Consider the following 288,358-nt stretch of genomic DNA (forward strand, 5'->3'; position numbering starts at 1 on the left):
AAGGCATTTGACAGCATGGACAGAGACCATTTGGAAACTCCTAAACCACTATGGTGTGCGATATAAACTTGTAAGAATCATCAGGAACTCTTACAAGGGAATGACCTGCAAGATGGTCCATTGAGGACAACTCATGGAATCCTTCCAGGTGCTCTTGCCCTTTCTCTTCCCGCTGGCCACAGACTGTCTCATGAAGACATCCACAGCCTGGAGAAGAAATGGGATCCAGTGGACACCTTGGGTGTAGCTCAACGACCTGGACTTTACAGATGACCTGACCCTACTCTCCCTTAACATCTGTAGATGCAAGAGAATTCCAACAAGGTGGCAGCCATATCAGCATAACTTGGCATCGACATTCACAGGGGAAAAAACAAGATCCTGAAGGCTAACATTGCCAGCACAACTGCAGTCACTTTTGCAGGTGATGCATTGGAAGAGGTTGAGGCCTTCACCTACCTAGGCAGTACCATAAACAAGCATGTTGGCACAGATGGCGAATTCAAGGCAAGAATTGGGAAAGCAAGGGCAGCCTTCACTTAGCTAAAGACGATCTGGAACTCCAAAGACCTAACTCTGCAAACCAAGATCAGCCTTTTTAACACCAACATAAAATCGGTCGTTCTGTGTGGAGCAGAAACCTGGAGGACAGCAGTGACCACCACCAACAAAGTCCAGACCTTCATCAACACCTCACTGAGGCAAATTCTCCAAATCTGCTAACACCATCTGCAACAACAACGTATGGCAGCAGACTTTCCAAATCCCTGCTCATGAAGAAGTCATGAATAGACGCTAGAGCTGGATAGGTCACACCCTTTGCAAGCCTGCATCAAACACTACCAGGCAAACCCTGACCGAGAACCCTCAAGGGAAATGGAAAAGAGGCCTTGTGCTGAGGCTTAAAGGATGACTGCAATGAGATGGGTTATATTGGAGTCAGATTGAAAGAAAAGCCCAGGACAAAGGTGGCTGGAGAGTCCTAGTTGATGTCCTATACCTCAGGAGGGGTAATAGCATTAAGTGAGTGAGTACTCAAAAATGTAAATATCTGTAAAGGTATTGTACAAGTATTTCAACATATATCAGCAGTTATGAAAGCACAAATGAAACACATTTTGTTTTGTAATTCAGAAGTGTGATGGAAACAAAGATTTTGATAGGATCATCACAAATCTTACTGATGCACAAACGATAAATATTGTATTGCAGCATTTGTATAGAACTTACTACGCCTATGTGTGGTATTGAAGAGCTTACATACATGGGCAGCAAGCTATGCCATAAAGTGTGGTGTGTGTGATAGGAAAGGTGTTATTCTTTGTTCTCCGATCCTATGTGAGAAGTGTTTCCATGTTGTGTGTGATTAACTCCAAGGTGCAGTTATTGTGTCATGGAACAGAGGGCATAGCAGCGGTGGAAGATGAGGTGTAAGAGACAAAGATATGCATTTTATGGTTTATCAGTATGCTGGCAGCTTTGAACTGCTAAGCTGGTCCCTTTATGTTATTTCTTATGAATATAGTTTACTTAGTTGACTATTGCACTAGGTTCTCCAATCAGAAATGTTGTCTATAGTTTTGGGCCTGAGATGGCATGGTTGGAAGGAGAGAGAAGTGGAGAGATCCTCTGGGATGTGCATTGTTACTATCATCTAATATCTGAGAGCCATTGTGAGAAGGAAAGAAACAGCCATTGTGTATAGTTATTTGGACCTGTCATCATAAAATAGATTTAAGTCCTCCAATGGACCAGCAGTGCATGACAGATCTCTTCATTGATTCCATGCCTGTTCATTTGGTAGTGACTAGTTTATTGGCTGCACAGTATTGGTAATGGACAACATTTGTAGCAGATATGCCTTATGTGAATGTAAGAGGTGTAAGTTACCGGTAGCTGCAGACCGCTGAGTGTTATGGTATTAGCATTAGTGTGGGCCAGAAATTTTATATATGAAATTACATAACTATATAATACCCTGGCGAACCATTTATTAGCCCTTCTTAGCTTACCTGACTATCAAAATTATGTTGCTGATTGGTTGTTTCTAGTTTGTGGATTGTAAGCTGAAAATTGAGTTTGAGGATGTCAGAATGAGTGGTGGTTTAGTTGTATTGGAAGAACGAGTTACTTACCTTCGGTAACGACTTTTCTGGTGGATACATTAGCTACCTGTGGATTCCTCACCTAATGAATACTCCCATTGTGCCAGCATTCGACGGAAATCCTCTTCCTAGCTTCTGCACGTCGACGAGGACGTCACAGTTGCCCACGCGATGCCGTCTGACGTCATACAGGCAATAAGAGGTCCTCGCCGACGTGCCGACGTCCGTACCAAATTTTTTACGTGCCTGAGAATAATAGGCCATTGAGATGAAAGAACAAATAGTAATATTTAATGATATTCCAAATAAACACATCATTCTGAGAACTCAATCCTTCTTTTTTTTAATTTTTTTAAACAAATAAATAATTATATGAACAATATATATATAAATATGAACATATATACAGAATATATACAAGTCCTCAAAACCAAGAGGAGCACACCCAAGAATTACTTGGCTAGACCAGACAGGCAACGGGGAGGCGTGAGGAATCCACAGGTAGCTAATGTATCCACCAGAAAAGTCGTTGCCGAAGGTAAGTAACACGTTCTTCTGATGGATACAACTACCTGTGGATTCCTCACCTAATGAATAGAGTCCCAAAGCAGTACCGCACTCGGTGGTGGGTGCCTGAATGGTCAAACCAAGAAATCCTGCAGCACCGACCGTGCAAAATGGCCATCCCTTCTGACCTCAGAGTCCAAGCAGTAATGCTTTGCAAAAGTATGAAGGGATGACCAAGTTGCGGCCTTGCAGATGTCAACCACAGGAACCCCCTAGTCGAGGCCGAAGAGGCCGACTTAGCTCTGGTGGAATGAGCTCTTATACCATCAGGGGGTTCTTTCTTTGCTAAAGAGTAACACATTTTAATGCAAAAAACAACCCACCTGGAGAGTGTTCTCTTGTGGACTGCCTTTCCTCTCGTCTTTCCCACATATCCGATGAAGAGCTGATCCTCCAGCCTGAAATCCTTTGTTCTGTCTATATAAACTCTTAGCGCCCTCCTTGGATCTAAGCGGTGGAGTCTCTCTTCTTCCTTTGAAGGATGAGGCGGAGGATAAAACGTGGATAGAGTAATTGTCTGGGCCAAATGAAAGGGTGAAACAACCTTCGGTAGGAAAGCAGCCTTGGTCCTCAACACCACCTTATCCCCATAAAAAGATGTATAAGGGGGTTTTACAGATAGAGCTTGCAACTCACTCACTCTCCTTGCAGAGGTAATTGCAACCAGGAAAACCGTTTTCAGAACCAATAATCTTATGGGGCAAGAATGCATAGGCTCAAAAGGGGACCCCATAAGGAAAGTTAGAACCAAGGTCAAATCCCATTGAGGCATAACGAAAGGAGTTGGAGGGAATTTATTCATAAGACCCTTCAAGAATCTAAGTACTATTGGGGATTTAAACAAAGAAGGTCTGGTCTGGAAGACAAAGAAAGGCTGACAGGGCAGACAAGTATCCCTTAACTGTAGCTACTGCACAACCCTTCTGTGCTAGAGACAAAGCAAAAGATAAAACATCTGACAAATGAGCACGTAAGGGATCAATCTGCCTCTCTCCACACCAAACCACAAATTTAGACCACCTATTAGCGTAGATAGATTTAGTGGAGTGTCGCCTGGCCGCTAAGATAACATCCACTACATCAGGCGGGAGAGAGAAAGAACTCAGGTTGCCCCGTTCAATCTCCAGGCATGACGGTGCAGGCTCTGGAGGTGGGGTGTAAAACCTGCCCCTGCGACTGCGTGAGGAGGTCTGCCCTGAGAGGGAGACAGAGCGGAGGGCACAGTGAGAGTTGGAGATGGTCCGTGTACCATACCCTCCTTGGCCAATCTGGAGCTATTAAGATGACTTGGGCCCGGTCTTGTCGAATTTTCCTCAATACTCGAGGAATCAAGGGTATGGGGGGGAAACGCGTAAAGCAACTGGTTGCACCAGGTCATCTGAAACGCGTCCCCCAACGCTCCTTGTACCGGAAACTGGAGGCTGCAGAATAACGGGCAGTGTGAGTTCTCCTGGGTGGCAAACAGATCTATCCGAGGAAACCCCCACATCTGGAAGATTAGACGGACTTGATCTGGATGGAGACGCCACTCGTGATCGGCCGAGAAATGGCGACTGAGACTGTCCGCACGTACCTTCAAAACTCCGGCCAGATGATTTGCTACCAAGCAAATTTTATGGTCCTTTGCCCAGGACCATAGCCGAAGAGCTTCTCTGCAGAGAAGGTACGACCCTACCCCTCCCTGTTTGTTTATATACCACATCGCGGTAGTATTGTCCGTCAGGACCTGAACCGACTGACCGCGAAGGGAAGGGAGGAAGGCCTTGAGAGCCAGACGTACAGCCCGTAACTCCAACAGATTGATATGAAACATCTGTTCTACTGGAGACCAAAGACATTTGATTTCCAGGTCCCCCAGATGAGCTCCCCACCCTAGAGTGGATGCATCTGTTATTACTGTGGCCACCGGTGGAGCTTGCGAGAACGGCCTTCCTCGGGAAAGATTGCCGTCCGCAATCCACCATTTCAAATCCGTGGCAGCATCTCTAGAGATCCTCACCAAGCCCTCGAGATCCCCTTTGTGTTGAGAACACTGCCTTCAGAGGCACCACTGAAGAGCCCTCATGTGCCAGCGAGCATGCGTGACCAACAGTATGCAAGAAGCAAACAGACCGAGCAGACGTAGGACCTTGAGGACCGGAATAACCGCTCCAATTCGAAACATTGGAACCAACGCCTGAATATCCTGAATCCGCTGAGGCGGAGGAAAGGCTTGATTCAATGTTGTATCCAGTACTGCTCCTATGAACAGGAGGCGCTGAGAGGGCTCTAGGTGAGATTTGGGTACGTTCACCAAAAAACCCAGGTCGAACAACAACTGGGTTGTCGACTGTAGGTGATGCAACACGAGCTCCGGAGACTTGGCTTTGATCAACCAATCGTCCAGATAAGGAAATACTGCTATCCCCTTCCTTCTGAGCTCCGATGCAACCACCGACATCACCTTCGTGAAGACTCGAGGTGCTGAAGTAAGACCAAACGGGAGGACGGCAAACTGATAGTGCTGCGATCCCACCACAAACCGAAGATACTTCCTGTGCGACTTGAGTATCGGGATATGAAAGTAAGCATCCTGCAAGTTGACAGACACCATCCAATCTCCATTGTTCAGCGCCAAAAGCACCTGAGCTAGGGTCAGCATCTTGAACTTTTCCTGTTTGAGGAACCAATTCAAGATCCTTAGGTCCAGGATTGGTCTTAACCGACCATCCTTCTTGGGAATCAGGAAGTACCTTGAGTAACAACCCTGACCCCTTTCCTGCTCTGGGACCAACTCCACCGCACCCTTTGAAAGGAGGACTTGGACCTCCTGTTCTAACAACAGGAGGTGTTCTTCTGAACAATAAGATGGGCGGGCGGGATGGGGGGCGGAAACTCCCGAAAGGGTAGGGTGTAGCCTTTTCTCACAATGCTGGTAATCCAGGAGTCTGATGTTATGACCTCCCACTTGTGGAGAAAATTCAGTAACCTCCCCCCTACAGGAGTGGAGTGAGTGGGAATTGGTGGAAGCCTAAGGCTGCTTCCCCTGCTGCACCCCTCCAGAGGAAGAGGAAGAGGCAGAGTGCTGCTGAGTGGCTCCCCTGGTACGAACCCTACCCCTCCCTCTGAAAGATCTATAGGAAAAAGCAGAGGTGGGTTGCTGGAATTTCCCTCAAAAGAAGGATGAGGAGGAACCACGACCAAATCCTCGAAACCTAAAAAATCTGGAGGAAGTAGAAGAAGTGGCTTGCAAGCCCAGCGACTTGGCCGTGGCCCTACTCTCTTTAAACCTTTCTAAGGCCGAATCCGCCTTGGCACCAAACAGCTTGTCACCATCAAAAGGAGGTCCAATAGGGTCGACTGCACACCAGAGGAAAATCCGGAGTTACGAAGCCAGGCCTGCCTCCTCGTAACTACAGCAGTGCCCATTGCTCTAGCAACCGAGTCAGATGTATCCAACCCAGATTGAATAACCTGGGTTGCAACTGCCTGAGCGTCGGAGACCAGGCTCAACAATTCCTGAGGAACCTCTGTGTTCGTAGATTTAATCTCGTCCATCAGGGCATAAATGTATCTTCCTAAAATGCATGTAGCATGGGTGAACTTCAACGCCATGCTACATGACGAGAACACCTTTTTGGATGACACGTCCATCTTCTTGGAGTCTCTATCCGACGGTAGAACCGGAAACCCAGGAGCAGATCTTGCTGAGCACGAAGCCTGGACCACCAGGCTTTCAGGTGTTGGATGCTGGAAAGAAAACCTGGGTCAGCCGGACCAACCCGATACCTCCGAGCCACAGATCTATTGACGGCTGAAGACGACACTGGCTTCTTCCAGACTTCCATAATGGGGTCCAGCAGCACCTCGTTGAAAGGTAAAAGTGGCTCCACAGATGTAGAGGCAAGGTGCAACACTTCCGTCAATATGTTCTGCTTGGCCTCAGTCACCGGCAAAGGGAGGTCCAGAAAGTCAGCTGCCTTTCTGATGACAGAATGAAAAGTAGCCGCCTCCTCTGTGTACTCCCCAGGTGACGACAAGTCCCATTCAGGGGAGGTATCTAGACCACTAGCAGTGTCCAGTCCATGGAGACCCTCACGAGAGTCCTCGATCTCCCCTTCCTCCAGGATTTGTCTCTGGTATTCCTGCTCTTCAAGGAGGCGGAGAGCAAGCCTCCTTGAGTGCAGCCTCTCCTCTATTCTCGGCGTCAACATGTCGTCAGCGGACATCGAAGAACGACGACGATCCTCGGATCCGTCAGACGCCGGGTCTACAGGCGCATTGGTCTCTTCGGCGCCGAACGAGGAACCGGATGGTGTGAAGATTGCCTCGGAGTCATAGGAGGCCTAGACGGCGTCACTGGCTGAGACATCGAAGCCGCCGGAGCCGAAGCTGTAGGAGCCGAAGTCTCAGGAGCCGAAGTCTCAGGAGCCGATACCGGCACCCAGCCCACGTTCCCCAGGGGGAGAAAGGGCATAAAGGGTGCCGGTCGAAGCGGAGCCGGAGCACCCATGTTAAAAGCCTAAGGGCCCGACGGACCAGCCGGTCCACCACCTGGAGCCATCTGCTGGAAGATGGAGAACATTGCATTTAAGAATGCGGTACTATCAGCTCCAGGGGCCGGGAAAGGCGGGTACTGGGGTGCCTGGTTCGAAGGCGACACCGACCTCGATGTCTGCAAAGACTGAGAAAACATCTGAGGCTGCGGAACGTCGAACACTGAAGGAGGATGGCCCGATGACATGGGCGAAGTCGGTGAAGCTGGAGAAGGCAACGGCGTCGACGGCTGGGGAGTGACAGTGGGACTGACTTCCCAAGTCTTCCGACGTCGAGTTGATGGTGACCTCGACCGAGACCTCTCCCTACTTGACCGGCGCCGTGATTCTCGACGACGCCGGGAGTCCCGATGATGCTGATGAGACTTCGGTGACAACGACTTTCGGTGATGTCTCTTCTCCTTCTTTTTCGATTTCGCAAGAAAAAGCTTGGCCTCGCACTCTTTCAGGGCCTTAGGATTCATATGTTGACAAGAATCGCACTTATCAACATCATGGTCAATACTAAGACACCACAAGCAGTCAGAATATAGGTCCGTTACTGACATTTTGACCCCACACTCACGGCAGGGCTTGAATCCTGACTTTCTTTGCGACACTGTAATGTCCCAAAGAAAAAATATATCCAAAAACACACTGTAACTGTCGAACAGCAACAGTAGCTCCCTCGAAGATAACCGTTTCTAATGGCACGGAAAAAAGGGAACTGACATCGGCGAGGACCTCTTATTGCCTGTATGACGTCAGACGGCGTCGCGTGGGCAACTGTGACGTCCTCGTCGACGTGCAGAAGCTAGGAAGAAGATTTCCGTCGAATGCTGGTGCAATGGGAGTATTCATTAGGTGAGGAATCCACAGGTAGTTGTATCCATCAGAAATAGCCATGTTTTCAACTGTCTGCTAAAGTGTCTATGCTTCTGGATGGTACTGGATGGTAGTGAGTTACTGAGCTTGGCGGCTTGCACTGAGAACACAGTATGTATGGTAAAGTGGTTGGATAAGTGGTGAAAGCCTGGAGTTGTCTCATTTTTGTTTGAATCTAGCATATAGGTATATCTGTCCTTTTCCATAGAGGCTCTCTGGACAATGCAAAGTGCTTTGAACATTGCCCTTGTTGCTGTAGGTAATGTGGAGTGACTGAACGTCTGGAGTCATGTGCTGTCTTGGGTGAAGGCAGAAAAGGAGTCTGGCAGCACCATTTTGGATGAATTGTATTTGTGTATGGTGAATGCAAGGGTGCCAAGGTATAGGCTGTTGCCATAGTCAAGCTTGCAGATTACAAGTGTAAGGATGGCTCAATTTTCAGCTTACAATCCACAAACTAGAAACAACCAATCAGCAACATAATTTTGAGGGTGTGATGCCACCTGGTGCCTGCAGTGGTCGGTGGGGGTGCTCATAAGTGACTGATCCCAGCAATCCTAGCCTGGTTGTGTTAAGATCTTATCGCTGAGAGGACATGATTGCAATTAAAAGTATAATCGGCCATTGGAGATGCATTATATGACAATGGGACACCCATTGTTCTGGCCAAGCAAGATAAACATATTTCGGCTGTTGAATCACGCATCTTAGAAGTGGAGGACAACATGCAAAACACCATGGAAAACTACTCAGCATGCAAAAAGCCTTCAATGTTATTCAAGTGAAAAATGAGGAACTAGAGACCTGATTTAGGTTTAACAATTTGCGGCTGGTACGCATTCCTGAGTCTACAAACACAGGCATTATGACTGACTTTGTTGAAAACCTCCTAAAAAAGTTATTAAGCGCAGACGTTTTCTCCAGTTTTCGGGGTTCAATGAGCTCACCATTCATTGGGACTGAGGCAGCCTCCTGGTGTGCCCCCCACACCTATTATGTCCCACCTGCGGTGCTGTCTTATTCTTGGCCTGCGAGAGGGAGCCCCTTACCTATGAAAGCACCACGCTCTCCATTTATCCAGACTTTACTCAAAAGCGCAAGAGGCCAGGTGAATATAGTTTACAATTAAACTACACCAGGAAGATGTTGAATATGATATGCTCTACCCCGCACGCCTCAAGGTTACCTTCAAAAAAATAAACCGCTCATTTTTACTAACCCAAAGTCAGCTTCATGATTTCTAAGCAAAGTCAAGCAGTGGAGGTTATCCTTGTTTGGCAGACAGCTGGGCACCTCTGATACAGACCTCAGTGACATTGAGTAAATCTGCTATTTAAGGCACTGTGGATGTCAGACTTTGGCCCTTCAAGATCCATGAAACACTGTTGTTATTCCTGCTGACCCTACCCTGTGCTCATCAGTAGATGGGGAATATCCTTGTGGATTCTGGTTTCCGACTTCCCTCTGGAGTCATACATTTTATCTGCTGCAACCATCTTGTATGCTTTTATGTTTTGGGGTTTTCTCAAGAAATAATCTGTGCATGCTTTTTGCAGCATATATTGATCTACATTTGATGCAATGCCCATGTATGTGCCCGGCAAAGGGCCCCCTACTACTGGAAGGCACTCATTACTGGTACAATTGTTTCCACCATAGGGAGCCCCCGTGACATACCTCTCATGGTAGTCCATGGCTGTCAAGATCTTCATAGGCAGTTTGTTTTGGGGAGGGGATACATTTCACTGTCAGTTTATGGTGGCTGTGGGGGGGTCATTGGGTGGCAATGCTAATTACGTGATGCACTACAATGCTTATAATACTTCTGAGGTACGGGATGACAGGCAAGGGGGACACCACATGGTACACTGCACCGACAAAGTAGACTACCGCCAGACTAACGGCCACAGAACATAAAAATATTACATCTGTGAACTTTATATCCTGGACTATTCAGGTAATGGGTAACCCTCATACAGAGAGACAAATACTGATCTACCTAGACAGAAGGAAAGTGGATATAGCACTCTGTCAAGAGACACACTTTGGGCAGCAGAAAACACCTGTGTTCTCTATGTGGTGAAGTTGTTACAGTTCCTTCTCCTGTTACTCTTCTTACACAGGGGGATAGCCATTTCGCTCCACTGTGGGCTACCATTCATTATAACAGATGAGGAAACTGACCCGCAAGGGAGATATTATATTATACAAGCATGCATAGCCACACAGCACATATAATTGTGAACACATATGGGCCTGAGACTGATGATCCTGGGTTTGTTCGGCAAGTGTGGTACCGATGTGACCTGCTGTCTCTTGGGATGATGCATTGGTGGGCACTCTCCATGCTGCTGCTAGGGCACTTAAAAACATAATGGATACTCATGGCATCCTGGACCTTGGCCTGAGACACATCCAGGTGCATAGATACGTTGACGGCACATGGCACTTTGGCTCGACTCGATTACTGGCTGGGTACTCACGACATTAGGACTTGGGTCATGCATGCTGATCATCTTCCACATGCATATTCAGATTATTCACCTGTTCTACTTACCAGACCTCAAGTTCAGAGCCTTTGTGTCACGCCTCCCTCCTTTGGCGCTTACTCATACAGAATTTGCTGAAGAGATTAAAGATGAGATTCTAGCTTTTTCTCTCTGATTTAGGGATCTGTTATGTCATCTAGGGTACTGTGGGAGGCATTTAAGGCTTACATCGGGGGGTAAGCATTGCTAGGTAACTCAGAGTGTGTACGGTGATCCACAATTATTTAAACATCTTGGAGAAGGAGTTGTGTGCTCTTAAACACCTATATAATCACAACTCTTCGACCTTTGTTCTGGCAGATATTCATGCCAAAGTTGTTGAGTTTAAAGAAGAGGCTGACCGGGAAGTTAAACACCTATATCTGTTTGCCACTGCTTGAGCATATGGTGAGGCTAACCGATCAGGTAGAACTCTCGCTAGACTCATGCAACAGCATATAGGATCCGATCCTGTAGTTCAACTGCAGGGTGTGATGGCGTGATGAGACATGACTCAAAGGCTACATTGCAGAAATGTTGGCCTATTATTCCAATTTATATGTGAAGCATCACTCTCCCACTGCAACAGTCTATGCTGCTTAATGTTGTGTGAAAAGTGGTATCAACACTAGTGTACTGTCAGTGCTCAGAGGCCATAAATTCAATGGGAATTAGCTAAGCTACCTTCTCACCTTTCATATATGATATGTAAAACGAGAATTTGCTGTGTGAAAAGATTTGCACAGCTATACAGGACATTGAGCCATGTTGTTCTTAAGCCAGCAATTTTCATGACCTTTCCTATTCTTGATACAAAAGTGGGTGTCACTACCTAAACTACTAGTCATTCAGAAGCAGTGTCCTCTCAGGAAAGTCCAGATTCCAATATGATATATTGCTTTGGTTAACTTATTGCAATGGGGCAGAGTCCTCACAAGTACGACTTATATTTGACTGACATTGCTCCTGTCTACATCTGCCCATTGTAAAATACAGCCTGGTGAGATAATGTATCTGCTCTAGAGATTTTTATTTTGTTTGCAGGAGCCAGATAGTGTTACGGTAATGTGCCTGCTGCAGAGGGCTCTAAATACCCTAACTAGTGGTAGTGTGAATCGGTAATGACCCTATATAGTCTGCCATGTCATAAAAGGGTGCAACAACAGACTATCTTTCAGGAATGGTTTAATATCTAGACAACACTACCAGGTTCAACATGCTGAGTATTCATATCATTGAACCAAATATTGTGAAAACCATAATCAGAACACCTGAGGCTGAAAACATATGTGTTACAATTGCTTCTCTAGACATCTCGTCGGAATATCTACTAACATTTTCTGATTTTTTATTATGGTAATTGAAGATCGGTGTAGTATGAATCTGCTTTTCTAAATGTATTGACTCCTTTGAAATTGTTCTATTTTTTTTTTTTTTTATTAATTTAGCAGCGGTGCAAATCAACACCATGAAATAATCTCTTTGCTCTTTGGCCCAACTACAAGTCCAAGTAAGTCTCAGAAGAGGTATCAATGCCAGTAAGCATTGAATGGCTCTTAAAGGTATGAAAAGGTGTAGGAATATTATAAACATGGCTTTTGGAGTGCCACAGATCCCATTTTGGAGGAGGAAAGCCGTATGGGGCTCGCTCAGGAGCAAAACCCTAACTCGTAGGCAAGCTATGACAGGGCTCCTGGGATCATGTGAAGAATTTTGGAGAGAGAAAGATAAGTCTCCTGAAACAGGCATAACTCTTCAAGAAATTGACAGAAGTCTTGGAGGAGAACATGAATGGGGCTTGAATGAGAATGATTATCTGTAAGCAGAGACATGTTTATTTGTAATGTTCAACATTGCACTTAGGAGCAAAAACATAGGCAGATTATAAACGTGAACATACCATAGAAATTGAGTGAAACTGAGAAATGGCTTCTGTAGTAATTTAAACCGGAACCCTTGATGACTGCAACTTACTGATGTAGGGTGTCCCTTGCAGAAATCTAAACACAGATCATGGAGTGGTATGGATGCATAGTTTAGAGATGAGCATTTGTAGGAAGCAGCAGAGCACAGTCAGATCTCTGTCGCATAGGTAGATCTGAAATAAGCACTCAAACATGACAAACCAAGATGAAAAAGTAAGAGACGCAATACTCCAAGACACACAATAACAAAAATCCTGGCGGAGTCAACTACTCTGGAAATGTAGGACAAGGCAAGACATCGATTACCGAATTCACAAACACAGGAAATGTCATGCTCCATCAATGCTATTAACAACAGTAAAAATACCTACCATGGAAGCATAGCAATGCACATCCAAGAAAATGACAACTGAACTTGTGCAGACATCACACACAAAAACAATCACTTGAACAGAAGGCTTGATTGTAGTGTCAATGACACTACATGATACGGAGAAAAACAACAGTCTGAAAGGGAAAAAGAGACAAATAGAAATGACATACACAGGAAAACACATTGGCTTAAAAAGTAGAGACCGAGATTATTGACAATTTACTAGAGAACAGAGGCACATAGTTGCAAAATCCATCTTCTAAATTCCTTAAAGGGCACTATCAACGCAACATGACAACTCAGACACAAGACAACAATTTGAGATGCAAAGAACACTGCCACATAATGAGAGGAACACCTACAAAACAAAAAACATGAACTCAAGATACTGGCAAGGAAGCAATCAATGAAACTCGTAAAAAAAGCCCCCAACGTCGCTAAAAGTATAAGGCTGTGCTTTACTGATATGACATAACATAAAACATCAGAGGACTATTCTTCCATGATTGTATAAACATCTACTTATATTTGGTCTAAAGACTAAGCCAATAAAGTGCTATTAACAGAAGTAGACTGGAAAAACGTGAGTGGTCTGTCAAGCGGCTCCGACAAGATGTCCCTTGAGCAGTTTTGCACAACATGATCAGTGCAAAGAGGAAACAATTGTTTATTGTGTAAATGGAATAGATAATATGCAACGGAAGTGACCTACAGTTCTAGGTTCATTAGTTTAACTTCAGTGAAGCTTAAAAGGAGAAAGTTAAATACCTACAGTGACGCTAGTTGTCTGAAATCATCCGAGAAGCAGGTGGTCCCAAAACCTTTAATGCAGTATGGTACATCCGTAGATCACCAGTTACTTAATGGTTAATCCGTTTCTGCTTACTATATTAGTTAGAGGTTGCAGGCACTACTTCCTGCAGCTTTGAATTTGCATTAGTGGAGGGACAAGGTGACAATCAGAGCTATGAACCCAGAAGACTCCAGGCATTGTGTTAACATTATAGGGGTTGTTTCGGCTGGGCTCAAACATGCATTGCCTGATCATTTCAAAGCGCGATTTATTGTGGAACTCATGTGACACAAAAGGGTGAGGTACACACTGAGATGAGATAGCACTTACTTTTGTTCTACGTTGACAAATATGCTGGAAAATGCAATGGTGTACTTTCCATGGAAACCCCATGCATCGTTTCATATGGTGGAACAGATCAAGTGAACGTACTATGAGGGCAAATGTCGATACCAAACAAAGCTGCCTGTAGTGACACATTTGAGAACTAAACAAATCTGACTGAAGGATATTATCATGCAGTAAGAACTTGTACCAGTGTGTCAGAAGCCATCAACTTTGACTAATCCCTTTTGCCCTGAGGCTCAGAGTGAAAAGTTGTAGTTACTGGGCTAAAGGGCTTTTCTTTTGATGGTGCAAAACAGACAAGGCCTGAAAGGTACAGGATGGAGTTCCCAAGGCAACTGCAAATTCAAATAATAGAACGTAATTTACTGGAGTTTGCTTTCTTGACATTATCAGTGAGTCAGTAACTAATGCTATCAGGGTTAGAGGATCGAACATAACAGCCAATGAAGGCACAAGAGCATATCTACAATCACACCTTAGAAACACAGGCTGCACCCAGTTAGGTGTGTCCGGGCTAGGTAGAATTGCGTCCACAATCACTTAGTTCCACTTCCATCTTCGTCTACCTTCGCATTATTCCGGCTGCTCCTTCATTTTTTGTCCTAGAGGCTCCTGCATTTTGACTGATCTGGTTTTGCTGGGAACAGGTGTGATAAATTATCCAAGCAATCATGTTCGCATAACATAGGTGTTTGGAGTTATTTTTATTTTATTTGCCTCCAAAAGACAGACATAGTATGACTATTTAAGGGGGCAGAAGTGAGGTGGAGGAAGGCTCGGTATAGCAATTGAGCATCTTAACCCTGGTGCAATTGTCATTGCCTGGAGCTTTGTTACATGAACAACACAGCACTCAAGAATGAATCGACAGGCATGAAGGTGATTCATATTTTTTGATGATTTTTGCCAACAATACATTAAATTCACAAGCCAATGTAAAATTCACACGTATCAAATTCCTCAACTATTCTATCAACGGTGCTCAATAAAAGCTGAGAAGTCTACAAAGACAGAAAAGGCTTTCTTCACAATTAGTGTGGTCAGTCACTTTGCATGCTGCTCCAACCACATTGGGTCCATCAGACAACACTGTTAGGTTTCAAGTGCAGTGGCTTTAATTTGGAACTCTCCCCGTGGACGGACAGGAACATATCCACCATCAAACACTTTCAGATGTTTAAAAGACTCACTTTATTCTTCTGTCTCGTCCTTAACAGTGTTTCACATCCTTCAAAGTTGTTAATTGCATCTATTTTAACAAGCTGCATTCAGGGAGAAGTGTTTTAGCTGTGATTCACTTTACTGGAGATGCCCAGAGTAATCTAAGCACAAGCTTTAGAATCAATATTACAATTAAGTTCAGCCCAACACATGCCCAGCGTCCCAATGATAGCTCTTCTAGTGCACTATGGTGCTTATGTATGGGCGAGCTCAGAGTTTCGAGTATACAACATCCCGAGGGGTCTTCTTCTCCATTGCAGCCATGGCAGATTTCATTAAATCCTCCGTCTGCAGCATACTCATGTTCCAAGTAGCCTAAGAAGAACAAAGATAAGGTGTCATGGGGATGCACTGCAAAGATCACTCTAAAGACTTTCAGCAGCATTAACGCACCAAACTATCCACACTCATGATGAGACTTCACTACTTGTTCTCCTCTTATGACTGCAGAACGATAAGGAGACAAGGCCACCTCATTAAAATCATAAGACTCGGAGCATCCCATTCGCCAAACTCGAAATAAGACCTTGTCAAAACGAGATGGATATCAAGTCTGCCATAACATAACATATATCCCATCCACCATAAGTGTCATAGGCTCTAATGCACTTCTAATACTAGGGACTTGACATCTGTCATGTTTGTGATGGAGTATCTCGTCCACCAGATTAAGAAACCTTCCTGACACATGTGTTAATTATGTGTCCACTGAAACCTTAACTGAGGGAACTGAATGAAGTCCCACCTTTACTCTTCTCCCGGGTTTATCTGCGTTATCCCTATGTGTGAGCTTCACCATGGCTCTAATTCCCTAAATATCTTTACCAAACTAAACAGTCACTTGCAATGCTTATTTCATTGTTACTGATGCTGGAGAACATCACCGTACTCTGTCCCTGTTCTCCTTAGATTGCACAACAATTCCCTCTGCCCCCAAATAGGGAACATGCACTTAGGGTATGCCTTTCCCATTGGTGCTGCAAGTCACTCTGCACGTCCTAAGCTAAATGCACCTCTCACCGTCTGTACTAACCTTTGCTCCCACAGATCTGGTGCACAAAGCCCACTTGGCAAGAAGGACCCCTCTGTCTCGAACTGTATTCCTAGCTGCATCTTTGTTGATGCCTGTAACAGGGAAAGCCTGAGCCGAGTAGTGCTCGGAAGGTAGATACCAGTATAAACCTTTTCTTTAGGAGGCGGTGGGTTCTGGTGAATCACAATATCCTAATCAACAGACCGCCATGATGGGGGCTTTCGTTGTGCAGGGCAGTGTGATTTATCTTTTACTGCTGTTTTAAAGAAGAAACAATGTTGGTCCATTAGCAGTGGCATGAAAGAGAGAATGCACTTGAAACAAGGTCTCCTCAGTCAGGTCGTCAGTCAATTCGGCATCAGGGCAGAGATCTCATTTCAACTGCAGATTCTCTCTCATGCCACTCCTAAAGGCCAAACATTGTTTCTTCTTTTTTATGAATTGGGCACTAGCCACTAGCTTTTAAGATTCATTTTAAAGACATTTATAAAATTATACCGAACCAAAGTTTTAATCTGTACAGTTGCTATGGTTTTAAATAAATGAAACAATAATAAACTACTTGGCTATGAATTGAGCACTGGGTGGGAGTTAAGGTGCTGCACACATTGACATACAGTCACTTGGCAGCTGTTTTAGAATTATATAAGGTGGTATAGCCAATTTTGAAATTGAATTTCACATGGAACATTAAACTTACACCCTTCACATATTTTGGGTATTATGCTCTTACTAAAAAACATATACAAAACAAAAATTGGCAATTCATTTGTTTTGACTATGTAACATGACATTGGCAGCTGCCCTAGTACATATAAAAGGCTCTAGGCATGAACCCATGCAGCATTAAAGACCACATTAAAAAATGAAAAATATGTGGCACATTCTCTAAGTATTATTTCCATTCATTTGAAGTAGAAACAATATTTTAGTGAAATATACAAATTTAGCAAATTATGTGGTAAACTCAGTAAATCTATAGTTATGTGGTAAACTCTACAGTCACAGAATTGCATACATTTAATGACATCACCATTGCCCATTGTTGTATTAAGAATGTATTTGTAACAGGTGAACACAACAAACATTCTCATTCTGTTCACTGTCCATTATTAGCTGAACTTTGATGAAAACAGCTTTTTCAACTTACCTTCCTCAAAATAAATGATATATAAAAAAATGCATAACGTGTAAAACTGTCCTATACTACCATCCTGAGGCTCTGGTGACATTTACAAACCACTTGGTCTTGTGGTTTGTGGTGTCACCAGACAGCTCTTGTGGGTAATCTTGGACCATACTGCAGAGTTATCTGTATTGTATCCCCCTTGCTCTCCAAATATAAAAAGTATGTTAACCCGTTGTGATAGGCAAACAGATAAGCATGGACCTTAAGCAATGGCAGTGCAATTATGGTGTTGTCCATGTACAATACCAAAGTAATTTGCATTCAGCCTTCTCACTAGCTAGGCATGAGTAACATGGCTTAAGGCCTATGGTAAAATAGCATTAGAATATGAATGTTTACAAAGATTGATACATATTAAGCATTTTCAACTACATTCTGAAGCCAACTTTTAAAAAATGTTTTATTACATAAACTAAGGAAGGAGTGGTCTAGTGACTAAGTTGTCAGTCTGGGGGCATTGGTTTGAATCCAGCATTGCAGTTAACTGAAAATGGTGAAGATATTAACAAATAATGTACTCTCACTGTGCCTAAACTGTAAATGTGTAAGATACTAGTGTAAATGTGTATGAAAAATAGATTTAAACGTCCACTTGATGTATACAATCTTGCATTCTCTTACATCACCTCCCATAATGTGCAAAACTGTTGCTCCCCAGCTAGGTCTGTGCTATGTAAGAACCAATACATACATGTTTGTACACTGTGACCAGGTATCCCTGGTACCTCCGTGGATACCCCTTCCTTTTGAATTCCTGGTTTACCCCCTCCCCCCCCACCCATTTGTGATAGCCACGTAAAAGCCTCACATTGTTTTCTTCATTACAGAACATGCTCCACACTGTTAATGGGTTTCATATAAATCTAGTTCTCATCTGTAGGAGCACTTTCTTGTGCTGTTTGGGAGATCCCCAACACCAATCTTGTTTCTTGCAAGATTCGTTCATTTTGCACCTTGGGTCGCTTTTGGTGAGAAGACACCTTTCCAGTAAGCCTTCCGTAATTTGTATTCTGGGTCAGACACCAGGCACAGAACTCACTTGGTACCAAAAACCTTGCAGACAACTGATGCTCGCAAATCTGATGTATGCTGTCCGAGCTCATGCATTGCTCACTGTCTCGGGAAATTCACTGGCAAGGATAATAGACCTGGCTTTAATGTGCTAAAGCATGCAGATGCAGGAATGTTTGCAATTGTTAGAACGTTAAAGAAAGACTTCTTGGCTTTGCCAATGTGTGGTCTAATACAAGCTTCGCGCACGTCTCGACTCCGACATCTTAAGGTACTAGCACCACTGAAGTTGCCTTCCAGTTGCGCCCCCTTAGCGGATGCTGTTTTAGAGACGGCTATGCCAGGAGAGGACAGAAGGTAAGAACAAAGTACTGTGACAAGTGTCTGAATATCGTACCTAGAAGACAGTATGGAGTGAATGAATAAAACATGAACCAATGGGATACGTTGATATTTCCTCACCATGTAGTTCAAGCCCTCCGGCACAGAGTGATTCCGGGAGTACACCAAGTTCACCTTTGACCCCTGGACAGCTAGCGGGCTTTTGCTGGCGATCTCGGAAGCCACCTCGAAAGCGCCTTCCAGCATTGCTTCTTTATTCTCAAACACACGACTGCAAAGGAGGGATGAAGGAGAGAAGGGTAAGGATGAAAGACGTGGAGCCGACGGAGGGGACAGCAAGGGGTGCAAGGAAGGCGTGAAGTTAAGGTATGAGCGGCAAGTGGAGCCGGGGAAGGATAGGCATGGAGGGAAGGCGTGCAGCAGGAAGGCGGGGGGCGATATAAACATTGGGGGTAAAATAACAGACGAGGTACAAGTTGGGTGGATGAAATCGAGAAATTCAGAGTTGGAGAACTGAGTTAAGAAGGCACGACAACTAGATAAACAGAGTGCTCAAGGGGAATTAAAGAAGAAGAATGAGCGAGATTACGTAAATAGCACAACAGTAGTAGGGGGATGGAAGTTTCAGAGCCACAAAAAAAGCGCGCAGGTAACGAGAGAAATGGAGTTATGATGGAAAAGGCAAGGGAAGGCAGATGGGAATGGAGAGTGACAAACAAATCAGTTAGTTTGTGTAAGGAGTCAAGGACGGAAGGGCGGGAAGCGAACGATAAAGAACGAGGCACCAAAAAGAAGAACATTACGATTAGCAGTTTAAACAAAATAAAACAACCAAATGGTCTTGTAATACTTTCAGCTGGAGCACAATGACTCGCGTTTCTGGACGAGAGAATGTAGAGAGTGCGCGCGCATGTGATAGCCAAAGAGAGGCAGGGACGGAGGGTTTGCTGTGCTTTACAAATCTGAATGAGGATTAATTGAGGTCTTGGCTGGGACGTCAACGCTAACTGACTCACTTCACTTGGCAGACAGGCTGAACATTCTTTGTGATTACCTTTCTTTTTTCAATAACCCCGCAAAGGCAATGAGCATAAACATAAATGTAGTCTTATAAAAATAGCTGACGGAAGGCTTGGGCACGGGCGCAGAACGCCTACAGTCAGTCCAGAGTCCATTTAAGAGAACTTGCTGAGCTTGATGGCTGGAAAGGAGGATTATCACGTGGGAGTTAAGTGGCGTCTTGCAGACCTCCATTTTGAGATTAAACCAAAACCAGCTGGCTTGAACGGTGGCATATAAAGCTCCTGTTTTAGTGGACGTATCCGTCAACAATCGCAGCCTTCATCGAGGATGGACACAAAACACCTTTGTGGTTCTTTCCCTAAAAATCAAATGTTGCTTGGAAAAAAATAAAAGCTAAAGTCTTCTCAAAAATAGAAACTGTTTTTTTTTTTTAAAACCGAGTCTAATAAGCACTATATGCAAAGTATAAACAAGTATTGGCAAAGCCAGTAGAGTTCGCCGTATTAGCCTATAGATGCTCACAATGTTATTTGCCGGTACATCAGGGAAAAGTGACATAACCGCATAATTCACTAGGTGCGAGCATGAGTGATGAGACATGGGCTCACACGTGTGAGTACTTAAGCATTTATAGTATAAGATATAAGATATGCACATTACCAAAACATATGGGGTGCAGACACTGCTGATAGATGTTTACGGATCCACGTTTTAGCTTCACATTCTGGGTGTAGCTTGTCACTAAGATTGTGGGTGAGGGGGCGAAGGTGTGAGCTTCAGATTTCCCCACATACACTGTGGCATAGAATGTTGAAACACATTTTTGACAAGCAAGGCACACGAGAGGGGCTTTAGGGGCAGGGGGAAATGAGTTTAGGTTTGGTATCAAACAGACCTTACCATCATTTTGAACATGTCTGATTCATACCTACTTATGTATCTAACCATATTTTACTGATGCCAGTAGATGCCACCCAATTCTCACTATAGGGGTTATTTAAAACATAGCAGAGAATAATTAATCCAACTTGCACATCAAATCACTCCCTGATCTGCATATTACTGTAGTGGGTAATAACGGAAACGCAATGTAATTAAATAATACCTGAAGCACACTTAAGATTACTAATACAGTCCAGCAAGTAACAGCAATATTTAGCTACGGAGAACATGGCCAAATATAAACGGTTTTACATACCTCACTAGGCCACTGCTTTGAGCCTCCTCTGACATCATCTTTCTGGCAGTGAAAGTCAGCTCGTTCACCAAACTGCAAGAGGTGGTGGAAAAACAACTCTTCAGGCATAAGTGTCCGAATCAGTAAAGGGGTAAAACAAATTCCTTTCAAAATTATATTCTGTTGACTTACATCAACCAGTTGCCACTGACTGGTGTCACAGATACAGAGTAAAACACTTTTCTCAAGGATTTTGAAATACATTTATTCCACAAAACACCACATCATATTTTAATGAGGCTAACATTTCACGAGACTGCAATGAGAAAGTTATGCTCATCATTTCAGTATTTTACTTTTGGCTTTTCCTCCAGCACAGCTTCCTGGGAATGCCTGCACAGCAGGAAGGGCGGGTAAATACTTCTAAGACATCTAAACAAGGATGTTAAAATGCATCTTTACTGCCTCATTTTGAAGCATTACAACATCTGGGATAGCAAACTGAGCAGCAATAGCGGAGGGGTACTCTTTATGAGATTAAACAAGGAGCTATACATTGGCTAGAAGAATCATAAAAGTAAATATATTATCTAAAAGGCTTATATAGCATTAAGGCGACCTTCAAGGCCAGTGGCAGAAACCGAGCCACTTGCACTTATCAAGATGCATAGTGGAATATTTCTGGTGCAATACACAACACTAATAGTAATTCAGGATTCTGACAGGCCCAAGTGTGCATGCCCAGGATCTCAAGTTCAATAATGGAATAGATGGAGAAGCAGTTTCTCCTGTTCCATTACAAAAGCTGGTATCGGATAGGTCTCAGTATCCAGGTGAATGTTCTGGCACCCTGGTCATGTGTGAACCCTTCAACTAAAAAAAACTGCTTGCATGCCCAGTCTACTCTCTCAGCTAAGCAGTGGCTATTCAATAGGTCTAACATTTCCATTTGCTGTGAATTTAATGTGTTTTTGGTATTTGTTACCTAGCTTTGTGCCCTTAAGACACCAAATGCTTCTATTAGTACACTAAAAAGCCTGGAGCAGCTTGTTTGGCTTCTCTATCACCTACCACACTCAGCACTGACCATATTTTTTAAGTTGACAGAGGAAACGTGATATAAACCTATGGATGGACGAATCCAAGCTTTTCCCCCTAGAACAACTGTTATTTTTAACTCCAACCTCCAATTCTGAACCAACACGTCAAGATGAGAACGTCCAAGACCCCTTCAATCTACACAGGAGTCGGTCTACCTGCAAATCCACGCAAAGATCATATCATGATGCTTCTAGAAATCTTATGAATGAATGTAATGATAGTACCATTAGGAAAATACTGAGCAAGTACATCTTCTGCAGAAGAGTAACCAGAAGCAAACCCCTTCGCTCCATAAAGAAAATGGCTGACAGGCTTAGATTTACAAAACAGTGATAGAATGAGATACAAGACACCTGGAACAATATTCTCTGGACAGATGAGACCAAATTGGGCTTGTCTGTCTGTGATGCACAACAACATGTTTGGCAAAAAATGAACATGGCGTATGAGCACCAGACCCTCAAACCACCTGTCAACCATGGTGTGGAAGAGGTGATGACTTTAGCCTGTATTACAGCCACAGGACTTGGACTACTCCACAGTCAAGTCCAACATGAATAACACTACTCACCAGTGCATTCTAAAGGTTTAAGGAAAATGGGAGACACCTAGTCAACAGCTAAATCGGAGCACAAACAGAATGATGCAATAGACCCAGGTCACAAATTTAAATTTACGACCGAATGGCTGAAAAAGAAAAGAATCAGTATTTTTGAATGACCAAGCCAAAGTCATAACTTCAACCCTTGGAGATGCTGTTGCTGGACACAAAGAGGTTTGCATGAATATATTGTCAGCAAGCTTAAACAGTTTGTACAGAGAAGTGGGCCAGACTGTGTCCAGGTGATGGGAGACACTCTTACAGGAAATGTTTAAATCAAATTATTGCTACTAAAGAGATGGTGGTCAGCATGATACCTAATCAAAGTGCAGTATTTCACATAATGCTGCTGAATTGTGGCTAATTCTTTTGTCTAAGAAATTATTACAATGTGAAATGTATTGGTCACAAAGTTAGATTTATTCAAGGTTAGGAATTGGTGAGGACTATGTTATGTATATATTAATATGTAAAACTATAGAATCGTAAGAGTGAACTGTAGCATAAAAAGATATTTCCATGTGTAACAGTGCCACAAATTGCCATTTCATTGATGGCTCCACACCTAGGATGCAGAATGTTAAAGGCATTGCAGAAGTTGAGTTGTTAGGGGACTGCTTGCACCATCAGTGATAAGATTGAGACCAAATCACTAAGGACAGCTCCAAAACTGATTTCCTTGATCAAAATTAGTTTGGATGTGTCTGAAGGAGCAAGTGTTTAAACGTGCCCGAATTAGAAGGCATAGGACCCTGCATACACTTTTGCATAACAGAATTGATTTTTTCCACATGATGACATTGATCAGAATGCGTCCTCTTTAGCTCATTGGGTGCGGTTGCAAAAGGTGTTTTAGGTTGGTCCACTGGTTGACTACTGAAAGGGCCATATCTTTTTATAATAGGGCATACGGTACACCGCAGGCCCCAAAGTCATGTGACTATGTACTTTCCTGCTTGGATTTACTCACAACCGCATGTATGCAGATGGTTTACCTCTTGAACACATGGTTGATGGCCCTGGAACACTAATGACTGTCACATTGGTACCTGTTTAAGTACTTTTTTAACCACTGGCACAGTAAGAAAAGTTGAAATGGGTAGAATACCCATTTCCAAATGCCTCTTAACGAAACCTGTAAAGATGCCAATTTCCTGGAAAATAAGATCTACCTTCAACATGGACGGAATTCTTCTTATCTTTAACTTCAAACAGATAACCACACAGAAACGAGGAACTCACCAGATGGAAATAGCCCAAATAAGAGACACACAACTTGTGCAGATCAGTCACTGAGGAAAAAAACACTGAACCAAATATAAGCTTAAAGCTGATCTCCATTGGCATACATGGAAGAGGGAGGCAATAGTTTTTTTAAGGCAGTGAGAAAGTAAGGGTCTGGAGAGAAAACACTCCTTGTAACTGGAGACAGCAATAGTTAATGGCCAAAAAACGTGAAACAGAAAAAAGGCTTGAATCCAGCTGAGGGGCTGGAAAATCCTAAGTGAAGTACTAGGTTCATTGGTGAAGTATAGAGAGGGTACCAGTCAGCGAACCATGGACTGCACTCTCTGATTGGGTTGGCAGGCAAACATTTTAAGCAAGAACACCATGTGTAGGCTTTTTTCAACACATGGGAAGGAGGGAGAACTATAGTGTGCCATCAAGCTTTATTTTCCTAATAGAAATTCATCTATTTTAACATGGGTTCTACTTGATATACGTTACCAGGTCACACTCAGCCCCTTCATGTTACTAACAAGTGGAAATGAATGCCAATGACAGCAACACACCCACTACCAAATTCAAGATTAAGTCCGTGCCCTCATTCCAGAAAAAAAGGAGCTACAGAAAATAGCAAGGGCTCTGCATCAATAATGGATGCAAATATGCAGCTACCTAATTATCAAACATCCCAGAGAGAAGGCATTAACCAAAGCCACCAAAGCAAGCAATAGTGAAGGGAAGCCTACGATAAACCCAACCGGATTTCTCAGGTGTACAAGGAAGTTGGTCAGGGGACGAGTGATTCATAACCAACAATTCTTTATGAGTGTTGACAAAAACTGATTTAGAAAGCCTTGGGGGCTAATCTTGCTTGCTTGCATAGGCAAGCTCTGAAATGTTGGTAAGTAATGCACATGGAGATCAAAAACCAAGAGCATGGCTTAAGATGAAGAGACCACTATTGCAAATGATAATGCAGAAAAAAACATCTGGGTCTTATCAGGACGAGCATGCTGTCTGACATTTCACCTACCAACACAAAGATATATGTAGAGAGTGGCTGGTATCCATTCTTCACTATCTGGCAATAGAGTACCAATAGAACACGTCAGATGGCACGTTCGTCTTGATGAGACCCCTTTGAATTATTACAAGGGTCGAAACGTCAACTGTTTTATTGGGATTGTCCGATTGCTCATATTGTGCACAATAGCCAGTGATTTTACCATGGATTTTGTGACTTAAGGACAATCCTCGGACATCCCTTTATTTGATATGGATCACTGTAAATAATGCACCTCACTGCATTTTTGAGCATTGCGCTGTCTGCACTTCACGATTATAATCATGAATAAAAAAAGCATTACGGATTGATGATGTAGAGATTGCATTTTGGTTTGGATTATTCATAGATGAAGAGACCCACAGGACCACTATTATTTCTTCTGCACTTGTAGAAGATAAGCATGCACAAAGACAGATTTGAGACAGATTTCAGACAGTTCAAATGAAAATTATCAAAAAGGCAGGTGGTCTTCAATAGAAATCATACACACAGAAATGCAGAAGGAAGCAGGAAGTCTGGGTGTAAAACAGCAATGCATTTAGGCATATTTCAGAGAAACATTTTTCCTATAAGAAGAGCTCTTAAAAGAAACTGTGTTTAGAGAAGTTGACGTGCCTTCCTTAGAGCGTCGCACCCCTGATATTTTTGGCCCCTTAGCCCTAAATTAATTTAAGTAGATGTAACTACAAATCAAGTGTTTATTTAGCCTGCAGCAGTCAGCTGTTAGCTGTGGGCGAGTTCCTAATCCTTCTGAGGCTCAGTGCATGCAGCAGGCCAATCCTGGCACTGCTCTCATGCTGTGTTGAAAGCAAGGGAGCAGTGCCTAGACTGGCTCAAAGTCTGGCTACTAGGGCCTCTGAAGCAGAAAGCAGTGGTAGCGCAGATCTGGGAGGCTCAGTTTGTGGCAGAAAGCAAAGAGAGCATTAATGACCAATCACTGTATGGCTTTATTGTGTAGCCAGTGATTGGCCATTCTGGCCTTGCTGCTCAGCCTCCCTCTTCGAGCGCCTTGCCAGTAACAGCACTGCACGCAAGGGAGCGTGGCGGGAGAGACGAGACGTCAGCGAGAGATTACACCTCACCACCTCGTGGCCTGATCCTCTGAGCCGGGCCACGCCAGGATTGTGCCTCGCACAGTTGCAAGCAAATGAATAAAATTGTGCTGCTGAAACAGTGTCTGTTTAGTGAGTACATACAAAATTAAATGCTGGTGGTGTATGTATCACAATTTAAATTAATAGCTTAAAAACCATTGCTGTAGTTCGGCGATTATATAATATTGCACTAGTGTGCTCCTTGAGTGAATCCGGACCGTGCCTGCGTGTGGGAACTGGTAAGAGTAAGAGGTGTCCACTCTTAACTTGGCATTCCACTGTTAGTGAGGGGGCAGACAGAAAACCTACAAGTGGGGTACTTCTGCACCTCAACTGGGCCTATTAGAGTGTTCAACATCTGTTTGAGATCACCATCTCAAACAGAGATAGTTTTAATGTTGGCTGTTTTGTTTATGTTTAACCACTGCTAACCCGGAAGTGAGCGGTTATGTGTTGTGTGGTCAAGGTAGAACAATAACGCTCTTTTTGGGTCCAGCCGATGGAGACGCTCCTCTGCCTTAGAGGGATGCGGTGGCGCAAAGAAGGTGGGCAGGGTGATATTTTGAGCCAGATGGAATGGGGTCACCACCTTGGGGAGGAAAGAGGCACAAGTTCTGAGGACTACTTTATCAGGATATATCGTGAGATACGGCGATTTCGATGATAAAGCCTGCAGCTCACTCACTCTCCTGGCAGATGTTATTGCCACCAAAAATGCAGTTTTGATAGTGAGCAGCTGGAGAGGACAGTTATGTAAAGGCTCAAAAGGAACACACATTAGAAAAGTAAGTACAAGATTAAGATCCCACTGGGGCATGACAAAAGGCACAGGTGGAAGCATATGCACAAGCCCTTTTAAAAATCTCTGTACAATGGGAGACTTGAACAAAGATGGTTGGTCGGGCAAGCGTAGAAACGCCGATAAGGAGGCAAGATATCCCTTGAGAGTCCCTAAGGAGGAACCCTGTTGGGCGAGTGATCGAATAATCAAAAGGACATTAGATAGAGAAGAAGGAATGGTTTTTTACCTGTAACTCCAGTTCTCTCGTAGGGGTATTTCCATGATAGTCATAAGCATTGAATAGTTCCGCGCGCCTGCGGGGACCCCGGAGCACTGATGTGAAGTATATTCTTAAGTGCAAACACCAGCCGTTTAAAGAAAAGGTCTGTCAAAAAACACTTAAGAATAACATTGTGCAGCCTATGTGAACAGCTACACAGGCCAAATTGTTGAAAAGAAAATCAATAGTAGTGTAAATTCATGTTCAAACACCTATTTATTCTAGAAATGTAATAACAAATACATTCTCATACTTTATTTACACCTCTGATGAGAATAAAACAATGCAGGGCAGTGTAGCCCATAGGCTGCCATTATACAGAATGTAAATAGAGCTGTGCCTTTAAGAAAAGTAAAGTCTTCCTGTTTCCCATCATGCACAGCAAAAGGCAGTTGCCTCAGTTCTTTTTTGGAGGCTATTACCTGACATGAAGAAACAACAAAACATTTGTTGGAGTACCCACCTCCATAATATTCATGTTCTATGTCAACTCCACCGGGGAGGAGGGAGGGTTGCTTATGACTATCATGGAAATACCCCTACGAGAGAACTGGAGTTACAGGTAAGAAACCATTCCTTCTCTCGTAGGGGATTTCCATGTATAGTCATAAGCATTGAATAGAGTAGCAAGCCCATCCCCATAGCCGCGGTGGAGTCGATATAAGAATACTGAGAAAAACATGAATCATGCAAACAAATTCTTGAGCAAAGCCTGTCCAACCTGAGCATCTGCCCTAGCGTCTGTATCAAGGCAGTAATGCTTAGTAAAGGTATGGACCGACCTCCAAGTGGCAGCCTTGCATATTTCTGCCAAAGGGACATTTCTCATCAAGGCTACAGTAGCTGCTTTCCCTCTGGTCGAGTGGGCTTTTGGTCTACCACCAAGGGATTTGTTTGCTAACTGATAACATAACATTATACATGAAACAATCCACCTGGATAAAGATTGTTTAGATGTGCCCAAACCTGTTCTGATTGGGCCATAGTTAATAAAAAGCTGTTGTGATTTTCGTAAGCTTTTTGTCCTGTCCAAGTAAAATTTCAATACTCTCTTTACATCCAGAGAGTGCAGAGTTCTCTCAGCAGGAGTAGCTGGATTCTGAAAGAAAGTCGGTAATGAAATTGTTTGGTTCACATGGAAGTCGGAGACTACCTTAGGTAGAAATTTTGGATGAGTTCTCATTACCACTTTTGCAGAATGAAAAACCGTGTAGGGTTCCTGAGCGCAAAGGGCCTGGATTTCGCTGACCCTACGCGCTGAAGTGATTGCCACCAGAAAAGCAGCTTTCCATGTGAGATGCTGCAGCGATGCCTTGTGTATCGGCTCGAATGGCGGCAGCATCAGACGTGATAAGACAACGTTCAGTTCCCATGGAGGAGAAGGCTTTCTAATGGGAGGAAAAACCTTTTTTAAACCTTCTAGGAAATCCTTAATAATCGGAATCCGAAAAAAAGAAGTTTGTGAAGGACTCTTTCTGTATGCTGTTATCGCCGCCAAGTGAACTTTTATTGACGACAGTTGTAAGCCCGATTTTGCCAAACTTAACAAGTATGGTAAGATAGATTGTTCTCCACAAGAAACCAGGTCAATGTTGTTGTGTAAACACCAAATGCAGAATCTCTTCCACTTGCTTGCATAGGCTGATCGTGTGGAAGGGCGTTTTGCTTCCCTCAGAATTTCCATACAGTCCTGAGGTAAGTTCAAATGTCCATATTGCACTAGCTCAGGAGCCATGCTGCCAAACTCAACGATGAGGGGTTGGGATGAGATATCTGCCCTCTGAACTTCGTGAGAAGGTCCGGGCGATATGGTAGCCTGATGTGTGGTTTGAGTGACCGGTGAAGAAGGTCTGGGAACCACCACTGGCGTGGCCACTCCGGAGCAATTAGGATCATTTTGGTCTGAGCATTGGACAGCTTCTGGAGAACTGCCGGAATCAGGGGAAGCGGTGGAAAGGCGTAAAGAAATGCCCCTGACCAGCTTATCCATAGGGCATTCCCCAGTGTCCCTGGATGGTAATATCTGGAGGCGAAGTTTTGGCATTTTTTGTTTTCTGGGGTTGCGAATAGGTCTGTAGAAGGGGTACCCCAGAGTGCGAAAATGGAATGAACGACGTCGTCGTGTAGTACCCATTCGTGGTTCTCGCTTATTACCCGACTGAGGGCATCCGCTTGAACATTCTGGATGCCGGGCAGGTGAGTTGCCACTAGCGACAGGTTCCTGGCTAGAAGCCAATGCCAGATTGTCTGGGCCTCTCTGGATAAAATTCTGGACCTGGTGCCTCCTTGTTTGTTCACGTAGTACATAGTGGCCACGTTGTCTGTCTGAAGAAGGAGAGTTTCCGTTCTCAGAGAGGGAAGGAAGGCTTTGAGCGCAAGGTGGACTGCGCGAAGTTCCAGCAGGTTGATGTGATAGAGACTCTCTTTCTGTGACCACTCGCCTTGGACTCGAAGATGTTCCATGTGCGCCCCCCATCCGAGCAGTGACGCATCTGTTACGATGGTTTGAGATGGAGGTCGTTGTTGGAACGGAATCCCCACCAAGAGATTGCTGGGCAAACACCACCACTTGAGGGATTGTAGGGTGTGAGGAGACAGCAGGACTTTGTTCTCCCAATCGTCCCTCAGTTGACACCACTGATCCTCTAGATTTTCCTGCAATGGTCTCATATGAGACTAGCATTGGGAACCAGATGGATACAAGACGCCATCGAGCCCAGTAGAGAAGCTATTATTCTTGCAGTGGCTTGAGGTCTTTCCTGCAGTTGTTTGCACTTTTGGAGAATCGATAACCGTCGTTCCTCCGAAGGAAACACCTTTCCTAGCTTGGTATCTACAATGGCCCCTAAGTAATGCAACCTCTGAACAGGTGTTGCTGTTGATTTCAGAAGATTGACTTGAAGACCAAGTTTTTGTAGCAGTTGTAGAGTCCATTCGAAATGCTGCTGTGCCTCGAGATAGCTGGAGGCCTTTATGAGCCAATCGTCTAGATAGGGATAGACGAATATTCGCTGTTTCCTCAAGTGGGCGGCTACTACCGCCATGCATTTGGAAAAAGTCCTTGGCGCTGATTTTAGGCCGAACGGTAGAACTGCAAATTGGTAATGGCGTTTTCCGACAGTGAACCTTAGGAATTTTCGATGTTTCTTGGCTACTGGGATATGGAAGTAAGCGTCGCAAAGATCTATCGCACATAGCCAGTCGCCCTGACGTAAATGTGGGTAAATTTGGTGTAAGGCTAACATCCTGAATTTTTCTTTGCGAATCCATTTGTTTGCTGTCCTCAGATCTAAGATGGGACGAAACTCTTGTTTGTCTTTTTTCTGTACAAGGAAATATCTCGAATAAATCCCCTTCCCATGTTGGCTGATGGGAACGGGTTCTATGGCTCTTTTTTGCAATAGGATATTGACCTCTAACTGCAGAGCTTCGAGATGGTGGTTGGCTGTTTTGGGTGGAACAGATGGTGGAGAACTGGTGAATCTGAGAGCGTAACCATGTCTCACAATATTCAATACCCAGGCGTCTGTTGTGATGCGTAGCCACTCGTCTAGATGATTTGAGATACTTCCCCCTACCGGAGTGGGTAACGGAGGAGGGGGAAGCAAAGATTCAGGGCCTAGACGTGGGAGTTTGTCGAGGTGTCTGGGTCTGAGGTGTTGAACGACCCCTTGTCGACTTTCTGGAGAAGCCCCTCTGATGCTGCTGCTGCTGCTGTTGCTGAGGGCGTGAAGACGACCAATGTGGAGCCTGATACCTGTGGGTGAACAGTCTTCTTTGATATGGGCGGAATCCCTTTCGCTGTTCTTTAGGTCGCTCTATGCCTACCGCTTTTAAGGTATCCAGCTCCGACTTCATTCTGGCCATCTCATCATCGGCATGAGAGCCGAATAAAGTGGAGCCTGAGAAAGGCAGGTTCTGTATCCTCTGCTGTGCTTCGGGTTTAAGCGATGTAAGCCGCAGCCATGCATGTCTCCTGAGCGCTATACCATGAGCATAGTTATGTGCGGATAGAGTTGAAGCATCTGCCGCAGCACTTATGATCTGGTTAGAAACCATTGCTCCCTCGCTCACGACCTCTAGGAAATCTTCCCTTTTGTCCCTAGGGAGATGCTCTGAGAACTGTAGTATAGAGTCCCAGAGGGATCGATCATATCTCCCTAATAAAGCAGTGGCACTGGCTGCTTTTATGGTGATAGATGCCGTCGAGCATACTTTTCTTCCTGCAGCATCGATCTTTCTGCTTTCTTTGTCTGGGGGAGCAGAGGAAGACGGTGACGTCGAATGCGATTTCTTCGCTGCCACTATAACTACCGAGTCTGGTACTGGGTCCGACCTCAAGAATAGAGGATCTTGCTCTGGTGGACGGTACTTTTTAATGAGTCTGGAAGGAGCAGACTTTGTTGTAGCCGGCGTGAGAAAAATGTCCATTGCCGGTTCAATAAGACCCGGAACCAGTGGAAGTAAAGGTCGTGAAGATGTCCTTTGATGCAAGGTCTCAAAGATTACTGATGTCGATTGGGCTGGAGCTGCTAGCGGGATATTCAGCTTGGTTGCCCCTCTCACTAAGACCTCCTGAAATGTGTTGACATCATCTATGGGAGACACTCTTGGGGATGGTGAGTCTGATAAGGTTGGAGAGTAGTCTCGTGTGGACGATGAAGAATGTCCATGATGTGATTGACGACGGTGCCTTGAGGTAGATGTACGTCTCGAGGAATAACCAGAACGCCCTGCAGATCGCGTTGGAGTCCTCGGAACAGGTTCTGGAGGAGGCGCCGGAAGAGGAGCCGTAGGTGTTACCGGCGTCTGTGGTAAAGGCGACTGCCTTTGTGAGAGCTGTGGTGATGCTGGAAGTAGGATAAGCGAGGCCGAGGATTCTGAGGTTGTATAAACCCTTCTAGGCCTCTTAGATGGTCTTCTCGACGTCGAAGCACTCCTCGACGTCGAACTGCGGTGACGCCGAGTGCCTCTAGACGTCGACTCGTCTCGCCGCTGAGAACCTCTCGACGACGAACCTCGACGTCGGTGCAGTGACGGTGAACGCCTCCGACGGCGAACACTCTCTCTCGACGGCGATCTCCCTCGCCGTGTAGACGGCGAGCCCGACTCGGATCTCCTTGGCGTGGACTGTGTTCGCCGTGTCGACGGCGACCCAGATCCTCTCGACGTCGGGTGTCTTCGCCGCCTCGACGGCGAAATAGCTGTCGACGGCGAACGATGTCGTTTTCTCGCCGGCGAAGCACTCCTCGACGGCGAACATGTTGGCGCCGTTCCCTGCTTCGACGTCGACGCTCTCGACGTCGGAGATCTATGTCGTTTTTCAGCAGGTCTGGAAGGAGTCATGGAGGAAACAGGTTGAGCCCTGGTAGAAGTCTGACCTTCTCCTCGCTCTGTAGTGGAATGGCCACTTTTTCTCCTGTCCTCTTTCGCCTGGAGTCGGATCTTCTCTCTGTCACGAAGGGTTCTTCTAGAGAAGGTTTTACAGATGTCACACGACTCCGGTTTGTGGCTGGATGGAAGACAAATTATACAGACCCTATGTGAATCTGTTTTAGCCTTCTTTCTTCCACAAGAAGGACATTTATCAAAAAGTGAAGGCATTTCTAACTAGAAAAACCTCAAAATTCTGTCAGAATTTAACAGAAATCAGTAGAAAATGATCACTCAAAGGTAAAAACGTCGAGTGAAAATGAAATTCAGAAGATATTTCAATGAATTTCTGTCACAAACAAAAGCTTTTGTGAGGTAGAGCTCAATGCTTCAGGGTCCTGTCAGCAGGAGCCGGAAAAAAGAACTGAGGCAACTGCCTTTTGCTGTGCATGATGGGAAACAGGAAGACTTTACTTTTCTTAAAGGCACAGCTCTATTTACATTCTGTATAATGGCAGCCTATGGGCTACACTGCCCTGCATTGTTTTATTCTCATCAGAGGTGTAAATAAAGTATGAGAATGTATTTGTTATTACATTTCTAGAATAAATAGGTGTTTGAACATGAATTTACACTACTATTGATTTTCTTTTCAACAATTTGGCCTGTGTAGCTGTTCACATAGGCTGCACAATGTTATTCTTAAGTGTTTTTTGACAGACCTTTTCTTTAAACGGCTGGTGTTTGCACTTAAGAATATACTTCACATCAGTGCTCCGGGGTCCCCGCAGGCGCGCGGAACTATTCAATGCTTATGACTATACATGGAAATCCCCTACGAGAGAAGAAAGAGGATCAATAGACCTCTCTGTACAATATGAAACAGAATGTTTCCACCGGCAGGCGTAAATCGACTTAGTAGACGGATGCCTGGCTGCTAGAATGACATCACAGACTTCAGAAGGGAGGTCATAAACCATCAACTGTCGCCGCTCAACCTCCACGCATGAAGCCGCAAAGTTGACAGGTTTGGGTGAAGAACCTTCCCCTGCTGCTGCGACAGAAGATCATCCTGAAGAGGCAACCTGATTGGAGGACTGATGCTAATTTTGAGAAGATCTAGATACCAGACTCTCCGTGCCCAATCTGAAGCCACTAGGATTAATTGGGCCCGGTTGTTCCTGATTTTCTTGAGAACAATGGGCAGAAGTGGTATGGACGGAAAGGCATACAATAGGCCTGAACTCCACTCGCAACGGAAAGCGTTGCCTAGTGATAGCCTGCTTGGAAACTCCAACACACAATACTGCTGACATTGCACGTTCTCTGCGGAGGCGAACAGATCTAACCAAGGCTCTCCCCACTGCTGAAAGAGTCCTTGTGCCACCTCTGGATGGAGATACCACTCGTGATCTGCTAAGCATCGCTGGCTGAGTTCGTCCGCCCTGGCGTTTACAGAACCTGCCAGGTGTTGAACCACAAGGGATATGCCCTGCTGTTCCAGCCATATCCAGAGACTGTGCCTCTTAACAAATGGTCCACGACCCCACACCGCCCTGCTTGTTGCAGTACCACATTGCAGTAGTGTTGTCCTTGAACACCTGCACTACCTCCCCTTTCACAAAAGGAAGAAATGCAAGTTGATATGGAGCCCAGATTCTGCCGGAGACCAGCGACCCCTGATCTCCACCTCTCCCAGATGCCCGCCACCTCCCAGAAGTGACGCATCTGTCACTACTGTGAGATCTGGTTGGGGAAGGGAGAGGAGTCTGCCTTTGACCCAATCGCAGTTCACTAACCACCACTGCAGATCCTTTGCAGTTCCCTCCGAGATCTGAACCACGTCGGTAAGATTTCCTTGATGCTGTGCCCACTGGAACTTCAGGTCCCACTGCAGAGCCCTCATATGCCATCTGGCATGCTTGACCAATAGGATGCAGGAAGCCATGAGTCCCAACAGCCTCTGAGTCTGTCTCACTGAAATCCAGGATAGAGGCCGAAACATCTGTATCATAACCTGAATATCGTGGACTCGCTGCTCGGGGGGATAGGCCAGATACTGCACTGTCCCAGAACAGCTCTGATGAAAGTGAGTTTCTGAGAGGGAGTCAGGTGTGACTTCGGCACATTTCTAGTGAACCCCAGTGAATGCAGAGATGGGTGACGAGAGCCTGGGGCGTCGGAGCCTTCAACAGCCAATCGTCTAGGTAGGGGTAGACTGAAATCCCTAACCTGGGCAGATGAGCTGCCACCACCACCATCACTTTGGTGAACACTCGAGGGGCACTGGTGAACCGCAGGGGAGCACAGTAAACTGAAATTGCTTGTGGGCCCCTTGAACCGCAAGTAACGCCTGTGGGCGGGCAGGATAGGGATATGAAAATACGCATCCTGCAAGTCCAGCGCTACCATCCAGTCTCACTGGTCTAGGGCAGACAAGACCTGAGCAAGAGTGAGCATCTTGAATTTCTCCTTCTTGAGGAAGAGATTGACATCCCTTAAATCCAAGATAGGGCGAAGGCCCTTGTTCTTCTTGGGAATCAGGAAGTAGCGGGAATAACAACCACTGCCTACTTCTGACATGGGGACTCTTTCTATAGCTCCCGAGGTCAAGAGAGCCGTAACTTCCTCGCGGAGAAAAACCAAATGGTACTCCATCAGAAGTTCTTTTGTCGGAGGGATAGAAGGAGGGAAAGACTGGAAAGGGAGGGAATAGCCCTTTCAATGATCTGCAAGACCCATTTGTCCGTTATGATGGAATGCCAGTGAGGGAGATGAAACTGAATCCTCCCTCCAACTGGACGGACCTGGTCTTTCAGAACCTCACTAGGAGGGCTTGGGCGGAGTGGAGGGGGACTGTGTGGTGGCCGACAACTGGTCAGACCCGGAGGGTCTGACGGTACCACAACCTTATCCACTCCCGGGATTGCGTGAAGCTGGAGGACGGTGGCTGAGTTGTGGCTGGCGTGGTACCGCGCCCCTTCCGAAGTCTCGTAAGGGACGGAAGACAGACTGCTGTCGAACTGGCGCTGAGAGGCCCAAGGATCTGGCCGTAGCTCGAGAATCCTTGAACCTCTCCAGCACGGAGTCTGCCTTTTCACCAAAAAGGAGAGAGCCATCAAGTGGCATGTCCATCAAAACTTGACTGGACATCCCCTGAAAAGCCAGTCGAACATAGCCAGGAGTGGCGACGTAGGGCCACTGTCGACGCAATCACTCTACCCAGTGGGTTGGTTGTGTCCAATCCACACCTGATTGTAAACTAGTCTGCATCCCTCCCATCCTACACAGTTGGGTGAGTGTCCCGTACGGGACCTGGGGCAGCACCTGTGCCACCGTATCCCATAAAGTATGGGAGAAACTGACCAATAGGCAAGAGGTGTTTACTGACCTCAATGCCAGGCTGGAGGAAGAAAACATTTTCTTTCCAAGCTGATCCAGCCTCTTGGATTCCATATCCGGGGGAGCGGAAGGGAAGGCACCACGGGAAGTAGAAGCTTGGACCGCCAAGCTCTCCAGAGTGGGGTGTTAGGTAAGGAAACTAGGGTCGTTTGGAGCAGGATTATGGCGGCGGCCGACTGTCCTATTCACAGGACCCCTGTGCTGGGTTTGGACCATATTCCCAGAAGGACGTTCATTAGGGCCTCATTGAAGGGCAACATCGGCTCTGATGTAGTCACCCCGGCTGAAGCACCTCTGTGAGGAGATTCCTCTGAATCCAGTCTTTCTAGAAGACAAGTTCAAACAATCAAGCTGAAAAACCTCGACAACCGTAAAAAAAAAGGGTATCTCTTTCCAGATCTGCACTTAACCGGCGCGGAAGGAAAAGAACAGACGTACGCACGCCGGGTGGCACCTATATAGAAGGCCACGACATCACAGACGGCTCCAACAACGCTGATGAGGCCACGCTGATGAGGCCACGCAGATCCGAACGACGCCACCCGACGGCACGCGCAGGGTTTTGCTCAGCAGAAAAATTCCAGATTCGAAGCTGATGCCAGGGAATTCTAAGGTAAGGAATCTGCAGCTTGAAGTCTCTATCAGATATTACATTTACAACTGAATGGCTGAAAAAGAAAAGAATCAGTAGTTTTGAATGACCCAGCCAAAGTCCTGATTTCAACCCTTGAAGATGCTGTTGCTGGACACAAAGACGTTTGCATGAATATACGGTCATCAAGCTTAAACAGTTTGTACGGAAAAGTGGGCCAGACTGTCCAGGTGATGGGAGACAAACTCTTACAGGAAATGTTTACATCAAATTATTGCTACTAAAAGGGGGAAATCAGCATGATACCAAATCAAAGTGCAGTTTTTCACATAATGCTGCTGAATGTTAGCTAATTCTTTTGTGTAAGAAATAATGACAATGTGAAATGTATTTGTCACAAAGTTAGAGTTATTCATGGTTAGGAATTGGTGAGGACTAGGTTATGTATATATTAATATGTAAAACTATAGAATCATAAGAGTGAACTGTAGCATAAAAAGATATTCTCATGCCTAACAGTGCCACAAATTGCCATTTCATTGATGGCTCCACAACTAGGATGCAGAATGTTAACGGCATTACAGAAGTTGAGCTGTTAGGTGACTGCTTGCAATCACAACCATCAGTGATAAGGTTGAGACCAAATCACTAAGAACAGCTCCAAAACTGATTTCCTTGGTCAAAATTAGTTTGGATGTGTCTGAAAGAGCAAGTGTTTAAATGTGCCCGAATTAGCAGGCATAGGACCCTGCATACACTTTTGCGTAACAGAATTGATTTTTTCCACATGATGACATTGATCAGAATGCGTCCTCTTTATCTCATTGGGTGCAGTTGCAAAAAGGTGTTTTAGTTTGGTCCACTGGTTGACTACGGAAAGGGCCATATTTTTTTTTCAATAGGGCATATGATACCGCAGGCCACAAAGTCATGTGACCATGTACTTTCCTGCTCGGATTTACTCACAAACACATGTATGCAGATGGTTTACCTCTTGAACGCTTGGTTGATGGTCCTGGAACACTGATGACTGTCACACTGGTACCTCTTTTAAGTACTAGTTTAACCACTGGCACAGTAAGAAATGGTGAAATGGGTAGATTACACATTTCTAAATGCCTCTTAACTAAACATGTAAAGATGTCAATTTCCTGGAAAGCAAGATCTACCTTCAACATGGACAGAATTCCTCTTTTATTCAACTTCGAACAGATAACCACACAGAAAGGAGGAACTGACCAGATGGAAAAGCCCAAATAAGACACACACATCTTGTGCAGATCAGTCACTGAGAAAAAACACTGAACCAAATACAAGCTTAAAGCAGCTCTCCAGTGGCATACATGGAAGAGGGAGACAATAGGTTTTTGTAAGCCAGTGAGAAAGTAAGGTTTTGGAGAGAAAACACTCCTTGTAACTGGAGACAGCACCGGTTAATGGCCAAAAAACGTGAAACAGAAAAAAGGCTTGAATCCTGCGGAGGGGCTGGAAAAATCAGAAGTGAGGTACTAGGTTCATTGGTGAAGTATAAAGAGTGTATCAGTCGGTGAACCATGGGCAGCACTCTCTCAATGGGCTGACAGGCAAAACTTTTTAAGTGAGAACACCATGTGTAGGCTTTTTTCAACACGTGGCAAAGAGGGAGAGCTATAGTAACTCTAGTGTGCCATCAAGCTTTATTTTGGTTTTTAATAGAAATTAATCTATTTGAACAGGAGTGCTACTTGATAACATTACCAGGTCACACTCAGACCCTTTGTGTTACTAACATGTGGAAATGAATGCCAATGACAGCAACACCCACTACCAAATTCAAGATTAAGTTAATGTCCTCATTCCAGAAAAAAAGGAGCTACAGAAAATAGCAAGGGCTCTGCATCAATAATTGATACAAATATGCAGCTACCTATTTATAAGACATCCCAGAGAGAAAGCATTAACCAAAGCCACAAAAGCAAGCAATAGTAAAGGGAAGCCTACGATAAACCCAACCAGATTTCTCAGGTGTACAAGGAAGTTGGTCAGGGGAGGAGTGATTCATAATCAACAATTCTTTATGAGTGTGGACAAAAACTGATTCAGAAAGCCTTGAGGGCTAATCTTGCTGCATGCCAAAAACAGGCAAGCTATGAAATGTTGGTAAGTAATGCACATGGAGCTCAAAAACCAAGAGCATGGCTTAAGATGAAGAGACCACTATTGCAAATGATAATGCAGAAAAAGCATCTGGGTCTCATCAGGACAAGCATGCTGTCTGACATTTCACCTACCAACACAAAGAAGATATACGTAGAGAAAGGCTGGTATCCATTCTTCACTATCAGGCTATACAGTACCAATAGAACACGTCAGATGGCACGTTCGTCTTGATGAGACCCCTTTGAATTATTACAAGGGTCGAAACGTCAACCGTTTTATTGGGATTGTCCGATTGCTCATATTGTGCACAATAGCCAGTGATTTTACCATGGATTTTTTGACTTAAGGACAATCCTCCGACATCCCTTTATTTGATATGGATCACTATAAATAATGTACCTCACTGCATTTTTTTAGCATTGCGCTGTCGGCACTTCACTTGATTTTAATCATGAATAAAAAGAGCATTATGGATGGATAATGTACAGATTGCGTTTTGATTATTCATAGATTAAGAGACCCACGGGACATTGTTGTTTCTTCTGCACTTGTAGAAGCTAGCATGCCGAGAACAAAAAAAGACAGATTTGAGACAGATTTGAGAGAGTTCAGATGAAAATTATCAAACAGGCAGAAGGTCTTCAATAGAAATCATACACACCGAAATGCAGATGCAGGATGTCTGGGTGTTATTCAGCAATGGATTCATGCATATTTCAGAGAAACATTTTTCCTATAAGAAGGGCTCTTAAAAGAAACTGTGTTTAGAGAAGTTGACGTGCCTTCCTTAGGGCGTCGCCCCCCCTGATATTTTTGGGCCCTCGGCCCTAAATTAGTTTAAGTAGATGTAACTACAAATCAAGTGTTTACTTAGTCTGCAGCAGTCAGCTGTTAGCCGCGGGCGAGTTCCTAATTCTTTTGAGACTCCGTGCATGCAGCAGGCCAATCCTGGCACTGCTCTCATGCTGTGTTGAAAGCAAGGGAGCAGTGCCTAGACTGGCTCAAAGTCGGGTTACTAGGGCCTCTGATGCAGAGTGCAGCAGTAGCACAGATCTGGGAGGATCAGTTTGTGGCACAAAGCAAAGAGAGCATTAATGACCAATCACTGAATGGCTTTATTGTGTAGCCAGTGATTGGCCATTCTGGCCTTGCTGCTCAGCCTTTCTCTCACCGCTTCGAGCGCCTTGCCAGTAACAGCACTGCACACAAGGGAGCGTGGCGGGAGAGACAAGACGTCAGCGAGAGATTACACCTCACCACCTCGTGGCCTGATCCTCTGAGCCGGGCCTCGCCAGGACTGTGCCTCGCACAGTTACAAGCAAATGAATAAAATTGTGCTGCTGAAACAGTGTCTGTTTAGTGAGTACATACAAAATAAATGCTGGTGGTGTATTTATCACAATTTAAATTATTAGCTTAAAAAAACATTGCTGTAGTTCGGCGATTATATAACAATGCACTAGTGTGCTCCTTGAGTGAATCCGGACCATGCCTGTGGGTGGGAACTGGGATAAGTAAGAGGTGTCCACTCTTAACTCGGCATTCCACTGTTAGTGAGGAGGCAGACAGAAAACCTACAAGCAGGGTACTTCTGCACCTCAGCTGGGCCTATTAGAGTGTTCAACACCTGTTTGAGATCACCATCTCAAACAGAGATAGTTTTAATGTTGACTGTTTTGTTTATGTTTAACCACTGCTATCCCGAAGTGAGCAGCCTGTATATGTGGTTAGGAAACTGCATACATGAACATTTCAGAGTGTTTATGTCCATCGGGTATGCAGGGCATCAGAAGCCTTTTCGTTGTAACACTGCAGAAAACCCACTACAAACCAGGGATTTTTTTTTTTTTTTTAAATAAAAGAGGTGGAGGCTGACCACAATGGGCATGACCATGCCCCCACTTAAACTAAATGGGGCTTAAGTCTTTCTGAGCCCCTCCCGAGGATGATAGACTGAAGCAAAAGCACCTGATTTCCCCCCCCCTCCCATTCCTGGGAGGCAGAAAGCACATTAGGCAGCAGTGGGTATTTTTTTTTTTTGGGTGTGTGTAGGGGTGGGAGCTGTCCAAAATGGCCAGGACAATGCCCCCACCCTATTCTAATAAATGTCCAAAGTCTTAGCGCACCCTCCACCCCTGGCCGGGGGCAAATGGGTGTTATTACCCCAATCGAAAGCCCTCTATACACCATGGATTGTTTTATGCAGGGTGGGGGCTGCCCACAATGGGCAGGGCAATGCCCCTAGCCCCAAAAAATGGGCACAGACTTTCTGCTCCCTGGGGTAGATGAGGTAATTACCCCTGATCTGCCCCTGGGGGGGGGGGGGGAAGCAGAAATGCCACTACACATTAGGGAATTATTGTTTGAAAAAAAGAGGGGTGGGGCTGCCCACCACCATGGGGATGGTTATGCCCCCACCCCCAACTGAAGGGGGTAGCAGTCTTTCTGCTCCCCGGGGGACTAAAGCATCTAATCCCAATGGCAAGTAATGAAAATGTCACTTACCCAGTGTACATCTGTTCGTGGCATTAGTCGCTGCAGATTCACATGTTTAGCACAGTCCGCTGCCTGGTGTTGGGCTCGGAGTATTACAAGTTGTTTTTCTTCGAAGAAGTCTTTTTTTGGTCACGGGACCGAAGGACTCCTCCTTCTTCGGCTCCATTGCGCATGGGCGTCGACTCCATCTTAGATTGTTTTCCCCGCAGAGGGTGAGGATGGAGTTGTTTGCTATAAATAGTGCCCATGCAATGGAGTGAATACGTATGTACATAAAATGTTTATAATAATTATTTACAAATGTACAAATGTTTAAGATTTAAGATTTACTTCTAAACGGCTACAGGCTTCCCGGGGAGGCGGGAGGGCACATGTGAATCTGCAGCGACTAATGCCACGAACAGATGTACACTGGGTAAGTGACATTTTCAGTTCGATGGCATATGTTGCTGCAGATACACATGTTTAGCATAGACTATAAAGCAGTTACCTCCCCTAAAAGCGGTGGTTTAGCCTGTAGGAGTTGAAGTAGTTTGGAATAATGTTCTTAGTACAGCTTGGCCCACTGTAGCTTGTTGTGCATTTAGTACGTCTACACAGTAGTGTTTAGTAAATGTATGAGGAGTAGACCAGGTTGCAGCCTTACATATTTCGCTCATAGGAATGTTTCCTAGAAAGGCCATTGTAGCACCTTTCTTTCTGGTTGAGTGTGCTTTTGGTGTAATAGGCAATTCTCTCTTGGCTTTAAGATAGCATGTTTGAATACATCTGACTATCCATCTAGCAATGCCTTGTTTAGAGATTGGATTTCCTATGTGTGGTTTTTGAAAAGCTATGAACAGTTGTTTTGTTTTCCTGATTAGCTTTGTTCTGTCAATGTAGTACATTAGTGCTCTTTTGATGTCTAATGTATGTAGTGCCCTTTCAGCCACGGAATCTGGCTGTGGGAAGAACACTGGTAATTCTACTGTTTGATTTAAATGGAATGGTGAGATGACTTTTGGTAGAAATTTTGGATTTGTTCTTAGAACTATTTTATTTTTGTGTATTTGAATAAATGGTTCTTGTATGGTAAATGCCTGTATTTCACTTACTCTTCTGAGGGATGTGATTGCAATGAGAAATGCGACTTTCCACGTTAGATATTGCATTTCACAGGAATGCATGGGTTCGAAAGGTGGACCCATGAGTCTTGTTAAGACAATGTTAAGGTTCCATGAAGGAACTGGTGGTGTTCTTGGTGGTATAATTCTTTTTAGCCCTTCCATGAATGCTTTAATAACTGGTATTCTAAATAGAGACGATGAATGAGTAGTTTGTAGGTAAGCAGATATTGCTGCGAGGTGTATTTTTATAGATGAAAAAGCGAGGTTTGCTTTTTGCAAATGTAGTAAGTATCCCACTATGTCCTTTGTAGAGGCATGCAATGGTTGGATTTGATTGGTATGGCAGTAGCAAACAAATCTTTTCCACTTAGATGCATAGCAGTGTCTAGTGGAAGCTTTTCTAGCTTGTTTTATGACCTCCATACATTCTTGTGTGAGGTGTAAGTGTCCGAATTCTAGGATTTCAGGAGCCAAATTGCTAGATTCAATGATGCTGGGTTTGGATGCCTGATCTGTTGTTTGTGTTGTGTTAACAGATCTGGTCTGTTGGGTAGTTTGACATGCGGTACTAGTGAAAAGTCTAGTAGAGTTGTGTACCAAGGTTGTCTTGCCCATGTGGGTGCTATTAGTATGAGTTTGAGTTGGTTTTGACTCAACTTGTTTACTAGATATGGAAGGAGAGGGAGAGGGGGGAAAAGCGTATGCAAATATCCCTGACCAACACATCCATAGAGCATTGCCTTGTGATTCGCGGTGTGGGTACCTGGATGCGAAGTTTTGGCATTTTGCGTTTTCTTTTGTTGCGAACAAATCTATCTGGGGTGTTCCCCAAATTTGAAAGTATTTGTTCAGAATTTGGGAGTGAATTTCCCATTCGTGGACTTGTTGGTGGTCTCGCGAAAGGTTGTCTGCTAGTTGGTTTTGGATCCCTGGAATAAATTGTGCTATTAGGCGAATGTTGTTGTGAATCGCCCACTGCCATATTTTTTGTGTTAGGAGGCACAATTGTGTTGAGTGTGTTCCTCCTTGTTTGTTTAAATAATACATTGTTGTCATGTTGTCTGTTTTGACAAGAATGTATTTGTGTTTTATTATGGGTTGAAAGGCTTTTAACGCTAGAAATACTGCTAACAGTTCTAGGTAATTGATATGAAATTTTGTTTGGTGTACATCCCATTGTCCTTGAATGCTGTGGTGATTGAGGTGTGCTCCCCACCCTGTCATGGAAGCATCTGTTGTTATAACGTACTGAGGCACTGGGTCCTGAAATGTCCGCCCTTTCTTTAAATTGTTGCTGTTCCACCATAGAAGCGAGAGGTATGTTTGGCGGTCTACCAACACCAGATGTTGAAGTTGACCCTGTGCCTGTGACCATTGTGATGCTAGGCACTGTTGTAAGGGTCGCATGTGTAGTCTTGCGTTTGGGACAATGGCTATGCATGATGACATCATGCCTAGAAGTTTTAGCACCAATTTTGCTTGTATTTTTTGGTTTGGAAACATAGCACTTATTACTTTGTGGAATGCTTGCACTCTTTGTGGACTTGGAGTGGCAATTCCTTTTGATGTGTTGATGGTTGCTCCTAGATATTGTTGTGTCTGACACGGTTCGAGGTGTGATTTTGTATAGTTGATGGAGAAACCCAGTTTGTGAAGGGTTTGTATGACATATGTGGTGTCGTTTGTGCACTTCTTTACTGTATTGGTCTTGATTAGCCAATCGTCCAGGTAGGGAAACACGTGTATCTGTTGTCTTCTGATATGTGCTGCTACTACTGCTAGACATTTTGTGAACACTCTTGGTGCAGTTGTTATTCCGAATGGTAAGACTTTGAATTGGTAATGTATTCCTTTGAATACGAACCTTAGGTACTTTCTGTGAGAAGGGTGTATCGGTATATGAAAGTACGCATCTTTTAGGTCTAATGTGGTCATGTAATCCTGCTGTTTGAGCAGTGGAATGATGTCTTGTAGTGTGACCATGTGGAAGTGGTCTGATATGATGTAGGTATTTAGTGTCCTGAGATCTAATATTGGTCTTAATGTTTTGTCTTTTTTTTGGAATTAGAAAGTACAGGGAGTAAACTCCTGTGTTTTTTTGTTGTACTGGTACTAGCTCTATTGCATCCTTTTGCAGTAGTGCTTGAACTTCTAGTCCTAAAAGTTCTAAATGTTGTGGTGACATTTTGCGTGTTTTTGGAGGGATGTTTGGTGGGAATGTGTGGAATTTTATGCAATATCCATGTTGGATTATTGCTAATACCCAATTGTCTGTTGTAATCTGTTGCCAAGATTGGTAGAATTGGCTTAGTCTTCCCCCCAATGGTGTTGAGTGAAGGGGTTGTGTGACTTGAAAGTCACTGTTTAGGTGGAGGTGTTTTTGGAGTTTGGAATCTTCCCCTACTCCTTGGGAATTGACCCCCTCTATATCCCCTGAAACCTCCCCTTTGGAATGAACCCTGATATGGTGTGGTTCTTGTTTGTTGGCTGGTGGTGTCTGTGGGTTGGCCACGAAACCCCCCTCTAAATGGTGTTTTTCTAAAAGAGCCTCTGCTCTGCGGGGAGTAGAGTGCGCCCATGGCTTTGGCCGTGTCTGTGTCCTTTTTAAGTTTTTCAATGGCTGTGTCCACTTCAGGGCCAAAAAGTTGTTTCTCGTTGAAGGGCATATTAAGGACAGCCTGCTGGATTTCAGGTTTGAAGCCTGAAGTGCGTAGCCAAGCGTGTCTCCTTATGGTGACAGCAGTGTTGACTGTTCTTGCTGCAGTATCGGCTGCGTCCAGTGAAGAGCGGATTTGATTGTTTGAGATCGTTTGTCCCTCTTCAACTATTTGCTGGGCCCTTTTTTGGTATTCCTGGGGAAGATGGTCCACGAGAAGTTGCATCTCGTCCCAGTGTGCGCGGTCATATCTGGCCAGCAGCGCTTGTGAATTTGCGATGCGCCACTGGTTGGCTGCCTGTGATGCTACTCTTTTTCCTGCCGCATCAAATTTTCGGCTTTCTTTGTCCGGAGGTGGGGCGTCGCCAGATGTATGGGAATTTGCTCTCTTGCGAGCTGCCCCTACTACCACGGAGTCAGGTGGTAACTGCGAAGTAATAAACACTGGGTCTGTGGGTGGTGGTTTGTATTTCTTATCCACCCTTGGGGTGATGGCTCTTGATTTTACGGGCTCTTCAAAAATTTGTTTTGCGTGCCGTAACATCCCTGGTAGCATTGGGAGACATTGATATTGGCTGTGTGTAGCCAAGAGGGTGTTAAATAAAAAATCATCCTCTATAGGATCGGAATGCAGTTGGACATTGTGGAATTCAGCTGCCCTAGCCACCAGTTGCGAGTATGAGGTACTGTCCTCTGGCGGTGACGGCTTTGTGGGGTATGAATCGGGATCATTGTCCGGCACTGGGGTGTCATACAGGTCCCAAGCGTCTTGATCCTGATCGTCATGACTTATGGTAGTTTGCGCTGGTGAGTGCATTTGTGGCGGTGTTTGTGCCGGCGATGCCTGTGGTGGAGAGGGCGGAGGCGTGACTTTTTTAACCACTTTGGCTTGTGGTTGTGCGTCATCCTTTGGAAGTCCGATCCTTCTTTTCCTCATTATTGGGGGAAGGGTTGATATCTTCCCTGTGTCTTGCTGGATGTACAGTCTCTTTTGTGTGTAGTCCGATTCTACACTTTGGAGCTCTTGTCCAAATTTGTGCATCTGGCCACTTATTCCTTGTTCCTCTGTGTAGGATGAAGGTGTGGAACTTTTCGGCGCCGAGAGATCTTTTTTCGGCTTCGGCGCCGACAGGATTTTTGTGGCTTTCGGCAGTGTGTCTCGATGCCGATGTTTTTCGGTGCCGGCATCTTGCTTTTGCCTCTCGGCGCCGCTATCTCGGCTCCGAGGTTGCTCCATGGCGGTCCCTCGACCGGAGTCGGGTGTCTTCGCTATGGGCGTGCCCTTTTTCGGCGCCTTCGACGGCTCGCCGGTTTTATGGGTCGAGCCATGGCCTGTTGGCAGTGGCGTCCCCTGGGCTTTTGTCTTCTCAATGGTTTTACTTTTCGACGTCTTACTCACTGTTTGTAGCTGTTCTTCGACGTCGGAGTCTCCGGATTCTGATTCCGGAACCGAGAATGTTTCCTCTTCCTCGTCGAAACGTTGTTTTGTCGGCGTAGAAGCCATTTGAAGACGCCTGGCTCTTCGGTCCCGGAGTGTTTTTCTGGACCGGAAGGCTCGACAGGCCTCACAGGTATCCTCCTTGTGCTCGGGGGACAAGCACAAGTTACAGACCAAGTGCTGATCTGTATAAGGATACTTACTGTGACATTTTAGGCAGAAACGAAACGGGGTCCGTTCCATCGGCTTCGATGTCGCACGCGGTTGGGCCGACCAGGCCCCGATGGGGGATCGAAACTACCCCAAAGTCTTCCGATGATCGGTGTCGATGTACCTAACTATCCCGATACCGAACGGAACAATACCGACGCTTTCTTCCGAGATTCTGACTAACTTTCCGAACCGAAACACGGAGCGAAAAGGAATACGTCCGAACCCGACAGCGGAAAAAAACAATCTAAGATGGAGTCGACGCCCATGCGCAATGGAGCCGAAGAAGGAGGAGTCCTTCGGTCCCGTGACCAAAAAAAGACTTCTTCGAAGAAAAACAACTTGTAATACTCCGAGCCCAACACCAGGCAGCGGACTGTGCTAAACATGTGTATCTGCAGCAACATATGCCATCGAACGAGGACATTTTACTCTTTTGGGTGTTGATTTTACATATGGGCCAGGAGAGCTTGGCTAACTCCCAATATCATGGTTGGACTTTTCTGGCTTGGATAGGCTGCTGCCTGGAAAAATCTAACAGGCCCAGACATTTCTGAAATCTAGTCATCTGGGGGGAGTCCCAGGGTGGTGTGCTTCACATGCACCTCACACCATTTTCTTACCCACAATGCCCTGCAAACCTTCAACTTTGCCTGAAGTTGCGCATTTTCCCTACATTTCTGTGATGGAAACGTCCGGAATCAACAGGAAAATTCCTACTACCCAGCATTGTGCCATCTATAGCAATTAAAACTCTGCCCCACTTCTGTGTCTGGGCCTAGTGACAGCAACAGGAACAGATTCCACTGTGGTTAACAGGAGTCTCCATGCAAGGGCTCCCACTGTTCTTGATTTGTTATGTTCCTATTGCAGCACTTGGCTCAGCCACACAAGTGGGGCAGCTTTTTTTATTGCCACAGGTGGGGCAATGCTAGGTGGTCGGAATTTTGTGGATTCCAGCTATTCCAGAAGTTACCATCACAGAAATGTAAGGAAATGCGTGATTTCAGGCAAAGTTGGAGGTTTTTAGGGCATTGTGGGTAAAAAAAAAAGCAACAAAAAAAATAAATTAAACGAATGGCATTCATGCAAGTCACACAAGCCTGGTTTCCCTAATTTTAAAAAAATGTACTGATTGCTCAGGTTTTCCCTAGATCCTGGCTGAGGTAGGGTCCAAAATCTAGAATTATCCACATTGGAAAAGGAGGGTCAGTTTTCGTTGAATAAATGATCTGCGTCCATGTTGTATTTTGGGCCGTTTCCTGTTGCGGGCACTAGGTCTACCAACACAAGTGAGCTACCATTTTATCAGGAGATTTGGGGGAATGCTAGGTGGAAGGAAGTTTGTGGCTTCCTGCAGATTACAGAACTTTCCATCACAGAAATTTGAGGAAAAATGCTTTTTTTTTTAATTCAAAGTTTGAGGTTTGCAAAGGATTCTGGGTAACAAAATGTGGTGAGAGCAACGCAAGTATGCCCAGCCTGGATACCCCTAGGTGTCTAGTTTTCAAATATGTACAGGCTGCCTAGGTTTCCCTAGATGCTGGCTGAGCTAGGGTCCAAAACCTAGAACTACATAAGTTTCCTGGATACCCATTTTTCACTCTACCAAGTATAGGCCAATTCTTATAGCAAATAGGCACTCAAAGAAAAGCCTTTGTGTGGTGCAGCTCAGTTGCTTGCACTGGGTAGCTTGGGTTCTTGGAGAACCTGCAAAACCTGTATATCCCCGCAACCAGAAGGGTCTAGTGGACATAATGGTATACTGCTTTTGTCAATCGGCCATTGTGACAAAAAGTTACAGATGAAAATGTCAAACATGCCAGTTTTTTCCTAGTAATTTTCAATATCTCTTTATTTCAACAGGTATTTTCTTTGGGTAAGCCTTGAAGAATCTACACTACTGACCCCTTGCTGAATTTAGAATTTTGTCTACTTTTCATAAATCTATAGCTTTTTTGGATCATCCATTGGTTTTCAACTGGTTTTCACCACAAAATTGAAGTAGGTCGAAAGCACAAAAAATAGGGAAAATAGGCTACATCTGCCACAACTGTGGTACAAAATTAGGTTTTTTGTTTCAGCTCTGCATGTTCCTAAAAGCTGGGACAATGGTGACTTTGGTACAGCAAACCGTTCATGGATGCCATTTTTAGGGGAAAAAAAACAGACACTTATCTGCAGCACTTTTTCTCTATTTTTAAAAAAACTCAAAATGTTGCTATGTTTTGCCTATTCTCTATGTCCCCTCCAGGGAAATCCACAAACCCTGGGTATCTTCAGACCGCCGAAGATGTTTGGAAAAAAAAATGACATACATTTGGCATGGATAGCTTATGTGGAAAAAAGTTATGGATCCCTAAGTATGGGGGGGGGGGGGGTGGGGGGGAGGCCCTAGCAGCAAAAAGGTTAAAGAGCGAGATAAAGGAGCAAAGAGTATCAGGTGGTAGATGAAAGAGGCATAAGTGGAATCAAGTCTAGTAAGCAGCCTTGGTATTTAGCACCCTAACATTCATTAGCGCCCTTCTCATGCTTCTGACCAAAACCTAGGAAACTGGCACGTTTTATTTTACAAATTAAAAATTGGTGTAAATGTCTGCTCACACAGATTCTGTGAACCAGGATTGCGATGCAGGCCATTGAAGGTAAATTTTTGTGCATCCACGTTTCATGTAGGTTTACATAAAGACTTTGTGAATCGAGCACACTGGGAATTTTTTTTGAATTATTCTTACTTTGTGATCTGTATAAAAGTATATACACCAAATCAAACAAATCCATCACAACGTTATTAGAAGTTTGTTAAAGCAAAAATAATCTTTTTATAGCAATGCTACAACTGATTAAACGTAATTCATTCAGTTATGGATAATCTTCCTTTTTTTGGCTTAACCCCCAGAGCCAGCAAAATGTACACCTTCTCCCGGAGAAACAATTTTAATAGCTTTAAGCTTTTCAACAACCGCTTCTGAAGGACCCTCAATTTAAAAAAGTTAGCAAAGTATGTTCAATTCCATTGAATGATATTTAGTTTGACTGCTAAGCTTGCAACATGACCAAGGAAGGAGAGGACATTTCTCTCAACTACCTCAGAAACCTTCTTCAAAATAGTGTCACTCAACATAAACATAAAAAATTATTTGACTCAAGCGTACCCATATGATCTCACTTAGGAACCAATTATCATGAGGTTGTACACTGCTGTTCTTTTTTATGTATAGCAATTCGTTATTGGGTATTTAAAAAGCAGAAACCAAATATGTTTTTCCATCATATATTTACGATATCTCTAACGGGCAGATCCCACATACTGCAGTTACTGCTAAGTCAGACTGAGCATTCCTTTGAAGGGAAATGAACAAGCATTTTCAATGCAACGGGTCTGGCATTTGCTCGAGTTATGGCTATTCGCGTTGTAAACTCCTAACTGGACTTTTCTTGCCACACAAATTGCGCGATCGTGCTGAAAATGGAAAAAACTATCGCAATTGCGCTATGTAAACCCCAGCGTGATCGCGCTGCGTGGAAAAATAAACAGATAAAGTAGCCCGGAAACCATGCTGAAAACACGAGCCTCGTAGGTTTTCAGTAGTTTATTGGTGCTGTGTAGGTGGGGTAAACACCGGAAAAGGCATGACGTATGCATGCCTTTCACAAATTAAAGCAAGCAGATTTTAAAAGACAAGCACACGAACCAATGAAAGTGACTGACGTGACATGGGCGTGGTTGGAAGCCCAAAGAGAGATTACTACAGGGGACGGAGCGCTTTGCACGCGCCCCTAAAAACAGGTTTACAATGAAGGGACCTTGAACGTTACCTTAACAAATGGTAAACGACACACCACTTTCTTTCCATTCTCTGCCCTGATAATTGATTTGAAATTCTATCAAAACAAGGCCTGGAGGTGAGCTATTGTGCTTGTATTTTGAAACAAACAGGAAACAAAGCCCCTTTTGAAATCGAGCAACTAAAATGAAGGTCCTTTTGGCTTATATTACGTGACAAGCTCTTATTTCTAATTCGGTCCATACAAGCAAAGCTTTGCTGCAGGCAAGAGTGCCGAGTTATCTGGTTACAGTCTGAGCATTTCCGGGCTCAACCCTCAGCCCTTGCACCTCTCCTGCTCCCAACCCCTCCCATCAGCTCCCATCAGCTCCCCCCCCCCCCCACTACCACCTCCCCCCTCCAGCCCTTACACCCCACCCGCTCCCTACCCCTAACTGGTCAGGCTTCAGCTTCCCCACAACCCCCTCCATCCTTTGCAACCCCAGACTGTCAAACATGTTGATTTTTTTGCTGCCTCTGCGGAACGATGCAGTAAATGGAGGGAAGGTGATGCGAGAGGCAAGGGAGGTTTGTAGACAGGGGAGGGTAAATAGAAAATAGTGGAGAAATAGAGCGTAAAGAGATGAGAAGAAACAGAGGAGAGGAGGAGGCAAACTGGGAGAGAGATATTAGAGGTGAACGGGACGAGGGAAGGGTCGAGGAAAGTGCAAGAAAGCAAGACATTGGATGGAGAAAGACAGGAGACATTACGTTGCTACGTCTGTAATTTTTAAAGCTTTGACAACACTTGTCAACTCCTAAATCATGCAAAGAAAGCCATACTGAAGTGAACTGGGATACTGCTGCAACTCTTGAATACATCATGTCCCCTCTTTGTTTTCAACATAACCCCTTCTATTTCAGCACCCACCAGAGTCAAGCCAAGAGGCCCTCCCCTTCCTTACATTTCCTGTCTGACCCACCTCTATCTGCCCGTGCCACATGCTGTAGCTCGCATCTGACAAGGCGTATGAAGCTGAGACTGCAGACGACAGCCAGCGCCAAGAGGCCAAGTAAATGAGGGATCCGGCGGCTGGCACTATGCAAATAACATGTGCCTTGAGGCAAGTCCGCTTCTGTTACGGGGTGATCTTTAGTCCCTGGCAGTGGATTGTCTATGTAAAAATGTTAGGGGCTGACTTACCCGGGGGAGGGGGGTTAGGATACGAACTTAACAACGCGGGCTGACCCATGTGTGCCGTTTCCCTGCAAGCTAAACCAGGCTTGAACCACGCATTGGCGCGGTGTCTGCCTTAAACACGCATGTGCCTTAACAACGCATGTGTGTGGTTAAGGCAGAAAGCATGGTCTAGCGTAGGAAGAGGAAGCAATGGGAGATGTAAGTGGGTCTGGGGCCAGGTTTGAGGTGGTAGTTTTTACGGGTGGGGGCGGGCTCAGGGCGCAGTGGGGTAGTGGAATCAGGTTCATTTTTTTTTTTTTTACAGAGGGGGAGGTCAGGTTAGTTTTTTGGGCAGAGAGCAGGTTTTCAGGGGCTAGTTCTAGGGCTCAGGGCGGGGAGAGGTCAAGTTAATTTCTTGGGCAGGGAGGAGGGTTCTAGGGCTCAGGGCAGGGGAATTGGGGAACTTGTAAGGTCTGGGGCAGGGTTTTAGGGCTCAGGGTGGGTGGGAGGGGCAGTTTTCAGGGGTTGGGACAGATTCAGGGCAGGGGCTCGGGTCGGGGTAGTTTTAAGCAAGGCTGGGGCAGGGTGGATTGCAGGGCTGGGGTATTGGACGATAGGGCACAGGGGAGGGAATTTACCACGCATTCTCCTTTGCCAAACATACTTTTACAACACAATTTGTGGTAAAGGCATGCATGTTAAAGATGCGGTCGTTGTTCATACTGCATTAAGGCATGCGTGGTTGTGTCATATAACTGCGTGTTTTTCATTTTCTCACGTTGTGTACTATGGTGTAAAGATTCACCGTAGGCATGTTCTGCTCGCCACTGGCAGATTGCTGGTGGCTCCACGCCTCACCTGGGCATTCATTCAAATTCAGGTTACTTCACAATGCACGTCAAACCTTTTCTAAAGGAAAGGCATTTGTGGTTTTCAAAGAGCCTCGCTGGCTTGACACCTTTAGAGGTTTTGTGTATTGTACAAATATAAATTTTACAATGGTCCTAGCTGTGACAATCATGCCTGCCCATCAAGGCAAGGATTTAGTTCTCCAGTTAAACAGAGTTTAAAGCCCAGTCCACCCTGTGTGCTAGGTTTATGGCCTGACAAATGGCTTGCAGCCTACATAACCTGGTTTGATGAAAGCTGGGTCTTCCAACTGCAAGCAATAACATCCAAGCCATATGTCAGGACAAACAAAAGCACAAGGCCTGGTATCAGCTTCGAGGGGATGCACCAAGGCTGGGTTGGTTATCAGGTACTTCCCACAGGAGGCTGGAAGGGTGGGGAGGCTGCTTTTGTTACCTGGGGCTGGTTATGTAGCAGTTTTAAAAGCACTGCAGAGTTCCTTGTATATCTAACAGTTTTGAGGCAAGAATAAAAGTGCCAAGACAACTCTGGTGATTAATGTACCTGCTGGAGAGAGATCAGAGCTTTGTCTAGTGGCAGTTTTGACTTATCTAAGGTAGCGCAGAGGGATTAATAGGCCTGCTGCAAAGAACGCGTAGTATGCAGATCACAGACCAGTATTTTATGCTGCACAGTGGGATACTGTTTTTGCCATAGAGTTCCTTCTGTTGTTACTGTGCAGTTCATAAGCTGCAATCATAATCTAGCAAAGTGAGCTAAGAACTGCTAACAAAGAGCTGCATTCAAACTGCATGCTACAGGTTATAAAGTTGTTTTTTTCCCCTCTGTCTTTGATGATCCTAATTTTGTCAAAATGGGGTTGTTTGTGTAGGAATAAATTATTAGTAAAGTAAACCCTAACAACTGTGTTACGTTCTGAATTTATGCTCACCCACACCAAGCATTCTTTAAAAAAAAAAAATGCCTACAGATATGGATGACATGTGAATTCAACACTTTGTATTCCCCTGTCTTTGGGAGAGGGGGGTTGTGTGTGTGTTTTAAAGTGTTCCAACACCCTACGCTGGAAGGGGAGGCACTATAAAACAAATGAAATATATGTAAGAGAGGGGCTATGGAGAGATGAGAGGTACTGTTAGAGGGTTGATGGGGAGGGAATCATTGACAAACCTCAATAACGACTGCCATATTCTGGTGCTCTGTAAGGTCAGCATTTACAATGCTTTAAAAACGGATACAATTGAATAGAATGAAAAAATGTGTTGTAGAATGCACAATTTTTTGCCATTTTCCCAGATTTTTGGGGGGGAGGGAGGGGCACCGCCAAGCCCCATTGTAGGGGTCAGGTTTGCTCGCTATGCACCCTATGGGGGTTGGTCTGGGAAAATTTGCCAGGAATGCTTTGGGTATCTGGGTTCTCAGTCCAGCCAAGGATGGCCAGAAAAGAAATTCCAGGAGGCTCCACTTTCATTTGATGCTCTGTGTTCCCATGAACAGGCCAGTGAATTAGCATAGCACATTGTGGCAGAATACATTGGTGTCTGTATAACTGCTGATATTCTTATTTTCAAACATTGTACAGTTTATATGCAGGTATTTACATGTTATTGAATTAGAAATGTGCCTACATCCCACTGCCTTAGTCTTCACACTCCTAACAAAGCAAGATTGTTGCAGACTGAATCACATTACAAAATCCTCTCATTTTAATAGTGACTCTTCTGCCAATCCCTACCATTGATTTGCAGACACTGAAAACAGGGATCCTACCTCTTCAATGAATGATTTTCAGAGGCACCGTAGTATGAATTACGTTGGCTGTGACACATAATATAATTTATGTGTTTGGTTGGAATTACTAATTATGTGCTATGTATTTTTTCAGTGTTTGGTAAGGCCTGAAGAACTGTACATACTTTTTGGACAAAGAAGAGGGTTCAGAACCCAATCCCCTTTGCTGCTCCTGCACCACCACAGCCCCAGGGTTTAAGGTAAGGGCACTGATGTTATATTATTTTTAAACAATAGCTAAGGGCATTGTATGTGGTCTTCGTGGTAGGTATTGATTTGAAGCATGGAACTGTATAATCAATATTAAAATATTGGAAGCTCCTCTGAAGACAATGAACTAGCTCAGTGCTTATAATGGTTGCTGCAAGCCTTCTGCTCCAACACATTCCAAAGTCTGTTTTTCTGTTTCTTCCTTTTTAATTTTAAATATTTTACCCTCAGTGGATGGAATATAATAATAGGTTTATAGCCCAGCTGCGTCAGGCTATACCGGTTATAGGCCCTCTCCCCTGCCTTGTTATAGGTCCTTACTTGTGGCTCAAAATATATCTCTGGCTGAACAGCCAGTATGGCCGCCAAGGCAGCAGGCTGTAGGGTTAAGCATATTAATAAGTCATGCTGTGCAAGGGGCGTTGTTGTTGGACATATATTGCTATAATACACAAGATATGACTTATGCTTCCATCAAACGTTATACATTGTACTTTAATTATTGACAGATAACTTTATTATTGGTAAGACATCATGAGCAGAGTAAAGCAGCTACTTGCAAAACCATTCCTTAGACTGAGTCATGAAGACAAACTAATTGTAAAAAAAAAATGAGGACCTGATCGGCCAGACCTAAAACTACAAGAAAGTGCCCAGGACAGGGGGACGATGCACAAAGGTACATTGGCAAACTCCTGGCACACAAAAGTTGATTGGCTTACAGGGAGTATTTCAACAAATTCTCTGTTCTGCTTCCTTTGCTTGCTGTTTGGTGGTGATATTCCTTGGACAAAAAAAAAGAGTAATAGACTTGAAGCATTTGTTTGATCAAATAAAGAAGCATGCACACTCGAGCATCCATATGGAAAACCTGACAAGACTGGGAATGTTAGGAGACAACAATTCAAGCCTACATAAGCACTGCATACCCAAAAAGCAATAAAGAAACACACTGAAGCAATCGATAATAATAGACACATACTGTCAAAAATAATTGATTGTATTAGTTTCTGTGTTACTTTTGAACTGGTATTATGAGGGCATGATGAATCTGAAAGTTCTTCAAATCCTGTTATATTCAGAGGCTTGTGGATCTAATAGCAAGCATAGACAGTGAAATTGAACCACATTTAGCAAGTGCTACAGTCTTCAGGGGACCTCTGAAAACAATATAAAAATAACTTCCTGAGTGCATGCAAGAGAGTATAAAAAATAAAACTATATTGGGCAACAGTTGAGAAACACAGACTTTGTGGCTATTCAGGCTGATGACACCCCTGATATGGCCACCAAAACATTGTCCATATACTTTTTTCAGTGTCATTGAAAATGACAAAGTGGTGGAGAGATTCTATGGTTTCACACATTTAAGAGACTCTAGTGCAGACACCATTGCTTCAGCGATACTCCATAAAATGAATGCGATTTTTCCAGAGCCCCCTCAAAAATAAAAACTTATAGCACAAAGCTATGATGGTGCTTCAGTAATGAGTGGACTCTCTGGCGGAGTACAAAAAGTTATTAGAGATTTGTACTCTAATGCCCATTATGTGCACTGTTATGCACACCAACATCTGATCATGCAACAAGCAGTAGCAAAGATCTGAGGCACATGTTTTATCTTTGGATGTAGGAGGCATGGCAGCATTCTTCTCTCATTCCCCCAAAAGAATGGAAATACTTCATGACATTGTGGCCAAAAGGCTTCCAAAGGGAACCCCAACTCGGTGGAACTTTCACACCCACCCAATCAACCTAATATACCAATAGAGGGTTGACCTTGAGAAATGTTTCAATAGTACAGAGCCAGTGGTGACTGAATCCAAAAGTCAAAATGAGACCCATGGCTTTGCTAGAACACTACAAGACAGAGCTTCAGTTCTTTCTGTTTTTATTTCATGGAATAATGCCTCATGTCAACCTGCTATACCACCAGTTACAAAAACGCGAAATAGATACTGTCTTTGTGCAAAGAGCTACCACTCAGTTTGTCACCAGCATGAACAAAGTCAGAGAATAGATTGACAATTTAGACAGCAGACTGCTAAACGATTCTAGTTTATCAAACCACAGAAAAATCAGCAGCAATCTGGTCCAAATTGCAAAGGAAATATGTGACACTATAGTTGTGCATGCATGCAAAGGATCATTTTTCTTTTACAAAGCATTTGGCAAGTGCCACATTACTAGAAAATGATCAGTTTGAAAAGTATGCTGTTTACTTTCCTGAGCAAGCACTGAATGAGGCTGTGGAAGCTTATCCTATACATCAACAAAGAGCAGTGGAGTTAACTGTATTGTATGGATTGCATGTTTATCGGCAGTGCAGTTTCTTTGCTCACTTTAATTCAGAAACTTAATATGGAGAAATCTCTTAAAGGCAGAGTGGATTTACTAAAAAATAGTCATTACCACTCCTACGAGTTGCAACAGTGTTTTTGAACTTTAAACAGAATCAAGACATTCCTGAGGAACACCATGATAGAGGAAATACTGAGCGCTTTAGCAATGCTCTCTATAGTGAGAGACCTTGTTAAGAGAACCCCAGATTTTAATGTTCAAGTCACTGAGAGGTTTGCAGCTATTAAAGACAGACATTCTTATTTTGTCTGCAAAAAGTAAACAATGTGCTATTACTAACACTTTTTTGAATGCTGGTAGTTTGTGGCCTGCTCAGTTGTTACTCATCTGCTTTACAGATATTGGAGTCACTGAAATCACTGGTGCATGCCTGACTTTAATCTGTCTAATGTTTACCATATGGTTGCTCTGAAACTCAATAATGAGCATTTGAAACATTGCAGGGGCATTCATTTTATGAATTATTTTGTTTTAGCAGCACTTCTCTCATTAAGCTGTGAGGGTTCATCCAGTCTTCTTTGCAATTGCGATCTGATCCAAAACACCTGTTTATTTTTTGATAATTTTGTTCTGTCGATCAAGATAAGAGGGGTGCTGCAGCAGCCTTCCATCACTACTTCATGAACAACAGCTGCATCATTTGCAATGTTTGTAAATGATACAGCTGGTTTTGATGATATAGTGGACCGGAAAGAGGAGCTAATGGAGTTCCATCATCAGGATAGGGGTGATGTGATCATATTTCTTCATCACCTGAATGAGAATTACAGTGCCTTGTAGGGTCCCTACTGCCATTTAATGTTTATTCCTTGCTGTTACCTAACATTATGTCCAGCCTGACAGATCACAAAACTTGTATTTCCTCAGAAGATTTAATTTGTAAAGGTATATCAATAAATAAAGAAATCTGTGAGGTACTCAGCATTGTTATCTTAAAGTCTCTTATAAAGTTATGTGGTTATACTGAATAAGCAGCTACCTACATCATTATCATATGAAATCTCTTTATTGATGTAATAACTACACATTTAATAATCGCCTTGTAAAAGAGTAGGATAAAGGTGGTGGTACTATGGGAAATGCATGTAACACACAGGACTCAGAGTAGGGAGCGTATTCCCGTTTTTATTGTCTTGTTCCATATGTATTGCGACACAAGGTAGGCCATCTAGTTAGAGTCTTTTCTTATGTCTCCTCTTCTATTCCCTCCTAGGCATTGGGCTTGGTGGATCGGTTGGCAGCGGACCACCGAGGAAGAAAAGAGACAACAACAGATGTGTAGTCAGGTAAGAGGTTCTTATATTGTTTTGGTTCTTAGAACTAAAGGAGAGGGATGATTGGGCTGGTATCTGTGAGAGGAAAAAGGGCAGTGAAAACACAACACCAATCTCTTACTTCCCCGTGTATATCATGCTGATAGCAATGTCTATTGTGCACCCCTTTGCCCTCAGTCCCGCCGTCCCTGACCCATGCTATTATGTAGCCAATGCCAGCCCCAAGTCCGCACCTGGCTAAGACACGTCCCTCCTGGGACGTGGCGGGAGTTGTCGCGGTATCTCCAATATTAAGGGTCCCCTCCTGGCAGGTCCAGTGTCTCCAGGATACCTTTCTACTCCTTCCCTTCTTTTCTCTGTTTGTTCTCTTTTACCTCTTTCCTTCTTGTCTCCTCCCGTCTCCTCTCTGGTAACACGTTGTCTTCTTATTCCTTGTCCCTCTATTGCTGCTCGAGTTCTGCGCTCTTTCTCCTTTCCGTCTCTCTCTCTTTGTGTGTCCACTGTACTCTCCTAGCGTTTTTTACCTTTCCGCGTCAGCCGGAGGTCGCGGAGTACTTCCAGGTAAAAGCCAGCTCTGTTCGGTTCCCCCTGGGATCTCCGTTGTAGCCTCAGGGACTCCCAGAGGAGCGCTCTCCGCGTCTGTGTCCTCCCATCCACACTTCTTAATAACCTTCTTGCTTCCTCAAATTTTCTGTAAAATGCACCATCTGACCACTCTTTTTTCCAATTTTTATGGGGAGCACCCCCGAACAAACCTCCGTTGTGAAGGTAGGGCTCGTTCGCCACAGGTCACTCATCCCGAACTTTTACACCCCACCACTTTAAAGTGTCACCAGGCACCTCTGCAAAAAGGGTGGTCAAAGCACAAAACTGCCTCCCAGTAGGAACTGTGGGACAAAACCTTTATTTTTAAAGCAATCATTGTAAAAAGACAAAGCCACCCCTTAAGAGAAACAAGAGGTAGTGAAATTGAAAGACTACATGAGACTTGTGTCTTATCTTCTGTTACTTTCTAAGGATTCATACCCTGCATAATAATGAAACATAAATGGTCAGTTCAGGGCAAACATGAAAAATAAATATCCACGTCACAATCACCTAAGAAAACCTAAGCAAAGGCCACAACTGACCCATATTCCTATGGACCCTTCAACAAACATTCAGTGTACATAAGTTACCTTTGGTTTCCAATGATTCGTGGTAACCTCTGAAGAGTGCCGACATCAGCTGCCAATCCAATATCCACCTCCTGTAAAAAAAGGACACTTTCAGACATGAGAGAATGAGTTATGAATTGAGATGTTTGACAGTAGGATGCACACTGAATGTGTTTTATGCTTGATGGTAAGCCTGCACTGGACACAGATATGAAAAGGTTACATTTTCTCCTCTGGAAACGGGGAGCTATTGAAATATTTCCAACAGGCATGTCAACTACAAGGTGATGGAAGAAGCTGTCCAAGCAGCTGCAGAAACCTCTAAGGAGTGTCAGCTTTTGAACAGTCTTCAGTCTGTTGTCCACCCAAATCCCAGGACAGAGTCTGCTCTGGCAGACGTTAAGGCAGAGTCTCGTAGATGAGTAATGATGAGTATCAGGCACTACTCAAATAATTGGTTCGGTTGCCTTCTTTCGACACATTCACCACACTCTTCTGTGTAGTCCCTTTGTGGGAGTGGCCAGAATTGCCAGCTTTGCAACAACAACAACAAAAAATAGACTTTTTTTTCCAGGTGGAAAACAGTTGGTATTGCTAGGTCCCGCCTCTCACCAATATAGAAATTAATTGTGCTGTTATTTAGAGATCAACAATCTCTCCATCCTTATTCAAAGCACACACACACAGTTATCAGAGGGTTCTTAAAGGAATACAAACTGGATTTACCCATGTTTGAAAACACCAAGGCGTTGTTTTGGACAGAGTTTGGGAAGAGAACAGAATACCCGATTTAAATGCTTGGATGGATGCTGCAGAGCATGTTGGTCCTTAACGCTTAACGGGACAAACATGTAAATCCTAGTGATGGGGCTTCAGCACCCCTGATCATTTCCTGACCTTCACTGCAACTACATGAACAAATAAATCTACTAAGAAGAGATAGCGTGTAACACTCATCCCCATTAGGCAAGGAATAAATAACCTGCTCTTCCTAAAGTATCAGACTAGACCAGTTTTAATCACAGACACAGTATTAAGGGGAAGCCTTATATCCAAGGGAAGAGTTCCCCATGATCTGCTTATATAAATTGCAAAACAAAGCAGTAAAAATAATCTGCAAACTCGGGCCATGAGATCAGACTTCTCCAATATGGCATACGTCCAGTGGCTGGTGATCAGGGCTTTGATAAAATGTAAGAAGTTCAACGTAGTCTGGAAAGCCTTGATAGACAAAGAAGAAATACACTGAAGGTTAACATTTTTTAAACATGAGGCTGCTATGTGTCAATGAGGACTACAACACTACTCTTCTACCATCCGTATTTAGGCAATGCAGCTCTGGTAATGATGCAGGTGGGTCTGTGGAACTAGACTACTCAGCTCATGGACAACCGAGTTGCTGGGGAGACCATTCATAAGGCTGTTGCTAAAAGCATGAAAACCATGTGTATTTAGAGCACACTACACTGATCTGACGTGATAGTACCTGAATGGGAGATTCTTTCACTATCCCTGCTGTGGATTTGCTGATGACATTATTTCATTAGCTCCCTGACAACTGTATTCTGTGACAGGGCAATGAACGGCGTATGTGGTGGGGTTTCCTAAACTTTCATAAGAGAGTGGCATTAATTACTGTTTCACCTGAGTATGCATTGATAAGGCAGATACAGGGGGCGGTGTCCCATGGTTGAGTTTACTCTCCATTGGCACCAATCAACAAGCACTGGGAAAGCCATTAGGACTTGTTTTTGGGTACTAACTGTTTTAGCCATGAGGCACAGCATCAGCTAGAGAATTTATAACAAAAAAAACTTTTGATGTTGCTGGCATGTCATTTTGTAGGCATGAGGCATGGGCACCACACATAGGTGCACCTACCAAAGGACATGGCTGCTTTTATTTCTTTTTAGTTACCAGTCCGAGTTGGATCATAACTAAAAATAAATAAAAACACACAAAAGCAGGGTGTGGGGCAGCAATACGTGGGGCTTGAGTAGGGGGCAGAATCAACATGGTGGACAAGGGGCAGAAGCAAAACCAGGCGTGGGTTGGGACAGGTTTTTAAAGCAGGTGGAGAAGGCAACACAGGCTTTTTGTTCAGGAGTGGTAGAAGAAACATAAGGGTGCTGGGGATGGAAGCAACAAGGGGACGAAAGGTGAAGGCAACACAAAGTAATGGGTGTGAGGGAAGCAACACAGGTGGCAGATGGAGGGGTTAAACAGGCAAAAAGAGCAACGTGGAGCTGATCAGGAAAAAACACATGAGAAGGCAATGCAGGGGAGTGGGGAGAAACTCAGGTGCAAGAGAGAGGAACCCAGAGCAGGGTGGAGTGAAACACACAAGGGAGGTGGTGGGAAAACACATACACTCTCAAAGTGCGTGAGCAAAAAGAAAAAGTACTGCCTAAAAAAAGCAAGCAGTGGAAGGACACATTAATGCGCTCATGCTCCAGGTGCAGAACAAACACAAAAGTAGGAAGGAAAGCTCACAAAACTAACAAATAAGCAAAGAAAAGCAACAAGTAAGCCAATTGAGGGCAAGCAATGGGTGGGCTCTAAGCCCACTGAAAGGTAACAGTATGTCTCACAACAGACGGCGCATGCACTGTCTGTTTCGAAGCCTAAAAACTCACCAATTCAGTAGAAAGCATATGGATTGTTTTCTGTCACAGCACAGAGGTACTTAAGAAAGTGGGTATGAACCTTTATTGGAGGAAGTTAAAGTGAAATTGATTGGCATGGAGTAGTGTTTACCTTCACTTGGATGAACGCATCCTGGGTGCAGTATCGAATATCACACGCCGTAATCAAATCCACCCCTGCAATTAAGAAGGTTTTTGTAGGATATTATGTCTTAGAAAAATCAATGCTTACAAAATCCTAATTTCCTCTATATATACACTGGTGCTGTGGGAATCACGAAATGGTCACTGAAGATATATATGGCACAAAATCACTCCAAGTCTATTTTCTACTAAATGGGGGTATCCCACTACGATAAACAAAGAAACTTCAAGTAATTTCAAATTGAACAGCGATTTTCATTTGCAAAGAAACATTTCTAAAAGACGCCGTCACAAAATGGCAAACAATAAACTTGTCAAAGACTGTCACACGGAACAGTTCTTTTTCACCTGTGTTGATGAAAATAAATAATTGTGGGGAGTATAAATAACATTTCCGGTAAGCCGCTGCCATCAAAGGGGATGTTTTTCAACATTAGATTTGTTGTTCGCCAGAATTACACCATTAGAAAAAACCCACCTTGTTGACAGCTATCCCATTTAAAATTCTATATACCAGTCACAAAAACCTCAAGCCAACTCTTATCCCATCATTCACCACACACAATTTAAAATAACTTGATTGCAGCACTAAATGCCCAACACTTCTTGCAAACTCCACTACATTCCCAACACAATCACCATGTTCTTCTACACAAAGCACGTTACTATGCCGATACCCCAAAACACACCTCGTCCTATTCTTCAACAGTCAGCCCCTGCTCCTTCAGCAGTAAATATCACAATACATTTTCTGCAGTCTTGATCCCCACGTAAACTGCATATTTCCTATGCTCCTACATGAATCCTAAAACAGAGTATCCCTCCTCTATACTTATCATTAATACCCAACGCTGCTAGTTTCCTAGTCTCTTCTCGCGTGCCCTGGGGTCTGTCCGCATGTGCCAGAGCACCTTCCCCAACAGCCTCCTGTCACTAAGCAACCAATCCCCACCCCATCAATAACCTCACCTCCTCCAATGCAGGCTCCATGGAAGGCAACAATCACTGGCTTCGGACACTAAATCAAAATGGAGAAAAGGGGAGTTACAATTGAGGGTATAGCATAAGCACTAGAAAATACAGCTTAGAGAGGGGTGTAATCACACAAGGCACGAGTTAATGATGTGGGGGTTGGGCTCTGGAAGGGCACTGCTCAGAGTCTCTGGGGAAGCACTACTCCCCCAGGGAGCACTTGAGAGCCGGAGGGCATATTAGGTCTTGCAGTGTAAAACGTAACAAACAGAAGGAAGACGGCAGGTCTGTGACTGCTATGAGCTCTAAATAAACAACCAGTCATTGTTGGGTAATAACCGCTCTCAGCAATCGCCCTCAAATTAAATTAATCACCCGGTATATCACTAGTGCTCTAGGGCTCCATGAGATGTGGTTAACGATAAAGTAAGCAAGCAGAGGAATTAAAGTTGATACCTCCCCCAGGCCTCACAAACAAGAGTCTGGGACATTTTGAGACTGTGGTGGGGACGCTACACCACCGTTTGAACAGCACCCACAACCAGACCAGAGTAGATTACAGGTGAGGGAGGGATTTTACCGTAGGTGCAAAAAAAAAATCCAATGAAATAACACTGAATTCTGAAGGGAATGAGAAACGCGCTCACTCTTCAAATGCAGATCTATGCGAGTAAGAGTGTCTTTCTCACAGGAATGTTAAAATGCGAGACACTACTAGTTGCCACTGAAACAGCATCACGGGCAATCACGAGTACACTGGACAAAGCAGGTTATCAGATCGCTTACCTTTTCTAGCACATTAAAAGTTTCCTGATACTCCAGGATTTTCTTGCGCACGTTCCAGGCAATTCTGGCTGGATCGTCTCCCGACTGCTGCAATGTTACACCTCCCATATCCATCAAATCAATACCTGTCATAAATAAGATAAAGTAAAACTTTTAATTATGTGAGTTTTGTGTAAGAGGGATGCCGATCATCACAGTTAATCAGTCGTCCTTGGACTAGCGTACATCACCAATCAAAGGACACACTTGACACCATAACAACCACAATGGACAAAAGAGCACACCATTCTCGAAACCCAAAAGGGCCCAACATAATTCACCCATCAATCATTCCACGCCCACAGACCAAACAGCGTCTTCCATACCCACTAGAACAAATATCAGTAACCATCATCCAAACACTAACCATAATGGATACCAGCACACAGCACCTAAAAAAAAAAATAGATACAAAAACAGTTTACACAAAAGCACAAAGTAGGCCTCTACACAGCACCTTTCAAGTTAACCAAAGGGAAGACCAGCACACCTCACCCACTAATCCGACCCGCAAGAAAAGCAGTAGAAACCCACCACAATACCCCATCCCCCACACACGCCCACTGGAAACCTACAATTTACACACTAAACAAATTCCAATGGTTTAGACCATCGTGCATCGATTGCCAAACGGATTCCAAGGAATAAGCACTCACACACCACCTGTCACGACTCACGTGCTGCTGGCGCCTGGAAACCGCAGATCTAGTGGCGTAGGTCTTGAGGGTTCGGCTTTGGCCCAGAAAAGGGCGACTCTTTCTAGTAGCCACGGTGCTGCAGGCAGTGGAAACGCCAAGAACAGACCGTGCCCTTTAGAATTAGTGCCAGAGGGAAAAAACCCCAATAAAGGGGAAAAAACCTCCAAAAAATGGATTCCTGAAACGAAAACAAAACCAGGAATCAAACAGGAACAAAATGCAGGTAAATGCAAAATTGAAAAGATTCAGAACCGAAGGCTAAGAATCAGGAGCGAAGACACAATCTGAGCAGAAAGTGATGCAGCGCAAGGAAAGGGAGAAAACAGAGCCCTTATATACCAAGAAACAGGAAGTGACCAACAGGAAGTAAAAAGACACCATTTTGGATAGGGAAAAAGTACATAGGATAGAATAGAACAGGAACCATAGAAAATAGGGACCAAGGAATGCTGGGAAGAAAAAGGTAACATGGGAAGGGGGAAAGACATAAAGAAAGGACAGAAAAATGCCTCGAAAAAGTAAAGAAGAAAAAGAAGAAGAAGAAAGAAAAAGAAACAGGTAAGGAGGGGTCAGGGGAGAACAGGGACACAACAGAAGGCAGAGCGAGGCCCAAAATAATATCTGGGGCATCGCGCTGTACAAAGAAGACTCGGGGCGCGCCGCGTCTTGAGAACGCGCTGCGCGGCGCGAGCCGAATGCTCGGCTCGCGCCGCACCACGCGGCGCAACAGTAGGTCCCCCCCCCGAAGGTCTAGGTTTGAAAGGAAACAAACGATGAAAACGAGAAATCAAAAGAGGGGCGTGAACAGAAGAAGCATCTTCCCAAGAGCATTCACTAAGAGGATAACCCTTCCAGTGAATCAAATACTGAAGACGCCGGTGAAAAAGGCGAGAGTCACAAATTTCTTGAACCTCATATTCAGGGACATCATTCACCAACACAGGAGGAGGACAAGGAAACTGACGAGAGAAAGGATCAGGGACATAAGGTTTGAGTTGGGATACATGAAAGACCGGATGAATTTTCCAAGTATGAGGCAAGCGAAGACGAACAGTGACAGGATTGAGCAACTGAAGAATACGAAAAGGCCCATAATAGCGAGGCGTGAACTTATTCAGAGAAAGGCGAGAGGGCAAGAATTTGGAAGAAAGCCAGACTTTATCCTGAGGGTGATAAGCAGGAGTGGGTCCACGTTTCTTATCAGCGATCTTCTTCATATATCTCTTAGTGTGCAATAAATTAGATCTAATTAGCTTATGGAGTTGCAGGAGACGTTTGGAAAAAGATGTAATGGCAGGCAGAGGAGAGGTAGATTGAGGAGCAGTAGGAAAAGAGGTCGGATGATAGCCATAGGAACAGAAAAAGGGAGTGACCTTGGAGGCACTATGGACAGAATTGTTGTAGGAATATTCAGCAATAGGAAGATAAGTGTTCCAGTTGCTTTGGGTGGAATTACAAAAACAACGAAGGTATTGTTCTAGTCCTTGATTCAAACGCTCAGTTTGTCCATTGGTCTGAGGATGGAAACCGGATGATAGTGCTATATTGATATTTAGTGTCTTGCAAAAATGTTTCCAAAACCGGGAAATATACTGGAGACCCCTGTCAGACACAATGGTATGTGGAAGTCCATGGAGACGGAAAATATGGTCGATAAATATCTGGCTCAATTCTTGGGATGTTGGTAATTTCTTTAGAGCAGTAAAGTGGGCCATCTTAGTGAAAGAATCAACAGTGACCATGATAACCTGGTTTCCAGCTGATGGCGGAAGTGAACACATAAAGTCAGTGGAAATAGTATGCCATGGCGTTGGTGGAACTGGCAAAGGCTGTAGTAATCCTGCAGGTCTGCTACGGGGAATCTTGACTTGGGCACATATGGGACAAGCCTGAACATATCTTTCGACATCTGATTTCCAGGTAGGCCACCAGAAAGATCGCGAAAGAAGTTCTTGTGTGGCCTTAATACCTCTATGTCCAGCAACCGGTGAATCATGGCACATCTGTAATGCTTTGTCTCGCACTCTGTTAGTAGGGAGGAATAACAGCTTCTGATGAAAAAAGAATCCTTCCTTCTTGCATAAAAAGGTTCTTAATTTCTCTATTTCGCTATTAGACAGGCTGGAATACTCCAGTTGTACCTCATCCAGAAAAGATTGAGCAACTCCAATGATCTTACTAGGCTCCAGTAGAAACTGAGATGGGGAAGGAGTACAATCTGGATAGCGTCGAGACAGAGCATCAGCCAGAATGTTTTGAGATCCAGGAATATAGGTGATGTAAAAGTCATACTGACTAAAGAAAAAGGCCCAACGCGCCTGGCGACTATTTTGGCATACAAAATTACGTAGACATTGCAGATTACGGTGATCTGTTCTCGCCTCGAAAGGCTCCTTGGATCCCATCAGAAACTGTCTCCATTCGATGCAGGCTGTCTTCAGAGCTAACAACTCTCTTTCTAGTACTGAGTAATGTTGTTCAGCTGAAGAGAGAATATGGGACAAATAGAAAACAGGATGTTCAAGACCATCATCTTCTTGAAGTTGAAGCAAGACTGCTCCAATAGCTTTTTCGGAAGCATCGGTAACTACGATAAACTGTTTATTGGTATCTGGATGTCTCAAGATGGGAGCTTGAGTGAATGCCTTCTTTAATTCTTGAAAAGCTGTCTCAGCCGCCTTGGTCCAGACAAACCCCTGTTTTAGATTTTCCTTCTTTAAGGTATGGGTTATATGGCTGGTCTGTTTAGCAAAGTCTTGAATGAACTGTCGGTAAAAATTTGCTAATCCTAGGAAACATTGTGTTTCTTTGATAGAAGAGGGAGAAGGCCACTCTAGAATTGCTTGTACCTTTTCTAGGTCCATAGCTATGCCGGTGGAACTTAAATGATAACCCAGATATTTGACTTCCGTCTTATCGAACTCACACTTTTCGGGTTTACAGAATAGTTGATGTGCTCGGAGTCTGTGAAGGACTTGTTTCACATGAGAAGAATGGAGTTCGGGGTGTCTGGAAAAAATAAGGATGTCGTCCAAGTAGATTACGAGTGTCTGGTTCAAGAGATCGGAAAATATTGAGTCCATAAACCTTTGAAATATAGCAGGAGCGTTCGTAAGACCAAAGGGCATGACTTTATATTCAAAATGACCGAACGGTGTCCTGAATGCTGTTTTCCACTCGTCTCCTTCTTTTATACGTAAAAGGTGGTAAGCTCCCCGAAGATCCAACTTGGTAAAACGTTGAGCCCCTCTGACTGCCTCTAAAATATCCTTAATGAGGGGCAAAGGATAACGATCCTTAATAGTTATCTTGTTTAGGCCTCGAAAGTCTATGCAAGGACGAAGATCTTTGGTCTTCTTAGGTACAAAAAAGAGAGGAGCCCCTGCTGGAGAAGAAGATGGAACAATGAGACCACCCTGTACATTTTCCTCCAGATACTCCTTAAGAACTTCCTTTTCAGGTTCCGTGAGAGAATACATCCTCCCAAAGGGAACGACTGTTCCAGGTTCCAAAGGAATAGCACAATCGTACTCTCGATGTGGAGGTAATACAGGTCTGGATGGTTTTTGAAACACGTCTTGGAACTCTAAATAATGTTCAGGAACCCCTTGGACAGTGTTGATGGAATACTCCGTAGTACTCTTCATAGGTGTTAATCTGTTTGGTGACCAATATTTATCGGAAGCAAAGCAATTTTCTTGACAAAACTGTGAGGATAAAGAAATTGTCCGGGTTACCCAGTTCACATATGGGTTATGTCTAGTAAACCATGGAATTCCGAGAATAATGGTATGGTTGGGAGATGAAATGAGATCAAAAGAGAGGTGTTCTTGATGATTACCAAACTGTAAATTTAACATCAAGGTCGTAGTATCGACTGGACCTGAGGATATTAAAGATCCATCCACGGTGTGTACTTGTTCAGGAATGTCTTTGGGTTGAGTGGGAATTTGCAGATTAGTGGCCCAGGTCTTATCCATGTATATACCACTAGCACCACAATCCAATAATGCCATAGTTCTTTCTTGGCGGCCATCAGGTAGTTGTAATATGACTGGTAACACAAACAAGTAAGTTGTATTGTCGTTGAATGAGCTGATAGAAGGTATAGCCGATGATCCCGTCCCCTCCCTTCTTACAGAGGACGGGAGGTGGCGTTTCCCAAGGGTCTAGGTGGACGTACAGGACATGTACGAAGCATGTGACCAGCAGAACCACAGTAGAGGCACAATCCCTTCTTCCGTCTGTCTTCCTTCTCACTAGCAGAGAGTGGCCCTCGAGTAGTATCTACTTGCATGGGTTCCCCTTCTATATCTTTAGCAGGAGGACGAGATTCCTCAGGATGAGGTGGATACATCCGTGAAGAGCTTGGCTGAGACGATCCTCTACTCCTTCTCTTCTCCATTCGTCGTTCTTGAAGACGATACTCGATGGAAAGTGCTTGATCCATGAGGCCACGAAGATCTTCAACTCTGGTGGAATGTACTAATTCATCCTTAAGTCCTCTGCGAAACAAAGTTACCAGGGTACACTCCACCCAAGTGGTCTCTGCCGCTAATTGACGGAAACGTGTAATATATCGGAGGACATCCTGGGAACCTTGCTGGATATCACATAATGCTTCCTCTGCCGAGGCTTCCAATCCTGGGCGACTAAACATTTGTTTGAAGCGGGTCACGAAGGCAGAATAGTCCGACAATACTGGATCGTTGGATGACACCATCGGGGTTGCCCAGGCCAAGGCAGGACCGGATAATGCACTAATAAGATATCCCACCTTTGTCCTGTCATGAGAGAATTAGGTAGGTCTGAAGGCGAAGTAAACCGTTAATGCATCCAGGAATTCACGCAGTTTAGTTGGTTCACCAGAGAAGCGAGGCGTTGAGGCGGAGATAGTCGGAACATCGCCACTGCGGAGGGCCAAAGCCTGTCGTAAGACCGCATTCTCGTTGCGCAATTGTTGCAATTCCTGAGCTTGTTGTTGAATAGTAGTCAAAAAAGATGAATCAGGATCTGCAGCCGCCGCCACTGTGTCATCCATAGTGTCAGAAGATGTCGGAATGGTTGGGCGCTGCATTCTGTCACGACTCACGTGCTGCTGGCGCCTGGAAACCGCAGATCTAGTGGCGTAGGTCTTGAGGGTTCGGCTTTGGCCCAGAAAAGGGCGACTCTTTCTAGTAGCCACGGTGCTGCAGGCAGTGGAAACGCCAAGAACAGACCGTGCCCTTTAGAATTAGTGCCAGAGGGAAAAAACCCCAATAAAGGGGAAAAAACCTCCAAAAAATGGATTCCTGAAACGAAAACAAAACCAGGAATCAAACAGGAACAAAATGCAGGTAAATGCAAAATTGAAAAGATTCAGAACCGAAGGCTAAGAATCAGGAGCGAAGACACAATCTGAGCAGAAAGTGATGCAGCGCAAGGAAAGGGAGAAAACAGAGCCCTTATATACCAAGAGACAGGAAGTGACCAACAGGAAGTAAAAAGACACCATTTTGGATAGGGAAAAAGTACATAGGATAGAATAGAACAGGAACCATAGAAAATAGGGACCAAGGAATGCTGGGAAGAAAAAGGTAACATGGGAAGGGGGAAAGACATAAAGAAAGGACAGAAAAATGCCTCGAAAAAGTAAAGAAGAAAAAGAAGAAGAAGAAAGAAAAAGAAACAGGTAAGGAGGGGTCAGGGGAGAACAGGGACACAACAGAAGGCAGAGGGAGGCCCAAAATAATATCTGGGGCATCGCGCTGTACAAAGAAAACTCTGGGCGTGCCGCGTCTTGAGAACGCGCTGCGCGGCGCGAGCCGAATGCTCGGCTCGCGCCGCACCACGCGGCGCAACACCACCCTTCAAACAAATCAAAATACAATCCAGTAGAAACCAACACAAAACAAACCTTTAAGGACACCAAAATTCAACAATCATCAAACCAGCTCCACTGGTGGTGACCAACCTCCAAAATTCTAACCAATCCTTCTGGGGATGAAATTCACCCACAACCAAGCACACTGGAGACCAGCATACACAATTAAACAAAGTCATACTGTAAACCACCAACATATCAAAACTAAGCGGGGAGTAGGACTCATTTCCAATCAACTAACTGCAGCAGTTACCACTATGCACCTCCAACTAAATCAACACCACTAGGAACCAACACACACCACGTATGAAAAATGACAAAGGGGAATCACTCAAATAAACCCCAATATGGACTGGCTCAATTTATACATTAAAAAGTGGGCCACATATGCCTCCTACCCGACCAATCCTACTGTTGACACAACATACCAATCTGCTGCTGTGAACAAGCACATGCTACCCATTAAATTAACTCAGCTGGAGTTCAGCATACACCACCAATCACATGGAGGGCCATCCAGCGTATGCAGCGTATGGAACCAACCCTGCAGCAGACTATTATTCATTAACTATGTCCACTGTGGGCAAGCACAGAAAAGATTAAACCTAGACTTTCCAAATTAACCCATGCAAAGCAGCACACCATTGATGAAAACAACTACTTGAGGAAATGCCCACCTTTCCGTTCAGCAACTCAAAGGGGATAGCTGCGAAATCGTCAATCAAAACACCCAATGCATGGAGAGCAGCACATAGTACCCCTTCAAACCAATCAACCTGCTACCAGCAAGTATCACCAATCAAACCAACACACTGTAGATCAGCACACACCATTCAACATTCAGCAAAACAGGGGACAATATTTCAGAACACACCACCAATTCAATGTATCCACGGAAGACCAATATACACGAAAGCAGCTCTCCAACATCACATTTCATAACCACTGTGAGGCACATCGAATAATTCCTCAATCCTCATCAGTCTATGCCCTGTTGCTGCCTGCAGTACAAAGGACCACAATTTAACTTTTACAGACATTTCAGTGCTAGCTCTCACCAGCACTGCATTCACTGAACCATATTATGGCCTGGAATTCTTATCCTTATGCCCATACTCTTATTATTATCAATGTAGCATTTACAATTTTTGTATCTAATGACCACTCTGCTGATTGCTATACAGCCAACGTTCCGCCTTGTACTTCTTATTGACTACTCTCCACCCTACAGCCTCACATTTGTTATAACTAAATAAAAAATTTTTATATGTACTCGTTTTGACATAACCCCTCTCCTTCAAATATGTATGAGATGCTCACAAATTAATTACAAAAATACACCACCCATCAAAGCACAAACATAATTATACTTACTCCGTGGAGACAAACCTATTTCAGAATGATGTCTGTAAAACCAAACCTAAAGGTTGAACAGTATCAAATGCCCTCCATAACAATCCTGTGATTAGGCACTTAGTGGAACCTTGAGACAAGCAATAACTGTTCAACAAACGGATACATTTTTGACATGCACGCCTGTCCATCAAACCGATTCTATCGGACACCAGCACCCACTGCTAATCAAACCGATACCAATTGAGAATAGTAGCTGCTGTCTCGTAGGCTTAACTCACTGAATACCATGGCCCAAAATTAATGAAGCATTCCTACTGGAGAGCAACGCTCACTGTTCATTACATGTATCCCACCAGAAACCACCTCTCACCGTTCATCAAACTAATACTTCTGGAGAGCAGCAGGTACTATTCATAAATAATTGGTTACATTTCCAGGGCTTTCACCCAAAACCCTTTACACAGAATATTTTATACCATTTTTGTTACCCAACTGAAATTGGGACTCATTTTAATGACCTCGGAAAGCTAAAAGGCTGGGTCAACCTTGCCAATATTTGAACCTACGACTAGCAGATCACCCACAGATCTGAACAGCAAGTGTTCAATTCGCAGAGCCGTCTTCTCTAAGCAACTGACAACCAGCAACTGATGTACGTCAAGGCTACCTACTTAGATCAGCGCTCCAATGACCTCCAGTTTATCCACTGGCCTTAAATTTACCAAATTGGACCAACCAAAGATTCCTCACCTTGTGAATGCCTGCAGGCGCCAGACTGGATCCAGAGATTTTTCACTGCAATTCACCTTGTGTGCAGTTAGGTGGCGTTGTGTGACTCTGCATGGGGTCCGCCCACCCCAGAAGTTACATAAAGCCATAATACAATTGACACCTCCACAATTGACATCTCCCTGTCAGTTTTTTTCTGATATCTGTCTGTGCCGTTGGATGTATAGTCCTTAGAAACCAGTCTGTGCCAGTGTGCAGATATGTAGTTGGAATCTTTTTCGTATGAACCAAAGGAGTTCATCCTACAGAATGTGGAGGAGGCAGGGTCGGTGAGGTACCTGCTGTTAAGTACCCATTAGAGAGGGTGTTGCAGAAGATAAGTAACTTGTTCTTCTGATAGATACTGCTAACCACAGACTCCTCACCTTCTGAATAGGTAACAAAGCAATACCTCTCCAAGTGGTGGGTTTGTGGAATGGCTCAGAAAAGGAAATCCTGCAGGACCGACCAGACAAAGTGCCCATTCTGCCAGACCTATCTATAAAGGCAGCAGTATTTTGTGAATGTGTGAAATGATGCCTATGAAACAGCCCAGCAGATGTTCAAAACAGGCACTCTGCATGCCAGCACAGTGGTAGCAGTTTTGTCTCTGGTGGAATGTGCCTACAGGCCATCGAGATGCTGGTCCTTAAACAGTCTGTAGCAGGGCTTTATACAAATGATGATCTATCTGAAGACGGTCTTTTTCTGAACAAATCTTTCCCTATTTGTCTCAGAGAATTAAACAAAGAGCTATGTAAAAGCTCAACACTCTCTTCAGATATAGGCAATGTAGTTTCTCTTCCTCCATGGAAAGATGAGTTTGATCAAAGGACACTGGAAGGTTGATAAACTGCTCAGTGTAGAGAGGCGTTACAACCTTCGGAAGATAGGCTGCATTAGTTCTTACCTTGTCCAGAACGAAGGAGGTGTACTGTTGCTGAACACAGAATGCTTGCAGCTAACTTGCACGACAAGCTGATGTGATCGCTAGGAGGAACACTGTGAGCAACCACAGAGGGCAACTATGAATTGGCTCAAACAAGGTTCAGATCAGATTTGAGGTCAAAGGGTTTTGGCGGGAACATATGGGCATCCCTTATAGAAAATGCACCACAATTGGCAATTTAAACATAGATGTAGGATCAGACAATCCTAAAAAAAGCAGGTAAGACCAATACTTTTAACTGTTGCCACAGCAAGATCCTGGTGGGCTAAGGAGAAAAGAAGAACATCAGACAACTGGGCTTGTAAGGGTTGGATATGTCAGGATAAAAACTAAACAACAGTGTCCCGCATAAAGGTTTTAGTCGAGGGATGCCTGGCTGCGAAAATGGCATCTACTACTTTGGGAAGAAGACTGAAGGCTGTCAATTTTCCACGGTCAATCTCCACGTATGGAGCTGTACGTTGTGCAGGCTCAAGTGCAAAACTTGCTCTGCTGTTGCGACAGGAAGTCCTCCCAAACACAGCTCGATCCGAGGACAGATGTTCAAGGCCAGAAGTTCGGGGCACCATACTCTCCTGCCACAAATCAGGCACACAAAGATAAACTGGGCCTTGCCATTCCTGATTTCCTTCAGAATTTGGACCAGGATAGTTAGAGGCAGGAAGGAGAAGAGAAGTCATGCACTCCAATCCTGGTGAAAGGCATCTCCTAGCAGGTGGAATCAAATGCACAAAAAATTGGACGCTTTGCGTTGTTGGTGAAAATATCGAACCAGGGTTCTCCCTACTGCAAGAAATTGTCCACTGCCACCTCTGAGTGCAGCCACCATTTGTGATCGGCTAGGCAACGCTGGCTGAGCTCGTCCATCCTGCCAGGTTCTGTACGACCCAGGAGATGTCTAGATGACTCAGCCAGTGCCACAGGAACAGAGCCTCCTGGTACAGGACCCAAGACCCCACTCTTCCCTTCTTGTCGTAATAACACATGGCGGTAGTGTTGTCCATGAGAACCTGCACCCATTCTCCCTTGATGGACTAGAGGAACGCTTTCAGTGTCAAGACAATAGCCAGCAACTCCTAGAAGTTGATATGGAGGCAGGTTTCCGCCACAGACCACGGGTATTTAATCTTCACCTCTCTAGAAAACATCCGCAACTCAGCAACAATGCATCTGTTACAACCATCAGGCTCTGGGTAGGGTAGGGAGAGGGGAACACAGTCCAGCAGCCACTATTGTTTATCTGTTCAGTCCCCTCAGACACCTTAATGGAATTTAACCCCTTCGCTGCCAGGCCTTTTCCCCCTCCTGTGCCAGGCCTTTTTTTGCCTATTTGGGGCAGTTCGCGCTTAGGCCCTCATAACTTTTTGTCCACATAAGCTAACCAAGCCAAATTTGCGTCCTTTTTTTCCAACATCCTAGGGATTCTAAAGGTACCCAGACTTTGTGGGTTCCCCTGAAGGAGGCCAAGAAATTGGCCAAAATACAGTGAAAATTTCGTTTTTTTCAAAAAAATTGGAAAAAGGGGCTGCAGAAGAAGGCTTGTGGTTTTTCCCCTGAAAATGGCATCAACAAAGGGTTTGCGGTGCTAAACTCAGCAGCTTCCCAGCTTTCAGGAACAGGCAGACTTGAATCCGAAAACCCAATTTTTCAACACAATTTTGGCATTTTACTGGGGCATACCCCATTTGTGCAATTTTTTGTGCTTTCAGCCTCCTTCCAGTCAGTGACAGGAATGGTCATGAAACCAATGCTGGATCCCAGAAACCTAAACATTTCTGAAAAGTAGACAAAATTCTGAATTCAGCAAGGGGTCATTTGTGTAGATCCTACAAGGGTTTCCTACAGAAAATAACAGCTGAAAAAGAAAAATATTGAAATTGAGGTGAAAAAAACATAAATTTTTCTCTACTTTTTACTCTGTAACTTTTCCCTGCAATGTCAGATTATCGAAAGCAATATACCGTTACGTCTGCTGGACTCCTCTGGTTGCGGGGATATATAGGGTTTGTAGGTTCATCAAGAACCCGAGGAACCCAGAGCCAATAAATGAGCTGCATCCTGCAGTGCGTTTTCATTCTATACCGGGTATACAGTAATTCATTTGCTGAAATATAAGGAGTAAAAAATAGCTATCAAGAAAACCTTTGCATTTCCAAAAAGGGCACAAGATAAGGTGTTGAGGAGCAGTGGTTATTTGCACATCTCTGAATTCCGGGGTGACCATAGTAGCACGTGAATTACATGGAATTTCTCAAATAGATGTCTTTTTTACACACACCCCTATATTTGGAAGGAATAAATGTAGAGAAAGACAAGGGGCAATAACACTTGTTTCGCTATTCTATGTTCCCCCAAGTCTCCTGATAAAAATGATACCTCACTTGTTTGGGTAGGCCTAGCGCCCGCGACAGGATATGCCCCAAAACACAACGTGGACACATCACAGAAAACAGAGCTGTTTTTAGCAAAGTGACTACCTGTAGATTTTGGCCTCTAGCTCAGCCGCCACCTAGGGAAACCTACCAAACCTATGCATTTCTGAAAACTAGAGACCTAGGGGAATCCAAGGAGGGGTGACTTGTGTGGCTCGGACCAGGTTCTGTTACCCAGAATCCTTTGCAAACCTCAAAATTTGGCTAAAAAAACACATGTTCCTCACATTTCTGTGGCAGAAAGTTCTGGAATCTGAGAGGAGCCACAAATTTCCTTCCACCCAGCGTTCCCCCACGTCTCCCGATAAAAATGATACCTCACTTGTGTGGGTAGGCCTAGCGCCCGCGACAGGATATGCCCCAAAACACAACCTGGACATATCACAGAAAAAATGTAAATTAGCACTTGTATAGCGCACTACTCACCCGTTAGGGTCTCAAGGCGCTGTACTCATACCGCTATGGAACCCCTCCTGGCTTTTCCCTGTGAGGCGCCCACTCCTGAGCACCCCCAGGGTGAAGCCAGGCATCCAAGCACTGTTGGGGCCGTTGTGGAGATTAAGCAAGCTATTGCCCAGAGTTGCAGAGTGGGACCCATGAAATAGATTAGGCACCGAGGCGAGAATTATCTGGTCAAGGGGAATTGAGCCCAAGACCTGCCGAAGCAGGACTTGAACCCTGGTCTTGAGCCAGATCTCTGCTTCAGGGTCTGCCGCTCTAACCATTGAGCCACACTTCTCCACAGAAAACAGAGCTGTTTTTAGCAAAGTGACTACCTGTAGATTTTGGCCTCTAGCTCAGCCGCCACCTAGGGAAACCTACCAAACCTATGCATTTCTGAAAACTAGAGACCTAGGGGAATCCAAGGAGGGGTGACTTGTGTGGCTCGGACCAGGTTCTGTTACCCAGAATCCTTTGCAAACCTCAAAATTTGGCTAAAAAAACACATGTTCCTCACATTTCTGTGGCAGAAAGTTCTGGAATCTGAGAGGAGCCACAAATTTCCTTCCACCCAGCGTTCCCCCACGTCTCCCGATAAAAAGGATACCTCACTTGTGTGGGTAGGCCTAGCGCCCGCGACAGGATATGCCCCAAAACACAACGTGGACATATCACAGAAAACAGAGCTGTTTTTAGCAAAGTGACTACCTGTAGATTTTGGCCTCTAGCTCAGCCGCCACCTAGGGAAACCTACCAAACCTGTGCATTTCTGAAAACTAGAGACCTAGGGGAATCCAAGGAGGGGTGACTTGTGTGGCTCGGACCAGGTTCTGTTACCCAGAATCCTTTGCAAACCTCAAAATTTGGCTAAAAAACACATGTTCCTCACATTTCTGTGGCAGAAAGTTCTGGAATCTGAGAGGAGACACAAATTTCCTTCCACCCAGCGTTCCCCCACGTCTCCCGATAAAAATGATACCTCACTTGTGTGGGTAGGCCTAGCGCCCGCGACAGGATATGCCCCAAAACACAACGTGGACATATCACAGAAAACAGAGCTGTTTTTAGCAAAGTGACTACCTGTAGATTTTGGCCTCTAGCTCAGCCGCCACCTAGGGAAACCTACCAAACCTATGCATTTCTGAAAACTAGAGACCTAGGGGAATCCAAGGAGGGGTGACTTGTGTGGCTCGGACCAGGTTCTGTTACCCAGAATCCTTTGCAAACCTCAAAATTTGGCTAAAAAAACACATGTTCCTCACATTTCTGTGGCAGAAAGTTCTGGAATCTGAGAGGAGCCACAAATTTCCTTCCACCCAGCGTTCCCCCACGTCTCCCGATAAAAATGATACCTCACTTGTGTGGGTAGGCCTAGCGCCCGCGACAGGATATGCCCCAAAACACAACGTGGACATATCACAGAAAACAGAGCTGTTTTTAGCAAAGTGACTACCTGTAGATTTTGGCCTCTAGCTCAGCCGCCACCTAGGGAAACCTACCAAACCTGTGCATTTCTGAAAACTAGAGACCTAGGGGAATCCAAGGAGGGGTGACTTGTGTGGCTCGGACCAGGTTCTGTTACCCAGAATCCTTTGCAAACCTCAAAATTTGGCTAAAAAACACATGTTCCTCACATTTCTGTGGCAGAAAGTTCTGGAATCTGAGAGGAGACACAAATTTCCTTCCACCCAGCGTTCCCCTACGTCTCCCGATAAAAATGATACCTCACTTGTGTGGGTAGGCCTAGCGCCCGCGACAGGATATGCCCCAAAACACAACGTGGACATATCACAGAAAACAGAGCTGTTTTTAGCAAAGTGACTACCTGTAGATTTTGGCCTCTAGCTCAGCCGCCACCTAGGGAAACCTACCAAACATGTGCATTTCTGAAAACTAGAGACCTAGGGGAATCCAAGGAGGGGTGACTTGTGTGGCTCGGACCAGGTTCTGTTACCCAGAATCCTTTGCAAACCTCAAAATTTGGCTAAAAAAACACATGTTCCTCACATTTCTGTGGCAGAAAGTTCTGGAATCTGAGAGGAGCCACAAATTTCCTTCCACCCAGCGTTCCCCCAAGTCTCCCGATAAAAATGATACCTCACTTGTGTGGGTAGGACTAGCGCCCACGAAAGGAAAGGGCCCAAAACACAACGTGGACACATCACATTTTTTTATAAAAAGCAGTGCCTACCTGTGGATTTTGGCCTGTAGCTCAGCCGACACCTGAGGAAACCTAGCAAACCAGTGCATTTTTGAAAACTAGAAACCCAGGGGAATCCAAGATGGGGTGACTTGCGGGGCTCTGACCAGGTTATGTTACCCAGAATCCTTTGCAAACATCTAAATTTGGCCCAAAAAACACTTTTTCCTCTCATTTCGGTGACAGAAAGTTCTGGAATCTGAGAGGAGCCACAAATTTCCTTCCACCCAGCGTTCCCCTAAGTCTCTCGATAAAAATGGTACATCACTTCTGTGGGTAGGCCTAGCGCCCACAAAAGGAAATGGCCCAAAACACAACGTGGACACAACATATTTTTTCACAGAAAACAGAGGTGTTTTTTGCAAGGTGCCTACCTGTGGTGTTTGGCCTGTAGCTCAGCCGGCCCCAGAGGGGGGGGGGGGGGGCAGAAATGCCCTAAAATAAATTTGCCCCCCCAACCCCCACCCTCCCCCGCCGGGAGCGACCCTTGCCTACGGGGTCGCTCCCCCTGCGTGACATTGGCACCAAAAAACAAATCCACGGTGCCTAGTGGTTTCTGCCCCCTTGGGGGCAGGTTGACCTAAACTCAGCCAATCTGCCCCCAAGGGGGGCAGAAATGGCCTAAATACAATTTGTCCCCCAGGGGAGCGACTTTTGCCTGATGGGTCGCTCCCCATCTCTAAAAAAAAAAAAAAAAAGAAAAAAAAAAAAATTCCCCTGGCGCCTAGAGGTTTCTGCCCCCCCCCCCCGGGGGCAGATCGGCCTAGGGGGCAGAAATGGCCTAAAATAAATTTGCCCCCCCAACACCCACCCCCCCGGGAGCGACCCTTGCCTACGGGGTCGCTCCCCCTGCGCGACATTGGCGCCAAAAAACAAATCCCCGGTGCCTAGTGGTTTCTGCCCCCTTGGGGGCAGATTGACCTAAAATTGGCCAATCTGCCCCCAGGGGGGCAGAAATGGTCTAAATACAATTTGCCCCCCCAGGGGAGCGACCCTTGCCTGATGGGTCGCTCCCCATCTCTAAAAAAAGAAACAACAAAAAAAAAACACAAAAAAAAAATTGCCCTGGCGCCTAGAGTGTTCTGCCCCCCCCCGGGGGCAGTTCGGCCTAATAATAGGCCGATCTGTCCCCCGGGGGGGGGCAGAAATGGCCTAAAATAAATTTGCCCCCCAGGGGAGCGACTTTTGCCTGATGGGTCGCTCCCCATCTCTAAAAAAAAAAAAAAGAAAAAAAAAAAAAAATCCCCTGGCGCCTAGAGGTTTCTGCCCCCCCCCCCCCCCCCGGGGGCAGATCGGCCTAATAATAGGCCGATCTGTCCCCGGGGGGGCAGAAATGGCCTAAAATAAATTTGCCCCCCCAACCCCCACCCCCCCCCCGGGAGCGACCCTTGCCTACGGGGTCGCTCCCCCTGCGTGACATTGGCGCCAAAAAACAAATCCCCGGTGCCTAGTGGTTTCTGCCCCCTTGGGGGCAGATTGACCTAAAATCGGCCAATCTGCCCCCAGGGGGGCAGAAATGGTCTAAATACAATTTGCCCCCCAGGGGAGCGACCCTTGCCTGATGGGTCGCTCCCCATCTCTAAAAAAAAAAAAAAAGAACAAAAAAAAAAAAAAAACACAAAAAAAAATTTTGCCCTGGCGCCTAGAGGTTTCTTCCCCCCCTGGGGGCAGAAATGGCCTAAAATAAATTCCCCTCCCCCCCCAGGGAGCGACCCTTGCCCAAGTGGTCGCTCCCTTTGCGTGAAATTCACGCAAAGAAAAAACTCCCTGGTGTCTAGTGGTTTCTACCCCCCTTGGGGGCAGATTGGCCTCATCAAAATAGGCCAATCTGCCCCCAAGGGGGGCAGAAATGGGCAAAATATAATTTTCCCCCAAGGGGAGCGACCCTTGCCTAAGGGGTCGCTCCCCACCAAAAAAAAAAAAAATGAAACAAAAAAAAAAAATGGTCCCTGGTGCCTAGAGGTTTCTGCCCCCCCTGGGGGCAGATCGGCCTAATAGTAGGCCGATCTGCCCCCAGGGGAGGCAGAAAAGGCCTTCCCGAAAATATGCCCCCCTGGGAGCGACCCTTGCCCAAGGGGTCGCTCCCTTTTGTCAATAACAATAAAATAAAAAAAAAATCCCTGGTGTCTAGTGGTTTCTACCCCCCTTGGGGGCAGATTGGCCTCATCAAAATAGGCCAATCTGCCCCCAAGGGGGGCAGAAATGGCCAAAATATAATTTTCCCCCAAGGGGAACGACCCTTGCCTAAGGGGTCGCTCCCCACCTCAATAAAAAAAAATGGAAAAAAAAAAAAAAATGGTCCCTGGTGCATAGAGGTTTCTGCCCCCCCTGGGGTCAGATCGGCCTAATAAGGCCGATCTGCCCCCAGGGGGGGCAGAAAAGGCCTTTTCAAAAAAATGCCCCCCCTGGGAGCGACCCTTGCCCAAGGGGTCGCTCCCTTTTGTCAATTTCTAAGAAAAAAAAAAAAATCCCTGGTGTCTGGTGGGGTTTCAAAAGCCGGATTGCAAGCAATCCGGCTTTTGAAACCCTCGGAGGGACTTCAAAGGGAAGGAAATACTTTTCCTTCACTTTGAAGCCCCTCCGGGCCTCCCAAGTGATTGAAAAAGAAATGCTTTTGCATTTCTTTTTCAATCGCGCTGGAAGCAGAGCTTCCAGCGCGACGAGGGAGGCCCCTGTGACACATCAGCGCGCGCGCGCTGACGTCACAGGGGGGGTGGGGGGGGGGTCGGGGGTGGAAGGGGAAGGTCTTCCCCTTCCATCCCCGACTTGGGGGGGGAAGGGGGGTGCACGGGGGGCGCGCTAGCGTGCCCCCAAGTTCCCCTGTGCCATGGACGAGATGATCTCGTCCAAGGCACAGGGGAACTGTAGCCTTGGACGAGATCATCTCGTCCAAGGCACAGAAGAGGTTAAAAGACTTCCACGGTGCTGAGCACATTGAGACTTCATAACCCACTGCAAAGCCAGCATGTGCTACCTGGTGTGGTCCACTAGCAGGATACAGGAGGCCAAGTATTCAAGAAGCCTAACAGATGCTCTCACTGAGGCCCAGGCCCAAGGTTAAAACATCTGGATCATATCCTGAATTTCCTGGACTCGTTGCAGCAGAGGGAACTCTTGAGACAGTATAGCATCCAGGATGGCTCAGATGAAAGGAAGCTTCTGTGATGGAGTCAGGTGTGACGTACTGATAGAGAAGCCTAGCAATGTCAACAAGTCAGCCGTTGTCTGTAAGTGGTTTACAACTGTTTGAGGACCAGTCATCAAGGCATGGGAAGGCTGGCATTCCCAACCCTCAAAGATGGGCGGTGACCACTACCACCATTTTCATGAACATCCAAAGGACACTAATGAGGACAAAGGGGCACTGAGAACTGAATATGCTCCTGGCTTACCTGAAACCGCGGGTAATGTCTGTGAGACTGCAGGATGAGGAAGTGGAAATTGGAATCCTGCAATTTCAATGCCATAATCCATTCACGTGGATCCAGGGCAGGTCGAACTTGGATCTACGATCTTGAATTTGTCCTTCTTGAGGAAGAAGTTCATAGAGCAGAGGTGTAGGACAGAATGAAGCCCTCCGTCCTTCGGCACCAGAATGTAGCTTGAGTAGCAGACAGTCCTGACCTCGGATGCCGGTATGCTCGCTATGGCTTCTTTCTCCAACGGAGCTTGAACTTTCCTTTGCAAAACTGCAAGTGGTCCTCCGGGCGCCACTGTGGTGTAGGAGGGATATTCACAGACAAGCAAATGGAAGGGTAGGGTGAAACCGTGTAGGATAATTTGACGCACCCATCTGTCACATGAGGTTAGAACTCATCCTGTCATCAAACATGTGACAGTGCGCCAGTGAGGACAAACCTAGGGAGGTGTTGCAGTGGAGAGGTGGCGGGGGTAACTGTGTAGTTTGCTCCCCTGGGGGCTTGGGCATTGTTGGTCCAATCTTCGACAGGCAAAGGAGGACTGTTATTGCTAAGGCAGGTCTGTCATGGCCTCTGATGTAAGCCTCTTCTGAAGCATCGAAAAGGCAGTTACTGATAGAGAAACTTCTGCACGGGTGCTGCTGGGCCAAGAGAATGCACGGGTGCTGCTGGGCCAAGAGAATGCACTGTAGCCTTGCATTCTTTGAAGGTCTCTAAAGCAGACTCTGCTTTTTCTTTAAAGAGATGGTACCATCAAACTGCATGTCCTTGAGTGATGCCTGGGACATGACTCGAAAAGCCTGTAGAATGTATCTGGGTGGGACACTGAAGCATCACACTGGTACCAACTGACCCTACTCAAGCAATTGGTAGTATCCAGGCCCAATTTTATAACATTCGACCATCCTGGACGGTCTCCAGTATGATCTCTTGGAAATGGTGCTAAGGTTTACACTGTGGGCAATATATTGCTTATTACGCCCCACAAGGCTGGAAGAGGGGAACTTTCGCTTTTCATTTTGCTTCTTTGTCTGGTGGGGTGCTGGGAAATGTATTTGGATTTAGTCTACTGGTAGAAGTTTGAACAAAGTGGCTCTCAGCTGTTGGGTGCTGTTTGAAGAACGACAGCTCCCCGGAGATGTTTGTGTCTTCTGGCTATTTTACCATTGACAGAAGGGCAAGATCCTGGCTCCGCACAGCTGTCCAAAAGGGTGTCTGAGGGCCTCACAGAAAGGAAGGAGTGGTTCTGAAGAGGTCTGCCCTGGCTTCAGTACCACAGTGAGTACATTTGTTTTAACCTTCATCGAGGGGAGCTGGTCAAGAACTTATAACTCCCTTCTGATTGCCATTGAAAATGAGGCAAGTTCCTATATAGAGGGGCCAGGTGGAGAGTTGAAGCCAGTTTCAGTTAGATAACAAGGCTACTGGTCTCCTGAAGGTCCAGAAAAAGGTTCTCGTCTTTGTATATTTACGAGGTATCACCAACTGCGTCATCTTCATGTGGCTCCAGACCTAAAAATCTAAGCGGCCAGGGAAGCGCTTCAAAATCAGAACAGGGTTGCTTAAGCGGTCAGGGTAGGCATAACTTCGATCAAGGTCACAGCAGATTAACTACTGCATCTGAAAGAACGATGGGCTCTTCCTCTAGGGCTGGTAGTGATGGCATGTGGGGCTCAGGTCTCAGCTCTGTATGAGGAATTGAAGTGGTTGTTAGCCTCAGAGTCAGGGCAGGCCCCAAAAGAGGCTCGAGGCACAGCCGATGTCTGGGACGGATCCACTAGTGTTAACTCGACTGGGGGCCTCCACAGGTACATGGGGCCCAAAAGCGTGCCAAGAGTTATCTGGAAGAATAGCAAATATCATCAACATAACCTCCTTGAAGGCTTGAATCTGTTTCAGTTTCGCAGATGGCCTGGGGAACTGGGCCTTCTAAGCTTTCCTGTGGTGGCTGGCAATGTAGAGGTGGCTTTGCGGTCTCGCATGCCATCCAGGCTCATCGGAACGCAATCGCTGTATGATTTTGAGTTATCAGACGAGCCCAGACATCACAAATAGACCCTCATGAAGGTCTGCCACTAACTGTTTGTGATAATACTTGCAAGGTATAAAACCTGTTATTTTAGAGGGAGACAGGTTTTTAAAGTGTTTTATCAAGTGACTGAAATCGAGGTAGTGAGGTCTGCATCCGCGTCAGGAGACACGGAAAGGAAGAAATAACATAGACGTGCAGAGGTGGATGTTCTATTATGGCGTCAGACGTCCCTTTCAGAGCAGGATGGACCCAAGGTACAGCCGCATGATGCAACTACCGGCATACAAGGACATTGCCGAGAAAAAGTCCTAGATCTATTCTGGCATCTGGTGGTATTTAAAAAGCGAGGAATCTGCAGTTAGAAGTATCCATCAGAAAATATCTCACTGTCCATATCGGTGGAGATTAGCACTACTGTCCATTAACCATATGTCAATGGATATTAGATCATAAAATCCTTTCCTACTGGAGCCCGTCATTAGAAACCAATACCCACTGACCATGAAATCTACCTGACTAGAAACCAGTACCCACTGTCCATCAAACAAAATCCACCTGGACACCAGCATACATGTAGCTGCCTTTCTCGATAACACAATTGTATGTGCCTAAACCAACTCTAGTATGTGACATCTTGCTGGGTTACAAAAGTCCTCTGCATGGGGAAAGACATGTACCCCTGCCCTGGGTGCCCAACTGCACTGTTGTTGGGATCCCTAATGCTGATTTGTTTGTCATAAGCGAACAAGGATCTTGCAGCTGCACCATGACATAGGCCTGTCTCATGAACTGTGGTCTTGTTTGACTGGGAGGGGTGCCCAAAGTGCTACCCTCATAGTGGTGGAAAGCTACCGCCTTCACTAAGAATTAAGCAGCACAAGCGCAGTGGCGACAGCTTACCGTGCAGTGATCACTAGTAATGAACAGGTCCAATTTACCTAGAGTCTCACTCACCTTTTTAAAATTCAGTTGCAGTGTACTTAATTCACCCATAGGTCTACATGAAGTAGAGTGCTGCGCAGCGCAGGAGTAGTGACTCTGCGCTAGGTGTATGTGTGCCTGGGAAGGGAACAGTAGAGGGATAGAGAAATAATGTGTTGAACATGTGGGATTACTGCATGGGCGGAGTGTGCGTATACCTACGAGGAATACATGCCATGAAAGATGTAGTGTTGTTAAGTGTGTGTGTGCAATGGAAGCAATGTGCTGGGTGTATGTGTGCAGTAGAGTGCATGAAGGGTACAGTGTTGTGCACCACGCACAGTGAGTGTGTGTGTGCTGGCAGTGCATGTTTGTAAATGGCACACCGGTATAATACAGAAAGGCTACAGTACTGAGTAGTGCACGCAGACTCAATGTGTGTGCTGAATGTATGTGTGGCTGTAGTGCCACAATGCATGGAGGTAACAGTCCTGGAGAGTAAACATGCTAGGAAACTACACCTAGTGAAAGTGTGCCTACAATAGTACATTTAATGAAGGACCCTGGTGTACATTTTGGGAATCCTGGGCCTGCCTGCAGAAGATATGAAGAGGAGAGTAATTTCCCCAGACAGATTTGTGTATTGCTGCTTTACTGTGAGTTGGGTGGGACACACTGGAGGAAATTACTTTTCCCTTTACACTTCAGAAGTTTGCTCTTTGATTCAGTGGTAGATCACAAGAAGGGGCATGGACACATCTCAGGAGAGGAGATGGGGCTGAAAAGGAAATCAAAGAGTAGGACTGGGAGCCTGGGATTAAGCTTTTGATGCACATATCACAGTGGCTGACATCCAGGTGTGAATTCGTGAGCATGAATTGTTTTGTGCATCAATCAGCTTTGGAGTCTTGCTTGCTGTGACAGACATTGTTTCAGGAGGAAAGAAGAAATGTACACTTTAGAAGAAGCAGAACCCCAACATAATACTTCAGATACTGAGGCCCTAAATCACAGTTGGCGCCTGGAAATGGACTATATAAAGGGAAGGTTAAAAGCCCCAAATTGTGCATTCATCAAGCAGCCAGACAGACTTTGTGAGGAGAAGCTCTCTAAGACTTTTACCAGTGACGAGGACTGTGAGCCAAGGCCTGTTAGTCTCCTTGCTGGGTGAGGAGACCTTATCCGGGGAAAACAAAGAACGCCTGCCCTAGAGCACCAAGACCAGTGTTCCCTCTGACGAAGAGGAGAGCATTGCAGGGAGCTAAGTCCAGTTCGGAGCCTTACGGTGAGGACTCCCTGTGCTAGGTGTGAGGATTCGGCTGTGCAGGATTGTTTTATACACACTATGAGGGGGGATCCGGGAAACCCCAACTGAGTTAAAATAAAAAATTAAATAAAAAAAAAAAAAACTAGATTATCAAATTTTGCTATCATCCCGAAGGACTCCTGTGGATCGCAGAAAAAAAAAAACACACACACAAAAAGAAATGGTTGTGTGACTTAAAATAAAATATCTGGGTGGGAGGGGGACAGTATAACCCTCACCCCAAGCATATTTTGGGTCCCGGCAACCCCATCTCCCAGGTATCTTAAGTAAGGGGAGGGGAGGGGAGTGGACGGACCGCCTCCTCAATGGCAGCCCCAGGGGCGACATGCCCTGGGGCACGATACAATAATTAAGGGGAGGGGAGAAGGCAGGTCCAGCCCAAGCCTCATTAGGCCCTAGGGGCCCCATCCATTGGGGCCTGTTCAATGGCTCTGTGTTGGAGACATAACCATTGGGGCAAAGCAGTTTCTCTGCCCACATCAATGTGGGCAGGTTAACATATGTTTGCAGCAGCACAGGCAGGGAAGGCATGTCTGCTCCCAGCCTGTGGGTGATTCAAACATGCTCCCGCTGAGTGGGCGCAGACTTCTGTTCCCCCGTTTTCCCAGTTCCTCTGCCTTCACTCCCTAAGGGAGTGAAACAGATATTACAATACTGTCTCCCACACTATGTGGGAAGCCATTTGGGGCCAGAGGCTCCCACCGCAGTCCCCCAACTTGTCATCTATGGGTACCCCAGGTGGGCACCCCCCTCTGACTCTGGGAGATAGGGTCCCTGGGGCATAAGTAGCCCTGAGGAGCACAGAGCCGCACACACACCTCACCTTAATCATGCAATTCAGCCGGAGGGATGGGGTCCTCGGTGCCAAATAAGGCTCAGGGAGGGGGCCCTGTGGCCCCTCCCCTATTTTATTGCATTTTGCCCTTTGAGGGGGTGTGGGGGGGGGGAATGGGTCCCAGGATCAGGGAGGGGGGACCTGCATGCCACCCTCCTTTATTAGGGGTTGGCCCCAGGGAATTAGGTAATCTGAGGCTGTATGTCCACCCCCCCCCACCATATTGTTAGTGGTTAGCCCCAAGGAATGGGGTCTCCCGGGGCCCATTTGAGCTTGGGGAGGGGACCACATACCCCCAACCTAAAATTATTGTTTTTGGCCCAGGGCCTGTTAAGGCCTCAGGAGGTGGGCCATATGCCCTCTACAATAATTTGTGTATTTAGTACATGGCCTAGGAGATACGTTGGCACTGAAATTTTCACCTAACTATAACATCCCATTAACTTTGTTTACTTCAGTGAAATATATATATATATATATATATATATATATATATCTCAAAACAATACCTTTTCAGGCTTAAAGTGCACATTAAATTAGGCGAAAAAGAACTAGTGAACTCTGGGTAGCTCCCAAGTTTAGGTGGAGAGCAGCTCCTGTATAGAGCACCCTACAACACCAGCGGCAATCTAAAATAGCTCACCCCAAATACTTTGTTGTATAAATGGCAAAGGACTGTCCCTTTCTAGCTCGGCATGGATGCAACTGTGCTAATCCTTTGCTTCAAGACTTTGCTAGAAAAACAGACATTTGAGGTGAGCAATTTTAGCGTGACACTGTTGTAGTGGTGCTGTATACAGGAACTGATCTCCACTTAAGCTGGGAACTACCCAGAGTTTGCGGCTTCTTTTTTGTGTATATACTTTACCTACTGGTGACTGCCAGTAGGTAGTTATAGTTAAGACCATGTTTCCATGGAAAAAACGTGTTTTGACATGCCTATATCTTTGGCACCATTTGACGAATCTTCACAAAATGTTCACAAAAATGTGTGCCAGTGGTTCTTATTGCACACAGAAAGTTTCAGCGTGATCAATCAAGAAGAGGCTGAGAAACGTGAGGTGGGGGGGGGAGGAGTTAATTCCCATAGGAGTTTGAACACGACTAAAGCCCGACCCACTGGATGGTTTACACCAAATCTGGCAGAAAAGTAGCTTTTGGTATGCAGATTGTGCATTTTGTTGTTTGGGATAAATCTGTACATTAGTGGTGAGATATAAAAGGAAAGCCACGGGAACTGCCACCTCCCTGGTGCTTCAGTTATAATGAAGGGGCCAGGGTAGGGACACACTGACTCCTCAGCTCTGGAGCCCCGGTCCCAGAGGGACCCCCACGCCAAGGTAAAAAACACTTCTTTTTATAAAGTTTATCGCAGGTTTGCAGCAAAAGCATGAAAAAAATTAATACAATTTAAAAAAAGGTGCCGGCTCCAGTGTCTGTTTTAGAAAAAGCCCCTAGGTGGGGAAGGTCCAGGAGGCATGTTGAAATAAAGGAGAGGTGTGTACTTTTTGTTCCCCGGGGACTGCTGGGGCTTAAATCATAATGATTGCCAGGGGGAGGGGGAAAAGGGCTGAACTGCCACCCAACCCGGGCTTCAATTATAATGGGGGGGGGAGAGAGCACCCCATGAGCCCCCCCTCATGAAGCCAATGACTGCTCTGGGGAGCGCCAGCCCTCAGGGTCAGCTCCTGCAATGTCCCAGGCTGCACATCCATGGGACATAGCTGTTACTCTCACTTGGTGGGAGCTTTGATAGCTCCCACCAAATCAAAGCACACACACCGCCTTCTGCAAGAGAAAACTGAGTTTTCATCTGTTTCCCTGCACCCAAATGTGTGTGCAGGGAAACAAATGAAAACATTGTTCTAGCAAGCAGGGAGCTGCTACTGAAAGCAGCTCTCTGGTTGTGGGAGCAATGCTAGCGGGGAACCGACTAGGAGTGCGGGGGTCTTTAGGGCCCCCCACCCTTTGACCCTGTCACTCTTTCTCTCTCTTTTCCATCCCATTATGGGATGGAAGAGAGAGAGATTGTTATTGCAATAGTCACTACATGCAATAACTTCAAAGTGTCAGACTAGCAAGATGTTTGGCGCAAATGTTATACTTATATTTTGATGGACAGCAGGCCAGGGTCACTTCTAGGCTTATGGTAAAGCTCTTAAACTGTCAATAGGTTTAAGATTCAAATCCTAGTATCTCCTCACTGTTTGTCTGTTTATTTTCTAGTGTTCAGACTACTAAACATGTCTAGTGATGGAACATTGAAGTATTTTTCCACTCCAAATCTGTGGGTTGAATGTCACAGCTAAGTCTGGACACTGCACAGTAAGGAGTCACCTCTGGCCTAGTGGTTAAGGACTCAGACATGTATGCTGAAGGTTAAGAGTTCCAGTCTAGGTGAGTCTATGGTAATTTCATGCTTTAGTTTCTTTTAAACTATAGATATTTAAGTTACATACTGAAATGTGATCTCACTCTCTTTAACTGACAAAAACATTTTTATTTTTAATTTGTCTAGAAATATCTCATTCAAAGTATATCATTCATCAAAGCCCAAAAAAAACCTCTCTCAATTTCTACCTGTTAAAGTTTTCTCTAAATCGCTCTCTCTCAATCTTTCACTTTCTCTCTCAGGGTTAGGTGGTTGGGGGGGCTGGCGGCAAGGACTGGCCCAGCAACCAACTGCTGTTGCACATGGCCAAAGGCCATGAGTGGCGGTGGTTAGATTAACGTATAGTAATTAAAATTAACGTATAAAAAACCCATACAAATTCACTGAAAAATCCAAAGATTACAGGTACGTTATAATTAGAAAATACAATTAAAAAAAACATAAAAATTCACTTACAAAACAAAGGTTACAGGGATGTTATAGTTAGGTTTACATTTTAAACGTACAAAACCATAGAAATTAACCTGTTATAGTTAGTTATCTCAAGTAACTTTAACTTGTGCCCTAAGGTAACTATAACTCGCGCCATCGAACACACACACACATATATATATAATATATATAAGCAACCTGTCAACATCCACGAGTGGCTAAGTGATCAGGTGGCAAATAGGTACAAAAATGAGGTGGGCAAGCAAAGATGAAGAATATTGCAAGGAACCAGAGGTGGGTGTAACTCAAGTAATTTGCTGTAGCGTAATTGTGTGAAATTACAATAGCTTTATGCAAGATTACGAAGAATTACACAAGAATAACTCAGCATTTAGTGGTACTTCCCAACTGCAAAAACACACTCATGCCCAAAATGGACCCAAGGAGGCTTTTTGTGCTAAGAAAATATTGCTAGTTACAACAGAGCATAAAAAGCAGCAGCTGCTCTAAGTTTATTGTTCCTGCTGTAGTATTTGTGCCAAGTTACTTTTAATAAAATGAACTGTAATTTACAGTAATATGGCATCCACAGATTTACACAAAATTACAGAAATTACTCCTGCGTAATCAAAATTTCGCCCGACGTACAAGGAACAAAAATAATAAACTACAGGTTGGTAAGCAAGTCAACAGTCAACACTGCATGGTGCTATATCCTCTGCAATCAAAGCAATATCTCGCATCTTGCAGGCAAAGTTGTGCGCTCTGAAACATCATGTAAAACACACATAGGCAGCAGAATCAACAACCACATTACACACTGTAGAGACAGACACCATTATACATGCCCGGTGAAAGTCAAATATGTACATACCAGTGCACACAGATTTACTAATAAGACACACGTACACACTGTCCAATGCAGACCTACAAACTCAGGCACACAGCACAATACCAAATCATACGCTCACAGGGAAAGAGACGTTTGAAGCACAAAAATAAACATTTCAAATCACAGACGCAAATAAGATAGTTGAGCTAGAGCTCGAAGAGTGTGTAACATAAGAGGTTCAGCTTTGAACCTAACAGGATTCGCTCGTTGATCAATCCTTCGGACACATCTAGTACCAATCAGCTCAGTAACTGTGAGACTTGCTATGCATAGAATTCTGAAATAGCTAATATGCAGTTAGCAGCACTATGTAAAAAAATTCCTTTATTGATACCTGCAGTGAAGACTTTGCCTGCTCCGGACAGAACTACTGCATGGCAGTCTGAATCTTGGGCGATCTTATTGAAACATTCCACCATCTCCCTAGGGTTTGGAAGGAGAAAGGAAGATGACGAATAAGAGTCCAAGTTAGTGACAGTTCATAACAACAACAGAAATCAGCACTAGCAAAGCCAACAGGTCTGTGGTTTATGTGTAGATGCATGCAGCCTAAGCACATTCAAGTCCACAAGGGAGGGATATAGCAGTGCAGGTCAAAGCAAGCACTCCGTTGAAGGATCAAGGGTACACCCAAACTGCCATTACTGTTAAATAACAGATAAATAGTTTACTAAGCTGAGCCAAGAATTGATCAACAAGTCTCAATCCAATGGCTGAAGGAAGTTTGTTGAAGAAAGCCAATGTTTGAAAGACGCAGAATTAAAATCTACGCTACAAATATTGGTAGCTATACGTCATTTTAACAAATGCACTGTCCAATCCCAGACCTGAATAAAACAGTGTGTCAGATCACATATCGAGAGCTGGAAAAGCAGTGTATATTATAAAAATACTTGCTGAGTTTGACAATTTCTAAGGAGTAACAGAGTCTAAGATGGAAGGACTTGACAAAAAAAAATGTATATATATGTATATACACACATACATACATGCATATATATATATACACATACACACAAACATCTAAGTAGAATATTATGGACACAAACTAAAATTGGATTTATGATGGAGACAGCAGAAAGTGTGATTTTCTTGCAACAGTACTGTTAACATATGTTATACCTAGCATGACAGCAGCATCACAATTGGTCTGAGCGGATTGTTCTGCCACTCAGACAGTGCACTGAGGTCTGTGCAGTTTCTCCAACCCGGCTGTGTAACACAGCCAGGTTGGAGAAACCCAAGTTTCTCGAAGTCTACCGTACAGCGCAGATGTCTGGTTTGCTAGTAACTTCTTGTGGGCATTCCGAGCTGCTTCCCTGGGAATGCATTCCACCCATTGCTGACCATTGGCTTTGTGGTTTGTAATTCACATTAGCTTGCTTTCTATTGGCTGGATTTATTTGTTTCAGGCTGTCCAGCATGAGTTTGTTTGGCCAGTGAAGCATTGCTTGTTTACTGTATCCTTCCGAGTGCTCACTTTCTGTACACAGACCTTTAAGTTTTATTCTTATCTTATCACATTTACTGTATATTCAGAAACAGGGGTCAAATATCAGGCTCTGTTTTCCAAGGTGTTTACTTCTTGCGTTTACTTTTTTTTCCCACTGACTTCAAAGTGGGAGGAATTTATCTGACAATCCTGCAGTGAAGCGAAAGGCTTTATTCTGGCATCCCACAGAAATGGACTCTGCAGATATTTCAGAATATATCAGAACTAGTAAAGTACAAATACATTTTATATTTTTTTTTATTCTGAAGTGTGGTGGAAACAAATATTTGAATCGGATCAAAGCATCAATACACTAGGTGATGACATTTCCACACATTCTCGTTTGTGAGCAGTAAAACTAAAATGTAATGGTCATTTCAATTGAATGTGTGTTGGCTGTAATGGCAGTGTGCTAGCACACCATGCATTCTCCCCACTATGTCATTTCACAACACTACTTCATTCTATGCCCCTCCACTCTATGCTACTTCATTCTATGACACTCCAAACTATGGCAAGCCACTCCACAACACTCCATGTCACTCCACTCTACGCCCCTCCACCCCAAATTACCCCACTTCACTCCGCTACATTCTACCCTACTCCAGTTAATCTAACCAACTCCAATCTACCATACTTAGGTGGTCATTCCAAACGTGGCGGTCGGCGGTCGGCGGTGAAGCGGCGGTATGACCGCCAACAGCCTGGTGGTCTTTTTTCATGTATTCTGACCATGGCGGTTACCGCCATGGCCAGCCGCCGCTTCACCGCTCCGACTGCCACGGCGGTAACGGCCGCCGGGCTGGAGACCTGGGGTCGTCACATACCGCCGGCGGTATTCCAACCCGCCTGACCCCGGCTTACCGCCATGGATTTCATGCGGTTTGGGACCGCCATGAAATCCATGGCGGTAAGCACTATCAGTGCCAGGGAATCTCTTCCCTGGCACTGATAGGGGTCTCCCCCACCCCAACTCCCTCCCCTACCCCCCACCACCCCTGCCACCCCCAAAAGGTTGCAGGACCCCCCTCCCCCACCCCGATCCCCAACATATACACACACATACACGCACGCATACATGCACATACACCCCCCCGCATTCATGCACGCACACATGCACATACACACACCCCCCCGCATTCATGCACGCACACATACACACACAACCCCGCATTCATGCACGCACTCATGCACATACACACACTGCACATACACACACCCCAGCATTCATGCACGCACACCCCCATGCACGCACACAACTCACAACACCCCCCACCCCCCTTCCCTAGCGGACGATCACCTTACCTGTTCCGGTGATCCTCCGGGATGGGACGGGACCCATGGGGGAAGCTCTGCCGACACCGCCACACCAACAGAACACCGCCACAGCGAATCACAGGTCGTGATTCGCTGGGCGGTGTTCTGTTGGCGTGGTGGTGGAGGTGGAGCTACCTCCCCTTCCCCGCCTGCCGCCAGTATGGCTGTTGGCGGCCCTTCGTCCGGAAACGGGCGGAGCGCTGCCAGCAGTCAGAATGGCTCGTGCGGAACACCACCAGCACTGGCGGTCTTCCGTACGGCGGTCCCTCGGCGGTCGATTGAAAAGACCGCCGAGGTTGGAATGACCACCTTAATCTAATTCAAACTACCCAATCCTCTCCAATCTCATCCACTCCAGTCTACCGCAACCCAGTCTAATCTACCCAACTCTACTCTACTCCAATCTACCCCCAATGTACCCTACTCTACCCAACTCCATTAATTTTTAGCCATGCTCAGCAGCAGCCACAAAAGCATACAACATGCCTAAAATACATTGCCAAAGCAAATTGCTCTCACATAGTTGAGAACTATTGGATTTGCCAATGCTTGCTGATACTGGACGCCAGTACATGGTCAAGTAGATACTGCAATGGGGACAGGAAACGCCAACAGTGTAGCAGTGTCCATATACAGGGACAAGGAAAACAATCACAGGAAAGTCACTAAGATTAAGAGGAAACACACCAAGACAAAGATTACGTTGCAACAGAGACTCCTGCATTGAAACCAGGATTACCTCAACGTTAGAAAAGAAAAATGCTAATATACACTGCCTGTACATAACAAGGGGGAACCCTATAACTCTACCCTGCCCAGGGTAAATATAGCTCAATCAAGAAAATTATTATTATTATTTTTTTTTTATTGAAATATACACTGCAACATGCTAATACCAGGAAAGAACGAACACTAAAACGTGAAACATCTTGTAGACAATACAGAAGCACAATAGGATAGGACGCACACACATTGTAACTGGGAACACTAAAAATTTAACATGCAAGACACACTGAAGCACATTTACACTAGGACAGAAAGACACACACACACTGGGCCAAGACACACTAACACTGGGCCAGGTAATGCTTACTGTGGCACGCGCAGCCCACTAACACATGGGGATAGAGAACACAATGAAACAGGTGAAGGAAAAGCCTTTCAAACCTGGATCAAGGAACACAATAACACTAACAGGAAACCACCAACTGCGGGATTGGGAAATAAAATACTGGTAAAGGAAACCACGCTCAACTACAACAGAGAATACACTGGCACTTGTGTAGGGGACAGACTTGCAATGTAAAAGGAAAATAAATGGTGCATAGAAGACATGTAAGCCCAGATAATAAATACACAGACCTAGCACAGAGAACCCAGCGACTAAAAAGAGTCAAAACAAACACTTGGAAAGGGAGCACACAGACCTTTGGACAGAGATTGCTCTCACATGGAGACAATCTATCGAAATAACACATGGACACATTCACATGGATGAGGAGGCACCTGTACAGGCATGGTGACAGAGGATACTGATAAGACAGGGAGACACAATTACTAAAATAGTGAAACAGACACGTATACAACGCAGGAAGTCACTTATATTTGCACATGAACTAAGACACTAACACAACTGGAAGACAGAAACAATCTACAGGACAGAGACAATTGCATGATCTTATACAAGGGGACAGAGCTCATCCACTGGGATAGAAATCACTAAGACTTTGAATGGAAGCACATACTGTTCACTAGGACAGAAAGCTCAAACTCAGAGCCCACGTACACACTGTCACTTGGATCAGGGGAACACACCGACACTAGGATTAGGAAATGCTCACTTCTTAGACAGGAAAATATACATACAGGGACCTCTCAAACAGTGAATGCAGCATATAAATGGCAGGGCGATACACAATGGGACAGGCAAGGCATTTAAAGTTACTTTAAAACACACACACTGCGCTTCTTCCAGTGAGATTAATCACTACCTGTCGGTTGGCTACACAATGAGACATCTGTGTGATACATAACAAAAAAATACTTGTCTGTAATTGTGGTTCTCCAGCGTTGGTATCTTCCATAGATACAGTTACTTGAATCATTCCCCGCAGTCCAAGTGAGAGCCCCTCTGTAACTTTAATGTAGCAGTACAAGGGACTTACAGCTTGGAAAGGCCCAGAAAACGTCATCTTTGGTAGCACATCCACCTCACTCTAAAGGAACCAAACTTAACCTAATGAGATGAGATTGCTCTCTGCCTCACTTCTACCAGAGGTATTCACACCTCAACTTTTTCACACAACAGTGTAACTATAAGTATTTATTTAGTGCATGGGGTGAGCCTCTATTTGGGAAGATGGTGGAATGTGAATCAGCGAAAGATACCAATGCTAAAAAACTACAGTTACAGGAAAGAAAGCCATTTTTTCTCCAGCATTAGATATTTCTTAGATTCGCATGCTGGAATCAGCATAGTGGGCAGTATTAACAATCCAGGTCATTACATACATTACAAGAGGATGGTGGAACATTTAACAGGCTCACTTTATTTGAACAGATGACACAGAACTGCGTGCTCTCTGTCTGCAACTGCTTCAAAACAATAGTATCATTTGAAGATGTGTCTGTTCATTCGAGTTGCAGTGCAGCAAATGTTTACTAGTGGCACTCCTGCTTAAAGTGCTAATGAAGTTGCCATACTCCTTGTAGAATGGGCTTTAATGGTGTCTGTAAGAGGTCATCCTGCTTTCAAGTGACAAAAATCTACTGTTGCAGCTAGCCATCGTCATATTCCCTCTTTCATCACTGGGCATCCTTTACGTGGTTGATAGAAGAATACTAGAAATTGACTGGATTTTCTTATTTGTTTGGTTCTATCATTTAGAATTTTAGATATCTCTTTACATTTAGCGAAAGTAGAGCTCTTTCTGTTGCATTTGTTTGATTTTGGAAAAACAAAGTCTCAGGACCTCAGGCGTAGGGGCTTGTCTTTTGTTCTGAACAAAGCAGTTATTGGCGGAGGTTGTATACATTCCAGGGTATGGTCATAATGAATCCCATCCAACACTAATTTATCTGTAGTGACTGTCCTCAAATTGCAGTAGACAGATTCCACTGGGGTTCTGTCTATTTATAGATGGGGCCTGGAAATTAAATGTGAAGAGGGCTCCCTGGCCCTTTCATTTGCCCCAGCATTTTTCCGACTGTCTTGCATGGGACTGTGGCTGTCCTGGTGTGTGAAGATGCTGCGGTTCATGACCGGATACATATTCCTGGTGATACGACTGAAGTTTATATGTGGATACCTGTAGATTTAGTTTAGACCTCGGTACGGCTGGGTTCTATCTTGAAAGAGATACGATGTTCTTTGCTGTATAGTCCCCAAAGAATGTGGCGGTTTCAGGGTCTGCCTTCATACCGTGCTGAGCGCAGTCCACATGTATTCCAAACAACCCATCTCCAGCAAATGAAATGCCCATTGTTTTATTCTCGAATTCCAGTCTGAGCAAGGTAGCTTTCTCATCCTTGTCTGCGAAAGAATGCAGCTCCTGCAAGTTGCCTATTGCCACTGTTTGCCAAGTCCATTGTCAAATCATTTAGAGCACAAAATGCCTTCCCTCCGTCATGGAGAATAGACTTCACCTCTTGTTTTTTGTGCTCTGGTAGTAAGTCTAGACATATGGCTATATCGGACCACGTGTGTCTGTTATATTGGCCTATAACTGCTATGGCATTATAAGCCCTGATAGACACAGCTAACATAAAAGAGAATCTCTTCCCCGTCATGTCCATCCAGCAGCCTCTCAATCCAGGGGTGCTGTGCATAGTGCCATAGCGGTTCTGGAACGCTGCTGCCCCACATACAGGAGGAACAAGTCTGCTTTGGGTTGATGCAGGCATCAAGATGGTGGATTTTCAGGAATCTTGTATTTTTTTTACATGTATTTATTTATTTAAATCAATCCTCCATAACACTGTTGCCACTGTAGTTGGCGTCTGCATCAATTTTATTCCTGCGTGGCGATGACTATCTATGAGCAGCCATATTCCTTCTCTGTAGTGAAATAGTATGTGTGTGGAGTGTTGCGGTTGGCTACCTGTCACGTAAAATAGAGGGATGATTAGGTTAAATATTCAAAGTATGGGAGACGTGTTTCTTGATAGCACCTTTAAAGCCATTAGATCCGATCCCTAATGAAAACTCTGCCTTATGGCATTAGAAATATTCTTGTATTATAGAATACAGGCAGCAGTCCGAAATTATCTAATAAACTTTGCAACTGAACCTGATTCTTTTGATATGCTCACACACTAAGGGTCTGATTTAGATATTGGTGGAGGGGTGACTCCGTCACAACGGTGACTGATATCCCGTCCACCAAAATCTAAATCCCAATATATCTTATGGGATTTAGATTTCGGCGGTTGGGATATCCGTCAGTGACGGAGTAACTTGTTTGTCAATATTTATATCAGGCCTTAAGTAAAGAAGGAAAACCCCTACTAAGTCCCCAGATGTTGCTAAAGCTAGTCAGAGGCTGGAGCAGGATACTGGATGCAGTATTTCTGATGAGCACTGGATCTTTTGCTGTTCAGCTGTCAAGAATGTATACATGAACAGCAGACAAATGACTTATTCAGTCTAAATGTATTAAAAAATATATATTATTCCCCGACTGTGCTGTATAAGTACTGCCTCAGAAAAGACTGAAGATGCTGAAGGTGCCTTGCAGAGGAGGCAGACTTCATGGACTTGGCTTGGTGGTGCCTTGATATACGAACCTACGAAAATAAGTGATTTCTCGAGTTAGGTATTAGGTAAAATGATAAATTAGAGGGTTGGACCGAACTCCCTAATGACCATACTGGGAAACGTAAAAAAAAAACCTGTGCTGATCAGAAAAAATATATGTTAGCAAAAATGAAGAAAAAATATATGTTAGCAAAAATGCATTTGGCGATTAGCTGCGGAAGGGTCCCCTCCCGGGTGTGGACGAATGGGTTCTGGCCCTCTTATACTGCAATACTATGACAGATCAATTTAAGTTACTCATGCCAGTCAAAGAGAGACCTAGTTCCCTGCAAGCATATTTTGTCTACAACTTGCGCACCAACGCTAATGAAGTGGTTGGTAGTAAAGATGCAAAATAATTGACGATATACAATGCAATGAACAGTAAGTACCCTGGAAGCCAAAATCAGAATTCAGACGCATCTTTATCAAGCTCACATTAGAAAAGAGTGAACAAAATGTTTAAATAAGATATTTTTTTATATCCGAAGCATTTTTACTGCACTACTGGTTCCATTAAATGCAAACGGTACATAAAGTTTAAAATCGAAAAGTACTTCTTTTTTTATATGACGGAGGGCACTTTGAGTCCGAGTGGTTCATACGATGAACCTTTCTACTAGTTAGTTAAGTCCATCCCTGCCATTGCTGAATATCTTTAATTCTACCTGCATGGACCACTTAACTTTCGAGTCATTTGTTGGTTCTCTGTGCAGGCTAGTGAAATGAAGCGAACATGCCAAACCCTTTCATTTTGTGAGCTTAGACTTTAGGAATTTTAAGCAGGCCAGTGCATTTTTAGGGTCGAGCCTGCGTTGCATGCGTTTCGCAGGGAGACTCTTTTGTATTTATAAAAGGGCTCGGAGCCCTGTCAAGTTCACATCAGTGTTTTTTATTGGTTTGTGGGCTTCCCTAATAAAATCCGCTTGCTTTCATTAGTCGAAGGCACGCATATGGCATGCCTTTTCCGGTGGCTAGCCCTTTTCCAGCGCAAGTACAGAAAACATGCAAGGCTCGCTGTTTTCCATCGGGCTCGTGGACTTTTTTTTCTCTAATTTACGAGCCCGATCTCGCTTGGCAGAAGTCGAGCGCTTTACGTACTTGATTTCACTTTTTCGGGTTACGTACATAAATGCACTTTTGCCCGATAGGTGAAAAGTCGGGTTAGGAGTTTACAACGCGATCATCTCTAACATGAGCAAACGCGAGACCCGATGCATTGTAAATGCTTGTTATCTTTGTCTTTCAAATATGCATCGTCAATAGGAAGTAAGAACTTTTTTCCTACTGTAGCGCAGCTGGATACTGTTCATCATATTCACAATTATTTTCTTGCAATGGGTGGTTGATGCCTTAGGCTGCAATAATGTACAAGAATTAACTTTTTCGATAAGCTTCAGGTCTTCTGTAAGGATACATTAGCAACCTGAATGTTCACCACTGGACACTGATCGCAAGTTTATGACTTTCGGTAAAATTTCCAGTGCTAATTTGTTTGAAAAATAAAAATAACAGTGAGCGCATAGCTCCAAGGTTTTTCTTGAGCGCACACAGCGGCACTCCGCGTTTGCTTGTGCCTCTTTCTTCCTCCACCCTACACTTCCTGATTCTCTATCTCTTTGCGGGTTGTTTTTAATCCCTCCTTTCACCCTGTCACAGTCTTCCCTCTTCCTCTCGTGCTTGCTCTGGGTTCAAATTAAGACATTCTTCTCCAAACATGAGCAGAGAGAGATATCTGTGCTTTACCAATTTCCTACTGTAATAATAGCGGACAGAAAAAAGAAAAGCTTGACCTAAAGTCAGGTATGTGCCGGTCCTGCCGCTGTTCGCACCAAGAGACCTCCAATAACATTCCTTTCACTATACGCGTATTCCGCAGTAGCAGATCACTCGTGCAATGAATGGCTCCACCTGCTGGCATGTGAAGCATTCCATGACCATCACCGGTTGTGCAGTAATTGAAAATAAGAAGTCATAAAGGTAGACAACAAATTAGGACTGGCAGGGCGCCGGTGCATTTTTCTGTCCTGTTTTGCTCCTTGAAGAGTTATGTTTGCTTCTGGCACACAAGTGCCTTGTGCAGCATACATAATTAACAAAAGAAAATAATCAAGAGAAGGTAGCAAAATAAAGTACTTAAAACACTGCAAAGAGCAGTGCGTTTTTGTTGTTGTTTTTTTACATTTCATTTGTGAAACCCTCACCGGCATAAGTTGGACATGCTACTGTGACGTCCTTCGCCACCCTGGACCATGTAAATGAGTACACCACAAACGCAGCTATATATAACAGAAGTCTTTATTCTTCAACGTACTTGCACTCTGCATTGTGTCAACTTTTATAACCACATCTTAACATGTCCCATCCAATTACACAAATTCCAGTCTTGAGTCCACCCAGGACCGAGAGGGCCCTAGCGCGCATATCAAATACGCTACATCTCGTCCTTTGTTAAATAAAAAGAATAAAACAACATTAGCATCATATTTCCTCAATGAGTTGCCGGGCACTCGCACGGGTCTGCCAGAATGGATGGTATGAGTTAGTTGAGATGCACCGTCATCATTCATCGATGACATACGCTTGGATGTGTGATCTGGACTTTCAGGGGAGGTCGCCTCGCTTGTGATCTCAGGAGGTGACAAACACAGAGGTAAGTGTTTAAAGTTGACACATTCCGTGTGATGGATTTTATGAGACGATGTGTTGTCAAGAAAGTCTGTTTCTGCTCCTGTTTGACCAGTACCAAGTCCTCTTTCTCAAAGATTGTTTCCTGAGCACATCAGCGCTGATCAGCATATGTTTTCATTTTGCACTTCTGAGAAGTGTTTGTGACACAAACCTTATCGGTATTCATCAATGGTTTTGATGTCTATTGTGGTAGTTAGGTTCCAATGGCTCCCCCAAATAGCAAGGTGGTAGGGCAGTTGTGGAGAGAGGAGTTGATCGATAGACAGGAAGTGCTAGGCACAGGGCTGGATTTAGATTGATTCCCTCCATCAACGCTCTTGAGAGGGACCATAAATCCTTCAATACCATTGGCTTGGGGCCCAGAGAGGTGTACTCTTTTGGTGCTTAACATTGAGTCAATGAAGAAGCTCCTTAAATTCCTTGCTATTGAAAGGCGGGCCACTGTCTGATTTGAGAATACCGGGGATGCCCCTTGCTGCAAAGATATCATCCAACCACTCAATGACTTTATCATGTGTTGTCGATGAGAAATCTTCCACCACAGAAAAATGCGAGCATTCATCAATGACTACCATGAGATGATGTCCATTTTCTAGATGCCCAAAGAAATCAACTGTAACTCTTTTCCCAGGCATTTGCAGGAAGGTCAGACATTGTTAATGGATGCTGTGTTGCCTTCGGGGGATAAACAGTTACAAATATGACATGCTTTATCTCTCTCTTTCTCAACTTGTTCATTTAGGCGAGGCAACCACACAGTCTCTTAGGGCTCTTTCGGTGGCTACAATCCCACGATATCCTTCATGGGCTAGCTCGATGACTTGCTAGCTCAGGCTATTAGATATGACAACTCTCCAGCCTCTCAATAGGATACCCTTTTGGGTGACGGGTAGCTCATCATGTACATTTGTGAATTTTTGTAATTCAATATCAGCATAAGGTGAACACTTGTTTTCCAAGATTGCATTGTAATGAGGTCATTGAGGATGGGCTTCTCTTTTTCGGCTTTGGTAGCGGAAATAATTTGTTAAATGGATAAAGCTGCTGGCGTGATGGGCCTCACAATGAAGTTGAGATACTCTTCAGCCGCTTTAGATGTCGAATTGTGGCGATTTAGCAGCACTCTTGAAAAGTAATATCCACGATTTTTGTCTTATCCCAGCTTGTGTACAATCACAGTCATACTCTTGCAGTTGCAACCCCCACCTCTCAATGCGAGGGGGCATCTTAGCTTTCGGGTTTCCAAAGATAGTGAGCAATCCTGGTTGTCTGTGATGATAGTGAAACGCTTTGCATATAAAAATAAGTAAAATGTTTGCAGGCCCACTCTACAGCTACCCTCCTTCTCCGGCTGAGAGAAGGCCCGTTCTGTTTCAGTCCAGACAGGCTTCTACTGGCGTAGGCCACAATGTGTTTCTGGGCATTCGGATACCCATTGTGTTGAGCCAGGATTTCCCCCAGCCCCCCCACTGGGCCCGCTTCTACTGTGATCTAAGTATGTAACTTGGGGATCAAAGTAGGCCATTTCATTTGCATGTTAATTCACATATCTTTTTTTTTTTAACTGTGATCGCATTCAGGAGGCCACTGAAATGGGACATTTTGCTTGGTTAAGTCTCTTAAAGCGGCACTCACTGTAACAAAGTCACAAATGTTACTAAAGCAATAACAAATCAAATTCATCCATCATTTCACCAGCTCGTTGTTGTGCTTGGTTGAAGATTCACCTCTTGTAGTCGACATCTGGCATCAGATTGAACTTGCCATCCAATGCTTCTTTTGTCTTTTGGTATGCTGCTGCATTAGCTTGTGAGACTTTCCTTAGCACATCTTTCACTCCATCTCTGGCAAGGTCTTTTTTAGACATTTAATGATTTTCTTATCATCTTTTTCTCTCCGCGAACCTATGAACGTTTCTATCCATGCAGTCCACGTGGCACTTCTGTTCAGGCTTTTCACTGTATCAAGCGAAGATGGTGCTTCAAGAATGTTTCTGTGGTATATTTTGTGCTTCCTTCTACTGCTATTGAGAGTGAGCTGTTCAGGTGGCGTTCATCACACAGGATGTTACCTGCAACTGCTGCATGCATCGGCCTCTCGCCTGAGCCAGGGTCGTCACGTCCGATTCAAGGTCCTGTGGTGCTTTACTGGCTTGTGCCGGTAAGTAAGTTTATGTTTTTGTTCCTGGTTGTCACTGCCTTCAGTGTTTGCTTCATATTAATGATGGCTCTTTGGAATGGCACAGCATCTTTTCTTTCAGCCTTACCAATAGGTTTTGGCAGGATTTTTGAATGCACTGCTCTGCAAGGCCTTCAACTTCTTCAATGGCTGTGTATGGCCTGGAGTAGGGCAGACTGCTTTGCATCGATCTGGGGTGCATGTGGCACGCACAAGCAATTTGCTGCACTTTTGCAAACTTTCAGGGAGAGCAGCTTTGTTTCTTCAGGGCACATATATACCCTACTTATTGCTAGTTGTAGCATCCTCCCCAGCCTGGAAGCATGTAAATGAATACACCACACAAGGAGCTCTGTATCAGACGTCATTATTCTTCACCATACTATTGTGCTCTACACTCATTGTGTCATAACTTTTATAACCACACCTTAGCACCTCTCATCCGATTAAGCAATTCCTATCTGGAGTCCACCCAGGACCACAAGAGCCCTAGCACTCATGATATTAAAGACACTATATCTATCAACTAAGCAAGAAAGTGATATTTGCGCTATTTTGACCTGATTAAACAGCTAGCTTTGTGATAGTTTTCCTCCAATGAAGGAAGACAAAATATCTCAGAATATAGGGAAATGTGACCTACCGGATAGGTACCATGCAAAGGCTACCTAGAAAAAAAAAAAAAAAAAAACTTTTTCAGAAATGTGTGCAGAAAGAACATGTTACTTACCTTTGGTAATGCTCGTTGTAGTAGGCACTGTCTGACCAAAGATCCCTCACCCTGTAAGTATCTCCAGGAGATCCAGAGATATTTCAGAGTATTGCTCCTGCGCGCTAGCAGGTGGCATGATGAGTCTCTGCACCAGCTTAGTTCTGTCCCAAAAGGCACATAGAAGTCGCATGTAAGTGCCAATCATGTGCGCTGGTAAACCATTTTTTCTTGACTGTCCGTGCCCGAGAAAGCTCTGCTCAATAACTGGTCATATGTTACTGGACTTTATGTATGTAAAAAAGAGACCATTCCACAGAAAAAGGAGATGCGATGTGGTGAGGAACATGCAGTTAGATAGAACGTCCACTAGAAAAAGCATTACTGATGGTAACAAACGTATTCTTCTGATAAATACTTCTAACAGCAGATTCCTTACTTGCAACTAGATACGAAAGCAGTACCTCTCACAGTGGTGGCGGGCCTCTGGAACAGCTAACTAAAAACTCCTGCAGGAGAGAATGGGTGAAATGCCCATCCTGACATACCCGACGGTCGAGGTAATAGTGCTTTGTATCCGTGTGCACTGATGCACATGTGGCAGTCTGACACATATACAGCACAAGCAGAGGCTACGTCTTAGCCAAGGCCTAGAAGATTTGCATACAGAGGATTATCCATACTGATAACCTCTGCTTATGCACAGTCTTGCCTTTCTTTGTCTCAGAGAACCCACAAAGAGCTGATCTTCTACCCAATGATCCTTGGTATGATTGATGTAAAAGATCAACACATTGTTGGGGTCTAAAAAGCTCAGTCTCTCTTCCTCTATTTAGGGGTGAAGTGAAGATAAGACTGTCAAAAGAGTAATGGATTGTATGACATGAAAGGCAGGCACAACCTTCGCTAGGAAAGCTGCTGTGGTCCATAACACCAGTCTGACAGGAAAACAAACTGCAACAAACTGTAGTTATTGCAATGAGAGACTGTTTTGAGGGTCAGGAGACACAAAGGATATTTGTGCACTGGCTCAAATGGAATACACATAAGGAATGTGAGAATGAAATAAAGTTTCCAGTGAAGCATTTAGGTGGAAATATATGTTCTAAACCATTAAAAAAACATCACAATATGTGACTTAATAATAGATAGTCTGGTAAATACAAAAAGGCCAAAAGGGCCGACAAATAACCTTTAACAGTCCACTGCAAGTCCTTGCACTTCTAATGACGACACAAAAGGGAAACAAATCTTACAGCTTTGCCTGTAATGAAACTTTATTGCAGGAACCATAGCCAGGTCACAAACTATCCCAGCACCCAGTGTGGACAGATTTTGTAGATAGGACGCATGGCCTCGATAATGACATCCACAAATTCAGGACAGAGGTTGAAAGCAATTAACTGCCACTGCTCAATCTCCACGCATGAATATGTAGTTTGTGAAGACCACAGTGTAAGACCCTGCTGCGCTGCTGCAACAGACTATCGTCCCAAAGCAGCATTGTAATTGAAGGACAGATGTTCATGCTCAGAGGTCCCACAGACCACACTCTCTTTGCCCAATTCAGACACTAGCATGACTTGGCCCTGGTCACTTGTGATCTTCTTCAGAACTCTGGGCAGGAGAGGCAGAAGCGGGAAGGCATACAGGAGATCCATGCTCCATCCGAGGAAGAATGTGTCTCAGAGGAAAAGCCTTCCTGGGAACTAAAGTGTTCAAAAGTGTTCACACTGTGCGTTCTCGGCAGAGAAGAGATCGAGCCAGGGTTCTCTCCATTGCTGGAAGACACTCGGTGCCTCCTCGGAGTGTAACTGCCATTTGTGATCCACTGGGCACCACCAGCAGTTTGTTTGCACTGTTGTTTAAAGATCTCAGCAGGTGATTCACAACCAGGGAAAACCCTTGACAGCTCAGCCAGTCTCAGAGGCCCAGAGCCTCCTGGCATAGGTCCCTGGACCTCACCCCATCCTGCTTGTTGCACTACCACATTGTGGTGGAGTTGTCTGTAGTTCAGACCCTATCCTGCCCTGCTTGTTGTAATACCACATGGCAATGATGTTGTCCGTGAGGACCAGAACCATCCTCCCTTTGATGGTCAGAGGGAAAACTTTTAAAGGCAAGGGAATGGTTTGCAACTGCAACAAGTTGATGTGGGGCCAGGCCTTCACTGGCAACCAGAGTTCTCTAATTTACACCTCTCCTACGTGACCTGCTCAACCCATTAGTGGTACATCTGTTACTACCGTGATCTCTGAGTGGGGTAGGGAGAGAGGGTCTGCCACCAGTTCAGCTGCAGTCAAGTAGCCACAGCTGCAGATCTTATGCAGTCTCTTCCAGATGACCTGATTAATGGAATCGGACAGGTTCTCCTGGTGCTGAGCCCACTGAGACTAGACATCCTGCTGCAGAGCCAGCTTGTGCCATCAGGTGTAGTCAACAAGCAGGATGCAGGTGGCCAAGAGTCCAAGAAGGCTTCACAGACACTCTTCACAGAGATCCTAGACCGAATCTGAAACATTGGGATCGTGCCCCGAATGTCCTGAACACGCTGACCTGGAGGGAAGGCTGGAAACTACACCATATCCAGAATGGCTCAGATGAATGGGAGCCTCCGCGAAGAAGTAGGGTGTACCTTTGGCACATTGATCAAGAACCCGAAAGATGTTAGGAGGTGCGCGATCACCTGCAGTGACTACCAACAATACCTCGCTGACCATGTCCCACAATGAATGTGAATATCATCCAAAGAAACAGCTAGCATTGACAGAGCGAAGAGCAAGACTAGCTGAGGAAGACATCCTTTTTCCAAATGCCGCCATATGTTTAGTCTCCCTATTGATGAAGCTGTAGAAAACAAGTTTGGGTTCACCCTACTTGTAGATGTCTTGAACACAAGGCTCTCAGATGTGGGTTGCTGAGTGATGAAGGCAGGGCAACCCACTTGCCTATTTACTGGTAGGTAAGAGCAGGGCTTGGCCCAAGTGCCCATTAACGTGTCCATGACAGCCTCATTCAAAGGCAAAGGTGGCTCTGACAAGGCTGCAGAACCTTGGTCAAGACATTAGTTATGACATCTATAAATGGTACCTACAAGCCTAAAACTTCAGCTGGAGCCAGAGGGACCTTGAAGTCCGCAAGAGTTCTCGGAGATGGTAGGACAGGGAATAATCACACTGTTTCTTGTGTTTCTCTTTGGACTTCGACTCACCTGAGGATTTCAAATGCGATGACCTTTTGTCGGAATGGCCTAGAGAGGGGAGTTCATGTCCTCAACCAGTAGCAGGATGCAGAGTTTGGCTTCACAGCTACAGATCGCCTTGGGGTTCATCTAGATAAACTCCTTGCTGGACTTGAACTAGTGTGATGATCCTAAACACCAAACATAACTCACGGGGATCCGTCACATTTGTTTCTGGCAGTCCCTACGAAGCAACATATTCACTTGCACACTAGAAAAGAATCTGAAGCAAACAAATCCATCAAAAATTAGGAAAAGTTTGTAAGCAAGCTCTGGATATGCCCATAAAAGGGTGATGTTTGAATGAGGCTCTTACGTCACTTCTCTAGGTGGGTGAAGCAGGCATTGACCTTCACAACAACACCTCCTGGTCCACAGCAACAAAACTGTGAAAAATCTCTAGGTCTACTTAAGGGTATTCACAAGGTGATTAATCAGAGTTTACCATCAGAATAGAGAATTGCGAAAACTAAGACATTTTAGAAAAATTATCTTATAAGATTCTTGAGTAGGTTCACACAGAGAATAAAAGAGTTGGGTTATGCTAATAATGAGATGATGAAGTAGCATTTTACTAAGCCACAAGACTCCAAGCCCTCTTCAACCTGTTGGCCAAAATACTGGCGTGCATTCCTAGCCATCAGCTTGAACCAAGTTCCAACATCCTATAAGAAGAGAGTGTCCAAGGATAAAGTGCGTAAGACTGGGAAGTCGAAAGGCATCGGTGGTAATGGTTGGTGATGTACCTGACTGAATTAAAAAGCATATAAACTTTCCTGGAGTGCAGCGTTTCAGTTGTTTGTTTTAAATATAATTAGGAGGAAAGGTCCATTCATCACGCTTGTACCAGCATGAAATTGGAATGCGTGCCACAATGAGGCTATATATATATATATATATATATAGACGTGCTATATATAAACATGCTAGACGTGAGAGCCCCCGTATGTCGAAAGGAATTAAAGAGCCGCACTAAAACGGGTACAAGTTCCATACAGAAGGTCTTATAAAAAAAGTGCGGAGAAACCATCGGGGCCCGGTGACTTCCCAGCCTGCAAGCGTGCAATAGCTGATATGACCTCTTCCGCCCTTATAGATTGATCTAACGAAGTCTCCTCCCTCTCGGTCAAGGAAGTAATTGCTATACCCTCTAAAAAGGCCTCCGGAGTTGAATTACCGGGCTCCTCTGCCCCATATAGTTCCCGATAGAATGCTACTTACAGTTAAAAGAGGCACTAGACAAAATACAGTTCTTTCCAGCAAATTCGTTAACCACCAAAGTTATCTTACAATTATTATTGTTCTCTCAGATTTACTAAGAAACCAAAGATCTCTGCAGCAGGTGACATAACCCAATAAAATATTTAAAAAATCAGGCTTGGCAACCAATTAAGCAGAACAAATTTACTGACTTGTTTCTCCTTGTTTCCAATTTCTTTGTGGCAGTTTTTAAAAACAAATGTATAAGCTGAGGCGCAGATTTTGCGTTAGGGTTGCATCACTTTTTCTGGTGCAACCCGGAGGCAAAAACTGTTTTGTTATTTATAGTGTCACACAAATCCTGGTTAATTTGTTAAAAAAAACAACAACAAAAAAAAAAACACGCGAACGCAAGGCAGCACATTGCGTTACCTTGTGTCAGGCAGGTGTTACATGCAAGGAGAGTTTGTATGTATGCTCAAAACGCTCAGATCAACTCATGATAGAACTACTAACATATATGCGAGGTCTTTAAACCTAATGTCACTTCCTGTAATGTCATGGGTTGTGATGTCACTTCCCGTGATGTCACTTTCGGTAATGTCACATGCCATGATGTTACTTGAATATAGCCTAACTTGGTAGTTCCCCCACTTCTTTTTTTAGGACAAGTGCCCTGCCAGTGTTGTATCAACCGCAACTCTCAGAGCTGCTGCCAGCGTGGACTGCAATCCCTTGCCCGCCATGAGCCTGCATAGTCAAACGGATGGTAACACAGAAGCACCATATGCTTTTCCTTGCCTCTCACAGGGCAGCAGACATCCGAGAGAGGTAGGAGAAGAAAACGAGAAGACCCTCAAATGCCATTCCACCACCTACCTCTGGTCCTAGATGATTCGAGGCGAAGTCTAAGATCAGGGCTCACCCAGGCACCAGCTTCAGAGCTCGGGTTTTCAATGTTCTGACAATGTAATGAATAGCGGGAGTTCGAAAATAATATTCTCTAGAAAAGCTTATAATGTACGCTAGACACAGCAAAATGATTTAGTGTCCCTTAGTCCATAGTTTAAGCATACAACAAATATAATAAGCGCAGAGAGAGAGAATGAAAGCGTTCTGCAAACAGAGCACCCCACTTCCGAACTTTGAAGGAATGTCTGATATCAAATTAAATTCTCTTTAACAGAACCTGCCTTGTGAAACTTCATCAAACTACATGATTTATCACATTTTTTTCAGTATTTTTTACAATGCTACACTGACTTACTAACTTGTTGCAGAGAGCAGTGAGACACAAAAATACATCCTGTAGGCCCAGAACAAACTGGTATGACAAACTAGCCTTGGGATTAACTCATGTGAAGTCCACACATGCCCTTAAGCTTATCCTGGTGCCATCTTTTAGCCAAAGACTGCAGCTACTGAATTTTCAGTGGTTGGCGGACAGGACTGGCTCCTGAAGTAATCCTGGCACAACTAAACAATCCCTTGGAAGGAGTGACGTATACCCTCCCATGAACTCTGAACTCCCATAACATCCCGCAGAAACAGCAATCTTGCATCTTTGTACAAAGCCAGAACTTTCAAATCATGCTCTGGAACATGAACTCCTAAACAATTTCGCAGTTTGTAGGATGAGCGCGAAAGCACTTTGACCTGTTAGTATTGTGGGCTTTTAATCACGCCCATGTCACGCCCAGCACTTTCACTCATTCGTGGGTTTGCCTTTAAAAAATAAAATAAAAATAAAAATCACTTGATGTCATTGGTAAATGCTTTACATTTGTCCCGCCTTGAGGCTGTTTTTGTCAAGCAGTGCAGACCGCCCCTGTTACATGGATTATTGCACGATTAACAATATACTTCATGGTGGGCAAACTATTTATTTTGATTCTCCCCTACGTGCTGCATGGCGAACAGGCCTCAACAGTGTGAACTCGATCAGTGGTATTGAAGCTCTGGTCACATTGTTCACAGTTACCTAATCAGAGTCATTTCTTGTGGCTCTCCCCTGAAAACACTTGAAATTGGTGAATGCTTTAAGTAAAACCGAAATCATCAAACTGAAAGCGGCTGTCCCGGCACATCAGGAGAGACGATACTACAATATTCACTGCACTCGGGAAAATTCGACCAATAATGCTTTGCAGGCCATTACTTTTGCAAAACATTTTTGCTCATAACTCAGCCTGTGGTGGTCCTATGACAATGGGACCATCACCAAAACATTCACAACAACATACTCTGCCTACATTATCTTTGGGTCCCCAAACTAGACTAGTGGGGACCCCAAAATAATAACCCCTCCCACCATTCAGTGTTTAAGCTCTCTCATGGCTAGAAACTTTTGTTTTACTGCTGGGAGTTGCTTGTGTTTTAAGGGCCTTGCTTACAATATCATTGCTATATGCCTGTTACCCCTGAATATATGTAATACATTATGCCCTCTAGGGGCTAAATATATGATTACACTGCATTATGTATTGCCATTTTCTTTTAGTGTGCTTATGCCCGCTATGGGCTAACTATATAGTTACACGACCGTGTTTCTTACAAATGCTTTTTTCATTTTGGTGTCCTCTAGGGGCTGTTCTAAGCATTAGAGTGGTATCAACATAATAAAATATTTGTGGCATGGAAACGCTTTGCAGGGCATTCATTTTACAAAACATTGCTGTGGTGTTCTTAGGACAATGGACCACCTTCAAAACATTGATGACAATGTGCTCTTTCTGTATACATCATCTCTAGGTCTCTGTACTATGTTAGTGGGGGCTCCAAAATAGTTACCAACTTGCAATATCTTTTAAGCTTTCTCATGGCTGGAACTTTTGTTTTACAGCTGAGAGAAGTTATATGTGATGACCATTGTTTGTAATAACACTGCAATAGTTGTGCTAGGCTTAAAATGTGTAATGCAGTATGGCCTCTGGGGGATAAATATATGGTTACACTGCATTATATTTTCTCATTCTTTTTTCACGTGGTTATACTCTCTATGGGCTAACAATATGGTTACAATACCATGTTTCTTCCAAATACTATTTTTATTGTGGTGTCCTCTAGGGGCAAATCAGAGCATTACAATCTAATGCCAAATGCCTATTTCTGTTAATGGTTTATATGACAATTGTATATGTTTAAATAATTTATCCTTGTTACAATTATGACCATAATTCAGGCCAACTTAACATCCTTATTACACTATGACCGTTTGAACACTTGAACACTTGATATATTTGGGTGACCCTTCTAGTTTATTTCTCCTCTGTGGCTGGTCTTGTGTCTTTTTTTTTGGAGAATTGTGTTAGCCAACAAGCAACTCTGATGGTGGGGTGGTGAAAGTTGTATTCTATTGGAATTAGCATGTCAGATTTAAATTAAGATGCTAAATGGCAACATGTTCATTCTTTGCTGCAGATATTGGAGGAAGGTAAATGGAAGTGCTTTAGTTATATGCTGGGACACTGGATTTATATAGCAGGAAAAGACAAAATTATGAAGCAGGGTTGACCAATTTATGTGGCAAGAAAAGTCAAGTTCTGAATTTACAATGCCAATAGCTCTAACCTAAGCAAATGAGAGAACTATTGCATTGCAAATTCTTGTTTTGCCTTTGAAATCTCGAGGTGAAAAAGCAGGGTTCTACATACTGCACCCTCCATGCCACTGTCAAACATTTACCTTGGTAGACCTATTCTCATCTTTCCACTCCATCCCCATTCAGGAAGAGAGCCAGTATCTCTTCTTGTTCAAAGTCAGTGGACGTCAGCTAACATGGTGGCAGGTCCCATAAGGCTGTACAGTCACTGGCCTACTTTTCCCAAAGTGTGGAAAGAGATTTGAACATGGTCTTTCCCCAAAATTCTGCATTGGTGCAATATGGTGAAGATTTGCTGCTTGTGGCTGCCACCCCAGAACAACGCAATATGTTCAATTAACTGGCTAAAATGGGAGGGAGTCTTCAAAAGAGAAATTAAAATTTTACTCCCCGGGGTGCGATATTTAGATTATGACATTTCAGCTGACGTGTCCCATCTGTAAGTAGATCGATTTGAAGCCATCAATAAGCTGCCTTTCCCCGTGATGGTCTCCCAGGTAGACACTTTATTGGGAGTGGCGGGACACTGTAGACAATGATTTTTGGGGTTTGCTCGGCTCTTCAAAATATTGTCAAATAAAAACCACCAAAAACCAGTGCCTTGGACTAAGAAGGGTGAGCAAGCCTTGGTGCAGGTGAAACAGGTGTTCTCACACTCTGAACTTGCACTGAAGCTTCCTGATTATAATAACATTTTCACATTGTACTGTCCAAAATAAGGATAACACGATTTTTTGAGTATTTGTGCAAGGTTCCAGAGACCAGAAAAAGACATTGCCTCTTATTGGTTTGCCCTGGATCCCGTGGCTGCGCTCTGTTGCAGCTGAAGCCCACGTTGTAAATGCATCAGAAAATATTGTGGTAGGCTCTACTTTCTTGCAGTTCGTCAATCCGTGGCTGTCATTCTAATCACTAGAAAACCGAAAACATCTCTCCACCACTGGATTTACCCAAATATGGGATTTTACTGCTATTTCCTATTTCACTTTGATCAGCTGTCCCACTTTGAATCTTGCCTCATTTATGCCAATCTCCCAAGACAGCAAACTACATGACTGATTTAGTCACTTTACACTTGACCAAACCTTGGTATTGATCCATCATATGCACTAATGCTCAACAGAGAACATTTCTATTTTGTGGGCACTTCTTGTCTTAGAAATTGAGTTAGAGATCTTGTAGCAGGATATGCTGAATGTATATTAGACTAGAATGTAGAAAGTTTATATTTACCCAGGTCGAATCAGCCCAAGTGGCCAAGCTTGTTGCCTTAACGCATGCATGTATTCTTGCAATGGAAAAAAGGTGAAAGAAACTCGGTTATTAGTTGCAAACAATATAAGTTCTTCACAAGTAATACGTTTGTAACTTTTTCTTTACTGGGATCCAAGAGACCCATTGTAGTGCTTGATGCTCAGGGTAGCAAAGCAGACCCAGCTCGTTGCTACGCAACAACAATGCTCAATAAATTATTACCCAGTCAGTGCTTTTTCTTATAAAAAACGAAACAGTACTTTATCAAGCACACACTGCCAAATACTAAGCATTAATTTTTAGAGGTCTACAAACAAGCAGATGGAAATACATATGGTGACACCCTCATACCCCCTAACTTTTCTAGAAGGTCCTAAACCCCTAAACCACAACACCCCCACCTAAACTAGAGAGAATAGAAGGGGATGCCATTATTATAAAGGCAGGACTAGTGGCTTTGTTAGGGTGTCACCACATGAGAAAAAGCAGAACTATGGCACGAGAAAACAATATAACACCACTGAAATCAATATGGGTGCTAGTATCTTACAACAACACACATTAAGGTCGGTTATGACTTACTGTTAACATTCGGGTGATCAATAAAGTATTAAAAAAATATATCAATGACTAATATTAAAACAAGTAATGCTTGACTATTAACTTTGTTTTTGCCAACAAAACCTTTTCTTTTCTTGATGAACCCATATAGCACTGTAGTGTTAATGAAGCATTGTCAATTCATTTCAACGTGTACATGAGTCTTTCTTCTACTTTTAATATGCAGCTTTAGGACCACTCAGAAGGGGTCCCTGCCCTCCAGAGCCCATGGACATAAGCTCAAGAGTGCTTCAAACAATGAAAAATCTCCCTGGTGGTCACAAATATAAACACCATAGAGACTTTGGGTAACCTTCTTGGGGGCATCCTCTCTGGAGCTATTGCACTTCTTGCAGCACCCCAAATTCTTTGCAAACTGTTGGCATACCCCTGCCCTCTCTGGGCACAGAGAACATTATGCAAATGTTCAGCCCCTATGATATCATATGGGACACTATGGAGCCTGGGGCTTGGAATATTTTATGAGCAGCCTCGCGCCGCACTGTCCTTTTATTTTGATCAAATCTAGGTGCCCATGCCACTCCAGCACCCTGTGCTGCAAAAGGGGGGGGGGGGGCGGGGGGGCACAACAAGCAGAACCCCAAATCGCTTCCTGTTGTGCTGCCCTTCCCCGTTCCCTCCCAAGACTCGGGCACAGGGAACAGAGGATAGTGCACCACGCCACAGGCTCTGGCCTGCTAGGGACAATCACGTCTGGAGGTCCATGGGGTTCAATCCTCTTGTGTCATGGGGCATTCTTTCTGAGCGCTGGCCATTGAGCTCAGGGGATGGGATACTGCTGGGTCTGGGTTCCCTATGGGCAGGGAACCCCCGGATGTGCCGCCCTCCCCGGTAAAACTGGAAGAATTTGTAGCTGAATGATATGCTCTTGGTTTCCCACCTGGTCCCCCGGAGGACAAAGCTTCACAGACCCATTATTCTGTGTCTATTGGACCCATTTACTTCATCATGGAGTTATTTTACTCCTGATGGGGAGTTTAAGCCACCAGGAGAAATTTCCTCAGGCCTCCTTATTTCTTTATTCCTGAGCTTTGTTTTTAAGGCTTCCTTGCATGAGCTCCTGTTGCTCCCTCCTGCATGGGCAGTGGTCTTCCACAGTCAACATGTTGAACACCACCCAACGCCACACTTCGTGGGTACCAGAGTCTCCTGGGCACCTGCAGCACATCTGTGTCAGTGAAGTGAGGGGCGAATTCACAGAAGTCCCAGAAAAACCCTCCATGGTCTCCCAACGAATCCATTTCCCCTTCTGTTCCTAAGAGGGCATGAGGGAGCCAGCACCACTGACCCTGCAGAGATCCATCCTAGTTCTGGATGACACCTGAAGTTTTAGAGTTCCCAAGTCCATCCTTCCAGAGGTTCAGGGTTCTTCTTCCTCCCAGCAGGGTATTATTTTGGTGTTGCCAAGATCCTGTGTCTTCTCAAGCACCTTTCCCTTTTGCAGTGGTTTTTAAGTGGCAGTGGAAAGTTTTGGACAGAGGTGCTTTGCTTTCAGTTCTGGGCTGCCTCAACCCCCTGCATAGCATTCTGGGGGGACTTTGAAAGATGGCAACATGAACTGCTCTATGAAAAGACCTTCTCTGGGAGCCTCAGGACTGCCTTGACTCCTCCTTAGTTTCTATGGGCTTGGGCTTACCCAGGCCAGATACAGTATGAAATTAATTAGCATATGCAGATTTCATCTCTTCCCCTTCTTTCCCAGGAGCTAGGACAAGCACTGTCAAATGTATCTATTGCGGGGGTGGAGGAGGCCTTTGATCCTTCTGCTGACGAGGAGAGTAATTAACTTGGCCCGGTAGGTGGGACAAAGTAATGCTGTGGCACGGATTTGACCCATGAGGTATAATGCAGTGAGCATACAGCCTTTTCCGTAAAGCACAACAGACCTACACTCACCTTATAAGGCCTACACCATGGACAGCAACAATCATGAAGGGTGTCTTCTGCAACAAGCTACCAGTGCCCAGATATCAGCTGAGCTAGACGGTAGTCTTATATTCTCTATCCACAGGTATACGCTCACATGATCATGTGTAATCAGCCTAGAGCCTTTTAGCCACATGCGCAGCAGGGGACCTTATTTAAAAAGACGAACACTGGTGGTTAGCATTCTCTGTTAATTTCCACAGAATTTACAGTGAGGGACTAAGTTTGTGAGACTCACTTAAAGCTAAACTCTAAAATCAGGGGTATTAAATGGGCAGAACCCATTTCCTAAAGATGGTCAGCATAATCACCAACTCTATGTATGTATTTGGAGATGCAAATGACCTTGGGTTTTTGAGGATTTAAAAAGGATTCCTAACCTCTGGAAGGACTACTATTGAGTCCAGAATGTATGTCCAAAATGTGCTGAATGTTCCTACGTTGCTCTTAAAAGGCGCAACCGTAAAGTTCAGGGCTAATCAATCTACACAAAATGAACCATCTCAGGAAGCAATCACTGACCCAGTCACCAACAGCATTTTCCCTCAACAGCGAAGCTACAACGTACGTTTTGAAAACTGATGTATTTCCTGATTCAGCTCTTAAATATCTGTCTATTTTGCAGGAGCTGGGATCCAATGTTGAGAAACCGATCTGTATCAAACATAATTGTAAAAGGGACCCTGAGGAAGTCTGGAGGTAAAGTATTGTGAGAAAGGTTGCCACAAAATTCTTTCTCTCCAACTTAGCACGTCTGTATCATGGCAATGCCAAAGCCAGAAAGAATGGTATTTGTTCCACAGCTAATTTACTGAAATGCACCATTCTTTCCTGTGGACAGAACTATTCCCACACCATGTCACATACATGCCAAGCCCATATTATTGGGAAAGAGATCAAGACCACCCCCACAGCCAACCGCCTCCTTGGGGCACGTTTGTCCATCTCCAAAAGTACTTTACTCAGATACACAAGTGTTGCTCCTTCTCCTATGTTCTTGTGATTGTGTGCATGTTCTCAGAATGGTTAGATGTTTACCATTCTCTGTGTGCTGACTCTGCAGCTGTAACTAAGAAGACGTTGAGAGAATTTATTCTTCGATATGGAGCGCCCTGCCATCTTTTGAGTGATTGAGGCTCCCACTTTGTTTCCTCTGTATTTCAGGAAGTGTGCAAAGGCCAGGGGATAATACCGCATTTCCATTGTGCCAATCACCCAGCATCTTGCAGATACAACTCCACCCTTAAGAACAAACATCTGCAATATGCTCAGAGACCCAATTTAAGTGGCCCAATGCCCCAAGCACTCTGATCAATTTGAGCCATCATAGAAAACAAAACTGAGTCCCTTCAAGATTGTCATAGACCAGGCCATGATGCTCCCTTCCAATCTACCAGTCTCATATGTGACTTTGAATACGTAACTGAGTGATGATGTGGCCATGCAATAACTGTAGGCAATTGATCTGAGGTCTCTGCAGTTTCCAATCTCAGGTCCAAGGTGTCCTGTCCGACTGGCCAACTAAAGCTTTACACATCCTGAAGCCCGGCTGCTGGTTCTTTCTGAAGGTGCAACAACACATGTCTACTCTGTAACCGTAAAGGAAGTGGTTCTATGAGGTGTCGCTTGCCACCAACTCCCTGCCTGGATTAATTCAATGTCCTGCAAATGAATACCTGCACCTTTGTACACCAATCCTGCGGCCCATGATTTGTCTTTCGTCTCCACCGAGGCATCGGCTCAAGCACCAGCTTCATTAAACCAGTCACAACTACAAGGAGCGTCTCCATCTCCTGCACCTGCCCATCTTTGACAGTCACAAGTCGTTTTCACCCCTTCTCATTGTTACAACCTTCGTCAGAGGTGACCAGCTGTTTACCCGCTACCCAATCCCACTGTTGGTCTGGTAATTCATTTTTGTTGCAACCTCATCCTTTGGATTTCTGTGTGGCATCTCAACTTTGGGAGTGGTATACGTGTCGAGAGCAATTTCACTATGACCACTGCCCTACCAAAGGAGCACCACTCCATCTATCACAAGAATGCTTACATGGCTGTAATGGAAGGATACTGACAAAGCTTGAACCTCTTCTCTTGCTGGATCTGCACTCACTTGACCATTGGTGCCAGAGGGGCACTTGCCAATGATCATAGTGCCCATCAGCAAAGAAGCAACTTGTCCCAATAATTTATTTCATGGGCATTTTATGGAGGAGTGTGACTATGTCCCTACAGCAATACTCATTCACAGTGGTGACCTCAATTTTCCTGAAGAAAGTATTATGGCTGCTGCCTTTTACCTTGCTTACGCTGTTCATGGCATGTTCTGTAAGATCTGTAACAGGAGCATTTTTGCAGGCCACAGTGAGTTTGCCATGGTCTTCAACCTAATCTCAGACTATGTGCTCCCATGTAATTTCTTAATTTCATCCTAAATCTTGTACTTTCTCAGCCATCACATCAAAGAATACAAAATGTACTTTGTCAGCTGTAAGCTAGCTTTCCCCTAGTTGCCTAAACATTACTTCGGGACATGCTTTCATGCCTATGTGGTCCCTACCATACATCACACTCTTGATCAGTTCACACTTTGTCAAAGACTGTCCTGTGCTTTCTCTGAAACTAACTTCTTTTCCTCTACTCCTTTTCCCCCCCCATGTGTGAAGTAGGGCAGGGTATCTGAAGATCGAATTATAGCCCAAGTACTGGAAGAGGTGGCGACTGCTACAGCCATCTCATTGGGGGACTTATCTCTGAACAGTTAAATTCTCAAATGTACAATAATTTTACAAAGACACGTGGTGCTAGTTTTTGTCTTGAAGTTCTTGATGGATTTAGTTAAGAGGTTAGAAGTTTTGGATCCTGACTGAAAGGCTTTATCAATGGTTGGGGAGTCAAGATCTTTGAACCAGTACTTGCAATATTCAATCTCTTAATGATGGTTTGTATTCTTGTACAGTTATGCATGGGCACTTTCATCATCTCACAACATTCATTTCTACTTGTTACTGCTGAAGACATTGAAAGCAACAATATTAACTATGGATATGTAGCTGAAAATGTAATGAAAATGACAGAAATATAAATGAGTACATCAATGGCTTTAGATCTGCCCCCAGAAGTGCAAAGTGAAGTGATTGTGAACTTGGGTTGCTATTAATAACAATTTTATTGCCACATTAACTGCTGTGTTGATTAATCAGCAGCCATTTTGTATTCATAGGTTATACCTAGCTAGATGTTCAGGCCTCCTCACTTTTGAAGTTCCTCTGCCTTGTTTTTATACTTGGCATTCCAAATTGAGAATTTTTCTATCACAATAGCCTTCCTACTGATGCTTATGTGAAGAAAATGAATAAAAAATTGGATTTCTTTGGTGGGGAATTTTGGGGGTGCAGTAAGCATTATGTATTCAAAAGCCATGGGGAGCGAACTCTGCACCGACTCAGAGTTTTACTGCAAAGAGAATAAAGACTCAGTTAGTTCCTGAGTAACACTCTGGGAGGCCTATAAAGTGGTACTTTGATAGGGCTCAAAACATAATCTCTCAGATATAAACAGCAGGACTTGCACAGACTAGAACTCCAAATTCAGGCCACCGCGGTGGTAAGTGTCACATCGAGAGGTGAGATGCAGTTGATTCCCTTAGAAACTGATCAGTATAGGGAAAGGTGCGGAAGACATTGTGACGCGAAGGGTTAATTAGCTTGAGCAGTGTAGATGAGCGTGATGCCTGCTGAAACCCCCCGAACAACGTGGAAAAGTTCATGAAATTATTTTCAAGCTTGTTTGTGTAGAAGACTCCGTCTCAACCTTGAGAACGAGAGTACAGGGAGAAGATGGAATGAAAACAAAGGCTGGGGAAGGGCAGAGCAGCCAAGTGCTGATAAAATAGCTAGAAAATGCCAGAAAGAGATAGAATCCAAGCTTCGAGTTATTTAAGCACTGAAGTGCAGGTGAGGGATTTGAAGCTCGCAGATGGGGTTGTGAAAGCTGCCATGGCCCAGCGCTGCCTCCCTGTTTTGCTGTTCAGAGACCGTGATGCTTGAGGGAGAGAGAGGTCCAAGCAGGCGGTAGAGGGATTCCCAGCATTTTGTGGACTAAGTTAAGTTCCACACAGGGATGAAAGGCCTTTGTTTCTCTGCTCTATTATTATGATTGATTATTTATGCTTGCACTGTGTTTATAATCTGAAGTATTCAGCTTGTTTATATTTTACTTTCTGAACATCCTAGTGTGAGCTTGCTGCAGTAATTGAAACATGCGTTTTGGTGTGCAGTAAATCAAAGCTTATCTGAAGTATTCAGCTCATTCATATTTTGCTTTCTGTACATCGTAGTGTGAGCCTGCTGCAGTAACTGAAACATGCATTTTGGTGTGCAGTAAATCAAAGCTTATCTGAAGTATTCAACTAATTTATATTTTGCTTCCTGAACATCGTAGTGTGATGCATTTTGGTATACAGTTAATCAAAGCTTATATCGGTCAATGAACTCTTTGCTTTTATATATGCATAGATGCTCTTTGTAGTCTACTTATATATAAATAGATGCTTTTCATTGCTATTCTTTTTCTACTATTGTTAATGTGCTAAATGCCTACATTTACATGAAATTCTAGTAAAGCTAAAAATGTTATTCATAATTGGCGTGTGGTCCTTCATTGAGCGTCCCTATTGACTTATACCGAACAGGTGTCAACCGGTCACCTGGATAAGACATTTTGGTACCAGGAGTGGGGTATAAGTCAATAATGCCTCTTTGGGGACGTAAGAAAAATGGGGCAGAGAGCGAAAGGCAGCATGGGGCAGAAGCCAGATCCATTCCAGGGTGGTTAGCAACTGACCCGTTCTCTGGTGTGGCAGGACTCCTGAACTGGTGGGCTGCGCCGGTTTTATGGGAAGCACTAGATGAGAAAGTGACTCCTCTCTTAGTGGAAGATGCGGTTGAGAGTGTGAAGCTAAGAGGGGCGAAGCTGGAGCTGAAAGCAGCAGGGCAAGTGGGATGGCTTTTCCTGTCTGCGCTCCGTATGGTATACAGGAAGACAAAACTGCGGGATGAGGTTGCAGCCTTGCAGGAAAGGCAGTTACTTATGAAAGAGACCATAGAAAGTGCAGTGACTCAGGGTGATCAAATGGAGGCAAGGTGCACCACATTAGCAGTACCAGTAGCAAAACAGAAGAGTAGGCAGAAGCCTAAAATGCCCTCAACTGTGCAAGTGAGGGCACTGGTACGCAAACAGAAGAGTAGGCAGAAGCCTAAAATAAACTCAACTGTGCAAGTGAGGGCATTGGTACGCAAAGAAAATTGGGACCCATATACTTGGGATGGAACAGTCTCAGACAATGATGACTGGAATTGGGAGGATGAGGTGGAAGTACGTGTAGCAGAACTAGGTGGAGTTGAGAGTGGAGAAGGACGTGTAGGTGAAATTGAAGGTGAAAGGGGAAGTGTAATGGAGGTTCGCCCACTCGTGCAAAATATATCAAAGGGAGTGAATGGTGGGCAAATACAGAATTCTCGTTTGGTAAGAGATTATACACAGAGTGAGTTGTTGGAGATAATTCGTATGTTTAGGCAGATGCCTGCAGAGCCTTTGTTTAAATGGTTGGTGAGATTGTGGGACACTGGAGCAAGAGATGCATTACAGAATCCTTTTACGTTAGGTTCCATCACAGAAGGAGACCCGTTTGAGCTGGAAATGATAGTACAGGATGATGTAGTGATGTGGAGCCTATGGCAGAGGCAGGGAAAAAAGAGGGTGCCACAAGATTGGGCCTTAGTGGAAACAGAACGCATAACTGATGATCGGCTGGTCACCTTAAAAACATGGGTCCCCTTACTAGGTTGGACAAGAGAAGGAGGGGTTGGCAATAAAGTAGGCAGAGCGCAGGAGTTATCCATCGTGAAGTGGAAATGGTATCTGCAGCAGAGGGCAAAACCGGGACCAGCAGGAGTGTCGAAGTTACAAGAAGATAAGCTAGAAGCAGTGGACTTGCAGGCAATGGCCCCTGCGCCAGAGCCCTCTGAAATTGAATCCTCGCCACTTAAGACAGCCCGCCTTTTGAACGACTCACTGAAGAAGAACAGCAAAATGCATGGTTCACAGACGGTACCGCCCGGTACTATCCAGGAAAAAGACAATGGCAAACAGTCGCATTCCAGCCTGCTACATAAACGATGTTGCTGCGAGGAGGGGATAATGAATCAAGCCAGCTTGCAGAACTGCAGGGGGTAGCAGCAGTGATCGAACAAGCCCCCATCGGAGAGAAAACATTTGTGTATACTGACAGTCGGGCCACTTACCAAGGACTAGTAAGCTGGGCCCCGACTTGACGCAAGCATGGATGGAAAATTAAAGGCACCCCCATTTCGGGAGGCGAGCAGCTATGGGAAGAGATGTGGGAGAAAGGGCAAAAATGTCAAATCTATGTGGGACATGTGGATGCCCATTGCCCATCGGATACCTCACTTGCATCTCTATTCAACAACACCGCAGATCAAATGGCCAAAACGCGAACGGTGGTCATCAAGGAGGAAGCTGAAGCTGCTTTAGCAAACAGGGCCCATGCAACACCCGGACATCTAGGAGAGAATAGCACTTGTGCATGGGCACAGCAACGACAAATTCCAGTTACTAAAGAACAAGTGCAACAAGCAGTAAAGGAGTGCCCCATATGCAGACAGATTAGACAAATGCCCCTGCAAAAGAAGCCTAGCGGCCATATCAGAAGAGGAACTGCGGCTGCTATGGTGTGGCAATTGGACTATATTGGGCAGCTACCAAAAGGAGGAGGAAAAAGCTACGTATTGACCATGGTGGACACCTACTCTGGCCTTATGTTGGGTATGCCCTGTAAGTCTGCAGATCAAAAGTCCACTTTGCGAGGGCTAACCTACCTGATAAAACATTGTAAAATCAAATCAAATCATTAATATTTATAAAGCACGCTACTCACCCGTGCGGGTCTCAAGGCGCTAGGGGAAAAAGGGGGGGTTATCGCTGCTCAAACAGCCAGGTCTTTAGGAGTCTCCGGAAAGCAGAGTGGTCCTGGGTGGTCCTGAGGCTGGTGGGGAGGGAGTTCCAGGTCTTGGCCGCCAGGAAGGAGAAAGATCTCCCACCCGCCGTGGAGCGGCGGATGCGAGGGACAGCAGCGAGTGCGAGGCCAGAGGAGCGGAGGAGGCGGGTGGGGACGTAGAAGCTGAGGCGTCTGTTGAGGTATTCCGGTCCCTTGTCGTGGAGGGCTTTGTGTGCGTGGGTGAGAAGTCGGAAGGTGATCCTTTTGCTGACTGGGAGCCAGTGCAGGTGTCTCAGGTGTGCGGAGATGTGGCTGCTGCGGGGTATGTCGAGGATGAGGCGGGCCGAGGCGTTTTGAATGCGTTGCAGGCGATTTTGGAGTTTGGCTGTGGTCCCGGCGTAGAGGGTGTTGCCGTAGTCCAGGCGGCTCGTGACGAGGGCGTGGGTCACGGTTTTTCTGGTGTCGGCGGGGATCCAGCGGAAGATCTTGCGGAGCATGCGGAGGGTGAGGAAGCAGGCGGAGGACACGGCGTTGACTTGCTTGGTCATGGTGAGAAGAGGGTCCAAGATGAAGCCGAGGTTGCGGGCGTGGTCTGTGGGGGTCGGTGTGGTGCCGAGGGCCGTGGGCCACCAGGAGTCGTCCCAGGCGGACGGGGTGTTGCCGAGGATGAGGACTTCCGTTTTTTCCAGAGTTCAGCTTTAGGCGGCTGAGCCTCATCCAATCTGCGATGTCCTTCATACCCTCTTGTAGGTTGGTCTTGGCGCTGGCGGGGTCCTTAGTGAGGGAGAGTATAAGTTGGGTGTCGTCGGCGTAGGAGGTGATGATGATGTCGTGCTTGCGTACGATGTTGGCGAGGGGGCTCATGTAGACATTGAAGAGTGTCGGGCTGAGTGATGAGCCTTGGGGTACGCCGCAGATGATCTCGGTGGGTTCTGAGCGAAACGGAGGGAGGTAAACTCTTTGGGAACGGTTTGAGAGGAAGGAGGCGATCCAGTCCAGGGCCTGGCCTTGGATTCCAGTGGAGCGGAGGCGGGTGATTAGGGTGCGGTGACAGACGGTGTCAAAGGCAGCCGAGAGGTCGAGCAGAATGAGGGCGACTGTTTCACCGTTGTCCATCAGGGTTCTGATGTCGTCAGTGACTGAGATGAGGGCGGTTTCAGTGCTGTGGTTGGTTCGGAATCCGGTTTGTGAGGGGTCGAGCAGGTTGTTGTCTTCCAGGAAGGTGGTCAGCTGTTTGTTGACGGTCTTCTCTATTACTTTGGCTGGGAAAGGCAGAAGAGAGATGGGGCGGAAGTTTTTCAGGTCGCTCGGGTCAGCCGTAGGTTTCTTTAGTAGGGCGTTGACTTCGGCGTGTTTCCAGCATTCGGGGAAGGTAGCAGAAGAAAAAGAAGAGTTGATGACGGTCTGGAGGTGCGGGGCGATGATGTGGGGCACCTGATCAGATCCAAACAGATAGGGGCACACACTTTTCAGGGAAAACAGTGCAGGGCTGGGCGCAGGAACAGGGAATTTGGTGGATTGTGCACCTTAGTTATTATCCACAAGCTGCAGGCATGATTAAGAGATATAACTGATTGGTGAAAGAACAGCTAAAAAAAGTTATCAGCACATGAAAGACTTGCACAATTGATTTGCGAACAAGCGTACACCCCTCACATTGAAGAAAGATCTGCCCCCCGATAACACCCAGAGAGGTGAGGGAGGATTTGGAAGCACAGGAAAAAAAGTATGGGTGAACCATCCAGGGAAAAAGCCAGAGGCAGGAGAGATTTTGAGTTAAGGGGTGGGGAGTACGTATATTGTACTTTTAAAGAACTCTAATGCACCTGTATTTGTACCTGCAGTGAGACTTACCCCACGGTCATAAACAATGACATCTGCATCGATGACGTGCTTCCTGTTTGCGGTCAGACCGAATATAGCAGAGAATGTCCTTACGGACCTTCATGTCACTTGTGCATCTCAAGCCGCTAACGTAACTGATGACCAGAGATATGTTTCACTTTGCAACGTGAAGGTACATGGAGGCAAGTGGATGGCTGCCAAAGTTGTGACCTGTGACCTGGAAGGTAACTGGACAGCAAATCCGACATGCCAACGGACTGAATGAGTTGCAGGGGACGCCAGCAACAGTACAGGCTTTGAATTATACACTAAACATGATATGTAAATATTGTGATACCAGGACATATGGTGGTTGTTACAATGAACAATGGAACCAAAGGAGTTCGATACTCCAAACCACCAGCCTTCATGTTTTATGTAACCGAAAGAGGCATGATTAGCAACTTAAGCAACGTTTCTATAGTTCGATATAGAATAGGATGTAAGCAAGCTCTGCATGCAAGCATAATTAATCGTATTGTGTTACAGATAAATATTGCCAAGGGGAATGTCTCAAAGTATGATCCATTATGTGCACCATGGACACCACAGTTATGGCCCTTGCCAAAGTTACGCATTAGAAGAGATCTAGGGTCCTTAATAGCTGGGGCCACCAGAATCGGGGTAGGGGCCCTGAATTCTTTTGATGTTGAAGCCATTAGGAATAAGCTATCTTCTACAGAATATAGTACAGGAGAGGCCATAAAAGTAATTTCTCAATGGGGGCCCACACACTCACAAGAAGTATGGAAAGTCCTGCGTGGGTTGTATCGCGATTGGCAATGGCATAATTTCACTTATGAACAATTCAGAAAAAAGCTTTTAAAACACACAAGCAGTGTCCAAGGGCATCCAGTGCATACTATGGCAAAGCATTGTTAATCAACAGTATGCAGACTTTAAAGCAGAATGGGGACAGCTTCAGGGTGAATATTGGAGACAACAATTGCATTTGCCTGAAGAAATATGGGTAAAGCCCATATAGTTTCACTGTGAGGAAGAAATGTGTTATGCTCTTTTTGATATAGCAAGAAGTGATCTTCCTCCTGACATATGGTGCCCCTTTATATTGCTCCCCGTAGTGATAAGTAAAAGAATGGTGGATACCTCACACTGACAAAAAGTGGATTGATTTGTTTAATCACACTGTAGATCCCACTAGATGTGCAGATTGGTCTAAGGGGTGGGTATGTACCCACACTGGACGGGTGCTAGATCCATGTCTTCACACAATACCGGGAGAATGTGAATGGTTACCTTATCCTATTAAATGGCACAGACATATCAGATAGGGAAAGAGAGCATATGTTATGTCATTAATCATCCCTTACTTATTAACGGATTTATACAAACCACCGGAGAGCAAGTAATGTGTATGCGCAATATTACCAGCATTATTGACATAAGCACTCACATCTTTTACCGACCGACTAAGTTCACCATAACCACATTACAGACGCAAATGCGTGCGCAGTTAGAGTGGAATATCTTGCTTGTTCTTAAGCTACCTAGCTTAGAGGCAATCAGGCACTACGCACAAGTTACCTTTGCTAAATGTGATATGGTAGCTAAATACACCAAGGATACAGCCATACGGATGACCATAAACGCTAAACAGCTTATGCACACTGCTTCATGCATCCAGCAAATAACTGAGATGCCATGCGTGCCTACAAGAGAGCATACTTGTATTAACACTCCTAGCTGCAGGGTCTGCAGAGACCAGTGCACATCTTATGTGCTCATCTGGGAGATGCTGGAGGAGTTCCTCCATCTCATTCCAGTAAGCACGGTCGTAGCGCATGGAATTGGTTTTTAGTCTGTGCAGCAACCTTTTTGCCCGCAGTGTCAATTTTTTTAAATCAGGCAGTGGGGTGTCACCTGACACTTGTGAATTTGTTTGCTTTCTACCACTTGTTACCACTAAGGAGTTGTCAGCTGGTACTTGTTCACTTATGTATACTGGATCGGGGGGGGGGGTGTGGGTGTGGGTGTATATATATATATATATATATATATATATATATATATATATATATATATATATAGAGAGAGAGAGAGAGAGAGAGAGAGATATATATATATATATATATATATATATATATAGATATATATATTTATTAAATCGACTCTGGGTGTGATAAAACTTGCCCTGATGGGGTCCTTAAAGATATCATCTGTATGGCGGAGCATGCCTTTCAGCATGGGCAGGTATTGTGTACCCCTGTGCTCAAACCAGAAATCCTCTTCTAGAGATTCTTTGTGTAGTTGTACTCTATGAAAAGTAGCCACCCTCGCTATAAGCTCTTGATATCTGCTTGAGTCATCAGGAGGTGAGGGACGTGCTAGGTACAGGTCTGGGTCAGAATCCCCTGGTAGGTCTATGTCATATGAGTCCCAGAGATCAGTGTCTTGTGGCACATGAAAAGAGAGTCATCTGCAAGGTGAGGTAGGCCCGGTGTCATCTGCAGGGGAGCCCTGAGGGAAAATGTCTAGTGACTCCATATCAAAGTGTGGGGAATGAGGCATGTCTGGTATAGGCAGTGGAGGTTGAGCAGGTGGTGTAGACAGCTGTGGTAATAGTGGTGGAGAAGGGGATGTTAACAGCAAAGGGCTGGTGGCCTTGTCAGACTACTTTTTGGATGGGATAGATACATCAAAGGCCTCCTGAAAAGAGTTGGCTCTTGGAATATGGTAGCTGAGAAGGTGGTGGGTTTTGCCAATATCCTCCTAGTCTTTGGCTGAATCTGGATCTGTTTAGAACCCAGTTTTTTCATCAATTTGTGGAGAATGGGCTCCATTGCTGTTTCGGCAGTCTTTTTCATCACCAACTTCATGGTTTCAGTTCGGAGCTGATTTTTTCTTTTGGCGCCGAAGCAGCCAACGGTCGTGCCGACCCTGAGTGTGTGCAGGCCGAGGAGGTTGTTAGCACTAAAGCTTTCCTCTTTCAGTGGTGTTTCTGCACTGAGCCGGAGGGCGGGGTGTCCGAACTGAAATCTCAGTGCCGATCATGGGCTAGAGACAGTGGTGGTCCGAGGGCCTCTTGGTGTGGAGGCGCAAGTCTTTTAGTGGATTTGACTCTAGGCTGAGGGGCAGAGGGTAATGTACTCATTGTGCCATTTTGGATCAATACACTGGTGATCGTAAATTTGAACTCGGGATCTGATTCCGAGCGGGCCTTGACTGAAAGGGCTTCTTCTTCAGCCACCAGAGCTTCTGGGTGCTGTTCCTGTTCGACATCCTGCTGTTCAAAGATGTCAGGAATGCCATTGGCAGATCTTTGCAGCATTTCGAGGCTGTGTGCTAAACAATCAGTCAGCCTCTCTGTGTTCTGGGGAGAGACACAGGTTACAGACCCGGTGGGAGTTGGTACTGGGGTGTTTTGTGTGGCAAAGTGGGCAAAAGCGAAACAGTGTTCATTAAAAATACTGGAAAGGAATTGTTTGGAAGACAGAACTGGAGAGGAAGATGGAAGACCCTGAGGGGCAAGGCCCTTGACGTGCCATGACGAATCCACGTCCACTAGATGGCTAATTGATGTTCGATGCGCAGGGGAAGAAAATGCGACTGGTAACAATACAGACGGTAACAGCATGGAATCGAAAGACAGATCCATCAACAGTCTTGACTCCGAGTTAGCACACAAGTCCAAACCAGACGGCGGAGGAAAAACAACCTAACAATGGAGTCCATGCCCACGCACAGTACCACAGCGGAGGAGGAGGAGTCACTCTACCTTTTGACTCGAAAGACTTTATTGTAAGAAAACAAATTTGCACACATCTGGACCAAACACTAGATGGAGAAGTATGCAGAGCATGCGTATCTACAGCCACACATGCCTCAAAACACCTGTTTTAGATTTCAAGTATGCTTGGAGCTACTTCTATTTCACAAGAAGGATGTTTTGCTTTCCAAAGTACACTGCAGGGAGTTCAATGAACTGCACAGATTTTGGGGCCAAAATGTCCTTGTAAAACTGGGCCAGTTGAGTTGAGGAACTCTTCCATTCAAGATCAAGACCTTGATCTATGCCTTTTTCCTATGGTGCTGGCCTGTATGCAACCATAATTTTGGTGTGGCTTTCTGTGAGGTCTGGGGGTTCTTTTGATAACTATAACTTGCATTTCATTACTCAAGCACTCCCTTTCCTCTCCCGTAATCCACCTTTGAAACAGTGATGGGATTTGAATGTAAAGCTATGTTGGGGGAAGGAGTTACTTGATGAAGGGCTATTAACACACCTCTATTCAGAATGCTAAGAATTGGGGTTAGAGAAGTTAAGGGTGCTTTTTAGATTGCCTTATACACTTGTGCAAAGGAACAGGAGTGGTTAGCTTTCCAGTTCCTGTTGCACCCTGATCGATCACCTTCCTAGCGGCTCGTCCAACCATTCATGCATTGGATCCATTAATAACAAATATATTCCTTATATGCACTCCGAAAGCTTGGTCTGCCTAGTGCCCATCCCAATTCCCGGACATAGAAGCAGGGCATTACTGCTGTATGTAGTATGTACACTCTTGTGAAAACAGACAGACTCCTGCATGTAAATTTCATACATAGAATGTATTGCATGCCTGCACAATCATATAAGATGGGGCTATCGGAATATGCATGTTGCGTTAGATGCACTGCCAGTGAACCTACTTTCATCAATCGTGCATGGGAATGCCCCGGAGTGGCTCAGTACTAGACTGTTGTCTTCCATCGAATTCAAGTCATCACTGACAACACCGCACAGCGATCTACCCTAATTGCTCTGTTGGGCTATTCGAAGGGTATTCCGCCTGGTATCAAACATAGGGTAGCCATACATTGGGACTGATGCCACTCTCCTCAAATTAAATACTCATTGCAGGTTGCTGCATCCTGTCAAGAACAGCTTGAGGTGTTCTGGAAATTAATGCCAAAACAGTCTTGGCCTAAAAATATATGGGCCTATCATAGCACCTATTCGACCCCTACGACCTTGAGGAGGCGGGGAGTGGGCCTGATCCCATGTTGCATGTTCATCATGCAGAATGTGCTCAATTTCTATGATTACACCGATCTTGCCACATCACCCACCATGGGATTCATAAAGTGCAAAAAAGTACTATTGCTGTTTTTCCCTGCTCAACATCTACTATATGTGAATGGACATTAGGCCTGCGTATTAGCATTAATTAACTTGCATTTGCTTATATCTGTCTCACTTTTACGCAACAGACTATAACACAATTGTAGCATTTTGTTGTATGCTGTGGAACTTTGTTCTGCGGTATAACAATTTTGAAAAGTCTAATCAAATTTAACACAAAAACACCTTCCAGTTCCTATGTAGGAGGGACAGTGTACTTTCATGGGCAAATTTCTATATAGCGCCTTGTTTTCCTAGACTGTAAAACCAACCTAGATATAGTAACATAAGGAGAAGGTTTGGTAGAGATGGGGCACTAAAAGGACAGTCTGATGCCCTCAAGACTCACCAGGCTTGCCCTGTATTCCATCAATAGCCTATAATGATTTCCACTCACCATTTTTGTTTTCATCACACCAAGAGCTGCCATGGTTTTAAAAATACGTTAAAATACCTCTCAGACAGGAGGGGAAAAAACCTCTAGATCCGATCTCTCCTTCACCCCAAAAAATATCAAAACCTTTTACTGTCAGGGCACTCTTCCTTTAACAGAAACTCCTCACACTACCACTTACTTCTGTAGCCTATGATTCCTAACGTCTTCCTTTGCTACTGCTCCCTCACTCTGTTCCTGCCCCATTCACCTACTCAAGGTATTTTTACTACTACACACGAGGTACAGCCAGTTTTAGGGAAGATTGTTCTACTCAAAGGGCTCATTCCTCTCGGTTTTATCCTTTCCTCCCTGCTGCTCCTATCATTTTTCCTCTTCAACCTTTCAACACTTCCCAAACAACCGGAAGTGGCCTTAAGGTGGCTTACAGACTTGCCAGGCAACCAACACAGCATAATAATCAGTTTCACTGACAGACCTAGGGACTCCATGACCAGTGACTGCATCAGCCCATTTTTAAGATTATCAGTACCAACACCTTGGCATTAATATATTTCCAAGCAGCAAACTTAGCTGCAGCAGCACTGCACGACACTCCACTGAATCAGTGCACCTGCAAGACTCATCATCAACACTAGAATCACAAGGTCACTTGTACTTTCTTAAGACCCCAGTATCTTCATAAGCTCTGTTACACCTTACAAACATAGATTCACAAAGCCACGGCAATTCTATTCAAACAATTAACCTTAATAAGCAGCAGTCCTTAGGATTCCCATTAGACTCAGCCTCAAAGTCAAAATCAATACAGTTACTCTAGCCCATGTATCCCAGTGCCTCCATATTCCAACAGCTACGGGGTCACTAGGCTATGACATCTCCTTTAAGCCTAGTAGCACAAGGCTGACACCAAATACCACCTTTAGCCCCTTATCACAAAGCCAGTATGCTGTAAGGCCCCAATTAATTACGGTTTCAGAACCACCGTCTCCGCCAACATCACAAGTTAGCACCATCTGTTCCAGTAACTCCATGTATTTTTTTTCCTACAAAATGTACTGCCTTTTCATATTGTAACAACAATCATATTGCATATTCTAAAATTTGTATGATGACATAGTAACTTACAATCGGTAACTTTTTTCTGGTGGATACAGTAGCTACCTGTGGATTCCTCACCTTATGAATTCTCCCTATGCGCCTGCATTAGATGGAAATTTTCTTCCTAGCTCTTCACATCGACAAGGACGTCACAATTGCGTGGCTCCGCACGCAACTCCGTCTGGCGTCATCGTGGCAATAAGAAGTCCTCGCCGGCGTGCTGATGTCAGTTTCACCATTTTTTACGTGCCTTTGAGGCAAACAGGTACGTATATACTTTTATAATAAAAGAAGTCTTGGTACGACCAGACAGGCAACGGGGAGGCCGGTGGGACTGTGAGGAATCCACAGGTAGCTACTGTATCCACCAGAAAAAGCATTACATAAGGTAAGTAACTTGTTCTTCTGATGGATACAACTACCTGTGGATTCCTCACCTTATGAATAGAATCCCAAAGCAGCCCTGCACTCGGAGGTAGGTGCCTGACCGGTCAAACCAAGAAATCCTGCAAAACAGAACGCGCAAAATGGCTGTCCCTCCTAACTTCCGAGTCTAAGCAATAATGCTTCGCAAAAGTGTGGAGGGAAGCCCAAGTTGCAGCCTTACAAACTTCAGCAACCGGGAAACCTCTAGTCAAGGCCGAAGGAGCATACTTAGCCCTGGTGGAATGGGCCCTAATACCTTCAGGAGGAACCTTCTTTGCCAGTGAATGACAAATCTTTATACAAAGAATGAGCCACCTAGAAAGGGTTCTCTTGTGGACAGCCTTGCCCCTCATCTTTCCTGCATATCCAACGAAGAGTTGATCATCAACTCGAAAGTCTGTAGTCAATGTAGAAACTCAGAGCCCTTTTTGGATCAAAGCGATTAAGTCTTTCCTCCTCCTTTGATGGATGAGGAGTAGGGTAAAAGGATGAGAGTGTTATAGACTGACCCATATGAAAGGAAGTGACCAATTTAGGAAGGAAAGCCACTCTGGTTCTCAGCACCACCTTGTCAGCATAAAAGGAGGTTTCACATTAAGAGCCTGAAGCTCACCCACACGCCTAGCTGACGTGATAGCTGTTAAGAAAACTGTTTTTAAAACTAAAAGCCTCAACGGGCAAGAATGCATGGGGTCAAACTGTGAACCCATCAAGAAAGTCAGAACCAAATTCAAATCCCACTGAGACATGACAAATAGAGTGGGAATAAACTTGTTAGTCAAACCTTTCAGGAATCTAATAACTATAGGGGACTTAAATAAGGAAGGCTGATCAGGAAGTCACTGAAAGGCTGACAGCCCTGATAAATAACCCTTCACAGTCGCAACTGCACATCCCTTCCGTGCCAAGGAAAGGGCAAAAAGCAAAACATCAGACAAATGGGCCTTTAAGGGATTAATCTGTCTCTCTCCACACCAAGCAACAAAGTTTGCCCATCTGTTAGCATAGACAGTCTTGGTGGAGAGTCGCCTGGCCGATAAGACAATATCCACCACTTCTGGAAGGAGACAAAAGGAACTCAGATTGCCCTGTTCAATCTCCAGGCATGTAGGTGTAGGCTCTGGAGGTGGGGTGTAGAACCTGCCCCTGTGACTGCGAGAGGAGGTCTGCCCTGTGAGGGAGATGGAGTGGAGGGCACAGTGAGAGTTGGAGAAGATCTGTGTACCACACCCTTCTTGGTCAATCCAGGGCTATTAAAATGACTTGAGCCCGATCCTGGCAAATCTACCTCAGAACCCGAGGAATCAAGGGTATGGGGGGAACCCGTAAAGCAACTGGTCTCACCAAGACATCTGAAACATGTCCCCCAATGCTCCCTGCACCAGATACTGGAGGCTGCAGAACGACGGGTAGTGTGCGTTCTCCTGGGTGGCAAACAAGTCTATCTGTGGAAATCCCCACATCCGGAAGATGTGAAGAACCAGGTCTGGATGGAGACGCCACTCGTGACCGGCCGAGAAAGGCCGTCAGACTGTCCGCACGTACGTTGAGAACTCCAGCCAGATGGTTGGCAACTATGCAAATCCAATGGTCCTGCGCCCAGGACCAGAGCCGCAGAGTCTCTGCAGAGATGATACGACCCTACTCCCCCCTCTGCTTGTTGATGTACCACATCGCTGTAGTGTTGTCCGTCAAGACTTGTACTGACTGACAGCGAATGGACGGGAGGAAGGCCTTGAGAGCCAGACGTATTGACCTCAGTTCTAACAGATTGATGTGAAACATCTGTTCTACTGGAGACCAAAGGCCTTTGATCTTCTGGTCCCCCAGATGAGCTCCACACCCTAAAGTGGAAGCATCTTTTATGACCTTGGCCACTGTAGGTGGGAGGCAAAACAGCCTTCCCTGGGAAAGGTTGCCGTCCATAGTCCACTATCGTAGATCCGCTGCAGCGTCTCTGGAGATCGTTATTGACTCCTCGAGATCCCCTTTGTGTTGAAACCATTGCTTGCGGAGGCACCACTGGAGAGCCCTCATGTGCCAACGTGCATGAGTGACCAACAGAATGCAAAAAGCAAACAGACTGAGCAGACGTAGGACCTTGAGGACCGGAACAGCCACTCCCTTTTGAAACATTGGAATCAACACCTGAATGTCCTGAATCCTCGGAGGCAGAGGGTAGACCCGATTCATTGTTGTATCAAGTACTGCCCCTATGAACAGGAGGCGTTTAGAGGGCGCCAGGTGAGACTTGGGCACGTTTACCGTAAAGCCCAGGTTGAACAACAACTGTGTTGTCATTTGCAAGTGATGCAGCACAAGCTCTGAGGATCCGGCTTTGATCAGCCAATTGTCCGGGTAAGAGAATACAGATACTCCCTGCCTTCTGAGGTCTGCTGCAACTACCCCCATCACCTTTGTGAAGACTCGAGGTGCAGAAGTAATACCAAAAGGAAGGACTGCAAACTGGTAGTGTTGCGAACCTACCACAAAACGGAGATACTTCCTGGGCAACTTCAGAATGGGGATATGAACATAAGTATCCTGCAAGTCGACAGACACCATCCAGTCTTCCTTGTTAAACGCCAGAATCACCTGTGCTAGAGTCAGCATTTTTAATTTCACCTGTTTGAGGAACCAATTTAAAAAATCCTCAGGTCCAGGATAGGCCTAAATCAACCATCCTTCTTGGAAATCAGAAAGACCTCGAATAGCATCCCTGACTCTTTTCCTGCTCTGGAACCAATTCCACTACACCCTTTAACAAAAGGACTTGCACCTCCTGCTGAAGCAACAGGAGATGATCTTCTGTGCAAAACGAATGACGGGGAGGGATGGGAGAAGGAAACTCCTAAAAAGGAAGGGCATAACCTTTCCCTAAATATTCAGCACCCAAGAGTCCAATGTGATAAACTTGCACTTGCGGAGAAAATGAAATAGCCTTCCTTCTACAGAAGAAGCATGATGCAAGATGGAGAGAAAACTAGGGCTGCGTTCCTTGATGGGTTCCACCAAAGGTAGAAGATGAGACAGTAGGCTGCTGAGTGGCTCCCTGTGTTCTAACCCTCCCCCGCCCTCTATAAGACCTATTGAGAATATTGGCAGGCTGCTGCATGCTGGACTGTGGCCTACCACGAAAAGAGGACCCAAGGCCAAATCCCCTGAACCTCCAAAAAGATCTAAAGGGTGTGGACGCTGAAGCCTGGAGTCCCAAGGACTTTGCAGTAGCCCTACTGTCTTTAAAACTCTCCAAAGCTGACTCTGCCTTTAGATCCAAACAACTTCTCGCCATCAAACGGAAGATCCAACAAAGTTGTCTGAACTTCCGTAGAAAAGCCAGAAGACCTAAGTCATGCATGCCTCCTGGTCGCCACTGAAGTGCCCATTGCCCAGGCAACTGAATCTGCCCTATCCAAACCAGACTGGATAACCTGCATGGCCGCCACTTGAGAGTCCAATAGGAGTTCATCAAACTGCCCCTGCACATCCTGAGGCAAGCTTGGCACCACAGCTGTTGCCGTGTCCATCAGGGCATGAATATACCTCCCAGCACACAGGTAGCACTGACAGATTTCAAGGCCATACTGCACGAGGGGAAACCCTTCTTTGCTGTTTGCTCCATTCGCTTAGACTATCTGTTCGAGTAGCCGGGAACGAACCAGGTGCAGACCGGGCAGAACAAGAGGATTGCACTACCCAGCTCTCAGGTGTGGCATGCTTAGACAAAAACTGTGGATCCACTGGATCAACTCTGTACCTCCTAGCCACAGTCCTGGAAACCGCTGGAGTTGTGACAGGTTTCCTCCAAATGTCTAGAATGGACTCAGTAAGGGCATCATTAAAAGGGAGTAGGGGATCCGCAGACAGAAAAAGGATGCAACACCTCAGTCAGGATGTTCGTCTTCACCTCCAAAGCTGGTAAGGGAAGTTCCAAGAATTCAGCAGCCTCTCTTATCACACTGTGATAAGATGCTGCCTCCTCTGAATTCGCCAGGGGATGAAAGATCCCACTCAGGGGATGAATCTAGGCCACTTGCAGAGTCCAGGCCTGAAATTTACCCTCAGGAATCTCCCCTTCCTCCAGCAGCTGTTGCTGATATTCCTGGTCCTCCAAGAGCCGCAAGGCCCTCCTTCTTGACCTCAGTCTGGCCTCCAACCACGGCATCGACAGAGAATTAGCAGACGTCAACGATGCCGGTTTCAAAGCAGATGGACGCTCAGGCAGAGGAGAGGGTGAAGAGACACTGCATCCCGATGGGGCCACATCCAGCGCCGGCATAGACTCCGTTGGCAACATCATCTGGGGTGACGACGTCATCCGCCCCGAACCAGCACCTTCAGCTGGATAGAAGGGTACAAACGGGGCCTGTTTGTACAGCGCCGGTGAATACAGCGTGAAAGCTAATGGACCAGTGGGACCAGCCAGTGCACCAGCAGTGGCCATAACTCTATTGAAAATGCTAAACATGGCATTAAGGAACGCTGCTGGATCCATTCCCGGATCGGGAAGGCAGGAATCCTCTGCTCGTCCTAAGGCACTTGACCCGAATCTGAAGCTTGTGCCACCGGCTCCTGAGTTGACACAGGAGAAAAGTGAACCAGAGTACTCGAAGACCTCTATTAACGACGTCACAGGAGAAGCCTGTGGACTCGGAGGCTGAGGCGTAACCGTTGGACTGACCTCCCACGCCATACGTCGCCGTCTTGGAGGGGACAGAGGCCTATCCCCGGAAGAACGGCATTGAGAATCGTGCCGGTGCCACTTCTTATATGACCTCAAGGACTTGTGTGAAGAAGAGTCCCTCGCCTTGGATATTCCTTCTTAGCTTTTGCCAAGAGCTTAGCCTCTCTCTCTCCTTCAAGGCTTTCGGGTTCATCCGCTGGCAGGACACGCACCCCTCCACGTCGTGGTCCGAGCTTAGGCACCACGAGCAGTCCTCATGAGGATCTGTGACTGGCATGCGACCCCCGCACTCATGACAAGGCTTAAAGCCCGATTTCTTCGGTGGAGACACTGTAACTCGACAACACCACCACCTTCGAAACAGTAACTGGTCGAGAGCCAGGAATAACCGTTTGCGTCGAAGGTGCGGAAAAAAGGGAACGGACGTCAGCACACTGGCGAGGACTTCTTATTGCCACAATGACGTCAGAGTTGCGTGCGGAGCCGTGCAATTGTGACGTCCTCATCGACGTGAAGCGCTAGGAAGAAAATTTCCGTTGGATGCTGGCGCATTGGGAGAATTCATAAGGTGAGGAATCCACAGGTAGTTGTATCCATCAGAAGAATAGTATACTTGCATTCTTGTCAACTTCACAATAACCCTCTCCACCAGAACTTTAACTACAAATTGCGTCACCCATGAAATAAGAGTTATTTCAGTGGCTGGATCGATTACCCAGTCCCAAGACGTATCCAATTAAATAGTCCAAGGTGTACAGTTAGCTTTATGTTTTGTATAGTACATGACAGGTTATGGAGGTGGTACTGAATTCATTCTGCTCAGTTCTGATATTTTACAGGCATTCATTAAATGTGAGTGGAAAAGACAGTTGAGGGGGAGCGAGGGGTTATGGAGCCCTGCATGTGAAGGTTATGCTACAGGTCTAGCATTCGTCTTCACTACTAACCATTGTTTGTCCTTTACATCTTTCTAATAGCATCTCCCAGTCCAAAGCAATAGGTGTTTTGCACAGTCCTCTGTATTCTTCCTTATGCAGTGCTTCACTTTCCGCCACCCCCCTATCCCGCCAACTTTTCCCTCCAGTGAATCACTTGCAGAGGTATTGGAGACTTCTAAAGCCTTGTTATTAAGCGACCAGCAATGCCGGATCAGCGAACTACGTGGATACCTTTGCCTTTTGGGGCCCAGTGTAAAGGCCTAGGATACAGGAATCAGGGGTCAACCAGTGTGAATTTCCAGTTAGGTCTGTCAGATACTTGGCTATCTCCACCCTGTATTCAGCCAAGGCTGGACAGTTCCAGAGCATATGTAGCAAAACGGGGGCAATCCGCAACAGCGCCAGGAAACATTTTATTTATGCGGCGAAGGGTAAGGTATGCTCCGTGAAAGATGGAGAGCTCAGATTTGAATCTAGAGTTGCTGTTCACTGCTTTAGGGAACATCAGCAGAAAGTCGCATTCCTTGTCAGCAATACCTCAGGACAAATCAGCCTCCCATTAGGTATGCAGAGGCACCAGCGAGGCTCCCATGTGCGTTTTGATTCCCTGGTATAGCCATCTAAATGAGTGAGAGCCATGACCCATAGTGTGCAGTGCCTTAAGGAGTTCGTATGTGTTTGGTTCTTTCCGATCAGGTGCCCAGTACTGACTTACGTAATGTAGGATGCTAGCATGCATTAGAAATAAAATTGTCTGGTAATCCATGGGCATTTACAAAATCAGAGTGTGACATTACCATCTGTGAACAATTCAATAAGTGTCGGTGACTCAGATTGTTCCCACGTTCCTAATCGCCATGCTGTTAACGTACTCAAAGCAAGTGGTAGGCCCAGCAGTGGTCTATTCGGGGCATATGGGGCAGGAAAGTGTGTATATTTCAAAGCCAGTTGGCAATATTGCAGCCCCAAACAGGAGTAGGGGGGGGGGGGGTGCCAGGAGTTGGTGTACCGGGACATAATACTCTGTATAATTGTCCAATATGGATGTGGGCCATTGTGCACCCTATTTCGTTTAAGTTATGGCCAGTGAGCCAGTATGCCAACCATTGCAGCTGGCCTGCAATACAATATTCTTTAAGGTCTGGGGCTCCCATACAGCCCTCCTGCACTGGCAGTTGTAGTCTGGCGAGGCTGAACCTGCGGCGGCCACCTACCCACACCAGCTCCTTCAACAGTGTGTTCAGCATGCTGAACAACCAAGCAGGGATTATGACAGGCAGATTAACAAAGTAATAAAGAAGTCTGGGGAGGAGAACAATCTTTGCCAGGGCAAGTCTACCAGCCACCGAGCGAGGTAACAAGGTCTAAAACCTCACATGGGGCTTTAGGGCATTAACTGCCTGCAGGAAATTCCCAACTATTTTATCCCATGGCTCCCAACATGTTTGAATACCCAAGTAATGAAATGTGTTTGGGGCTATGTGAAATGAGGTGCATCCAAACTTTAGGGAAGATTGCATTCGACTGGACGAGAATGAAAAGGTGCAAGATTTATCTGCATTAGTTTGGAGATCTGACAGGTGGCCGAATTCTGACAGCGACTCGGATATATTCATTAAGTCCTGATGCAGGTCTCTCAAGTACTGAATCATATAATCTGCATAAAGAGACTGTTCGGGTCGTGCCGTGTATTGGCATGCCCAAGTCTGCCACCCCCTGGCGCAACAGCTATGCTATTGGTTCAACAGCTAACACAAACAGCAGGGGTGACAGTGGACAGCCCTGGTGCATACCTCGAGATATTGTATAGGGTGCGGAAATGCAGGACCCGGTTATCACTCTCGACGTTGGGTCAATGTAAAGGAGCTTCACCCAGGTGATGTAGGATGCTGGTATGCCAATCGGACCAGCACTGAAAGAATGAAATCCCAGCTGAGAGAATCAAATGCGTGCAGATACCCAGTTACAGGCTGCCTGCGTAAGGATAGCGGCCCTGAGTGGCATTCATCACATGAAACAATCGGCGTATGCTTAATGACGTATTGTGTTTCGGGACAAAGCAGCATTAATCGCCGTTGAGGAGTTATCGCAGTAATGGAAGCAGACGCCAACCTAGCATTTTTCCCCATATCTTTACTCAGCATTTAAAATAGATAACGATCCGTAGGATAAGTCTGAGGGTGGCTTGCCAGGTTTTAACATGGATGTTACTATGCCCTGCTGTGTTGTTGGGGGGGGGGGGAGAGAAAACTAGCCTATAACAATACAGCGAATATTTTTTCTAGCCATGGGAAAAGCCAGTCCACATAGATTCAGTAAAACCCAATGGGTGGCCCATCTGAATGAGGTTTTATTCGGGCCTTGTCCCTGATGGCCCCTCCGAATTCCTATGATGTGATCGAGGCTCCTAAGGACTCCCGGTGGGCCGCCATCACCCTTGGCAGCTGTATCCAAGGCAAATAGAAGGACACTGCCATTATGTTTTCTATTCACTCAAGTGTAGTTTGTATTTCATGGCATGCTCCCACTTGCACGCTTATGGAAGTGCCCCGTTGTTACTACATTAAATGCTGCCCCATTCCTGCATAGGGGAAGAGGCCGAACCAGTGTTTTCAGCAAAATAATTGGCCATAGTGCTGGCCAAAGAGTTTCAGAAGGGAGCATCTTCCAGCAGGTAAGGCTGCATTCTCCAGGTGGGGATGGGTGCTAGTGCCCGACCCCCAGTTAAGTGTAATCTCTAATGGGTTATGGTCGGAAAATGTTTTTGCAAGGTATGTAGCATATGTAATATTGGGTTATAAATTCGAGGAGCAGAAAAATCTGACAAGTTGGGAGTGCAGCAAGTGGGGGTAGGAGTAAAAGGAGTACTCGTGCAGCACTATGTTTTGGTTACACCATGGATCGACAAGCGACCAACCCAATACCCATTGTTGTAGAGTTTTAGCTTGGGACGCAGCAGCGGTTTTGGGGAAGGAGTGGGGGTTGGATCGATCTAGGGAAGTGTCTAAGACTGCATTACAATCACCTCCCAGCAACCAGGGGTACTGCACCAAATATGCCTATATTTTTACTTGCTCCGTATTGGGGGAATATATGCATCCAAGCACTAGGGCCCGCCATCTAGAGTACTTTTCACTAATACATATCTGCCCTGCGTATCTATGCTGGTTTCTTGGGCCACAAAGGGAATCCCCACCAAAAGCCATATTGCAGTCCTCCCAGCATAGGCAGAGTGGGATGTGTGAAAGATCTGTCTTCTCCATTTCTTCTGAAGGTTTTGGGCCTCTGTAGTTAGGAGGCGAGCGCAGATTGTTTATCTGCAAGAAGCGCATCTCATATGTGTTGTTTGTGAATCGTGCCCATCCCCCGTGAGGATGTTACACGACTTTGGGACCGTAGACATGGTAATTGAGGTGGCGTCTACAAGACTGGGACTGTTGCGAGCCCAGCATAGTCAGAATGTAAGACAGTGAGGGTGACTGCAATATTTGAACTAACCCAACCACCCAATTCTCGGTCCAGCATCTTTCAGATGTTCGACCAAATTTTACAACAAACTTTAACAGCATGAGCAACAACAAACTTTTGCCTTCACGCTTGCGGGGGCCCTGCATAGCCAGTACTACTAACATCCTATGCATTTCTGATTGCGTTGTGGTGGAAAGTAGTAGGAGGACCAACTGGGCCCAGAACCTTGTGCCAGAAGAAAGTGTTAGGGCCATGTCTAGGACCCTTATGGGTATGCAGCAATTATGGGAACAAATTCCCACTAGTGGTTTCTAGATTTCTGATTGTCTTTAGCAGTTAAGCCACGAATATTGTGTTGGCTCAGTAGAGTTGCATTTTCAGTTGCTATATTTAGCAAGTTAGCATATCAACAGCAAGGTATCACCTTTATCTCGGGCTGAAAGTGGGGACTAAGTCAATCCTTAACTGAAAGGATTTCATCCCAGCTCCATCCTTCGGATTGCAATTAGTGATTAGCTGTGTACCAATCAGCAAAGTTAACAAAAATCTTAATGATAAACTAGATATTGCACATGACCGCAACCAGGATCTTTTACCTGTTGCTGTAGCAAATACTACCAACTTGGATTTTGATGTGAAGAAGCATAATATGAGCTGGTCAAAGTTGCTGCATTTTTCATCTAGTATGAAGATTTTTGGGGAGTAAGGAAATTAAGACTGTTGTCTACACATAGGAATGAGTCAAAGCTAAGCCTGTTGAATCATGGTGAGTCACTCTTTTGAATTCACTGCAATGTAACAGAAACTATCTGGGTGCGAGAGATCATATTTGTCATATGTATTAAAGTGCGTTGTAACGCATGCACCACTGCACTGGATAACAGTTAGTTGTGATGGCACAGAGCAGTTTGATAAATCCTACCAGACCCTTATTGATGCCAGGAACGCACTCTTCTCTCGACCCCTGGTTCTCTGATGAAGTCAAAAACCTAGGCGAGGCGAGGTTACAGAAGGCCATATAAGGTCAACACTAGTGTATGTCCATAGAACCAAATCAATGCTCTGCTGTTCAGCACCATTATCTAAACTCTTGGTAAAATGCTGGAACATTCCCAGGAACGATTCACTCCTTGACCGTGCCCAGGATCCAATTTGTGTATATTTCCCCACAATGTCCAACAAAACAACTTGTCTAAATGACATATTAATTACGTTTTTAAAGTCGGACCTGTATTGGCGATTGTGCCATTCATGGTAAACATTCTGCAATTTATACTTAGGAAAGAGACAAAAGGCCAGAACCCACCCCCCACCATGTTATCAGCCATTTACTCGGGTCAGCCATTAGTTTTCAGCCATTTCTTGGCTTGAATGATTTTATGACTTATGGCATTGGGTCTGTGCACTTCTGTACAGACTTTTAATTTTCTTTGTAGCTGAATGAGTTATCTGGGGAGGGTTGTCCTCATCCTCTGTTTTTCCCCTCGATGGTCAGGTCTGGGTTTGTCATAATGATGCCACCTTTCTGTGGGAACTTTAGTGTGTTTGACGTGGACAGTTCTATAAATGCAAGTTGGAGCTTGACTATGGCTCGGCTATATGATATAAAGATTCAATTCCCATCTTAATTTCCTTTGGGTATCATTGGTGATTTTACGATGGCAAAAGAGGTCTGGAGCACGCCCCTACAAGTCCAGCGGTGTTCAGTAGACTGCGCTGGCATCTACAAGAAGGGCGAAAGGAAGCCTAAATGCAAATCATTTAGGATCGAGTGAGATAAATTAGAGGAGGTCCAACCAGGGAATGTGGCCCAGGAACAGCTGGGAGCAGGTGGTGTTGCCTGAAGTAGCTGTCAAGGTATACGAACACAGGATAGGATAATGGCAGCAGTTGAACTAATTTAGGCGTGTGTGTTTGCACGTCTCCATTATGCAGCTCTATAGGGTGGTGACTTCTGTGATGCAATGCATGAATGTCTCCTTTTACTCCTACCCCCACTTGCTGCACTCCCAACTTGTCAGATTTTTCTGCTCCTCGAATGAGCACAGGCTGTTTTGTCATGCGAGTACAGGCATCGCAGTCAATTTAGTGTGCTTCAGTGCATACATGTGACCATCACACATAAGGCTGATACACAACTAATGTCACTCTACTACTGTGAGGAGAAGCATCGTCCAGCACAGGTGTGGATGAAGTATCTGTAAATTGGTTCTGGGCTAGATGAACTGGAGGAAACGGAAGGTAAAGGCAATGCAATAAAAACATCATATGAGAGGTTAGACACGTGGAAGAAGAAATGCACATCTTCCACAAAAAGGTTTCTACGAGATCAGTGTATTTGAGAGATCAAGTGTCATAATGGAATGGGTCGTATGTTTTTGGTTTCCAAAGTTACATTAATGTCTTAGGTTAAATTGTCAAGGAGCTACGCTGCTAAATAATTTCTTGCTTTACTGTGCTGTAATTCTATTGATTGTGTATGATTTTGATCTTCTGCTTTTGTTTTCCCTTCCGTCATGATGATCATGTGGTGTATTTCCACTTTTTGCCCCTGCTAGTTAGCTGTGGTTCTGACATTGATTCCACCAGTCTGCCATCTGGTTCCACTTCCAGAACCTTACTGTGTTTAAGGTGGGTAATTTAATTTGCGTGAGTTGGACCTGGACTGTGACTGGTTGTGTAGAATAAAGACTTACTGCCCACCTCAGCGTTCTTGCGGTGATAATGTACTGACTCACTTTAATCTCTTTCGTAAATAGGTCTCCCTCCTGAAACTTAGTTTGTGTGCCAGACAGGGATAAGCAATATAATGTAAGTTTTCAGAACAGAAGTATAGGAGACAAATGTTTTCATGTTTTATTATGGAAGCACTGAATTCTTCTCACCAGTCAGAGCTACTCCTAGCTGTCATCAGCACCGCAGCAGGAAGTAGTCAAAGGAGTTCGGTTTAAATTCACAAATGCCTTCAAGATGTGTACCCTGCTGGGGTAGAGTATTTAAAAAATACAGATTGAGAATTTGAAATACATTTTCAGAGTGTTTACTGAAGTCAAAGCTTTTGCCCTTGTTTGGCAATGCTATCGGTTACGTATACTTCTAGCAGCATACCAGTATTTAAGCACATTTAATCTAAAAGACGAACGTTGCAGCGGTCTTAATACCGCAGAGTTATGTTCATGTTGATTACTACCAACAAGCATTGATACTGTCCGTAATTTAAAGCTTTTAAGTTTATTGTTCCAAGGTTAACATCTAAAAGTACGTTTTTATAAAGAAGTGATAGGGCAATTAGTGAGTTAATTGGCAGAGTACGACAATTCTTTTGGCTTACATCCTGTTACCAACAAGACCAATATCTGTCCAAAGTTGAAAACACAATAAAACAAGCCCATGTCGCTGCCCTCTGCGCAGAGAAGGTCGTTTTCTACACACTTCAAAGGGTGGGAATGTTTAAAATAATTCATTTCCTTAATTCATTTTTCTGCCTACATTTACATAATTTATGCACAAGTGATCAGTATAACAAAATTCTGTGCCTGTTTATCCAGCACTGAGTCTCGTTTCTGATGAGTTTAATAATACTAAAAATGTGCCTTGATATTTCTGGGGGCAGATTAAAGCCTCCACGTTTCTCGGGTAAAAGTAGTTATACATCTCTATTAAAACAGTCTTTCTTTATTATATTAACAAATACTACTAATTAAATGGGTGATCATAATAAGTATTATCCTGCTGAGACACAGTTGCAAGTTAATAAAATATTAGTTATTAAAATATTTTTGGTGTGAGGGGTAGAAATGCATGCAATGACACTTCTTTACTAAATAGGTTTTTTTTAAGCTTTCTTGTTTGTGATCATACAGACGCAAGGTACTGCAGCTAAAGCCCCCATTTACAAAGAGTTCTTAAATACAAAAATAATGCCCTGCATAGGCACTTACATTTCTGTGTGTGATCTCTTCTATATACTAAATTTCTGCTGAGACACATGGGGTGCAACTCCCAGTTAGAATGGTACCGCTAATATGCTGAACAGAACACATTTTACTTGATCCAAGTCATAATCCTGACGGAAATATAACCATGCATTGTGGTGAACCCATTTCACCAACAACTGAAAAATGTATGGTAAATAAATTGGTGCGTTTTTACCCCCACACTTCCTTACTGCAGCCCTCTAAAGGAGGCGAAATCTTGGTTAGGTGATGCAACACTAGCACTAGTCTGACATTATCACGGGCAGACTATCACAGAGATATCAAGTTCTCATGTTCAATGAATCTAATTTTGCTGGGTATGTGTTAGTATTGTATACCAGGTGAGTGCTAAGCCTGTGAAATGTGAAATTCTACAACCTGAACGGATACACATCACACTTCTTACTTAAATGCCCTGTAAGGCTCCACTGCTGTTATAAAACCCAATGACAAAAGGGTAATGTTCTTACATTTCTGTGATTTCAACCAAGTGGACCAAGCATAATGGGACTTGTAGTTTTAGCGTTTGTGTTATAAGTATTGGCTTACATGTTTCAGCATGGTTAGGACTGTCTGAAAAATTAAATGTGCATACATTTCTGATTAATGAGTGACAGTGCAACTCTGCTCAAACAATAAGGGTTACCAACTGTTAGAACAATTCTAAACATACAAACATTTTCTGAGTAAATGGTGTAGATTTAAGCATGTATTAGGATACTGCAAACATGAACCTGAACAAGGGATTAATAAGTAAAGGACCAATGCGAGCATGCTTTTGGTTCTTGGTTGGTGCAGGGCCTTAGCAAACAATTCTTCATTGTTTCATCTACCATATACACACATAAAATATAATAGTAAACTTCGTAAGAAATACAAGAATTAATATAGAAAATTAATCTAAAAATTGATTCAGAACCGAAAAATATGTATAAGCTTAATAGATTTATTAATAAAACACCATGACCATAAAGCAATCACTTTGTTTGCAATAAGCATACATATATAGGGCCTCTGAATAATTTGACCTATGATATTGTGCTGTGATAGCTATACATTTTTGAATAAAATAATCCTAAATGAAGTCAGCAAAATTCTGCTTTACTGTGGTCTTGTTTTTGAGCAAAAGAGCACTATGACCACAATCGTAATTTCCAATGCCACTCATCGAGGATTCCCATTTAGCAATAAAGGCATGCAATGGAACTATGCAAATCCTAAAGCTGACATACCACCAGTTCCGCAACTCACACTAGGTATCAGCCAAGTATGGTTCAAAGCCTCTATTCATCTTGGTGGATGTGTGTCGTGAAAAACAACTTCCTTTGACTATTTTCTAGAGTAACAGTTTTTACTACACCAACAGCCAGCTATAATCATCTTGGCTGTGTTTACAAACATCTGCTTTCCCCATAATTTTCCACATCTGCTCCCCCCAAATGTTATCTAAATGTGGGATTATAATCTACACTTTTGATACAGGTCACGGCACAGAGAGCTTGTCTGTATGTTTCTGGATGAAGCCGACCATGTAATCTGGTCCAAACAATGAGAGGTCATCAAGCGGTTATATCGGTCAAGCAGTTCAGACCACGTTAAGGTACTAGGGGCATCTATGGGGTTCTTGGGACCAGTCTTAGGAGAGATCTCAAACTATGGGTTTCTAATCTTTGAATGACTGATCTTGATGTATTCACTCTTTCACTCCATAGGCAGAAGAAGCCACTGCCTTCAGTTTATAGACCTGGATAACAGAACTTGAGGAGTCACCGCCTAGTTTACTCATGCAACTTGGGACCGCGTCAGCATTCAGGCTGAGGATGCATTGTGTAATCTTCCCTTTGTCGGGTCCAGGCTAGACTATTGTTTCTCCCAATGTACAGCTAGTCAAAACAGTTAACACTAAAAAAGGAAACGTGTCAACAAAGAAAGAGAATTTTGGTGGATGTTTAGCATTCAAGGCCATATATTTGGTTTTGCTGATATTGATTACCCAGTTCCTTTCCTGAGCAGTACACTTCAAAGTCTTTCAGCAGGTGGCACACTGACAAATCCTTTAGGGACAGCAATTCTGCAGCATCTTCATACAAGAGTATTGCATTTATTTCCTCCCTCATTTTAATAAAATCGAGAATCAAACAACCAAGGTAAATGTCACTCTCATTAATACATGAAACTAAACAACTGAAGGGGCAGAACACAGCATTGGCAAACTTCAGATGTTATAAATTCGGAGTGCACTAACCCATCTGTCCGTACCAGACCTCGGTAGTTGTCTGTTCATAAAAGCACTGCAGAGCTACTCCTAACCATTCAGGCATCCCCTGTCAGCTTAACCCGAAGCAAAAAGGAGTATGGGTAACAGAGTCAAAAGTAGACTTTAGCTCGATACACATCACATACAAAGGGATATGTTTAAGCTATCGATACTTTCAGAAAAATCACATATAATCTGGTAGCCTTCATCACAGTCCCTACATCTTATCTAAACTGAATCTGCAGGCTGCAAATTCAAATTGCAGTATTACTGAAATGCAATGGGCTTTATAAAACGTTTCTGTACTAGCTAGATACAAAGCTCTCCACATTGATATTTATAGCACCTCAAAATGTAATATCTTAAATTAGTTTGTGATTTTTTTGCACCCATCTTTCAATCGAAAGATAAAATCTCATAGTAAAACAAGAAACAAATTAAAAGGCAACAATTACATATACCTCGCTATAAAATACATCTTAGACAATAATATACACAATCAAAGAAGGATGGTCAAATAGTTGGTGTAAACTGTAATTGACAGCACTACAGTCTATAAAATGACTAACTAAAACCATATTTAAAAAAAATCATGCATGAGACTGGGCTAGTATCCATGTGCAAAGCTTCGCAGACACAAAGGCTCTTGTTATGGTTCATCCCATCCATATACTTTAAAAACTTCTACAATGCGTACACCAGACAAACAACAGATATATCAACAATGGCAGTAAGTGCCAAGTTAATTGTCACTTTGCAAATTCATTAGGCATTAAACACTGGTAATAGTAATACAAATCATAATTGTAGGAACCTGGCCTGGTGTGTGTGGGTATCTGAGGTACTTAAACCTTATACCAGGTCCAGGTACACCATATTATTGTAGTGTAGGCAGTGTCTAGAAGCCAGACTCTCTAGAGGTAGCTGTGGATGAGCAGCCAAGGCTTATCTAGGAGACATGCAAAGCTCATGCAATACCACTGCAGTCATACAGCACCTACACACCTGAAAGAACCACACAGTGTTACAAAAATAAAGGTACTTTATTTTTGGTCACACAATACCACAAAGTACTAGAAGGGCAACCCTCCAATAGGAGGTAAGTAATACATTAATTATATACACCAGTAAACAGTAATAGTCATATAAAAGGTTAGAAAACTGTGGAGTTGCACATAAAACAATAGTGACCGTAGGGGGAGCCCAAAGCATATACTAAAATAATGGAATGCGAACACAGGACCCCCACCTAGGTAAGTGGAATGTGTAGAAGGGAGCTTGGAGTACCGGAAAACCACAGAGGTAAGTAACACAGTACCCTCCCTGCCCCCCTCCCCCAGCGACCAGGAAAGCAGGAGTAAATCTCTGGAATTTCCCCAAACCACCCAAAAGGAAGGAAAAGAAGACACCCAGACAAGACTGCAAGCAACCAGTGGTGGATTCCTGGAGAGGAAGACGTGTGGAGAGAGGGGACCAAATCCAAGAGTCACAGTGGAGTCCAGGAGGAGTAGGAGCTACTACCCACCCAGCTGCAGGAGTTAGTCGATGGTGATGAGAAGAAGGTCAGCACTGCACCCCTGGAGCCGGAGAAGAGTTCCTGATGGATGCAGAAGATGCCCCACGCTGGAAGGAAGATTGCAGACCAGTGTTGGTGCAGGGATTCCACCAACAAGCCTTGGCAAAGGCAAATATTGTGTATGGCGGAAAGTGGTGTTGCCGCAGACTAGCAAGTCCCAGGAGGACTCAACTCAGGAGGGGGAGTCAGAGGGGATCCTCAGCGACACTAAGAGCCCACAGGAGCAGAGGCAGCAACCACAGGAGTCCAACAGGACTGGGACACAGAAGCTGCAGAAGGAGCTTACGCAGCAAACAGAAGGGTCCCACACCGCAAGAGAACTACGCAGAGGGCTGCGTGTCGCAGGAAGGAGTGCTGAGAGCTGCAGCTGCACGTAGCCTGAAGTTCCCTTGGAGGAGATGCAAACAAGTCTTGGCAGCTGCAAGAGACGCGGTGCACAGGGGTACTGTCCTGCGTGGGAAGGCGAGGGCAAGTTGGACAGCTGGCAGAGAGGACCAAGAGGACTGCTCCGGAGCACCACCCAGGATGCAGGATCCACGGAGCTCAAGATGAGATCCACGCAGCCGGTCGTCGTTGCAGTAGGTGCCTACGGATGCAGGGGAGTGACTCCTTCACTCCAAGGGAGACTCCTTCCTCCTTCTCGTGCAGACTGAAGACTTGCCACCCTCAGAGGATGCACAGCCGGGGAAATGTTGCAGAAGCTGGAAGGCGCTGTGGAAACAATGGTGCAAGAAGAGCCTTCGTCGTGGACGCATACTGTCGGTTCCTGGAGGGTCCTGTCCTGGTTACAGTGGCTAGAAGTCAAAATGGAGGTTGCAGAGGAGTCGTGCTGGAATCTTGCAAGCCACATCTGAGGACCCACCAAAGAGAAAGAGACCCTAAATAGCCCTGAAAGGGCGGTTGGTCACCTAGCCAGATGACCACCTATCAGGAGGGGGCTCTGACGTCACCTGCTTGGTCTGGCCACTCAGAATCTCCCAGAAGTCCCTGCCAACCTTGGATTCAAGATGGCAGAACCCAGGGAGACTCTGGAGGAGCTCTGCGCACCACCCTGGGGTGGTGATGGACAAGGGAGTGGTCACTCCCCTTTCCATTGTCCTGTTTCACACCAGAGCAGAGACTGGGGGTCCCTGAACTAGTGTAGACTGGTTTATGCACCAATTGTGCCCTTCAAATCATACCAGTGGCTTGAGGAGGCTACCTCTCCCAAGCCAGCCACACCTATTTCCAAAGGGAGAGGGTGTTACATCCCTCTCCCAAAGGAAATCCTTTGTTCTGCATTCCTGAGATTGATCAGATCAAGTAGCAGGAGGGCAGAAACCTGTCTAAGGGCTGGCAGCAGCTTGGGCTGCCTGGAAAACCCCAGAAGACCGGTGGTAGCAATGCTGTCCTCCAAGGAGCCCCCAGAGTGCACGGAATCATACTTCCAATACTGGCAACAGTACTGGGGTATGATTCCGACATGTTTGATACCAAACATGCCAGGGTTCAGAGTTACCATTATGTAGCTGGACATAGGTAGTGACATATATCCAGTACACGCTTAAAATGGCGTCCCTGCATTCACAAAGTATATGAAAATGGCACTGGAGTTTGTGGGGGCACCCCTGCTAGTGCAGAGTGCCCTCACACACCGGTACTTGCACACTACCCTCTGGGCTAGGTGGGCCTGCCATTGGGGTGACTTATAGTGATATGGTGCAGTGACCTATGGTGAAAAAGGGTGCATGCACCCTTTGAATCAGACTACAATGGCACACCTGCATAACACTTTGCCTGGGCTCCCCATGGGTGGCATAATACATGGAGCAGCCCATGGGGATCCCCTGGTACCCCAATGCCCTGGATTTCTGTGTACCATATACCAGGGACTTACATGGGGGCACCAGTAAGTCAAATGTGGGGAGAAAAAGGTACAGTTAACAAGTTTTAAGTGAGAGAGCGTAACCACTGGGTTCCTGGTTAGCAGGATTCCAGTGGACACAGTCAAACACACTGACAACAGGCAGAAAAGGGGGGTAACCATGCCAAGAAAGAGGGTACTTTCCTACAATAATGCTAAATAATAATAAAACCACATGCTTTGAGGCTGGGCCAATAGCCCTGTGCAAAACATCGCATATACAAAATTCTCATTCTGTGCTATCCCATTCGAGTGCTTTAAGGGCTCTACTGGGGACTCTACATAGTCAATAAACTTTGATAATAATACAAGAATGAGAAAATGAAAACTTCATATTTTGAGGCCCTGTGCAAAAAACATTGCAGCTAAGAATACTTTTTCTAAGCCTTCTCTTCCAAGTGCTTTAAGGGCTCTGCAACGGGTAGACCAGGCAGCAGACAAATATTTGGAAATGGCACTTACTATCACTGTAGGCACTGGCGCGGTCATATAGAGACATATCTTTACAGTTTGGGATAATCCATTTCTTACTGGGAATCATATATTTGGGACAAAAAACAGAAAATGTTCAATTGATTCCTCTCCAAATTGACACAGTTTGCATTTCTTATCTGCTAGACTATGCGCTTTTCTTGCCAAAATCTCCACGACTTAAGTATTTCCAGCCTGTAATTTGTTTGTGATTGTTTGATCAGATCTCTAATTACCCCCAAGATCCCTCAATAGCCTGTTCTTTGCTTCTCTGCAAGATCTATTGTACCACCTATCATTTTGCTTATTTCTCGTTTTACCTGAGAACTCTTTAACAAATATCTCTTTCAGGCAATCAAATAAATTTGAGTGCTCAACCAATATCCTTCCCTCATCCTGCCCGATCTGGGGCATGACTTCCATTTGGTTTGCCAATGATCTATATATGGTTGCAGTGGCACAAGGGGAGGAGTTGACCATTTCCCACTTAACCTTCCGTCTGTTGTTTATCAAAGTGAGATTTCGATCAAAATCCCTTGAAACAGGGATCCCATTTACAGGTAACAAACTCCTAGTAGTGAGTATCAGTGGATCATGGTCACTTTCCTTGTGCTCCACTACCATGTCTTCTATATGACCTCGTAGGCATATATCTAATAGAAAGTAGTCAATATGACTCCTACATATCCATCGTCTAAATGTGGGAACCTGAGAGAGAACACAAATTGCATGCTTGAAGGCCGTGGGCAAGCATAATATTAACAATCGGAGTTGCAGTCCAAGTCAGACTATGTCCTTTACTCTTCTGTAACTGTGGGATGCCCCATAAGCTGTCCTCTTCCCAATAGAGCTCCTGCGCCAATCAGTAAGGCTCAAATGTAGAATTAAAATCCCCAGCAATCAAGATATATTGGACACTGTTTCTGCTGGCTAACATATTGTCCAAAACATTTAAGACCTCAGCTTCTTCCTACCCTCCTATTGTAGATGTTTATCAGTATTAGTGGTTGCTCTTTATGAGTGAATAGAACTAAGCCCTGTAAGTCAGCACAGCCCATTTCTAATTCTCTCACCTAGCACTTAAGGGAGGCGCTAATCCAAATTAGTAGACCACCCCACCCCCCAAGGGTCTACTCGAAGACAACCTGTTCGCCGGGACCAGTAGCTCTTGAACCCTGGTCTCTACTTGTGCTCTGTAGCCCATGTTTCCTGGAATATGCAAATCTTGTGCTCATCAATAAAACACCCGTAATCTAGGATGGACATTTTGGCTTCTAGCCTGCTGTCCAGCTGATGAGTTTAGCTGGTTTCCCGGACATTGCTTGTAATTGTACCAGTGGTAAACCCACTGGATTCAAATTATGAGGCTGCTCAGCCACAGGGCAAGCATCACCAGAGTTAGATGCGTCAAGTGCATCAAAAACTGCCTCTGACCCCTCCCCCCGAATAGCCTGATGGCCCCTGTTTGGCCCCATGTTTGAGTCAGTCCACATCGGACAATGTGGATGGAATCCGTTTATACACAGTCTTTTGGGGAGGGGTATTGGGGGTGGGTTTATGTGGGGGGAGGGTTCACCAGTCTGGACACAAGTACTAACAGAGCCTCATAAACCAGTTTTCCCCACTTAATAAAAGAGAAGCCTGTGCGGGGATAGAAAGTTGCGAGTCTGCACAAAAAAGCCCCCTAGACAGTGGACCAATTTGGCAAAAATTTGAGAAGAATTTGATTAACTATGACAGGAGAATTAAAATTTACAACAATACAGTCCCCTTCACAGAACTTCTTCGACAAACCCAACCAAGCCACCTTCCTCACCATTAATATTGAGGATACTTTTGAAAATGGAAAGTTAGCATTAACATGTAACCACTGGATGAACTTGTTTTTCAGTACTCTGCTAATATACCTAGTTTACAGACAAACACTCCAGAAACTTACAATTACTGCTACAAGTGTGCTGGCCTCCGGAAGAGGATGTAGAATCTTGTGATGTTTGTCGCTATTTCCTGCCACCTTCTGGATGCTTGCTACCTGGTGATTATTAGTTGCCTGGTTATCTCTAGCCACAAGGTTGTCACCACTTTCTCCCTTGTTATTGGTGGCTGCATTATCAACATGGCATTCCTCCAATACTTGACTAGGGTGTCCAACCAAACCCTTACTCAGTGTCAGTTCAGCAGCTGCTTTATTGCAGGCAAGATTACAGTATGATTCTAAATGTAATGAGGTCTCCTCTTGGCATGGAAGGGCCCCATCCTGTATTCCAGTTAATCTCGGATTTCTCTCACACTGGAGCTGTAGGGAGGAGGACGTGGGCAGTGAATCATTGGTATTAAATAGTTGAACAACCTCCCCCAATTTCTTTTCAATTATTGTTAATCGATTCTCAATAGGACGCAGTCTTTTGGCTAGCTCTTCCACAATACACTCCATTATTAGGGTAACTTGGTCGACAGGACCCCCCTGGGCCCTTACAACCATTTACATTTTAGATCCAGAACTGGGGAAACAGACAGTACGTGCACATGTGTTCTTAAGGGGATTTTCGCCTCACTTTCTTTTTCCTTTAATGGCTGGAATCTCTGTTCTTCCATCCAAAATGCCAGATGGAGCGAACAGGGGCTCATCTGTCGTTAGGTCAAACAAGCAGGTGGCCGAATTCTCCCAACGACCATCTTGCGTAACTCCGATTAGCCCTTGAATCTAATTGGGGTGATAGAACTGACAGAGGTGACAAGGCAGAGATAGCCAGGGGAGCTGGAATGGACAGTCCTCATTCAGCAGATTCAATCTTCTTTTCTATGGCTCCAACCGCCTTTTGTGAAAAGCCATCTAATGTACTCTTACCCTTAAAACTATCCCGTAATGTTGCTGTCTGCTGTTTGCCCATCTTTTCCATAGTTCCGTAGGTGGTGCAACCAACTGAAACCTTGGCCCTTATAAGGCCACTGAAAAACTACAACTGGAGTCTGCAGACCAAATTGTCAAGGTGAAGTGCCACTCACTGTAGATGAAGAGAAAAAAAAAGTGCAAGAACATGTTGGGGGGTGGCCCAGCCCAGCCCAATCCAGCCGATGATGGGTGAAGACGGGCCCGGTCTTGGCCAGGGCGCGTCCCACACAGTGAGCAATGCTGCCTCCTTTGAAACGCCCGATGGCACGAACAACGGCTGCTCATGCTGCAAGAGGTGCTGGGGGCTGTGATACTCCGGTACCTCCCCCCTCCCTTCTCCCACTGTCCCTTCTCCCACTGTCCCTTCTCCCACTGTCCCTTCTCCCACTGTCCCCTCCCTCACACCCCCCCCCCTTTGGGCTGTCAGGTGCAAACTATTTATTTTGGAGTTTCATGTAGCGCTGGCTATGCCCAAGGGTATCAGAGTACTTTACATGTTTTGAGAAAATGTTTTACAAGTACAACATGATGAAAGTCAGGCACGCTAAAAACTGTCAAAAAAAGAGTCAGATAGAAAAATATTCTAGTCTACAGTAATGATACAGTAATAATATATAACAATCAAGCAACTGTATAATATGGATGGAGACAGAATGCATAGTCACTTTGTCAGGGGACCTCCAGACAGAAATGGTCAAAGAAGGTTGGATCTGTGGGGGGCCTAAATCAAATTGTGATCTTGTTTAAGTAGTTGTTGAGTAGTACAGGTTTGAGGTCCGGTTTGAAGCACGAGAAGGAGGGGTTGTGGCATAGGTCCTTAGGGAGTGAGTTCTGAATCTTTGGGGTATTTCCAGAGAAGGAATGTGCCGGCAAAGATTTTTTTTTTATGTATTGGGGGGATAAGAAAGAGAGAGAGTTGGAGCTCCTGAGATCTCAACCTTTTAGTGCTCTTAATAGTTTAGGTTCTAGATATTTGGGTAATTGGGTATATTTTATTTCTGTATGTAGGGCTTCGTGGGTGATACAAGCTGTCTTGTAGATGCATTTTCCTTCAATGGGCAGCCAAGTGAGACTTTTAAGGGCTGGTGAAATGTGGTCAAACCATTTAATTCCTGTGACGAGCCTTGCTGCCGCATTTAGAATTGTTCATAGGGGCACAAGGTGGCTTTTAGGGGTCCTTGTCAGGATGACATTGCCACAGTCAAGTTTTGTGAGGACTAGGAATTGTACTACTGTCTTAAGATCATCAGGTGGAATAAACGGTTCTTTAGATGTTTTAGTGTTTGAAGTGCTCCTTTGGCTCTACTCTTGATGTGCTCCTTCACTGACAAGTTTATGTTGGGGGTTCAGCTTAAGGTGGTTGGTGTTAAGCCAATTTGTATCTTAATTAGTGTAGCATTAAGATCGCGTATGTCTCTGAGTGATTTTATTCTGTAGTAGAGTTGGTGTCATCAGCATATAGGTGATTTTTGATCCCAGTTTGGTTCTGAATAACTACGAGGGGTTCCATGAAAATACTGAATAGGGTTGGTGAGAGGATGGAGCCTTGATGTATGCCTTGTGGCACTGGAGCAGGCTTCGAGAGACAGCTGTTGATTTTTATTTGTGGGAAGCGATGTTGAAGATTTTGGTCCAGAAAGGGGCAGTAATATGGTTGAGGTTTTGTACTAGGGTGGAGGGCAGAGGGGATTAGGGATGTGGGCTTCAGGTTAGCAATTATTTAGAAAATTCTCCTTCTGTCACAGGTTTGAAGTCTGTCCATTTAGCATTGTTTTTCATTTGAAGGAGGTCATTACTTGCTATATATATTTTTTTTTAAAGATCCTTTCGGACTTTGGTTAATTCTTTGGGGGGCTAGGGGGGTTTCCATGCTGACCTGTTTGTCCGCAGAGCCGCAGGTTTGGGATGTCAGAATATTGCCAAGGATCAGGCATCGCTCGATTTTGACAACTTTGTCAGCGAAGAAGCTAGATATTTCTTTGCAGCATTCATTGGTGGTTATGGTTTCCTGTTGGGAGGTAAGCGTAGTTTGTTGTTCTATTATGTTGAAGAGCTCCATTGGTCATTTCTTTGCATGGTCGAGTTGACTGTGAAAGAAAATGGCCTTTTCCCTGAAAATGTGTTTCTTGTAGGAGAACCATTCGGATCTTAAGAGTGCGATGTGTGCTAGTGAGGGGTTCTGTCTCCATAACCTTTTGGTCTAAGTTGTCTTCTTTGATTGTTAAGATCCAAGTTGAACTAGGGTCCGGTTTGGATTATTCTCAATCTTAAATTTGAGTGGTGCAACCTGGTCAAGAACATCTGTCATCAATGAGCTATAGTGAACGGTGAGGTCATCAATAGTATGAAGGAGGGGTTGCAAATCTAATAGGGCGCTGATCCTGGTTTCCAGGTCTGTTAGTGGAATATGCTTGATGTTCCAAAGCCCAGTCACAGGTTTGTTGGATGGTGCTGGAGAGGATTTGTGGTGTGTTTTGAGAATGAACAGTATTTGATGGTAGTCAGACTAGTCGAGAGGCAAGATGGAACGAAGGGAAACAAGCTCACTCCTAGTAATTATAGTGTCTAGGGTCAAGCTTTATTGTGGGTCTGTTCATTACAGAGTTGTTTGAAGTAATTGATTTCCAGTAGGTTATATAGGTTAGGGACTGAGACCTCTTCTGTGTCACTTCAGTGCAGGCTGAAACCACACAGGAGTACTTCATTTGAGTCAGTTAGTGAGAACTGAGTTATTAGGTAGATTAGTTCCTCAGTGAAGTGTGTGCAATCACCAGGAGGGTGACAGATGGTGTGGAGTTTGGTGGGTGTTGTGCCTTTGGATTTGATTTAACGCTTACTTTACTTCATATTCTTCCATTCTACATTCCCCAAGAACTCTGTCTGCAGTTCACAGTTAGGTGGTGCCTAAAACAAGGAGTCGGCTGGCTGAGGCTCTCAAGATTTTTCTGCAGCTACATCTATCTACAGGGCCATTAGCCAATGAGATGGCCCTGCTGGGGTGGAGCCATTTACAGACAAGGATAGCTCTCTTCTCTTGCAATTTATATTCTGTTTCATGGAGAGGAGCACATGGTGGTGGATAAACTAATATCCACACAGCTGCATCATCTTTCCCACCTTGCTCTGTCTTTCCCAGGCTCTTGGGGTGGAACTGAAATAAGGGGCTACAATGATTTGAGGGTTGCACTTGGATGTGCGAGGCTGGTTTCCTTTTGCTGCATTGTCTGGCACAGACCAGGAGAGGATATTGGGAATTGTTCTCAGTCTTGAGAAGACCATGTTGTTATTAATCTGCTTGTGTAGCGGAGGCTTTCAGAGTGGAAAATGAAAGATCAGGGCTCTAGATATCAGGTCGCTCACGAAGGACAGTGACTTCCATTAAGGGCTCTAGAGGAGCACGCACAGTTCGTTTTTTATCAACCTAGAATTGGTTGGGCAGGGTAGTCATGCAGTTTCTTTAGGACAGATCGGATTTGGATTTTCCCATCTCATCCTTAAGGGTTCAAATGGTAGCACCCTGTGCCTTTCCAGAACAATGATGTAGGAAATCATCCTTCCAAGATCAATGGGTGAGAGAGTGGGGCCATCCTTTGAAGATCTGTTGAAACATCTGCTGGAGGGGGCTAGAGGACTCGCAATGCAAAATAAAAAAAATGCTTGCAGGCAAATTGAAATTTCATGACTAGGTTTTATATCAAAGGTGAATTCTACTTTTCAATGTGAGCAAGAAATTATATTTCCGTCTTTGTTTGCAGATCCAAATTCATAGGCAAACCCAGGTCTACACCTCATAGATGCTGCTAAGGCAGAGGGCCTGAGCGTTGAGCTGAGTGTGAGAGTGTGAGTGAGTGTGAGAGAGTGAGTGTGAGAGTGTCTCTCTCTCTTTTTTTGGGGGCTATAATTACCTTTCACTATGAGCAGATGGTTGAGGACTGATGTCACACGAGAAAAGGCATATGCCCAGTAGGGCAGGATATATGCAGAAGAAGCATGGTGGCTTTTTGGTTGGATACTGCTGAGGTTTCCCTATCAGATATTGCATGGCAGCTACTTGGGCAATTGCATCTGATCAGTAAACTATTTGCCAGTGAAATGGACATACAGGCAATCTGGCCAAAGGCACCATGTGCCATTCTGAAGCTGTAAGTTGTTTTTCCAATGTAAGCATTAAAATACAGTTGTCAGCATACATATAAATGAGGTGGCATCTGTTAGTGCTGGGATCAGGAGGACCAGGGCAAAGTGCAAACTGATTCAGTGTAGCCTTTAAAGTAAAGGATCAGGAATAAAGATAAGGTAAGCCCTGAAAACATAAGGTCAACCTTCATTCAATTGTCTCTTCTTTACGCTCTGCCCACCCTGAATCACTGACGTGTTTTGGCCTCACCCAGGATAAGGTAAGGGACTTACAAAGATAGAAGTGAAGGTGGCATCTTCCTTTATTGGGCATTTACAGATGGGAGAAGAAGCCACAACAGAGAATATGTTTGTTTTAGTTAATACTCAGCATGGTTGGAGGAGGACTCACCTCAAAGTTAGGGACATTGACAAATATTATTGGTAGGTAATTTGGGCATTAAACACCATGGTGCTTCTACTTTTACAGGGTAAGCACTTTTTGTTCAAATGAGGACCATGATCCTTACCTCCAGAAAGCCTGGTTCATGGCATTCCTCTTCTCTGGCCGGTTCAGCTCTACATGTAGCACTTTGTCACGAGCCTGGGTCACCTTCAGAGTTTCATATGTGTGTGGCACATCTGATTTTCCTTGGTGAGAGGCCATCATACGGAAGCTGAGCGAGAAGGCTTTGGAGAAGCGAAGATCTGTAGAATAATAAGATGTCAAATTAAAGATTTGCTACCTGAATTACTTTTTGGATGTCAAAAGCCATGATGTCGCTCTTAGAACTTCCTGCAGCTTGTTCATTGACTATGTAACAGACCACATGCGTAAAGCCACAAACTTCACTGTTTGTTATCTTGGGAATGGAGAAGAGTGGTAAATACTGTCATGACATAAAAAAAGGGGGTGGATCAACTAGAAAGGAAAGAAAAAAAAAACTTTGATTTCAACCTGCAGCACATGAATACGGTTCCCAGATCAACAGGGAGGATGCAGACAGCAAGAACGATATCAGCCTCAATATGGTACATAACAGCAAGTGAAGTCAGCAAGAAATGAAGCACTGAAACTGTGAAGGATGTTGAGGAAAGTTAACAATGAAGAAGGTGATATAGTGTTGCTGGGATTTTGATAGCCAAATATCGTTAGGGAGGTTGTTAACATGGAGAGTTTGCAGGTGATAGTCTATAAAAGCATTAACAAGGATGTTAAGAGGAGAGAATTAGCTAATAGATTGGCAGGAAAGTTCTAGTGGAAGAACTGACATAAGTATGCCGAAAGTGTTGAGGGAATATTTGACTTGTGTTTGTATAAGAAAGAGTGCCATGGAGGTTGCTAGGATAGATTTGTCAGTGGATCAATCCTGTGCATTCCGCAGGGGCCAGCAAAGACCTGGAAAAGTATCACAGTCCGAGTGTTCATATAAAGTCTGGAAATAAAGTTCATGTGGAAAGCTGACAGATTTTGAAGTGGAGATCTAAGAGGGTTGTTTAGGGAGAAGGCAAGATGATTGGCAAACGGGGTATACTGGAATCTAGCAAAAGGAAGGTTCAGATGGTACTAAGCATGGAATTATAGTGACGGCATAAGGCACGTGTCTCCTAAGCACATGGTCACTTTTTCTTTTAAAATTAAGGGAAGGCTGTGGGAATTTTACATTATTATCACCAGGCTGCAGACAGCAGACCCTGATAGGAAGCAGTGCTCTAACAGATTTATGGGGCAGGATGGGGCACAGAGGTGAAGAACTAAAGAACAGAAGTATTTAACTTTAAAAGTCTTTGCAAATTCAATATTGGAGTTGTGAAATTATGTTTCTGAAAACTTTTCATTTTAATTTCCTCCCATTGAAAAGCAATCTTAATGATTAACTTTTCATTTTAGTTTTTTACCATTTCAAACTGTCACGTTTACAAGCAGCAGGCCTTCTGCTCCCAGTGGCTAGTAGACACGGACATATTTATACCTGAAGAATAGTATTTTTTTTTTTTTTTGAATGGGAGAAATGTAAAGTGAACAAAACATTGTCTATGAAACATTAAATCTTAATGCTTTTCTCCAATTTTAATTAACCTAATTACTTCTCAATGTTTTCTGAAGCATGTTTTTCACTTACAATACCTCCAATTTAAACAAAGTATTTTTCTGTTGTAAGTATGGCACCATGTCTAAAGGGCACTAGGAGCAAATGTCTGGTGTGTGTAAATGTGACACTTGGAAATGGGAGAAAATTTAAAATTATGAGTTTTATGGAATCCATATAAACAAAGTTAACTCTTTAGTTTAATTTTCTCAACACTGTGCCATATCTGTAAGTCAAATTATTAAAGTGGGAGAAATTTAAAGTGCAGAAAAATGTTCCATATTCTGAACTTTTTGCAAAACATTTTTCTGCATTTTAAATTGCTACCATTTAAAAAAAATGGCTGTTTGTTTGTGTTATACATGTAACGGTGCTACATTTGGCAAAAGGTATGTCCTGTGCCACAAATACATATGACAGTCTCAGTCCCTGAACACATATCCCATTCATGCGCACATGTTCATACATCCCCAAGGACCATGCTCTCAGTGACACACATGGCAGCCCTGTCATAGTGCCCCTAGTCAAGATAATAATGTCTTCATACATGAAGGACAGTGGTTCAAACAAGCGCAAAGAGTTGCTAAGGGGTCTAGATTTTCCCCATCGTATGCAAACTTGTATATGGGTTGGTTTGAACAAATCCATATTTGGAAGAACGATCCCCCACATCTGACGGAAAATATCTTTTTTTGGGAGAGGTATATTGATGATGTTATCATGATTTGGACTGGATCGGAACAACTAGTGGAATTTTGTAATCATTTGAATTTGAATATGTACAATATACAAATGACTTATGAATATAGTAAGGAAAATATATGTTTCCTGGATTTGAACATATTCAAAGACAACATGATACACACCAACATTTACCACAAACCAACAGCTTGCAATGCAATATTGCATGCAGAGAGTGCTCATCCTAAAACTCAGATCTCAGCTATTCCTCTTGGGGAAATGACTAGACTCAAGAGGAACTGTAGTGAGCCAAATACATGCAATATGGAATTAGACATTTTGGAAAAAAGATTCCTACAAAAGGGGATATTCCAAACAAACTATTGATGTAGCAAGAAACAAAATCAATAGGACATGTAGGACAAACTTGCTGAATAGGCATAGCACATCTCCGAAAAGGTCCCAGGGCACAATGGTGAGTTTCTGTACAGAGTATAGTCAAAATAGCCGTAATATACATCGTATTCTACAAAAACATTGGAACATATTACAAATGGACAATACACTAGCAAAAATATTACCTAAAAGACCGAGAATGAGCCACAAAAGAGGCAAAACAATTAGAAATGTAATATGTAAAAGTTATTTGCCACCTTTAAGGGAAGAAACACCAACATGGTTACCAGGCAAAATCAAGGGTTTTTACAAATGTGGTCATTGTAATATGTGTGGTTTCACAATGCATAAAACCCTGGAATTTGAGTACAATGGAAGAGGACCACATAAAATTACCACCTTTAAAAATTGTAACACTAAATTCACTGTGTATATTTTGGAATGCAAATGTGGCCAGATATACGTGGGAAGTACTATCAGGCCCTTGAAAGAACGCATTCAGGAACACATCCGTGCCCTGCGAAACAATGACACAATCTCACCAGTAGTCCAACACATGAACATCAAACATCCAGGGAGAGAAATTCTTTGATAAATACATTGGAATTTACCATACCCCTGTTAACCCTAGAGGAGGTAATAGAACATTGGAGCTAAGAAAAAATGAGGCGAAATGGATTATCAGGTTAAGAAGTATAGAAATGGGGATGAATATTGATGATGAACAATATCATTTTTTACAATAGTGTATAAATGATTGTGGATTATAAGATATGTCTTCTTATTACCAATACATCTCTTTACAGGCTGATAATACATTGGGATCAGTGGTTTGTTGTGCCTAAATGTTTAACTAATGTATACTCACATACCATGGTGATGGATGCCTCTCTTTGAGCGATATTGGATATCTCCTGTCTGTCCAATCACTTTTTATCATATATAATTTTCTATGATAATGTGCACATATTGGACTAATATGTATAGGATCTTTCTTCCAGTTCCTCCTTTCTCCTTCCTATCATTCGGAGTCTTGTTGGTTACCTTATTCTGTCCATACATTGAGGATGGTTTATTACCTACACAGAAGATTTTTCAATTTAGGTTTATTTAAATCTAAAGATCAGAGAATTTGATAAGAGCTTCACTTGTTGGCCCAATATACTTATATATATATTCCGCTTGATGATTAGTATGTATCAATTGGGTTCTCTGACAATAGGACAACAGGTCTGAGTAATATGAAAACGAACTATTCTAAGATGGCCGCCATGTTCGTGATGTTTGTAGTGGGCCCTTTTCTCTGTCTACTATAAGAATATTCTAATTGTGGGTTTGAAACTCAGGGTCGGCATTGGCTAAATTGCCGACACCAACTAGATTTAAGAAGACATCCGTGCTCTCTTCAATGCACACACCTTCGTTGGTATTGCAAAGAAGCAAAACGGGACGCGGATTGCTATTATGCAGGATACAGGTTAGTTTTGAAGGCGTTACGGCTAGCTTGTCTTGGGGGTGCCCCACTGATTTTCATTACTCATTGGCCACATAGTTATGTGGGACATTCCTGTTTTATACTATCATGGACAAAACATATTCTTTTGGATATGGTTTTCTGACTTTATTATACCTTTGATATTGATTCAGGTTTGAATATTCTCTCTCATATCATGACTTTATTTAATATCGGTGATACATTTTCTTATGTGACTTTCTATTTGTGGCCTGACATTGTTATGGCCAAGCACTCTGAACAACATATAGAGGTTAGTTTAATTTGTGACGTGATGTATCTATATGGAGTTAAATTGCACTTTGTAGGGAACCAGGTTTTATGTTATCGTGACGGTTTAGAGATTTTGCTTAGATTGGATTACGGTTCCTTTGATAAGAAGGATATGATAAATAAAGGCCATAACATGGCCTGTATCAGCTACTAATATGTGCATACATGTTCTTTTCATTTATTTGTAGGACCAACTATAAGCTGATGAACTAAAATTATACTATCAAAAAAATTAAAATCAGTTGCGTTTTTTTTGTACAATGTACAACCTTAGTGCGGACAATACCAAGGTTAGTGGGGTACTGGATTTTGAATATAGGTAACACATATGGTCTACATTTTGACAGTTGATGATTGGATCTCTTCCCCTGTTTCTCTGTCATTTAGAGATTTGAATATCATTTGGAGATACAAGTGGTAAATGGAGAGATTAAGGTACTTTCCCTTCAAAACTCTTTTTGGGGGTTACATAGGTCTCTCTTTTATACTTAAAAATAGTGACTCACCTTCACATTCATATCAAATTTCATCCCTATCACTCATACTTACTATATCATTTTATTAATCTCAAAGACTAATTTGGGATGTAGGTTCTCCATGGCACTTTTTCTATTTCCAACACACTTTTGGTGCAGGTTGACTAACTGTGATCCTTTCTTTAGTCTTTGGAGTTGTTTTTCAGATTTTGTATTTTTAAATTATTAATGTAATATTTTTGAATTATGATTTATCAGCCTTGAAGAAGTCCAATGTGTGGATGAAACACGTGTTGGCTGATGTTACATGTGGATTCGACAAAATATCATCCGGTCCTTTGACTCATAGTTTATTTCTGTGTTAGATTATGGACTTTTATTGTATCTGTTTACATTATGTCTTTTATGTTGATTGGTTGTCTACTGTAGGGGTTTAGTGTTGTATGTTATTTATTATTGTCACCAATTTTTGAAATAAATATTTTCATTATATAAAATTATGAGAACCTACATTGCTTGAGGTCAATAATATATGAATGTATATGGATTGTGGACAGTCTATCACAATTTACTAATTATATAGTCATATTTGACTTTTTGATTATCAATACTATAGAAAAAAGAAAGAAAGAAAGAAAAAGATTGTTGTGCTCCGCTAGTACATTTTGTATAGTGCCCCTAGTCAAAGTATTTTGTTCAAACCACAGTATCTGGCTCTATGGACATTAGACTTAAAATCAATTCACCTGGGCGTGGGGGCATCTGCTAACAATGCACAAGTTGCTTAGCCTTCAGTAGCTCACAATGATTTTCACTGATCAGAAGTAGCTCTCACTACAGAAAATGTTGGAGACCAATAGGAGGAGTGTGGTCACTGGCCTTCAAATGGTTGGCAAGCAATTTATAATGTTCAATAGAGTAGACTGTTGTCAGTGAACTAAAAGGGCAATGTTTGGGGGTGCACAGATGAGGTGTGATCCTTAATTGAGCTCTTAAGGAGAGTTTTCCATGAAGCAGCATCATAGTACTGGTGGTTATTAGGGGTAGATCTTGAAATATAATAAATGTATTCTCGGGGGACCACCCACCATTTATGCAGGTGGCAGAATTGGTAGTGGAGTAACAGTTAACATTGTGTTTTTCATAAACACGCTTTCAAAAACAATATAGTGTGCTCGTGACCATCGCAAGTCCACCCTATAGTGGTATAATAGGGCCAATACATACATTTCTATGCATTTCAGACAAGTTAGTAGTATTATTTATGTTCTCACCATTTTCCTCCAACATAAATAGGTTTTCAATACCTAAACACTCTGTGCTCATCCAGATCTCTCCACTATCGTGCAGCCTTCTGGACCAATAGCAAAAGTTAAACAAAGGCCGGAAGAGCACTTTCATGTCCTGGATCAGCATTCAAGCCCTCTGATTTGCCATAACCTTCACTCTATTGCTTGTCCTCACCATTAACTTACACAAATGAATGAATGCTAGGGACTTCAGTGCGCTGCCACCCACAGCCCTTGGAACCCTTGCGTTGGTTCATCACCGATTCAGTGAAGCAACAAGAAAACAGCACACTAAATAAGAACAGTATAAAATGTCCAGGTTTTGAGATTCTTACAAAAACTGAATGGTTAGGAATAAAATGTATGCTAGAGGGAGAAGTATTTTAGTATTTGGCTGTGGGGACTGCAAATGCCCATCCCCTGTAAAGGACTGTGTGTACACATGGTATCACGAGTAGGTTAAATGTAGGAGAATGGAATGTTTTGGTCATAGTGTAGCTGTAGCAACTATGGCGAACAAAAGCGGAGTGTAAATAAGTCAATGCACAATCGCAAAAGCAGATATATTTCAGTTGATAGGACTCCAGAGAAGAATTGCTAATTGCATGAGGTATGGCTGTATATGCTGAGAACAAAAACGAAATGTGAATCTGCATTCAGCACCAACTACAACCTGGAATTATCAAATTTAGGCACGCCCATGTGGAGGAAATTACAGTACTCTAGAAACAACTTTTTCGGAAAAAAGTGTTCGATAAGTGGGAGGGGCAAAATAGAATAGAAAAAAAGAATTTTGCTCAACAGCTCGGGCAGGATAAAGCATGTAGACACTACACTATTGATAAGCATGAGAAATATCGGATCACAGTCTAACAAGATATCAATTTGCAAGAAAAGCCAATGGATAAGAGAATCAACCAGGATCAGGCAGTCACCAGTTTAGGGTCAAGACAGTGATGGGATATCAAACACAAGAATCTCGATTATGTCAGAGTTTAATTATAGCAACTTTTGTTGCATCCAGTGAATACTAGAACAGTGACAGTGCCTAAAGTTTGGCTATAGAATAGCCACATTCGAATGACCTCGTAAATTAATCCACCATCGATTTTCTGGCCAAAAAAGAAGTTACTGCCCAGAGTTGAAAAAAGGAGAGGACAACTTTTCTACAACAGCTCTTTCCTCATAGGCAGCTGATGATTACTCTTGGTCTCTAGCTGTTCAGCTGCACAGGTAGGAGTGAACAGAACTGCCACTGTCCATGAGAAGTGCCTGTCTCTGGATACAACCTCCTCAGGTGTTTGTGCCTTTTGTTAGACTGAAAATATAACACCATGGTGACAATACATTTACGATCACACTAATTCTTTCCTCAGATTACATTCAAAACAGCTTTTGATAGTTAAAAGAGCTGAACTGGAACCATTTTATTTTCCAGAGACATAAAAAATTATTTGCTGATGTACCTGAGTGAGGATCACGTCTTTTAAAATAAATAAATAAAAAAAAAAAAAAAAAAAAAAAAAGGAAGTAAGGAAGAAGAAGCAGCACCACGCCAGAGAATGACAGAGCTTTAGCATGTCTAAGGAAGTGAGCGTACTCAATATGCTATCTTAAGATGTGTTGCTTTGGCCCTCGTGATTTCAACTGTTTCAACTGAGAGTGTCCTGCTAAACGGCTTAAAACGTATTGCCGTCCTGGTTACTTCGTGCCGCATCTGTTCTTTCTTCATTTTATCAGGCGCAAACTTCAGATCAACTGCTAAAAATTTATATTTTCATAAGTTTTCCAGCTTCCTGTCCTGAGGAGACCCACTAACCAATATGGGTCTAAACGTGTTGACAACCCAATCTGTGGGAGAATGACATCATAATTCAGTTGAGAGACGGACTAAAAAAGTCTAAAAAAAAAAAATATTAGGGTCAGTTTCCAGAAAAAAAGTTGCATCTATTTTTTATTGTACTATGTGATTAGGCTATGTACGGTTGATAAGGACATACTTTGAAAAGATCACCACGGTGTCACCTCTATCACAAAAGTGTGTTGGAACTGGGATCCCATAAAATGTTTTGTCTAGCTACCCTCCAAGAAAAAGTTCACATTTTTGTTTCTTATGTTATGTTTGATTGTAACCTGTAAAACAGTATGTAAAACGGATGCATGTCCCAGATTTCACCAAAGTGATCTCAAGGTGACTGATGTTTAATTTTAAATGTATGTTTTCTGTTTATGCGGCTGTATTTGGCTAATTGTGTTTGAAAATTATCAATTTAAAGTGATGGAGATATTTGGTCACTTCTGAAAAATAGTACTAAATAAGAATACATGCAAGGTCTTTTTCATTGGGAAGGTTTATGGTGGTTAAGCCTCCTCAGTTTTATGTATTCACCCCTTTTCCCTTTAAGAGATCAAGTATACTACAGACCTTCAACAAGGACTCCATGTTCAATCGGCCTTTCTGTTCAACGCAGTGTACTCTGTAAAGACTTACTGACTGATGTGTTTAAAAACGGAATGGACTCAATTTGTACAATGTAGGCAGTTCTGTCTGGCAGTCAGCCTTACTTACATTTAAGGTACACAGTTAATTGCTCACACAGATGCACAAGAATATGTGCATTCACTTTAGCATTTGGTAAGATCTCAGTCGGCCAACGGCCACAGCCTAGCCCACGTGATGTTCCAGTTCTTATACATTCCAAAGTCTCACTGAATCATGGAAAGCTGATCCCACCAGAGAACCACTCTTGGAACAGAGTACTAGAACATTTCCATTACTGGTCAGAAACGAGTATAGACTGAAGTGTTAGAGGGTGACCTGGGGAATAAATAGAGGGAGTTATCTGAAGAGGAAGATTGGTGTTGACTGGAACAGAGGGTTGTAGAAATCGGACAGAGACATCAAACCAGAATGTGCATTTTCTAATGAACCTCAGAGCAAAGGTGTACAACTGATGCATTTCTCCAGGATGTGAAACTAAATGGAGTTATATCAAAGGGCCAGGGACAAAGGTGAATCCAGTGTGAATTTAACAGGAACAAATGAGTAAGCTGTAATAGGTCATGTTTGCTCAAATCTGCTGCAGATGCAAAAACAACAGAAGATGGATGAAATGAAGAACAAATCAAACATTCACCTCCAGTCACAGATCTGGGTTTAATCCATTAGTTTTTTTTTGCTTGCCATGCCATTCCAGCTCAGACCCAGCCATATGTAAATCAGTCTTGACACTGTTCCCCATGGGAACAGTCCAGCCCGAACTGCCAGGCCAGGTCCTCCCTGGACCAGAAACAAGCATCCTGGGACCGGTTTCAGGGTATCACCCTTCATCAGCCAGGCTAGCTTGAGTCTGGTGGCATAGCAAGCACGGGACCCACGTCTGGCCATAACCTTCCCACTTGGGGTGACAAATGCAAAAACAAATCTGCTGCAGAACACAAACAGAAACGTCTTACATGGTGTGTTGTGCACGCTTTTTACATGCGGAGCCACAATTCCCACATTATGTCTCATTTTACTCATCAGAGTCCGCTGAAACGAAAACGCATCTAAAAGATAATGTGGCACAAATATATTTGGGGAATCCAAGTGTCAATCATTCAAATATCCGCCACTAAGCCTGCTTTGTGTTCCATCTAGGAAGCAGCCATCCTAACAGTTGAACACCCCATTGCAGAAAAGGGAAGGACCACCCTAAAAACTGATTAGACCAAAGTAATGTCAAACTAACCCAAGCATTAATGACAACATGACTGACAATATAAAATAAACAGTTAATCCATTTTGTGGGAGACTTCAGTCTGAGTTAAACACACTAGCCAGGCCTCCCCAACTCAAGCGAGTGAAAATCTAGCCCAGTTGGGCCAAATGTGTCAGTAGACTTGGTGGAAAGGCTATCATCCTGTGAAAGGTGAAAATGGAAAATACCTTTAGGCCTAAAAGATAGAGAAGGTGACAAGATCAGCTCTCCTGGGAGGCATCTTAACCCGTTGGGTGCTTTGGACGTAACGGTTACATCCTGGGCAGCACTGCTCAGGTGCCCAAGACGTAACCGTTACATCCTGCACCAGGCCCTCGGGGGAAGGGCTAGCGCTCCCACCAAGGGTCTCTCCCCCACCCCCCCAAGTGCAGTGCTGGAAGGAGAATCACTTCTTATGACATCAGCGCTGACGTCATTAGAGGCCATCCGGTGCGCTGGAAGCCATTTGCTTCCAGCGCGTCGAGGGAGAAAGAGGTAAGTTTCTCCTCCAATTGGGTCGGGGGTAGCAATAAAAGAGGCATCGGGGAAAGGAAAGGATTTTCCTTTCCCTCCAAGCCTCTTTAAGCATTCCTGCTGCCCACTAGACACCAGGGATTATTGTTTATGTTGTACTTTGAAGTGTTTTATGTGTCAGGGAGCGGCCCCTTGGGCAAGGGTCGCTCCCCTAAGGGAGCATAATGTTTTTTGCCGTTTCTGTCCCCCTTGGGGGCCGATCGCCCAAGTATTTTTAAGCCGATCTTGTGTGTGTTCTGGGGGGGGGGGGGGGGGGGGGGGGGGGTTTAGAGGGCAGAAGCCACAGCGACGCCAGAGATGTTTTGCACTTTGTTTTTTTTTGTGTGTGTGGGGGAGCGACCCCTTTTTTAAGCTATATTTGAAGTCTGCGGAGGAGTCCGGGCAAGAAAATGTTGGGGGATCCACGCAAGCCACACCTCCCTGGACTCATCCGGGTGTCTACTTTTCAAAAATGTCTGGGTTTGGTAGGTTTCCCTAGATGACCTCCGCACCTGGGACCAAAAACGCAGGTGCCCCATCCCTCCTACAAAAACAGGTTGTTTTGTAATAGATTGTGTCCACTTTGTGTTTTGGGGCATTTCATGTCGTGGGCACTATGCCTACCCACACAAGCGAGATACCATTTTTGTCGGGAGACTTGGGGAAATGCTGGGTAGAAGGAAGTTTGGGGCTCCCCTCAGATTCCAGAAATTTCCATCACCGAAATGTGAGGAAATTGTGTTTTTTTCCCCCCCAAATGTTGAGGTTTGCAAAGGATTCTGGGTAATAGAACCTGGTGAGAGCCCCACAAATCACCACATTGTGGAGTCCCCTAGGTGTCTTATTTTAAAAAATGCAGAGGTTAGGTAGGTTTCCCTAGGTGCTGGCTGAGCTAGAGGCCAAAATCCACAGCTAGGCACTTTACAAAAAACACCTCAGATTTCAATGTGATGTGGCCATGTTGCGTTTCCTGTTGCGGGCATCAGGCCTACCCATACAAGTGAGGTACCATTTTTATCGGGAGACTTGGGGAACTTAGAATAGCAGAACAAGTGTTATTGTCCCTTGTCTTTCTCTACATTTTTTCCTTCCAAATGTAAGACTGTGTGTAAAAAAGACATTTATTTGAGAAATGCCCTGTAATTCACATGCTAGTATGGGGACCCCAGAATTCAGAGATGTGCAAATAACCACTGCTTCTCAACACGTTATCTTGTGCCCATTTTGGAAATACAAAGGTTTCCTTGATACCTATTTTTCACTCTTTGTATTTCACCAAATTAATTGCTGTATACCTGGTTTACAATGAAAACCCTTTGCAAGGTGCAGCTCCTTTATTGGCTCTGGGTATCTAGGGTTCTTGTCGAACCTACAAGCCCTATATATCTCCACAACCAGAAAAGTCCAGCAGATGTAACGGTATATTGCTTTTGAAAATCTGACATCGCAGGAAAAAGTTGGAGTAAAATGTGGAGATAAATGACCTTTTTTTGCAGCTCAATTTCAATATATATTTTTTTTATTTCAGCTGTTAATTTCTGTAGGAAAACCTTGTAGGATCTAAACAAATGACCCTTGCTGGATTCTGAATTTTGTCTACCTTTTAGAAATGTTTAGCTGTCCGGGACCCAGCATTGGTTTCACACCCATTTCTGTCACTAACTGGAAGGAGGCTGAAAGCACAATAAATTGAGTATGTCCCAGTAAAATGCCAAAGTTGTGTTGAAAATGTGGTTTTCTGATTCAAGTCTGCCTGTTTCTGAAAGCTGGGAAGATGGAGGTTTAGCACCGCAGGCCCTTTGTTGAGGCCGTTTTCAGGGAAAAAAACCACAAGCCTTCTTCCGCAGCCCTTTATCCCCATTTTATTTTAAAAATCGAAAATCTTGCTGTATTTTTTCTAATTTCTTGGTCTCCTCCAGGGGAACCCACAAATTCTGGGTACCTCTAGAAAGCCAAGGATGTTGGGAAAAAAAGGATGCAAATTTGGCATGGGTAGCTTATGTGGACAAAAAATTATGAGGGCCTAAGCGCGAACTGCTCCAAATAGCCAAAAAAAGGGCTGGCACCTGAGGGGGAAAAGGCCTGGCAGCGAAGGGGTTAAACATGGTGGCCTAAAGGCATGTCCCAAACTCCCCCAACATAAACAATATCTTGCTCAAAGTAATGGCAATAAGACAGGCAACTTTAGCAGTCAGAAAATTTAGTAAGTTAAAAAGAAGCACCCATGTACTACTGAAACGACAATAGAAGGCACAGCAGACCAAGTCTTAGGAAACACAAGGTTAATACCCCTTAAAAGATTTAGAGTACAACTTCATAGCGTTCAAACTCCACCAGGGCTCCTTATAGGCCTGTACAGCAGCCAATTGGGCACCCACAGGGGAAGTGGCCTGACTCAGCTCAAACCCATTACACAAAAAAATAAAAGCTTCCAAGACTCAATTCAAGCTCCATTCTCTAATGCTGCTATAAGATGTGGTCGAGCAGGCTCCCAGCACCTTTCAAGAGCATATCCAAATGCATAAGCACCCGCCGCTCAGTATCCAGGTCATCAGAATTCCTGGGACAATAGAGACAGGGAATACACCATTTCAGTCAGACTGCCAACCAGAGTATCAGGAGAAACTCAATCCTACACATCCAAAATGAACCTATGCGTATCAGAGTACTATTCCTTCCTGATCTTTTGGAAAACGAGGGAAGGCAAACTACAGCTACTGGGACCAAAGGAATGACAGGGCATCCACCACCATCCCCTCATGACGTTCCCCTCGAGCAGGCATTTGGCAGTGAGTGCTGGCGAGAGGCAAATATGTCCATATAGGGGAACATTGACCATTCCATTGATGGACATCCTGAAAACCTCAAGATGGAATGAGAAGTTTACTGGGGATGTAAAAATCTGATTAGGGGCTTTAACCTGAATATTCTTCGTTTCAAGGAGATACAAAGCCTGTATCAAGGGACAATGAGCCTTTGCTCATGATTTAAGAGAATGTGCCAACTCAGCCGGTGTAGACCAGGTTCCAGCTGTCAGATTATGCATGATTTTTCAACCTTTTTGTCTGTCCAAATCAGGAGGAGCTTCCCCTAGACTGGTATGGAAAATCATTATCCTTAGTTCCCTTCATGTCGAAGGCATATCAATACCCAGGTTTAATCCCAATCCTTTGGCAGATTATACCCGAGTGCAGGGCTGGGAAAAAAGTTTTATTTTATGAGGAAGAGCAATTTTTAGATTCCACTCAACCTTTCTGGTGAATGGACAAAGGACAGGTATTCTGTTCAGTCAGAAACTGAATTAGAAATTAAGATGCCTTTAAATCTTATTCTTGTCGCATTTTCTCTGTGTTCAGAGAGAGGTCAAAGGTTTGTTTGTCTTCTTGCAATGCAAATACTTTTCCTTGTCACTGCAGAGTTCCATGATTTTGTAAGGTGAATTGTCTGACCTATGTGAAATGAAAGGGTTTTGGTATCAGGTTTTTTCTAGCACACAACATTTATATAACTAAGTCAACTTTACAAACATTTCAAAATATATTTCAGTAGCTGCGAAAGACCATTTTTTTCTAATTCTGTGTGATGAAAAAATATTTGAACAGAAAAAAAAAAAAAGTCACAACACTACTTGGTGATGTGCAAATGATAAATGTTTTCTGAAACCCAATTTTCACCGATTATTGTTAATACACTATATAGTTTAATCAGTAAATCTGAAAGTTAGTGGGAAGGTTTTTGGACATTTCTTGGAGATTTACTGTCTGTAAATGACAGTGCGCTACCACATCATTCTTTAGTCATATATTTATTAAAAGTGAGTGTTTACACAAACTGAGAAACACTCCTGCCCCGATGGCAAAGCTATTAGTAAACTAAGAGGCAAGTCATGCATGGATCATGTGTACCCTAGATGTGGGCTGGATTTATTATACAAGGAGCAAACGTGTTTAGTGTATGTAATCAAACAAAAGAGGATTTTTTTTTTTTTTTTTTTTTTTTTTACAGCAGAAATGCTGAACTCACATATTTGAAGGTGCACTCATAAGCGAGAATAAAGAAAAAAGGCGACTGTAAAATATAGTATTTGCCTAGAATCACAATTTGAGACCCGTTTCCGGGTCAACTGCATTACAGTTAGGTTGAGTAGATTATTCAAGCTACTCGACCTGCAGGTCTAGTAACATTTTAATGATTTTTTAGAGGCCTGGAGTGGCACCTCAACTTCTGGCACTAGCACTCATGTTCTGAATCACAGTCTGAGAACACTGATGCTCTTTCACATGTAGATGTGATTTTCTACAAACTACCAATATAGAAGACTCTTAGATGAGACAGAACTCGGATGGACATTTAGTCTTTGATTTTAGGTCGCAGTGAAGAAGAGTGTACAGAAGAAGAGGCTTCTGATGGTACATAACCATAGCCACTATAAATACACGTACTGTCATGCCAAACCCAGGAATGCAGTAAAAAAAATACAGGAGCCTTCTTCCAAGTAAGGAGATTTTTTGGTTCAGATCAAACTTCTACACAACCCAGCAGGAGAGAGAAATACATGGACAGATGTTGAACAGTGAACCAATGGACTCCCTCTGCAAAGACAGTAAGTACTAGATTGGATTTCTTCTCAATTCATAATCTATTGCAGTGTTTCCCAAACCTTTTACAACCATGATGCACTTTTTAGAACAATAAACTTTCACACACCCACCTACCTTTGATGGACATGAGGGGTGATGTTTTAATGTAACTAATGCATTGTGTGGTAGCACATTGTGATTTACAGACAGTACATTTTCTACTGAAATGGTCACTAAATTTGCACAGACATACAGTTTTACTGATACCACTATATATATGTCACACAAGTGATAATGCACGAAAATCAGGTATGTGTGAATATTTATCATCAGTGCATCACCAAGTAAACCTCTTGATTTGTTTCGACTCTTACAATCTCCATTTCCAGCACACTTCTGAATTACAGAAAAGTGCTTAATTTTTAATTTCCCAACTGCTGAGTGCATACAGTTCATTTACAGGTTTGTACATTTTGTTGTGTATTTCAAAAAACAACATTCTACATTGTCACAAGTCCCTTTACAACCTCCTCTCACTTTCTGGTCAGAGAAAGAAAAGCAAACACCAGTCCTCATGTTAAAAGAATAAAGGATCCTACATTTGACCTCTGGAAAATGTAACAAGTTAAACACAGAACGCAAAGGAATCTTTGTGAAACACTGATCTATCTGAAAGCTCTCAGCACTGAACAAACCAGAGCCTTCACATTCTAACCAGGTGAAGCCCCATGAGTGCAGGAAATCCCCAGAAAGGCCATCATCTTCATGAACATCTTCGCGCTAACTGCAGGTCAAAGAGACATAATAGTACTAAAGTGTTCTGACAGAAGGGCAAATCAAATCAAAGGTTCTGCTAATGCAGACATTGCACTAGAACAGGGAAGTAAGGATTCTCCAGGTTGAATGTAAAGAGTCCTATAGGGAACTGATAATCCTCCAGGTCTACTGTGGACAGAGAGTCCCATGGAGTACACAACTCACTCCACTGCTAAGAAGGAACCAGAACAGTCAGCCTTTTGGTCAAGAGATCTTTCACCCTCTGGAAAAGTGCTGCCATCACAAAGAGATATACAGGCCATCAGGCACAAACCCTGAGTCCAGTGGAAGCAGGACAAGGATCACTGCCAACACCCAATTAACTTTAACATTCTCCTTTAATACTGCCCTGAAGGCTAAAAGACAACCCACTGCCCCATCAGAAGGAGAGACTGGAAGAATATTCAAGGCCAAAATAATCATGGTGCGATCAACCTAGCATGGAGGAAGGACACCCTCTGAAGGGCTGGAAGGATTACCACGTCCAAAAGGTATCACAGAGGCCAAATAATTGAGGAGCATTAATTAAGGCAAAAACTGAGATGGAGGTAGTCTCCATTTTATTGCTTTGGCGAAAGGGCACCATGAGCTTGGAATCCTCCAAGGCTTGCTTCACCAGTTCCCCCAGTAGCTGTTCAAAGAGTGTCTGGCCCAACAAAGGATTTTTGAACAATATGGACCCCTGAGCCTTAAGGGTTCCAACAAAAAAAAAATGACCAACAGCGTTGCAACCTTGAGAACATCCGGTGCAGCATTATTTGCAAGATGCAGCTGTTCCTTCTTCAACTCAAGGATCAGGCCATAATCCTCCAAATTTCTCCAGGGTGCCAAACAGAGTGAAAATCACCAAGGAATGTCTGGGCAGTACATGCAACACAAGGTTCAGACATAAGAGCAAATTTGGGAGCAGAGTAGGTCCGCATCCTCCAAAACCACATCTGTGTGCTCTGCTAAAGTGGGAGGAGGTGAATCAATCTTTGGCATCTCAGGGAAACAGCATCAAAATCCAAAAATAGATAAAGATTTTGTCAGGCACAGGAATAACAATCTTCTCAGGCTCTGCCTACTCTTCAGAATCAATGAAAGACTACTATGAAACAACAGCAAACCAAGAACATAGAACAGCTGATATCTTCTAAAAGCATCCTCCAATACTGCAGAACGAGAATTTGTATCAGTGTACCTCAAGTAGAAAACAAAAGGATTTCTTTGATGGCTTATGTCTCCTGACTATGGCTTAAAAACTCTTGTAAACTCTCCAACCAATGTATTTTCCAGAGACATAACTAGTAACCTCCTCCTCAGCAGATGCAACTCACAATGCTCACTTTACAATAACTGCACTAAGGGAGTAGGAGGAGCTGGCATAAGTCAATTTAACATTGCCTTTATTGTGACTTCCGTTGCTCTGCCATTATGGGTTTAGCAGGAGGGGTAAGAGGAAGGGGTAGAGCACCCTCATTCTCAGCAGCCAATAGAGCCATCACAAAAGGAGACCCTGTTGTGGAAGAACAACCCCTCCGTTTTTTATATTTTCTGAATGTGAATGGTGCTAGTAGGTCAGGGAGCATGTATGTTACCTTTATGGCAAGGAAAGATGCTGAATACAAGAAAGAGACTGTTCCATCAAATATGAACCCCCAAACACACATCAAGAATTACTAATCCAAATACCCAACAGCAACAAATTGAAATGACTAACCTTCAAAACATAGGTGTTACCGATTAAATAGCATGTGCCCTTCCTGCTGCAGATTCTAAGCACCAAGCCAGAAGATGAAAAACGTGACCATAAGTTAGTCCTGCTTGTCCATTGAGCACTCCAGTGAAGGCTGCGGTCTAGGGCTTGAGCCTGCACTTGCAGCAACGCAAAAGTAGTTGAGGAGATTAGGAGTCCAAACCCACAGTAGCAATGCACTGCATACTTATGGCACCAACAGTTTCTCTATATGACACTTTTTCATCCTGCAATCCATAGAACATCCGCAGATTTGATCAGGAAGCATATTAAAAATATACATCTCACAGAAACCTTTGCTGATCCACAGCAAATTTGCTAATAGCTCCTAAATTCAATGGAACTAAACAAAGTGACAAGCTTTTAAGTATTCTCTAATAAATAGAAACTTTCTAGCAAATTAACTGTTAGCTATTTTAGACTCTAGCTGAAAACTTAGTATTTCAGTTAAGCCTTCTCTGATCTTATCCAATATGTTCCTACATGATTTATACATTAATGCCAAGAGACCACTGGTGATTGTGCACTTTACAAGTATTGTATTGTTTTGTACTGCGTGGGGAGCTTAAGTGCATGCATGCATGGGTAGCACACTACACTGTGTAGTGTGTGTGTGTGTGGTTGGGAGTAGGTTTACTTTGTTGTGATCCTATGTGGAAGAGTTTCCATGTCGTGCCTTTAGCTTTAGCAGCTTTGCATGTGCCATTATGGTATTTCCTATGATCACAGTCCATTTAACTGGTTACTTCACTAGGATGCCCATTCTGAGGTTTTCTTTTGTTTGTTTTTTGATGTTTTTTTTAACCTTTATGGTCTGGAGCAGGCATGTGTTGGAGGGAAAAGTTTGGGGGATATCTGCTGGGATAGATTTTGTTAATGTCATCCTGTATCGGATTGTCACTGTGAGGTGCCACAAAGTGGTCCTAGTGCATAGCTTGTGAGACCCACAGTGGATGACTAAATTTAAATCCTCTGTTGGTTAGTGGCATAAAACCGATCTCTTCAGTAACTCCATGTCTGTTTAGTTGGGGATGGGTGGTTCAATACTGTGGTCTGGCACAGTACTGGGTGATGGATAGGGCTCATAGCAGTTTTGTCTAAAGTGAGTGTAAGAATATCAAGCAGTATATGGGAATTATTATGTATCCTGTATGAACTACAATTGACTGCCCAAACGCAGTGTTATGCTATTAGTATTATTGTGGGTCAGGGGGTGATTATGTATTGTATGTCATTGTAATGCACTTGTATTTATATAGCACTTACTACCTTTTACAAGGCATTAAAGTGCTTTACACCAGCCCGCACACTGCTCCAGTACCCAAATCAAGGTTCGTTTTTTTTCCAGTGGTTATTGGGATTAGTCGTGTGCTCTTAAGGAAACCATTGCATGGTTTCCCTCCAGTTTCTTTGTGTCAATTAAATTACCAGGAGTTAGATGTGAAATTTTGTGAGGGAGGTGGTATATTAATTCATGCACATGGTTGGCAATATTAAAAGAGGGATAACAGGAGATTAGTTATTGTTAGGTTGCAGACGTGTGACTTCTTAAAGGGTAGCTTGTGATCTTAGAAATGAGGTGTAGGAAATGTGCATAATTACAATAACATGGAGGAAGGCAAGCTAGCATGTGAGTTAGATTAAGCTGTCCCCAAAGAGAGTAGGCATGTAGAGGATGGAAAGCAAGGGGACGGCCAAAAAGATGCAACACTTCAAAGTGGTAAGGCAAGCGTAACTTTCTTGTGAAAACAGATGATGCTGGTTTGAGAATGTGAGCAATCTGAGGATGCAAAAACTGTAAAAGGCAACACCATTACTTGCATGTGAGATAGTGCTATGTTAGGTAACTTTGATCTGCACTAGAATAAGGCAAACAGTCTATTCCCTGAAAGGCTACTGTTAGACTGCTGCTTCGGCTAGAACAGCTGATTAGCTCAGGGGCTGGAAGTGTAAATGAATGGCTAACCACATATATAGAGCAATACAGAGAGGTTTAGACCATGCTCAATGGTAGTAGTAATTTCATGATCATAGCAACATGAGAGTATACAGGGTAAATAATGCAGACAATGAAAAAGGAAATTCTTTAAATGCAAATGCTGGAGGGGAAGTCTTCTGGTGTTCAGCATTATAGTTTGCCTCACAGTACTAATTAAAAGAAAAACGGAGTGGGATCCATTTTGAATGCCCACTCTTGTGGCATAGCAAAAGATGGGGATGAGGAAACCTCCAGACAGTGGAGATGTACTGCCTATATTCCTGTACCTGGAGGGTGGACACCATGGCAATGAAGTGAGGAAGATGTAGGGCTACTTTTAGCAATTCTGTTAACTAACCAGGTTGCTCCTGAACACTGCTGTTTAGTAAATGGTTGGTGTGAGAGGTGGGACTGTACATTCGGTTGTTCAAGGTGAGGACGTTTCTAAGCATAGCCTGCCTTTGTCTGTCCCTAATTGTTGCTTCAGAAACGTTAATGCCAGTCTGGTACAGAGACCTCACACTTTAGTGTGTCCACACTGTTAAGCCTGTTCCATCCTGTTGCTAAAAAGTAAAATGTCTTGCTTGTCTGACAAAAAAGAGAAAAAGACAATAAATAAATAAATAAATAAATAAATAAATCAACAGTACACATACACACACTATAGGTTAAGCAAACAGGGCAAGACCAATACTTAAAAAGTGTTTTGCAGGTGAACCTGCAGCTGTACAGAAACAAACGGAAGATACTTACACTTGCCATAGTCAACGTGGCATTGTTTTATGTGCTTTGTCTGTTTGTTTCCTATACCATATGCATAAGTAAACACAAAGCAAAGAACAGCAAACATTTGAATTGAACTGTGAATCTTCCTTTATTTATTTTTTAAAAACTTGTGTATGTGAAAAAATTCTCTAAAGAAATTTCAGAGAAATCTTCCCATGACCCTCATAAGCTATATTTACCCCCTCTAGGCAATTGAGTATATTTAATGTTTGTTTATACATTACAGTATATGCAGATTTATTGTGCTAACTTCCTTGTGGTCCCCTACCAGTCTTTGCCCTGCTTCCCTTCTTGTGTCTGTGCATGCGAGGCACTCGAGCGCCGTTTTAAAATGCTGATGCAAGTTCGTCCGTTTGTGGGTGACGGTTGGGAATTACGTGTGGAGACGAGACGGGATAAACTTTAAAGCTGACAGTATTCCTTACCCTTAGCCTGTTATTAATACAGGCTTTCTTGATGATGGCATGGGATCGTACCACTATGCCTGCTCCTGCCCGCCTCAGTGAGTTAGGGGAGTCCTTCCTAAGTGTCCCGGCCTTGTGATTGGTAATATGCTGCTTCCGGTTCCTCCTCACTGCCCAGCACATCACTATGCACCGTCTGGAAACGCCCCCCTTTCTCAAGGGCTGCTGTACCCACCTTTGTTGGCTTTCTTCTCTTGCATCTGCTGCCACATTGAACTACCCTGAGTCTAGCCTGCCCCCTGGAGATGCCCCCATCATTGCATATCCAGGTCTTGGGACAGATTCTGTGAAAGAATATTACCCGCACGTTAGGATAAGAGACTGTGTCGACTCGGCACAAGCATTTATGGTACTCCCACACAAACAACTAGATAAAGACACTTCAAGTGTCATTTGGTGCAAAACAAGGATCACTTGAAGCGATCAAACCTGCACAATTGCATCTTACCCTATCATTCTAGGTGGACTTCATTCACACACCCTTGTAACCTAGTTCTCCAACAACCACTGCATAACTTAAATAGTTTGTCAGTGACACTCCTGTTGTGCGACACGGCTAGGGTAACGAATGCAGTAGCTATGCCATCTAAATTCCTGGAACTGCATGGGCCACACAGAGAACATTGGAATCATGGATCAAAAGCGTTGAGCTGCTTTTGGTGCCAGTGATGAAACAATATAGCAAAAAGGTCCTGCCATTTAATGTCCTTGATGAGGGCAGACTCTTATTTGATAATACTGCACCTGCTGAAAAATCCGAGGTGGACTGAGAATGGGACCTTCACACAGAGGCCAAAAAAAGATTGGAAGAATATTTTGATACTACTTTAGCATCATAATGAAACGTTACAACTTTTATTATAGCTAATAAGTCCCAGCCAAAACAGTTAATGCATATGTTGCAACATTCCACATGCTGGCATTAACCTGTGCATTTGGCAATACAGAGGAAATGAATCGTGATCAAGTGGTCATGTGCACGACGTGTGTTAAGGTTCAAGAAATTTGCTGTGCAAAAAAACCCAAGACTTGACAAAGTTATTAGCACCATCAAATGCAGCAAAAGTTATGCAAAAAGATTGAAAATGATAAACAAACCAGAAGAACGTGATCATGAAGTGAATCTCGTGCACACTAATACAACCTGGACGTGACAGGGCTAAACCGAGAAATAAAGAAAAAAGGTCTCAGACCTGATGCGTCCAGCCAAGCTGAAAGTTACCTTTGTGGTTAAGCCAGCTACTAGGCATCCTCGGAAGGGAGTGCCGCAAATGCGAAAAAAGACCACTTTGCCAAGGTTTGTCCCGCCAGTAGCTGTCACAAAAGGTATTTGGAATAAAGAACATAAACAATGATGACACCAAAGTTGAGTAGAGCTTAAAAGACCTTGTACCGCCGACGGCTATCCTTGATAAACGCAGCACTTGCGATTAAACAAAATAACCTGGGCGTGTGTTAAAATAGTCGACAGTAATTTCCCCCACACAAGACACGTTCTGCTTCCAAGATAACAAAATACCTCGGAGAAGAATACCACCTTTATCAATCTCACTTGAAATAAATTGCTCCATTTGTCCCATGGTGTGTTGAGGGATCAAAGTTCCCAGAAACCATCTGATACTTTTTAGAGTAAAAATACAGCAGATCAAGTAACAAACCGACTTAAATGCACTCAGAAAAGAAGGAAGAGTGTTATTTAAAAAGACGAAAGTGACAACCTTATCCTGTTGGGATGTATCTTCTCTTCAGACAAGCAACTGACCAATAGGAAAAATAAATGCGGGAAACAACTAAACAGCCCGAGTAGAAAAACTGACCTTTATAAATAATAATAACATATGAACCCACGCTGGACGCCACAGACGCGCATTTCAAATCGGCTTTGCTTTGTGCTTAATCCTAACCATGGTAAATGCGGCTGCCTCAAACATCTGTCAGATTTATAAATTAGATACAACAACGGTATTAACGTCATTAATAATGCTATAAATACCACGAATTACTATTTCTCAATTGGACCACTCTTGTCAACCTAGGAAGGATTAAAGCATGAGATAGGAACCTAGTACCTGCAATTTACAGGCAGATCTCTGCGGAAAGCAGGCTAACATTCTCAGTTGCTTTACTGGTTGTGAAGCAGTGCATTCTTTCGATATAGCGCTTATGTAAAAATGTGTTCTTTCTATATAAGGGTTACTGCTAAAATGTTATATTTTCACTCTATAAGAACAGATGTCACAGTGACCCAATAACAAGATGCTGGGATTCCAAACTGCAGGTTGTATAAATGTTTGTGCAGAAGTGACTTTAACCCCTGCCCTATCTCACCACTTTGAGGTTGGTAACATGCATATTTGGCATGACAATCGCACGAATCTGAGTGACATCCCCGGTGGAGACCATAAAACCCAATATAGCTAAACAAAAATTAAAAGCAAAATATTTTCTCGAGTTTGAGAAACCACTTATCTTTGAAAAAGCTTCTTCAAACTAAATTCCGCCAATTGACTGTACCAGCACTTCTAAGGAGCAAACACTAATGGTGCAAACTCTAAATGGTGAGTACCGGCACTTCTTTATTTCCAGGGAAAGCACTGATCCTGAGATCGTTACCTAAGAGCACCTCATGGAGCGGTCTCTCCTACAGCAAGGAGCACTATAGGAGGGACAACGCTGCCAGAGTTAGGCCTCAGTCTAGAGCTACCCAGTGGGTTCCCACAAATCTGGAAGAGTTGAAAAAGTTCTTGGGTTTGACTTTTTTTATAGGGTTGATAAGGAAGCAGTCACTGGCTTCTTATTGGTCTACTAGTCCCTTGGTGGCAACAGCTATATTTCCTGCAACCATGCTCATAATAGCTATTTGCTTCTTCTTCGGATGCTGCATTTTGTTGACAATGCTTTAGCCTTGCCACAAGATCATCCAGATTGTGACCGTCTTTATAAGGTTAGGCCTGGCCTTGATCATTTTGTAGATCGGTTTTCAGAGGTGTATGTTCCAGGCAAAGAAATAAGTGTGGACAAGTCTTTAGTCCTGTTCAAGGGGCGTTTGGTTTTTAAGCAGTACATTCCTAGCAAGAGGGCACTGTATGGAATTAAACTGTCTATGCTGTCAGAAAGTAGTACAGGATCCGTGTATAATTTCAGGGTCTACACTGGTAGGGATTCCAGTATTGACCCCCCTGGTTGTCCTCACACTTTTGGAGTTAGTGAGAAAATTGTATGGGAACTTGGTAGACGACTGTTTAACAAATGTCACCATTTGTACATAGATAATCTCTATACTAGAGTGCAGTTGTTCAAGGAGTTGTTCAGAGTGGACACTGTTGCTTGTGGCACAATCCGTTCTAACCGGAAAGGCTATCCAAGGGAGTTTGTCTGTAAAAAACATGAGAGGGGACAGTGCATTTCCTTGCGGAATGATAAGCTGCTAGCTCTGACATTTACAGACAGGAGGGATGTGTACATGCTAACTACCATCCATGATGAAAGTACTTCCCCTGTGACTGTTTGGGGTCAGGTTGTCGAAGTCTGTAAACCTGCATGCTTTTTGGACTAAAATAAGCACATGGGTGGTGTTGATAGTGTAGATCAGACGTTGGAACCTTACACTGCTCTTCGTAAGTCTCACGTGTGATATAAAAAATTGGCCATACATTGATTTCACTTGGCAACTTTTAATACCTTTATTGTGTTCAAAGATTGTTCACCTGAGTCAAGGATGAAATTTGTTAAATTTCAGGAGTCAATGACAGAGAGCTTTATTGTGGTGGAACAGGTAAGAGTTCCTAGAGTAGCAGTGGTGGAGGATGTGGGTAGATTGAAAGATCGCCACTTTCCCTATCCCCAAAAAAGACTTGCCTACTAAGAAATGTAGAGTCTGTGCCCGAAGAGGAATCCGGAGGTAGAGCCGGATGTACTGCCCCGATTTCCCTTCCAAGCCTGGGCTGTGTATGGCCGGCTGTTTCAGGAGTTCCCACACCAAAAAAAAAAAAAATTCTGGGAAATACCGTGAGCGTAAACTGTTTTATATCTTCATGTGTTCAGTTTCACATTTCTGTCATGTTTTCAGTTGGAGCTTTTGTGTTTGTAGTTTTGTACTTATTTATAATTAGTTAGTGTTTTTTGTTGTTGTTTAAAAACAAAAAAAGTGATAGCGGTGTGCGTGGAGCGGGGCTTGGCTGGCGGTGTGCGTGGAGTGGGGCTTGGCTGGCGGTGCCAGCTAAAACGTCAGTCCACACACTCACATCAGCTAGTGTGTTTGCTGTATCAGGCATGTGGGCATATGTAAGTGATGGGCCCTTGAGTGGCATGTCTGTCGATGTGAGTGTTGTAATGTGCTGTGCCTGTGGCTGGCGGACTGAATGGTCTTGTGCATGTCATGTATGAAAGGTGTGTGAATGGACTGTAAAGCGGTTGGTGCCTTGTCGTGGCTTTACAGCTCGAGAGTTATTGGTTCAGTTTTTTGGCCTTTCATTTATTAACAGTGCATTTTTGTGAAATCTCTTGTTAATAAGATTTGATCCACTGAACCATCACTCACCCTCGTGCCAAATCCAACCAGTATGTGTGGTAAAAATGACAAAACCTGCTCCGGTGCAATCAGGTGTCGCAGCACACCCGTGACACGCTAGGGGTCTCAGGTGGGACCTCGATGATGAGGCAGGCCATCAACTTGGTTGGTGGGTGTGGGGTCTTTTTAACATAACCTAAGTGTGTTTCTTTTCACAATTTTAGTGTTTGGAACATCACAGAAGTACGTAGACACATCAAAATGATATATTACAAAACTACCTGTGTTTGGGGGGGAAGGGAGCACCTATGTTTTTGGTCCCGGGTGCGGCCTTCATCTAGGGAACCTACCAATCCCAGACATGTTTTAAAACTAGACACCCCAAGGAGTCCAGGGAGGTGTGGCTTGTGTGGATCCCCCAACATTTTCTTACCCAGACTCCTCTGGAAACCTTAAAATCTTTCTTAAAAAAACATTTTTTCCTTACTTTTCTTTGAAGACTTGGGGAAACACAGAATAGCAGAACGCGTGTTATTGCCCCTTGTCTTTCTCTGCATTTTTTCCTTCCAAATGTAAGACAGTGTGTAAAAAAGATGTCTATTTGAGAAATGCCCTGTAATTCACATGCTAGTTTGGGGAAACCGGAATTCAGAGATGTGCAAACAACCACTACTTCTCAACACCTTATCTTGTGCCCATTTTGGAAAGACAAAGGTTTCCTTGATATCTATTTTTCACTCTTTGTATTTCACCAAATGAATTGCTGTATACCCGGTATAGAATGAAAACCCACTGCAAGGTGCAGCTCATTTATTGGCTCTGGGTGCCTAGGGTTCTTGATGAACCAACAATCCCCTATATACCCCCGCAACCAGAAGAGTCCAGCAGACGTAACAGTATATTGCTTTCAAAAATCTGACATCACTCGAAAAAGTTACAGATTAAAACAATGAGAAAAATGGCTGTTTTTTTCACCTCAGTTTCAATATTTTTTATTTCAGCTGTTATTTTCTGTGGGAAAACCTTGCAGGATCTACACAAATTACCCCTTACTGAATTACGAATTTCGTCTACTTTTCAGAAATGTTTAGCTTTCCGGGATCCAGCATTGGTTTCACACCCATTTCTGTCACTAACTGGAAGGACACTGAAAGCACAAAAAAAATAGTAAAAATGGGGTATGTCCCAGTAAAACGCCATAATTGTGCTGAAAAAAGGGGGTTTCTGATTAAAGTGTGCCTGTTTCTGAAAGCTGGGAAGCTGGAGATTTTAGCACCGCAAACTGTTTGTTGATGCCATTTTGATGGGGAAAAAAAACACAAAAGCCTTCTTCTGCAGCCTTTTTTTCAAACAAAGTTTATGCTGTATTCTGGCTAAATGCTTGGTCTCCTTGAGGGGACCCCACAAACTCTGGGTACCTCTAGAATCCCTAGGATGTTGGGGGAAAAAAAGAAGGACGCAAATTTGGCGTCGGTAGCTTATGTGGACAAAAGTTATGGGGGCCTAGGCACAAACTGCTCCAAATAGCCAAAAAAAGGCCTGGCACCTAAGGTGGAAAAGGCCTGGTAGCGAAGGGGTTAATGAACCATAAATACAAATTCTAACAGTTTTAAAATGCAGACACAAATATTACTTCAACTGCAGATAGTTTCCTTTCCTGTAAACTGGCAGCTAAAGGGTTTGTGCTGCAGGGGAATGGGCCTACTTGTCCCAAGGACAAAATATACATGAAAGCTTGTTGTCCTTGGCCCCAAACAATATGTCCTGGGCCTCTGGCGATAGGGATTCCACACCCCTGCAGGCTGCCCACAGAATCAGCACTGGAGCTGCCTGCATGGGGAAATGCCCGCTGCATCAGCACTAGAAATGCCTGCATAAGGGCTACTTACAGCATCAGCACAAAGCCGCCTGCACAGGAGCTGCCATATCAAGCAGGTGGGTCCACCAGATATGCCCGCACAGTGGCTGTATGAACAACCTGTGCTGGAGCTGCACACAGCGGAACTGCATGCAATGAGCAGGCATTCACTATGCAGCTACATGGTTTTCCTCACCACTGAAACAAACAAGGGGTTTTATCTTTCTCCCATAGCAACAAAGAAAGGACTATCATGCTTGTCTCATCTTCAGCATCAAAACAGAAAAGGACTACACCTACCTCTTCCCTGAGGATTAAAGAAAGGTCCATATTGCTCTACCCTCTCCATCTGCTACTATACATGCAGTATTAAGAAACCATTACCCTTTTCACCAATTGTTTTAAGTTTCTGTGGGTGTGTCAGTGTGTGTACGTATGTGCATATATTTGTGTGTGTATATACGTTAGCATGTGTGTATAAGTACATATGTATATGTACGTACACATCACACTAATTTTAATATATATGCTACAGTTTGCCTTGTGTATGTGCATAGTGAGGAGCCCCAGCCCCTCCTCTCTGCCAGAGTCATTCTGGGTTTAATCTCAACTGGAAAGTTATTGGAAGGAAAAGGACCACATACTCTGGGACCAGATAGGAAACCAGAAAAAGGTACTCTATCTCCTTCCCTCTCTCTGGTAAAGCTGATGAACTCCTAAAATATCAGAACATTTTGCTCACTGTCAAACTGGTATGCTAATGCACTGGTAAGAATGTGCACCTTCATTACTACTGCCCTACAGCATCACTTTGATGAATATGGTTCCGTCCAGTATAAAATATAGCAGAACTCTGACATTGCAAGGTCTACTAAAAGAGAAAATGCTGGAATCAACTTTTTCAAGATCACATACCCTCCTAAACTCTTCAAATCCTCAGCAAAAAGATTTAAACACAGCACCTTGGAAGATTTTCCAGACAAACTATTTGCTGCACAATAGCGCAACAGCCGATAAGGGACACTTAAACAGGCCTCATCTTCTTCACATGTAACACTACATCCTGTTTCAACAGCTTCTATAACAAACTCAACCTTCCATCGTCTACCACCATTCCTTATGGCTGTCAGCTTCAAATTTCACCCTCACCACTATTCAATGTAACCACCACCTCAATCTACAATAAAAGGTAGGATCCTGATTCAGTTTACAGATTTGCACCTTTACTATGTGACCGCATCTTCCTCGTCAATCCTTTACTCCAGCCTCCTCGAACACACCATTAAATATGTCATCTTACCCTATCTAACCAAATCAACTCCTGCTCAAACTCTCCACCAATCCACAAATATTGGTCTTTACTGCTATGCCTCACAGGGTACCCTTGCCACACCCAACTAAACTTCCTAACTTTCACTATACTCCTCAACATTTCCCCCATCCCCTTCTCTTACCGTAATAATTTACTTACCCTCAACTTGTCACAGCTGACAACACCCCCCCCCCCCCCCAAACAGACGCCAGTGGCATAACCCCATCCCGCCAGATTACACTCAGACTAGCTAATCCTACCATAACTCACCATCTAATGTTAATAAATGCTCCTACTTGCCTTGCATTCACACATACAGAACACCCCTACTCCACAAAAACAGCCCTCCAAATACACCCCACTCACCTCCCATATTCATTATTGACCCATTGTGGGCTACTCCTTACTCCCCCTTAAACTTCATAACACCAATCATCCACACTATTGACATTTCCTTTGTTGCATAACCGCGCCTGAGGACTCCGGATCTCAATATCATACCTACCCCCTCCCTCACACAAGTCTTATCACTTCACAAGAGCTCTCCTCCCTCACCCAACCCACACACTTACAACCACACACCTGGAACTCCTCACTGTCGCCCACTAACCAGAACTATAAACCTCACCTAAATCTATCTTGTCTAGAATATGAACCTACTCCCTTCACTCACTCTGGCTGCACATCTCCCTCATTGCAGTCATATACAGATATTCACTGCAATGCAAGGTGATACCAAACTATCCCTTCAACACGTTTCAATGCCACTCTCTAGTCCTACGCATTCAACACAACTTTCCCTTCAGAATAAATAAAATCTACCACCCGACAGCTAATAACATGGCCTTTGTCGAAGATTTCACTGACCTGATAACTGGCCAGACCACCTGGAGTGACAAAGTGGTCTTCTGGGAGACTTCAACCTTCATTAGGTCACCACAGAACATTCTACAGTGAATCATATCACCTCCACTCTCTTCAACAATGACTTGATCCAACATAACCTTAAGCCAACACACACCAAAGGCTCCATACTAGACATAATAATCTCCAAAGACGACATACTCTCATTGAGTGATTCAATCCTAGTAGACTGGTGTAGGAAGCTGGCTCTGTATATACTATCTCAAAGTGAAATAGTGTAAACAGAGTCCAAGGGTTCCCCTTAGAGTGTGATTGTGGCAGAGTTAGATAATACTAATGGTCTATTTTGTGGGAGTGTGGTCGAGCAGTAGGCTTATCAGAGGGTAGTGTTAAGCATTTGTTGTACACACACAGGCAAAAGACTTAACTCCAGGCCAATAGGATTTTATATAGAAAAATATGATTTTCTTAATTTATTTTAGCACCATAAGATTAAGAATTTAGGTAAGCACATAAATTCTAAGGTACTTGACACAGGTAAGTATGGAACTTTGAAAACAGCAATGTACACAGTTTTGGCAAAAATCGCAATAAGCAATTTAAAAGTGGACACAGTGCAAAAGCAACAGTTACTGGGGGAAGTAAGTATTGGTTAGTTTCTCAGGTCAGTAAAGCACTTACAAGTTCAGTCTCCTGGGCATAGGCAGCCCACTGTTGGGGGTTCAAGTCAACCCCCAAACACCCAGCACCAGCAATACAGGGCTGGTCAGGTGCAGAGGTCAAAGTAGGGCCCAAATAGCATAGGCACCTATGGAGAACAGGGGTGCTCTGGTTCCAGTCTGCTAGCAGGTAAGTACCTGCGTCCTCAGGGAGCAGATCTGGGGGGTTTTGTAGAGCAATGGGGGGAGGGGGTCCCCAAAGACAAAATACACCTTCAGCGGCACAGGGGCAGCTGGGTGCACTGTGCAAAGTAAGTGTCCGAATTCAGATAGCAATCAATGGAGAGACCCTGGGGGTCACTCTGGCGATGCAGGAAGGGCACAGGGGGGCTTTTCGGGCCAGCCACCAACTGGGCTAGGATGAGGGCCGCCAGGCTGGTCACTCCTGCACCAGTAGTTGGTTCCTCTCGGTCCTGGGGGCTGCGGGTGCAGTACTTCTTCCAGGCATCGGGTTCCTTTGTACCGGGCAGTTGCGGTCAGGGAGAGCCTCTGGATCCTCTCTGCATGTGTCACTGTGTGGGTGCAGGGAGGTCGACTCAGGGTGTCCACGTCGTTCGAGTTGCCTGGGGGTCTCTCTGCGGTGTTGGTTCCTCTGAACACGAGACGGGGGTGTCGGGTGCAGAGTGTGAAGACTCCCGCTTCCGGAGTGAAGCTGGAGTCTCTTTAAAGATGGCTTCTTTGTTGCAGTTTTGGACAGAGCCGCTCTCCTCAGGAGGTTTTTGGTGCTTTAGATGCAGGTCAGTCCTCTGTGTCCTCAGCGGTTGCTGGTCCCGCTGGATGCGTCGCTGTGCAGATACTGGAGTCTGGAGACAGGCTGGTAGGGCAGGGCCAAGTCAGTTGTCGTCTCTGTCGTGTCTGCAGGGCTTTCAGGTCAGCAGTCCTTTTTTCTTCAGGTTGAAGAAATCTGGGTTCAGGGTCGACCCTAAATACTCAATTTAGGGGGGGGGGGGGTGTTTAGGTCTAGGGGGCAGTAGTCAATGGCTACTGTCGTGGAGGATGGCTACACCCTCTTTGTGCCTCCTCCCTGAGGGGAGAGGGCTCATCCCTAATCCTATTTGGGGGGAATCCTCCAAAACAAGATGGAGGATTTCCTAAGGCGTGGGTCACCTCAGGGACTGTCCTGGCGGGAGGGTGACTCCTCCTTGTTTTTCTCATTAACTCCTCCGGACTTGCCGCCAAAAGTGGGGGCTGTGTCCGGGTGGCGGGCATCTCTGCTAGCTGGAGTGCCCTGGGGCATTGTAACACGAAGCCTGAGCCTTTGAGGCTCACTGCTAGGTGTTACAGTTTTTGCAGGGGGAGGTGTGAAGCACCTCCACCCAGTGCAGGCTTTGTCTCTGGCCTCAGAGAACACAAAGGCTCTCACCCCATGGGGTCAGAAACTCGTCTTAGTGGCAGGCTGGCACAGACCAGTCAGTCCTGCACTGAAGGATTGGGTAAAATACAGGGGACATCTCTAATATGCCCTCTGTGTGCATTTTTTTAATAAATCCAACACTGGCATCAGTGAGTTTATTATTCTGAGAAGTTTGATATCAAACTTCCCAGTATTCAGTGTAGCCATTATGGAACTGTGGAGTTTGTATTGACAAATTCCCAGACCATATACTTAATATGGCTACCCTGCACTTACAATGTCTAAGAATAGACTTAGACACTGTAGGGGTATAGTGCTCACGCAGCTACGCCCTAACCTGTGGTATAGTGCACAGTGCCTTAGGGCTGTAAGGCCTGCTAGAGGGGTGACTTACCTATGCCACAGGCAGTGGGTTGTGGGCATGGCACCCTGAGGGGGATGCCATGTCAACTTTGCCTTTTTCTCCTCCCCCACACACAGAATCTGCACTGGCAGTGTGCATGTGTAAGGTGAGGGGTCCCCTAGGGTGGCGCAACACATGTTGCAGCCCTTAGGGACCTTCCCTAGTCACAGGGCTCTTGTTACCACTAGTACCTTTTACAAGGGACTTATCTGTGTGCCAGAGGTGTGCTAATGGTGGGAACAATGGTACATTTTAAGTGAAAGAACACTGGTCCTGGGGCCTAGTTAGCAGGATCCCAGTACACTTCTAAGTCAAGTTAGCATCAATATCAGGCAAAAAGTGTGGGGGGTGGGTAACAGAAAGAAGGGCCATTTTCATACAACTGGTCCATTCATTCCTGCATTCCCTTCACCTTAGGACTCTGACACCATGGTAATGGGTCAACCAAAATGAGCAACTACCTGTTATCCAGATACTAGAAACATAGTACTCTTAGAAACACTGTTCAGTATATACTTCTCCCCACTGGCCCCACCACAAATGTTAATGATGCTACCTCCCGCAGCTCTGCATGCCTCTCTGATGAGCTTAACATTGCATCTCCACTCCAATGCAAAAAGAAATGTCATAAACCATCAGTGCCATAGTTCAACAAGGCCCTTTATGAGGAAAGGAAAGCCGTAAGAATCTTAGAAAAGAAATGGAGACCATCAGCCTCCACCATCACTTCACTTCACTTGTCTTGGAAATGTAAGGTCCCAATGCAAAAAAAAAAACAAAAAAAAAACCACACACATCTTCTGGGAGGACTGCAGTGGGTCAAAGCGTCCCTCGAGGGTTCATCCTTGCCCCAACTTTATTCAATCTATACATCGACCCACGCTGGGGCAGAGACATTAGTCAGGAATCTTCTTTCACCAACAAGCAAACAAAAGACAGCTGTAGCTAAAGGTCTCCTCACAAAATGATATTTCGCATCTGGTCACCACCCTAAACTCTATTCATGATTAGATGACCTCTCATAACCTGTAGCAAAACCCTTTAAAAACGGAAATTCTCTTTATCTCCCTTTACAAATTCCTCGGCTGCATCCCTGGACAGAGACAGACAGACACCCCCCACTCCTCCCTTCCCCCACAACTCAACAGGAAACCCACCACTGTTGATAGTACCAGGCCTCTGGGAGTCCCCCTGGACAAAAGACTCAACCTACGTTATCAAATCAGCACAATGGCCAAAACCACTTGCTAACAACTATGTCTTCTGTGTGGAATTTGCTGTGACATCCCAGAACAAGATCTTAAATCTCTTGCTCATACAATAGTCTTTTGTGGAGCGAAACAGTGTAACACTGTTCTGACGGGGCTTCCCAAAATCCATCTCACCACCCTGAAAATTATTCTATACTCTGCAGTATAAAACATCTACGGGGCCAAAAGAAATGACCATGTTACCCTCCGCTGATTACTCCCAAATGGTTACAAAATGAAGCAAGTGCTATTTACAAGACTGCCTGTATCACCTATAAAGCCATAGACATATCCACTCCCAGTTACTTGTTGGACAAACTGAAGCTATAAGGCAGCTCCAGACCATTGCAGAAGGCCAAAACAATGCTTCTTGAACCCCTGTGATTTAAAAAGGAATGAACAATGGCACAATCCTTCTCAGGAAATGCAACCAGAATCTGCATCACTACTTCCAAACCTGTACAGTACTAAATCGCTGACGACTTTCAAAATAGAACTGAAAGCCTTTCTCTTCCAACAGTACTTTAGCTAAAATACTGTAATCAACTCTTGGCACAGACCCTCATACTACCTCAAACTTTTTACAGCCATATGTATCTTTGAATACTCTGTATACTACCTCAGCCTTTTTATGGCTTCTGTACATTCTGGTTTTGTGTAATTATTTATAGTTGTATTGTCTATCTTAAACCATCTGTAACTGCCATGTAACAAAATATTTCCCCTGTAATGCACTATGGCACCTTTGGGTAATGTCAGTGTTACATGAATAAATAAATGGTGATATCTCAGCCTCACCATGTTTCATGAGGAGCTCATAGATAGGGATTCCGGAGACAGTGCTCCCTCTCAGTAGTGACAGTCCCAACTCTTCCACCATTAGCTGCTGGGTGTTTGAATAATCATGAATCTTGGATTCTATCCTATCCTCATAGCACTAATGCCAACACACGCTGTCACGAACCTGCTCTGAAGACTAATAAAGGAGTGTTGACAACATGACCAGTCAGTCGTTGGCCATTCTTCTGAGGTTCCCACTGTGTTAAATTCGATCTTTTTTCTAAGCGATTTTCTTTTAACGATAGCTTAGCCACATTCATTAATCCTCATCACTCACTTCTCTTGGGTATAACAAAAAATCCTACCTTTTTTTTTTAAGCAATGCCCATAGAATACCAATTTTACATCATATTCCTCCAGCTTTTACAACACCAACAATTGGATCTGATCGCATTATCTACTCTGGGAGTCCAAACACATGCTAGTACCTCCTAGCAACAGCTCATACAGACAGGATAGCACATTATGATGCTTAACCTGAGCTCACGGTGACAGATCTGATATTTGGTCAAAAGTACCTGTCTCAGTCAGCTGCTAACAGCGCATAGTCATCTCAAGAATTCTTGGGAGCGTGGGCTAGACATTTTCATATGAATTTTATTTCTGCTAACTCAAGCCTGCATGAAGGAAACAATATTCAATTTTATACATATACAGGGAGTGCAGAATTATTAGGCAAATGAGTATTTTGACCACATCATCCTCTTTATGCATGTTGTCTTACTCCAAGCTGTATAGGCTCGAAAGCCTACTACCAATTAAGCATATTAGGTGATGTGCATCTCTGTAATGAGAAGGGGTGTGGTCTAATGACATCAACACCCTATATCAGGTGTGCATAATTATTAGGCAACTTCCTTTCCTTTGGCAAAATGGGTCAAAAGAAGGACTTGACAGGCTCAGAAAAGTCAAAAATAGTGAGATATCTTGCAGAGGGATGCAGCACTCTTAAAATTGCAAAGCTTCTGAAGCGTGATCATCGAACAATCAAGCGTTTCATTCAAAATAGTCAACAGGGTCGCAAGACGCATGTGGAAAAACCAAGGCGCAAAATAACTGCCCATGAACTGAGAAAAGTCAAGCGTGCAGCTGCCACGATGCCACTTGCCACCAGTTTGGCCATATTTCAGAGCTGCAACATCACTGGAGTGCCCAAAAGCACAAGGTGTGCAATACTCAGAGACATGGCCAAGGTAAGAAAGGCTGAAAGACGACCACCACTGAACAAGACACACAAGCTGAAACGTCAAGACTGGGCCAATAAATATCTCAAGACTGATTTTTCTAAGGTTTTATGGACTGATGAAATGAGAGTGAGTCTTGATGGGCCAGATGGATGGGCCCGTGGCTGGATTGGTAAAGGGCAGAGAGCTCCAGTCCGACTCAGACGCCAGCAAGGTGGAGGTGGAGTACTGGTTTGGGCTGGTATCATCAAAGATGAGCTTGTGGGGCCTTTTCGGGTTGAGGATGGAGTCCAGCTCAACTCCCAGTCCTACTGCCAGTTCCTGGAAGACACCTTCTTCAAGCAGTGGTACAGGAAGAAGTCTGCATCCTTCAAGAAAAACATGATTTTCATGCAGGACAATGCTCCATCACACGCGTCCAAGTACTCCACAGCGTGGCTGGCAAGAAAGGGTATAAAAGAAGGAAATCTAATGACATGGCCTCCTTGTTCACCTGATCTGAACCCCATTGAGAACCTGTGGTCCATCATCAAATGTGAGATTTACAAGGAGGGAAAACAGTACACCTCCCTGAACAGTGTCTGGGAGGCTGTGGTTGCTGCTGCACGCAATGTTGATGGTGAACAGATCAAAACACTGACAGAATCCATGGATGGCAGGCTTTTGAGTGTCCTTGCAAAGAAAGGTGGCTATATTGGTCACTGATTTGTTTTTGTTTTGTTTTTGAATGTCAGAAATGTATATTTGTGAATGTTGAGATGTTATATTGGTTTCACTGGTAATAATAAATAATTGAAATGGGTATATATTTTTTTTTTGTTAAGTTGCCTAATAATTATGCACAGTAATAGTCACCTGCACACACAGATATCCCCCTAACATAGCTAAAACTAAAAACAAACTAAAAACTACTTCCAAAAATATTCAGCTTGGATATTAATGAGTTTTTTGGGTTCATTGAGAACATGGTTGTTGTTCAATAATAAAATGAATCCTCAAAAATACAACTTGCCTAATAATTCTGCACTCCCTGTAGTTACTTATAGAGAGAGATATCTATATCTATGTAGGTATACATACAGGGGCCTTAAAACCCTTGAAAGCAAGAGACCGAGTCCGGTAGAAGGGAAAAAATTTCTGATAGTAAAACTGAGAGTAATAGAAATAACACATTCCCAGGTGAGCCCCTGGAAAGTGGGAGTCCTGGGCAATTACCCACTTTGCCCATGCCTTAAAACGTCCAAGGAGCGGCTATTGCACCTGTAAGGGATGTTGTCACTGGGGGTCTCTGGGTCTTGAACAGCATCTTGGTGGTCACCGTAATAGGATCAACACAAAACTGCACTATATCTGTACAAGTAGCTAAGCCAGCTTAAGACCTAAAATTAATAAAGCAATATATACAGTCCCCAGCCCAGGCAAGGCTGCTCCTCAGTGCATAAATTATCAGATACAGAGGAGAGACTGCTGTAGCTTTATTACTAAAAATTAGGATGAAACATCAAGTCAATTTATTATGAATTTTACTATAAACGTTTTGGGGGGTTGTTCTGTAGACTGAATGGAAGAAGTGGCTAAACTGCAGTCAATGAAAGAGAGGGGAAGTAAAGCTGTTGAAAACCAAGGACATAGGTGAGGGACCATAAAAAGGAAAGACCGAAAGATTAAAGGGGAAAAAAGTCAAGATGGAGGAGTTGAGGTAGCAGGATGGATAAGCAAAAGGATCACGCAAGGTCCAGCGCTTCATTGGGTATTAGGTGAAATGCAAATAGAGCGAGGAGGAGCATGTTCAAAAGGACAGAGGACGTAAGATGGTGTAATGAAAAGCTGTGCTGTGGGGGCTTAAAGAGAGAAGAAAGGCAAGGAGAGGTAACAGGAGAGCTGAAGACAGATTGAAGAGGACGGCGCAGGGAAGGAGACAAAAAAGACAAAGGGAGTGGGAAAATTAAGCTTGTATAGAGCAGGAGAAGGAATAGGAAAGGAAAGTAGAGATGTGTGAGGGTGTTGGAAATGACGCTTTTTGCAGGGTTATCCCTGAACATTTTGCCTTCAACCTCCTTTTTCTCCTGACTTGTTTTGGTTGGCTGTAGGACTCTGGGCACTTTACCACTGCTAACTAGTGCTAAAGTGCATATGCTCTTTGTCTAAAATGTATTGGTTTATCCATGATTGTCATATCTGATTTACTAGTAAATCCCTAGTATAGTGCACCAGGTGTGCCATGGACCTGTAAATCAAATGTTCTTAGTGCGTCTGCGGCACTGAGTGTGCCACCCACATGAGTAGCCCTGCAAACATGTCCCAGGCTTGCAGTTGCAGTGCTTGTGTGTGCAGTTTTACACTGCCATGTAGAACGGGCAAGCCCAAACCTTCCCTTTTACTACATATAGGTCACCCCTAAAGTAGGCCCAAGGCAGCCCCATGGGCAGGGTGTGGTGTATTTAAAAGGTAGGACACATACTGGCGAGTTTTACATGTCCTGACAATGAAATGCTACTAAATTCAGTTTTCACTATTGCAAGGCCTAGCCCTCCCATAGGGTAACATGAGGACTGCTTTGAAATATCTGTTAAGTGTAATTTCCCATTGGGAGAGGAGCAGGTAGAGATATGGAGTTTGGGATCTCTGAACTCACAATTCAAAAATACATCTTTTGGTGAAGTTGGTTTCTGAATTGTAAGCTTGAAAATGTCATTTTTAGAAAGTGGGCATTTCCTTGCTTAATCATTCTGTGCCACTGCCTGTCTGCTATATACACATCTGGGTCAGTATGACAGTTGGCCTGTTGTGTATTCACTCTAGATAGTCACACAAAGGGAGCTGAAATGTACCCTGCATATCCTGATGGGCCATCACCAGGCTGATGGGTCTTCCTGAGCTACAGTGGTGAGAACAGCTGAGACTTGCACCTGAATAGGACTGTGCCTGTTCTTACCCCCTGGAGTGTGCCTGGGGCCAGGACAGGAAAAGGCAGGGTCTTGTGCACTACAAAGACTTCTTTTTGAAGTTAGCCTACTTCAAAGAAAGAAACAGGTATCCGTACTAGATCTCCGACGCCACATAGTTAGAACACTTCTGGACTGAGGACATTCTGCCAGGAAGAAGAGCTGGATGCTGTCGGAGGGACTGCCACTCTGCCTGTTGCTTTGTTGTGCCGGCCTGCTGCTTCTGTCCTGGGAGTGAAGGGACTGCACTTTGCTTTCTACATCCTGCTTACCAAAGCTCTCCAAGGGCTTCAACTGAGATTGTCTCCGGTTAAGAAGTCTCAGGGCCATCAGAGACTTCACCTACCAGTGCCTGGGCTCTATTGCTGAGAGTCCTGACTTGCCAAGTGGTGCCAAATCCATTTCCTGGGCCCTTGGAAGGGAGCTTTGGTGCAACTAAGAAGAAACTAAGCACACTGACTCCAGAACGACTTCAGAACCAGCATAGCTCTCTCCAAATCTGCGCTGCTGCCTACACCAGAGCTGTGGTCCCCGCTGACTGCAATGATCAGGAGCTGCAACACAGGCCAGACACCACCGCAGGACTACTGAAGTCCCGCCATAGTCTGTGACACATGACTCTGCCACAGCACCTGTGGCCCCATGGTGTGATCACAACACCGCAAAGTAGACGCCTTGCAACTTGACCTTCTGGATTCATCTACCCTGCCGAGTCGTGAGGAACTAACGCCTCACCACTGATGCCGCATCAACTCCCCTGCAACCGTAAGGAACCGATGCCTCACCTCCCCGACAGCAGAAAGGTACCGATGCCGCACCTGTTCCAGTGACGTTTCACCTCCCCGACTCTGTGCAACGTCTTTGTTTCCTCATCGTTTTCCCAGGTACTGTACATGGGGTGCGTGATCGACCCGCATTCTCACACGAGTGGTGTCGGACTGTTAGGAATGACTCCATGATAGGCCCAGTTAAAGCTATAGTGTCTCTAAGCACTTTTCTAAGATTTTATCTTTGAAAATTCTTATCTTTACTTGTGTATGTTAGATTTTTGTTGTTTTGGTCTTGTTTTACTCTGATAAATAAAAAATAAATATATATATATATTTTTTTTTAACATTGCCTCTGCAATAAGCCAGACTGCTTGTGACAAGGGGGTGAGCAAGGGTTATCTTAGCTGTGCAACAACCTTACCCCAAGTAGAGTGAGGGACAGGGTGCTAACCACTGGCAACTAGAGACCCTCATTTCTTACAGAGGGGGAAATAGAAAGAGAGTAAGCAGGAACCTTGAGATGCAGAGCTGCCAGGACTGTGGAGAGGGCAGAAAGAAGATGGAGCTGAAGAAAGCAAAAGAAAGATAGGGACATGGAAGGAACAATGGAGAGTGCAAAAGTAATTCAGACAGAGGTGGAGAATAACAGGAAGGAGAATAGAAGTGGGAGAGAGATGGAGGCAAGATGGCATCTCATGAACCAGAAGCTATAACATCATATTTGTACACAAAATCCAACTTCAACAGTTAGAAGAACTCTAATTAAACTAACACAATCATCAGAAAAGGAAAAAAGCATTGGCAAATCCAAAAGGTTGTGCCTATGCAAAAGCTATTGGCTTTGCAATTGTGTTTTAGCAATATTGCACATCAATGTGGCTGCTGTTAAGCAGGGCTAAAAGTAAGTGGTTTAGAGGAGAGTGGTGTTGTGTGGAGAGGACTGTCAAAGTGGGGAAGAGTGTTGCAGAATGGAATGTTGTGAAGTGGCATAGAGTGGAGAGAAGTGTCATGCAGAGTAGAGCGAAATAGAATAGAGCGGTGATGCGCAGAGTTTGGCGAGCAGTAAAATGGCAGGGCGAAGAGTGGAGCAGGGCGTAGAGTGGAGCAGGGCGTAGAGTGAAATAGAGTGGAGTGTCAGTGTGGACTACAGTGGCCTAGATTCAAGTGGCATAGAGTGGAGCAGAGTGGCGTAGAGTGTCAGCATGAGGTGGCGTAGGCTGGGGAAAAGGTTCAGAGTGGACTAAAGTGGCGCGGAGTGTCACAGAGTGGAGTTGCAAAGAGTTCGTAGAGAGGTGTTCAGTGGAGTGGAATGACCTAGAGTGAACTAGTTTAGAGTGCCAGGAAGTAGAGAGCCATGGAGCAGCATGGAGTAGAATGGCATGCCTTATAGAGGAGTAGAGTGATCTGGAGTAGAGTAGTGAAGCAGAACGTCATAAACTGGAGTGGCATAGAGTACAGTGGTGTAGACTTTCGTAGAGTGACGTAGAAGAGAGGGGTGTAGTATGGGGTAGATTATGCATGGTGTATTAGTGTACTGCCATTATAGGCAACACATTTTCAATTGAAATGACCCTTACAGAGACACATTACTGATAAAACTATACAGCGCACAATGGTAATGTGTAGAAACTGCACCACCTAGTGTATTGATTTGTTTTGATCCTATTAAAATATTTGTTTCCAGTATACTTAAGGGTTACAAAAAAATAGCTTAATTTGTGCTTTCCTAATTATGAAATATGCTGAAATATTTGCACCGTTCATTTACAGACATTTAAATGTTGTTGTGTTCAAGAAAAAAGCCTTTAGTAAGTAAAATAAATCTGAAGAGCGAGCAGTAGCCAATAGCATTATGTTAGCAAAACCCAGAACCACGACATGGGCAGGAACAGAAAATGAAAAAAGACGAGAAAACCCCACAAAGAATCAATAGGAAAAACACCCCCTTTCACACCCCCAGATTGTCAGATAAGGTCACTCAATTTGAAGTCAGAGAGAGAAGAGAAAAGCAAACACCAAGCTCCCTTGGAAGACCGAGATTGACATTTGTCTTCTGTCTTGAATGCACAGCAAATGTGATAAGATAAGAACAAAATTTAAAGGGCTTTTAACAGGCCTGAGTAAGAATACAGTAAACAGGGTATGGTCCATGGGATGAACTAACTCAAGCTGAACATCATAAAACAAATAAAGCCAGCAGATAGAAAGCAAGCAAATGTGAGTTAGAAACCTCAAAGCCAATGGTAAGCAAGGGATGGAAGGCATTCCTAGGTCAGCTTTCCGAAATCCCCCAAGATGTCTTTAACAAACCAACAGCTGCGCTGTTTGGTAGGCTTAGACCTAAAAACCAGTATATGATTATGGTGAAATCTTCCTTCATAGGGGATGGGTAGGAGCTCTATTTAAAAATGCATTAAACATGCTAGACAAATGCTCTGGGACGATAAACCTCAATTATTAGGAATGTAACTAAAATGTGAGGACTATAAGAAAATTGATTGCAACACAAAGGAAAATGAATATTAGCATTTTGCTGGGAGTTATCCGGAGTCTGCTAAAGACAAAACGAAAACCTCAAAATGCTGAAGCATGACTCACGTAGAGGGCATCTAACAAACGAAGCAAATATGGAGATGTGAAATATATACAAACCCTAATTCACATGCAACATCCAAAATACTAAAATAAAAACATCATCAACATTTTAAAATAGAGCAGACCTAGACTTTCAGCAAATGTGTTAAAAAACGCACATTTTTGACATCTACTCAAACACGAATTTATAACTGATCAGAGTGCAGAGGTTACTGTACAAATAACACTTGAGTTACTAGAATATTTTACTGCAACAGCTCACCGTAATAAAGTGACGTTGTACATAAACAGATCCTTTATGTCATAAAATAAAACAAGAAACTACCAGGTTGCCAAAAGGGAATTGGCCAGGTTGTATACAGGTTGTGGAAATAAACGGCAAATTCGTGAATGATACATTACAAAATGATTGATGCTCACTCTATGTGGGTTTTCTGAGCAGATTAAGCATATAAAGTGACTGACAAAAAAAGTACCGGAGTGCCGGCCAGCCCCCACAGACCCCGTGAAACGTTGTTGCAAGAAGTAACTGCAAAACAACATTTGAAAACGTGAACTTATAACCAGCAAACCATAAACTACCCTGACCCTACCAAAAAAAAAATAAAGTTTCGGCTTAATTGATTTTAGTGGATTGAAAACCACTCCCGCTCACCCTGCTAGGAGACTCGAAAAGTTGAGCTAAGGAGCTAAGGGAATAATGAAGGGAACCTGCCAAATGGCATGTGCAATATCACAGGATATTTGAGGGGAGGGGCGTTGTGTGACTAGGTGTTTTGGCTGTTAAAGGTGGTGTTAAGTGTGTCGATGGCCTTACACACAGTTGACAGCCATACATGCCAACCCTCCCGACTCAGGCGAGAGTTTACCGATTTCAAGGCTAGTCTCCGCCTCCCGATTCTTGCATCCCGACTCGGAGTTTTGGGAAATTAGCAAAAACAAAATGTTTGTCAGGAACGATCCAATCACCCCCTCCAAGAATCACCTCAGACATCAAAGAGTAACGCTTTGGCCTTTACTCTTGGAGAGAGGGGAGGGAGAGGGGTTAGAACTTGTGACAGGCTTCAACATTTCATTTTTGGCAGTTTTGACAGCGCAAACAAAAACAGTTTAAAACTGTTTTTTGTTTTCCCTGTGTTATTGCCCAAAATGAAATGCTGATCGTCTGTCACCATACATGCAAATAGGTTCGATTCAGGCAGATTGTTACTATGCATCTCTCTCTTGCATGCTCTAAAATGTTGGCATATATGGACAGCGCTCTTTCTGTCGGGGCCGGCGCTGGGCGCTCGGACAGACAGGTTGTAACGAAAACAGCTTGCGGTACTTCTCGCACGTACACTTCCCACTTTACAATAATTTCTCGTTCACTCACTTCTCCGGATAAGCTGCGCCATCGCCACTGATATCCTCTGCAAGACTGCAACTGTCACTGCCTTGAACTTTGTCCTAGTGTAGCAACGTTCATACAAGTCACCTCACTAGAACTTTTGAAGGGTTAAACGGGCCGCCATCTTGGGATGGGCGTGTTGCCGCAAACCTACCTTCGGAGCGTTCACTTTATAATGAACAGCAGCATCGACCATTATACACGGACCGATTCATTCTATGTATTTCATGCAGAACCAGGGTCTTTCTTAGAGGTATTATACTGTCAATGTCTTAACTAGGTTGTTATACACATGAATCTGTCATTGTGTAATATAACGGGTGCTCATTTAAAGCTCTCCAATACCTTCTCATTGAGTTCGCTATGTACAACTGCAAAAAAAAAAAAATACACGAAAGATGGCGAAATCGATGAAACGTGCTCTGTAGTAGGACGGATGCCGTACTAGATAAGACTGAAACGTTTATTGCGTCTGGATGATAGGCTAGCGAAATAGCATCGAAATAGAAATGCGACTGTAGCATTTACATCAGAAAGTTTGAAGGGAAAATCAAAAAACATTAAAACCTGAAATAAATAATTCAACATTTTCTAGCTTTTCCATCTGAAATTTTAGTTGTATTAAGGACACGGAGGTGATAGGCTATGCTAAATTTTCCCGCACCAGGTCCATTTAGGATATTGCATAAATATTATTGTTATCCTGTGTGTTGGTCCAGATGTCTCAATTAACCCCTTCACTGCCAGACCTTTTCCCCCTAAGGTGCCAGACTTTTTTTTTTGGCTGTTTGGGGCAGTTCGCGCTTAGGCCCTCATATCTTTTTGTCCACACAAGCTACTGATGTAATAAACCTCGACTCAAACAGCTCAGATTTAAGAGGTTTATTAAAATAAGAAATTCACAAGAAAAATCACCCCATCTGCGCAGCACAGTGTGGCCTGTCTCTCCCCCAACACGACCAGCCATCTCCAACCGACGCTCGGCTCCTGCCTCGTGCCCGCCCACGCAGCAGAGAGCTGAACCTCAGAGGAACAGCCGCGAGCGAGGCTTTCTGCTCCATTGTGCGTGTTCTGGACACGCAATGGAGTTCGAGATATTACAGCTACCCACGCCAAATTTGTGTCCTTTTGTTTCCCAACATCCTAGGGATTCTAGAGGTACCCAGACTTTGTGGGTTCCCCTGAAGGAGACCAAGAAATTAGCCAAAATACAGCAAACATTTAGTTTTTTTTAAAAATAATGGGAAAAAAGGGCTGCAGAAGAAGGCTTGCGGTTTTTTTTCCATGAAAATGGCACCAACAAAGGGTTTGCGGTGCTAAAATCACCATCTTCCCAGCTTTCAGGAACAGGCAGACTTGAATCAGAAAACCCAATTTTGTTTCAAGACCGGAGGCTCCTTTTATGCATTCTTATCTTGCTTTAATTAATACAGCAGCAGTCAAGAACTACAAATCCCAATAGACTTACCGACAAGCTAGCTAATGGGAAGAAAAAACATAAGAACGATAAGCACCAATAGGGTAACAGCTGACACTATAGAGTACATACTTGGCTGCAAGCAGTTCACTTTTCCGGCTGCTCACAGTCAAGATAACTACTCTTTTACTGTTGTCTCAAAACTTTCTTTACAGTATATTTTATTTGTGCATATGTGACTTGTTTATTTTTTAGTGCGGAACGTTCCGTTTATCTAATTGTGCACTACGTGTGCTTTACTTTCTCGAGCTTCCCGCTCCCCTGCCCCCCCTTCTTTCACTCAAGCATCTGCCTTTCACACGCATTAATGGTTTTAACCGTTGCGCTACCTTACTGCTTCAGGTCCGTTCTTCTTTACACACCTTTCACGCGGCCCAGCAAGTCGGACTCGCCGCTTCCTGCCGGCTTCCTTGTTTCTTTTTAACGACGAAACTCTATCTGCCTGGGACCGCCCCAAACACGCCCATTCTTCTACCAGAGGGGCGCAGCTCCAAATTCCCTTTCTGCTCCGACCGGACAACATTCTTCCAGTGCACACACTTCAGTGGAGTGTCTATTTATTTATTCCCACCCATTTTCACTCCCATTTTGCTTAACCCTTTCTCTACTGGTTTTTCTCTGTGACTTTCAGGTTTTTGTTATTTAATAATGGAGATAGACCGTTCTCCTTTAACTCCTGATAATAATGACGATGGGGAAACATTTAATCAGGATTTGACTGAATGTATTCAGTCCGCTCTACAACAATCTTTACAATCTTCTATGGAAAAAATGTCAAAGAATATTGAAAATTCCATCAGAAATATGATGTCCAATACCTTACTGGCCCATTCTGCGGGGGAAAGCAGAAAACATAATTGTTTTTTCTTTTTTTTATTGTCCTAATTCACCACAATCCGACTCAAAGGGGGAAGGGGGGGGTGGGACCCCAAAACCTCATGAATCCTCCACCCGCTCTTTTACCTCTCTCAGTGAGGAGGAGGAGGCTCCTAACCCGGAAACGAGCTGAGTCATTAACGTGTGCTATATGAGATCCACTAAGCGTACTTAGGATAAAAAAATGCAGTGTAATCATCGCACAGTCCAGGTTCAACGGGGGAAACTCAGAAATTCGAACCTTCCAACCAAACTCTGAGAGGAGCCCAGAGCTCTTGCTCCTTCCTCCCCCTTTTGGAATCCAAGAGTTATATACTAACGCCTCTATCCGCTCCAAAAATATCAGGGGCAAAACCGACACCCATTTTCTACAGATTTCTCTTCTAGCCAACAGTATCATATGGAACAGCAGTTTCTTCTTCCCCTTCTTAATTGGTCTCTTGAGTTGTTCCTGAAGTAGACCAAACATAACCAGGGAGGGGCCAATTTGGCTGCTGATCAAAAGTACCTCCCCTATTACCTCCGCCACCTTACCCCAAAACTTAGACAACTTGGGACAACTCACAAACTTATGGAGGTCATCTGCCTTATCCAGGCCACACTTTTTGCAAGCCCAAGCCCCTCCTTGCCCAATCTTAGATATTTTTGCAGGCATCCAGCAGGCCCTGTGGATAGTATAGAGATGATTCTTTCTCAAAGATGCGGGTCGGACTGTCTCGTATAGGAGAGCGTTAGAAGCTTCCCAAAGATCCATGAGTTGCTGGCCCAGCAAAACTTTCCCCCCACACATTCTCTGGATAATGAAAAGCTGCTTCCACTGTCTCCATGATCAACCAGTAAAGCTTTGTTGTCTGATGTCTTATAAGGGGGTTAGAGTATAAAAACTCTTCCAACTCATTTGAGGCCCCTACTTCCTCCTTCACATTCTTCAACCAAATGGAAATTTGAAGATATTTAAACCTGGATAAGTGACCTCCAACCTCCCTGTTCAGTATCTCATAGGATGCCAGCCTCCTTTCTTTAACCAGTTGTCCCCAAACCAAAAAGTTCACCTCTTTCAAAGGGACAGCCAACTTATCTCCAGTCCACTCCCGGGAACCTGGTGAGTGCCAAATTGGGGAATACCTGCTGTAATATGGGAGTTTAACAGCTCTTCTCAGCCCCCACCAAAGTTTTACCCAATCCTTAATTAACTTGAACCGGATTTATTTGACGAATGTAGGATCACCAAACTTGTGCAACACACCCACATGATGTATACTACAAAATTTCAACATAACCCTAAACATGCGTCCCCTCTCAGAATCCCTCAGTTCCTCCCTTAATTCCTTAGAATTCTTTAAAAAAAATAGCCCATGCAGAGTGTTGCATGTCAGGTAAGACTAGTCCTCCTTTCTATCGCTTCCTCCTCGACTTCTTCCAGGCAATATGCACACCTTTTGAAACCCAAATGAAGCTACCTATTTCTCCCTGAAGCTTACTCAACCGCTGTTTCGCAAACATCAGCAGGACTGCATTAAAGATAAATAACCATTTTGGAAGAATTATCATCTTTACTAAATTCACGCATCCTATAATTGCGAGGGGGAAACTAACCCACTTCTTCATCAATTGTGTTGATTCCCTCAGGATCTTCTTAAAGGTGATCTCTGCAATTTTATCTACTTCTTGCAATTATACTAACTCCTAAATATTTCCCTTCTTTTTAACTGGGACTTCGGTTACCTTCATATTCCACACCATTACTTCCAACTTATCACCATTAACATCGAAACCACTAATCTTCCCAAAAGCCCCCACCTGTTCCTTCAAAACCTCTAAGGTCTGGGTCAAGTCAGATGTGTAAATTAATACATCATCTGCATGAAAAGAAATCTTCTTGTTCCAAACCCCACAGCAGAACGGGAGCACCCTCTAGTCCCTCCTAAGTTTACAGACAAAAGGCTCTAAATATATATTAAAAAGCAGTGGTGATAACGGGCACCTCTGTCTCGTGCCCCTTTTTATTTTGAAAGATGAGGATAAGATTCCATTTACCAAGATCCTAGCCTCTGGGTCCTGATAGATCCCCTGCAAAAAACCCAAAAATGTATTTCCTAAATTAAAAATCTCACAAACCTTCCTCAAATAAACCCAGTTTACCCTATCAAAAGCCTTAGTGGCATCCACCAAAAATATTGCCAAGGGATCACCGTGAGTAATCGCTAAATCAATTGAACCTATCAAAATATGTATCAAATCCTGCATCGACCTCCCCTTTATAAAGCCTTTTTGATCCTGATGAATAATTTTTCCCAGGACCCCACTTAATCTGTCCGCCATAATTTTCACAAAAATCTTGTAGTCAGTATTTAGCAGAGAGATAGGTCTATATGCATTACAAGATCTCAAATCCTTCCCAGGCTTCAGAATGCTTCCTTCCATGTCAGCGGCATTTTACTTCTCCCTTCCAAGATGTCATTACACAGGTCCAAAAAAAAAAGGGTTGATGGTGGGATCGACGGTCGCGTAGGAGCTCCCGTCATGCTCCGCGTCTAGCCACAGGCTCAGAGGGAAGGACGTGCCTCGGGAATCGGACGCGTTATGGCCGTGCCGCATCTATGAACGCGGAAAGGAGTTTGGAGGTCACCAAGCTCCCCGAGGAGCCCCCCGCTTCCATTTTTTATGTTTGGTATGATTTTGGAATGATGCCCCTTCTTTTCGACTCCCGCATCCGGTATTTACTTCAACTCTGCTTGTGCTAAAAAGGCTCTGCAGGTGCCTGCCGTGACTGTTCTGCCCTGAGAAGAGGAGAGAGGAGGTCGGTTCTTTGTAAAAGAAATGGAGGTGAGGAGGGGGCCACGAAAAACAATAGTCTTTGCCAGTGGGGGCAGTCTTGTTTTTTCCTCTTTTTTCTACTTTTTATAGCTCTGTGCGCTCTTGCTGTAGTACACCGTGAGTACACTGTGAGTTTCTGGAAATCGCTGGTTAAAAGATACTCTTCCTGGAGTAACTTTAGTGCAAGTCTGGCACATGGCCAGTATTTTTTATCTTTTATCTAAAAATCCAGAGTCAGCTGCATAGGAGGGGAGAAAAAGGGGGCTGGGTGTCACTTATCAGAGCAAGGACAAGGAGCAATGCTATATAATGCCCCGATCTCCACATTATTTTCAGGGAAAAGGGCGCCCTGCCACTAGGGCTCCTAAAACAACACGTGCTATTAAAGCAAAGCGCCCAGCCCCATCTGACAATCACTTGAATATGGATGTTTCTGCAAATATCTCCCTTCCGTAAACCACTGACCTAGCGCTTAGCATTATCTCTCCTCGCAGCTTACCGCCCTCTATGACTTGTTTGGTGGATCTGAATCTTCGCTCTGAATCTCTGCTCGAAGAGGCTAGAAACCCAGACCCGGACTTAGACTTGGACTTGAATTTGCAATCAGTTAACAAAGTTAGTCCACCTCTGAACCAATCAACCTCCAGTTGTATCTCAGAAGCTCTTCACAGCAAAGTTCTAGATATGGGCGCAGCTCCCAAGTTGTTGTATCCCTTATTTGGTGGATTGGTGAAGGGTCAAAAAGATGTTGCTCTCCCACTGACTAGTGACTCTATCTCTGCTCCCAGGCAAACAGCTCCCTACTTGATTTATCTCATGAGCCTATTTCTCTATCAGGGATCAGTACTGCAATCAGGCCTCCTCCGAACTCCTCTGTCAACGGACCCTCCGAGCTGGCCCAAGATCAGTCGAACTTACAAGCGGGCTTCTCTTCTCGTGCACTTAGAGACAAGGCAAACACCGATATCCCCTCAGAAAACTTGCTCCTTCAGATGTTAACTGAGTTAAAAACGTTGAAAATTTCACAGAATGAAGCAAACCAGAGAACGGAATCACAATTAAATTTAATTTGTAGTAATATACAGCAACTTAACTCACATATCAAGGAGGTTGAATAGCGGGTGTCTGATCTGGAGGATGTAAATGTCACTTCGGAACCGTCAGTGGCAAAATGTCAAGCAGATCTGTTAGACTTACAGATTCGGCTAGATGATGCAGAGAATCGCTCACGCAGATCTAATTTAAGATTTACAGGAATTCCTGAAGGGCATGAAACTGGCCAGACTGTTACAAATTTAATCACTGATCTTATCCTACATCATGTTCTTCCAGAACCAGCGGATAAACATTTGGATCTTACCATCATGCAGGCCCATCGGGTTCCTGCAGTTCAGCCACCCAGTGCAAAGTATCCTCGAACTATTCTTGTAAACTTTGGCGACTTTCGTGTCAAGGAACGCATCCTTCAACAGGCGATTAAGAATCAAATACACCAGTTCCCAGACAACTTTGCCTTCACAATTTTCTCAGATATGTCGGTGGCGGCTGCATATCAGAGGATAGAACTAAAGGGGATTATTCCGGCATTTCAAAAAGCCGGTGCTCCAGCAGGACTTGTACAGCAATCCAAACTCAAAGTGTTCTTTCAGGGACATTCTAATTTAGTTCATACAGTTGATGCTGCTAAGACCTTGTTGCATTCAATTCAAAATAAGTTAGGGCGAGGGGGAGGCAGAAGTGGGGAAAAAATATGAATAAGAGACAGGGAGAGGTTGGCACATTATGCAAGAAGGGTAATTCTGCTGGAGAATGGTGGATTTCACAGGGCACTTATATTCCAGTCACTTTGTAGTCTATGGCACAGGGGGCCATGTCAAAGCACCTGATTAGGGAAGGATGGGGTCGGGAGTTGGGGAGTGGCCCTGGATTGCCCAGAAGGGAGGGCTCCAGGTGTCGGATATCTGAGGGTTGGGAAAAGAGAAAAGGGGGGCTTAGCACTACCCAATTTGAAAGATTATTATTTTGCATTTTTCGCACATTACTTCACAAATTTTAAAGCTAATCAACCTATAGGCTGCTTATTTGCTAAAGACTTTCGTGAATTAATATGCAGAGAGCACGATATTATGCATCCAGCACTATTGGTGAAATCTCCAAAAAACGTTCGCTGTAAGATTCTCAAATGGCTCTTTAAAAGAAAATCAGATTTTCACAGAAGATATTCAATCCCATATTTGCATTTTCTTACTCCTCTCACACAGTTTACGCTACGCTCTGGCTCTCAGCTCAATTCAGACTTAGTATGGAGATAGGACCATGCAGGATTTAGTAAAATTGGGGATTTTCGCATCAATGACAACTGGGAAAATTTCTTAAACATCCAGAAGGTCGTCCAAAATGATTTTCTCTTGGTGGAATCCTATAGTACTATGCTTCATAGTTTAAGGGATCTGGATATCGATCTAATTATTAATACACAGGCGTTAGTTGTCGAATTGGCCGACCCTCCTGGGATAAGGCGTGCGGATGCATGGAGAAGGTGGCTCCTAGAACAGGATAAGGACAATCTAGGGGCAAAGGTGGCAAGAAAATCGGCCCGCCAGGAGGATCTCGACCTGTCAAGGGAGTGCTGGGAGAGGATCAATCATTTAAACTTTACAGTACTTAGAGGTGTGAATTGGCATCGGATGATATTTTTTAGTAAATGGCTATTATATCGAACCCGCAAGCCTTATCCCACGTGGTGCCTACCTGTCCTGATCTCTGTTTTCGCTGTAAGGCAGAGGGGGTGGCTGGCTGGATAGATGTGACTGGGACATGCTGACTTATACAGGAATACTGGGAGGGAGTATTCAAGATACTAAAAACTACTGCTCAGGTCATAACTCCCAGTATTTGGTTGATGTGTTTGGGCTTCCACCCCGAGGCAAGGCTCCCTAACCAGGTGTGAAAAACCTGTCTTCATTGCCACTGTGATTGCCAGATCTCTCCTGTTAAGAAACTGGCGATCTGATTTAACTCCCTCCCCTCAAGAATGGCTGAGTAAAATGGTGCAAGTTAGAAATCAAGAATTGAGATATGCTAGGAGAGTGGGCGGTGGTAAGAAGTTTTCTCTTATTTGGGGCAAATTGTTTCTAGACAATCATGGATAATCTGTTTTAGGCTAAATCACTAAATGAATTTGTGTGGTTACTTTGCCGATTCTATTAATTTAGAGCTACCTTTGTGAAAATCATTGGGAAAGTTACTTAAGATAAATAAAGTATGGAATTGTAATGTTTTTTGTTATCTTGGTGGAACCTGAAAAAAATTAAAGAAAAAAAGAAAGAAAAAAAAGGGTTAATACTATCTCCCAAAACACCTATAGATTTCTAATGGCAAGCCATCTGGGCCTGGGGCTTTACCCACTTTGCCTGTTTTTAGAACAGACAATAACTCTTTTAACTCGATTTGTTCATTCAATGTTCTACTATCCTCCTCGCACAAAGAGCCCAGGCCCAAGCCCTCCAACCACCCTACCACCTCATCCGTCTGCTCATCCAACTCCTCAGCATATAATTCAGAAAATAAATCTTGAAAGAGTACACTAATCTTCTTATCACCCTTTTTTATCCTTCCTGTATTAACCTCTCTAACCTCTGTCACCCTGCTTTTTTCTCTGTCCGCTTTCAACTTCCACGCTAATATCTTTCCACAGTTCTCCCCATATTCAAAATGCTCCATCCTATATGCCTCACTCCTCTTCCTGACCCTGCCCTTAATCACCCCTTCTATCTCCACTCGCAGCCTTAAACGAACCCTGCATAGGTTATCCACCTCCTCCTCCTTAAGTCCTGGACTAACCAACGTGGCCTCTACCTTTCGTATCCTCTCCTCCAACCGGCATATTTCTTCCTTATGTTTCCGTCTTCTGTAAGAAGCCATACTAATTAGCCTTCCGCAGAGAAATGCCTTAAAGGAATCCCACACCGTAGCAGGTGAGGCAGAACCTACATTTAGTGAAAAGAATTCCCTTACATCCTCTTGTAACTTTGCCCCTATCTCACTTTCTAACAGAAGTGACCTATCTAATGCCCATCTTCCTTGGACTGCCCTCCCAGTTAAACCAATGCTAATCAAGATGGCCGAATGATCTGACAAGTGGGCTCCAACATGAAAAATGTCCTTAACACATTGACCCAAACCCCTATCTATCAAGATAAAATCTATCCTAGATTGATGTCTATATTTTTTGTTATTAAATGTATAACCTCTGGAAGAACCATTCCTCTCCCTCCATATACCATATAAACCCAATTGGGACATTATAAACAAAAGGTGATGACGCATTTTCATATTAATTCTGGACCTGCTCCCTGAGGATCTATCTAGGTTGTAGTTTAAAACCACATTAAAATCCCTCATCCAGATGATAGGATCAGGACATAACAACAGGTGCTGTAATAAATCTACTAATGGGGCAATGTCATCCTTATTGGGACCGTAGTATCCTACGAGTCCCAATATCTTCCACCCTTATCAAACTGGCCGTCCTGGAGAGAGATGTTAAGATGCTTCTTAACCAGGATGGTGACCCCTTTACTGCCCCCACCCTGTCCTGAACAAATTATCCCTTGTAACCACCCACACGGCTTAAACATTTCCATACATTCCTGTCTCGACAAGTGGGTTTCTTGAAGCACTAATGCATCCGCCCTACCATCTTTCATGTATGGTAGCAGCTTCTTCCGCCTACTCACCACCCGTAAACCATTTATATTCCAGGTAAGGAGCTTCACTACCTTCTCATCCATCATCTACCTGACACCTACTCCCCCCGAAAAACACACTAACAGCTATAATTCTGAGGACAATTTTTTTGTCTTTTTCCCCTCATATGCTCTCCACCCAGTGCCCCTACCCTGCCACCCCCCTCCTACTCCCACCCCTCCCCACCCATCATCCCTCCTAGGAAAACCCACCATACTTTTTTTTGGGCAAGAATGCACCTGGAGGGCTCTTGTCTGGGTGTGCTGTTACACACTACTTAATACAAAATGTCATATATCAAATAATGGTACTAATAACTAACGGGAGACTTAAGAAGATTTACTGGACTCCAACTTCTTAATCAGGTCATCGACCTCTCCAATATCCTTAAAGTTAAACATTTTATTGTTCGCCATCACCCTCAATGTGGCAGGGAATGTCAACTGCACTGAGACACCAAGCTTCCTTAGTGCCTCCATTCTTGTCCCCAACTCCCACTGCCTGCTCAGGGTTATCGCTGAGAGGTCCGATCTGATCTCGAAGGCGATTCCCTCAGCTGAAACTGACTTCTTCTTTAAGCTGCTAATAATTTTTTTTCCTTAATTGCATAGGTATGGAAGCACCAAGGATTTTCCTTGGGGAAGCATAGTTTAATTGCCTCTTAAAAGGATTACGATGCACCCTTTGAATGTCTTTTGCAATCTCTTTATCTGTCAACTCCACCTGCAGTACTGTCTGATCAGTTGAACTACGAAACCCTTCAAATCATCAGCTTCCAGACCTTCAGGAATTTTTAAAAATCTCAAATTGTTATGTCTCTGATGGTTTTCCAAAGTTTCAAGCTTACTTCTGATAGTTTCTTCACCACTTTTCAAAGTCTGTATGTCTTCGTTATTATTCCTTACTTCCACCTTTAAGTTCCCTAGCTCTTCTTCCAGAGCTGCTGTTCGACCAGCCAGATCGTCAATTTTTTTCCAGAGCGATTCACACAGTTCTCGGATCTCAAGTTGATTAGAATTTGATCCCTCAAAACCATCCTTATTTTCGCCCGCCAAACTTTTCAAAATGTCCAAAATCGAATGACTCATGGGGCACCCCATCACTCCACGACCGGGTTCTTCCTCTTACTCAGTTCTAGATGTCATGATCACCAAATCCTCTAATGTGGGGTAATTATGCTCTCTCTCCTAATTCTGCCACATCCTGTTCTGTAAGCTCCAAAGAGTCCTGAACCCGGGGGCGGGGGGGCTTTCCATGAGGCACAGGATTTCTCCTCCTCCCCCTGATTCTGCAAGGCTCCAGCCAAAGGAGAAAACCTATTTGACACAGGGAGCACATGTATCACCTGTGTCACCTGAGGATCCCTGGTGCTAACCCTTTTGACCATATTAACCACTACAATTTCGCCAACTGGGTCGGGTAACAGGCCCACCCCCACCATTGAACCCTCCTGCTTGGTAGAGTCAAACTCGTCAACTTGCGATTTAGGGAGTACCCTAAAATATGATCTCAACGAGGGGGTGGCCCTTTTTCTACTGGCACTCCTGCACTTGAAGCTACCATGACCCTTATTTTAGACCATAAGCGCCTTGCACCTCAGATAATACCTTTATCGCTTCCTTACCTGGGGAGTCTTCTGATTTCCTTTTACTCCCACAAATCCTTCTCCCACTTCTTAATGCATATACTGGACTCCTTCATGATTCTGACCTCCTCCGCACCCCAGGCTCACTTGTGGCAATTCGGGGACCTCCTTGCATAGGGCTCTTACCTCCAACGGCCCCATTCTCCACCAGGTCTGGATTCTGCTGTTCCAATAATTAAGAAGATGACACAGTACCTTGGACGCCTGGACCTGTATCTGAATCACAGCTAGTCAGGCTGTTCACCCGACTTGTGCTGACTCTGCCACTCCTCCCCTGGAGGGGATTCCGTGCTACTGACTCTCTGCCACGTTTCAGGTCTGTCGCTGCTCTCCCCCAGGGCGTGGCTCTACCAGATGCCCTCAAACCTCGGGACCCCTCCAGCTTGAAAGAGCCCCATTAGGTAGGTGCAAACGCTCTGCCTGTCGCCACACTCCCTCTCCCATTGCCGTCACCTCCGTTATCGTTATTATGCCATTTGAATCAAAAGAAAAAGGAACAGCCGCCCTCGGAGCACCTCCATGACCTGCTACTCGCCGGCCACCATGTTTTCCAAGCTCTCCACCGTAACACTATTTTGTCAAGCGTTTCACCTTCTCCACTTCTGAGTTGCGATCATTTCAACCCTCATCTCCAGAAAACATAAATTGTCTCCTATAATAAAAAAGTTTTCTTATGGCGCATAACTGATGGGTGAGATTTCCTCACAACAGATTGAGGATTTAATTCTTCCAAGGCCTCCACGAAAGGACGGGAATATCTGAAACTAACGCAAATAGTTCGAGCTTGCATTCTAAATGCAAATTAAAAACAAAAAACATTGCTAAAACGCCCAAAAAGATCATAATATTAAAGATATTGGACATTGACGATGATTTGGACAATTTGGTCCAATCCAATGCCTCTGGCAACATTTCCTCTCCCCCTCCTCCCAAGAAAATAAAATGATCCAATTCTAATTCCCACTCTATTTTGGATACCGAGGGCATCCCCATGTTTGATCCTACTCACATACATCACCCCAATTCAACCGAATGGCTACCTACTTCCCACATTGGTGATTACATTTCTTCACGCCTTTGTCTTCCCTTAAACAAACAAACTTGAGCAAAGTTAAAATCTGAATGCCCCAGACCTTCCTTACCATCTCACATCACTTCAACACCTTCCATCGATCAACCTTTGATTACCTTTTTTATGAAATTTGCAAAAGACCCTCGCAAAGGGGAAGATAAAGCTTGGACAACTTGCCAGGTCAAGTTACTGAATGTGGTTGGGCCTCTCGCTCGTATATATTTGACCTTGCTGAAACGGCCAGACTAGACAATTCAGATATTAACCCTACACACCTTTCCCTTTGGGTTCAAAGGGCTTTTTGCCTCCTGGGCAATGCAAATTCGGCCACCATTCACGAAAGAAAGAAGGGCTTACTCCTAAAGCTAGACCCCAAGCTCACTAATCTTGCTACCCTTGATCCTGGATTACCAGCAGAAGGCCAACATTTCGGTAATTCTTTTATTAAGGACCTTAGTCGTTACGTTTCCACTTTTTCGTCTATTGACAAGGCTCAACAGTCTCTGAAAAAAGTGTTTAACCAACGTGTTTTTGCACAGGCCGGTAGAGGCAGGAGCCGCTTTACCGGCCGCTCCCACTGTACCCAAGGTTCTAGAGGCTCCTTCAGCTCTTCCTACAACATCCAAGATTACAAGCCCCAGTTCTACCTACAGATGTCCAGAGTCTTCCGCGGCCACGGACAATGATACGTCAGGACAAATAATTCCCAAGGTAAGCCAGTATTTCGGCCTTCCCATAGCCCCTTCGCTGCCAGGCCTTTTCCCCCTCCTGTGCCAAGCCTTTTTTTGGCTATTTGGGGCAGTTCGCGCTTAGGCCCTCATAACTTTTTGTTCACATAAGCTACCCAAGCCAAATTTGTGTCCTTTTTTTTCCAACATCCTAGGGATTCTAGAGGTACCCAGACTTTGTGGGTTCCCCAGAAAGAGGCCAAGAAATTAGCCAAAATACAGTGAAAATTTTGTTTTTTTCAAACAAATGGGAAAAAGGGGTTGCAGAAGAAGGCTTGTGGTTTTTTACCTGAAAATGGCATCAACAAAGGGTTTGTGGTGCTAAACTCACCAGCTTTCCAGCTTTCAGCAACAGGCTGACTTGAATCAGAAAACCCAATTTTACAACACAATTGTGGCATTTTACTGGGACATACCCCATTTTTACGATTTTTTGTGCTTTCAGCCTACTTCCAGTCAATGACAGAAATGGGCGTGAAACCAATGCTGGATCCCAGAAACCGAAACATTTCTGAAAAGTAGACAAAAGTCTGAATTTAGCAAGGGCTAATTTGTGTAGATCCTACAAGGGTTTCCTACAGAAAATAACAACTGAAAAAAACAAATTGAAATTGAGGTGAAAAAAACTGCAATTTTTCTCTACGTTTTACTCTGTAACTTTTTCCTGCAATGTCAGATTTTTGAAAGCAATATTCCATTACGTTTGCTGGACTCCTCTGGTTGCAGAGATATATATGGCTTGTAGGTTCACCAAGAACCCTAGGTACCCAGAGCCAATAAATGAGCTGCACCTTGCACTGGGTTTTCACTCTGTACCAGGTATACAGCAATTCATTTGCTGAAATATAAAGAGTGAAAAATAGGTATCAAGAAAACCTTTGTATTTCCACAATGGGCACAAGAAAAGGTGTTGAGAAGCAGTGGTTATTTGCATATCTCTGAATTCCGGGGGGGCCCATACTAGCGTGTGAATTACAGGACATTTCTCAAATAGACGTCATTTTTACACGCTGCCTTACATTTGGAAGGCAAAAATGCAGAGAAAGATAAGGGGCAATAACACTTGTTTTGCTCTCCTGTGTTCCCTCAAGTCTCTCGATAAAAATGGTATCTCACTTGCGTGGTTAGGCCTAATCCTTGTGACAGGAAACGCAACATGGACACATCACATTTTTACATTGAAATCTGACGTGTTGTTTGCAAAATGCCTAGCCGTAGATTTTGGACTCTAGCTCAGCCAGCACCTAGGGAAACCTACCAAACCTGTGCATTGTTTAAAACTAGACACTTAGGGAAATCCAAGATGGGGTGACTTGTGGGGCTCTCACCAGGTTCTGTTACCCAGAATCCTTTGTAAACCTCAAATTGTGGCTAAAAAAACACTTTCCCCTCATATTTCAGTGACAGAAAGTTCTGGAAACTGAGAGGAGCCACAAATTTCCTTCCACCCAGCGTTCCCCCAAGTCTCCCGATAAAAATGGTACCTCACTTGTGTGGGAAGGCCTAGCTCCCGCGACAGGAAATGCCCCAAAACACTACGTGGACACAGTAAAATGTTCAAATACTGTACAAAGCTGTTTTTGCGGGGGTGGGGGCACCTTCGTTTTTGGTCCTGGGCTCAGCAGCCATATAGAGAAACCTACCAAACCCAAGCATTTCTGAAAACTAGACACCCAAAAGAGTCCAGGGAGGTGTGACATTACGTGGATCCCCCTGTGTTTTCTTACCCAGAATCCTTTGCAAACCTCTACATTTTGCTAAAAAACACTTTTTCCTCACATTTCGGAGACAGAAAGTTCTGGAATCTGAGAGGAGCCACAAATTTCCTTCCACTCAGCGTTTCCCCAGGTCTCCTGATAAAAATGATACCTCACTTGTGTGGGTGGCTCAGGAGCCTGCAACAGAAAGATGCCAATAACCTGTAGAGATTGAGGGGTTAGCACAGAGAGTTGATAAACACATATTTTTCTTTTATACATCTTTTAGGCTGACTCTGCTATGGGGACCCACACAAGTGAGGTATAATTTTACATGGGAGACTGAGGGGAATGGTGGGTGGTAGGAAAGTTGTGCCGGAGCGGTGATACTTCAAAGAAAAGTGAGGAAAATATGCTTTTTAAGCAAATTGTTAGGTTTCCAGAGGAGTCTGGATAAGAAAATGTTGGGGGATCCACACAAGCCACACCTTCCTGGACTCCTTGGGGTGTCTGGTTTTAAAACATGTCTGGGTTTGGTAGGTTTCCCTAGATGAAGGCCACACATACTGGTTGGATTTGGCACGAGGGTGAGTGATGGTTCAGTAGATCAAATTTTATTAAGAGATTTCACAAAAATGAAATACACTGTTAATAAATGAAAGGCCAAAAAACAGAACCAATGGCTCACAGCTTGTGAGCTTTAAAGTCATGACAAGGCACCAATCGCTTTACATTCCATTCACACACCTTTCATACATGACATGCACAAGACCATTCTTGCCACCAGCCACGGGCCCAGCACATTACAACACTTGGATCGACAGACAATGCCACTCAAGGGCCCATCACTTAAATACGCCGTCATACCTGATACAGCAATCACACCAGCTGATGGGAGTGTGTGGACTGGTGTTTGACTGGCAGTGTGTTGCAGTAGCCAACAGCAAGTCAATATTTACACCGCCAGCCAAGCGCCACCCCACTCACACCGCCAGCCAAGCGCCACCCCAGCCAAGCGCCACCCCAGCCAAGCGCCACTCACTCACACCGTCAGCCAAGCGCCACCACACATACACCGCCAGCCAAGCGCAACCCCACAAGGGTAGGTCACTCCCCCTGCCGCTGCAGCTCCTCCAAGTTCCCGAGTTCCTGTGTTCCTGAGACCCACCTAACTGTAAGTACCCCCCTCCTCCCAGCCCCTCGCCCTGCCCCGCGCCACTCACCTTCTCTCCTGCTCCTGCTTCTTTTCCTCCTCTCTGTCTCTTCCTCCTCGCTCCCCCTCTGCAATCTTCTTCTGTGTTCTTCTGTTCTTCTCTTCTGTTCTTCTGTTCTTCCCTTCTGTTCTTCTGTGTTCTTCCGGTCTTCTGTGTTCTTCTTCTCTGTTCTTCTCGGTGCTTCTGTGTTCTTCTTCTCGGTTCTTCTGTGTTCTTCTGTGTTCTTCTCTGTTCTTCTGCTCTTCCGATCTTCTGGTCTTCTGTCTTCTGTTCTTCTGTCTTCTGTTCTTCTGTCTTCTGTTCTCCTGTCTTCGGCTCTTCTACCTCCTCCGTCTTCTTCCCCCGAGCCTGCCCTCCTGCTCCTTCCTCATCCCCCTCCCTCACTCGCCTCCCCCTCTCTCACCCCTAGCTAACCCGTTCGCTATCTACCTCCCTCACTCCTCCTATCTTCCTATCTCTCTAGCTCCCTATCTCACTATCTAACTCCCCCACTCTCCACCTCCTCCTACCTACCTATCTGTCTATCTATCTATTTCCCTATCTATCGACTTCTCTATCTATTTTCTCTATCTATTTCTCTATCTCTCCCCCCCTCCCGCCACCCCCTCTACTACCTATCTCCCTATCCTCTCACTCTACCTCTCTCCCTCACCCACCTCTACAACCCCCCCTCCCCTATCTTCACAACCCTCCTCCTATCTCTCTCCCTAATCTCCAAACCTCCTAACACTCACCCTCCTCCACCCTAAACCCCCTCCCCCAGCTCCTCTCACTCTACCTGTCCCCCCCCCCTCCCTCGCGCTTTCCCGCCGCGACCTCCTGCACGCCCCCGCCCCCCAGCTCCCATTCGCCCCCAGCTGACCCCTCCCCCACCCTCCTACCTCTTATGGCGGCCGCTGCGCGACAGTGGTAGCGACCCTTGACCCAAGGGTAGGTCGCTCCCCCTGCCGCTGCAGCTCCTCCAAGTTCCCGAGTTCCTGTGTTCCTGAGACCCACCTAACTGTAAGTACCCCCCTCCTCCCAGCCCCTCGCCCTGCCCCGCGCCACTCACCTTCTCTCCTGCTCCTGCTTCTTTTCCTCCTCTCTGTCTCTTCCTCCTCGCTCCCCCTCTGCAATCTTCTTCTGTGTTCTTCTGTTCTTCTCTTCTGTTCTTCTGTTCTTCCCTTCTGTTCTTCTGTGTTCTTCCGGTCTTCTGTGTTCTTCTTCTCGGTGCTTCTGTGTTCTTCTTCTCGGTTCTTCTGTGTTCTTCTCTGTTCTTCTCTGTTCTTCTGCTCTTCCGATCTTCTGGTCTTCTGTCTTCTGTTCTTCTGTCTTCTGTTCTTCTGTCTTCTGTTCTCCTGTCTTCGGCTCTTCTACCTCCTCCGTCTTCTTCCCCCGAGCCTGCCCTCCTGCTCCTTCCTCATCCCCCTCCCTCACTCGCCTCCCCCTCTCTCACCCCTAGCTAACCCGTTCGCTATCTACCTCCCTCACTCCTCCTATCTTCCTATCTCTCTAGCTCCCTATCTCACTATCTAACTCCCCCACTCTCCACCTCCTCCTACCTACCTATCTGTCTATCTATCTATTTCCCTATCTATCGACTTCTCTATCTATTTTCTCTATCTATTTCTCTATCTCTCCCCCCCTCCCGCCACCCCCTCTACTACCTATCTCCCTATCCTCTCACTCTACCTCTCTCCCTCACCCACCTCTACAACCCCCCCTCCCCTATCTCTCTCCCTAATCTCCAAACCTCCTAACACTCACCCTCCTCCACCCTAAACCCCCTCCCCCAGCTCCTCTCACTCTACCTGTCCCCCCCCCCCTCGCGCTTTCCCGCCGCGACCTCCTGCACGCCCCCGCCCCCCAGCTCCCATTCGCCCCCAGCTGACCCCTCCCCCCCCTCCTACCTCTTATGGCGGCCGCTGCGCGACAGTGGTAGCGACCCTCGACCCAAGGGTAGGTCGCTCCCCCTGCCGCTGCAGCTCCTCCAAGTTCCCGAGTTCCTGTGTTCCTGAGACCCACCTAACTGTAAGTACCCCCCCTCCTCCCAGCCCCTCGCCCTGCCCCGCGCCACTCACCTTCTCTCCTGCTCCTGCTTCTTTTCCTCCTCTCTGTCTATTCCTCCTCGCTCCCCCTCTGCAATCTTCTTCTGTGTTCTTCTGTTCTTCTCTTCTGTTCTTCTGTTCTTCCCTTCTGTTCTTCTGTGTTCTTCCGGTCTTCTGTGTTCTTCTTCTCGGTGCTTCTGTGTTCTTCTTCTCGGTTCTTCTGTGTTCTTCTGTGTTCTTCTCTGGTCTTCTGCTCTTCCGATCTTCTGGTCTTCTGTCTTCTGTTCTTCTGTCTTCTGTTCTTCTGTCTTCTGTTCTCCTGTCTTCGGCTCTTCTACCTCCTCCGTCTTCTTCCCCCGAGCCTGCCCTCCTGCTCCTTCCTCATCCCCCTCCCTCACTCGCCTCCCCCTCTCTCACCCCTAGCTAACCCGTTCGCTATCTACCTCCCTCACTCCTCCTATCTTCCTATCTCTCTAGCTCCCTATCTCACTATCTAACTCCCCCACTCTCCACCTCCTCCTACCTACCTATCTGTCTATCTATCTATTTCCCTATCTATCGACTTCTCTATCTATTTTCTCTATCTATTTCTCTATCTCTCCCCCCCTCCCGCCACCCCCTCTACTACCTATCTCCCTATCCTCTCACTCTACCTCTCTCCCTCACCCACCTCTACAACCCCCCCTCCCCTATCTTCACAACCCTCCTCCTATCTCTCTCCCTAATCTCCAAACCTCCTAACACTCACCCTCCTCCACCCTAAACCCCCTCCCCCAGCTCCTCTCACTCTACCTGTCCCCCCCCTCCCTCGCGCTTTCCTGCCGCGACCTCCTGCACGCCCCCGCCCCCCAGCTCCCATTCGTCCCCAGCTGACCCCTCCCCCCCCTCCTACCTCTTATGGCGGCCGCTGCGCGACAGTGGTAGCGACCCTTGACCCAAGGGTAGGTCGCTCCCCCTGCCGCTGCAGCTCCTCCAAGTTCCCGAGTTCCTGTGTTCCTGAGACCCACCTAACTGTAAGTACCCCCCTCCTCCCAGCCCCTCGCCCTGCCCCGCGCCACTCACCTTCTCTCCTGCTCCTGCTTCTTTTCCTCCTCTCTGTCTCTTCCTCCTCGCTCCCCCTCTGCAATCTTCTTCTGTGTTCTTCTGTTCTTCTCTTCTGTTCTTCTGTTCTTCCCTTCTGTTCTTCTGTGTTCTTCCGGTCTTCTGTGTTCTTCTTCTCGGTGCTTCTGTGTTCTTCTTCTCGGTTCTTCTGTGTTCTTCTGTGTTCTTCTCTGTTCTTCTGCTCTTCCGGTCTTCTGGTCTTCTGTCTTCTGTTCTTCTGTCTTCTGTTCTTCTGTCTTCTGTTCTCCTGTCTTCGGCTCTTCTACCTCCTCCGTCTTCTTCCCCCGAGCCTGCCCTCCTGCTCCTTCCTCATCCCCCTCCCTCACTCGCCTCCCCCTCTCTCACCCCTAGCTAACCCGTTCGCTATCTACCTCCCTCACTCCTCCTATCTTCCTATCTCTCTAGCTCCCTATCTCACTATCTAACTCCCCCACTCTCCACCTCCTCCTACCTACCTATCTGTCTATCTATCTATTTCCCTATCTATCGACTTCTCTATCTATTTTCTCTATCTATTTCTCTATCTCTCCCCCCCTCCCACCACCCCCTCTACTACCTATCTCCCTATCCTCTCACTCTACCTCTCTCCCTCACCCACCTCTACAACCCCCCCTCCCCTATCTTCACAACCCTCCTCCTATCTCTCTCCCTAATCTCCAAACCTCCTAACACTCACCCTCCTCCACCCTAAACCCCCTCCCCCAGCTCCTCTCACTCTACCTGTCCCCCCCTCCCTCGCGCTTTCCCGCCGCGACCTCCTGCACGCCCCCGCCCCCCAGCTCCCATTCGCCCCCAGCTGACCCCTCCCCCCCCCTCCTACCTCTTATGGCGGCCGCTGCGCGACAGTGGTAGCGACCCTTGACCCAAGGGTAGGTCGCTCCCCCTGCCGCTGCAGCTCCTCCAAGTTCCCGAGTTCCTGTGTTCCTGAGACCCACCTAACTGTAAGTACCCCCCTCCTCCCAGCCCCTCGCCCTGCCCCGCGCCACTCACCTTCTCTCCTGCTCCTGCTTCTTTTCCTCCTCTCTGTCTCTTCCTCCTCGCTCCCCCTCTGCAATCTTCTTATGTGTTCTTCTGTTCTTCTCTTCTGTTCTTCTGTTCTTCTCTTCTGTTCTTCTGTTCTTCCCTTCTGTTCTTCTGTGTTCTTCCGGTCTTCTGTGTTCTTCTTCTCGGTGCTTCTGTGTTCTTCTTCTCGGTTCTTCTGTGTTCTTCTGTGTTCTTCTCTGTTCTTCTGCTCTTCCGATCTTCTGGTCTTCTGTCTTCTGTTCTTCTGTCTTCTGTTCTTCTGTCTTCTGTTCTCCTGTCTTCGGCTCTTCTACCTCCTCCGTCTTCTTCCCCCGAGCCTGCCCTCCTGCTCCTTCCTCATCCCCCTCCCTCACTCGCCTCCCCCTCTCTCACCCCTAGCTAACCCGTTCGCTATCTACCTCCCTCACTCCTCCTATCTTCCTATCTCTCTAGCTCACTATCTCACTATCTAACTCCCCCACTCTCCACCTCCTCCTACCTACCTATCTGTCTATCTATCTATTTCCCTATCTATCGACTTCTCTATCTATTTTCTCTATCTATTTCTCTATCTCTCCCCCCCTCCCGCCACCCCCTCTACTACCTATCTCCCTATCCTCTCACTCTACCTCTCTCCCTCACCCACCTCTACAACCCCCCCTCCCCTATCTTCACAACCCTCCTCCTATCTCTCTCCCTAATCTCCAAACCTCCTAACACTCACCCTCCTCCACCCTAAACCCCCTCCCCCAGCTCCTCTCACTCTACCTGTCCCCCCCCCTCCCTCGCGCTTTCCCGCCGCGACCTCCTGCACGCCCCCGCCCCCCAGCTCCCATTCGCCCCCAGCTGACCCCTCCCCCCCCTCCTACCTCTTATGGCGGCCGCTGCGCGACAGTGGTAGCGACCCTTGACCCAAGGGTAGGTCGCTCCCCCTGCCGCTGCAGCTCCTCCAAGTTCCCGAGTTCCTGTGTTCCTGAGACCCACCTAACTGTAAGTACCCCCCCTCCTCCCAGCCCCTCGCCCTGCCCCGCGCCACTCACCTTCTCTCCTGCTCCTGCTTCTTTTCCTCCTCTCTGTCTCTTCCTCCTCGCTCCCCCTCTGCAATCTTCTTCTGTGTTCTTCTGTTCTTCTCTTCTGTTCTTCTGTTCTTCCCTTCTGTTCTTCTGTGTTCTTCCGGTCTTCTGTGTTCTTCTTCTCTGTGCTTCTGTGTTCTTCTTCTCGGTTCTTCTGTGTTCTTCTGTGTTCTTCTGTGTTCTTCTGCTCTTCCGATCTTCTGTTCTTCTGTCTTCTGTTCTTCTGTCTTCTGTTCTCCTGTCTTCGGCTCTTCTACCTCCTCCGTCTTCTTCCCCCGAGCCTGCCCTCCTGCTCCTTCCTCATCCCCCTCCCTCACTCGCCTCCCCCTCTCTCACCCCTAGCTAACCCGTTCGCTATCTACCTCCCTCACTCCTCCTATCTTCCTATCTCTCTAGCTCCCTATCTCACTATCTAACTCCCCCACTCTCCACCTCCTCCTACCTACCTATCTGTCTATCTATCTATTTCCCTATCTATCGACTTCTCTATCTATTTTCTCTATCTATTTCTCTATCTCTCCCCCCTCCCGCCACCCCCTCTACTACCTATCTCCCTATCCTCTCACTCTACCTCTCTCCCTCACCCACCTCTACAACCCCCCCTCCCCTATCTTCACAACCCTCCTCCTATCTCTCTCCCTAATCTCCAAACCTCCTAACACTCACCCTCCTCCACCCTAAACCCCCTCCCCCAGCTCCTCTCACTCTACCTGTCCCCCCCCTCCCTCGCGCTTTCCCGCCGCGACCTCCTGCACGCCCCCGCCCCCCAGCTCCCATTCGCCCCCAGCTGACCCCTCCCCCCCCCTCCTACCTCTTATGGCGGCCGCTGCGCGACAGTGGTAGCGACCCTTGACCCAAGGGTAGGTCGCTCCCCCTGCCGCTGCAGCTCCTCCAAGTTCCCGAGTTCCTGTGTTCCTGAGACCCACCTAACTGTAAGTACCCCCCTCCTCCCAGCCCCTCGCCCTGCCCCGCGCCACTCACCTTCTCTCCTGCTCCTGCTTCTTTTCCTCCTCTCTGTCTCTTCCTCCTCGCTCCCCCTCTGCAATCTTCTTCTGTGTTCTTCTGTTCTTCTCTTCTGTTCTTCTGTTCTTCCCTTCTGTTCTTCTGTGTTCTTCCGGTCTTCTGTGTTCTTCTTCTCGGTGCTTCTGTGTTCTTCTTCTCGGTTCTTCTGTGTTCTTCTGTGTTCTTCTCTGTTCTTCTGCTCTTCCGATCTTCTGGTCTTCTGTCTTCTGTTCTTCTGTCTTCTGTTCTTCTGTCTTCTGTTCTCCTGTCTTCGGCTCTTCTACCTCCTCCGTCTTCTTCCCCCGAGCCTGCCCTCCTGCTCCTTCCTCATCCCCCTCCCTCACTCGCCTCCCCCTCTCTCACCCCTAGCTAACCCGTTCGCTATCTACCTCCCTCACTCCTCCTATCTTCCTATCTCTCTAGCTCCCTATCTCACTATCTAACTCCCCCACTCTCCACCTCCTCCTACCTACCTATCTGTCTATCTATCTATTTCCCTATCTATCGACTTCTCTATCTATTTTCTCTATCTATTTCTCTATCTCTCCCCCCCTCCCGCCACCCCCTCTACTACCTATCTCCCTATCCTCTCACTCTACCTCTCTCCCTCACCCACCTCTACAACCCCCCCTCCCCTATCTTCACAACCCTCCTCCTATCTCTCTCCCTAATCTCCAAACCTCCTAACACTCACCCTCCTCCACCCTAAACCCCCTCCCCCAGCTCCTCTCACTCTACCTGTCCCCCCCCCCTCCCTCGCGCTTTCCCGCCGCGACCTCCTGCACGCCCCCGCCCCCCAGCTCCCATTCGCCCCCAGCTGACCCCTCCCCCCCCCTCCTACCTCTTATGGCGGCCGCTGCGCGACTGCGCAGCGGGCGCGCGCAGCGGGCACGCCGCTGGCGCGCCGGAGGCAAGCCCGTCTGCGCCCGTCCGCGCCTGGCCCGCGCCCAGCGCCACGACCCCTGGTCCCCAGCTCCCCCAAGCCCCGCTGATCCGCTACGACCCCACCACCCTCCACGCCCTCAACCCAGGGCGCTCCAAAACCTGCTTTCTAGCTCACCCTAAACGCACCCATGGACCCTTCGCCTGCAACTCCTGCAAACGCATCTTCCACCACGCAACTACCACGACCACAAGCCTACGCGCCATCAACCACCTCAAGTGCATCCTGATCAACGCTCGTTCCGTCCACAAGCACGCCGTTGAACTTTGGGACCTCCTGGACTCCACAGCCCCGGACGTCGCCTTCATCACGGAGACATGGATGAACGCCTCCTCTGCTCCAGACATCGCTACCCGCCATCCCCGAAGGCTACAAGATCTCCAGAAAAGACCGCACCAACCAAGTAGGAGGAGGTGTCGCCATCATCTTCAAAGACTCCATCAGCGTCACCACCTCCACCGAAGACCCCCCCCTCGCCGCTGAACACCTGCATTTTCAGATTCGCACCGACCCAAGGACCACCCTCAGAGGATCCCTCGTCTACCGTCCTCCCGGACCTCGCGCCTCTTTCAGCGACGCCATCGCCGACTTCATCTCCCCGCACGCCCTCGCCTCACCGGACTACATCCTCCTAGGCGACCTCAACTTCCATCTGGAACAAAACAACGACCCCAACACCACCACCCTGCTCGACAACCTCGCCAACCTCGGCCTCAAACAACTGGTGAACACCGCCACCCACATCGCCGGACACACGCTCGACCCTATCTTCTCCGCCAGCAAACATGTCTTCTTCAGCCACACCTCTGCCCTACACTGGACCGACCACAGCTGCGTCCACTTCACATTCCGACGCGAGACCTCCCACCTCCGCACTCAACCCATCCCTCATCGACAGTGGAACAAGATCCCTGAAGAGCAACTCTTCTCCGCTCTCGCCGCCAACCAACCCACCCTCACCACCGACCCCAACGACGCAGCTCTCAACCTCACAAACTGGATCTCCAACTGCGCTGACAACCTTGCTCCCCTCAAACGCACGCATCGACAGACCAACACCAAAAAACCTCTCTGGTTCTCTGACACCCTCAAAGAATCAAAGAAAACTTGTCATGCCCTTGAGAAGGCCTGGCGCAAGGACCACACCACTGACAACATGACCGCCCTCAAGAACGCTACACGCGAACACCACCACCTGATCCGCACTGCCAAAAGGAACTTTTTCACCGACAGACTAGACAAAAACAGCCACAACAGCAGAGAACTCTTCAGCATCGTCAAAGAGTTCTCCAACCCCAGCGCCAGCGCCAACGCCGTCACGCCCTCACAGGATTTGTGCGAATCCCTCGCCACTTTCTTCCATCGCAAGATCAACGACCTCCACGACAGCTTCGGACACCAGACCCAACCATACACCACTGAACCCGCTTCCCCGGACACCACCCTCAACAACTGGACCCACATCAACACGGAAGAAACCAAATCCATCATGAACTCTATCCACTCCGGCGCCCCTTCGGACCCCTGCCCGCACTTCATCTTTAACAAAGCCGACGACATCATCGCCCCGCACCTCCAGACCGTCATCAACTCTTCTTTTTCTTCTGCTACCTTCCCCGAATGCTGGAAGCACGCTGAAGTCAACGCCCTACTAAAGAAACCTACGGCTGACCCAAGCGACCTGAAAAACTTCCGCCCCATCTCTCTTCTACCTTTCCCAGCCAAGGTAATAGAAAAGACCGTCAACAAACAGCTGACCACCTTCCTGGAAGACAACAACCTGCTCGACCCTTCACAAACCGGATTCCGAACCAACCACAGCACGGAAACCGCCCTCATCTCAGTCACAGACGACATCAGAACCCTGATGGACAACGGTGAAACAGTCGCCCTCATTCTCCTCGACCTCTCGGCTGCCTTTGACACCGTCTGTCACCGCACCCTAATCACCCGCCTACGCTCCACCGGGATCCAAGGCCAGGCCCTGGACTGGATCGCCTCCTTCCTCGCTAACCGCTCCCAAAGAGTTTACCTCCCTCCGTTTCGCTCAGAACCCACCAAGATCATCTGCGGCGTACCTCAAGGCTCATCGCTCAGCCCGACACTCTTCAATGTCTACATGAGCCCCCTCGCCGACATCGTACGCAAGCACGACATCATCATCACCTCCTACGCCGACGACACCCAACTTGTACTCTCCCTCACCAAGGACCCCGCCAGCGCCAAGACCAACCTACAAGAGGGTATGAAGGACGTCGCAGATTGGATGAGGCTCAGCCGCCTAAAGCTGAACTCTGAAAAAACGGAAGTCCTCATCCTCGGCAACACCCCGTCCGCCTGGGACGACTCCTGGTGGCCCACGGCCCTCGGCACCACACCGACCCCCGCAGACCACGCCCGCAACCTCGGCTTCATCTTGGACCCTCTTCTCACCATGACCAAGCAAGTCAACGCCGTGTCCTCCGCCTGCTTCCTCACTCTCCGCATGCTCCGCAAGATCTTCCGCTGGATCCCCGCCGACACCAGAAAAACCGTGACCCACGCCCTTGTCACGAGTCGCCTGGACTACGGCAACACCCTCTACGCCGGGTCCACCGCCAAACTACAAAACCGCCTGCAACGCATCCAAAACGCCTCGGCCCGCCTCATCCTCGACGTACCCCGCAACAGCCACATCTCCGCACACCTGAGACACCTGCATTGGCTCCCAGTCAGCAAAAGGATCACCTTCCGTCTTCTCACCCACGCACACAAAGCCCTCCACAACAAGGGACCGGAATACCTCAACAGACGCCTCAGCTTCTACGTCCCCACCCGCCCCCTCCGCTCAGCTGGCCTCGCACTTGCTGCCGTCCCTCGCACCCGCCGCTCCACGGCGGGTGGGAGATCTTTCTCCTTCCTGGCGGCCAAGACCTGGAACTCCCTCCCCACCAGCCTCAGGACCACCCAGGACCACTCCGCTTTCCGGAGACTCCTAAAGACTTGGCTGTTCGAGCAGCGATAACCCCCCCTTTCCCCCCTAGCGCCTTGAGACCCGCACGGGTGAGTAGCGCGCTTTATAAATGTTAATGATTTGATTTGATTTGATACACCGCCAGCCAAGCGCCACCCCACACACACTGCCAGCCAAGCACCAACCCACAATTTTTGTTTTTGTTTTTAAACAACAAAGAAGCCACTAATTATAAATAAGTACAAAACTACAAACACAAAACCTCTAACTGAATACATGACAGTAATGCCAACCGTGAAACTGAACATATGAAAATATTAAACAGCAGTTTACACTCACGGTATTTCCCACTAATTCCTCTGTGTGTGGTAGCTCCTGAAACAGCCACCCACACACAGCCCAAGCTTTTAAGGACAATCAGTGCAGTACATCCTAGTCTCCTTTCTGATACCTCTTTAAGCACAGACTCTACATCTCTTAGCAGGAACGTTTTTTTTGGCCGTGGGAGGAATGTGCTCAGCAAAGTGATGATCTTTCAATCTAGCCACATCCTCCACTTCTGCTTCTCTGGGAACTCTTGCCTGTTCCAGCACAACAAGACTTGCTATGATAGACTCCTGAATTTTCACAAATGTCATCCTTGACTCTGGAGAACTATCCTTGAACACAACAAAAGCATTAAAAGTTGCCAAGTGGAAAAGGTGAACCACTAATTTCTTATACCAAACATAAGACTTATGAGCAGCAGTGTAAGGTTCCAACCTCTGATCTACTCTATCAACACCACCCATGTGCTTATTGTAGTCTAAAATGCACACAGGTTTGCACACTTCAGCAACTGGACACCAAACAGCCACAGCTGAAGTACTCTCATCATGGATGGTATTTAGCATGTACACATCCCTCCTGTCTACAAATTTCAGAGCTAGCAGCTCATCATTCCGCAAGGCACTGCACTGTCCCTTCTCAATTTTTTTACAGACAAGCTCTCTTGGATAGCCTTTCTGATTGGAGCTGATTATACAACAAGCAATAGTGTCCACTCTGAACAATTCATTGAACAACTAAACTCCAGTGTAGAAGTTATCTACATATAAATGGAGACCTTTGTTAAACAGTCGTCTACCAAGTTCCCACACAATTTTCTCACTAACTCCAAAAGTGGGTGGACAAACGGGGGTTCAATACTAGAATCCCTCCCAGTGTAGATCTGGTTATTATAAACATATCCTGTACTACTTTCAGACAGCATATTCAATTTCATTACATACTCTGCCCTCTTGCTAGGAATGTACTGCCTAAAAAACAAACAACCCTTGAACATGACCAAAGACTCATCTACAGATATTTCTTTGCCTGGAACATAGATCTCTGAAAAACGATTTACCAAATGATCAAGGAAAGGTCTAATCTTGAAAGGATGGTCAGAATCAGGTTGATCTTGTGGCAAGGTTAAAGCATTATCTACAAAATGCAACATCCGAAGAAAAAGCTCATACTGGTTACGACTCATGATTGCAGGAAATATAGCAGTTGCCATCAAGGGACTAGTAGACCAATATTAAGACAGTGATGGCTTCCTTATCAGCCCCATCAAAAAAGTTAAACCCAAGAACTTTTTCAACTCTTCCAGATTTGTGGGAATCCACCAGCTAGCTCTAGAGTGTGTCCTAAGTCTGGCAGCGTTGTCCCTCAAATACTGCTCTGCATGCAAATTAGTCTGTTCAACAATCTCTTCCAAAAATATCTCGTCCATAAACAACTCAAAGAAGTAGACAGGCAAAAAGTTTTCTGTATTAACTCGACACCCTGGGAAACCAGTAAACGCAGGCAACTGTGGCTGCTCCATGTTTGGTACAACAAGGTGACCTTATGGATTTGGTCAAAGCAAGCAGACCTTCCAGTTGCCCTTCTGACCCTTGCCACCACAAATCTTCAAGAACATTCTTCTATCTACTTCTGCTGCCACACCCATAAGAAGAATAATCAACAACTCTTTAACTACAGGAACTTTTTGTGTAGACCTGAAAAAGGCATGCATACGACCGTTATTAAAGAAAACAAACCTAGACCCGCAAGACCCCAACAACTACAGACCAATCACAAATGGACCTTTCCTGGGCAAATTGATAGAAAGAGCAACATTCGCCCACATGTCACAATTCACTGAAGACAATTCTATACTTTCAGACTTCCAAACTGGATTCCGCCCAGGAAGAGACACTGAACCGGCAATCATAGCAATCTGGGATGATCTTAAAAACACAGTCGACCGCAATGGAGTTGCTGCACTACTTCTCTTGGACCTCTTGGCTGCCTTTGATACGGTTGACCATGACACCATAATTCAAAGACTCCACGAAGCCGGCATACAAGGGACTGCTCTCGACTGGATTACTTCCTATCTTCAAAAAAGATTTAATATCATCTACTCGCCCCCCCCTTCTCGTCCAAACCCTACCTCACAAAAGCAGGGGTCCCCCAAGGATCAATCATCTCACCTTTGCTTTTCAACATCTACATGATATAATTACCAGAACTGATCATTGATTTTCATCTCACATGCTACAACTATGCAGATGACCCACAAATACTACTTAAATTAGAATGCCCCAAAAACATTGAAAACTCAGAAATTTTCAGTTGCCTCAGAGCCGTTGATCAGTGGATGACCTGGAGCCATCTCAAACTAACATATATATATATATATGTGTATGTATGTGTGTATGTTTTTCTGTGCTTGGCATATTCGTGGGTCATTGCATGGCTCCCGGGTGGGTTGTTATACCATATATCTATGAATCCCTGCTCTTATCTTATCACACTTATCTACCCATCATCATATGTCATGTCTCTATCAATCTATCCTCCAATCCCACTCTGACTCATCCCAAATCCATTCTACTGCTTTCATCTCCTAAGTAACTGTGCCTAAGCTCTTCCCTCCGCTTCCACATCTAACTCACCAAACCTCACTCTACTACCATGACCTCCCAAACAACACTACTAAATTCTCCCTCATTTACCTCACCCTGTTACTATGATCTCCCTAACCCTTCCACTGTCTCTTCCCTCCTCCATCCCCCTTTACTCTTTAGCCTTTGGGATGAGTAAATGAGGGATATACTCCCAATTAACACTTCTGGATTTCTTTCCTCCTCCACCCCTCCATTACTCCAGTCAATCTAACTAACAAACTCCCATATCCGCGGCTCAAATTAACTCATAATAATACTAAAACTAATCATATTTCCCGATACTAATCCATCATTAATTCTTGTTGGGTTCCGGAGTAGCGTGCTTCTCGCCGAAAAGCGCTTTGACGCCTCGTCAGGGGTAGTAAGCGCTATATAAATACTATTACAATACAATTACAATACAACCCACATATCAGGTCTTCCAATGGGAAGCCTTTCAGCTGCTGGTTTCTGCACCATTGGTACATCAGTGTCCTCTTCTAAAACAGGCCCTTCATCAGCTCTGAGAGTGGCTTCATCATCAGATGATTCCTATCTGACAGAAAATTCACTTCCAGAATCTTGCACTTCCTCCTCTGCCTCAGATGCAAAGTTAGTCTCATAATCACGGTCAGAAGACGACTCAAAAAGCACAGCAACAACCTGCTGAGCGGTCATCTAACGGCTAACCATGATCCTTCCTACAAAAAGTAACTGGACAAATGCACCACCAACAACCAGCACTGTGTGAGATAAGTAATAAACAAAGTATAGCTTTATCACTAAGAGTTATAAACTCAAAAACTATTTCGCTCACTTGCCTGAAAAAGCTTGACTCACCAGCAACTACTCTGCACAGCCACAGCAATCATCAATGATATCCCACTAAAAAGAAAAAAGAAAAGCAAATTAGACATAAGACAACACAATAATCATTGTGCATAAATCTAAGGACATTTTCACACAGAATCCTGCATTCAGTACACCACATAGACACACATGTCATTCATACATGGCAACAATACTCCTTTGGAGTAAATTTACCTATTTACCTAAAACATGCAACTATGCAAACCGCAGGACAACCACTGCCAAAACCGCAACAAGCCACAGCAAAGGAAGCAAAAGCTTTGAGCTAGAACAAAAAGGAGAAATAAAATGTTATTATCATAAATGCAAATACTTCGCCAGTTGGCAAGGACCCCGCCACCAACCATTTATAAATTTTCCCTGGTGTCTAGTGTTCACTGCTTGGGGGCAGATGGGCCTAAAAAAAAATAGGCCAGTCTGCCCCCAAGTGGGGCAGAAATGCCATAGAATATATTGCCCCCTTTGGGGGGCAACCCTTGTCCATGGGGCCACCCCCCACACAGAGCACACACATGATCCCTGGTGCTATGTGGATTCTGCCCTTGGGGCAGATTAGCCTAAAAAATAAATGGGCCGATCTGCCCTAAAGGGGGGGCAGAACTTCCCAATAGTGCTTTTTGCCCCTTGGGGGCGACCCTTGCCCAAGGGGGCACCCCAACACAAAAAAGAAAGAAAAAAGAAAAAATCCCTGGTGTCTTCATGGTTTAGAAGGGCCTAAAAAATAAATAGGCCAATCTGCCCCCAAGGGGGGCAGAACTGGCCTAGATTATATTACCCCTTTGGGGGGCAGCCCTTGCCCAAGGGGCCACCCCCCCCACACAAAGCACACACACACACAATCCTTGTCGCTAAATTGTTGCCCCCCTTGGGGGCAGAAGAGCCTAAAACAAATAGGCCGACCAGCCCCCAAGGGGGGCAGAACTGCCCAATAGTGCTTTTTGCCCCTTGGGGGTGAATCTTGCCCAAGGTGGCACCCCCAAACACAGAAAAAAATAAAAGAAAGAAAACAAAAAAATCCATGGTGTCTTTATGGTTTCTTCCCCCCACGGGGGCAGAAGGGCCTAAAAAAATAGGCCAATGTGCCCCCATGGGGGGGGCAGAATTTGCATAGATTATATTACCCCCTTTGGGAGGCGACCCTTGCCCAAGGGGCCAATCCCCAATACAAAGCATACACACACACATGATCCCTGGTGCTAAGTGGATTCTGCCCCATTTGGGGGAAGATGGACCTATAAAAAATAGTCCGATCTGCCCCCAAGGGGGGCAGAACTGCCCAATAGTGCTTTTTTTTGCCCCTTGGGGGCGACCCTTGCCCAAGGGGCCGCTCGCAACACAAAAAACAGACACAAAAACAATCCCTGGTTTCTAGTGGCTTTCTGACCCCACTTGGGGGCAGATCGGCCTAAAAATAAAAGACCGGTCTGCCCCCAAGGGGGGCAGAAAAGGCGATAAATATAATGTGCCCCCAAGGGGAGTGACCCTTGCCCAAGGGTTCGCTCCCCCACACTGTACAAACAAACACACGCACACAAACTAATTCCCGGGAGTCTAGTGGGCATTCCTGCTGCCCGATCGCATCGGGCAGCAGGAATGCTGAAAGAGACATCGAGGGAAAGGAAAACCCTTTCCTTTCCCCCGATGCCTCTTTTTCAGTAATCCCCCGCCGCCCGGAGGAAAAACTTACCTCCTCCTCGGGTGCCGCACTGGAAGCAAATGGCTTCCAGTGCGTCTTGCACCCTTTGATGATGTCAGCGTGCGATTGCGCGCTGACGTCATTGGGGGGGGGGGTGGGGGCGTGCGTCGGGGGTTAAAATGAACAAAGCGATTCCCCTTCCCACCCTGACCTGGGTGGTGGGGGGGACGGCCCTCGGGAGAAGCGCTATCGCTTCCCCCGAAGGCCGGTACATGGATGTAATGGTTACGTCCGTGGCGCTTGAGAGGCGCAGCCACAGACGTAACTATTATGTCCGTGGCGGTCATCCAGTTAAAATGAACAAAGACTTTGGCCAATGCCATCACCAAGACAGACATTTTCTAGTTCTGGATTTTGAGTTTAACATATCAATGCACTCTTGGAGTCGTAGTCTTTGTTCATTTTAATTCAGCCAATTGGACCAACATACCAGATAACATTAACATTTAAAAGCAAACTGCAAAAATGGAAAAATGGTGGCCCAATGACATGCAGAGTTTTAGTCATGATAGTTCCACATTAAGGTGAAGTAAAACTATATTATCCATGAGTCAATGTAAACTACATCTATGTGCCACTGACGTCTGTGTAACTGCATGTTGTCTTTTTGTTTTTTGTTTTGGTAAAACAGAATTCTATGTCAGGACCGGAGGCGAGGATTATTTCTTTACTTCAAAATTTTCAGCAGACAATCACATTAAGTAAACAATATATCTACATTACCAAGGTCCCCCAGCACATCTCATATCACATGCTCCAATAGTATGCAATAGGCCACACAAAAGTATAGATGCCACCATTTTGTGTCCTCTTTTGTTGCTGCTTCACAGCCAGATAACTACTTTTCCCATTATTGAATGAATTGTAATATTGTGAAGTAGTAGTGATCTCCCTCTTACAATCGTGGGTATTAGGTTAGCTGATTGGTGCTTTGTCGCAACGTTGGAATTTACATACAAGACTAAGCTCGTGCCGATAATTAGAGCAGTCGTTTTCCGACGATCTTGCCTCTGTGGAGCGCGGAGCTGATTACACGTGCAGTCATATTTGTAGGACAATAGAATCACCACTCAGAGCATGGTCAGAGTTGCCAGCAGCGCTGAAACTGACTAATGAATCATGCATTAGTTTCTCTGCACATCGCTTAGCCCCGACTATTACGTTGCTCCCCTCACGCCCAGTCTGGTGATTACAGGGTTGTGAAATTGACGAAGGCTTGGCTTAGAGTGTCTCCAGGCAGCTCCCTCCACGTTTTAATTGAGGCACAAAATAATAAGCCTGGCAGGGGTCCCACTCGCTGTGAAAGCTATTAAAATTAAGAGAATGGCACAATGGCAGCCTTACGAGGCTCAGGTAGAGTACTACCCTGATTAAGTTGGTGACCAGTTTGAACTGGGCTTGGGGGAGGCCCTGGATTGCAGTGTCCAGCAATCAGTAAATAAGGCACTTACTCGAGTTTCAGGCCGATTTACAGGGCATTCACATGTTTGTGTGCGCCAACAGAGCTGGCAACCTATGCTCCCTCCAATTGGCGACGAAACTGTCCCTTCAAAAAAGAGAAAATTAAAATTGAAGGCCCAGCCAAACATACATGCTGACGCATTTGAGCAGTTAAGGTGCAAGCGAGGCTCAGAGCATGATTATAGTGCGCCCTCCCAGGGAGGTCCTCCTCCTTCACGCACTTCCACAATTGCGGATTCTCAGGAGTCGGACTCCTCCTCACATGGTGAGGATAGCGATGAAGAGGACATCCCAGGCCCTAGCAAAAAGATAAGGGTCCAGTCCAAAATCCCTTGGGTACTAACTTCTGACCCGTTGGATATCATCCACCCCAGAGCATCCAATTGGGTGCCTCCCACGGAGGTGGTGGAGTATGTTCAATTCCACCTCCAACAGAGCTTTGATAAAGAGGTGCGTGCACAACTGTGCAATGAATGCCCTTGACCAGATCTGGCAGGCAAAGTGGCGGAGATGCCAGAGGTAGACCCGACCATGGTCACCTTTATGAAAAAATACACAAAGGACCCCAAGAAGGGCCTTGACAGAGCATGGCAAAACTGCCAGTACAAGCTCATGGACATGGCAGGACCACTTACTAAAATACTGGAGCTAGCATTCCAAGTGAAAGAGTCCAACTTTGCAGTAGACCTAGAGGACTTAATTGGTTGGGCACAGAGAGCCATTTGTCAGTTGGGCAACACCAACTGTGCCATTTCGACGGAACGTCAAAGGTCTATTCTGATGAGGATAGACCCTAAACTCAACGACTTAGCCACCTCTGAGCCCAGCCCAGTGGCAGAGGACGGAGGCCCCTTTGTTAAGGAACTCTCCAGATTCTGCTCCACTTACGCCACAGTCGACAAGGCCCAAATGTTGCTCAAAAATCTGTTCCGTAGGGACCTTTTTGTCAGGGCCAGACGCTATGGAGGGCGGGCGTCAGGCCAAGGAAATCCCCAAGGCTCTCAATATGGATATTCCCCCGAGGCAGAGGGGGTTGGTATGAAGACCACTCAGAGCCCACATTCTACCCTACACGCGCCAGAGGTGGTCAGTTCCGGTACCACTGTGGCAGACTACGCGGACAACAGGGAACATCCCAAGACACAGGATATTCTGGTAAGCTTTATTCCTTTTGCCAAGGTACTCTTGGGGGAAGAGTGGGCCTGTTCCCAGACTATTGGAGACAAATCTCCAGAGACCCGGGTCTTAGACACTATCTTTGGATTCAAACTAGAGTTTTACGACACGCCAGTCCAGTCGGCCCCTCCAAAACAAATGTATTTGTTCCCAAACAGAGCATTCTTTTATAGACTCAGAAGTTCAAACACTATTGGACAAAGGGGCAATAACTGCAACAACTCCCCATCCCATTGGGATAATTTGTGGTCGAAAAGAAAGGAGGGGGTTTCCGACTGGTGTTAAACCTCAAAGAGTTCAACATCTGGGTTTTGTACAGACTTTTCAAAACGAAGGGCATTAATTTACTAAGAGATATTCTCCAAGAAGGCGACTGGATGGTCTGCTTAGACTTATAGGACGCCTATTTGTCAGTCCACATTTTTCTGCCTCAGAGACGATTCCTTCAATTCCTCTGGCGAGGGCAATGTCTAGAATTCATGTCCCTTCTCTTCGGCCTGTCATCAGCTCCTTGGTGCTTCACCAAGCTGATGAGACTGGTGGTGGAGTCTCTGAGAGCTCAGGGAGTTTGTCTAATTGTGTATCTGGATGATCTCCTTTTGATGGCCCAAGATCCTTTGACACTTATGGCTCATTTATCTTGGACAATTCAAGTTTTGCAGTGTCCAGGATTTTTAATCAACTTGCAGAAGTCAGTGTTAGCTCTGACCCAACAGATGGAATTTTTGGGATTCCAGTTAGATTTGATCGGAACGCAGTTGGTCGTGCCTCTCCAGAAGATTCGCAACATCAAGAAGGAATTGAGGTTTGCAGACTGACAGACAGACTGTGTCATTGAGATCGATAGCCAAGATTGTAGGTCTTTTGGATTAATCGATCCAAGCTATATTCCCTGGACCCCTTCATTACAGGTTCTCTTCAGAGACTGAAAATCCAGCATCTTCGGATGGCCTGGCCTACTCAGATCAAGTTCCTCTTTCAGACAAAAACAGGTTGGAACTGAATTGGTGGTTAGAACACATGGAGTCTTGGAATGGCAGAGCCATTTTTGGCACAGCCCCGGAAGTAGTGATAGAATCGGATGCCAGCCTTTGGGGCTGGGGGGGGGGCGAGATGCGGAACATTAACAACAGGGGTTCGTTGATCGGAGAGGGAAATGGGTCTCCATATCAATTGCCTTAAACTCCTGGCAGACTCTTTCGCCATCGAGAGCCTTTTCCCTGTCAAGACAGATTGTTGTATTTTGCTGAAGATGGACAATATCTCAGAGGTCGGCTATGTCAACAAGTTGGGGGGTACGAAATCCAGGCTCTTGGCAGAAATTGCCAAGGATTTCTGCCATTATTGCCTCAGTCATCAGATTTCCCTCACAACGGAATATCCTCCAGGCAAGAACAATCTGATAGCAGATTGGCAATCCTGGCATCTACGGGATTTCAATGACTGGAGATTGAGGGCCTGATTCTAACTTTGGAGGATGGTGTTAAACCGTCCCAAAAGTGGCGGATATACCACCTACCGTATTACGAGTCCATTATATCCTATGGAACTCGTAATACGGTAGGTGGTATATCCGCCACTTTTGGGACGGTTTAACACCGTCCTCCAGAGTTAGAATCAGGCCCTGAATCCCTTAGTATTCAATCAACTTCTCAAGAGATGGGGTCCATGCAATGTGGACCTGTTCGTATCTCGGCTCAATCAAAAACTTCCCCATTTCTTCAGTTGGTGACCGGATCTGGAAGCTCAAGCCACAGACTCTTTTCTCCAAGACTGGTCTCAGATACGGGGTTATGCTTTTCCTCCATTCCTTATGATACCGAGTCATGACTCATTTAAGACAGCAGAAATCAGAGATCATCCCCATGACTCCGTATTGGAGAGCTTAACTTTGGTTCCTAGTAACCCTATCTCTAGCAACTGCTCCTCCAGTTCGACTTCCTATCCTCCCTGATCTCTTATTGAACCCAGAAGGATGCCCTCACTCGCTAGTCCTGTCAGATCAGCTCAGGTTGATGGCCTGGATGGTTTCAGGGAAAGATGGTATACCCCAGGTATTTCGCAACAGGCTTCGGACTTCATCAGACAAGCTTGGTCTAGTAGCACCCACAAGCGTTATTACTCAGCTTGGAGGAGATGGTGTGCTTGGAGCAACGAATGGGGTATTGATCCTGTGGGGGCAGAATCTTGTATGGTAATAAATTTCCTTTCAGATTTGGCATACAGAACTGTGAATAATTTCAGATCAGCGATCTCAGCAGGACATGTTCAAGTGGATGGTAAGTCAATTGGTGAACATCCACTGGTATGCAAATTGATGAGAGGTATTCGTATGTCCAGTCCTCCGAGATCCAAGTATGCATCCTTTTGAGATGTGAATGTGGTGCTCAGGTTTCTAGAGCAATGGCAACCAGTACCTATCACATAAAAAATGTCCGCTAAGCTGACCATCTTGCTGTGGCTGATATCATGTAAAAGAGTGTCTGATGTTCGGGCTCTTGACCTCGCAGGCAGAGTTTTTTACCCGGAAGGGGTTTCATTCACTATCACTCGACCAACCAAATCTAATTCCAGGTTGGAAACATACCCAAGTTTTCCAGATAATTCTCAACTTTGTGTAGTTCAATGTTTAAAAGACTATGGGCCAGATGTATCAAGGTTTTTTTGCATTCGCAAACGGTGTGAATGCCCGTTTGTGAATGAAAAAAGCCAGTTCAGAATGTATGAAAGACATTCTGAACACAATTTTAAGGAATCGCTAAAATAGCGATTCCTTAAAATTGCGACCCTGTTTAGACAGTGGCAAATTGCGACTCTCTAAATAAGAAATCGCAAATAAGGATGCCTTATTTGCGATTTCTTATCATATGTATGAAGCCATTCCTAAATACGATTTGGGCATTTAGGAATCGCTATTTACCACCAGGTTGAACCTGGTGGTAACCATGTGCAAAATGTAAAAATTAATTTAAAATGCATTTTTAAAATGTACATGTAAAGCACACATGCCCTTTTGGCATGTGTGCACCTTACATGTCCCCCAATTTTTTTTGGGGGTGCAGCAGAGGGGGCCTTAGGCCCCCAGCACCCTTGGGTTTTGCATTTCCAAAATTGTGATTTCTGGTTAAGAAATCGAAATTTTGGAAATGGAAAAAAATCGCAGATATGGGCCAAACGGCCCATAGGTGCAAATGGGGCCGGTATCTCAATTTGCGATTCGGTAATAGCATTTGAGATTTTAAAGAAATCGCTATTACCGATTCGCAAATGTGATACATGACATTTTGCGAGTCGGAAATAGCGATTTCTTAAAAAACGCTATTTAAGAATCGCAAAAGGCCTTCATGATACATCTGGCCCTAAGTACATACTCTCTCTTATAAGATGCAAATGTTCTTAAGTTGATGGAATGTTTCATGATTGAATAATATTTATTAGATGTATTGCTACTCGTGTTTGTTGGTATTGCAGGAAGTGCATGCGGTGGCACCGGGCTGGATTGATGCGCATATTATTGTGAGGTTTCAACGTTACACAGTTTATTTCCCCTGGAGCGGTTCTCCCTCCTAGCGAAGCGGTGTGCTGCTTTTGCCTCTTGTAGTGGAGTGGAGCAAGGGAGCAAGGATGACATCTCTGTCAGCTGTGCAGTTCTCTTTCTACTGCCGCTTTCTGGGAAGCAGCACGCATAAGCGACACGATTCCGATAGTAGAGGGTCTTTCTAAATGTGTGGATCGTCACGTCTCCCATCGCTAATCAGCGTTTGCTGCAGTATCAAGCTCCCAGTGACGCCATGTTGAGACTGAGTTCCGCAGGGTTGTGAAATATTGATGAGGCTCTGCCCAGAGTGTGTTTTGTTCCGGTCTTCCCTTCACTTCTTATCATAAGTCTGACATTTGGCCTGATTTAGGGTGTGAATATTATTAAACAATTACAGTACTCCCCATGATCACCTCTTCTGGAGCATATTATTTCTTGCATGCCTGAGGGCTCCTGCTGGACCCCATTTATTTATGCACCATAGTCGCAAAAAAGGACTGTGTGCTGGGTTAACAATGTATGAGAATACCAGGATGGCGATGAAGGATATTATTATGAAGAAGACCCTTTGTGGTAATTTGAACACAAACTGATCCACGCCCTTGATGCAGGTGCGTGCCAAACTGTTAATGACGCTTTGGTAAAGGCTATCGCCCCCCTGAAACACCATCTCTATGGTTTTGCCCAACAGCAGGGTTGGTTACCCCCTCCTTCCGGCATGCTTGGAGACAGGGAAGGCAAATCAGAACCCAAGCAGAATAAAGGGCCCCACACAGACTAATTTGAGAAACTGTCCGCATCCTTGGCGAATGAGCACACCTATAGTGTTCCCCCAGGATCCCATCCTGATACCAACTCAGATCATTCGGACTGCTCCTCAGCTCGGAGTGCGAGCACACACCAGGCCCAAGCAAGCATAAGAGCAAGGCTAGACACACTACTCCTTGCAAACAAACCAAAGTCCATTCACTTTGAACTGGGTGACATTATGCAGCCCAGGTCCACTTTGTGTGTACCCCCACAAGAAGTAGTTGATTATGTCAAAGCCCACAGCTGGCAAGTTTTGATAAAGAAGTTCGAGTCCATCTACGGTCTGAGTGCCCCAGATCGAATTACCAGACAAGGTGACCCCTGAGGTGGATCCCACCATTGTAACATATCTGAAGAAGTATTCTAAGGAGCCTAAAAAGGGCCTGGCCCAGACATGGAAGTCCTGCCAGGACAGGCTGTTAGACATGACTGGCCCTCCGACCAAAATATTAGAAGTAGCCTACCATTTGAAGGAATCAAATACACCTACTTATACAGAGATTCTAGTGCGATGTGTCTAATGGGCAATAAGCCAGTTGGGTAACACTAACTGTGTAAATTCTAGCTAGTGAAGCAGGTCCTGTCTAATTAAACTAGACCCGAAATTGACTGATCTGGCCTCCTCAGATTCCAGGGTCTCTTTTTTGGAACCCCATTACTGAAGGACCTTTCTAAGTTTGTAGTGGTGGAGTTTCTGAGGTCTGAAGGGGTTCGCCTCATCATTTACCTAGATTACATAATTAGTATATCCCATTGCCCTCAGACAACCATGACACATCTGGAGTGGACGATCGTCCTTCTTCAGGATCTGGGATTTGTTATCAATGTCCAGAAATTGAATCTGAGTCCGTCTCAATGCCTGGAGTTCCTGGGTTACCAGGTGGACTCGCAATCAACCCAGCTAGTTCTTCCTCCTCAGAAGGTGAAGAATGTCAAGAAAGAGTTGAGGTCAGTGTTGTTCAAGATGACTACATCCTTGAGATCCATAGCCCATCTGGTGGGCTTTCTATCATCATCAATTCAGGCAATATTTCCAGGCCCCCTCTGTTATCGGGCCCTTGAGTGCCTGAAAATACAGCATCTAACAAAGGCCTTTCATATTCTCAACAGGTGTCTCTATCGGAGGATGCCAAGATGGAAATTTCTGGGTGGCTAGGCCACATGGAGGCTTGGAATGGCAGAGACATCTTTGGCTCGAAGCCGGAGATGATCATAGAGTCAGATGCTGGGCGTTGGCAGAGTTGCTAGCCTTGACAGAGTTGAAGCTACATATCAATTGTCTGGAACTACTAGCAGGGTCCTTTGCAATTTGGAGTTTTACCCCAGGAAAGCAAAATTTGCATCCTCCTTCGCATAGACAACAATTCAGCGGTCCACTATGTGAACAAACTTGGTGGGACCAAGTCCAAACTTCTTACAGAGATAGCCAAGAATTTGTGGCACTTCTGCCTTCAGAATCACATCTCTGTGATGGCGGAATACCTTCCGCTCCAACGCAATGTGATAGCTGGCTGGCACTCTCACCATATGAGGGACTTCAGCGATTGGAGACTTCACCCAAAAGTCTTTCACTCGCATTTTTGCAGATGCAGCCCCTGCAACATAAATCTGTTTGCATCCCCTCTGTACACTCAACTCCAGATGTACTTCATTTGGCACCCAGATCCTGGAGCTCGAGTGATGGATGTATTCCTACAGGGCTCAAGCCTATTCAGAACCTATGTGTTTCCCCCATTTATGATGATACCCAGAGTATTGTCTCAACTGAGATGGCAGGAAGTGGAGATGATCTTAGTGACCACGCTATGGAGGGCACAAGCCTGTTTTCCGAATATACTGGAGTTAGCATGTGCAACTCCAGTCCTGCTTCCATGGCGCTGGAATCTCCTGTTGGACCCCAGGGGTATTTCTCATTCATTGATCCAAATGGGCCAGTTATCACTAGTAGCCTGGCGACTTTCGAGAAAAAGTGGAATCTCCCAGGCCTTTCGTGAACAACTCAGGACTACATCAACCAAACATGGTCATCTGGTACCCACAAAAGGTATGGAGACGTTGGCATATTTGGTGCAGTGCACTGGGTGCAGATCCCTCTAGCACAGATTGTAGCATGATACAGAATTTTCTTTAGCCTTGTCAGCGGCTTGGAAGGCCCATCTGTCAGTGAACAACTTTCATTCAGCCATTTCCGCAGGTCACTCCTTCATGGACGGAAGGCTGGTTGGGCAACTACCTTTTGTGTGCAAATTGCTACGAGGCGTTCAGATGGTAACACCTCCTCAGCCAAAGTATTCAAATTTGTGCGACATAAATGTGGTCCTGAGGTTTTTAGACTACTGGCCAAACAATTGGTATCTGTCTAGGAAACAGTTGTCAGCCAAATTGACTATGCTACTATCTTTAATTTCACGTAAAAGAGTGTTTGACATGAAGGACTTAGACCTGGCGGATGCCATTTCTTTCCAGGAGGGGTTTCATTTACCATTTCCCAAAGGACAAAATGTAATTCCAGGTCAGTATCCTATCCTGCTTTTCCAGCTAACCCTAAGCTTTGCATGGTGAAATGCTTGAAGGCTTATGAGGTGAGAACACCTGAATTCCGGATGTATATGAAAGACTAACTATTGATAGTTCTGCAGAAGCCATTTCGTCCAGTAACATCTGCTACCCTGGCGAGGCGGATGAGATGGCTTATAGCAGATGCAGATATCGACATTACTAAATTTGGCGCAAACCTAGCTAGAGGTGCAATGGCGTCAAAGTTCTTTGCTTTAAGGTCCCACCTAGAGGACATTTTAAAAGCTGCTGATCTTCTGAATCTACTTTTAAGACATTCTATTACAAACCTATTGCTGATGTCGCTTCTGTGGTGATGCGTCAGCTTTGAACAAGCATAATCGGAGCCTCCAGTACTGACATTGAATGTTAAATTTTCTAGCATTCGCGACTAGAATTCTCAATTCTCTTAAGGACACAGAGGCAAGGATTTTCCCACCCAGTTATGGTAAGGTTGGTGTAATCAAATGCATTTCAATTAGACAATGTGATTTATACATTAATGTGCATAGCCAAGTTATTCCCCCCCAGCACTATCAAATTGTGGTATTTTTCAGTGAATTATTCCATAAACAGAAACAGCGTTTATTGCTTGCTATATTTTCTTCACCCTAGGACAAGACGACAAATTATCTGTGTTCCTCCCATTCTCTGTTTTCATAAGAATCTTTTTTGATGGAGTGTTCTCCATTCCAGCCTCCAGAGATCAAGTCTGTGTTCAGAGACTGGTTCGTCTAGGATTCTCCCTTTGGAGCTGAAGTTGATTTGTTCTGGTTTGTGGATTTCTGTTAAAGATTTTGATGGTGGAATGTCTCTCATGGTGCAAAGAAAGAGGAGGTGTTCTACAGTCAGTAGGATATATATAGTGTCTACTCTATGGTTGATCATGTGATTGTAAGGGTTTATTGGGAAGTGTAGTGGTATTAAACTTTTCTTTTATTGTCTGCTGGGATAATAAAGCTTAGAAAGAGAAACATAATCCTCGCCTCCGAGTCCTTAATAGAATTAAGAATTCTTGTCGGAATGCAAGAAAATGTTACGCTTCTTAACTATTTCCACAAAATCTTGTTTCACCTCATTTCCTATGAGTTAAAAACATGCATTGCAATACCCCATCCAAACATCACTTCCAGGAGGTTGTGGCTGTGGTGAGTGAAGCGCTCAAGAAATAGAAATTTGGAACAATCACATGACTGATCCTTCCTACTCTTCTTCCACAGACGCAGCGAGGAGCTCTTAAAGTGGCAACTGCACCTAGCAGTGCCCAAAAAGACTCCACAGAGTGAATTATTTGAGCCACTTGCGGATACAGGAGCGGGGTGCTTGAAGTCTCCTGAAGAAGATCTGATGGGCATCCTGACCCACTTTTAAAGTGAGAGGTTGCCTGCAAATCTTTTTGTTTTCTATATATGCCCACATCTACAACAAAGAAACATTCTACGCAAACGTCTTCCCCACATGGGGCAGGATTTTGGAGTGATGAAATATTAACTGGGCCGGGGATCTGGGGGATGGTTCAATGTAGCTCTTGATCTGTCTACAAACAGATAATGATGCTCATAGCAGAACACAACTTCCCCACCTTCTCACTTGAACAGCTTGGCAAACTTTAATATCGCAGACATTTGACCTACAATCTACCCAGACAAATGGGACCACACATTTATTTAAATGTTTTCAGATCCTATACTCGTATTATCTATTTTGTAGAACCTTGCTCAAATCTGTCATCACAGTAGACATTGGAGCTCAAATCTTCTCCAATATTGCCCCAGTCTTGATGACTGTGACCCTAAAGAGACAGGCTCCCCAACACCATGAAGCTGGACACTGAATGAGAAAGCCATCTGTGGATTATCTCCTGAGAAGAAGGATTTGTGATGCCCTCCAAATCTAAATGTTCAAACTGATTCAGAGGAATTGTCCAAAGCTACAATATGGGATACGGCTAATACAGTTCTGAGGGGTAATTTATAACATAAATAACTACATTCATAAGGATAGAAAAAATGAGATAATCCCGACTACATACAGTCACTAGATTAGAAAAAGAGCACAAGTGCACACGCTCCCAAAACGTTTACTGTGAACTTGAAAGGCCAGGGGAGAATTGGAAACCCTTTTCACAAAAGTAGACACACATAAACTACCAGACACTCAACAAAAACATTATGAAAGAGGGGGTTTATCAAATAGACTGGTAGCATATAATATTGAACAGTTCAAAACTGAAATTGTATACAATCAGTTCAAAATGCACCAGGATGAATTCAAAATTCCAATAGGGTGTCATTGATACTTTATTATGCAAACTGCCACCAGGCCAAATCCTTAGATTCTGATTTACTATATATATATATATATATATATATATATATATATATATACTGAATGCCATCCAAGGCTATTTCATAGAGCTGTACGACACTCCTTACCAATCCACTCCCCTTCCTCCTCTAAAATTCTCAACAGAAATATTTCTTCTCATCTCTCAGGAAATTTCTTTCCTATTACAAAAAGGAGAAATTCAAATAATTTCTCCTCATCCTTCAGGTTTCTTAAGCACACTTTACTTGGTAAAAAGGAAAAATAAGAAATTCAGACCGGTTATAAACTTCAAACTTTTTAACCAGTTTGTTGTTTATCGACATTTCAAGATGGAAACCATCCTTCATCTTCGGGATTCTATGCTACAATTTAATCTGATGGTCCACTTCGATCTTCAAGATGCCTATTTTACCGTTCTTATTCATCACAGTCAATTCCTACAATTTCAATGTCAAGGGAAAACTTATCAGTTTTCTTCCCTTCCTTTTGGCCTATCTTCCTCACCTTGATGTTTTACCAGACTCATGAAACCAGTTGTCTCCTTTCTCAGAGCCCAAGTTATAAGACTAATCATTTATCTGGACAATATTCTCCTGATGTACCAGAATCTTCAAACCCTTTTTTCTCACATTCACATCACTTGCTCTCTCCTTACTGATCTCAGTTTTCTAATAAACAAAGACAAGTTTGTTCTGGTTCTAGCTCAACAAATAGAATTCCTGGGTTTCCTCATAAATTCGTTAGACGCAACTTCAGTTACCCCAGTCCAAAGTTCATGCAATAAAATCAGAGATCCTTCACACTGAAACTTTCCAATATTTCCCTCAGGTCTCTTGCAAGGATTGTCAGTCTGCTTTCCTCATCGATTTAGGCCATTTTTCCAGGACCACTTCATCATCAAGCTCTTCAGAGACTGAACATTTGCCACCTCTGCAAAAGTCTTGCTTATCCAGTCTCTAGACCAAGAGTCCAAATTGGAGCTTCAATAGTGGCTAGACCATTTAGATGCCTGGAACAGAAGAACCATCTTCACGTTGGCCCCAGATCTTCTATTAGAATCCGATGCAACCTGATAGGCTGGGGCGCACAGTGTAGTCCAATATCGACTGGTGGTATATGGTCTCCTCAGGAGTCCTCATTGCACATCAGTTGTTTAGAGATGCGTGTAGGCTTCTTTGCGATCAAGAGCTTCACAAAAAACAGAATTCAATGTTCCATTCTGCTCAGAATGGACAATTTGTCAGCAGCCTGCTACATAAATCACCTGGGTGAAACCAAATCAAGGCGGAACCTAGCGAATCCAGCAAACAGCTTTTGGGAGTTCTGTCTCCTTCACAAACATTCCGTTTGTGCAGAGTATTTACCGGGCTCTCTCAATTCCATTGCAGATCATCGTCTTCATGATTACAGCGCCTGGAAGCTTCATATTTCAGTCTTCGATATTCTGCTGCACATATGGGGTCCTTCTCAAATAGATCTCTTTGCATCTCAACTGCCAACTTCCCCAATTTTTCAGTTGGCGTCCAGATCCGTTAGCCATAGCAACGGATGTGTTTTTTTAAAGAATGGCACCAGTCCCTCAATTATGCATTTACTCCTTTCATCATGATCAACAGAGTCCTAGCTCACATTGGTCGCAAAAAAGCTTCAGTGGTCCTAGTCGTTCCATTCTGGCAATCTCAAGAATGCCTTCCTCCCATTCTAGAATTGACAACAGATTCTTTCCTTCTCCTTCCCTCTTTTCAGGACATCCTTTTCAGTTGGGAGGGACACAGACACAATCTGATTCTCAACAACACCCTAAGTCATATAGCCTGGAGAGTTTCGGGTTTCCCCAATCTTATCCAGGAATTTCAACTGAAGGTTGGACTATATCAATAAATCTTGGGTCCCAACCAGTACCAAGGCCTACAAATCTACTTGGCCTCTTTGGTCTAGCTGGTGCTTGGCAAAATCTGTCAATCCCTTTTCAAAAGATATATCCTTTAAAGTGAATTTTCTCATGTCTCAAGCCGGTATAGGTAAGACGTATCGGACAGTAAACCTTTCTCGTTCTGCAATTTCCATCAACCACAAATATATCAACGGGAAACCAGTTGGAGAACATCCGCTCATATGTCACCTATTAAATGGAGTAAAATTTTCCAATGCTTCTATTCCAAAATACAGTCAAGTATGGGACGTTAACCTGGTTTGACAATTCCTTATTTCATGGCCAGAAAATATGTTGCTTTCCTTAAAAATGCTTTCAGACAAGTTAACAATGTTATTGTGTTTGGTTTCTATTAAACGCTTATCTGATGTCAAAGCTTTAGACATTTCCCCACATTTTTTCACTCCCACGGGTATCCTTTTCAATATTCACAAACGTACCAAAACTAATAACAGTGTTTTATACTTATTTCCCCTCTCAACCAAACCTTTATGTCGGCAATTGCCTTAAGGTGTATGAAGAAAAGACAGCACATCTCAGAACATCCTCCAATTCACAACTTCTCATTTCTTTAAAAAAAAAACATTATCCCTTCTATTTCCCTACTCTTGCCCATTGGGTTAAATGGATCTTGTCCCTTGCAGGTATTGACACCTCCATTTTTGGGGCCCACACTGCTTTGGGTGATATGGCTTCAAAAGCCTTTTGGGCAGGTTCTTGTTTAAAGGACATTCTGAGATCTGCTGACTGGGCGAATGATACTACATTTAGAACTTTTTATTGTAAACCTATTGTAACTGCTTCTTCTGTAGTAATTGATATGCTTTAAATAAGCATAATATGAGCCTCCGGTCTTGCCATAAAATGTAGATTTTCCTAGTAATTTATGATGGAAAGTCTTAATTTTATAGAAGACACTGATCCGAGTATTATCCCTCCACCACATGATTTTAATACTGTGTTTTTTTCCCGCCCTAACAGCCTCTGCTACACCAGTTTCTACATCCACATAAAAAGATCTTACTTCCCAAGGAGACATAATCAACGTCTCGCTACAAGATGACAACTCCTACCTGCTCTAGTGGTTCTATTTTCTTTTTTAAATATTTTTATTGTTTTCGGTATGAATCATACAATAATATTCACGGTATACTCCAGGATAGCATTTTTCATAGTACATAATACATAGCATTATTGTTTTGGTGATTCAGTTTTATATTGTGCAACTTAGCTATACAATTCTATACCTAGATTCTATACTTATGTTCATTCTTAGTCAATACTTGGATATATAATATATGTTTGCTATATCATAGTTCACCAGGTGAGACTGTGTTCTGTTTAATACTTCTTAACATAGAACAGTTAACACTCCCCCCCCATTTTCCAACTTTACATCATACTCTCATAGAAGAATCATAGCGGTGGCGTGTCATAATTCAGCCGTTTGCTGTTAAGCGCATGACCACTGTTTAGATCTTGTGTGGAAGAGATCTTACCATGCATCCATGCCCAGTGGCCCTATCTCTATATCACATTTCGGTTATTAACAAGTTTTCAGTGGTGGCCGCTAGGTTTTGCCAAACACAGTAGCTCAGTACGGGTATTTCTATATCTGCAATTAGATCCTCTCTGCCTCACATGTTGTTTTAAAAACGTCCAGCATCTCATCCCAGTCTAAAGCCATAGGGTGTCTTCTCATTTCTCTACTTTCCTCCCTTGTGAGGGCGGTACTCTCGGCTCTGCCCCACTCCAACACCTCCATACTCCATTGTGCCATTGAGGGGGCTAGTGTAGCCTTCCAGCGCCTGGTCAATAGGTGCTTTGCCAATAAGAGTGCCAGGTCTGCAAACCGCGAGGACACCCTCCCTTTTCTTGTGTGGGGAAACAACCCAGGCAAACACGCCTCTACTGTCCTCCAGACGCTGCTTCCTGTTACCTTCTCCAAGATGGTACCCACCTCATTCCAGTACTTGGAGATATTAGGACAGCTCCAGATCATGTTTAGTAGTTCTGCCTCTTCTACCCTGCATCTGGGTCATGTTGATGGTAGTGTAGGGGAAAAGTATATGGAGCTTATGTGGCGTGAGATACGCTCTATGTAGAATGGTATATTGTATAAACTTGAATCTTGCGTTTTGGGATACCTGACTAGGGTACTCTAGTATTGAAAACCACTCTTTGTCCGATAATTCTTTACCCACATCCACTGCCCATTTAGTTTTAAGAGCCGTCAAGGGTTGCAGTAAGTGTACTCTGAGTCCACGGTAAAGCCATTTTATTAAATGTGTCCCATGTCCTACGGTATACAGAGTATGAATAAAATCATGCGTGGGGGGTTCCATGCCATCCGGGGCCCAGTGGTTCTTTATGTAGTGTATTATATTTGCATGCAGTAAGAATAATGAAGTTGGCAGATTGTGTTCATGTATGAAATCCATATGTGTAAGTGATGGTCTTTGAATAGCATCCCAATTGTGTCCATCTTTGTATTCTGCTTTGGGTTAGTGTTCCAACATTCACAGGTAGTCCCATCAGAGGAATGTTGAGAGTGTAGGGAACCGCGCCAGCTGTATATTTGAGCACCAGTTTCCAGTACTGTAAGGCCACTCATAGCAAAAGTGGCATCCTCTCGGGGGAACGGGACCTGAGACATATCAGGGAGTGTAGACAGCCCCCATCAAACATTGCATGGGTGAATTCTATTTCTTGCAAGTTTTGTCCAGCCAGCCAGTATGCGAGCCATTGAAGCTGGCTCGCCACACAGTAGGCTTTAAAGTCAGGTGCACTCATGCCCCCCGGTCCACCGGCATTTGTAACTTCACCAAGCTAATCCGGCGCATTCCCCTCCCCCAAATAAGTTCAAGCAGCATAGAATGTAGTGCTTTAAAGTAGGTATCAGGCACCTTCACTGGTAGATTCATAAAATAATACTTTTCATAGTTTATGTCCAGCCCTGACAGCAGTGCAAAATCGTGAAATATGTGCACAGCAGAACTCAAGCCGTGGCCAAGGTTTCTCACATATAAGATAATGTCTTCGGTATATAGTGAGTGGAGAGGATGCAGTACCGGTGTTATCGGTAAAGAAATGAGTTATTACCCGGGCCATTTCCTCTTTCAACACCGTGAGGGTCATTCTGACCCTGGCGGCCGGTGGCCGCCAGGGCCACCGACCACGGGAGCACCGCCAACAGGCTGGCGGTGCTCCAACGAGCATTCTGACCGCGGCGGTTCAGCCGCGGTCAGAAGCGGAAAGTCAGCGGTCTCCCGCTGACTTTCCGCTGCTCGTGTGAATCCTCCATGGCTGCGGAGCGCGCTCCGCAGCCATGAGGATTCCGACCCCCCCTACCGCCATCCTGTTCATGGCGGGAAAGCCGCCATGAACAGGATGGCGGTAGGGGGGGTCGCGGGGCCCCTGGGGGGCCCCTGCCGTGCCCATGCCAATGGCATGGGCACGGCAGGGGCCCCCGTAAGAGGGCCCCGCAAAGTATTTCAGTGTCTGCCTTGCAGACACTGAAATACGCGACGGGTGCCACTGCACCCGTCGCACCTTCCCACTCCGCCGGCTCGATTACGAGCCGGCATCCTCGTGGGAAGGTCGTTTTCCCCTGGGCTGGCGGGCGTTTTTTCAGCAACCGCCCGCCAGCCCAGGGGAAAACTTGTAATACCCGCCGCGGTCTTTTGACCGCGGCGCGGTATTTCGGAGGGGGGAATCCTGGCGGGCGGCCTCCCCCGCCCGCCAAGATTGGAATGACCCCCTCTATGTTCCAGTAGTAATGGTTGCAGTCGCCATGTTGGGATCAGTGTAGACATCTTCCCCCACATCATAGTCGATTCTAATGGGTTATAATCAGATAGTGTTTTCCCTAAGTATGTAGCATGGGTTATCTGTGTCTGCAGTGTAGCTGTGCACAAAACGCGATCAAATCTCATGTGCACCCTGTGTGGGTGGGAATACAAGGAATATTCTCTCATCCCTACATTCTTAGCCCGCCATATATCTATAAGTGCCCAGCCTTGTAACCAATCTGCAGTGCTTCTGCTTGTCTTTGCTCATTAGTGCCTGACAGTGGGCTAGTGGAGCGGTCAAGGGTAGTGTCCAGCACTTCATTAAAGTCTCCACCTAATATCCAGGGGATGTGCGCCCATTGTGTGAGTACCACCGATAGGCGTTCTAGGAAAGCATCTTGGCCGCTATTTGGGGCATATATACTACCCAGTACCACAGGCTTCCCATCTAAGTTACCTCTGGCCAAAGTGTACCTGCCTTCCTCATCCACCTTTGTGTCCAGTACCTCAAAGGAGACCCCAGACCGTATCCATACAGCCGCCCCATGAGCAAACGCAGAGTATGAGGTGTAGAGCGGCTGTCCTCGCCATTTTTTGCGGAGTTTCACCGCCTCATGAGTGGTGAGATGCGTTTCCTGTAAATATGCTATGTGTGCTTTACGGCAAATCGATTGGGCCAATATTCTATGTAATTTGTGGATAGATCCCACTCCATGTACATTCCAAGTAATAATATTGTAATCATGTATCAACAACATCATGGAACATTAATAGACTAATCCCTCTCCCAGTCCACGCCACGCTGCTTTTCTCCAGATGTATTATGTATGATGCATTTGTTGGTGTCAAAACTTTGAAATAATAATCAGTTCCCCCAACTGAACCCAATACCAAAACTGACTCCGCCAAACCCTTACATCATAAAAACCTAATTGGCTTATAACCATTATTATGCAAACAATCAAACAAACCTACGCAATGGGGGTTGTGCAAGATGTAGGTTCAGTATTTTTCTTCCGTGGCTAATGGGTTTCCCTATGTGAGATTGGGATCACAGAGGTGGACCATCTGGGTCCGCCACTTAGAAAGGAGATATATATTATCCCCACAGGAGATGAGGACTCATCCACTAACAAGGAGCAAGTTTTTTCATCCGTGTACTTTTGTGATCGATTATCACAGCAAGTCCCTTCATCTTGTGTCAGTCTGTGTTCTGGCAAGGGTGCGATACGCTTATGTTACAACTAATAATTCTAAGTTGCTACTCGGGCTATGCGGGCATTCTGTGATTGTTCATAAGTCTTTTACTTCAGCACTTGGAGAAGACTTTTAAGGACTCATTTGCACTCAGGCTATTCACTAGAGCTCCTGCGCTGTCTGTGGAGTAATGGATGGAAATAGTGCCATGTTTCCCTCTGAATCGGATGCAACAGTGCTATCTACAGAAGAGGCAACGCCAGGAGGGGGAGTCTACTCTATTTATGGAGTATGCTGACTGAATCGCATCATTTTGACCCTCCAACACCTGCGACAACGTAGGGCCATTTGGTTTTCATGTCGAATGTTGAAAATTTTGCTTGTTTTTGCGGGGCTGGTGTTTCTGTCTCGATGGTAGGGCATCACTTTGGCCCTTGGGGCCCGGGTGTGGGAAGGTCAAGTCCCGCCAGTCGCACACCAAATCAGGTGTTTCAAATAAATGTGCTTTTTGATTATGTGTGATTCGCAGTCGGGCCGGAAATAGTAGGGCATATGATAGTCCCTCCACTCGGAGCCGCTTCTTTACGGACTGGAAGGAAGCTCTACGTCTCTGGACTGCCAGTGTGTAGTCCGGGTACAAGGAGACTCGAGTATTATCTCTGATGATGGGGTCCGTTTCTCTCGCCACTTGTAACAGGGTGTCACGATCTCTGTAGTTTAGTACCCGGGCTATCAAGGGGTGCAGTGGTGCCCCTTGTTGGGGCCTCCTACCAGGAATTCGATGTGCTCTCTCTATTGTGAAGTGGGTTGATAGTCCATCCATTGCTATCGTTCTCAACCAGGCTTCCACATATTGTGTGGCGTCTCAACCTTCTTTCCCTTCCGGGAGGCCGACTATGCAGACATTACTGAGCCGTGATCTCCCTTCTGCGTCTTCTACTCTCTTGCAGGGCTTCTACTTGTTGTCGTAAGTGCTCAATAGCATTTTTATTTTCCTTATGGGCAGGGAGGATACTAGTGACATTTGTTTCTATCTGTTTTATTCTGTCCGTTAATTTCTTTTGATTATCATTCAGGATACTCAGTTCCATTGTAATAGAGCCCAGTCTTTGTTCTATCGTCAGCCGTGAGTCCCTGATTTCCTGTAAAATTACATCAAGTTTATCCATTGGGGCATCTGTTGTTGTAGCTGGCACCGGGTCCCCGGAGGCCGGCGTTTCTGCGCCATCAAGATGTTTTCCCTTTGTGCGGCCCATGACCTTGCCCACATGTAGTGCAACCAACTCGGTAGGCCAGCACACCAGGCCCCACAATCAAATCAATGAGGGGCTTTCACCAAGGGGGGTTTCTTTCCTCACAGCCTCAGTCATACACCTATCATCCTCGGTATTAAGTTTCTGGGTGCAAGGTAGACGTTGGTACTGTTTTTAGCCACCGCTCGGTTCCAGTCTCACAGCCCTCTCATATTGGTGGCGGTCTATAAGCCACGCTGTGTTGTGTAATGCGAAACGTCTGCCACTTGCAGAATCTGAGATATTCCTCTACGCTTCTCCTCTTGTTATACTCCTCGGCAGTTAAGTTCACCAGCGCTTTCTGTCCCTCGCACGCCATCTCTACACCGCGCTTCTTCCCACATAGTCCATCGCCAGAGGAGGGGTGGGGGATCTGGCATCCGGGAACGACGGAGGCACAGCGCAGTAGCCCAGACTCACACGGCCAGCACCGTTCATGACCATGCCGCTGTCGTGCCCCAACTCACCAAATCACGTCGCCGGCCCAACGGCCGGCCCGTCCGATCTCGTCTCTCCACTCACTAGGCCCAGCTCTGCACAAAGCTCAATTACACCCTCACAATGCCGACGGGGGCTTATTGCTGTTCCAGTGTGCGCTCGGCTATTACTCGAGGGCAGGTAGGGGTCCCTCATCCATGGATGGCCCCGATTTGTGCCAGATTTATTGCTTTTAGCGGGCCCGGACCGGGAGCTCCGCAATTAGACGACCGCCATCTTGGGCGGTTAGCCACACCCCCTGCTCCAGTGGTTCTATGGTCTCTAATCACCTTTCTGGACCCCCTTTGGATAGACTTTCTTCAGGACAGTCTTGCATTTATATTAGCTTTTGGTATTGTGTGTTAAATTTTTCCAATGTTTATTTCTTAACCTTATATCTCACACAAGAAAAAAGGGCTGCTTGCAGTCAAGTTAGGTAGACCAGCCTATGCCTTATAATTGATTAGCCCACTATACTCTGGCTTTCTGTATTCCCATTGGCCTACGTTCTCTGGCCCCATGGGATCTGTAGTGTGTTCATATTTCGTGACTGCTGTTATCAGAACAGCATAATACTTGCCTCAGTGTCTTTAATAAAATTAAGACTTTCCATCATAAATTACTAGGAGAATCTACACTGTTCAATGTGGTTAATAGGGCTTCTCGGGATTTCAGTTCAATGATCTTTTTCTTGCTAGACCCTGAGAAAGCATTTGACAAGGTAGATTGCTGCTTTTTACACAAAATCCTAGAAAAATTAGGGTTGTATCCTGCTCACACACATCAAAGTTAATTTTAGGTGCCAGTTCATGCAACTTACAATTAGATCATAGCTATCCAAGCAGATCATCTTGTCTAGAGGAACAAAGCAGGGTAATCCCTTGTCCTAGTTGGTGCCCTTTCTATAGAGCCATAAGCCAATAAAATCATGAAAAATCACAACATCAGAGGCTTACCTACTGATACAGGCCAGATTTAGCTAGCTCTGTTTGCAGATGATAAACTATACTTGTTGGTGAACCAACTGGGTCAAGCACATCACTGATTTTGAAAGCGCAGTGCTTTGCCATGTTGTCATGTTTCATAATAAACCACCAGAAGCCTAAAGGAATGAGGTTAATAGCACATCAAGATAATAGCATAAATGTACTGAGGCACGACAGGGTTGGTGAAGCTCAACCAGGTACCAGATACTTGAAGGTGATCCTCCCACCAACATTCTCATCAGATTATGGCAGCGATATTCCACCGCTGTTAGACATGCTATTTCAAGATCTCTACATATGGGGCAAATGGGTCTAACAGGCAGGATCAATTTCATAAAAAATAATTCTTCTCCCCATTTGCTAGAAACAGCCAGGACCTTCCGCTTTTCTTCCGGGCATCAATACAGTACCTTACGAATGTGGCCTTAAGGTTCCAAATTTGGCAGATATAATTAAGTGGCACAATTGGCTCCTGTAGTACATTGGTCCATTTTAAATATGAAAAGTCCATGGCAAGAGCTGGAGCTAGAGCTAGAAGCAAGTAACATTTCCTTGAAAGTCTGTTATATTCACCCTGTACAACACATAATGGGCACCTTTCAGTTGTTCAGTTGTTTCAGTCGATCCTAAAAAAATCCCAAACTCCCTCCTGGTCTGACAATAGATTCTTAACATAAGCAGACAGAAAATCCTAGACACTAAGCGATCTATTTCAGAATGGTATTCTGCAAGCAAGAAATCAATGTGTAATAGACTTCCATTTAAAACTGAGAAAAGCATATGCAATAACACAGCTACTACATTGGGCTAGGCAAGCTAAAGTGCAACGGGGAAACAGGGTACTTATATCAATGGAAGATCTGATGTTAGACAGACCCCAAACAAGGTCTATGACACATTCACGTAGGATACTTGATACGTGGGAACTTTACAAAGCCATAACAAGTCTACTCGTATGTAGACAATGCTGAGAAGAGCTCCAGCTCAATATCCTAGAGAGCTGCAAGGTTTTTATCTAGTAGAGAGCTGATAAATCCTCAATGTGTACAAGATGCAAAGCGAAAGCATGCAAAATATGCTGCAGTGGTACATACCCCTAGACTTAAGGTACTGTTTGACAGTTCTGACTGCTGCTGGAGGAGATACGTTGAGAGATGGGTGTTACCTAGTTATGCATGTGGTGGGCATGCAAGTACATCAGTAATTATTGGAATAAAGTCCTGCCCCTTATAAAAGTTATTATAAATATTCAACTTGTACAAACCCACATCTAGTTCCATTTAGAGCAATAGACGAGGATGGCTTATATGCTTTACCCTCTGCATGTAGTAAACTATTAGGAACAAAAACAATCACCCCGGGGCCACTTGAAGTCTTCAACATGTTTATAGAGCAACAGTAAGCTAAAATAAAGTGATATTGCTACTCAGCGAAAAATAGCTTACCCTCACCAAGAAATATATCATTGGGGGGCATGGCTAACCGCCAAAGATGGCAGACATATCCACTTAGTGCTCCTTCGAGGTGCCCAAGAATCCGACGACATAAGCTGACAGCCGTAGATCACAAGAGCTGGCGATGCTTCCCTAGTGTGGGAGGAACGCATCCTCTGCCCCCGGAGTCATTTCTGGTAGTCTCGTCCACAGTAAAGCACAGAGAAGAGAACAACAACAATTAAGCTAACAACAATTAAGCTACATGGCAAGCAGCCTGGTGATGTGGGCCGCCCAACTCCTCTCCCTTCATCGCCCTGCCCCGAGAGACCCCGGCGAGTGACCAGAGTACCACCGCCTTGGAGGGACCCTCTTTGCTCACCTCATAAGCAGCCCTAAACTGTCTGGGTGCCATGGGAGCCTCTTGACGCTGTTGCGTTACGGCAAGAGGAGAGGAGCGACCAGCAGGACGAGTGACACATGCACCGACTATGGAAGCTGAGAGGTGCCTACCATGGGGGAAAACACCTGATTAGCAACAGCCTTACAGGCTCCAGGTTGGGACTCTGGGGCTGCCCTCTGCCCCCTGAGTGTATGCTGGGGAGAACTGTGCTGGCACCGGCAGTTGACAGGCTACAGAGGACATTGGAATGGGCCTGGCTGTGGAAGTGCCTCACTAGTGCACATAATGGGCTGAGGGAGCCTCCTCACCCCGACACATCACAAGGCCCTCCCTTGTGGTCGACACTGCCTAGGCGAAGCCCCCCCCTTCTGCCTTTGCTGGACAGTGGTGGATCCCAGATTCATACATGCTTTCTCCTATTTTTGAAGCACTGGCTGTGGAGGCATGCCACTCTGGGCTCACTTTAGATGGAGTACTGCCTCACCAGCCGAAATGGGGGCCCAAAAAACATAGTATGAACTCCATCACAGCCTGTTACCTTACCTTTGCCTTCATGCTGATGTGGATCCGATTAGCCCTAGCGGCTGGGTTGGGCCTGACCACAAGTGCACCCAGAGTCATTTTCTAGGTCCCTCTGGGACCTCCATTTGCCTTGGCATTTTACAGAACCCTGGCACTCCTGACTGACACCACACAGGTCACATGGTGTCCTCTGCATTGCACCTGGCGGCCCCCCATGGTCCGCACCATGTCCACTAAGATGTTATTCTTGCCAAATTGTGGAACGTCTCAACATAGCCACTGTGATGCTCTTCAGTACACACATTAGAGGAATGCATTCCACCCACAAATTTTAATCACTTGCCTGACAAATTAGATGTAATTCTCCAAGAAATCTGAGAGCCTAGGACTGCCATCAAGCACCGTATTGACACACTAGCGGGACCTCTAAATAGTGAGCACTGGGAGTTGGGCTGGCTCTCTTTTATAGAGTCTTGGCCCTAGCCCAGAACCACGCCCAGGCATGTTGCAGGGAAAGTCTCTGGAAGGCCCTGGAAAGGGGCCACAACCTAACACACTCTGAAAACCTGCAGCAATACATTGCAAAGGAACAGTATTTGTAAGCATATTAAAAATACGTTTTCAGGATTGAACTCTGCAATGCAAAAGGTTAAACCACAACATATCAGCACAATGCATAAATTACGTTGTTTTAAGAGTGCTGGGTTTTTGCATTTTTGTCCCCAATAGAGTGCGTCCTGCTCTGGTGTTGACAGTACTCCCCTCTCCCAGACGCGCTCTAGGGCCTGGTTTGCTTGGATTAAGACGATGAAAGCGTCTCACAAGTACTGGAGCATGAACATCAGATGCGGAAACCCATGAGTTACTTTCAGGACCATAACCTTTCCATGAGACTAAGTACCATAGATTACGCCCTCTCAGTTTAGAATCCAACACTTTCTTGACTTCAGATTCTTCTTCCCCTTGTACTAGAACAGGAGCTGGAAGAGGGTTGTCCTTTTGGACTGCCTTTTTCAAGAGGGAAGTGTGGAACACTGGATGAATCCGTAAGGATCTGGGCAATTGTAGTTTATAGGTCACCAGATTGATTTGCTGAAGGACAGTATAAGGACCTATGAATTTGGGGTTAAACATGTGCTTCTTCTTGAAGTCTATATGTTTTGTGGAAAGCCACACTTTGTCACCTGGTTGATATTGCGGTCCCTCACAATGTTTCTTGTCATAATGCCTTTTATATTTTTGTTTGGCTTTTTCTAAATGCTGTTGAATCAGTTTCTGGGTTTGATGTAAATGCTGAATGGTTCCTGACACAGCTGGAGTAAGAGAACTTTCTTGAGGAATTGTGATGGGCAAGGTGTCAGGATGATAGCCAAATAAACCAAAGAAGGGTGTAACGCCAATAGAAGTGTGGAATGAGTTATTGTAAGCTAACTCAGCTAACCATGGCATAGATGCCCAAGAATGAAGTGCCTTTTCAACGTAGTCTGATTTAGTCTCTCCGTTTCACCATCTGTTTGAGGTTGGTGACTAGTAGATAGCGTAGATGTCACTTGGAGTGTTTTACACCATGTCTTCCAGAAATTGGAGGAAAATTGTGACCCCCGATCGGAGAGGATAACCTTTGGCAGTCCATGATAATGAACCACTCTGTTCAGTAAAATAGTAGGCAATTCAGTAGAAGTGGGCAATTTTTTACAGGCGATGAAATGTTAATATTTCGTGAGACTATCTACTACCACCAGAATTACTGAATGCTGTTGAACCACTGGCAGACCGGTAATAAAGTCTAAAGAAATGTGCTCCCAAGGACGACTTGGGGTTGGAAGTGGATGTAACAACCCTTTTGGTTTTGAATGATTTGTTTTAATGCGAGGACAAACTTCACAGTTGTTTACCATTGCTTTTATATCTTTTGTTAGGGTAGGCCACCAAAAATAGCGTTGGATCAGTTCAAGAGTTTTAGGAGTACCTGGGTGACCTGCCGTAGGTATAACATGCAACCAATGAAACACTATCTTGCGAAGTTTGGTAGTGGGTACAAACAAACGAGCGTCATGAAAGGGTAAACCTTGCTTGATTGACCTTTTGGGATCTGCTTGGGCCCATGTTTGCCATTTTTCAACAGTGAAAGAGTTGCAAATTTCTTCAAAGAAATCTTCAGTTTTTATGATACATAGAACCTTGTCAGGAGCAATGATAGCTCTGGAGGCTTGAAATGCAGGCAACGTGGTAGACTCTTGACAGGACAAGGCGTCAGTCTTGCGATTATCTTTACCAGGCCGGAAGGTTACTACAAAATCAAATTCAGCAAACAAAAGCATCCAGCATAATTGCCGAGGGGTCAAAAGTCTGGCGGAACTCATGAATTGAAGATTACGATGATCAGTATATACTGTGACAGTGTATTTGGCACCCAACAAATGATGTCTCCATTCTTTAAAGTCGTCACGAATTGGCAGAAGCTCTTTTTCAGCAATGACATAGTTCTGTTCGGCTTTGTTCAACTTCCGAGACATATAAGCTACAGGATGAAGTTGACCAGTGTCTTTATTTTGTTGTGATAAGACAGCTCCTATTGCTGCATCTGAAGCATCAGCTTCCACTTTGAAAGGTTGATTCGCATTAGGATGAGTCAAGACTGGGGCAGTGGAGAAAGCTTCCTTCAGAGTCGAGAAGGCTTGATCAGCTTCTAGGGACCATACAAACTTTTCTCTCTTTCTTAGTAGCTTAGTGATTGGAGCCACTGTCTGGGAGAAATGATTTATGAACCTCCGGTAAAAATTTGCAAACCCCAGGAAACATTGTACATCACGAACAGTCTTTGGGGTGGGCCAATCAAATACGGCTTTTACTTTCTTTTCTGCCATCACCATACCTTGAGGGGTAAGAATAACCCCTAAAAACTCAACTGTGGTAACATGAAACTCACACTTGGTTAGTTTGCAATATAAATTGTGTTTTCGAAGGGCTGCAAGAATTTTCTTGACATGTTGGACATGTTCGTTTTCATTGTCTGAGTAGATCAAAATGTCATCGATGTAGACTATGGCAAATATGACGAGGTACTCTCTAAGAACGTCATTCAAGAAAAATTGAAATGCTGCTGGAGCATTACACAGACCAAAAGGCATGACGGTGTATTCAAAAAGGCCATATCTTGTCTTGAACGCTGTTTTCCATTTGTCACCCTCTCTCATTCTGACCAAATGATAAGCACCTCGAAGGTCAAGCTTCGTGTAGATTTTTGCTCTCTTTACTTGTTCCAATAAGACCAGAATTAGGGGGAAAAGGATATTTATTCTTGATGGTGACTTTGTTCAAACCCCTATAGTCGATGCAAGTTCGAAGTTCTCCATTAGCTTTTGGAACAAAAAACAAAGGCGAAGCTGCAGGCGACTTAGAGGGGCGAATGAAGCCATTCTCCAAAAATTGATCTAGGTATTTTCGTAAATGTTGATTTTCATGTTCTGACAGGGCATATACATGACAGTTGGGAAGTATCGCACCTGGGGCTAGATCAATTTGACAGTCATAAGATCTATGAGGAGGTAGAGTCTCTGCCCCTTTCTCATTAAATACATCTTTGTAAGATGAATACTGTTTGGGCAGCTGAATTTCTTTCTCCGCTGCAGTAGCTATGTAAGAGTTGCAAACTTTTGGTACTTGAATCTTTTGGAGACATTGTTTGTTACATAGCGCAGATGAGAACACGATTTTTTGTTCTGCCCAATTGATCTCCGGATTGTGATGAATTAACCATGGCAAACCGAGGATAATCCCATATTGGGAAGCATGGATCACGTCAAGGATGATTTTCTCTTTATGTTTCTTTCTTTGATTCTTATCTTCACAAATCATCGACAAGGGGATAGTCTGAAGAGTTACCGGACCTCCAGTCAAGAGTTTTCCATCGACTGCCTGGATGATTTCTGGGGTCTTCTTTTCAATACATGGGATCCCCCATGCACGAACCAATTGGACATCAACAAAGTTCCCAGTAGCCCCAGAATCGACTAGAGCTTTTTTTAAATAGATATTTTTCTTGACCTGAACTCTTATTTCCAGTTTAAGATGTCTAGATTGTGAAGGGTCCACAGTGACACCCAAGAGCAACCCTTCTCTGCATCTTCGGTGTTTTAGTTTTCCAACTCGACTGGTGCATTGGCTGCGACCTTCTGAACTGGACCTTGCTTCTTCTTTGGTTTGATTGGACAATCTTTGGCAAAATGACCTTTTTTCGCCCACAATAAAGACATTGTCCATTTTTTCTGCGTAGGTCCTTTTCATCTATGGTCAAAGGTCTTCTGATGGTTCCAATTTCCATCGGTTCTGGCGTTCTTTCTTTTGGAGTTCTTGAGTCTCTGTTATCATGAACGCGCCATGAATATTTTTCAATCTTTTTGCGCGTTCCTTTACGTTCTGCTAAACGATGATCAAGTCTCAAGACAAGATTTATTAATTCTTGACAGTCTGTAGGTTGTGGGTTGATTTGCACTAAGATATCTTTTAGTTCCTCTTTGAGTCCCTTGTAAAACAAGACAGCTTGTTTTTCTTCAGGCCAGGATGTCTCGGCAACCAGATGGTTAAAGTTGGCTAAATACGAGACTAGGTCTTGATTCCCTTGGCGTAAATCTAATAATTCATGATCTGCTGACAGTGTTACAGTTCTACGATCAAAAACTCTCTCAAATTCACGAACAAAATGTCTCCAGTTGTACAACAAGGGACTATTTTTACGCACAAGAGGAATTGCCCAAGTAGCTGCATCCCCAGACAGATATGATAACAAGAAAGCTACTTTGGACTGGTCATCGGGGAAAGTATTTGGTCTGCAGGTGAAGTGTAGTTCCACTTGAACCAGGAAAGATTGCGCTTTCAAAGGGTCACCTGAGAAACGTTCTGGGGTAGCTAAAGGAATTGCAGAAGGAACATTTAGGGAAATCGGACTACTTCCAGAAGCCTGAGAAGAAGTACCTGGCCAAGACACACCTGTGGGACTTTGTTCCTTCTTCTCTACCTTATCTTGCAACTGACTCACTCTCTCTGCTAAGCTAGTTGTCAATTCTTTGGATGATACCACCTCTGCTTTGAGCTGGGTGATAGCCTTGACTAACTTGTCTAGCGTGGCCATGCTGGGAACATACACAAGCCAGGAGGATAATAATTTGTGGACTCACTATTCTGTCAGAGTCACCAGATCCTCGGGGTCTGTGCACGTTCCCAACACGTCCACCACTGAACAGCTCCAAGACTCTGATAGATAAATCACAGAGACTGAGAGAGTTCAAGAGGGGAAGAGAGGATTAGGAAGGGAACAGCTTACCAGTAAGAAAAAGGTTAGAACACACGATATGAAAATTATATCTCCTGAAATCAATACTAGACTATGATTCTAAGCCTAGTCACTCTGAAAACATGAACAATCTAAGAGTTAAGTTTAAAATGACTAAGTTTCAAGATGGCCGGATACCTGTAAGGGAATCAAGATGAATTAAATGAAAACTTTCTTATTCAAGTACTTTCCTTTACATGAGAATCAGAAAAAAACATTCTGACTAAATTTTAAACCAGTCATATAAATCCTGTTTTGAGAATGTATACTAGGACCATACAATATTGCATCTAGAAACTCTGGCCTTCTGTGTACTCTTAAAATGTTTCAACACAAATTGCGCATATTGCAGATATATATATATAGTAAACACCATAAAAGGATTGTGCACCATGAATAACACAATATGGATTCAGGAAACAAATCACATAACTTGTCAACTCGAATACTACATAATAAATATGTTAGAAAAGTGGCATACAATAAACAACATGAAATAAACTCGAGGAGAGAATCGTGCGTCTTGCCGATTCGAGTGTCACCATGTAAAATACCAAGAAATGGTAGCACGCAATGAATATCAAAGTCAAATTATCATTAATCGAATCGCGCGTCTTGCCAATTCGTAAAACACGATGTAAATGTCAAGAAATAACAGCTCACAATAAATAACAAGATCAAAGTACAATGAAACGAATCGCGCTTCTTTTGCCGATTCTTAAGCCACCATGTAAATGTCAAGAAATGGTAGGGCGCAATAAACAACAAAGTTAAATCCTCATGAAACGAGTTGCGCGTCTTGCCAATTCGTAAAACATCATGTAAATGTCAAGAAATAGTAGCGCGCAATGGACAACAATGTTTAAACACCATAAAGCGAATCGCGCCTCTTGCCGATTCTTAAGCCACCATGCCAATGCCAAGAAATGGTAGCGCGCAAGTAATCTGTTACTCATTTAAGAATTAAACCAAGAATATGAAAATTCTCAATAACGGTGTTGGAACAGTCTTACCGCCTGGAACAATGATCACCAATGAAGGATGAAGGCCAGAAGACTGGAAGATCCAAATAGGCCGCCGGGACAGGAGCTCAGGGAGAAGCTGCTGCTCTGCACCGGGACCTCTGAATAGTGAGCACTGGGAGTTGGGCTGGCTCTCTTTTATAGAGTCGTGGCCCTAGCCCAGAACCACGCCCAGGCATGTTGCAGGGAAAGTCTCTGGAAGGCCCTGGAAAGGGGCCACACCCTAACACACTCTGAAAACCTGCAGCAATACATTGCAAAGGAACAGTATTTGTAAGCATATTAAAAATACGTTTTCAGGATTGAACTCTGCAATGCAAAAGGTTAAACCACAACATATCAGCACAATGCATAAATTAAGTTGTTTTAAGAGTGCTGGGTTTTTGCATTTTTGTCCCCAATAGAGCACGTACTGCTCTGGTGTTGACACCCAGCTCCACTTTGAATGCCCATTTGGGCAATGCACCTGTGAGACTAATAGACTGGACTCTGCCATGGACATTCCTCCGCCATCACCCCTCACCATTTTGCTACCCCCTCCAATATTGAGCACTAAAATAAACACCCTTAAAGCACAAAACAATCTGGAGTCAGTCTGTGATTTCGGAATAGTGTATTAGCAATTACTGTGGCAAAAAGCTCTTTCATTTGCAATGTCTACATACCTATGTCACACAACTGTAGTCCATGAGGAATCAAAGCAGATGTCACACATTGGGACCCACATCTGTGAAATCGTAAGGGAAAGTGACAACTCAGTGACCATACACTGGGTGAAAACGTCAGACAGTAGAGAGGTAGCAGTGTTTAAGTACATGTAGTAGGCAGGTTTGTATTCTTACCTGTGTTTCACTGGAAATATTGCTGGATCACTGAGTCCCTGTTGTCCAAGTCTTCTTCTTCTGCTTCCTCATCTTCACTGTCCACAGGCTCCACAGCTGCAACAACACCGCCATCTGGACCATCCTCCTGCAGAAAAGGCACCTGTCGTCGCAAAGCCAAGTTGTGAAGCATACAGCATGCCACGATGGTCTGGCACACCTTCTTTGGTGAGTAGAATAGGGATCCACCTGTCATATGGAGGCACCTGAACCTGGCCTTCAGGAGGCCGAAGGTCCGTTCGATCACCCTCCTAGTTCGCCCATGGGCCTCATTGTAGCGTTCCTCTGCCCTTGTCCTGGGATTCCTCACTGGGGTCAGTAGCCATGACAGGTTGGGGTAACCAGAGTCACCTGCAAATGGTGAGGGACAACTGTTAGACACACACTAACCTGTAGGGATATCCCCAGACCCAAACAACCATTCCCACTGTCTTGCTTCCAGGTGCTCACCTAATACTCACACACAGTGCCTCTGGAGTTGACCCATCACATAAGGGATGCTGTTATTCCGCAGGATGTAGGCATCATGCACTGAGCCAGGGAACTTGGCATTAACATGGGAGATGTACTGGTCTGCCAAACATACCATCTGTACATTCATGGAATGGTAACTCTTCCGTTTCTGCACACCTGTTCACTCCTGTGGGGGGGACCAAAGCCACATGGGTCCCATCAATGGCACCTATAATGTTGGGGATATGTCCCAGGGCATAAAAATCACTTTTTACTGTAGGCAAATCCTCCACCTGAGGGAAAACTATGTAGCTCCACATGTGTTTCAGCAGGGTAGACAACACTCTGGACAACACTTTGGAAAACATAGGCTGGGACATCCCTGATGCTATGGCCACTGCTGTTTGAAATGACCCACTTGCAAGGAAATGGAGCACTGACAGCACCTGCACTTGAGGGGGGATTCCTGTGGGATGGCGGATAGCTGACATCAGGTCTGGCTCCAGCTGGGTACACAGTTCCTGGATTGTGGCACGGTCAAGCCTGTAGGTGATGATCAAATGTCTTTCCTCCATTGTCGACAGGTCCACCAACGGTCGGTACACCGGAGGATGCCGCCATCTCCTCACATGTCCCAGCGGACGGTGCCTATGAAGGACAACAGCGAGCACAGAGTCAAACAACTCAGAGGTACGTACCCACAACTTACACAGAGCACCAATCATAATCGAAAAAGTGGCCTGTATGTGTGTTGAGGCTAGGCCTAGGTATGTGTCACGCAGTTAAAAATGAAGCCATGTGGGCACCTGAAATGGCAGCTGCCTGAACTGTAAAGTGGGACAATTGGATGTCAGGTAACTGCGCTGGCGTTGTACACCGTCGCGGTAGGCGGTTGAAGACCGTGCCGCAATGCTACATTGGTTAACATTGGACCCTATGGGTCCCAGGAGCCAATGACGATGTATGCCGGCGGTGACGGTACGCACCGCCGCGGACGTGACTGCCATTTTCTATCTGTTCAATCACTCGATACCTGATCTTCGACAGGAGAGGACCTACACTGCAAGTGCTGCTGTGACCTCGGTCTGGAAGAGACAATGGCTCAAGTGTCTGGGGAAAGGGCCCCTGCCTTCACATCGGAGGAGTTGGAGAAACTCGTGGATGGGGTCCTCCCCCAGTACACGCTACTCTACGGTCCTCCAGACAAACAGGTAAGTACACTGGGAGCATGCTGTGTGGGCTATGCCTGTGTGGAGAGGGGAGGATGTAAGAAGGAAGGGGGGAGAGTGCGGCGTGCATGAAACAACGGTGAGTGCATGTGCCACATGGCAAGGGTAGGGATGGGGGCCAATGACTATGACGGTGCAGTTGGTAATAAGTTTCTCTTCCCCCTGTACAAATCATGTAGGTCCGCGCCCACCAGAAAAAAGATATTTGGCGTGCCATCGCCAAGGACGTCCGGACCCTGGGGGTCTACCACAGACGGAGCACCCACTGCCAGAAAAGATGGGAGGACATTCGCCGTTGGAGCAAGAAGACGGCGGAGGCTCAGCTGGGGATGGCCTCCCAACGTGGGAGGGGTGCCCGTCGTACTATGACCCCCTGATGTTCAGGATCCTGGCGGTGGCGTACCCGGAGTTGGATGGGTGCTTGAGGGCCTCACAGCAGCCACAAGGGGGTGAGTACACTCTCATCCTGCTGATTTTGCGTGCAGTGGAGGGGTCTGGGTTGGGAAGGTGGGCTGTGGGTTTCCCTAGGCCAGGGCGAGTTTAGTAGGGAAGGTCCCTCCGTAAGGCAGGCCATGTGGCACCCCACCCCACCTCTGTAGAGTGCCAAGTACACCTAGTCATGCCCCTGTGTCATCCATGTGTGCAGATGTCGCCCACAGCCTAGTAGGCCATTTCCCAGGAATTGAACAGTGGAGCCCAAGAGCGCGGCGTAGTGCGGGGAGCTTCTGTGTCTGTCGTGTCCGCCAACGGTAGCGGTAATGCATGCACTCAACCTGTCTTTCTTCTGTGGTCCCCCCCTTTTTGTGGTCTCCCTGTTCTTGTGTGCATTAGCATCATCAGGCGGAGGAGCAGTGGCACCGGAGCAGGAGGGAGCTGCATCCCACATTGCCCTGGAGGGCGAAATTACAGACTCGGAGTTCACCAGTGGGATGGAGGGCGAGGGGAGATCCACGGCGGGGACAGGAGCTGACACCAGCGACACAAACTCGTCCTCTGATGGGAGCTCCCTTGTGGTGGCGGCAACATCTGTGCCCCCCACATCTACAGGTCCAGCCGCCACCCCCCTACCAGCACCGCCCTCCCAGCAGCCCCTCAGCCTTTGCCCCCGTGCCCGCTCACCCAGGAGGGTGGACATCACCTTCGCCCCAGGCACCTCAGGCCCTGCCCCAGTCACCCCTGCTGCCCTCAGTGAGGAGGTCATTGAGCTCCTCAGGTCCCTCACTGTTGGGCAGTCTACCATTTTGAATGCCATCCAGGGTGTAGAAAGGCAGTTGCAACAAACCAATGCATTCCTGGAGGGCATTCATTCTGGTCAGGCAGCCCTTCAGCAAGCTTTTCAGACTCTGGCCTCAGCACTGATGGCAGCCAGTGTCCCCGTCTCTAGCCTCAACCCTCCAACTTCCTCCACCCAGACCCAATCCCCTGTACCCCAGCCTATCCCAAGCACACCTTCAGACCAGCATGCACACACCTCAACACCCAAGGGAAGCTCAGGCAGACATAAGCACCACACATCCCACAGGCACTCACGCAAGCATCACCCACATGCAGACACACCAACATCCACTGCCTCCACTGTGTCCCCCTCCTACTCATCTCCCTCCTCCCTCCCAGTCTCGTCTATACTCACACCTGCATGCACTACATCTACATCCACTACTGCCATCACCAGCATACCCACCACCACACCCCGCTCACGTGCAGTCACCACCCCCACTACCATTCACACGTCCCCTGTGTCCTCTCCCAGTGTGTCTGTGACGCCACCTCCCAAGATACACAAACGCAGGCACACACCCACCCAACAGCCATCCACCTCACGACAGCCTCCAGCGCATGCACCTTCACCCAAAGTCAGCAAACAAACACCTCCTACAACCACAACCTCTTTCTCCACTCCCAAACCCCCTCCAGCTACCCGTCCCAGTGTCTCCAAAAATCTTTTAATGTCCAACCTGGACCTCTTTCCCACACCTCCCCCACCCCGTCCGTCTCCTAGGTCCCGAACTAGCACCTTAGCCACAACTTCTCCGGGACCAGTGGTGCCTGTAGTCACCGGAATCTGGAGTGCACCGGCCACCAGGGCAGCCAGTGTGTCACGGAGCCACAGCACAGACAGTCCCCCACCTGTGAAGCATCAAAAGTTGGCCAGTGCCCGGCGGGAGTGGGGGAAGACTCCAGCCACCAAAGCCGCTCCCAGGGGTCCCGGTGGGAGTGTGGAGTCAGCTGCGACACCTTCCAAGGTCGGGAAGGGCCACAAGAAACCAGGAAAGTCTGGGAAGAGCAGCACAGTGGAGGAGACCGCCATCATCCCCGCTGCCCAGGAGGCCACAGCCGTCATCACCGCTGCCCAGGAGGCCACAGCCATCATCCCCGCTGCCCAGGAGGCCACCGCCATCATCCCCGCTGGGCTTGAGAGGACCGCCAGCACAAGCCCCGCTGGAACAGAGAGGACCGCCAGCACAAGCCCCGCTGGGACAGAGAGGACCGTCAGCACAAGCCCCGCTAGGACAGAGAGGACCGCCAGCACAAGCCCCGCTGGGACAGAGAGGACCGCCAGCAGCTGAGTCACTGCAAAGGAACCCGCCGCTCCAAGCACCGCTGAACAGGGCACCGTTGCCTCAAGCACCGCTGAACAGGGCACCGCTGCCTCAAGCACCGCTGAACAGGGCACCAACGCTCCAAGCACTGCTGAATAGGGCACCGCCGCCTCAAGCACCGCTGAACAGGGCACCGCCGCCTCAAGCACCGCTGAACAGGGCACCGCTGCCTCAAGCACCGCTGAACAGGGCACTGCCGCCTCAAGCAACGCTGGACCATGAGCGCCAAGGGCACTGACACTACTGAGTCCGTCACGGGCAGGATGAAGCACTCTGGGCACAAAGCCCCCTCCAGAACCAGTGGAGAGATACATCCACTACCTCTGCCTTAGCAAGATGAAGCACTCTGGGCACAAAGCCCCCTCCAGAACCAGTGGAGAGATACATCCACTACCTCTGTGCTTAGCAGGATGAATCACTCTGGGCACAAAGCCCCCACCAGTGGAGAGATACATCCACTACCTCTGTCCTTAGCAGGATGAAGCACTCTGGGCACAATGCCTCCTCCAGAACCAGTGGAGACTGTTATCCACTTGAGAGACTGTGGTTTTGCACTCCTCAGGATGGAACAGTGGGCAACCCACCCACTGTATAGACTTGAGAGACTGTGGCTTTGCACTCCCCAGGATTGAACAGTGGGCAACCCACCCACTGTATAGACTTGAGAGACTGTGGCTTTGCACTCCCCAGGATTGAACAGTGGGCAACCCACCCACTGTATAGACTTGAGAGACTGTGGCTTTGCACTCCCCAGGATTGAACAGTGGGCAACCCACCCACTGTAGAGACTTGAGAGACTGTGGCTTTGCACTTCCCAGGATTGAACTATGTCATGTGGCCCTCTCGTGGATTTGGCATTGTGCACTCAACCGGCTGAGGTGCCCCCCATTTCCCTCCCCCTGAGGTGCCTGTTTTCTTGCTCTCTGATGCCCCTGCAGTGTTCTCTTCGTCATGGTCGGGGATCTTGTGTGGGCCCAGTGTTCCACTGACTTAATTGGAGCACCACCTGGACTACTGTGCTTGGTGTATATTTTGTTTATGGTGTATATATATATTTTTGTCTACTTGATTTTAATATATTACAATGGTTACACTCATTTCCTTTTGTCTTTGCATTCTTCCTGGGGGGCTAGGGGGTGTAACTATCATGTGTTAATATGTATTAGTGTGTGTGTTGTAGTGGGTAAGGGTGGGGGTGGGGGTGTTGCGTGTGTGTGTCCCTGTTTTTTCCCTCCCCGCTCCTCTGTGTCATAGGTGCAGTACTGACTGTGGTCTTCGCCGCCGCCGTTCGTGCTCCTGGTAGAGGAGCAGGAAGACTATTGCAGGGAGAATTTGGAGTTCCGGCTCCATGGTGTCCTAGTTCCTCGTGGGGTGTGTAGAGGTGAGCGTTTTCCCTTCGGAATCCTGTTTCCGCCGTGTTTTTATCCGCAATGAATCCGCCCTGGAAAAGGTGGCAGATTGGCCTGTTGTGATACTGTGGGTAGTACTTTGTCCTCCGCCTGTCTGTTGGCGGTGACCGCCGCGCTGTTTGTTTGTACCGCCGTGGCGGTCGGAGTGTTAAAGTGGCTGTCTTTGTTGGCGGTCGTAATTGCAAATATTTTACCGCCGGCCTGTTGGCGGTCTTACCGTCGCTTTAACACCGACTGCTAGGGTTGTCATGTTCCATGACAACCCAGAAGAAGTATGGGATTGGCTGGAACAACATTACCCTAATGCATGCTGTCCTCTTCCATCAGAGCTGCCATCAAAGGAAGCGCAGAGGACCCTTGGCAGGGCTGTTGTGATCTACTCCGATCATGGACTTCTAGAGCAATTCCATTTCCTCAACAGGCCCTGGAGGGTAAACAGGCCATGATAGCAACAATATTATCCATCCGGAACCAGAAGATACTGCCCCCCTTTAACTCATCAGTCAGTGCTGGCCCCGATTCAGACTCCAACGCAAGCATTGATCTCTTTCCTTATGTGACATCACAAACAGCTGTCAATGTGATTTAAAAGCATGGTCGCTGTAATGACCACCTCACTTCATCTGAAGAACTGTTGGATGTCCTTAGCAGATAAACCCTTTTCTTATTGCCTACCTTCCTCTTCCCCCCCACCCCTCAGGCATCCTCCTTCCTTTCTCCCCTCTATCCCCCTCCCCTCCTTTTTGCCATGTATAATGGATACTATTGACCGGAGTGAAAATGTTGCTTACTGTTTCTTATTACCCCACAGACATGTTTTTTCTGTAGTGCGGTGAAACTTTAGCCTTACCTGTAGTTAGATTATAATGGTTCTCTCAAGGGCACACATGTGGGGTATCTGCACCTTTTGTGATCAGTATACGCTTGTCACACCTTACACCATTGTTGGCCTCCCCCAAAGCGGTTGCAGTATTATTTTGTTATGAAGGTTTTGCAGTTTGTTACACTTTGATCGGACAATTGTTTTTCGCTGGACCTAGTATTGGGGAAATGTTCTTTATCTTCTTGCCACTGCCTATGTTCCCCCAATACCTCATGCAGTATTGTCTTTAAAATGTGGGGTCTCCTCCGTGTCACTACCCTTATGCTACCAACATGCCACCTGCCCTGCAGCATTACAATATACTGTCCTGGAATGTTAGGGGCATGGGATCTGTCCACAAATGCCACAGAATATTAGCACAGCTCCATCACCGTGAGGCAAACATAGTCTATTTGCAAGAAACTATTCTCTCCACCTCTGAAGCACTCAAAGTATAGACGAAATGGAGGGGTCAACTATTTGCTTCCACATATTCAGCATTCACCCGTGGGGCAGCTATCTGGTTGATGGCCTGGGTCCCATTTGTAGCGAGTGACACAAAAATTGACACCAATGGGTGATATGTCTTCGTCTGTGGAATGTTAGATGGTGAGATGTTGGTGCTGGGTAGTGTGTATGCTCCGAAAATAGAACAAGATGTCTTCCTGAAACGTTTGTCGTCTGTGCTGGCTGAGTGGTCTCACCTCCTGTAGATTATAGGGGGTGATTTCAAAGCAGTTCTGGCTATAAACCTTGACCACTCACACCCTCCTTTACCAAGTGCCTGTTCTGTTAAACAAGCTAAGGCCCTGTCTGATTGGATGTCGAGCTGGTCTTTGGTCAATATGTGGAGGGCTCAAAATATGGGTATAGGCAAGTATTCCTTTTATTCCATATCACATGGCCTGCACGCAAGCTTAGATTGTGTCCTTTGCCATTCCTCATTGCTGGAAAAAATTAAACAAGAGACCTATTTGGGTTAAACACTATCTGATCTCAAGCCTCTTGAACTAGAGACGGCTTGGGGTCTGGTCCCAGGCCCTATCCCGATGTGGCACATGCAACCACTTCTGCTAGAGGATATAGGCCCTCATTTTAACATTGGCGGGACATACCGCCTACTGCTGCGGTGACGGCTGCCAACATTACGAGCACTGCCTGACTTCCGCCACAAAAAGGGCAAAAATCCGGCAGTGCTCATGGTGATCGATGGTGGTAAGTTGGCGCTGCTACCACCAGCACTGCCATGCCAGTTGAACGCCACCAGCCTTATTATGTCCAGTAATACGGCCTGGCGGTGTTCTGCTGGCGGGGCGCTGCTGGCGGTAGCAGCACCCCTTCCCGTTCCCTGACAGAAGACCTCCTCGACCAAGGTAAGTCAGGCTTCCGACAGGGGAGGGGGGCGGGCACTGTTTTGTGTGTGTGTCTGAGTGTGTGCATGAATGTCTGAATGTGTGTGTGACTGCGCCTGTGTGTGTTGTGTTGTTTGCATGTGTGTTTGTGTGTGAGTGAATGAGTGTGAGAATGGTGAAGTGAGTGTCTGCAAGTAAGTGTGAATGTGTGTGAGTATGTCTGTAAGTATGCATTAATGAATGTGTGTATGTCAGTGTGTGAATAAATGCATGTGAATGGGTGAATGCCTGGTGCGTGTTGGTGTCTGTGTGCGTGTATGCGAGGAGGGGGGGTGTGGTGTGAGGGGTGCTGTGACTGTAGTGGGGGTGGGGGGTGATGGGTGCATGTGTGGCTGTGGGGGAGTGGGGTCGATTGTGTGGCGTGTGCGTGTATGGGGGTGAGTGAGTGGATCGGAAGGCGTGGGGGGTCTGGATGGGGGATGTAGGTTGAGTGTTGGGGGTGAGGGAGCAGAAGGAATTCCCTGCCACCAGTAGGGCCTACCACCATGGTTTTTGTGGTGTTGCTAACGCCACGAAAACCATGGTGGTAGGCCAGCTCATAATGCCATGGGTGGTACTATGTCGGCTGCCGGGCTGGAGATAGATATCTGTGGCCCAGTGGCTCATACCGCCATGGCAGTATGAGTGGAGAAGTGGCAGGTTGCCTGCAGCCAACCCGCCAATCCCATAATGTGGCGGTATACACTGCCAGCCTGTTGGTGGTGATACTGCCACAGTAACCCTGGAAGTCAAAAAACCGCCAAGGCTAAAATGAGGGCCATAGTTTTTAGGGACACCTTGGCCATCACAATTGAGTCATACTTAACAGACAAAAAAGGGCACTGCGTCCTCCCCGATTACAGAGTGGGAGACGTTCAAGGTGGTGATTAGAGGGGGTTTCCAAGCTATGGCTACTGGGGCCAAGCAGTCATTTCTTTGTGACCTTCACCGCACTGAAACATGACTAGGGCTCCTTGAGCAGGCCACGGTATATACCAACACACAGGTAGATGATTTACGAGATGCCACAACCCAACATTCAGAACTCTTGGAACACCTGAGGGTCACTGATAATAAAACATACCTACAAAAAATACACACAGTGATTGGCAAATATGATACTGCAGCTACTATCCCCAGCGCCGGTCCTTTCAGTGGTAACACCTTCCACTACACATTGTACTATGCATTTAGAGATCAATGAGGCCTTCCACACATATTACGCTAGCCTATATAAAGTTAGCCTTTCTCCCACCCCCATAGACATAGATGTCTTCTTGCGTGACCTAAGGTTTCCACAGGTCTCTGCTTTGAATAGAAAGAGTTGGATGCCCCACTGTCACCTGGCGAATTATGTTAAGTGATTATGGATATGGCGCATAAAAAAACACCAGGAATAGATGGTTTACCCATAGACTTTTACTATACGGTCACCTCCAGGTTAGTTACACATCTGGTGAGACTATACAGCGCCTGCCTTGAAGCAGGCTCCTTACCATCTACCACTTCTCAGGCTCTGGTCACCTCTTTACTTAAACCTGGCTGTGCCCCAGAAGACCTTTCTTCTTATAGACCCTGCTTTCTTTTAACCACAGAGTATAAGATATTGTATAAGGTGCTAGCACCCCCTCCTCCCTGAGCTGATACCTATCGACCAGTGTGGATTTGTTCCACACAGGAGCACCTCCTTGAATAGACAGCGGTTATACCATGTAATGGAGATAGGTACTTTTTTCTTTAAACCCCTTGCGGTCACAGTGGGAAGCAGACCTAAACTGTGCTTTAAATGACAGAGAATGGCACTTTCTTATTGAGTACCCACGTATGATATCTCAAAATGCCTGCTTCAAATTTATCCTGTTTTCGCTTGTGCATAGGGCATACCTGACACCATTGAAATGCCATAGGATTTGCCCCACAGCTTCACCCACCTGCCCTAGGTGCAATGTAGACAATACAGACTTACTGCACATGTTATGGGCCTGGCCCTCGTTATCATCCTACTGGAGGGACATTGGGGATTCGCTCACTACACTCACAAGGGCTATACACAGAGGCACGGCTGCGCATTACCATCTGAACCTATTCCCTAGACCTAAGACTAAGACTTCGGAGACTGTGGATCGATTTACAGACTTGCCACTTCTTCTGGGTAAACACCAGATTACACACCATTGGAAATCCCCTATTGCACCCCCTTGTGGCATGTTGGCCTGAGAAAGTTTGGCACTGGGGCACAGTTGACAGTTATTTGCTGCGCAGGGAGGAATACCATGGATTACATAAACAGCCTATAGCAATGGTGTGGGATGATCTACTGGAATAAGTCAAATCCCAGGAGGAGTAGGTTACCTGATCGCTGTCCGTAGAAGATAATACCTTTATGTCCTTGTCCCCTGTCATTCCCTACTGCTGATTACCCAGGACGCACAGCAACTCTCATGCTCTCCTAAAGACTCAGGTTGATCTCATCCATTACCCAATGATTTTGTTAGAGACATGGACTCAGGATGGCAGTTAGGGAGAGGGCTGGATGGGTGGAGGTTCTTGGGTAGTTGTATTGGTCATTTTTCAATATTATTAATACTCTCCTACATGTGGTCTTTGTGTACTTTCATAGCATATCACTCATTATGCACCGGTTATGTTAATTTAAGTATATAATATGCTATTATTGCTTCTGTTTGCTTTATTCACAATGTTCGGCAATATGATATTCGATTATGTCCTTTTTTTTTCTTTATCAAAACGGAATAAATAGATGCAGGTCAGAGTGTCGCCCTGAAGCACTGTTAGGCTGCTTGTGGAAGTGCTTACCTTTTTAAAAATTAACCGCTGAACTGTGCAATATATGCTTAGTTGGGTGGACCTGGGTGCATTTTTAATTGTTAATTTTAAAAAAATGTTGTGCTTTTGGAAGTAGTGAGCATGAGTTAAGTGCTGCTTCCGCGGTTTCCTGTTGGCCATTTTGGATGCGCTGTGCGCCCGCTTGAGTTAACGGTGCAGCTTTCATGAATTTGGCCATACATAGAGCGGCTGTGGTGCAAACAACTTAGATGCAGGTCAGTGTCGCCCTGAGGCACCGTTACACTGCTTGCGGAAGTGCTTTGCTTTTTAAAAATGAATTGCTGAACTGTGCAATATATGCGAAGTTGGGGGGACCCAGAGTCTTTTTTTATTTGTTACGTTTTTAAGGAACAGATGTATCAAGATTCCAGTTAGCGATTCTCAAACAGCGATTTTTAAGAAATCGCTATTTAAGAAATGCAAAAAGCGATCTATCAAAATTGAAAATCGCTAATAACGATTTCTTAAAATTCGCAAACGCAATTTGCGAGATGCAAATACCAAATCGCCCAAAAAAATTGTGATTCGGTAATTGAAAATCGCAAATAGCGAAAACGGCAAACCGGAACAGCCTGATGACATCAGAACCAGGAAGTGAGTCAGCCCATGCCGTTTCCAGGAGCCACACCCACACTAGCAGGGAGAGAGACACAGCCCAGCACCAGGGAGCCAGCATTGTGAGCAAGCCAGGACCAAACAGCAACATGGCCAATGCTGGAAATGGGAAGGAGAAGGGAGACAGGAAGAGGAAGCTCAAATTCCGTGAGCAAAAATTGGAGGTGCTCACTGAGGAGGTTGTTAGGAACCATGACAGACTATTTGTCAAGAACTCACTCCAAGTACCTGAGAGTGAGAAGAGGAAACTCTGGTCTGAAATCCAGACAAAAATATGCGCAGTGGGTGTTGCGCAGCGCTCTGTGGAGGAGATACGCAAGCAATGGTATGACTTGTGTTCCCGTGCCAAAGACAGGGTGGCCAGCAGGCTAAAGGAGGCAAGGAGCACCGGAGGCGGACCATCCACCCAGACACTGTCCACCCCCCATGGAAGACCTGGTGGGGTCCACATTGCTTCCAGAAGCTGTCAGTGGCGTTACTGACATTGACACCTCAGGGACACCCAGCACCAGCAAAGGTAAGGCCAGTAAATATGTGTATCCCCATATGTGCATGTACAAATGCCCCTTAGGAAATAGATATTAGCTTGATGCACAGTGAAAAGTAGTCCGTGTCACATCTTACATACAACACAACTATGCTTTATGGGAGTGGTAGTACACAACCCTAAGGTGAATACACAACATAAATAGCAAGATAGTGGTCAGCGGCATAGAGAAACACCACAAACGACTTATAGTGACACGATACATTTAAATCAACAATGCGGAATTCTGAGAAAAATGCAAAAACTGGCATGCTGCACATTGTCCTTGCACATGCCCCGGTCACAGTCTGACTCAAATACCAGTGAGTCCTGCAGTATTGCTCCTACTAGACGCAGGGCAAGGGTGTTACCACTCCCAGAGTATAACCTTGACTCAGATGAGATGCCAGAAGACGAACCCACACCACCACCAGAGGCCAGTCCCACAGGAAGACAGCAGTCCCTGCACCAGCGACAGTGACAGTCAACTCCCCTCAGGAGGCGCCACAATGCAGGTAGACAGTGCACAGATGAAGGAGAGGGCCCATCAATCTTTGGATGCCTTGAAGTTTCCATGCTGAAGGTGCAGCGCCTGCAATGCAAACACATGAGGTCACTGCACAGACAGTTTGTGTCTCACAATTACAATATGGGATTACTACATAAGCAGTTGGAGACTCTGATTAAGGGACAGCAAACAGCAGTTGAAAACACCAAGGAGATGACACACACCATTGGGGAACTCTGCACTGAGATACGGCAGGAGCACGTCAGCCAGCCCAGGCGCCATCACCAATTCTTGGGAAGGTTTGATAGCTTCTGAAGATCCGTCAATCGGCTGGTAAGTTCAACAGCCTTGATAACACGGTGTGCCGTGGCCACACAGGTGGAGATGGCACATTGCAGTCGGGACGTTGCACAGGGATTGGTGCAAATAACAAACGTACTGGATGCAATGCAAACCGCATTCAGTGCCACAACCAGCGAACTGGGTGTTGGGTATAGTGAGAAGTCCTCTAGCCTCAGCAGTCTGACAGTACCTGTGATTGATCTGAGGTGTCGCAGTGGCAGACACAGTACTGCATGTGAACCTGCTACAAAAGGTGCCAGCGAGGGCACTGAGCACTCAAGTGGAGTGCGTGGACGTAAGAAGTGATGTTGAGGGCTACAGGAGACTTCCTAAATATGTAGCAATACAGTTATACTATAATGCTGATAGTGTGACACTGTTAATTGTTCATGTTTGCCTATTGGGCATAGCTATGTCCTATTGACACATTTGTTACCTGAAGTCAAGGTAATAAAGATGCTAGCTACAGAAATACATATTATTGAAGTGGAGTTTTCATTACTTACATCAAAAATGGTTGCGCGTGATGTCAGCACGTCTTTGCCTGCCCTCTGCTGCACTGCTCCTGTCTGCTGGTTGAAGGGGTGGTAAGGGATCATCATCCTCATCTGAGTCCGGCTCCGTGAGTTCCACTGGTATGCACCTGGTGGTTGCTGTGTTGTGCAAGATAGCATGTGTCCACAATTTTGCATGTCGTCTCTGGGCTGTACTGTAGTGCACCTCCACTCTTATGGATGCACCTGAAGTGGCTCTTCAACCCAAAAGTGCGCTCCACCACATTGCGGGTTACCCTATGTGCAGCATTGTACCTCCTCTCTGCTGGAGTTGCAGGGCTCAGGTAGGGCGTCAGCATATAGGTGCGCACAGCGTAGGCACTGTCTCCTGAATGCAGGAGAGTAAAATGAGTACTTGTGATATCTGACATCACAACAATGCAACATTGTAAACTATCAAATTACCTAGTAGATATCCTTCACCAAACTCCCCAGCTAGCAGTCTTATGTGAATCCCGCTGTGGCGAAAGATGTACGAGTCATGTGTGCTCCCTGGGTATCTGGCCACGAGATTGGTAATGATGTAGGAGGCATTGCATATCACCTGTATGTTCATAGAATGATTGTTTTTACGATTGCCATACACATACTCGCCTGCCGATGGTGGAAAGATTGCTACATGTGTCCAATCGATGACACCTAGGACATGTGGGAACTGCGCTATCTGGTAGAAATTAATTTTAGTTTGTTGTAATGCCTGTGGGGTGTTGGGGAATCTTATGTACAGTTGTATTCTGATCAGCATGGCATTGAGGAATGCGCTGAAAAATCTAGAGAGGGCACTCTGTGATACCCCTCCAGCTGCTGCTATGACCCTTTGATAGCTCCCTGAGGCTAGTAGGTGCAGGGAGCATGATTCCTGCACATGGGTGGGTATGCTATTTGTCCTGTGGGTTGTGCGCTGCAGCATGGGTTGTAGCTCAGCTATCAGGTCAAGTATCATGGCTGAGCTTAACCTGTACTTCTCATAAATTTCCTCCTCAGTCTGGTCAAAAAGGGTAATGTGTACTCTGAAAATGCGCTCCTGTCTCCTCCTCCCTCTCCTCAAACCTGCCAAGATCCTCATTCTCCTCGCCATGAGGTAGAGTGCAGCCAATGTGGAAGAGCAGCTGAGGCGTTCTGGGCCTCTTTATATAGGTTGCACCTGGTTACCACCTGGTTTCAATTCGTGGTAAATTGCATGTGTAAAAGGCCATTCTGCGAATAATCGCAATTTGCGATTTTTTGATGCATCGCATTGCAAATCGTTTTTTGTGTGTTGCAATCAGCGTATCGCAAATAGCGTCCCGATTTAGCGGATCGATATCTGCGATTCGCTAATCCGTGTCGCAATTTGCGTTTTGCAATTAGCAATTCGGTAATTCATATCACTCTTTGAGATACACTGTTTGCAACACGCAAATTCATGTCTCATTTGCAAAAAAATGCTATTTTAGCGATTCCTTATTTTCGCACTGCGAATGCCTTTCATACATCGCAAAAGGCATTTTTGCATTCGCAAACGGACGATTTTTGCGATTTTAACCGTTTGCGAATGCAAAATGCTTTGATACATCTGGCCCTAAATGTTTTGTGCTTTAGGAAGCAGTGAGCACATGTCAAGTGCTGCTTCAGCTGTTTCTTGGTGGCCTGTATGGACGTACCGTGCGCCCACTTGAGTTAGCGGTGCAGCTTTCACACGCTTTGCCCTACATAGAGTGGTCGAAGTGTGAACGAGCAGCGGGCGTGCCCTGGCACAGTGAAGGCATGCCTAAGGCAAGCCCGTCTGCGCCTGTCCGCCACCGAACAGGTCCAGGAATCCTGGATCCCACCAGCAAGAAAGGCTAGTGTAAACCCCTAAATAACTATTCGCTTTTCGGCCATTTTGGTTTAAGGACTGTTTGTCCTCTGTAGACCCACAGATATGCCCAACTACCTGCCACAGCTGTAGATTTCAAGCTGAACCTGGGAACAGGGATTATGATGTCACTCTTGAAAATCATATTAACCCTCCCATTAATCAAGCTGATAGCTCCCGTAAGTCATCAGGGAGTAAATTTCGGATTTTTAACTTTAACTGCTTATCCCTCCTTAGGCATCAACAGCATATCCTCAATTCCCTATGAGATAGTGTAGGAGGCTGGCCTGGCTTGTCGTGGGTACCAGAGGTACTTACACCTTGTGCCAGGTCCAGTTTTCCCTTATTAGTGTAGAAGAGGTGTTTCTAGCAGCTTAGGCTGATAGAAGGTAGCTATGGCAGAGCAGCTTATGCTGAACTAGGAGACATGTAAAGCTCCTACTATACCACTTATATTATATGCACAATATCATAAGAAAACACAATACACAGAGTTACTAAAAATAAAGGTACTTTATTTTTATGACAATATGTCAAATGTATCTCAGTGAGTACCCTCAGTAAGAAGGTAAGTAATATACACAAGTTATATGTACACAAACCAAAATTAGGTAAGTAAGAGCAAGAAAAGTAATGCAAACAGTGTAGAATTACAATACGTTGCAATAGGCAAGCATAGGTATAGGGGCAACACAAATTATATACTCCAAAAGTGGAATGCGAACCACGAATGGACCCCAGACCTATGTGAGCTTGTAGAGGGTCGCTGGGACTTTAAGAAAACAATGAGAGTTAGAAAAATACCCCACCCCAAGACCCTGAAAAGTAGGAGTAAAGTACACCTACTACCCCCAGAGAGCACAGAAGTCGTGATAGGGGGATTCTGCAGGAAGAACACACACCAGCAGTGCACTGACAATGGATTTCCAGACCTGAGGACCTGTAAGACAAGGGGACCAAGTCCAATAGTCACAACAGTGTCCAGGGGGGGCAGGAGCCCTGGAAACCCCAGCTGAAGGTGCAAGGAAGCTGCAACCGGTTGGAAGAAGCTTGAAGTTCTCTAAGAAAGAAGAGGACTAGGAACTTCTCCTTTGGAAGACGGATGTCCCACATCGCGATGAAGCTTGCAGAGGTGTTCCACGCAAAAGGACCGCAAACAAGCCTTGCTAGCTGCAAGGTTCGTGGTAGAGGTTTTTGGGTGCTGTTGAGGACCAGGAAGGACCAGGATGTCGCATTTTGGAGGAAGAGACAGAGGGGGCGCTCAGCAACTCAGAGAGCCCTCACAGAAGCAGGCAGCACCTGCAGAAGTACCCCAACAGGTACTTAGAAGAAAAGTGAACCAGAGTCCACGCGAAGTCACAAAAAGGGGTCCCACGACGTCGGAGGACAACTCAGAAGGTTGTGCACTGCAGAACGGAGTGCTGGGGACCCAGGCTAGGCTGTGCACAAAGGAAATCCTGGAAGAGTGTACAGAAGCCGGAGCGGCTGCAAATCACGCGGTACACATCTTTGTAGTCTAGCGTAGGGAGGCAAGGCCCTACCTACCAAACTTGGACTGAAGAGTCACTGGACTGTGCGAGTCACTTGGACAGAGTTGCTGTGTTCCAGGGACCATGCACATCAGGATGAGAGGGGACCCAGAGGACCAGTGATGCAGTCTTTTGGTGCCTGCGTTAGCAGAGGGAAGATTCCGTCGACCCACTGGAGATTTCTTCGGAGCTTCTGGTGCAGGGTGAAGGCAGGCTACCCCCAGAGCATGCACCACCTAGAAACAGTCGAGAAAGCTGGCAGGATTAGGCGCTACAATGTTGCTGGTAGTCGTCTTGCTACTTTGTTGCGGTTTTGCAGGCGTCCTGGAGCACTCAGCGGTCGATCCTTTGGTAGAAGGTGAAGAGGGAGATGCAGAGGAACTCTGGTGAGCTCTTGCATTCGTTATCTGAATAATTCCCCAAAGCAGAGACCCTAAATAGCCAGAAAAGGAAGTTTGGCTACCAAGTTAGGAGGATTGGCTACCAAGAGAGGTAAGAGCCTATCAGAAGGAGCCTCTGACGTCACCTGTTGGCACTGGCCACTTAGAGCAGTCCAGTGTGCCCCCAACACCTCTGTTTCCAAGATGGCAGAGTTCTGGGACACACTGGAGGAGCGCTGGGCACCTCACCTGGGAGGTACTGGTCAGGAGAGTGGTCACTCCCCTTTCCTTTGTCCAGTTTCGCGCCAGAGCAGGGCTGGGGGAATCCCTGAACCGGTGTAGACTGGCCTATGCAGAGATGGGCACCATCTGTGCCCATCAAAGCATTTCCAGAGGCTGGGGGAGGCTACTCCTCCCCAGCCCTTCACACCTATTTCCAAAGGGAGAGGGTGTAACACCCTCTCTCAGAGGAAATCCTTTGTTCTGCCTTCCTGGGCCAGGGCTGCCTGGACCCCAGGAGGGCAGAAACCTGTCTGAGGGGTTGGCAGCAGCAACAGCTGCAGTGGAGACCCCGGAAAGACAGTTTGGCAGTACCCGAGTTCTGTGCTAGAGACCTGAGGGATCATGGAATTGTCACCCCCAATACCAGAATGCTATTGGGGGTGACAATTCCATGATCTTTGACATGTTACATGGCCATGTTCGGAGTAACCATTGTGACGCCATACATAGGTAGTGACCTATGTATAGTGCACGTGTGTAATGGTGTCCCCGCACTCACAAAGTCTGGGGAATTTGCCCTGAACGATGTGGGGGCACCTTGGCTAGTGCCAGGGTGCCCACACACTAAGTAACTTTGCACCCAACCTTCACCAGGTGAAGGTTAGACATATAGGTGACTTATAAGTTACTTATGTGCAGTGGTAAATGGCTGTGAAATAATGTGGACATTATTTCACGCAGGCTGCAGTGGCAGGCCTGTGTAAGAATTGTCAGAGCTCCCTACGGGTGGCAAAAGAAATGCTGCAGCCTATAGGGATCTCCTGGAACCCCAATACCCTGGGTACCTCATTACCATGTACAAGGGGATTATATGGCTGTACCAGTATGCCAATGTGAATTGGTAAATTTAGTCACTAGCCTGTTAGTGACAAATTTGAAAAGCAGAGAGAGCATAACCACTGAGGTTCTGGTTAGCAGAGCTTCAGTGAGACAGTTAGGCACCACACAGGGAACACATATAGGCCACAAACTTATGAGCACTGGGGTCCTGGCTAGCAGGATCCCAGGGACACATAACAAACACACTGACAACATAGGGTTTTCACTATGAGCACTGGGCCCTGGCTAGCAGGATCCCAGTGAGACAGTGAAAACACCCTGACATATACTCACAAACAGGCCAAAAGTGGGGGTAATAAGGCTAGAAAGAGGCTACTTTCCTACAGATAGTAATCCGGAAGCCCTGTTTCTAACCAAAATTTGGTTGCATGAAGCATCAGCGCCAGATATAATTGCCAAACTGCCCTCTAATTATGCTATTGTTAAAAAGGATCGGCATAGGAAGACGGAAGGCGGGGTTATATCAATACAAAGTCCAGGATCTATCCATCTCTGACTGTGAAGCTCTGCTCTTCTCATTATGTCTTACTAATAAACTTACAGTCTCAGGACTCTTAATCTATCGACTGCCAGGGTATGCCAGGAACTGGTGCTGCTCAACGGTTCCTGACCTACTTCCCCTTCATATTCTGAAGTGGGCTAACTTTATACTATTGGGTGACTTCAACATCCATCTCAAAGCCCCCAAATGCAACCTGATGGTGACATTTATTGAAGACCTGAGGGTACTTCATCTAAATCTTATTAATTCATTACCTACACATGAGGGTGGCCATCTTCTTGATCCCATCAATTCCAACATTAAGAATCTCTCCACGGGGGGGCCACTGTCATTGCCTTGGTCAGATCATCTAGCAGCATCTTTTTCCTTTATGAATCAAGTTACCCCTGGCAGAAGACCAGATATCTCCCTGGGTGATTTGAGGATCTGGTCGAGACTTGATGCCTCGGCTTTGAGTACACAAGTGTGTGGTTCTGTGCCAGCTTTCACTCATACTGTGGCCCAAGACCAGATGCTGGTTGAGCATTGGCTTACAAACCCTCTGGATGCAATTCTCCCCAAGGCACCACGATTATCATGGAGAATTCATCCTCTAGTTGTATGGTTCAGTGGGGCACTTCGGTTAGAGAAAAAACATTGTAAGGCCTTAGAAAGAGAGTGGAGAAAACCCTACGAGCAGGACAAAAAAGCAGAATATAAAATAGCTTTAAAACAGTGTCACGATCTTTGCAAGACAGCTACCGGGGCAAAACTGAGAACACCCCAAATTGTCCAAGGACTCTTTTTTTACTGTGGTTAAGAAACTTTCAGATCCAAGCAAAATCTCTCCAGTGTCATCACAAAATCAGTGCGAAGAACTGGCGCTCTTTTATTTTTTTAAAAAGGTAGCGTATTTTCAGCTTCTTTTTGCTAAGGCACGTACGGCCAAGGAGCAGGTCACTGATGTCCCCCACAACACTAACATTCAGGACTATCTCCCAGGAAGGGAAGAGAATTCATCAAACATGCCTATGGATGCCCCTAAATTGGAAGCACTACCCCTGTTAGACATCTGGCAGGTCTTGGCCTTACCGAGTACTATTAAATCAGGCTCGCCGCTGGCGGCTTGATCTGCTTCTGCCCTCTAAATTCAATCTGTTTGACCAGGACCTACTTCAAATAGTAGTTGACCTACTCAACGCATCTTTGCAGGAGGGACTTATTCCACCAGCTTGGAAACATGCAATGGTTCTACCACTTTTAAAGAAACCCAGCCTAGACCCCACCAAGTGGTCTAATTATAGGCCGATTTCAGTGCTGCCTATCTTTGACAAAATTCTGGAGAAGTGCGTGAATTTGCAGTTGTCCACCTTTGTTGAAGGTCAGACTTTTCTCCATCGCTCCCAATCGGGCTTTAGGGCAGGGCACAGTATCGAATCTGCCCTTCCAGGAGTCACTGAACATCTGTGACAGCTCCTGTATGAGGGCAGCACAGCAGCGCTGATTTTATTATATCTCATTGAAGCCTTCAATACTGTGCCCCATACCATCCTCCTGGACAGGCTGTTGACACTGGGGCTGCAGGGCAAAGCCCTGGCCTGGATCACATCATTTTTGGATGGTCGCTCATTCCAGGTCTTCTCAGTAAGCGCAAGATCAGCAGCATGTGCCCTTATCTCTGGAATCCCCCAGGGTTCAGCAATAAGGCTGATGCTCTTCAACATTTGCATACGCCCACCAGTTGGAAGCTGTGGTTTAATGTTGTTCTTATATGCAGACATGCAAATTATTTTCTCACTGTCGTCGACTCAAGGCTACAACAATGGTGCACTGAATCTATGCCTGAGCAGGATCTCTACTTGGATAGAAAATAATGCACTTAAGCTTAACGGCCAAAAGAATGAGGTATTGATTCTTGGAAATAAACCCCAGTTATGGGGCCTTCAGCATTGGCAGGAAGCACTCGGAGTCCTTCATGTAGTGTTATCTAGGGTTAAGAACCTGGGCTTTTGGCTGGATGAGACGCTATCAATGAAGCCACAAGTAGCCAAGGTGGTCTCTTTACGTGCTTTGGTGTGCTGAGCTTGGTCAAAAAGGTAATTGGCCTTATTCCACCACCTGCACAGAAAACTGTGGTGCAAGCCTTAATTCTCTCAAGAATTAATTATGGCAACATCTTATATCTGGGAGCAGATAAGACAGCCACTCGGCGTCTACAAGTGGTCCAAAATGCCGTGGGCGGGCTGCTCCATTGCCATCAGAGAGCTCCAATGGATGCTTGTGGATAAAAAAATACAATTTAAGGCATTGTGCTTTATGCATAAGGCAAGATTCAGATCAGGGCCAAAATACATCCAAGATCTGGTGGTACCATACCAGCCCGCACGCACTCACGCTCAGCTCTAGCAGTCAGTTGCTGTGCAAAGTGCCCAGAATTCAACGAACGAACACGAGAGGCCAGTCCTTTGTGTACTTAGGCCCAAAGCTCTGGAACGGATTTGCAGAACTTTTGCGAAGCTGTGCCTCTGTCTCCTTGTTTCGAAAAAACCTTAAGCGCTGGCTGTTCTAACTTTTGTGCCGGAAAACCCTGTGGCATAGCTGTGCGTCTTACAAAATGTTATAATAATAATAATAATAATAATAATAATAGTTGTAATAATTATAATAAAACACATTAAAAAATCATGCAAGTGAGCATGCAATGCTATTGCATCCCCAAATTTCCTCAGCATTTATACATTTTCTTCACATAGGTGGTTAAACTAGCATACACATGACAAGAACCACACTTTTAGATGGGTTTCTCACGAGAAGAACAAAAAAGAACCTTGAGAAGAGAAACAACAGTGGGGATCTCAGACACTGGGCTAGCCTAAATGAGAATCCTCACACATAGTGCCAGGCATGAAAACCAGGCCGAGTAATTCAGAGGTGAGAAAACTCAAGCATATTAGTGTAACATGGGCATACAAAATGGCTGCAGGTTACTTAACGTGGCATCCTTGTATATAGGTTATTAATCATTAAATAACATCAAAACGAGTTAAGAATCTAATCCTATTTGCACCTTTAGGGGCAAGACCTAAAGTAAATCCATACTTACTATTCTACTAATTTCAATATCAATGTCATTAAAGGTATCAGTTGCGTGTTCATCACAAATGCTATAAATGTCTTCACCAATTGTTGGAGGAAATCAATGGGCAGTGCCTTTATTGGTGGTGGGGTGAAGAAGAGTGCAGAGGCACAATTTGTATGGAAATGGACATGATCACCGATAGAATAACGAAAGTACTGTTTCACAAATCCTCATTTCCTATCCCTGGAAATAACACCAAATACTGCTACTGTCTAAACTAAATCCATTGTCGGCTTTATTTAGTTGCCTTACCTTGTCTCTAATGTGTTTTATTTGGTCATGGACACCGAGTGAGGTATTGGGAATAAAGATCTTACTGTGGCACATCACAACTTTTGGCAACCAGGATCGCCCCCAAAGTCATTCTGTTTTATTCTTTGAGCACTTTACTGATCAGAGAAACTTGCCAATAAGATCGCTGTACCATTTGTTACCTCTTCCAGTAATTGGCTGTGAATAGACATTTCTGTAGGGACATTGGCACGATCTCTCTATACAATGCCACTGAAAGAACAGATCAAGGCAAGTTGCTTCTTTGTTAAGGGGCAAATAAATCATTGGCAAGCCACGTTGGCATGAGTGAGAAAGTGAGTGCACATCCAACAAGCAGAAAGGTTTACACTTCCAACAGATGCAAATAGGTGTTGTTGTGCTGGACAGAGCATCAGTCTCGCAAGTGGCCAGTGTGCAGCTGCTTTGAGAACATGTGCTGCTTTTTTCTTCAAGGAGGTACCATAGAGAGATCCAGAGAACAAGGTTTGCAGCAAAGATGGGTGGCTAGGTCCACAACAGAATCTGGTAGCGGGGGACCATACAGTGAAATCTGAAACGGTTAAAAGGAGGTGCCCTTTTCTGTGCTCTGTCCGTAGACTGGTTAGACAAAGCTGGCCAGCAGCTCGAGGTTGCAACAGAACTAGAGTCAAATCAGAAGGAACAAGAGTGGCATCTGAGAGTGCAGGTACTCTCTTTTAGTGAGAGAAATGGATTCAGGCGGTGTCAGTGGTAAGTAGCACCTGGAAGGGAATTTTCCAAGGTGGGTGCAGGGCAGACTTCCACTTGCTGTTGGATATTGATGCATCTGAAAAATGAATGTGTGGTCTTGTCAATTGATTGGTGACTAGAAGACAATGTGGTGGGCATCAATGAAACATAGTTCAAGGAGGGACAATGGATCAAGTTGATGCTAGAGGCATTCAGCAGTTACATTTTGTAATAGGTTAACAGGACAATGGGATTGTAGGCAGAGTCATCATACGCAGCGGGTCTTTCCTAAACCCTGTTATCATGTACTAATATTCCAAAGACATAACCGTTGCACTTATGAGGATAGAATATAAAAGGTTTACTGAAATATGGAGGCCCCAGTGTGGGTGCAGAAGGTTTCACTCTTGTTCTATGTCCTTTGTTCCATTGCAAGGGTTTTGGGGTGTCCTTTTTGATATAATTCTGAAGTGAAAGTACCATGACACCAAAACCCAAACTACATTGTCCTATTTTCTACAATATCCTGCCATTCCAAAAGAAAAGTGCGTACCTGAGAGACAGTCACAGAGTGAGACAACTTACTGATGGATTTGTTTTGGTTGGCTGACAGATGGTGCTCTCCTGCTAAAACTTCGTGACCTAAATAGCATCGAGTGAATAAACAGATGGAGGGCACTTTGCATTGTTCTAAGGTGGCGCTGCAAGCAGCAATCATCAGAAATTTTAGCAGTGTGAAATAATAAGGAAAGGCCAATGTGTCTAAATCTCATTTTATAGCTTGGAAAACATGGAAGGGGATTTTGTAAAATCTTGAGGGAGCCTCCACAACATTAGCTAAGATCCACCAAACGAGAATGCAAAGAGGATCTGACTTTCTTCATTGGGATAGAAAAGAAGGCATAAGATAGATCTATTATGGTGAACCACTGGGTAGTCGCTGGGATACATGAAAGGATAGTGGTAGGGCTGGGCACTACAGGGAAAGTAGGACTCATCACTCCGTTAATGGCAAGAGGTTCTAGACAAAGAGGTACACAATGTTTTTACTCACCTTTTCTATAAGAAAAATAGGAGCGTTGCATCAGCACATAGTAGACACTAAAACACCTCCTTTAAGAAGATCAACAATACCAGGTTGAATTTCAGGTTCTCCTTCAAGTCTTAGAGGATACTGTGGAATGTGG

General features: G+C 45.1%; 1 protein-coding gene across 2 annotated transcripts; it reads right to left on the reverse strand.

Moving 5' to 3' along the window:
* Positions 1–15,205: 15,205 nt before the first annotated feature.
* Positions 15,206–201,604, reverse strand: ECH1 (enoyl-CoA hydratase 1). Of its 2 annotated transcripts, none has more exons than XM_069206892.1 (10): positions 201,484–201,604; positions 158,533–158,710; positions 91,084–91,172; positions 63,754–63,878; positions 62,965–63,013; positions 61,964–62,028; positions 59,228–59,298; positions 21,056–21,127; positions 18,955–19,105; positions 15,206–15,574 (listed from the first exon to the last, which is right to left on the reverse strand). In XM_069206892.1, exons 2-10 carry the CDS (start codon positions 158,670–158,672, stop codon positions 15,470–15,472), a joined length of 867 nt encoding a protein of 288 aa, XP_069062993.1. In that variant the 5' UTR covers positions 158,673–158,710; positions 201,484–201,604; the 3' UTR covers positions 15,206–15,469. The 2 variants fall into 2 exon arrangements, with proteins under 2 accessions (XP_069062993.1, XP_069062992.1); XM_069206891.1 differs by lacking the exon at positions 201,484–201,604 and adding an exon at positions 201,315–201,469.
* Between the last annotated feature and the right edge of the window lie 86,754 nt (positions 201,605–288,358).

The sequence above is a fragment of the Pleurodeles waltl genome, chromosome 9 (genome assembly GCF_031143425.1).
Source record: "Pleurodeles waltl isolate 20211129_DDA chromosome 9, aPleWal1.hap1.20221129, whole genome shotgun sequence".
NCBI classification, from domain to species: Eukaryota; Metazoa; Chordata; class Amphibia; order Caudata; family Salamandridae; genus Pleurodeles; species Pleurodeles waltl.

Excerpts from the sequence above, each read along its gene's own strand:
- ECH1 (XM_069206891.1), bottom strand. The coding sequence starts at position 201,336 with ATGGCGCAGCTTATCCGGAGAA. Across the intron at positions 21,128-59,227 it reads CGAATCATTGGAAACCAAAG|TTTGGTGAACGAGCTGACTT; the intron begins GTAACTTATGTA and ends CACCTCTTGCAG. Across the intron at positions 19,106-21,055 it reads CAAAGCAGTGGCCTAGTGAG|TCGTGTGTTTGAGAATAAAG; the intron begins GTATGTAAAACC and ends CCTCCTTTGCAG.